The 288358-nt window shown below is 39.5% G+C and overlaps 2 protein-coding genes across 3 annotated transcripts; both read right to left on the minus strand.

The window, feature by feature from the left end:
• Positions 1–13745: 13745 nt before the first annotated feature.
• Positions 13746–139825, minus strand: fat2 (FAT atypical cadherin 2). Its single transcript, XM_041989958.1, has 29 exons — positions 139708–139825; positions 117606–120872; positions 115762–116073; positions 102995–103053; positions 101755–102066; positions 99822–100032; positions 85858–85997; positions 85067–85129; positions 83554–83766; positions 82540–82750; positions 77915–81582; positions 76844–77240; positions 72905–73104; positions 72665–72818; positions 71528–71761; positions 68060–68449; positions 54321–54532; positions 51928–52065; positions 51694–51837; positions 46302–46499; positions 44742–45342; positions 44456–44656; positions 37865–38022; positions 32027–32480; positions 26550–26703; positions 25067–25166; positions 24830–24978; positions 23967–24241; positions 13746–16193 (listed from the first exon to the last, which is right to left on the minus strand). Exons 2-29 carry the CDS (start codon positions 120856–120858, stop codon positions 15697–15699), a joined length of 13098 nt encoding a protein of 4365 aa, XP_041845892.1. The 5' UTR covers positions 120859–120872; positions 139708–139825; the 3' UTR covers positions 13746–15696.
• Positions 139826–233140: 93315 nt separating this feature from the next.
• On the minus strand, positions 233141–243109 carry lman2 (lectin, mannose-binding 2). 2 transcript variants are annotated; one of them, XM_041990197.1, is made up of 8 exons: positions 242880–243109; positions 241161–241279; positions 240841–240958; positions 239227–239306; positions 237196–237357; positions 235483–235597; positions 235167–235286; positions 233141–234313 (listed from the first exon to the last, which is right to left on the minus strand). In XM_041990197.1, exons 1-8 carry the CDS (start codon positions 243013–243015, stop codon positions 234153–234155), a joined length of 1011 nt encoding a protein of 336 aa, XP_041846131.1. In that variant the 5' UTR covers positions 243016–243109; the 3' UTR covers positions 233141–234152. The 2 variants fall into 2 exon arrangements, with proteins under 2 accessions (XP_041846131.1, XP_041846130.1); XM_041990196.1 differs by lacking the exon at positions 239227–239306 and adding an exon at positions 239359–239441 and having other exon boundaries at positions 242880–243107.
• Positions 243110–288358: the final 45249 nt, after the last annotated feature.

Raw genomic sequence — 288358 nt, forward strand, 5'->3', positions numbered from 1 at the left:
TTGTCATTCTTATATATTGTGAAATTTTGTAAGATATTGTGAGAACAAGCCAGTCTTTTGAATGGCTCTTTGAAAGGAACGGCTCCTCAAGATCCGGCTCCCTTCAAAGAGCCATAAATCCCATCTCTAATTGTTAATAAATGTTGCAACCGCTGGGAGAATGGTGACCTGGGGGGCCGAAAAGGGGGGGTAAAGGGGAAGGACTCTCGGGGCCCATGACTGACAGGGGGCCCAGAAGGGCCCTCAATACAATTGTAATACTAACAAAATTATCTAATACTCAATGATAAACCTATAATCACACCAATATTTTAGTTACAATGCATTGGTATCACTAAGTTTCTTTGTTTTGGAAGCATTTCTGAACACCCACCCCCCCTCTATGTTTCACTTAAATGGTTCAGTCCTCCTGCTCCTTCAGCTGCGGAGCAGCGCAACAGACAGACAGCCAGTGGATGCGAAGACAGCCAATGGATGCGAAGACGGCAGGATGCCTCCAAAATAGGGAAGTTTAAAAAGAAAAGAAAAAAGCTGAAACTGGAGAGAGAACAGAGGGGTGGACAGTACGTCACCCAGTTCTTTCGGAGGCGAGGTGGTCAGTTAGCTCGTCTGATGGAAAGTTGTGGAACATCAGCTTGTTGTCTCTCTTAAACTTTGTCCATATAAACTAGCTCACTTTGCTCCCATATTAGCTCATATTTATGAATAAAACTATGGATTTTATTTAATTTCACTGTTGTTTTAATCAAATAATCAAGGCAGGCAGACGATTAGCAAGGTGCTCTGCAAGAGCATGACTCAGCAATAGTATACCTTTAACACTCCTTGATATCTTATTACACAAAGTTCTACCTTTTAAAATGTGATTATTTAATTTTAAAGAAGTTCCCAGCCATTGTTTGGCTGTAAATCTCCACAGTGGTTTGCTTGTGACCTGTTTTACATTCAGTTCATATAAAACAATAAACCATGTGAGGTCCTGCTATTTTTTGTTTCTGAGCTTACCTAATTTATTTTACCATTTGCTTCTAATTTAATGATGGTAATGTCGCCAATATAATAAATCATAAAAAATGAGTGGCCTTTTTGTTTTTGATGGTGTTTTAGCTGAGATTTGATTTGTTTCTCCACAGATTATAAATGCATTTCATTTTCATGGAAAAGGTTATTTTGTATTTAAGTTTTGCATTTGTAATTTGTTTTGTAATTATCATGAGATAATTAGTTAAGTTTTTAAAAAAAAGATAGATGCGTTTTTAAATATGAAATATCCATCTTGCGGCAAATATTTGAATCTAAATTAACTTCGTTGTATTTTTAGTGCTTCCCTTGCCAACTAGCCTGTCACGTTTTTCTTTTAATTTCTTTTAATTTAATTTCTTTTAATGCTATTTTGATGATCAAAATAGCATTAAAATTGCAAATTGGATGTATTACACCATTAAAAATTTCAAGGGGGGGGGGGGGGTACACTCAGTTTCTTTTCATGGGGCCCAAAATCTCTAGCAGTGCCCCTGATGGTGACTTCTGTTGTGTATGTATTCAAAACTGTCTGAGTTCTTTATCGCCCTAAAGGAACACATTACACCAGGATTCAACAAATGCATCAAGCTAGTGACATGCTATCACCCCTTCAGTTTCTGCCCTGATCATGGCTCCTTTTAGGTAGGCTTTTAGGCAACAGGGGATTTCTTTCAGCTGCTCCTACAACAAATCCCACTTATTCCAGCCATAGTCACCTGCAGTGGGATGCTTCAGACCTCCACACTTTAGCACCAATGTCCAGTCCCTCTCCCTCCAGAATGTCTCCTTTGATGCCATGGCTCTTCCTTCTCCTCGGTCGTCAGCCACGCCCACTGCATCCCACTCATGGACTCTTTCTGTACTTGATCCCTGTGTGTCTTTGCTTTCTTATCTCATCTCCCCCTGATTCCTGTCTTCACTGGATACATAAACTCCAGCTGGGCATCACTGCTTTCACCAAAAATGTGATTTCTGGCTGTTCTACCACTTATAGTTTAGCCATAGCAGATTGCTTTTGTCCGTCCTGCTCCTTTTCCCTGTATCAACAGCTTAACACCATTGTTAATGGTGTTGAGCTGCCTGGGGAAGTGCAACCATCTCTCCATCCCTCCATGATGGCATCAGCTGCACTGGTCCAGGCAAAAACTGGACTTGCATATTTGGCAGCATTTCTCACCTTTGTGTAATATTTTTTTCCTTCCTTTCCTCCCTCCCTTGTTTATCCCCCCTCTGTTTGTCACTCCTCGCCCTCCATGTTTATCCCTCCTTCCCTCGTTGTAAATGTCCCCTCTTTCCCATTCTTTGGTTTATTCCTTCTTTCTGCCATCTTCTGTTCTTCTTTCCGTCACTCCCTTTTCCGTTTGAACTACCTGAAAGTACAGAGTCCAGCAACAACAGATGTGATTAAAAAAAGGACATATACCCAGAATATAGAGAGTAGCACAGACAACAGATCTGTTTTACTCTTCTTAAAAGCATATCTTTGGTCCCTTTGATTTTTGTCTTTCCGAAAAGAAGAGCACAACTAAAGGACTGATAACAGCATCAACACATTTAAGAGCAGCTTGCATCTCCAAGTGTTCCATGTTTTTCTGAAACTGTTCCCCAGTGGCAGCAAAATGAACATGCAGATGAGCATTTGCTTAGTTCCCAAACAAAGAGACAGATTCATGTTTAAAGTTTAATCTGCCACCAAAGTTGAAGGAGTTGTTGCATTCTCCTTTCCTAACAATGTCTCTACAGTAAGCAGTGCAAGCCAGTCCTGGACTGTGTTACAGGAGGGAAAGTTAATCAGATACCTGGACTGATATGTGAGCTGAACTGGCACAAACAAAAACTAACAGAGTGAAATTAGCTAGATGATGTTATGTCTCAAATGAAAACATTTTACAGTGTGGGATATAAAAACATTACTATCCACCCAACACCATCAACTCAGAGTCAAGGCGACGTTATGTAAATGAATAAACCTTAACCTCACATTACCTACAAAAATAATACACAAATATGAATCTATGGGTAAATAATCAAAACTTTATTCATGAAATACAGTTAATTAGGAAGCAGTTTGTGATCATTAGTTTACACCAGCAAAAGTATAGCCTGCTCAGCTTTTCAGCTATGTCAGTTTAGTCAAGTTTTTTAAAAAGTTGTTTTCATTTTTTATTATTGTGCATTTGTATTATATGCAATATTTTGGTTAAACTATAATTGCTTTAAATGTGCTTTGTAAATAATGAAATTTGATTTGATTAAAACAGTTTAGATTTAAGACCTCTGGTTGCATGCACCATGACTGCACAAAGTCATGGTGCATGCAACCAAACAGATTTAATCATCATAATTCAAATGCCTGCATGATCATTTTGCAGAGCAAAGATATGCATGAAGAGTGGTGATGGTTTTCTAAGGCTCTGAGTGAAAGGAAACCTAACTAACAAGGGTAATGTGCTGTTTGTGTGGTATTTGCTGCAACTATACTTGACATACAATGTGCAGACAAGAACAGGGGTCATTGCCTTCGGTTCCTCTGGCCTCTGGTTGATGTGGCAGTGAAAACACGGAACACAGCAGGGACAACAGGGGCAGATTAATTCAGCTATGCTAACAGCAGAGACGAACAGTGAAATAAAAAGGAAATGACACATATCAGTAATTACTGTATGTCAGCCCCCAGCTTGTACAGATAAACACATGAATCAAATGCTTTGTATGTACAGACACCTTCCCTTCTTCTCTTATATCTTAGTAACCTTTAAATTATCACATGACTTAATCTGTTGCCATTTAAGTCATAACAACTAAGAAAAGTGCAGTTTGTCCGAGAGACAGTTTCTAGATTTGGGATTAATCTAATTTAAGGTCAAGATAATCATTATTATCCCTGACTGATTTGTTTCTCAGCTGGCATTAAATACAATTATCATGGACTTTAATCACAGACTCACATCACATGAAAGAGGAGAAGGACATCATGTTATTTAAAAAGGTCAACAACAGCAGGGACAAATAACTTTGTAAATCTCTTGTTCTTTCATCTTGGTATGACGTGTCAGTGACCAAATGAAGGCATGTGAATGGAATAAAATGGAGTGACCAAGATCTGTGTGGGTGAGTTTTGACTGTGTACATTTTGAAGAGGCCTCTCAGAGTTGTGGAGAATTTTTCAGCACATTTAAACAACCCCAAACCTGCTCCTGTATTTCAGTACAAGGGATCCAAACTAGTGAATGAAGGACAAGGTTAACTTCTGAGCTTCTCATAAAAGTACAGGTTCTGATGCAGTTTTGTAAAGGCTGCATTAGCATTTACATTTATAATCAGTGATTGTCCTCCGATATGTTTAATAAGAGCAGGAGGAACAGCAGGAGGCCTCCTCATTAAGTCAGTTATCGTTTCCTTTGTTAAAGTCTCCATGTAATTGCAAGCAAACGGCTAATTGCCCACCATTTCTAATGTAATTTAGCTAATGTTTGCTAAAAACAAGTAACTAAATGTCACTAGAGGACATCATACGCTAATTAGCATATTCATAAAATCATCATCACATTCTGTTTGGTTCAAGCCCCTAAAATATGTTTTCTCCTCTGCTGCTCCCTTTGCTCACACATACCATACAAATACTGTTTTTTTTTTTCTTTTAATATGAGATAGATCAGACTAAAATGCTGCAACATCAAATTTTGATTTCATGAGAACTTTACAATCACTTAATTCATCTAGTGCTGGACTACAATAAGTTTTAATCATTACTGAGCTGTGACAAAATAATTACCACTGTGGGAAGGCAGTGGAAAATAAAATACTATGAAACTTATTTCTACTTAACCTTTATGAAACGTATCAGTTTCACAGCAAAGATATCAACAGATTCATTTTGAGTCAGTGTTGCAGGGTCGGCAAAGTCCATGTGATAAAATCTGAGGTTGTATACGGTTATATGCTGACATGACATAAAGAAAAAGCTGTCATATAAAATTTGTTTTACCATCCAGACAGGAGCACCATTGGTCCTCTTATTGGTGCTTGATCATTTCATACACTGTAAATATAGTCCCTCACCATGCATTTGCATTATTTGTTCTTAGCTTACATCATACTGGTGTCACTCTGGCTGTAGTTTTTAACCTTAATGGTGTAAAAAGTCTTTGACTTCTTCCATCAAAGATTCTCAGATTCTCTTCTGCACAAAAAACTAGGCATGCACTGTATGACAAGGCAGCAGGAACTGATTAACTAGAATTATTTGCACATTAACCCTGAAATTTTCATGATTTACAAAAAGATTGTGTGGCTGTGCTGTAAAAGTGAAATGTGTCCTGGAGTCTTGCTATGGTTCCGGGACTGTATGTAATAAATGTCACTGTGCCATCAAAACAAGTCAGAAGCACATACCTTTAAGGTCAGAAAATCACATAATGCTACTTTAAAGGGAGCATAAATGATGCTTTAGACAGTTCTTCAACTCCTGTCGTTGAGGGACACTTCTCTGTAGGTTTTAGATCTTTCTCTGGTTCAACACACCCGGTTCAAATCAAAGCAAGGCAAGGCAGTTTATTTGTATAGCATATTTCATGTGCAATTTAAAGTGCTTAACATAAAACAAAAGCATTACAGATATTAAGAAATAGTAAAAGGCAGCAACACATAGAAGAATCACAATAAAATCATAAATTACAGTAAAGTAATTAAAAGCATGATAAGTTAAAAAGTTAAAATGCAGATTTCATACATAGGCTCATGAGAAAATAAATGTTTTTAACCTGGATTTAAAAGTGTCTACATTTGGTGAAAGTTTAATCTCCACTGGTAGTTTGTTCCACTTGTTTTTAGCATAACAGCTAAATGCGACTTCTCCATATTTAGTCTGGACTCTGGTCTGGACTAGTTGACCAGAGTCTTTGGATCTAAGGGCTCTGCTAGTTTTATTTTCTCTGAACATATCATAGATGTATTCTGGGCCTGAACCATTCTGGGATTTGTAAACAATCAGAAGGGTTAAACTGGAAGGGTTTACACTGGAAGCCAGTATAACGATTTCAAAACTGGTGCGATGTGTTCAGATCTTTTAATCCTGGTTAAAACTCTAGCAGCAGTGTTTTGGATGAGCTGCAGATGTTTAATGCTCTTTTTAGGAAGTCCTGTTAAAAGACCATTACAGTAATCCAGCCTACTGGAGATGAATGCATGGATGAGTTTCTCTTGGTCTTTCTGAGAGACTAAACTTTTAATTCTGTTGATGTTTCTGAGCTGGTAAAAAGCTTCTTTAATGTGGCTGCTGAAAGTCAGGTCTGAGTCTATCAACACTCCAAGGTTACGAACTTGGTCTGTGATTTTTAGAGCTCAAGTCTCCAGGTGTTTACCAATGCTGACCCTCTTCTCTTTGCTACCAAACAGAATAATCTCAGTTTTGTCTTCATTTAATTTTAGAAAATTCTCCTTCATCCAGGTGTTTATTTGTTCCAGACACTGACACAAGAAGTCTATTGGACTGCAGACATCTGGTGACAGAGACACATAAAGTTGTGTATCATCAGCATAACTTTGATAACTAATGCTATAGTTCTGTAATATTTTACCCAAAGGGAGCACATACAAGTTGAAAAGAAAAGGTCCAAGGACTGACCCCTGGGGGACTCCACAAGTCATGGCCACTCGCTCAGATTCATAGCTGCCGATCGTAACAAAATAACTCCGGCCTTCTAAATAGGACCTGAACCAGTTAAGGACCGCTCCAGAAAGTCCAACCCAGTTTTCCAGCCTGTGCAACAGGATTCTGTGATCTACAGTATCAAATGCAGCACTGAGATCCAACAGAACCAGGACTGATACTTGACCATAATCAGTATTCAACCTAATGTCATTTAGCACTTTGACCAGAGCTGTTTCAGTGCTGTGATGAGGTCGGAAGCCGGACTGAAATATATCAAGATTCCCACTTTCATTTAAAAATCTTGGAAATAAAAGAGAGGTAAAAGACAGGTCTATAGTTGTTCACTATAGAGGCGTCTAGAGTCCTTTTCTTTAGGAGTGGCTTAATAGCAGCCATCTTTAGTGACTTGGGGAAAATGCCTGATGCCAGTGAGCTGTTAACTATCAGTAGGAGATCACTTTCTACTGAGGTAAAAACTGTTTTTAAAAAGTCGGATGGTATCATGTCCAGAGTGCATGTTGTTGATTTAAATGCCAAACTGTTTCTTGTAGGATTTTTAAATCAACCATATTAAATTGCGACATAACATCAGAATTATTTCCGGGTTTTACACACAGACTAGTTTTCTTGTGTGACTGTGTGGAATTAATATTTTGCCTAATTGTTTTAATTTTTTGGCTAAAAAAGTTGGCAAATTGGTTGCATTTCTCAGTGGAAAGGAGCTCTGGGCTTATCTGTTTAGGAGGATTTGTAAGTTTTTCAATCATAGCAAACAGAGTGCAAGAATTGTTGGCATTCTTGTTAATTTCAGATAAATGCAGCTCTCTGACCTTGCACAGCTCATTGTTGTAGTTACACAGGCTTTGTTTCTACAGCTCATAGTGAATTAGAAGCTCAGTTTTTCTGCATTCTTTCTCCATGGTGTTTTCTGTTTGCTCAAGTTGCTCTTGATTCTTATCAGTGCAACAGCATCCATTACATTCAAGACTTTCAGATTGAAATTATCCAGGAGTCCATCAACTGACTCTGCACTGGTTGTTGGTAACATAGCTATGGCCTCCACAAACTTAGCACTTGTTCTTTCATTAATGTACCTCTTCCTAACAGAGAAGCAGGTTGGTTGAACATTCTGAGTGATCAATAAATCAAACAAAATACAAAAATGGTCAGACAAGGCCAAGTCAGTGACCGCAAGAAATATCAACACCCTTTGAAATAACCAGGTCCAGAATGTGACCTCGAATGTGGGTCGGTTCCTTTACATGTTGCCACAAACCAAACATGTCCAGTATAGAAAAAATTCCTTGACATTTCCATCCGTCATGTTATCTAAGTGAATGTTAAAATCCCCAGTTAAGATGAAATGGTTAAAATCAGTAGAGATAACAACAATCTTTTAGAAAATTCATCAATAAAATTTGCACAATGTCCTGGACGTCTGTAGATGATTAGAAATAGGATTTTAGGAATGCCCCTTAAAATAAAACTAAGATATTCAAAATACGTAAAATCACCAAATGAAATTTGTTTACACTGGAATGAATCTTTAAAAAAGACAGCTTCTCCTGCCCCTTTCCTCCCGTTTCAACATTTATTCATAAAACTAAAATGAGGGGGTGCTGTTTCATTAAGAACTGTAGCACTTGTGTCTTCCGTTAACCATGTTTCTGTCAGAAAAAGAAAATCTAAACTGTGAGAAATGATGAAGTCATTAACTAAGAGTGACTTGTTGGACAGAGATCTAACATTAAGTACAGCTAGCTTTATGAAGTTTACACTGGTCTCTGTTGTATTCTGAGTTATACAAGGTATAGTTAACAGATTTGATCGATTCACCCTACAAGCTGACAGGAATCCTACTGGGTCCAGACTTGATCTCAGAACAGCTGTCAGTAGTAGCAAAACTACAGCAAGGACCCTGAATGCATCATGGCATGTTATCTTTGTTGTGAATTCTGCTGCTGCTCTGTGAACCTCCTGCACATCCTCCAGTGCCCTGTACCAGGGCAGAGGATCTAAGAATGAAGCTGATCTCCTCAACAGCTTCTTCTCCAGTTCTGTGGAAGCCTGTTAATGAGGCATTCATTTGAGTCAGGTGAGTACAAACAGGGAAACATCTGAAACCTGCAGGGTTCAGAGATGAATAAGCCCCCCCCCTCTTTTCAAAGCTTCATTTATGCTCCCTTTAGAGTGGCTCTATGTACCATGGTTGGGTTGAAGCACCCTGACTTAGTCCATATAGTTTATAATTTGAACAGAGTAAAGATGTTTTGAAGGTTCTCTGTTTTCAGATGTTTTAACTTAGAAGAAAAGTAACACCCTAACATTTAACATATAAGATTATCTACAGTCAGTTTACCAAACTTGAAGCTTACCAACATAGAACATGTTTAAACTATTCCAGGCCATATATTATGTCAAAATACTGTATGAACATCTTACCAATCTCCAGTAGGCAACCAGGTAGTTGTGTGTTGCTATTAATATTAATAGATTAAAGCCGCTCTGTCTGTCGTTGTTCATGAAGAAACATGGTGAACGATGACAAATTTACTAGCTGTTATTTCTTATTATGTTATAATGTTATAATGGCAAAGCATATATATTTTTTTTTATTCAAACAGTTTAGGTTGTTGATGATCATTGTTGTGAATAAAACTTTACAGCATTTCTTTTGTTCTTAAAAAAACCCTCGTCCCCTTGTTTTATTATTCAGCTATAATTGGTTTAGCCTTCAGCACAGAAAATAGTATTTTATTGCAAGTTTACACTGAGGTTGAGTCCGGTGAAAAAATGATAAAGTGTAATCCTTGTTGGTTCAGGTACTTTCATGTCATGGAACAAATGCAACCGTCAAAACATGTATTGTTGTTTCTCCTGCCTGTTCTCTTCTGTGAACTTATCACCTGTGACACTAACAAGCGAGCTGTCTCACACCACTGATTTTATGTGTGTTCTCTGTGTTTGCTGCTTTATGAAAGACAGGGATGGAAAGCGTGATTGACAGTTGGTAGGAGAGGATAGTCAGCTCCGCAGCTGGGGTCTAAACACAAGAACTGGTATTGCACACTTCCGCTGTGTAGGTATGTATATGTGGGCTTAAACTGTAAATACTAGGCTTTGGATATGATCCATAAACTGTACATAAGAAGAGCTGTTTGCCTCAAACATGTGTCAAACAATATCTCAGTTAATAAGCAAAAAAAAGTCTGTAGCTGCTGTGATAATTGTTTCTTCAGGAAGTGCTAATTGCACCGTTTGTCATGTGAGGATGGGGTATGTTTTTGTGTTTTGCATCCGTATAAACAGAATGTCTAAAGGTTTTGTTTAGCCAGATGGTTGGACAAAATAAAACGTTCATGTGTGAAATGATAACACATTCGTGCTCTTCTTTTACATTTTCACCTTGTTACGTTGGGCAGATGCAAAAAGGTCGGCCCAACGCAGACCTTGCACTCATTCCCAGTAGCATTTAGCATTCAATGATTTCAAATGTGAAAACAATGAAAAAGAACTATATGATGACAGAGGTTATGGTGCTAATTCTACAAGTTGAATCAGCACCATAAACTCTGCATCATAAAATTTCTGCTGCACCATGTAAACATGAATGCAACCTGTTGAATTTGAATGATTCTACAAGTTGTCTAAAGTGCATAGAACAGAACAGAAATGTTTCTGTTTTCATTACATATTATTAATAGCAGATGAGTTTCCTTGTTGTATTGATATTAGTAGTGTATATGTGTCAAGCACATCCGTAATAATAAGTGGAAAGCAGCATGCAGGTTAGCAGAAAGGAAAATGATGCAGCAACATTTCTCTGAACTCCAATATGTGAAAATGGCTTCAGTAATATATTTCAGACTTCCAGGTAACAGAAATTAGAGCAGTGGAAGGTGTGTATGCAGTCTTTTATACATAGCTTGTTACAGCTACGTCCAAACACACACACACCTTATCCTTTGATGTCCCGGTTTAGCAGAAAGCTGCTTACTGGGTCAGATAAGAACTGTGTCTGTTATTAGTTTCAAAAACAGGGACACCAACTGGTGCAACTTTGTCTCAGCACCTCCATCTCTCACACAAACACACATTATTTCCTCCTGTCACACTTTAATGTTCACAGAATCTCAGCCTACCAGATGTTTCACGTTGTCATTTTTCCTTTATCTCATTTTCACTCCACAGCATGTCTGACATCCACTGACCTCAACTGTTCTCCTCATTTTTAATTGTCCGTCTTTGAGACATTTGATTATTGTTGCAGCTTCAACTCACTTTCATCTTTTTCTAAGTTTCACATCCTTTGTGTGTTTTGAGATAGTTAGCAAAAGAAAATTAAAAAATGAGATACGTGCAACAAACTCACCAAAGCTGAATTGATCTTCTAAATCACTGTATCTACACAAGGAAACCGTTCTGTGCATTGACTCTGGAAAATGCAGTTTTACTGTGTCTCTGTGATGATTCAATGAGTTTGGATCCAACCATGCATAGGACTGCTATACAGGATTATAATGCATCTCCCTTGAAATACTAAACAAACTAGTTTGTTTGGACTCATTCGTGTAAGTTTCATACATGTAATGTACATACAAGTTTAATGAACAGGGATGTAAATCTGGGCAACCTTAAAATCAGCTCTGCTGAATCATTCAAGGACTCTGTAGCTGTAACAGACTATCCATTATAGAATTATAGTGTGAAAATAACACACCTGTGATAATGACAAAATCATTTAAACATCATGTAACAGCTACATTCAGTTGTGAAGTCACATTGTCACTTTTACAAATCTTATTGTAGACTGATTTTCTTTCAGAAATAACACTGCCAAGAAACAGAAAGAGGCAGAAAAAAATGCAACTTTTTAAATGTCCCCATGAAGTGAATAAAGACTGAATAACTCAGTGAAGTCGCTCTAAATATTCTTAAAGTTTGGATCTCAGATAATGTGTTGACATTAATAAAACCTACAAAGAATACTGGATTGATTTTCAGCCATTACAGGAATGATTACACTGAAGGTTGCCTAGCTGTGTGTTCCCATGATAGATATGCAGTTCTGTCAGTGAAAATGGCACGTTTTTAAAACGTATTGTTTGTTTAAGAGCGCAGGTAGGTACTAGATAAAGGTAAGTTTCCTCAAGCTAAGAAAATCCCTGAATATCCTTGACATTTTGATCCACCTAGTAGAGTTTAGCTTGTAATAGCATATTAGCTAGTAAGAGATTTTTCTTTTTAACTGCTCTACAGTTTGTTAGCTTTCAACTCAAGTGATGATTTTTCTCGTTGTAGAATACTGAGCTTTAATTTTGATTAAGATGATTCACTAAGTCACTAAAAACAATTCTTCAGCCTCAAAACCAACTTCATCCAACGTTAAGCTAACAGTGTTTGCTAGCAAACGTGTTCGTCCAATGTTTTTATGTATAAATTAGTCTAGATTATTTTAACTTTGTTTGCTGTAGAGTGTAATTTATGCCAGCAAATTGAACATAGTCCTGTTACATTAATAGATTCATTACATAGACAAGCTCATGAAACTTCATCAGGAACTCTGTTGGAAGTTTTTTTTTTCGAGGTAGTAAATCAGTCCAGGGTCACATGTTCAACCATAGACAATATGAGGACAGGCGTCTTCTGTTTGCTGCTAATGGTTGGGAAAAGAGTTGAAGGAAAAGTAGCCTGACAAATAGGTCATGTTAAAACAAACTGGTAACAGTGGTTAAAGTGGGGATGTAGACTGTTCCGAGTGCCTGACCAGGACTTCAGTCCTGTGTCAAGTCGTCACTTTTCTTGTTTCTTATTGGCTTCTGATGTACCTATGAGTGTTTTGCTGTTGTGGGTTGTTGTAAAAATTATAACACTTATTATCTAATAACCATTTACAGTGTGAAGTATACTCACCTGTTTTCTACCTCCATTTTGACACAACCTAAGAACACAAAAATCAGCCAAGTCCAATCAGGTCAAATATGTCCAGTGTTTCTAGAAGATATTAGCTTTATTCATAGTCTCTTTACAATATTGGAAAACAACAAAAGGAACCACATCATCTTAATAAAATCTCTCACAGAGAAACTGAGAAAAACATGGGGAGGCCCACATTGATACAAAAATAAACTTTATAAATGATACAGAACATATCTAAAAACATTCAAGTGGTACATATTCTGTACAACAACAACACACAGATACTGACTTTTTGAACAACACAATACTTGTAGATTTTAAGATTTATTTTGTACAGAGGACTTAAATTGTTAAAACTATAACGGCAGTCAGTCGAACCATCAGTGGCAGATATATTCTACTTAACCCACTGTGATCTCTTGAGTTCCTCCCAGTGTTTCCAATTTGAATCCAGTCTATATCAGACAGATGTACCAGAAAAAAAAGATGACTAGAAGAGGACTGTTGATAATGGAGGGCATTTCAGCATGGAGACATTTAACACTATCTTCCAAAATCAAGTTCATGTTGCTTAGAAATCCCCAGAAAACCCTAAAAAGGTAGCAGAAACACAATAGAATCTATGATAGGGAAAGAGGACGGTTGAAGTGTTTATTATCAACAGTCGAATCAGTCAATGTTCTCCTTCTCCTAAAATTTCTAATGCATTTTTTATTGCTAGGAGTTGGATAAGAACATTGTGTGTTCTGTTCTACATGTAAGTGTGAGTGTGGGGTTTGCCACATCTATTTGCCTTACCCAGCCATCCCTCACAACCATCCATTCAACTGTGTTGAACTTTTCACATCAGTGGAAATGACATCTTTCCACTTCTTGCTTTTCTGCATTAACCACGCCCAATCTGGGTGATTGTTGTTGGACACCACATGAGTAAAAGGTTCTGCCCATGATGTAAAGAAGCTGTAAGAACTCCTAAACCAGGGCTGCAAAGGAAAAAATGCCCTTTTCTTGCAGTCCTGGGAGTTCTTGCAGAATATGTTCAGGCCTTTATCGTAGCACAGAAGTGAAAGCAGCTATTAAAGATTTGCATAAAAAATGTACTTGTGGAAAGAAAGAAGCTGGGTTTGCATTTATGAACAAATAAAATCTGGTGTTTTTTTTTTTTTTTAAAGAACAAAAAAATGTTCATTTGTTTTAAAGTGGCCAATAGAAACTGAACAACTAGTGGTACCAAGTATGGGCTATGATGCAAGTAGTTGTCATAAATATATTTTCAGAGGGAGGAAATTAAACTATTGTAGTGGGCACCTTCAAGAGTATAATGATGGAAGCTTCTTACTTTTTTTAATCTGTTGGAATATCACAAAAATTACACCATATCCAGAAAGACAGATGTTTTTAAGTGATTTATATTTCTTTTAGCACCAATTGATGCACATTTAAAACAGGAAAAAAAGAAAAGCAAGCATATATGTATATTTGCAGCCGTTTCCTCCACCTTTTTGTATTAACGTCTGCAAATATGAATCAAACCTGACCAGTGAGACAGTGTAATTAAAGTGTCCAACAACTCCAATGAAACCAATAGGGCCTCTGTAAAACTTGCAAAAACTACTTGTGGTTGTTTTCTGTACTAAATCTAATCTACCTGTGTTTCTGGTTAATTTAATAAATTATTTTTTTTAACATGACATTTTTAAGTGTTATTTATAATTTGTTTATGATTATTAAACCAACCATAGTTGTGGCTTTGATGTAGTGACTCTCAATGTTTGCTTAAAATTTTAATAAGCAGAAATACTGGACACTTAGACTTTTCAGTGTGTTAGTTTTTTGTATCTTACATTAAAATTAATTCCGGGAAGAAAATAAATTTTTACAGCAACAGTCCAAATATAACTGCAAGCTTGATTCTTAGCAGAAGAGATGTTTAATATTTTAGTTTCAATAAGTGAGACAGCTGATGTGAAATATTGCTGTTTAGGCTAAACGTGGACTCTACACATTCACTTTCCAATGTGCTGTACACAGCATAACTATCTTTTGACTTAAACAAGCATTTCTTTTATGTGAGGCTTGTATATTTACACCATTTAAAATGGCTGCATAGACTATTTACTGCTTCTACATTCAGTGTTTCCTCAAACATCAAGGGCAGGAACACTGCAGAGCAGAGGTTGATCACAAACACTAACATCCCGCCGAAGCTAAATCTGTAAACTATTCCACACTCATTAAAATCCAGGAGGCGCTCATAGACTCAATATCTGCTGAACTTTACTGTATTGACAATTGTAGAACACTTAGTTAAAAATACATCCACTTCACAAATAACATCACCTAATCACTACGTCTTTTTTTTAAATGAGGATCCAGCCCTCTTCATTGTGACAGGCATCAATATACATTAGTAACAGCAGAGCTGAAATGTTTATACTACATGAAATGTTTGTATTGTTTGAATGTTTTTTAACTTTTCTTTCAAACCTGGGTTCTGTTGCCACTCTTGCAGTGAGTTTGTAAGACATTTCGCAAGTGGGAACAGAGATGAAATATGTCCTTGGTGATTTACTTTTTGTTCAGTGCATTACAGAGCAGTTGCCTCATCAGACTTATGTGGTGAAATGACAGAGAAAGTGTGCTGCACATTGATTTTTAACATGTTTTGAATGATGTTTCCTCTTCTGCGAGGCAGATTCTTCCATCCTTGAGCTTTAAAAAGTCTCATTTAGTCTCATTTGGATTTTGAAACAGTGCACAGTCAAGGCTGTAATACTGTTCAAGATTTCACAACCTTATTAAGTATGCAAGTGCTCCCAGCAGTGTCCCTAAAAAAAACGATGAACTTCTGCTGAACTTTTTCTGCAGAGGTAACCTCTGTTTAGTCTGGCACAGTAAGACAACATTACTTTAAAAAAATCAAACAAAATCAAAGATATCTGAACTGTTGTTTGCCACGGCGCTTTCATTTCTAGAGGGGAGGAAAAAAAAAAGATTACATCTCACACTGGGAGCCTCCTGAGCAGATGCTCGGTTGCAGTAGAGATCTGTTTTAGGAGTGTTTGTACACAAAGCTGCCTTAAATCGTGGTAGATTTAATCCTAAAACATGACCTCCTCGCAGCTCCCGTAATCACTCTCCACCATGCTCGACCCATCGTAGCAACGTGGATTCTGCCCTACAGGTCGTCTATGAGGCTGTGCAGGCTTTGGTGCTGGTGCTGGGTTCACCTGCTCTGCATATGATGGCATAGCCACGCTCAGTCGCATGCTGAGTCTTTTATAGCCTCCTGACACGTTGTCCAGGCTGCGGGTGTGCTGCGTGGGGTAGTAGCTGATGGCAGTATATTCATTAGGGCACTGAGAGCTAGGAAGAGGAAGCCCGTCAGGACCTAAAAAGTCATCCAGGTTCTGGTTGCTGTAGCATGGTGGCAGGGGTGCGCGCCGATCACATCGATCCAGCGGGAACGGGAAGCCTCCAAACCGAGAGTTCCTGCGAGAGTCTATAGTAGAGGTGGAGTAGGTGTCCTCTACAATGTCAAACTGGGGGAACTCCTGGACTGTCGGGCGGCCATAGTAGTCGGGGTCAGCCGGGTAGACTGAGGACAAAAACAGAAGTGGAAAATGTCACGATCAGTTGTCCTGGTATTTTTCTAACATCACAGGCATTATGTGTTGTCGTGCTGCGGTAAAACCACTTTAGACAATATCACCTTGAAAAGCTGACCAAGTTGCTTTAACTTGTGAGTAAATGTCAGTTTTCACAACATAATCATAAGTGATTACAAATACAGAAGAAGAATTTGTAATTTGGATTAAGTGGGGACAGAAAATGGATGTATTATTTTAAAAAAACAAGGTAGTAAAGAAATTCATGATTTCTGGATTTGAACTGACCAGATGATAAACCTGACAATCCTCAGTTAGGATACATTATTAAATAAAGCACTTATTAGACTTTGCAAGACAAGTAAAAAACAAATAAAACAACTCACTCATATTTACCAATACATTTTCAATTATCTAAACTGTATCTGTCAATATATATTAATTCAGTGGTTAAAAGTAGAGCCCAACTGATATTGATTTTTTGAGGTTGATACCGATTCTGATATTTGGCAGAAAAATATTCCGATAACTGATTAATTGCCTGATTTATTTAAAAAATATACATGAATAAAAACAAAAAACTTTTATTATTAGTTTAATTATTTTACATTTGCATTGTGATTTTTTTTCCATGCCGCATGCATTAATATAATTACCAATTGTACTGGTCATAGGTGTATGCTATACAGTGGTCCCTCGCTATAAGGCAGTCCACCTTTCGCGGCCTTGCAGTTTGGAGGTTTTTTTTAATGCAATCTTGCATGTTTTTTTTTTTTGTTTTTTTTTTAACAACTCATTGTGTTCTGTGTCCTGAACTTTGAGGGAGTTTAAACAAGAGAAAAAAAGTGAGAAAATGTTAATATCTGTCTGACAAAAAATGTGTAGTGAGCGGTTTTGCAGCCTTAAAACATCTATAATAACTGTAAAAAAATAAAGCTGACTGATTCGTGGATTTCACCTATTGCAGGTTATTTTTAGAATGTAACTCCCGCGATTAATGAGGGACCACTATGAGTGAAGTTAATGGCAAAACAATTTTAATGCAGCTCCATGACACCCTTTAATGTTAAATCTAATTTCTCTACTTCATTATTCTCTTGGCCATGAAGGCATGACTCATATGAACCAAAATAAAAACCAGGGACGCTTTTCCCAGATGTCAAAACGTGTCATCTTTGGCAAAGTTGCATTTAAAAAACAAAAAAATGGTTAAAAACAGTCTGGCACTTGTTACTCCACAACCACACAGTGAGTTGCTGTTACAGCCTGAGTCACATACTAATATTTTCTGACAAAGTAAAACTAAGAGTGACAGAACATCAGTTGCAGTTGAGGTTTGTTCATCATTTTAATGTTCCCCACTCCCCTCTGCGATCATATCGCTTCTCCTTAAATGCGTCTCAACACACAGCTGACGGAGTGATGAACGCTCGTAAGTTATGCTCAAATACTGTGTATGTTTACGTTATTTCTGCAGTTATTTAGCACAAATTTCAGTAACTGAAAGAGTACTCAACCAAAATGATGCTCACATAACTGAACTGAGATCCGTTCAGTGAGACCAAAAAAAGAAAACATTGAATGTAAAAAGAAAAACAAGGAGCTTGAACAATCGCTTCAAAGCTGCCATAAAAACTTGTCAAAACACAAACCTCATTGAAGGCGGTGAAACAGATTCATAATGAATCGAAACACTCACTCCAGAAATCTCTGCATTTAGTGCAGGATCTGAAACTTTAAGTCTTGATATGATAAACATCTGGTTGCCAAGCAGAAACAAGCTTTGCAAGGACAGTTAGCTGAAGTTAAAGATAAGCTAAACATAGCTTATCAGCAGAAGGAATACTTATCAGAGGAACTGATTGGGGTCAGAAGAGAGCTGCATCAGTCCTTTGAGACTGGAGATAGGCAAGACATTCTTTATGAAAACAAAAATAGATCCTTTCAACAAATCAGACCTTTGATTTCAGTTCAGTAGAAGGCCCAGTTGTGGAGATTCAACACTGGAGGACCAGGCTGGATACAGTTATTTTCTGTTTTTATTTAAAATGAATTTATTCATCGTTGCAATGCACTATTTTTAATGTTTTATTTTGCACCCCACTGTAATGTTTATAATGTTTTATGTAAAGGCTATGTGAGCATGTGGTTAAATACAGCTCCGACCCAACATTCATGTGCATCCGAACCTGCTGCTAAAATATCAGTTTGACTTTTTTCTTGTTACATTTATACATTAATTACAAATATAAAAACATCTTTTGTTTGGAACAAAAACGTCAGGACAACCCACTATATGCTAAATTCATGGTACTGCTTCCACACTTGGGTTGTAAAAACAACCAATGATGAACAAAAAAGCTAAGCTAGATTGTGGGACTGCTCTGCTCACATTGTGTAACAGGCAGGGAACATGGCGATGAAGATGGGAGGTCAAGTTAAAAATAAAGATTCTTGTGGCTTAGCACTTCACATTCCTGTACTTAATCCCAAAGTCTCCTATTAACAATTATACACTGTGTTCAAACATGGCTACACTAAAAACCTCCTGCTGTCACTTTACCTGGAGACAATACCAAGCAGACCTCCATCTGCTCTTATTGTGCTGCAGAGATTAAATATGAGGCAAAGAGGTTGGGGAATTGCAATGGAGGTGGTTGAAACAAAACTAATGGGAGACACCGAGCAACTTAGAAGCAGGCAGAGAAAGTAAGGCTGGGAGACAGATGGTGAAAGAAGAGAGACAAAGGAGTAAAACATGATGGGAGACTAAATGAAGGGGCGCAGAACAAGCAGGGAAAAAATACAGCAGACGTAGAGAAGAAGGAGGGAAAGAAACCAAATGTGAAAGATGGATGATGAGAGAAAAGCAAAAATGACAGAAAGAAGCAGAGAAGTGAAAGATGTTGAAATTGAGTGTTTATACAGCAAAGATGTTTTTAGAGGAGGTGATAGAAACCTGACAGCTTAGTTGTCATTTATTCTTCAGACTAAGTCCTTGTTTACTGCAATAAACACGTATCTTGTAATTTTAACTGCTAAGAAGAGATGGCTGGAGTGGAGCAAAACTGGCTAATGTCAACAGATGTTTACATACATGGTTTTAAATTAACCATTTCTGTTAAATATCTTTACCAAAGCATGTCAAAAATCATTCTTTTATGCCTAAGGGAACTTGTAAGATTATAAGAAAAGGCTCAGAATATTGCTCCTTCAAAGCACAGGATGAGATGCTCTCATATGACTTACAGACTAGTTGTGAACTGGCTTATTTATATTATTAAGGTTGCTGGTATGCTGATGATTTCATGAAGAAAAAGGTGTTGAGCAAACTTAGTTGAAAAATGTGTCACAACATTTACGTGTTTATTGTAATATTGATGATTTGCAATTTGCAGTACTTAGGTACTTCTTGTTTTGGATAGTAATTTCACATTTTAAAATTTGTCTATAGGATAAGATGTACTGTGCTCTGCTGTTTCATGTGTTTTCATTTGAGCTGATCTGAGATCTGTCAATCAGCGTGTTATGAGGACGCATCTACAGTGTTGTAGAAAACACAGCGGCTCTCCAGAACTAGTTTTATTTATCTGATTCTTGTGTTAATCATTCATGCATAGTTTTTTACATTTAACTAAGTTCAGTCTCCAACTTCTTTTGCTGACATTTTCTTACAATTATCAATAAATGGTGTAAAAGAATGCAACAATCAGACCTGAAGGTTTGTAACGTTATAAATTAATTGGTCATTTTAAAAACTCGTTTCCAAACTCAGATCCAGGAGGGAATCTCGTTTAAGGCCTCAATAAATAAAATAGCTAATAGTTTTTATGTAATTAATTTTTTGTATTTTGCCAAGGAGTTATAATTAAATATATTAAATCACATTAGTATTAAACAGCCTTGAAAAGACATAGAAAACATTCTTTGTAAATGTTGAAATGAACCATATTTAGTACCATTGATAAATTTCTTTTAGATTAAAATGAAACAGCTACATGAACAAAATTAAATTATGATTTAAATTAATTTACAATCTTGTTTCCAATAGAGTATTACTTGACTCTTGGATGTTTTTAAAAGAGCTATTAATATGTTACTGTTGATAGTCTATATGGCTTACAGCTCAACAAGTCCTTGCAATGAAATGATTTTCTACCTATTAAAAAATGGAAATGTTCAGGGGACAAAGGCACCGTTAAACCTGCCTCTTCAGCCTCTAATTATTCTGTACTGCACTGATGTACTCCAACATAATTTAGACTGTTTACATATCCATAAGTTGGATTTCTCAGACAGTGGATTCCCTCAATCTCCTTGTAAGACGTGAGATCTGATCAATAATAAGAGATAATTTAGTAGCAAATCTAAAGCAAAGTGTTGCGGATTCTGATGCTGTCCCCTTTAACAATGAGGCAGATAACAAGTGAAGTAGTATAGGATGTGTCCTTTATTCTCCCTGATAAGGTCAGGCAGATAAATGACCTGCCATCCCGCTATTGCCTGGGGAGCAACGGCATGACGAACGCCTGATCTGCTTCTCTTTATCTGTCTAAAGAACATAGCAGTGGATGTATGAGTCACATTTAAGTTGTATTGATCTGCATATAAAAGGAGAAATAACCAGGGTGGGATGTTTGTATAAAAATGAAGACTGCAAGCTATGTATGCTTTAGCAATAGCATTAAAACCACAAATGGGTAATTTTCTACCAACGCAATGTTTTGCTGATGAAAGCTGCATCGTGGCATACACGTGGATATCACTTTGACACTTGCCACCTTGTCACACACCTCTCATACCTCTCTAAGACGAACAGTAGTGGACAGGGGCAGACTGGAACAAAAAAAAAAGATTGGCCCCAGCATTTTGGCCCAGATCGGCCCGCATATGATCATGCAAACCATAAAGTTTATGTCAACCCTGCAGCTTCCTAAAACCACTAAACCTATGCAAGTTTCTTGCAGGAATCCGTGAAACCAGACATGTTAAATACTCCCAAAAAGTTCCATGTGTTAATAAAATAAACATCTATACTCCAGCACAGATATGGATATTAGATATTCATCCTACTTTGTCTATGAGGGAGAAAAGAAATGGAAGGAAGAGACACGAGAAATGGTGGATCAGATGAAAACTGTTCCTGGACAAAGTGCAGAAACAGTGTCTCTGTTGCTGTTCTTCTCTTCTAGAGATGTTACCTCAACCAGGTTTAACGGAAGACTGAATGGAGATATTTTTTTTTAACATAATGATGCAGTCACGTCCAGAATTATTGGATTATCTGATAATGGGGAAAACAGATGCAGCTGAATGTAGATAAGATAATGTAGATTCATTGTCCATAAAGTCCTACACAGAAGCTCCCTCTAACCCAAAAGTAGCCGATCAGCCCACAATCAATAACATAAAGACTATTAAAGATAAAGCAGAAATCTGCTGATTCACAGTTAAGGTTGATGAATGATGCTTACAAATAATTTTCTCACTTTCAATAATGCAATTTAGTTCAAGAAGTTTATAAAATAAATCAATTAAAGATCAGCTATTTTAACCAGTAAACACAACTAGGTTACTGCCCGTTTCCCTTTTAAGATGTATTTCATTATCTAATTATTACCTCTGCTTGGTGGCGGTTTTGTTTTTGGCATCTGTCTGTCTGTCTGTTAGCAACATAACTCAAAAAGTAAAGCTCAGATTTTGATGAAATTTTCAGGAAACCTCTGAAATGGAATTAGGAAACAGTAATAAGATTTTGGGGGTGATCCAGATCACAATGAGATTACAGTTTACAAACCACATTTGCATCCTAAGCGTCCCGTCCTGACCCGACCTGCACCCGCTAGGAGGAACGAGGCTTTTGAGCCACACTTTGTCTGGTTCCTCACCAGGGGAGCTGTTTATCTTGGGTGACTTTACCAGGGGCGCAATGCCCCCAACAGCATAGCTCTTTAGGTGCACTGGGACATGCTCACCCCTCCACCTCGGTAAGGTGGTTTGGGGAGGGAAGCATAAATGCTGTGAATACCAAGAAATGCCTGAAGGAGAAAGTGTAAATATGTAAATAGTTTCTGTTGTAATTGTTTCAAAGCCAATTGTTTCAAAGCCAACGTATGTGTTTCTACAAAATATTTTTGGTAATAAATTCCAGTTAGTTTTTTGGTTGGTCTTTATGATGCTTTATCCATCGATATGTCCATTTTTCACCATTTTAGCCCTATAATCTGACAGCTGAGGCTAATGTATGTTGACCGTACTTCCAAAAATTGAGGTTCTACATGTAATTTTACATTAAAAAAACCACCAGCTAAAATATAATCATATGTATTTTCTATAATAAATTGACACACACACGCAAGAAACTGGTGGGAAACAGTAAACGGTACTTTTTACTGCTTTATTCAATGCTCGACTGAAAACAGATGCTGCTCGTTGAGCTGGAATGAGGCCTACATTTACATGCTGAGTAGCTGCAAATTGAGGTTATTTGGCCTTTGAAGACCGATCTCTCAGTTTTGTCCACAATGGGACAAATTGGGAGTACAAGCATTATGGACACTTTCACAATGTTTGTATCGTGTAACCAGAGGAACAGACCTTAGAATCACTGGAAACAAGCTGTGAAATTAAATTTAAGTTAAAGCAGTATAAACTTGAATTTGTGAATGTTGAACCACAAAATATTTTAATTTAGTTATCATCAACCAATCTCAAGTGTAATGTCTTGACAGGAGAAACTAGAAAAAATGGACCAGAGCTAGATGGAGACTAACATGTAGAAGGGTAAAAAGAAAAGAGAGAAAGACACAAAATGACAGAGGGTGAATAGTAATGGCAAGGTTGCAGTGGGCCTCAAGCAAGAACATTTTTGATATTTTAATCTAAAATCCCTTTTATCAGAAATTAAAGCAAATAAGAAAACTGAAATTCACCCAATTTTTTCAAAATGCTTTTGTCTCAACACACGTACCACCTAGTCATTGGTGAGCATTCAAGAATTTTTTTTTCATAAGCAAAATTAGTTAAAATAGTTGAAGAATATCCGTCTGCATGACCAAAGGAAGTGGGAGGGCTGGAGAAAAGGAAGGACAGATTAAGAGTGACCCGAGAAAAAACAAAGAAAAGGTGGGTGGAAGGATATTTTGAAAAAAAATTGTGGAGGGAAACAAGGGAGAAGCATGACAGATGATTGATGTAGTCACAGAAAGAAAGTGGAAAATAAAGACAGGCAACAATAAAAGACAGATATATTTTTTCTGATGTAATCGTGTCCAGTAGGCCTCGTCCATGAATGTTTCATTGTCCTGAGATAAGTGTCTCATGTAGACAAACTACGTGGTGATGCTTCACTCCGCATCACAATTAAATCTTGTTTACCCTGAATGACTGAATTATTCATCCTGTTGTAACCTTTTGTATCTGGAGAGGATGTTTAGGTGACTTTCAGTCAAGTTATTCAAATTAAATGTTTAACAATTTGGCTGCTGGAAAATTCAGTAATCACCACTTTTCAATTCATAGGAGTTTTTCTTTCTTTCTAAGAATCAAACATTCAAGTAAGATAAGTTGTATAGTTCAGCTGTGTCCATGTTTCAGTTTAAGGAAATTCTAGATTTTTTTTGCTTATAAAACAGCAGCTTTAAATAAAAACTATTTTAAAACTTTAATATTAGATATTCAATAATAATCATACAGCTGTGATAAATCCTACGACTGTATTGGCAGTTTCCACTTATCGTTTAAATAAACTGATAAATACGCACCTTCGTAGTCCATGTCCCAGTGGCTCTTTCTGATGGAGTCATTATCGGAGCTTGATGGTGGTCTGGCTGGAAGATTCGGTGCTACACTGCACACAACTGGCCCCTGCGTCTTTGGAGATCTGCCTCCCAATGAACCAATTTGGCTCTGAGACCTTGGAGACCTGAATGGTACGTGGTCCAGGTTATTGGTGGGGCTGACCAGTGAGCTCATCTCCATGGGGGTGACTTCTTGAGGGCCCGCTTTGAGGGTCTTGGCCAGACTGTGTTGGAAATAGCTGTGGGTATCAACAGATGTTTCAGTTTCATTTAATTATATGTGTCATGACAGGCACTTTCATACCTGTACGGTTTGGTCTGATCAAAATATAAAAAAATAAACAGGTTCAGATCAAACTGAACATTGCTTTGGTTTGTTTCATCACTTTTGGACCATTCACTGAAGTCATTGTGTTTTTTTTTTGGTCACATTTGGGGAGCAGAGAGAACATTAATTAATGTCATGTTCTTCGAAAAGAAAAAAAAAAAGGTAGACTTCTGCTCACTTTCTCAATCTCGCCTAGAAGGAGGAGGTGCCATCGTCTCTATGTGTCATTTGGCAAATTGAAACTAGCCTTGAATAATTTTTCTTCATCTTTCCAGCCCACCAGGCCAGGTTGAGCTTGTTTCTAAACCTTTAAGTTTAAAGTAACACCTATGACGCTAAATCAGAGATCACCTAATCATGATGGAAGATCTTACATGAGGTTTATCATGTTGCTGTAGAAATAAACTGGCTTCAGATGAGCACATCATTATTATTATTATTTTTTTTTTGCTGGTCTTGTCTTTACACTTAAATTCACACAAACATTGATTCAGCCCACCCATTTGAATCCTGGACACAGACAGGCTTTTTCTTCTTCTGATGAACATATCGTTTCCTGATGCAAACGAAGATGCCGACCAAGAAGAGTAATCCAAGCACGCTGGCACAGATCTCCATGATTTCCAAATAATGAACTGATGAAGATACCTGAAATGATGATGATGACAGATTGAGGAATTTTCATTTCCTGCACAAATGTGTCAAATCTTCATGAACTTGTGCTGCTCTGACTGACCTGAGGCAGCGGATCACAGTGGATGGAGCCATCTGTAACTTTACAGTCAAACCCTACAGGACACGGATTGGGCTCGCAGACTTCAATCTCATTGTGGCATCTAAGACAGATTTAAGGAGAGAAAATATTTAAATTTCTAGGATGATAAATTGAGCCTAAAACAGTAAATTTATTGTCCGTCTAAACTCTAATAACAAGATCTGAGATTTTCAGTCAGATTTGAAAGCTCTGAAGAAGACGTGGAACAAGAGTAAACGCTGCTTTGTTAACTGGTTTAATTTATAAGGGCTTGTTTTGTGTAGTAGGAATGTAATGAAGTTACTGTTTATTTACAATGAAAATGAAATTAAAAATGACAAAAGATTTCCATTAGAGTGGCAAAAGTTTTTCCTTCCCTCGTTTGGGTTTTCTATCCATGTAACTTGTCAAAAGTGCAGCCAGAAATCACGTCTCTCTTTTAAATATTTGAATAACTTAATCTAACAAACTGCTGTGGGCCAGTGTGTCTGTGAATACAGAGCGTGAACAGGAGCGCTACAGCGACGAGCAGCACAAAGGCTGCCACCTTGGCCCAGAGGTGATGGTTACATTTGCCTGATACCAAAAGCTTCACTGCAGCCCCTCATCTTCCCAGCCCAGGCACGAACCGAACTACTGGCACAGCTCTGATTGCTAAGTGCCAGTGCTGCGACACTGACAAAACCTTTTTTTTAAACATAAAACTGCTCGCTGTTCAGCTTTAATCACTCATGTCTCATGCGCCTTGATGTATTTCAATAAAATCGTATTCAACACCTAAGAGAAAAATACAGATAATTTATTTTTCCTTCAACAGGGATTTAGTTTCAAAAGCAAAAATGTTGAAGCTGATGAGTTTCTTTGTATTAAATGCTTTTTTGATGGATGACTGCACTTCACATAGGTGGTATTTAATCATCTACGGCATGTGTAACCTTAATTCAGTTTCCTGGTATGTGCTGCTGTCCACATCACTGCTTGATTAGGACACATACCAACATGATAAAACATGTCTGCATGTTTTATAAGTCATACATAAATCTCCCACGTCCAACATTTATGATCCACAATCAGCCATTTTTCATTCATTCAGTTAATCAAAGCCCCACCTGGAACATGGGCTGCTGTCAGCCGCCGTGAGGAGCAGCGTAATTCCACAGACAGATTAAATGAAAGGAAAAAAATGCAGATGCTGCTGTAATGCTGCAGCTCTGTTTGATGGCTGTCGGTGGTGCGAGGAGAATACAACGAGCTGTTTAAAGGGTGATGAGTAAATATGTGTTTGTGTGTTGTAGTATGGAAGTCCAATCACATACACATGCAAATTCAAGGCTGTACACATTTTGTTTGCAAATGTTCTTCTGTGATGTTTCATACATGGGAATCACTGCAACAAATATGTAAATGATATATTACTGAGAAAAATACAAAAAAATCTGTAAATGAACCGTGTTCATGTATTTACCGTGCTTCAATGTTGTCCAGTGAGCAGTTGCACATGTAACCTTGAGTCTTCGGTATACACACCCTGCCGTGGGCACATGGCTGGGAGGCGCACGGGTTGTCGACTAGCTCGCATCGGGCGCCGTGGAAGAGTCCTGCACACGTGCAGTGCGGCTCTGCAGAGTAAATAAAACACCCAGACATCTGAGACAGAGGCGACTGATCAAAGCCACGGTGAGTTTCCCCATCAGACAGGAATTAATCACAGCAAAGGTCAAGTTGATGCAGCCCGAGAACACAGGAGTGTGTTTGATATTTAAAAGGGAAAAATCTGCCCAAAAACACTTAACATGTGACAAATTCAGAAACTTAAAAGTTGGCTGATAACAGAAATGGCTCGATCTACCGTGTAAACATGAAGAATAAAAAAGCTTCTACCCTGATGTGCAATTTTATATTAACGTTCAACAATCAACCAAAGAGAAAAAGAAAATATTTCTACAACTACAGAGGCAAGAAAAAAGCAGAACGTAATACAAGAAGGACAAACTGTTTCCTCTGGAGAGGGCATGGCTGTCATACTTGCACCAATTCTGTCTATTCTCTTCTATGAAGAAAGAATATTTTCTTTGATGTTTAAAGATTTTGAACTAAAAGTTCAAGTAAAGAAGCTTCTGGTTGAATACACACTGAAAAGTCATCAAGATGCATTTAAAAGGTGCAAAATTCTGGGAAGCCAGACTGTTGACTGCAGTCTTGTCCTCCTTTCTGTGGAAAGTTTTCCTTTAGTGCATGAACTGTTTTCTTCAGTCTACTTTTATAACAGCTCCTTGTACACTTTCTGTGTCCTCGTGGTTTATTATATTAGGTTTTGGTTGCTGTGCAATATAGTGAAGGTACACAGATGTTAGCTTCATTAATGAATTAAGAATTAGTCAGCTCCCCCAGAGCAACATGAGGGATGTGTGGTCAAGAATAAAAAAACATCACTGGCTTCAAGTTAAAGGGGGATCAGACTTATGGAAGTCTGGATGAAACTAATAAGCTCAACACGTTCTCCAGCCCAACAGCAGACAGCTTTCCTGTCACACATCCATTCTGTCATCCTGCAGCTCAGTCATGGACTTTGACACGGCCTCATCTCCCTCAACTTCAGAACATACTCAGACCTCCTCTGCTTCCACCTCTAGCCTGTCTGTCTCCCGCAGTCAGGTGAAGAAACAACGGGAGACACTAAACCAAAACAAGGCTGCAGGTCCAGATGGTGTCAGCACTATGTCAGATTCTTCAGCAACTTTTCAACACCAGCCTGAAGCAGAAAACATCAGTTTTGGGAAACATCCTATCTTGTTCCAGTATACAAAAAATCCCAACTATCTGAACTAAATGACTACAGAATGTTGCCGTAACATCTCATTTCATGAAAGTCCTTGAGAGGCTGTTACTGGCTCACCACAATAAGTACATGAACACCTTTTAGGACCCATTACAATTTGCTTATCATAATTGGCTTAGGGTTAAAGACGCCATAATCTACCTGCTTCAGAGACTCCACTCTCATCTGGCAGCACTTTGAGGATCATGTTCAAGTGCTTTTAATACAATTCAGCTGCTCTGTTCTGTGGGAAACTTCATATATTCCAGGTGGATACCTCCACAGCCACCTGGAGTTATGACTACCTAACAATCAGACCAGTTTGTGAAACTGAAAGGTTATTTGTCTGAGATGGTGGTCGGCAACACTGGATTACCTAAAGATACTCTTCCCTTTACCATTTCTCTTCACACTGTACACCTCAGACATTTATTTCAACTCTGAGTCCTGTCATCTGCAGAAATACTTGATTACTGTGCAGTTGTTGGGTGTATCAGTGATGGACAAGAAGCTGAGAAGAGAACTGGTCAGTCAGTTTGTGAGATGGTGGGGACGCAATCACTTCATCTTAAATACAAACAAAACAAAAGAGATGATTTTTGACTTCTGGAGGAAGAAGGCTGCACAAGCTACTGGAAATAATGTACGATTCTTCAGATCTACTACACAACACAGTGAAGAAACAACAAAGTGTGTTCCATGAGAGACTTCTTCACCTCCAATGCAAGACAGAAAGGTACAGGATACCTGAAACAAGGCACCACTATTACTTTGTAAAAAAAAAAAAACAAAAAAAAAAAATTACTACAACATTTTCTACTACTACAATTTTCCTGTCAGATTAAAAAAGTATTTTTCTATTTTTTTCCCAATTAAAACTCGTTTTCACTTTAGCATAGATTTACTGATGTCTATTTCCTTGTATTTCAATTTTATTAGAAAGTACTTTGATGTGCTCTTTCAAATAAAATGACCATAGGAAATTATTATTATAAGCGTAAACAATACAAACCACAGGTTAGCAGGTATAGCTAAGTTTTTATTCTCTCTCTCTCTCTTCTTTATTTTTATTTCTTTTTTTTTTTACCCAAAACCCATTTAAGAGAGTTTTTAATGAACTTCACTTTGTCTCTAAAAATGACTGTGCCAACCACTCTGTCCAGAAATGAGTATTATATTTAGTTATTTCCTCTTAACTCTCTCAGGACGGGAATTCTCCAGTGAAAAATTAACCTTGACACTCTGCATTGTTTTCACCACCATTGTTTACATTGCTCTTTTGGGAAATAAAATGTATTTGTTATTTAAAGCAAAGCACCTGTGGAATAACTGAAACACGATGCTGCATAATGAATCAAATCTGAGAAATGCTGTATAACACTTATCTGTGCAGAGTGTCCAAAAGAGGACTAACTGCTAGCTGCAGCACTCTGTTAGCAGTACGCTTTGTTTCATATACATCAAACGTGTTGCCTGTATTTGTTGCCACAGTTTCAGTCTCTATATGTAGCATCCGGGTTACTGACATATCCTAAAGCCACTGTCTCAGATTGCAGATCAATACTTCTAGTCTATGGCAAAATATGCCAAGATGCACCTTTGAATTATTAACATTAAAATGTGTATTTACAAGTTCACAGTTAAATTAGTTTTGGATTTAAAAATATTGAATCTGGAACAAGCCTTTTATATGAACTTTCCTTGACATAGAGTCAGTGTGATTTAGTCTTTATGTGAAAAAACGAAACGATCTGTGTTAATCTGACTCAAGAGGGTGAGTTCAAACAACTAGGAGGTATAAGGAAAATTAATTAAACTAATAGTTTTTAGTAAAGACTAATGATCGCCTATGTGGATTCAACTTAACCTCTTTAGTTTAAGCATTTGTAAAAACTAAGTTAAGTGGTTTTGTAGAACAAGTTTCCAGACAAATTTCTAGTAAATGTAACTAAATTTAAAGTTAATCATCATTAGAGCTATGCATGTCACATTTGCAGGTCTTGTTGTATCCCTGTGACTAAAATATTGTCATGAGAGGATATATTATATCCTCTATTATATATTATACAGCAGGAGCACCACTATGTATGTGTTGAAAAACCAAAACTGAATTTACATAAATGTTGTGAACCACCATGTACACAATTCATCTTTACAGGGACATAAAGAATTTTGAAAAAGAAAAATTTGGCTTTTGGAGACACTTTTTTATGCATGTGTGGAACCTCCTCCACGTATAGAGTAGTCCCAACAACACGCGTGTAGAACATCAGTGTTATTTACATTTACAGCGTGGAGCTGAGGGCTGAGCTGGTGGTGTAATGATTTACATGAATGTAGCCAGATTAATTTGTTCACCCCTGATTTGCAGCATGTTGGACGATACATCACACTCTTTTCTAATATTTGTTCGAGCTGTGGTATTTCATCCTCTAACGCCTTTTAAATTATGTATGTCGTGAGCTTATTTTAGTGATGAAATTATGAAGTTGTGCATCATAATGAGAAAGCTGACATCATTGTGTTTGTTGGTCATTTCACTTTGTGTAAGTAATTCATTTGCTTTACGTGATCTTTGCAGTTCCTGGGATGTAACTTGTGATGTGTTTGAGCACAAGGGGACAGTTTATTTACTATAAATTATATTTTCTACCTCAACATTTTATTTAATGGAAGTGAAGAAAAAAAGGTTTAATTAAATGATATATATATATATATATATATATATATTTTTTTTTTTTTTTTTTAACAAATTAGTTACTGATAACTTTTTTAAAAGTTTTATTTAAATAGCATTTAAACTGACTGAGCAAACGACTTCTCTCTTGAATTTGAACCATGATTAAATAGTCTGAACCAGAGCCGGCCCAAGGTATAAGTAAATTAAGCAGCTGCTTAAGGGCCCCCTGTGCCACCAAGAAGCCCCCAAGTACAATTGAAAAGCCACGATATTTTGATTTTAAAGAAATAAAAATAATAATTGACATACAACATTGAGTAATTTAAATAAAACGGGTAGTACAAAAACTCAGTTTTCTTCCTGGTTGCATGAAAAAATACTTATTTATTCAATTACTCTTGCAGGCCACTGTCTGTTGTACGATGCATGTGGTATAATTTTAATATTTATTTTATTTCTATTGCACCATGGAGTCCTTTAGAAGTCAAGGAAAAATCAGCGATGGGTTTAGTCTATTTTGTGAGGAAGATTACATCTTTTTAACTTAAGTCTAAATATCTGCTGATGATTTCTGTTACTTTCAGAGACTATTTCTGACTGGTTGTCCTCACGTAATCTAAAAACCTTAAACACACTGGTTCCAAATGTTGCGTATCAACCAGTAGACCCATTAAGATCCCACACTGGTGGTGCTGGTTTTATATGCTTTTGTTGTGTGATGCATTTTTTAATTTTATATAGAACGTATTTGAAAAATGGATGCAGTGATCAGACATGACTGCTTGAACTTTAGTCCTTGGTTAATTTGGTTTAAAGAAAAAAAAAATGTCATTGTCCTTCTGTGACATTCAGTCCAATTTCACTTGGTTTCTGCTGTAAATGTAAAAGACTCACAGACTAAGGACATTGTTCTTAGTAGGTGAAATGACAAACCTGAAACATTTGATGCTTTGCGTACTTGAATCAGTGAGACAGCGGAGCACTGCTGAGGGTTCGTGGTAATGAAGACACATTACCGGCTGCAACATAGCTCACTGGCTCACTGATGTGATTTTGGACTGGTTCTTGGAAACTCTGAAGCTCTGAACACATCAGGCTTTAGATCTGGTTTCAGCAGCAGTGGAGATTACTGACAAACCAAAGTCATATTTTAACTGGAGAAATCCTTGTGTGCAGTGGGTGTTTATTATTTTTCTTTTAATTTATTTTGGTGCTTTTGTGGATAAAATATGAAACTTAGTGATGAAGTAGAATTCAGAATAAGGTCATTGAATAGTTCACATTTCAGACATCTGTGCTTCATGAATTGTGTTTGATTTTAAAATTGTTCTTATTACTGTCGTCAAAGAAAAGGGTTTATACATCTTTGTACCTGTTTTGCAAGTTAATTTAGTATGTAGAAAATATAAATTTAAAAAGCTTTTTTTTTTTTTAATTAACTTACCCCTAACAGCGTCCTCTTTGCAGACTCCTCCATTCTGGCAGGGGTTGTTGTCACAAGCTCCATCCCCACTGCAGCACTGATACACCCCGAACACCCTCCTGCTCCCTGACCCTGTCCACTCTGCCGTGTCTCCCGCTACGATTGGCTCCCCATTTAGCTTCAAGCCTTCTAGGCAGCCAATGAAACTACGTGGGTGATGGCTGACGTCTTGGGTGGAGTCCCGAGAGAGAGAAGCGAATAGCAAAGCACCATGGGAATGCATCAACCGGCACGGTTCAGTCAGGATCATGGAAGCTGGATGCTGCTGGTCTAGGCTCAGTCTCATGGAGGTGTAGTTCACCTCCAGCAGCACATTGTGCCACTGACCGTCAGATACTGGATCAGATCTAATCAGCAGTGTGCCCGGGGGGGCGTTTCCACATCTGTATCTGAACTGCAGCTCTCCGTTGGTCACCTGGGGAGGGAAAATAAGGGTTATTGAGTGGTCCAACAACAATCAACAAATACTATACAATAAAATTGACTAGATGGAATAAAAAGTGGCATATTGGGTTAATTATTTAATTATATAATGCTGTTCACATTTAGACATAATCAGACCAAGACAACATGAAACACATGACCAGTTATTGACACACTTACATTTATTTTGTGCTTTAGCCACCACTGTTATTGAATTAAGATAAAGGAATTACCATTGCATGGTTCTACTGAAATGCTCTACATTCATGTTGTGATGTCAATGTAACAAACTCTTTACATTTTCTGTAAATTTCATTCGTTCGTTGAACATCCTAAACATTTTGTGAGTAGGTGTATTAATAATGACATTCAAAGTGCAATTTATCTGCTTCAAGCAATAACTGTTGAGTTTATGTTTCTACCCTCAAGGTCGTTTTAATAGTACATTTCATTTTCTTTGGTTTGAACTTCTTTGATTTATAAGGGTTTGAGAGAGAAAAACATTTTCAAAGAATGAACAAAAAATATCAACAGAAATTTAATGTTTGGCTTTTTGACATTTCCAACTTATGAAAATGGACATTTAAACTTAATTTCAGTCTTTATTTTTTGTATGTGAATCAGGTATCAGTGGTTCTAGTCATTATTGTTGGTGTTGTTACTTTCCTGGAAACACTGATTATACAGTTAGAAGATGTTTAGTCAGCCTGTTTAAAACTAGGAAATATCTAAAGTGTTTCAAAGGTTTAAATAGATGCTAAATGTTTACACACTAATAAAGGAAATCACACTCATTGTTTAATTGAAAGGGCTTGTGTGTTACAGAAATGATGGGCTGCTAACAGGTTCTCATGTTGCTGTTGTTCCACCTGTTCAGCACGGTGCAGGTCAGACCCTCACACATTTCTATAATCAGCTGAAGGTTTGCACTATTTCTGCTCGCTCAGCGCTGCCAAACAGTAACAAACCAGCAGCTTTTATCTGCTTGCATTTGCTTTCATAGAATACTCCACAACTTCTGTAATAAACATACACAAATATTTACTTTTGCAAACCACTAAGCATCACCCCATCATGCACCGCAGCCTGTGATGCATTATTGATACCCGTGTGCCTGATTCCTGGTTTTTTCATCATTACAGTTGATGAGGTTCTATTTTAAAAAAGGTGGTTAAGTTTTGCATTTTTCTGTCCAAGTTTTATCGTGGACGTGTTTCTTTAGTCTTTTTGCTTTGTGTCTCTGCTTGAGGTTTCTGTTTGATTTCCTCAGTCTGGAACCATTTTTTAAAAAAATTATTTTACATGACGTGGTGTAACCTCTTATGTGTTTTATGGTGGATGTTTAAAGAGAGATAGTAGAGTTTGATGCACTGAAGATTTTACAGTATCAGCACAGCTGATGTAGCACAGGAACCATGTCAAGTCAAACCCCCTCAGGGATTCAAGCGCTTCGGCATCAGTGTTTCATGACTTTATTAATCACCATCACAAATGCTGCAGGTCTCCTGCAGGGAGCTTTAATGCTGCCGGGCAAAGCTTAGGATGAAGCCACAGCAGCAACTCTCATGTTTTCTGCTAACATGTTATTTACATGCAGATACACACCAGCGCAGGTATTGTATTAAGTGAAGGCAAGACGCAGAGCTGCACCCCTGCTGTGATCAAACGCAGACTTGGTTTGTTGTACGTGAGACTGTGCAAGATAGGGGTGGCTTCATGGCTATGTATACAAATTATGCATACAAATTACATCAAACTAAACCTGAGGCACAGAGCATATATAAAGTCTTTATGACTGCAAAGTTTTCAACCTGTTTATGGATGGAAACGTTACCAACTTTAGCTGTTCCATCAACAGCTAAATGACAAGCTCTTCCTGAAGATGTAATCCAAGCTGACAAAAGATGAACCCAAACAAACACCGGACACTGATCCACTGATTTTCCTTTTTTTAATGACTTGGCCTGTATGAACAGATTTAAATTAGACTAATGTGGGTTTGTTTTAATTGGATCACAATTAAATTGGCTTAAACTGATTACGTCTGTAAAGTGCCTTAAGATGACTTCATTGTGAACTGGGGCTGTACAAATCAAGATGAATTGATTTGAGAGAGAAAAACGTCAATAACATCTAAAGTTATTATTCTTTTCCCTGTTTTAATCAAACAATGCATCTCATTTCACAAGATTATCATAATCTCTGTGCATTTCAGAAGTACAATAAAAGCAATCTGCTTCAGTGTTTCAGACAGATTAAATTTGTTGCTAGATTTTTTTTCTGTTTACTGAATCCAGTGTAGTGAGTGTAAAGTACATATTGATGTCAACTTCAGAGGTGTGTTGGATTTTAAGCCCAGAAGTAAGAATGTGTTTGAGAGGCTGATGCTTAAAACCGTGGAATAAAAAAATAAAACAGTAACTGACTGAGCGAAGCAGCACAGGGCCACAGATCAAGCTGGCTGAGCTGGAGGACTTTCTTTTAAATAAGAGAGCTGCTCTCAGCAAAATATCCCTTAGTCTGTGGGAGGCTGGAGTCAAGTAGAGTCGAGCATCTTTAGTTAAGCATGTCAACATTCATATGTACACTGCCCATCCAAAAAGTCAAACACTAATATTTCATTGGACCGCCTTTAGCTTTGTCTAAAGTACAAGTTCGCCGTGGCATAGTTTTTACTGTGTTACTGTTCAAATAAAGTAAAATCATCATCATGAGAAATGAACCATCACCAAGATCACTAATCATTCGGTGGTTGTACATTATTCTGCGCAACATTATGTGGTGGACTGAACTAAAGTAGCAGACCACCTAACAGAAGGAGTGAAAGGTCGACACTGTGATTCAGAGTCATCTTGTTGGGAATACTAACAACCAAACCCAGACCGATGTTGTTGGGATCTGGTAACAGCTACCCTGCTAGCACAGCCTCCCTGCTAAGTGAAATGTCACAAGTCTTTAAGCAAGAATTCCCTCCTGCTCAGCAGCTGCAATAAAAGCCTGAACTGACATCCAAGTCAGGTTGTGTTACTGCAGCAGGGATGAGGACTGAGTGCTGGTCCAGTGATTCCACATCAGTGTGTGTCCGCAGCCTTGTTCCCTGTCCAATGTGCAAACTGGTCTGCTGTCAGGTCTCAGCTGTCACTCCACATCAAGGACAGGGGTTTTCCTTCCATTGACAAGTCACCTTTACTCGCTCTTCACAGCTGAGCGTGGCAGCTTCTTATCCAAGCAGCCACAATCTCCATCTTAAAGGTCATGATTCAATTTAGACGATGATGTGTGCACACATGCAACAAACTAGCAGCAGAAAACAGGTGTCAACTTGATTTTTTGGTGCAAAGGTGATTCTTTCGCATACTGATGAGATTTGGTGGTTTGTAATCATCCATGAGATGATGGGGGCTTGTGCTCCAATGGGAATCAAATGCACAAACAGTATTTTCCATCATCCTCACAAACCCCCAGGTGGGAGCCCACTCAGATGTCTAGAAATTCATTTTGAAGTCGTTTCTGCATTGACCAACACAAGCCGTGATCCAGAACCCAGAAAGTGAACGCTACTTCTGAAGCTTTCAAGAATCAGAATAATTGAATATTCAGCTCCAGATCATGTAGATGTCTCAAATGAAAAGCACTCACAAGGGGAGGCATCTCACAGAATATCAAATCAATATTAAGCCCTTTTTCTTTTTTAAAAAAAATAATCTGCTCAAAGAATAGTCTGTGGTTCTCATGAGAAAACATTCTCAATTATTCTCTTTCTCTCTTGTACAGTGCACCTTGTACTGTAGCAGCAACATGAATCTTCCATTCCCTGGACGGTTCTACAGAAATCAATCAATAAAGCTCGACAACAGCCAGTGTTTTTCTTTTTCTTTTCAGAACTCCTGCAGAATGTTGTCATTTTCTTCAGAGTGCATTTTGAGGGAGAAGAGCAACGTCTGGCTGTGAGGGAGTTGTTATCACAGCGTGAGATGAAATTACATTAAAGCTAAAGCATCATTAAGTGTGAAACTTCAACAACAGAGGTAACTGTTGCTTCTAATATTTAATAAGCTAGTTGGCGAATCTGTCCCATAACAACGTGATCATCTTCTGAAAGTACAATACAGACAATCCTGTTTTAAAAGACTCACTAAAGAGACTAAACCAGACAACAAAAGGCTATCCTCACGTTTGCTCCTGTTGTCAGCACAGGAATGTGAAAAGGCCTCGGACGCAGCTGGAATTTCACAGTGAATAAGGGCACCTTGTCTGAAATGTCAACGTTGCAACAAAAGAGCAAATTTAAATCAAGTTGATTTTATTTGTCGGGTTTCACAGTGTCAACAGGTACTGTGTGATGCTGACAGCGTTGACCCAGATACACAGCAGAACCTACCGCTATTCTGGGATTTGTTGCCGTAAACTCACCAAAAGGACAAACAGATTACAAGAAAAACGTGAGACCGGCTCCCAAGATATCCAGTAGTTCAAGAACATGACAGCTGCATGACGAATGCTCACACAAAGAAGCAAATAAAAAATCTGGCATGTGAGATCCTTTTGGTTCGTAAAGTTATATTTGAGGAAATATTTTGTAATGAAAAGCTTTATCCGCCATCTCCTTTCCCCCCCAGTGAGAACTGCCTTTGATTAAATAAGCAGCTCCTCGATTTTATCTTTTTTGCTGTAAATTAGTGCCAAACAACAACATTACAATAACAGCATCTGACAATTAGGCAGAGATTTTATCTCTCTATGGCAGCAAAACTCGAAGAGCAAATGAATGACTTCCTAGCTCCGGGGAGAACACAGTCCTTACACAACCTATAAATAAATAGAAATAATGATTCTCTCATTCCTCTAGTTGTAATTAACTTACTGTCTCTGTGTTGCTGTTTCTTCTCATTTTACCTCCCTGTGCTATTGTGGCTTTTCAAAGTAAGAAACAATGAGCTGCTGTTGTCTTGTGGGTAAAATAAACACTGAAATGTCTGTCTTCTCTCCCGGTTTGGCCTTGGACACATTGCACATGAACACAGGAGTGGGTGAGAGTGTGAGTGCAAAAAAAAAAAAGAAAAACAAAACAAAACAAAACAAAAAAAAAACACAGATGACTGAATTCAAGTAAGATTCAGGGCCTGAGGACTTCCCATGATGTATGCATGTTGCAGATGTGTGTGTGCCACCAGAATATAATCAAAATTAATGTAGCTGTGGTTCTGATTTAGTACAGGTAAAAAAAAATAAATATGTTGTAAATGAAATTAATTCAAATGCCAGTGTTCATAAATATACAAAAAAGATTAAAAAGTAAAAAAAGACAACAGTCACATGATTTAAGCGAGGACCTGTTTTCTGATCCTGTTATTAAACAGTAAGGAGCATAAATACCTGTAAAGCTCCCCAGTTGTTGGTGCTGTTTGTGGACATGATGAGGCCTTGCTCCTGGAAAGTCTTGAACCTCAGTGAGAGTCTGAAATCCTGGTTGTCCTCATCCATCCCATGAAGATATTTAAGGTAGGACTTGCTGTCAAACCTCAGAGCAGACTCTAAAACACAAAAACATGAAATAATATCTTTAGTTCGAGAGAAAAAAGCAAATATTTGCAGGTTTCATGCAGAAGGACTTTTCATTTTGCTCAATATCATCAAAAAATTAAGTGTCTTTGTGTTTTGGACGGAAGCATCATGTTTGCTTTTTACACTTTATTTAGTTTATCACCGTTCAGCAGGTTCAGTCATTTTGGAAAGTGTAAATTTTTTTATCCCATAATTACAGAGCATTTTTCTTCCATAACTTTTTCTGTATTTGAACCTAATTTATATACTTAAGTTTGGTATTATTTTTCTGTAAATAAATAGGCATTTTTTTTCTTCTTATTATTATTATTTCTGTTTTATTTTAATTTGTATGTGTCTATTGTCATTTTATTTTTTTCTTAATTGATTATTATTTGTGCTGCCATCTTGGGTTAGGGCACCATTGTTGAAGAGGTTCTTGCCTCATTTAGTCGGTATCTCTGAGAAAATAAAGGTTACATAAAAAAATGGTCATTGGTCATTTAAAAAGAGGCGGGGTCACCTCACCAGTATTCCCAGAGTAAACAATGCATATGTCAACCGGAGCCAGTAGACATTTTCAGATAAAGTATTCTCTTTAAATCAAATAAAAATATCTTCTATAATATCTAACTTAATCCCCCCCGCCAAAAAAAAAAAAAAAAATCCTTTTAAAAACGTTCCTGGGAGCCCCCGTGGCTGCAGTGTTTTTAGTCTGAGGATGAAACGTGGTGAAAACTTAATGTTTGATTTCTACTCTGACAGAAATGTTTGCAAGGAAAGAAAAATAATTTTAAAAGAGATGACTAAACATCGCACAAAGTTCCTTTGATCTTGGAAAAGTAAATTTCTCAAAAGCAGAAGAAGTAAAAGAAATAAATAAATAAAAGAGAAACCTGCAGCAAATAAACAACCGAGTCATTAGGAAGGTGTCAACGGCAGGAGAAAGTGGAGACCGGTAAGGTTGAATGATTTCATGGATGGACAATCATTCATGAATGCAGCAGTAAAAAGGTTGAATTGGTGTAGAAACAAATCTTTATTGGTTCTAAGATGAAACTTTAATGATGCCTGTGGGGAGGTGTAGTACCAGCATGTTCCCAAAATCTGCTGGATAAACAACTTTCCCTGAAGGGTTTCTGAACCCAGTAACTTTAACTGCCTGCTCCACAGTTCTGTCTGAAGGAAAGTAAACACCAACAGAAAGGATGTAGATGAAACGATAAAGACAGAATCCAACCGTCCTCCAAACGAAATGTAAAGAAATGGGACCTTGTCATGTTATAATGTGTTCATTTTATTGTTAAAACGTGAAACACAAAGTGGCCTTTTGTCTTTCGCATCCCCCGGCACCGGAGTTTAATTTCCAGTTTGATGGGTGTAATGTCAGGTCTGTAATGTAACTATAGATGTGTGGTAGACGAAGAAAGCTCAGAATCCCAGCTAAACAATTCAAAGAGCAAATAAACAAAGTCCGTAAAGATATACGAATTCTGTGTCCACCCGACGGTATGCACAGGGACAAATGCCTCCTCTACGGAAAGCACAAGTCTCGCTACAAAACGGTAAGTTTTATCTCACTATGATCAAGATTTACCAAACCAGAGGCACGTCTTGCCTCCAACATTTGTATTCACTGGGATAAAATTGCATTTAATTAAAACTGTTTCCTCTTGCGCTTTGGAAGCAGTTTCGCGTCCAATATCACAATTTTCTGCCCGGTTACATGAGTCTGATTGGACAGCAGCAGGAGTCAGTCATCTGCGTCACAGATCTCCTCCTTGTTGATGATTGTTGGATGTAAACATGGTGCTATCAGTGTAATTCTACTGGATGGCATGATGAAACGGAGGGGTGAATCATGAAAATCGTCTAAATCTATAAACATATGACTGCAGACCCGCAGATCCAGACCTGCAGTACTGGACCCCTTGTCTAAGATGGGAGGGTAAGCGACGAACGTGAATCTCATCCCAATCGCTGTTGCTTAATTGTGATTTGGAAAGTGGTGGATTGTATGTGGCCTCTTAGTTTTGCCGTTGAGCCTTTGAGGCATTTTGCTTGCTTCGGTAAACCTTGTGAATTCTGTGTAGCGTAATTGTTGTTCGGGCCAAGTTTACACCTTTCATAGCAGTTTGTCTGATTACTAATTTTAGTGCAGCAGCTTCCGGTTGTAGTTTAGTCCGTAATCAGTCCAGTCAGCCAGGTTTTGTTTCTTTGTGTTGAACATTGATTAGTTAAATAGAATACATATTTACTTGTTAGACCCTTTTGTTTAGTTTGTTTCTTTGATTTGAATAGCACCACCCACCCATCCCTCCTGTTTGCTTCTGTTTGTTTGTATTCTGAAGCCACTTGGAACAATAAACTCCCTGTTACTATGCTTTACATCTGGGCATCATTATTTTATGTTACGTCCCCGTTCCCCGGCCAAGCTCATATAAAAATGATGTATATGATACGTATGATAAGTAAATGATAAGTATATGCAAAGCTGGCACAATAAAGCTGTCGACACAAAGTTTTGTCTGGTTGCAGTTTTGTTTGGTTTAAGGGTGTAACGTCAACATGACAGTGTCCTCCAAGTATAACAGCAGAACCTCTCCATGTCTTGGCCCAGTATGAAGTGCAGCTTCATCACATTTTGTAACTGAGACATTTCTATGATCTACAGCAGGCAAAATTTCTTCATTTAAAGATGAGAACAAGTCAGTTTACCTTCTACATTTTTACAATATATCTACATGTTACATCGTGATGAGGTCCAAATTTTCCAACATTAATGGTTGACTTGTTGACCCAAACAAAAGAGAGAAGTTTCAGTTGTCCCATCACGAAATTCAAAATGCAGAAGCTTTATTTCTTTTTCCTTATTTTAAAATGTTTTTTGTTGTTCCTTGAAGTTTTGTATTACTTCGCTCACTACGTCTTGTGCTGATTTTAAACACAGAATAATTAAATTAAATTGAATTAAAGGAAATTTGCGGGGTTTGGGTTTACATTTTATTCAGTAACCTAAGCTTAAATTTTCTGGATAAAAGACAATAAAACAAAATGAGAAGAAAAAAAGGAAGAACACATGACAATTTAGGAAATTCCTCCAGAGGTTGGAAAAGGTTTGCTGCATGCCCTGGAATCTGGAAAATGACACATTTTATGTAACTTCATAAATCAAACAAACTAGAATAAAATCTATGTGGAGCTCATTATTTACAGGATGGTTTTTGAATTTAAACTGTGGTCATTTTAAATTAAAATATAAACTACGAGCATTCAGAGCGCAGACCTTCGTCAAGCCATTGTAATTTTTTTTTCCATTGATTGTGGCCTTAATTTTTCAGTTAGAAGCTCTAATGGCAAAATTATTCCAACAGCCCACCCAGTACTCCCTACATATTGCACCTTCTGGATCACCAGAATATCGACATGATCCGGGTCAAACCTTGTCGGATTATAACATCTACCCTGATTCAACTTGTTTTTTTTTTTATATGTTTTTTTTTCTTTTGCCAAGGATTGGGGGAATTATCTAATAAGTTAGAAACTGTAATAGCAAAATTATCCCCATCTACCCGGCCAGGTTTTTCAAACGTAATCCGATGGGATTTTGGTTACTGGATGGGATAAAATGGTTGTTCAAAAGCGAAATCTGGATTCCAAAATCGGTTTGGATCATGTAATCCAATCCTGGCTGTTATCCAGATAAAACCCTCAGTTTGGGTTGTTCAAAACGTCTGAGTAGGATCTGGATAACTTTGATCCAAGAAAACAGGATTATCCTGATCCCAACAGAGGGTAGGATTACAAGGCGGATTTCAGGAAACTGTGGTCAAACCTCAGATTTGAACAAATCTTTTTCGTCAGTGCGTATATGAATATTTATATGTTGCACCTCACTTGTTTAACCGTTACAGGGATAAAGTGGTTAAAATAGGCATAGGCTACCTATTAAGCCTTTCAGGATAGTAAAGCAAAAATAAAACATAACATCATCTTGCCCCCACGAAATACACCCCCAAACAAGTTCAATAACAAACACATATAATAATCGATTTTTCTGTCAGTCAGCACTGCATAATCAGAAAAGAACTGGCTCTTCTACCTGTTCTTCTTCACATGGAAGCTGAATGTTGTTTTAAAACCCAGATTTGGTGATTCTGGATCAGGGGGATCCAATCCAATGTTGCTTTGAACAACCAGGATAAAAGTAAGCTGGATTACGTGATCCGCCGTCCTGAAAAATTGAATTTCCAAATCCGGATAACTTCTATTAATTAATTACATTTTTTTAACACCCGTAAATGGTAAAGAATCCTTTTAAAAATTCTTGGATCCAAGCGGTGATCTGGATCACCCCAAAAAATCTAATCAATTGTTCCAAATTTAATCAAAATTCACCCATAACTTTTTGAGGTATGTTGCTAACAGACAGACCAATGCCACTAAGAAGATAATCTCCACCTTGGTGAAAGCAGTAAACAGATGCGGACACAAAACATTGATTTGATGCCCGAAACTATCAGCAATAAATCATTTTTGAAAACAACTTTCAAATGACATGAAAACAAGAGGGGACAAACGCATCCACCCCCAGTCGGTGTTGTAAATCTAGATTGCAGATTCAGTTTAGTGTTGCCGTGTCTGCGTGAAGTTACTACAGGAGTTTCACCTTCACTGAGTTGACCACAATCTTTACGCTGTAAATACGTCTGTTTAACAAGCAGAGTAACATCCTGACTTGCATATCTCATTGATGGTTCCCTCACTTTTGCTCACGTTCAATCTTCTAATATGTTTTTATGCCGTTATTTTCTAACATGTACTGTGGAATATGTTTCCATGTGAACCTCTGAATTTAATTCCCCAGTCTTTAACCAGAGAAGAAGCTAGGTTTGGAGAATTGAGCAAAAACCACTGCCCTGTCAGTTTCTTCAGACCTTTAAGACCAAAGAGGAATGCAGTCCAGTCAAAATATGAAGGTGAAACAATCAGAAAGCAATGATTAAGATTGCTCTTAATCCTTAATCATCGGATCATTTCCTCTTCCAGAGAAATTTTAATCCAAACAAAAGAATGAGCATCTATCCAGCTAAGCCCCTGACTGAGAAAAACACTAATCTCCATAAGAATAGCAACACAAATCATTGAAGATGATTCAACGTGGTGGCACAGTCCTCAGTGTTTTACAGGTCTGCTGGCTGTAATCAATTTTTAACTGAGCAAGTCTTAATTTTTCACAACTAAAAGAGTGATTCATCTTGAATGTGGGGGATCTAACTGTTAGTTTTCTTTGTGTAACAGGAACATTATGAAGAAAGAAGAAGACATCTTTACCCAGCTGCCTGAAAATACAAGTGTCTGTACAAGTCTTCTTCCAGGGAAAGCTGAAATTTGAAAGATGGGCATTTAAGCTTAAAGGTCAAGCAGGACTGATGGCAATTAAGAGGACAGGCTCCTGCCTTTAGATACTGCAACTTCCTTTAATGACTGCTACAAAAACTACTGGCCTCATACTCATCTGATTTATCCTGGAGCTAAAATGTTAAGACTCCAAAAGCATGCTGCTGAAAACAGACATGACAGCTCTAAGCCCCGGCCTTTGGCTGGCAGATACTTTGGCACCTAAATGCCATCCTGCTCGTGTAAAGGCCCTGAAAACCAGACTGAAACTGCTGTATCGTGTTTTGATGTCAGTCTACAATGATTTGTCTATGGAAATCAGGTCAGTCAAGTATTTTCTCAAAACATTTTCTTTTTTTCTATGAGCATTTCTATTAACTTTTACTCTTATTTATTTTTATGCTGTTAGTTTTACTCATGTTAGTTCCTGACTGATCTAATGGCATGCTGCTTATTTTTCTTTATGATGCTGCTTTTCTGACAAATGCTGGTGCTTCTTCAAACTTAGTGCTGTTTATATTTTTATTTAGTCGTCTCTTTTGCTGCTTCTTCTTGTTTGTATTCTTTTTCTTCTATAGACATTGAGTTGCCTTTTGTATGAAATGTGCTAAGTAAATAAATTTGCCTGCCTATGCAGACAATGTCTTTGTCAGTTTTTCCAACAACTTTTCAGGTTATTTCTGTATCATAGTTGGATGGAAGTCAGCTGAGGACAGCATGCCCTCCGTGTTCTGGCTGTAATTACTCTGCTGAAGCCCCCATCGTACTTATTTTTCTTCAGTTTTGAAGCGGATCAGCTGTAAAAGCTTTTGCTGCCTCTGAGGCTGCAGACTCGTCCCGATCTTCAGACACAGTGTTCACAAACTTCAATATTTTCATTTCTGTACAAGGAAAAAAGAAAAAACCACAACACTCTCTGGTTCACACACTCTGACATTAATACCCACATACACACTCAGCCATCAATGTCTCTAAAGTTCAGGCAGTCACACACACACACACACAAACACACACAGTACGTACTGTTACAGGGGCACACACTCTCCCAGGTGTGCTGTGGGGTGATGTAACCAGCTCTGGCGGTAGTGAAATGGTTCAGTCTCTCTCCTGACAGCAGCACAGCGTTCCTGCAGCCTCGTGGTGGACAGCCGGAACCCAAACACCCGTTGTGGCTCATCCTGAGAATACTGAGGCCCAAAGATTCCTCGATCTCCGATATAATCCCTACATCAAAGAGTTGGAGTCCACAAGTTTTCCACATTGCTATGATCACAGATTTGACAAATAGGTCATTATGCTGATTGCTCACCTGCGAGTCTGTTGGTTGGTAAGGAGCGGATAAGTCCATCCTGAGTCCTCCAGATCAGCAGGACCTCCAGAACCAGGGTGCTGGGCAGCTGCTGCAGGCTGGCCAGATGAAGCTCTTGTCTGGGTAGACTTAAGAGTTCACCTAGATTGCGCTGAAGGCCTCTCCAGTGATCCCCCAAGAACTCCTCTGGTGACATCCCGGCCATCTGCAGCGTCAGGCCGGAATCCAGCACTCTCTGATTGGCTGGCCACACATGAATTTTTACGCCTGTCCAGACGCTGAACTTCCCATCGCTCACACTGACGTTTAGGGCATATGAGCCCTCTTCCAGGTTTTCTTCAGCCCAGATTTTACCGTCAGCCAGGTCAATAGAGAACCTTTTCCCGTCTGGGTTTTCTGACACCAGCTTGTAGGACAGGACGTCCTGCAGGTCCTGGTCTGATGCGTGGAGCCTGCCAATGACCCGATTTGCAAACAGTCCTCCAGAGGTTGTTATGAAGACCTCCAGGGGCACGACAGTGGGAGGATACTTGCTCTGCTCTGTGACATTGATGTTGATTACACAGATGGAAGACAGGGGAGGGTAGCCGCTATCTGTCACCTGGGAGAAAAAAATATATATTTCTGTAAAATACTGTACTTCACACCATGAAGTTTATCAAGTTAATGAGCATTTATCTGGGGAGAAGCAATACTTAAGGACTTGAACAGTTGCTGCTGGATTTATCTGAAATGTGAAGCATTTTCACTTCTTTTTTTTATGTTATTTATTTTTTAACTATTCCATCAAGTGTAAATCTTTAAAAACAAAGTTTCAGTATGACTGTGATAAGGCTGAAAACTGTTTTCCACCAGCCAATTAAATCCATGCAAACTAATATTTACATTCAGCTTTTTCCGTCTTCAACACCACCTACAAAACTTCCCCTTTAGATACGTTTCGAGCGGAGAGCAGCGACTTGGACACATCTGTCAGCAAAAAAATCCTAAAGCGCATCCAGTTAAAATGCTGGAACTGGATGTTTGCGTGAACAGGTGGAGAGTCTGTTACTGAAACAGTAAGAGGAGGAAGGAGACTAAACTCAAACATAAAAACAAACATTTCAGCTCTCTGAAGTCAGATTATTGGCTCATGGTTGGACTTAGCTGCTGATCCACAGCACACAGTCAAACTGACTTTGTTACCACTTTTCTCATGTTTGCCAGCGTGATGACAGCTCTGATGACAGCTCTGTCGGGAGCGTGGGCCGACAGGGACCCTTAGCAGTGTTTCTCCATGTTGCAGCTGCAGTGGCAAGACAATGCACTCTTTTCTTAGTTTCTCTCATGGTGTGACAACTGGAGAGATTTCTGTTATTGTCAAGAGAATCCAACAACGGGATGAAGCTTTGAATCTCGGGGGTGAGGTGTGAGATTTGACAGAGATGACAGAATTTTCTTTTTATTCTTTCCCCTGGGTGAACACAGCTCGGGAGGAAAGTGACAGACACAAGTGGAAGGTCAAAGCACATTGAAAAGCAGGTGAGTGGAAACTTGATGGCTGCTGAACAGCAGTCTTACCTGTATCTTGAGCTGATGGTGGGGTTTGATCTTCTTCCTGAGAGGGGCAGAGAGCGACAGCAGACCACCTTGGTCAATATGGAAACGACGGTCCTCGTTGCCGCTGACGATGTGGAAAGAGAAAGGCGGGCCATTTTTAGGTGTGTCTTTGTCGGTGACCACCAGCTGGAGGATGGTGCTGCCGATTGACTCGCCCTCCTAAAGGAGAAGAGTTAATTCAGCTTTAATCAGCTGCAGTTCAGCAGCTTCATCAGGGTTAATGTTCCAACTCTGGGCTAAATCCAGCATCCACCTCAGGCTCCATGTTTAACTGCTGTTTATCTTCTGAATTTCACTTCTGAAACACACATCTCTTAAAAATATGTTAAAAAAATCAGGTTTATGACTTCAGAAACTTAGACCCCCCCCCTTATCCCCCCTACCTGCTACCACAAAAAACACAAACAAAAAACTTGTGATGAATTACCTCACCCATCTAAGAGGAGCTGTAAGTTTTCACTCTGGACTGATATTAATAGGAACCACCGGTCCCTTACATAATGGGTTATCAATCTAAAAACAAAGCATGCTTTAGGACATGGATGGCAGGAAGGAGAAAGGTGTATACGGTCTGAAGTTAATGGGATAAAACAAACACCACCTCATGTGAAGCCTTAGAAATTTCAATTACAGCACACATCACAAGCCAGTGAGGTTGTGAAAGTTTCATCAGACGGTGAAGTACAAGAAGTCAGAGTCAGACAGTTTTATTTGCTTTCACTGCACGGCCGTGACCACATGTGGAGAATAAACGCTGACCAATCAAGACAAAGCGAGAGAGGGCGTGAAGTCGGAGTGAATCAGAGACACCCGAGCCTGTTCCTACTCCTACCCTCTACGTTTGTGTCCTCCACCCCTCTGAGTGCTTCATCATGTGGAAAACTCCTGTGGTGCAGCATCTACATGAACCCCCCTATCCAACCAGTTGTCCCTAGAATAAACTCGAAAAGGTAGACATTTAGAAAAGTTTGAACAGTTTTCATGTACTTTTAATGGTACCTGTGGCTCTGATCACTTTCTGCCTCAAAGATCTGGGAACTGAAATGATGCTGGGATGTGAAATGTTTATAACATTTTATATATATATATATATATATTTTTTTTAAAAATCTTTATGATCCAGTCTTACTCTGCAGCCTCTGTCTCAGACTAAGCCAGCTGTTGGCCATGTTTTGGACAGTATGTTTACAGTAGGTCTAATATCTCTTGAATCAGGACACCTGGACATTGGTACTAATTGAGCCCAGTGAAACTAAAGCTACCATATCACAAATTCTCACTTCAGGAAATCAAAATCAGCCAACCGACTTCATATAATGGGATTATTCAGCTTACATTTTCCACACATCTAAATGAAAATGAACTCTGAACTATACTTTCTTGACTGCCAACGGTTGTATGCACATTTAATATAAGGTCCTGATTTCATGCAGACCTCTTGATAAATTTTAGTGGAGTTCTATTACTTTCTAATTCAGCCTCTTCTACAGAAGCTCTAAACAGAAGCATGGCCAGACCACCTCAGGAGAAGCTAATCATTTTTAATTTGGAGTATGAAACTCCCTCATGGGGAAACGTCATGTTTCACAGTTGAGGATGTCAGAAGGAACGCCTCCAGAACGTGCTGCTCATCGTCACAGTTGCCTCCTGATTTATAGCTGTATTACGTGTTGCTGCATCCTTTGTGGATGTTCTGCAAACATAATGAATAACCCATCCATCTGCTGCTTTTACAGAAACCCTTCAATTCAGCTGCAGCCTGATGTGGCACTCCTGCTTTGCTACGACAGATGTGCCACTCACACAAGCAGGCGTCTGATGGTGACAAATAGTCAAACCAAGTCCTGTAATCGCTACAGGAGAGAGAACGCAAGCTCCTGCCGACCTGCAACACCTGTCGGAAAAAATGACTATTCCTTTGCGCCGCTTCAGCACCACCCATCTGCTCAATGCAGAGTTCCTTCATCAGCCAGAGCTGGCTGTGGAGACATTAGCAGATGGGATCATTTCACAGAGTTTGAATTCATCGCCACAACGTTTGGCAAAGTTTTGTCTTATGAACAAGCTCTTCTGTGACTGGATGAGAGTATCTGAGCTGGCAGATCTGCAGCTGTGAGGGTAAGAGCTGGCAGGAAAAATGCTGACAGTGAGCAACAGGTGGTGTGGATGAAACATTTTGATAACACTGCACAAACACAGGCATGTAGACAACTTCTTCAAAAACCTTGCGGCAATATGAGCTTTCACAGGCAGTAAAGTGAAAGTAAATTGCCCATTAAAAAGTTTTTCTGTGCCAGCAGACTTCGTGGAGTAATAAAAGGTTTTAAGTTAAAGGTGGCATTGATGTCCTGCGAGCAACAAATCATGCCAGATGATCTTCCTGCTGCTTTGATCCTCACAAAGTTGTGAAACCAGGCTCTGTTTTTTTTTTCTCTCTGAGCTCTCAGCACATAGGTTTAATGAGCTGTGGGTGCTTCAGTTATGATGGAGCAGCACTTACAGGTCAGCATATTTCAGGGGGTTGGAGGAACTGGAATGGAGAAAAAAAGATGGCTATAGCACGATGATCTCTGGTGATTTCTCTATAATTATCTCCAGTTTTTAGTTCATCTGTCTTCATTATCACCCTGTTAGGCTGTCAGGGGCCGAGCAGGTGGAGGTTTACTCCATTACTGACAGTCTTTGGCTGCTTTTTAGGAATACTTCCTGCTCTATTCACTCTTTTAAATTAATAAGGCAAATGGAGTACTGTGCAGACTTTTTGCAAAGAGATGCAATTTCTGCTCATACTGTGCATGTTTTCTCATGAAATTATAAAATATCACACATGGGTGCAGCTGGTGCATCCCTCTGCATTAGTAGAAGTTGGATACTCTGTTTTTTTTTTTTAATCATCTGTTTTTTGGCGAGGCAGTGGTTTGTGTCAGGTTGTCAGTTTGTTTTATTTTGTTGCTGCAGACAGGCAGCTTTTTATTTTAAAACCACAACAGCTTGGAAAGAATCACAGATTCCTAAAAAGGTGCTGCAAGATTAAGATGATTTATTACTAAAAAGAATTGTGCATAAACCAGGATTCCAGTGACTGTAATATTTATTATTTCTCTGTTGTACTAGTGTGCATACTGTTGTGCATACATTGCACTGGCCAGACTTGTCCATTTATGTCTGTAGCACACAGAATTCATCATCCAGACAGAATGCAGAGCAGTAAACTGGTGCCAGTTCAGAAAGCCAACAGATGAAAACAAAAAATAAATAAAATTTGGGAGCTGGTGCACTTCTGGATGCCACAGCTTTGTGGGGCTTTACGCCTGATCTCAGCAGTTCCACCAGACTGACGGACACTGACACAAAAACTTGAAAGAGAATATAAGAGAATCTCCCTCCATGAACTGGAACACAGACACAGAAAAACTGTGTTATCATGATTCAGTTTGTTCTCATCAATCTGTCATACATGTAACTTGCATATAGGCTTAATAAAGAGGGGATGCTACTGTCAGCAGCCTTAAAACCAGCTGTGAAATCTGTAGCTGTAACAGGTGACTTACCCATTACAGAATCAAACGACAATGACTAAATCATTTAAACACTATCTGATGGCTACACTCAGCTGTGAAGTTGAGTCACATTTTCATAACTCAGACTAATTTTCACTCACTGACTGAAATGCTGCCATAAAAAAGACCAAGGACATAAAAAAGTTTAGCTTTTGAAATGTCTAGATGAAATAAAATTCAGATCTCAGATATGTTGTCACCATAGACTGTATATAAAAGATGGACAGAGCCTCCGTGACGTCACCCACAGGTAAGAGCAAAAGTGAAGCTTGTTGGGCGGTTCCTACCATCGGCATCTTGGCAGCGTCACGTCTGCTGTTGCTCCCGGAAAATATAAAAATGGGCAAAGTAGCAGAGCTGAGAGGGCGGGCTATGAGCGTGGGGGTGGATGACTGACATCTATTAAACTCCGAGCTGCATGTAGCTAAGAGCTAACTGAGCCAACTCTGATCTAACGTGAGCTAACCAGCTAATGAAGGTAGGCGGGCTAAAACTAAAGTGTGCTGTTAGCTGGTTAAAAACTGCGTTTGTGCTACACTCTTCCTTCTTGCCCTGGATATTGGATACATGTCAATCAAAAGGACACGCCCCTAATTATGCTGAATTTCAAGATTAATAATATCTAAACAGATGAGTTAGAAAAATTCTCCCTCCTCACAGCTGTCATGAAGGTAAACTTGACCTATTAATCCTAAAATGGATTTTGTACCAGGCTTTAAAACATGTTTATTTCTGCTGTGAAGTTGGTCTTTTTAACATGGGAGTCTATGGGGGTTTGCTGCGTTTTGGAGCCAGCCCCTAGCGGATGAGAGGTGAACTGCATTTTTTTGCATTACTGCATAGGCCAGGGGTGCCTAAAGTCGGTCCACGAGGGCCGCTGTCCTGCAGATTTTCCAGTGTTTCCTGCATCAACACACCTGGCTCAAATGAAACAAATCCAACAGACTATTAAGTTTTGCACAATGACTAATCAATTTGAGTCAGGTGGTTTTGGAGCAGGGACACATCAAAAACCTGCAGGATTGTGGCCCTTGAGGACTGGAGCTTGGCACGCCTGGCATAGGCTTCACATTTTACTGCCGGAGGTTGCCACTTTGTGGTCACTAATAAAACCTACAAGGAATACTCGATCCATAATAATACGTCTCAGAAACAACTACAGTGATGAGAAGATTCTGCTTGTTTAGCTCTGCAAGCTCCTGTAATAGACATGCAGTTCTGCGCATGAGAAACATGAGCGTTTCCATCTTCATCACCCTGGGAGAGGGAGAAGTGTTTTTGGACACACTCTGTCCAGTAGTAGGAGTGTGCTCACCAGTGTGTGTGAGTGAGGAAATCACTGTCCAGATAAATAACATCAAACTGTTCAGTGTTTTAAACAAAAGGATAAAAAATACAGACCCATTGTACAGGAAAGGGAACCTTAACGACTTCTATTGGTGATTTTGTGCTTTATATATTTTTGGGGGATGCTGTTGTGTTCTGTGCAGCATTGTCTACTGTGGTGATGTTTACCTTGTAAAGTTGAGGGGTTCAATTGGCAGGAAAGAATTTTCTCTAGTGGAAAATAAAGTCTAAAGTCTAAAAAAAGTTTAAAAATTAGATTAAATAAAAGTATCTTGATTTTCTAGGGGGTAGGCAGCGCAGCTCCCTAACACCATGGTAGGGAGAACACTGGATTTCATGTTCCATGCACCAGTTTTACTTTGCAGCATTTCCAGACACTACAGATGCAGTTAAAGCAACAAAAGTGCTGCCTTGCTTTTTAGCATCAGATGCTGGGGTTGTCATACCTGCAGCAGCAGCCTGTGGTTAACCTGAGAGAAGATGGGGGGGTTGTCATTGACATCAGTGACAGTGATGGTGATGAGGACTGCTGACGACAGAGGAGGGTTGCCTTCATCAGCTGCCTGCACCGTCAGAGAGTAATGAGGGATCTGTAGAAGAGGTAAAACGGAGAGATTTAAGTTTGCTATTCTACCAACTAAAAAACTGCATCTCATCTCTTTTATTTGACTGACACAGACCTCTTCTCTGTCCAGCGCCGTACGAACAGTAATTTCACCGCTGCGAGGGTGAATAGAGAACTGCTGCTGTAGATCTCCGCTCACGATGGAGTAACGCAGCAGATTATTGATGGGACCATCCTGATCAGTGGCTGTTACCTGCACGTAAAGAAAGGCAGAGGGAAAAAGAGGTGATGAACTATTCTTAAGCGTAAGCAAGAAACAGAGTATTCAGTTTAGATCCACAGATTTCTGCTGACTTTTTAAAGATTTGGAACAAACCGTGTTGTTTATGAAAATCACTGATTTGTAAGTGATTTGCTGTCTTCTTGTAAGCGGAGTGTGGAGCAAGTAAAACTCCACAAACTGCATCAAAAGACCTACGTTTGTCCACCAAATTCTTAGAAAAAGATTCAACAGTCTTTAAGCCTGGATGACAAATAGCTTGAGTTCTCCAGCTGAATGCTTTTAATCGACCTCCTGTTTAACCTTTATTTGGCACAAAGAGCATCTACAGCAGTCAGGGCGGAATCTGACTAAAGGAAAATTTATCACATGAATACACAAGCAGCACATTCCTTAAATAAAATACACAATCACTTATAAACAGCTCTAGATCTTTGTGTTTTTATGATGTGGCGGTGACCAGATTCATTTATCAATTCACATACTCAGCTTTTTTTTTTCCTGCATACATATATATATATATATATATATATATATATATATATATGTGTGTGTCTCTGCGATGCATCACTCCTTTAAGATTAATTGTATAAGTAAACTTTTGTTCTATTGGTATTATTATTAAAGCAGTGACCTTGATACCTCACCCTAACTGTGATCCTTTTCTAACCTTAACTCTGATACTTCTTTAAGCTGAATCGCTGTTATATTAGGAAACGGTATTAATGAGCTGCTTTAACTTTTTCTTTTGGTTTGGCCAACAGTAGACTCAGATGTGATTATAATATTAACTTTTGTATTGTCCTGATTTGACTTCCATTCAGCTAAACAGTTCATCGGCTTTGTTTTCCACCAGATGATTTAAGTCCTCCTTTGCTTTAACAACAGTTAAGAGGTTTTCTTGCTCATTTGCTATTTTCTGTCGATCTTAACACAGAGATACACATTTCATCTAATAATATTTCATTATTAATTATGAAAATAAGCTTTTGTCCTTTAAGAAAAGGTAATAAAAGATACTACAACCCATCAAACATCATTCTCTTCCTCATTATCTCCATGGACTGAACAACAATAAAATTCACCATTTTTCTTTCCTTAAATATGAAAGATGGCATTTTTAATGTAAAACAGTGAGGAAGCAGAGATGGGGCCAGACGGCGGGCAGAGAGAAATGTCAGATGTAAAGCTGTGTGATTCCAGGCTCATCAGCCAGCTGTGGCGTGACCGCCAGCGGAGCCACTGAGCTGTGTTATTGCCGTGTTATCTGCTGCTGGCCTGACATGACAACTGACATGTTGTCAAATAAACGTGTGTGTATTTAATCAGATTTTCACGCAAGATCATCTCATGCCATCATGCTGTTATTGTACGTGTGATGTTATCATTCTAACTTGTTGCATGAGTTGAAATCTTCATATTTGTGTGTAATCTCATTTTCTTAGTCCAGCTGTCACACGCTGTCATAATAATGTGTGTGTGTGTGGATTTGTTGAGGGAAGGTCTGAGTGCATGTTCCTGCATAAAAATGAAACATTAGCGGGTCACACCTTTGATATCTGTGCTGGTACAAGTCATTTATGTGTGAACACGTGTGTGTTGGAGCTTGAAAGCAGGACAGAAAATTCTGCTTTGCATCAACATTTAACTGTTTCAACTCCACTGAAGAGCTTCAGTCAGGACTCGTGGGTCTGAAAAGTCACAGGAAAACTTAACCAACGATCTCCTTCCAGCTTCAGATAAAAGCCTGCTGTCTATCCTGGTCCTGCTGGATGTCATTGATGCCACTGATCACAAAACTGAACATTACTGGGAATAAAACAACTGCATTAGGCTGGTTTAAACCGTATTTATCAGATGGACTCCAGCTTGTTTCATGTAAACGATGAGCCTTTCTCACACACCACAGTAAATTTAAATTGGATTCTATAACAAAACCTTGAAATGATTTTGTCTTGAATAGGCACTAAATAAATATAGCCGAGTTGAATCAACTCCTGTGTTCTGCATGTATTTGTGTAACTTCATTATAAAATGATTTCTTCACAGTGACCTTCAATTCTTCAGTGAGATGCTCCATCTTGTGTTCAGTTACACAACCTAAACTTTTAACACTGAAAAACAAATTATTTTCTGCATAAACATAACCTTGTCCCTTAATTTAGTAAATTATTTAGAATCTACACTTGCATTGTAGATGCTGGTGCTCCTCTCTGTACGGCTCTTACCTTCATCACCAGGCTTCCGGGCGTCAGATCCTCTGATATCTCTGCACTGTAGTCGCCCTGTCCAAACACCGGCGGGTTGTCATTCACGTCTGTCACGTTGATGATCACCGTGGTGATGTCGGTGAGGGATGACTTGCCTCGGCTTCCCTCCACAGACAGGTAATACTCCCGAGAAACTTCAAAATCCAGTGGGGCCATAAGGGTCAGAAGACCTAAGAGACAAGGAAAAGAACAAGTCTTAGAGGAGTAGTTTTGGTTGGTCAACATAAGTAGTACAAGAATCTCCCGTCTGACACGGTGTTTGAATGTTAGTGTGCTCATGCGGTGGTTGGTGTTTCTACATTTGATGGGGTGGATCAAGTGCTTGAATTGTTAAGAACTTGTTACAGAAGTCAGCAACACAGAAACACGGACTTAGTTTAACGTGCAACCGTGCTGGTGGCTCTGACGATGGAGAATGAAGATGTTAAGATGTGGGCAGAAACTGAGGGCATTCGGTCTGGAAACGACATGATTGATAAATGTGAACCAAGAGAAATTAAATAAATATTTAGCCTAGAGCAGCTTGGCTCCCTTGAAAAGCAGACGAGCTCTGATAAAAGCATCCAGGTGACACACTATGGGAGAGCCAGTCCACTCTCAGGGTATATCTGAATTTCCATAAGGTTCCTGATGTTTCCTAAAAAGAATAGCGATGATTTATCAGTTATGTAAGTTTACTTACATACATTAGATAAAGAACATTTTCGGAACAACTGATTATTTCAGTTTATTTCATGGCCATGAACAGCTGCATTATTAGTTTCTTGTGCACCCGAGCCACCCGCACAGCAGCCACTTCATATGCTGCTTTGTGGTTGTTAACAGAACTTTTCGTCTCCATATGAGATGCTTATGATTGAATTAGCTTCATACAGCAGTAGCAGAATATTTTTGGCAGTGTGGATGTTTTTGAATGAGCTACCGTGCACTAATATATATGCACAAGCACATGGCGGGCAAAGCCCCAAATATAAGCCCCTGTGTAATTGGAGCCCTGGCTGAAATAACAACCATCAGTCTCTGGTATCGACTGTCAGAACGTTGACCCCAAAATTAACTCGAAGTGTCGTGCATGCACAGCTGATGCACAGCATCTCAAAAGGAACAAGACCAGAAATCTCCAGAACTCTTTTTTTTTTCTTGTCCTCAAACATTGTCTGAGTTCATTGTGGATTCTGTGATGGTGATTTTAAAGGCCCTGCTGCAGCAAACCAGGCCCGGACCATGACAGCTGCATCTTTACCCTGATTTTAAAACCTGATGTTTGCTCACAAATCACAGAGAAGTTTCAGCCCAGAATACATCTGTATTATGTTCAGAGGGTATAAACCTACTACAGTCCAGACTAAACAGAGAGAAGCAGGTTTATTTTACCATTTTAAATGTTTTTACATTTTATGATTTATGCACTACTTTTTAATTAGGGTCTTATTATGATTTTAATAGTTTCTGTTTCTCTTTACATGTTCTAAAGCACATTGAACTGATTTTATGTATGACATGCTCTATATAAATATACATGCCTTGCTCTCTGAAAAGCTTTAGTCTTCGTCCTGTTTTAATTATTTTTTTTTGTTTTGTTTTTACAGCAAATATCTCGTAATTTTAATGTCTTTTGATTGCCAATCACTTCTTTCTGAAGGTCTCAGATCCCTTTGGATCTCACCATGGTGTTACTAAACTGAAGAGAAAAACTAAAGTTTGTGGCTTAAATGAGGCAGACTCCTTAAAATGCCCAGTAGCAAGAATCTAATTATCCAATTACCCAATGCAGTGCATGATAGGTTAATTGATGACTCTAAATTCTCCCTCAGGGTGTGTGCAAGTGTGAATGGTTGTTTGTCCCCTATGTGTTGGCCTTGCGATGGACTGGTGACCTGTCCAGGGTGTACCCTACCTCTCACCTGTTTATATATATATATATATATGTGTGTGTGTGTGTATACAAATAATTTCAAGTAAATCTTTCTAATTGCTTTTATTTCTCAGTATTATTTAAAATGAGAATCAAACATCGACATGATGACGTGCTAGCAGACAGGTTGATGTGATGTGCCGTCCTAATGTAAAGCACCACATTTACCACAACTTTAAAAGGTCTCAGTGACACAGATCTTTATTCACACCTTATCCTACAAGTTTCCTTCCTGCTTCTCAGCTACAAATTTTTTACATTCATGTCATCAACCCCCTCCTCCTCTATGAAAGCTACTATTTTACCGCTCTGCTTGAACGCCCATGATACTGGAATGCAGTCAACATTACATACAGTGACAGACATTAGTGTCTTTAAATGGATGCTCTTGTGGCGAGGGGGGGGTGCTTTGGATGATAATATCCACCATAAATCAAACACATCATGTGTGTGGAATCATGTGACATGTCTTGTAAACTCTTACTTTTATCAGCTCGTGAGTTTAACCTTTCAGGTGCGATAAATCTCTCCACAGCTGGCTGCTGTCTTGATGTGTTAGCTGTCATCCACATGTGAAGCCTACTCTCAATTTATGGCAGCAATAAAAGATGTGTCAGAGTCAGAGGGATGCTCTGTGTCAAGTCCTCCCCCCCCTAAAGTCCTCCCTTCAGCTCAGATGTTTAGATAAACCTGGTAAACCTGTGGAGCTTTAACAGATAGACCTCATCACCTCCTGCTCGGTCCTCTGTTCATGTCTTCAGTGGAGCTTTGTTAGACTGTTTGCTTTCCTCTCATTATTAACGATGTCTCCATGTTGGATGACAAAGAAAATACACAATTTTTTTCTTTAGCAGACAAAGAATGAAGAAAGGAGCACTTTGGAAATCATTATTTAGTTGTCAGCTAGTGTATAAACAGTAATTTTAAGCTAATTTTTTTAAGTTAATGTGTCTTTACTACAGCTGCTCACACATGCTGCCTTCATCATCTGAATCATCTGTAATGCTCATTTTGTAGGATTTTATAGATTATTGGTGAAATAGTTCAATCCACAGATTGATTTTTAATATAGTTGCATTTTGTGGTTTGATTTAACAGGAGAAAGAGCACTAATTGTCAACAACCTAAACTTTTCTCTGAACCTTTTAAGTGAACAGATGGTGCCAGACTGTGCAGAAATGGCCTTTTGTCGAGACTAGGCCCAGTCTGTCTGCATTAAAACCTCTTTAATTTAGTTTTGCTTTACTTTATCAAGAGCTGGGTGTTGCAGTTTAGTGGTTAAGGAGCTACAAATGCATCTCTCCAGAGATTTTCATACTCATCCTAAAATTGTTTGCTTTCAGAGAGCCTTAAACTTTTTCCATCTGTGCTTTGTGTCATCTTCATTTAGTCTTCACCAGCAACACACATACTTATTTACAAATCTTAACAAATCTCACAAGTCTTCCCTTTACTATGACTCGATTTAAACAGACCTTGTGGTTTCATTATTGGTATGCAACTTTTGAACAAAGGCCTAAAAAGAATGGGCACAGGGCTCTAATGTTTAGTCAAAGATTGTTCATCCACCACTAAAACAATCATCAGCGCTTGCTTTGCACGGCTAACACAAGGGCTGCACGATATCAGGAAAACATGCGATATGAGATAAAGGTAACCATGGTTTGATAATCACTGAAATTAAAAAGGCATGGATTAATTTGTTAAACATCACAACTCCAACTGTGGGAAGCATCCTATTTTTAAGTTAATGGAAACTGGAAAGCAAATAACTTTGAGGAGTTGATTTGTTAGATATGCCAGTGTGACTAATGGTTTTTTTTTTTAACTTGTCCTGTCCAGCATCATAGCAAGCAAAATGATAATCTGGTTGCTGTATCGTGCTGAACAAATTTGCTCTACCAAGGGGAGGCCTATGGGTAAGGCTCCTCTTGATAATGTGATTAATTTATTTATTTATTTACTTTGAATCACGGAATCTATGTAATCTTGCTGGACCTGACCGGAGGGGACAGAAAAAGATGGAAAATAGCAAAAAGAGCAAAAGGGAAAGAAGAAAGGAGACAAAAAGATCACAGACAGAAGGCAACTACAACCTTCAATCCACACCATCACCAGACAACAAACTGTTACACCTGTACATGAACACACCAGAAAATTTCCTACAACTTTTACAAAAGCAGAAACACACACACAGAAAAAACAGGGCTGCTAGCTAGTCATTAAGAGTGTTTAAATAATAACCAAATCAAAAAGACATAACAGCGACCAGATACTAACTCACAGAAAAAAAAAAAAAAAAAAAGTATTAAAACCCACTAGACAACTCAGTGACTGTGTCAGCATGCAGAGCATGAGAAACAAGGAGTGATCAGTGATGAAGAGTGGTGAGTGAGATCATGCAAATGTGACCACGCCTCCACAGAGGCCAGAGGCAGACCAGGGCCATAGGCCTGGGCCCTCAGCAGCAGACCTGGAGCACCAACCCAAGCCACCCCACCACGAAGACGACTCCAGCCCCACCCGAAGGGTGGCAGAGGAGAGCCCCAGCAAGAGCCCCCCACGGTTCGTGGGCACAGTCCCAGTGGGCCAAGATCAGCAGCCGCCGGCCCCACCAGGGACCGGCCACCCAGGGCAGCCCAAGCAAAGGGTCCAGGGCCCCAGGAGCCCAGAGGCGGCCGCCCCACCCCCGAGAGGCAGAGGACCCGCAACATGCCTAGGAAGACCAGGCCCCCCCAGACAGCCACCCGGTGTAGGCCAGCACACACCCTGATGTCACAGCCACACACCCCGGGAACCAGGGTGCTATCTGCCCCCTCCCCCCACCTACTCCAATCTGCACCCCATATAACCCCACACTCACACCCTCCCCCCTCCCCTGCGCCGTACCCACAAGCATTCACCACCACACAGTCACTCCACACAACCCACCCACCATGCCCCGTGGGGGACACCCCAGGCGGACCAGAGGACAGCGAGCCCCAAGCAACCCCCCCCCCCCCGGCCGCCACCAGCCACAAACAGGGGGAACTGGGGTGTGAGAGGTCCCCAATACCCTCTCCGAGACACCAAAACACCAACACAAGAGGGAAGCAAACTTCCCTTTGGATGATGAGCCTCTAGCCTCTAGCGGCATTAGGCACCCCCCAGGGCAAGACAGGCCAGGAGAGGCCGCCCCCCACGACCGGGCCATTCAGGGACCACAGCCAGTGAGCTGTCACCAACTCCAGAAAGTACCCACCCTCCCACACCCCTAACGGGGAATGAGAGGATGGGGACAGCGGCAGACCCACTGCCCACCACCCCCAGGCCCGCCCAGCCCCCCCCCCCCCCGGCCAAACGAGTACACTTAACCCCCCCCCAACCACACATAGAAACACATGCACGCACCTATTTGCTTGCACACTCCCGCTCATCCTAACTCATATGCTAGTGTGACTAATGTACAGATCCATCGTCACTTCTTTGTAAGTTGAATATTTATGGACTTTTTTTTAGAGTTATAGGCCTTTTTTTAATTGTTAATTTAATTTAAAATGTATTAATTATTAATTGTTAATGTTTATGTGACAGTTAGCTGTAATTTAATGTTCACTAAAATGCAATAAAAAACAAATAAATTTAATTTAGTTACTAATAACTTCATATCATTTATCAACAATAATCCAGTACTATACTTTGAGGAAGAAGATCAACACATTTTAGTCCTTAATGAAGACCAGAAATACTAACAAAATGAAAAGTCATAATTACTTGCAGCTGACTGTGTCAGCTGCTGAAGTACTGTAAGCTATCACTCCTGGTGGAAACCAGATTTAAACCACAGATGTCGACAAACAAAATCTGAGCATGTAGTTTTTTAATGAGCTCACAGAAACAAGTGTTCATAGGTTCCATTGTTCGGGGATGGGGCGCCAACTGTAAAGGTTGTTACCTTGTCCTGTTTGTTACACTGAACAGGTCTGAAGAGACAAAATATCTCTTAGTGAGCTTATTATCCCACACAGAGCCTGAGCTATCTGCCCGCTGCAGCTCATCATATCCAGCAGAGTTAGAGTGTGTGGGTGAGACGTGCTCCCTGTTTTCCTAGGCTGCCAGCCAGTCTGCTGAACCACATTTCATTACGATAAAACAAAAACAGGATCCAACATAAACAACCATCTACCATTCCCTTCAAACTGAACACCTCCAGGTTTCACCAAGTAAATTATTTGCACCTCGTACACAGCGCAGGTCTCACTTTATCGATTTTCCTGAGATCACAGAGATTTCTGCAGCTGGTTCGAGTCAGAGAAATCCACCCGTTATTTATTCATTTGTTTTTTTCTATCAATTGTTGAGTTTTTTTTTTTACACTTTCCTAGTTTGAGAAAGCTGAGTGGAAACCAATTTTCTCTTGTTATCGATGCTCCACATCTCATTCACTCTCTTCTGTGCATTCTCACCAGGCTGACTCATCCACTTTATCATTTCATCAACATAAAGCTTAATGAGGCTCATTTATACACTTGATATGGTTACACAATAACTGTAGGTCGAGTGCATTGTGTAAGAGCGGTGAGTTTAGCTGATAAAACAGAACAAACTACTTTACATTCACATCCCAGGGGTGTCATATCTGACTCATTTATAAGCCTCAGATCAAAATGATGTGGAAGAGAAGCATGCACACCAAAAATCCCTGCTTCAAAGACAAACTTAAAACAGCTTTGTTATTTCTAATCGGAGTGGACACTGAGTTGTAAAGTGGTATGGTTAGTGTTTTATAGGAAGAATAAATTATTCTGTACAAGAGTTTGTCTCAGTGAGAAAACATAACAATTTAAATTCTTATTGACTCCGCAAGGACACACTGATGCACTAAATACCTTTTATACTGATATAAAACAGATTTGCATAACAGGCCACATAAAGTTTTATCTGAACTGATGAACAGCACTGAACTGTAGTGTTTTCCTGTTCACTGTTCCTGAAAACAAACTATGTAAATCCAAAGTCAGAGACTTTCACTGACATAAAAAAAGAAACATCAAAGACATGTTTGTTCTTGCCAAAGTTAAATTACGTGTGCTGTTTCTGGAGCTGACAATAGTTTCCTTAAAGCAACACGACACTGACTTTAAATCGCTGAGCTTCTCACTTGTTTTGATGACATATTGACATTCATTAAGCACATTCCTGGGGCAGTTGTTGCCCTGCAGCGTCCTGAGGCAGAGAAACCACACTTCACAACTTGTTTTCCAGCATGGAGCATCAATTTAAAGCAGCATCGTGCTTTAAAGCACCAAGCCTGAACTTCTGGTTTGATCTTTGTCCTTTTACCCTAAAAAGAAGTCTTTACTATTATAGATGATAAAGCAAAATAATTGTAATGTGAATGATTAAAGGTGAAGTGGTTGGCAGATATAGTTAAGAATAACTTTTTGACTAATATTAACATTGTATGTGAAACACAAGGCATGAAACATGAAAAATGTCTGTATTAGAAATCCATCAATATTTCATCAAAAGGAAATGAAATTGCAGACACCCTGTCAGAGGTCTGAGATGTCATTTTTATCTCAATCATGAAAACTTTCACAAACTAGAAGCACTCAGAGAGCGCAGACCTCCGCCAAGCCACTGGGTCACTGGCCTGATTCTGGGCATTATCTGATGTGATAGAAGCTCTAATGGCAAAATGATCCCTATCTCCCCCTAGTAAAGAATTCTTAAAAACATTCCTGGATCCAGCTCCTCATACTACAACAGGACCAAGATAGGAGTAGACATACTGGACGAGAAACTATACAGTTAGCTAGCAGGAATAAGTGTGAGTAGACATGTTAAATACTTCATATTGTAATTTGTTAACAAAATAAAAATGTATACTCGAGCACATTGATGGGCGTTAGAGCAGAATTCATCCTACTTTCTGTTTTAGGGAGCAAGAAAACAAAGAACAGACATGAGAAATGATGAATAAGAAGAAAACTATTTCTAGTTAGAAACCATGTATCTGTGTCTGCTGCTGCTCTTCTCTTCTATGTTATCTCAACCAGGTTTAACTAAAGAACACATAACACATTTTAAATCAAAAGTATTCAACTATCAGCCCACAACCAAAAACAAACTGATAAAGAAAATCAGAAATTTGCTGACTCACTGTTAATGGTGATGAATGATGGTTTTTTTAATTTCAATAAGATGATTTAGTTAATTAAAACAGTAATAAGACACTTTTTAAAATTAAAAGGTACTAAAACAGCTGTTTTATTGGCGTGTTTTCATCACTTCATCATAACTTTGTAAACAGCTAGCGTGTTTAAAGCTAACTGTTAGCGTGCTCCCTGCTAATTTAGTATGGATCATGCTTACTGGTTTAACTGGTCTCTTTACTCATAACAGAACATCAGTGATATGAAAGCAGTGCAGCTTTCCACAGCTTCAACCATCATCATCATCATCATCCACAGCAGCTGATGAAGGGCCTGCTGCCGTCGAACTGTCAATCATTTTAGGAACTTCGCTGGAGTTTTTTTTTTTTTTTTAACTGTATAGTTTCTCTGTGCCTTTCTCTCTCTTTCCACTCGTCGGGCCTGACTCATTGCTGCTTCCACAGAGTTTAAAGTAATTTTTATGCTGCGTCGGCAGGGTGTCGAAATGACCCCCTCTGGTGGTTCTAGGGGTAAGGAAATGTTAGGACTTCTAGTGTTAAAAAAATTCCTGAATCCAGGCAGTGATCCGGATCGTCCCCAAAATATAATTAGTTTTTCATTATTCCATTTCACATATTTCCTGAATATTTAATCAAAATCCGTCCATTACTTTTTGAGTTATGTTACTAACAGACAGTCGATGAAAACATAACCTCTGCCCTGGTGGAGGGAAAAATAATTAGAAACGCTTCAAGATTCAGATTTAGGGATTCTGTGGCGTGCAGCATTTTGGACCATCTGACAGGCAGCTTCAGTGTTATCAACCGTCTCTGATGCTTCCATAGAAATTCCTCTGTGCTGCAGCTGTTTGTGCAGGTACAGTAATTATGCTAATGTGTGAGATTCATTGTGGCGGTGACAGCTGAAATCCTGCACAGTGAGTCTTGGATATAAACATACAGCTGCTTGTGTTGCCTGCTGCCAGGTTTCCATCAGCAAAGCTTTTTTTCTGGGTTTTGTGTTTTGCTCTCAGCAGTCTGAGCTCATCCTGCACAGCGTGGAGTGGCTTCCCAGAGAGAAGGAATTGGATGAGCGTTGTTTGTCACTGTCAGCTTGAGGCCCTCTGGTTTCTGCTTGTTTCATTGTGAACAACAACACAAAGTCAAGTGCATGTTTTGAAAACCTTGTGAAATCTTCTAAATGCTACAAAAGGTTTAATTTGATTTCAGCTATAAAAAATAAAACATAAAAATGGTTTTTTGAGCTTTAACTGCACCACTGTGTCCTCAGACAGACATGTGAGACAAAATATGCATTTTGTGTTTTCTAAACAGCAAACAGAATTTAGAAAAGCTGAACGGGCCGTTGCACGCCATGCCGCCTGTGGTGATGTGTTGGTGTCTGCTTAGAGATCTTGGTGTGATTTTGGACTCTGATCTAAATCTTAACAGCTACATTATACAAGTAACCAAACAAGTCTTTTACCACTTAAAGAATATCTGTAGAATGAGGAGAATGATGGCTCAGTGTCAGTTAGAAGAACTTATTCATGCACTTGTTTTCAGTAGTCTTGACTACTGTAATGGGGATTTTTAGGGTCTCTAAAAAATAACAAATACACCTGCAACTAATCCAGATTGCTGCTGCTCGTGTCCTAACAAAGACCTAAAAAAAGGAACATAACACTCTGGTTCTCAGATCTTTATACTGCACCCTGTGTGCCACAAAAAAAACACAATTCTGACTCCTTGTTTGTATGAAAATGTGTCCACAATTGTCCACAGCTGTCTGCTGCCTCCTGCCTTTAAGTCAAATCATGCTGCATTCACTGCACTTCAGAATCTGGAAGTTTAAAGGCTTCTGCTTCTGTTAACTTGTGAAAGAAATGAGCTAACAGTGATCTGCTGGTAGTTTTAATGTTTTATATTTAGACAATTACATCTAACTTTGAAGCATCATTGTCTGATTTGTTTTTTCTGCTTTTGAATGCCTACCATTAATAAAAATAATAAGTTTAAGTGTAAAGAAGCAGCAGTTCTTTAAGCCTAGAACAAATAGTAATAGACTGACAGTGACGTCCAGGTTTATGGAGCACATATTTGACAGGCGAAGTACTGCGAGAGTTTTGATTGACGTATTTAGCTCCCTACCAGCACCTACGTTACTTCAACCCTATTTGTGGCGCAGCACTGGACCAGCTCAGCCCATGGCTCAGAGCGATGGGTAAGATCTGTGTAGGATGTAGGTAGAGGAAATAAATATGTGAGAATAAAAATGGATTTGTAATGAGTGGAAGTTTGAGCTTGGTTTGCTGTTTGGTGCCAGTTTTGTATCTTCAAGCTGTTGAATGAATCTCCAATAAGATCAAATGACCCAGAGCCCAAACTGGGCCTCAGTCTCTCCGCCTCCTACTGGTCGAGGCAGATGGCCACCTTTCCTGGATCTGGTTCTGCTGGAGGTTTTCCTTCCTGTTAAAAGGAAGTTTTTTTTCCCACTCTACTGTTGCCCGCCATCATGTGCATGTGGAGTATAGAGGGCTTTATGAAACCGAGCATTTGATGCAATATTTTGCCCTACTTAGCTGGATAATTATTTTTCATGAATTGGTTTATTTAAACATTATAAATTGGACTAATGTCCATCACATAATGGATTTGTTTTAACTGAATTAGACTCGGATGACAATGAATTGGATTGAATAGGACTGTTTGTAAAAGTGACTTGAGATGACTTAAAGCTGAATTGATGATGCTTGTCTTGGTTGTTCTATAAAATAATTAAACTACAGTAAATGACCGTTTTAAATACAAGATCGAGGACTTTTCTTGTAAATGATGAGTTGCAGATTAACACCTTGTGTCTTTATTTATCCAAAGCGTTCTAGTTTTCTTTGTAAAGCTCTTAATGAATGCTGTTTAACAGTTTTCCAGTGTGTTTTGAATAAGCATCACTCTGTGTCATCTTCATCGCTCAGCTTACACTTCACTCTCAGCCAGAGAGAGATTTGTGGACCATCGAACGCTTCACTGTGAATCACCGACTCGTCATGCTGCTGTGATGGTGAAGCACCGTCCATCTGCTTCCTCCAGTAAGGTATGATAAACTGCTGTGTCAAGAACATAAAAAACACCCCGTTCCTGGGCAAAGTTTGATTTACTCTTTACAACTACATCCTTACCAGCATCCTTGGAGATATTTGTTGATGATGCAGAGAATCAATCATTTATCTTCTGAGTCATTCTGAGGACATTAAAAAGTCAAACTCATTATGTAGTGTATAAATTATGCAGTGTGATCTCAACAAGCTGGTGAGTCGGTCTCTTCATCATGTAGTGGACAAAACCAGAAGGATAGAAATAAACTTTTACAAAAAGAAACAGAGCTGGACTGAAGGCGGATGTCAGTGTGGATCATACAGGTCACAGCAATCCTCACACATCATCTTTACCAGTTACACATCCATTCACCGAGGGGAAAATTACATTATTCTGGTCACAATCCCTTAATCCAAACTCTAAATATGAAATCAAGTGATGTATTTGAGTTCAAACTTAATTCTCTGGTTTGAACTGTGTGATACATACAAAAAATAACTGACCAGTGGGAACTACAGAGACAGCAGATGGATAAAAATCAGGAGGAAATGTTGTGAAGTCAAAAGTCTGATGCACAAAAGTCAAAAATCTGGAAAGGTGTACTTTTATTTCAGGACAATACATTTGTCTTGTTTTTGCCAGATTTCTTCCTCTCAATGCTTGATTAGTTTCCAAACTAAGCAACACTAATTCCTTTTTCCCAACCTGAAGTGATTACAGTTATTATTCATCCCAAACAAACCTTCTTCAAAGTTTCCTCACTTTTAACCAGCTTAGTTTTTATGTTGTAGCTGAATTCAGTTTAAGACTGTGATAAACCTACACTCACTTCTCCACTTACAGAGAAAACTCAACATATAATTCTCAAATCTAAGGACGGGTGTTGGATTAGTTTCAGAAGCAAAATTCTGAAATATAATAAAAAAAATATATTTTTTCTCTACAAACATTTTTAATTGAGCTTGTTTACTTTCTGAACTCAACATGTTAGCGTTTGTCTGAAATCTATCAAAGATAATCAAATTAAGCAGCTATTTCATTAGTGAGTTTGGAACATTCAGCATTTCCCTGTGAAGGTCACCAGGGACCAGAGGTGGTTGTATATTAATGAAGGTATGATACTTATTCATTTGATTACACAGCTAATTATTTTAAACCTGACACGCAGCATCCAGCTGCCCTGCAGGGAAATCTGATTACAACCTTTATTAAATTGTTTTCATGTTTCCTGCTTTGTGCTTTGAAGTTTTGCATCAACTTAGCTGCTTCAGACAGAAACTTGTTTCTTCTTTATGTCTCTAAAGCTCAGAGATCGTTTTCAAATTTGAGCTCTGATTCATAAATCTTTAGATTTTCTATGTTTTTAAAGGGAGACGATGACTTTCTGCCAGATTATCTGGATGTAAATCTTCGGCAAATCAGCTCCTCAGCAAACATCAGCTCATTGCTTTTGGATTTTTAGCATAAAAATCTACAAACGGACTAAATCATTTTAATATCAAGCAACAATGCAACTGAAGAAAATGAAGCAAGTAAAGCTAGTGAGACCAGATCTGAGCTTTAATTCTGTTGATTGTTTCTTTACTTTTGTTTTTAAGGAAATCTTTTTCCTTTTAATTCAAATTATATATTTTAAGTATGTTTTTCTTAAATTTAATTAATCTTATATTAAAATGTTAAGTGTAAATCATTTTGTAGATGGGGCTGATTCTTGCATGACATCTGGCTCACAAACAAATAAGAATGAGCAAAAAAAATAATGAGATGGCAAATTTAGTTATTATCAAAATTCTTCTCAGAATATCCAACAAAAGAAGAAAAAAAAGGAAGAAAATTTTAGAAATAAATCAAATAATTTCATGTGAAAATTTGCAAGAATAATCAACATGTTTTAATGGGTCTTATGTTGGATTTTATTTGTTTTTATTTCATGTTTATCTATATTAATTTGTTTTTTACAGCTTCTTATAGTTTCAGTATTAGGTGCAGCACTTTGTTTCAGCTGTTGTTGTTTGAAAGTTCTTTATAAATAAAGTTGGTACAGTATGAAAAATGGTCATTAATATGCAAAAAAAAGCATGTTTATATGAAATAAATTCTAAAAATGTAATGACCAATGTATGACCAATAATGTATATAAAAATAGCTATTTAAAAAAATAAATGCAGCTTCCAGATCAATAATGTTTCTTCTTAATAAATTAATGAATAAAGTAGAAATAAATGAAAATGATTGTTCTCTTATTTCTTAATAATAATTTCACCACGTTTTTGTGTTTTCATTTGTTCCACTTTACATTCCCAAATTAATTTAGTTAATATTTGACGGATCTGTTATTGTGTTGTGGTGCTCTTGTATTTCTCTGAATGCTTTACAACAGCAGCATCTTTCTGAGGAACGTTATGCAAACATGACAGTCCTCTGAACCACAACACGGCTGAGTTTATGGGTTTCCCATAAACTCAGCTTCGTGTGGAAAATCCCAGCAGCTCCACTTCAGCTGATGAAACAACATTAAAACAGAGAGGGAAATGTAAAAACTGTTCTGACCTGTTTGTGAGTTCAGTAGGAAACGTCTGTCCTTGTTTCCTGCGATGATACGATACTCGATGGGATCGGGGCCGCCTCCATCTCTGGTGAGCGCGGAGACACTCAGCACCTCTGACCCGACCTCTAAGGATTCTGGGAGCTGGGCGGTGTACTCTGAGCTCAGGAAGACGGGCTGGTAGTCGTCCAGGGAAACCACATCTACAGTCACCGTGGCAACTGAGTAGAGGTGACGAGGCAGTCCGCGGTCGGTGGCCTTCACCTTCAGCTCGAAGGCGGGTGGAGTGTCGGAGGTCAAAGGTCGCTCCAGGCGCAAAACCCCAGAAAACTCATCCAGAGAGAAGTAACCGTCATCGCCTGCCAGGATGGAGTACTTCACCTCCGAGTTTATGCCTGGAGAACAGAATCACAGACAGAAGAGGTCTTAACTTTGTCCTCGGAGGACAGAAACAGTTTCTAATCGTATTTCACTGGGGATTGTATTTTTTATTTCTGCACTTTTCTCTCAAAATCATCTCATCCTACAGCCTGGAGAAAATTCTTCAATCCCACAAAATGAGGCTGATTAGCTGAAAAGAAGCAGGATTTCTTTAAGTCACGCTGCCCCACAGAACTGAAAGCCAGACAGATTTACCCCACCCCTGCCGTCACCTGCTCTACTTTCTAAAAAGGCTCCGCAGAGTTCTGAAAAGCCAAACTACTGGAATATGTGACAACTTCTACACATCTGGACTGATGTTACTCCATGCCTTTAACATCATGCAATATGATGCATAATGCTAATGTGTGATCATCGCTTTCTGGTGCATTTTGGACAAATTTAGTTTAGATTTGAGGAGGGTGTAAAAATAAAACCCTAACAGACTGCTTAATGGTGCAGGAGAGAAAAAAACAATCAACTTTTGTCAATTAGGAAATGTTGACAGATTCAAACATCGTCTCTACACCAAACTGTACACTTATTTTTCTGTCTTTGAGAAAAGCATGGTGCTTTTCCTGAGCCTGTTTCACATTGTGTTAAGAATCACACGCCCATCCCGTTAGAAAAGCTCAGAAACTTATGAGGCTGAATCACACACACATTTCTTTTGGCCGTTGTGGATCTGCTGCTTCTGGATGATCGGCTAGATTACTGGGAGTGTCGTGATCAAAGGTTAACATTCTTTTAACACAAACCCTAAACAAACAGATCATTTGTGTCAACAAATTGTGGAACGAATATACATTCTTGTACTTTTCTTCAGTAAACAAACCTAAATATGACCAGCCGATGAGAGATTTTACTGTTTGCTGATGTTTTTGTTAAACTTCTGACAGATGCTGAGATACCAGAAAACATAAATGTATCCCAATTCACATCTGAGGAAGACAAGCTGCTGCACATTTGAAGGAGTGGCCGACCTGTTCAGGCTGCCTGCACCTACCTGTCTGAATGTGTCCCTCTTTGTGTAAAAATGGATCTGTCAGCTTTTGCGTGACTATAAAACCTTACTGGGCTCAAACAATATGAACAGCACACACACCTGCAATGACCGAACTCTGCAGCTGCTTTCAGATGAAGAAACTTTTGTATGATCTAAAATAAATAAATGGACGAAATTCTGTGATAAAAAACACTCAGAAACACAAAAAACTTTCATTCTGTGAATTAGCTTTAAATATTCTTTATGACTCAGAAATAACTACAAGGTAGATTCAGCTTGTCCAGCTGTGTGCCTTCTTGCGATGGATACGCTGTTCCGAAGCAGGAGAAATACTCCGGCTACCCCTCGCTAGAGCGCAAGTGTCTCCATCTTCACCTCCATGGAAGTGTTTAAAAAACTGCTCTAATAATGTCAGATTTTCTGACGGGTGATGTGTTTTTGACGCGCTCTGTCCGCTAACGGAAGTGGGCTCGTCTGTGTGTGAGCGCTTGCAGCTGTTGTGAGAGCAGCTATGACATGCCGTCATGTAAATCAGATAAATAACATCAGATTGTTTAGTTTTTTAATCAAAGGATGAAGTGTAAACCTGATAAATGATTTCTGTTGTGTCTTGGCGATGTATAGAAATTTGACCTTGTCATGGGGGTGGGGGGTCTCGTTGGGGTTCGTTAGGGGAAACACTGAAATATAAAGTATAGACATACCAACTCTTATCTAAAATCTAAACTGCTGATATTAAGATGTTATTTTATTGGAACAAATATTTTTCTGCTGTAAAATTACTACAGACTACTCTGGAGGGAGGTTCAAATATTTTAAAAGAGGCATTTAAACAGACATAATGTTGTGTAGTAGCTTTCTGAACCAACGTGAAATTAGCTGGTACGGCTGCCCTGAACCAGAACTGGAACTACTGTAGTTGAGAAGAGGAACAATAGGCTGTTACATGTTGAATTTATTGGCTGAGGTGGATCACGCATGACACAACTGTCATTATAAAAGTGTGCACGAGGCTTCCTGCAGACAACTATGATCCTGTCAGCGACGCAGAATCTCTTTAGTAAAATGAAGTAATATGTATGTTTGGTGTAAACAGCAGAGCAACAGGTGGAGGTCTGTTGCCTGATTTCATTGTCAGGTTTGTTTTCACTCATATTAAGTGACAATTTACACGTAAAAAAGCAGCTAAAAACACATCCTTTTAAACTTGATTTGCTTATTTTTTTGTTTCCTGTTTTGTACTGTGGTTCATTGTGAAGCACTTTGAGATGTTTATCTGGACAGGTTCTATATTAATAAAAAAATACTTTACTTATGTTACATAACACATTTTTATATAGTCCCAGAGAAAAACAGGAAAAAACAACATTGGAAATATGCATGCAAAACACAAAAGAGACAAAACATGCGTTACTCATCGATGCGTTGGCTGTTTCACTCAAATATAAGAGCTGTCAAAACTCAGCATGATGTGATTTTATATTGGGTGAAACAGCAATAGTGTGGTTCAGTTAGACGTGTTACAGTCAGACATGGTTGTTAGAAATGGCTTAATGTGTTCTAATGGGGGAAGGTGCATTAAACATGACAGTTTAACTCAGAAACAGTAAAATCTGATGGTTTGTGAACATTCAGATGAAATATTCGAATAAATTTGACATTGTAAAAACAAAAAAAAATCTAAAGAGGATATTAGAATCTGGAGCTAGATTAAAATGACTGAGAGCTCACAGGTAATGCGAGGCATTAAAGCTGCCAGGGTTAAGGGGTAAAATGTCTGAGCAGCAAATCATTACCAACACAGCTGGAATGACACAGTGGAAAGGTATCAGTTGGGTGTTTCAGAAGGCAGGGCTCTGTTAGGAATGGATTAGTCCTTCATTATGCTGAGGATCAGCTGAAACACACTCATATTCAGGCAGAGTGTACACACACAAAAACAAGTCTGTGCTCAACAGTCTGAAAAGGATTCCTGATACCAGGACGAAGGTTTTGTCACGACATGTTGTGACCTGAGAGAAACGATACAACACTCTCTGCAGCTCACCTGTGTCCGGGTCTTTGGCATATATGACAGCGATTGGCGTGCGGACCGTTGTGTTGTCAAACACGGTGACCTCGTAGTGGCTTGAGGAAAAGTGGGGCGGGTTGTCGTTCATGTCCTGGATCATCAGCAGGATGTCGGCCTGACAGGATCGACCCCCGCCGTCCGTCGCTTTTGCCGTCAAGGTGAACTCCGTGTCCTTCTCACGGTCCAGCTCGGCCAGAGTGAAAAGCTGACCTGGAGAGGGAGGATTCAGCAAGACTCTTTGAAGCAAGAGCTTTTTAAAGCTAAAATGCAATGAAGAGAACACAGTACTCCCATCTACTGTATGAATTAAACAATTCAACAGTAAATTGATCAACCTTAATACTTTCATTAATTTTCTGTCATTGCAACAAAAACCTTTTTGAAAACAACAAGTTTTCAAGGCCCATCTTAGAACACAGACTCCACAATTTTGTTGTCTGGAGAAGTGTGCATGCTCCTAGTTTTTGACAAGTTATGGATTTATTTGGTTTTAATTGTCTGTCCAGCAAAGTATTTCGACATAATCACTTCACATGTGCAGCTTCCAGTGGTTTAAGGGTCATAATGAGAGGATGGCAACCCATTAAAGATAGTTCTGTATCCAGCTACACCGCCAGACAACATGGCTTTTCATTCTGACACACAAATGCTTCAGGCTACAATATGCTTTTATGAATTAAAGTTTAAATATGAAACCCCTGTTCTCAAAACTCATTTCTTGGATTTCATGTGACAAATCCAGACAGATCCAGGTGGCAGGTTGGTGGTTTAAAAATACTGGAAAATTCCTAAATTACACACAACAAACCAATGTGTCTTTCCAAGTTAAAGTGCTTATGAAAGGGGTTCTTGTCTTTACAGGGACTGAAAAGTCCCTGAATGTTGCCATCTGTGAAGCCAGCAGGCTTGAATCTACATTGTCGTGTTACAGTATATCGAAACTTTCAGAGGTCATTGAGGAGATGGAATGACAGAAATAAAGAGAGATGAATGAAAGTGAGGGGCAGAAAAAGGAAAGACATTGGAGATGTTTTTGTGTCCTGGGTGTTGATCACCAGCCCAAATACTAACTGACCCAGAGAGTGTGTTGTCCCCAAACTAACATCATCTTACCCGTCCTGTGCTCCAGGTGGAACTTGTTGGCGTCTGGACCGTGCAGGGTGTACGAGATCTCGCCGTTCGCTCCCACATCGGGATCTGAAGCTAAAACCTTGAGCACAAACGTGCCGTGGGGCAAGTTCTCCATTAACACCTCTCTGTAGAGTAGCTAGAAAACAAGGGATCAGAACAATAATTAGACCTCTTTTAATCAAGACTTTCCAGAAAGATAAATGTTTGAGGGGCCTCACACACCTGTTCACACACTGGACTGTTGTCATTGATGTCCAACACATGAACATCAACGGTAATCAGGGCCTCAAACTTCCCGTCAGTGGCCGTCACCTTCAGTGTGTATCTGTCTTTGGTCTCTCGGTCCAGACTCTCCTTCACAATCAGACCCCACTGACCCTCGTCCTCCTGGATTATGGCAAACTGGCCTAGTGGGTCCCCGTCTGTAGGAGCAACAATTACAACATAGAGACCGAATCATGTTTTACAGTTTTATGTAGGAGTTTGACTTTCTCTGGGAATCATGGAAACATTCAAGTGTTTTCTTTATCAATAAATCTGAAGATCATTTTTATGAAGCACACATTTGCTCCACAAATCTGACAAAATTTTCATCCCATTAATCTAGACCAGTGGTTCCCAACCTTTTTTCTTTGGGGACCCCCTTCATGCAAATACTAAAAAGCCATGGACCCCTGGCCCCACCCCATGCTGAAACCATGCTTGGTTTAATGCTTTCAAAAGTGAGATTTTTTCCAAAAATAATGTATTCTGGTTGAGTCCTGTCCTTTGATGAAGCCAAAATTATTACATTACAATTACAGTTGTAAATCATTGAATTAGGGCTGCTTCTTTGTGGTGGTTAGCACCGCAGCCTCACAGCAAAATGTTTGCTGGTTTGAGCCTGGGCTGGGGGGAGGTTCAAACCTGGGGTGCGGTGGCCTTTCTGTGTGGAGTTTGCATGTTCTCCCTGTGTATGCGTGGGTTCTCTCTGGGTTCTCTGGCTTCCTCCCACTGTCCAAAGACATGGATGTTAGGTTAATCGGTGACTCTAAATTCTCCCTAGGAGTGTGTGTGAATGGTTGTGAATGGACTGGTCACCTGTCCATGGTGTACACTGCCTCTCACCTGCTAAGAATGCTGGGATAGGCTCCAGCTTACCCGCGACCCGGCAGAGAGAGAATGAATTATTAAATCAACAACATATAGCCATACATTTTTTTCTTGTGCGGACATTAATTACAATGGCTCTGAATGTGGAAAGCCTCGGGGAGCGCTGTGCTCTTTAGAGGACCCCCAGTTTGGGAACCACTGATCTAGAGCATTAAGTGATGCCAGCATGTGTTTGTGGTTTGGAAGAAATTTGGAACCAGAACCAGGCAACCTGGATCCAGCTGCAAAAATCTGGAATGAAATCTAATTTTCTAAATTATTTGACCATAATTATGGAGTGTGTGGAGGAAACCAGGACGTAAACATCTTCTCAGTGGTGCCATCTCTACAGTCTGATGGCACCACTGAGAAGATGTTCATGTCCTGGTTTCCGTCCTGATGGCAGAATCACTCTGTAGGGATGTTTTTCTGCTACCGAGGTGAAGAGTTTAATTAGGATAGAGAGAAAGATTAGTGCAGAACGAATAGAGCAGACTGTGTCATACAGAGGGAGAAATCTGTCATGGGCATTCAGAGTGATGAGTACTTATTTAGACACTTTCAAAAGCTGCTCTCATATCGCGTCGATCAGCGAAGCTCTCCTGCAAGTCATGGGTGGATTACATCAACACAACACATAAAGTTTCCATAAAGAGCGGAACAGGATGAGTCTAGAGGAGATTTAATTCTATGGCTGGTCTTCCAAACAATCAGTTCAACAGCCAACACACGAGCACATGAAAGCACGCTAACCAGATCCACTCCCACCTCAACCTCAAGCCATATCACTTCATAGTGTCCAACTCATTTGAAAATGGCTCATGGCTTCAGTGGTGTGTATCTTTAATAATTAGAACAGTGTTTATTTAGCATTATGATTTATTTAATTCTGAGGAGGACTACTGGTTAATAATGACTTACATTTTCTTTGTGGCCATCTCACCTCTGTCTGTGTCTAATGACCTTTTATGGGCATTTTGGGTGTTTACCTACATGTTTTTGTTGTTTGTTTTTTTCCTACTTGTCCTGACCAGCATCGCTGCAGCAGAATGATGGTCTGGCTGCTGTGTTGTGCTGAACAAATTTGCTTTGCCAAGAGGAGCTTTATGGGTATAAGGCTCCTCCTGATAATCTAATTCTTTTTTTGGATGCAGGGCCCCATGAGCCTGACAACCAACATGTGGGTGTGTGAGAGAGCTGGAGAGGAGAAGGGTCTGGGATGTAAATCAAAGAGAAGCAATGTTCCCTTCACAATTAATTAAATTCATAAAAAAAATTGCCTGAAACAAAATGTTTTGAACTTTAAAAAAACTTTTTCCTGTTTTCATACTTTTCTACAGAATGACTTGTGTTGTCGTCTCTTGTGTCTTCTAACTTTGTATTTCTTTCAGATTAATAGAAAGGTTTTTAAATTCCCAAGTTTCATATTAATGCAGCAGCTTCTTTACTACTTCTATACAATGACGACTTCTTCCTGATGAATTATTCAGTCATCTCTCTTCGCTGTCCTCTCCATTTTATATTGAGGGGGATTTTTCGCCAGCACACTTACTCTCGTGGGGTCTTTGATTCTTCTATTTTCCCCTGTACAAAATTTTATGTTTGTGTTTCAAAGTCGGCACAGCTGACACTGACTGTTGATCATGGCCTCTGATCTGTGTGTTACGACAGATTGCATCACAGTCACACACCTCGTCTGACAGGTGATGCGTGCAGACGAAGCTGTCACAGGAGTCTCATCACTGAACAAATGGATCAGTTTAAAGAAGGAATCTGTCTGGAGCAGTCCTGCAGGTCTCGTGACTGAAGTTGAACATGGCTTTTCTTGGAAGGGATAAAGCGCTAACTGGGTGCTGTTGTACACAAACAGCCTGCAGCAATGTATGAAAGAGCAGCATTTCCATTTGTAAAGTTAAATTACTTACTGGGAGTTACTTGAAAATATTGTTGGGAGTACTGATATTTATGCTGACAGAATTTATAAAATCTCCTGCAAGATCCAATTAAAGAGTGACCTCAAATAATAAACCCACTGAGACCCCCTTTATGGACAAAACAGTATAATAAGTTTTAAAATCTGCATGTCTGACACAGATCATCAGGAAAACTGTTTCACACAGTCCATCCTGTCTGTTTTAAGTTTTATGCAAAAGGGTATTTTGGACAGAAGTTTGAAGAAAAATAGATGGGAAAGATGAAGAAGGAGGATTGTATTAATTTCTTCAGTGAAATCTGAATAGAAATGTTATATCCTATGAAACATGAGAGAGCATTTCTTCTCACGTGGAATTTGAGAATTTGAGACTTTTAGACAATCAGAAAAGAAATTCTTGAGCGCAACACAAATTCCATCGTCTTATTTCTGGTACCAGTGTGAAAACGGTGCATTCAAAAAACAATCTGAATGTCTGTAACTGGACCATTAAATAAATGTAAAAACAAACATTTCTGGTGGATAAGTGGGTTGCATGTCGTTTAGACTGTAGCTCTGAAAGAAACCTATTGAAATCACTAATAACAAATGAGGGAATTAGGTAGAGTGGGCTTCAGAGAACTCACACTGGTGTTGGGCAGCTTTACTGCCTGTTTCTGTTTCTTGGAGACAAGCCAGGATCTGAGTCGAACCCTGCCATCATTAAGTAATTCCAGTGTAAACACTTATCTCTTACAAAAAACAATGTTGTGACAGCAAGCTTCTCTGGAGCAGTTTAACTGTCAGGGATTTGCATTAATTCAAGGCTTTGTTTGTGTTGTTAGCTGCAGGGCATTTAGTTGGTATTCTCATCTTGTCGGCCCGCTCCTCTGAATAATATCTTGAGTCAGTTCAAGGCGATTAGCAAAGATTTCATTACACCTCATTAATGTCTTGATAAATCCAACAGTGCATCAGATCTTCAGCAGTGAAGGAGTTTCACTGATAAACATGGATGCTGCTTGAGCAGAAAAACTCACAGGAAATGATCAGAACTTAACACCCTGCACAAAAGGCCTCAAACAAAACAAAACAAATAAACATGCTCATGTACACACCTGTGATGTAACACGTCACAAGGCGGCTCTCCAGAGACACATCAGCATCTGTGGTCGTCATGGAAACAATAGGTTCAAAGGGGGTGATGTTCTCCACCACTGAGCCGCGGTACGTGTCTTCTGTGAACTTCGGCGCGTTGTCATTCTCATCTGTCACCATCACCTCCACCAGGACGCTGGAGGACAGCTTGACATCACCGCCGTGGTCGGTGGCAACCACGTTGAACCTGTAGATTCTGGTGGCCTCGCAGTCCGTCTCCCGCAGAGTGGTGATCCAGCCACTCTCCTCGTCGATGGCAAACACATCGGTGATGTCCTGCAGGGTGTCGTCAGGCAGAGATTCCAAGCTGTAGGTCACCTGACCGCTGGTGTCTGTGTCTGGGTCGTTGGCGGTCACCTAGGAAACAAGGCACAGTCGTTTTGCTGTAGTCACTTTATTTTAGTCATTTTAAATTTTGGAAGTAAACTGTGGTGCTGCTGTTGAGGTATTTTATGTCTATGATTTTATGTGAGAAACTGGTCCTGGACTTGGCTACGCTGTACTAACCAAACTACATGGGAACTACGGAACAACTTCTAGGTCATTTCATAGAGTTTACCACCTTGTTGCAATGTTCATTGATTCTGTCTTTATCAGATGTCTTCAGTCTAGAGATGGACCAAAAGGTCCTGATGTGTAATGGACCTTTCCATCCTGACTTTCAGCTACGATCTAAAAGCAAAACTGTTTTTTTTTCCCCCCGCTGGCAGTAACAGGACTACACCAGTTATCAACCCACTGTTATGTGAACCCTACCTCAAAAATTCCAGAAACTCTATAATGTGCAGCCCACGCAAAAATTAAGGTAAAATGATCCCCTACAACTTGATTCAGACTTTTGTTTCCCTGAATTACAGAAAAAAAGTATTCCTCTCACATAAAGAAATCAGAAAGCCTGATATTGACTGATTGTAGAAAGACAAGTGCTCTTTTCTTTTCAGCCTTTGCTTAAACCGTAAACCTCAAACTATTTAGCTCATTATCTATTAGAAACGAGTACATCTATACAAATAAAACTTTCTTTGTCTCACCTGAATAACTGTGGTTCCAGCAGGCATGTTTTCTGCTAGAAAAGCTCTGTATGGGCTTGCATCGAAAACCGGCTGGTTGTCATTTACATCCTGGACCTGGATGCTCACAGAAACCAGAGATGCCACATCCGTTCCATTATGGTTCCCCTGAGCGATGACATCTATCTGGTACCACTTAGTCTTTTCATGGTCAATGGTCTTCTGCAGCACCAATGTCCCACTCTCTTTGTCCAAGCTGAACACTTTGTCTTTGTTGCTTTCAACTGTGTTTCCGTTAACCAGACTGTAAATGAGCGGCATGTCGGAGTCAGCCCTCACAGAGCCGATCTCCGTCCCGATAGGAAAGTCTTCTGCAGCTGAGAAGGAGTAGAGGGGCTCTGAGAACTTGGGAAGGGGGACCTCAGGAGGAATCACTTTCACCTGAACGGGAACTGTGGAGTTATAAAAGGGGATAGTACCATCACGGGCTTTGACTTTGAAATTGAATATCCTGTTCTCCATGCCAACAAGGCTCTCCTTGACACTGACGACTCCAGTGAAAGGGTTGATCTCGATGATGTCTTCCACAACCTCCTCTACTTCATCTACAGTGTAGGTGACATCTGCGTTTTTGCCGTCGTCAGCATCATAAGCTATGATCTGAATGACAGGGGAACCTTTGTTTACAGTTGACTGAATGGAAACTTGATACTCAGAAGCTTGAAACTGAGGCACGTTATCGTTCTCGTCCGTGAGGATAATTTTCACAGTGCAGAAAGCCACTTTTCCTCCACCGTCTTTAGCCATCACTTTGATCGCTATGACTCTCTGCGTGGGGTTTTCTCTGTCCAGTGACTGAGTCGTGACAATCTGCCCGTCTTTGTGAATGGCGAATTTCTCATCGGCGAATGTGTTGATGATGGTGTAGTCCACACTGCCATACGGCCCGTCATCAGGGTCAACGGCTGCCAGTCTGATCACACGAGTTCCTGCCTCTGCATTTTCAGCCAGCTCAGCTTCATAGAGACTCTGTTTGAAGAACGGACTGTGCCTGTTGGTGTTTATCATGTCGATGTTGACTGGTGCTGTTTTCTGAAACACTCCGTCAGACACAGCTACAGTCAGATTGTAGAAAGGATCCAAATTCCTCTTGCAGACATTAGAAAAGGAGATGATTCCTGAGGATTCGTTGATGTTGAAGTATCGGTCTTCATTGCCTGAGATGATTTTGTACTTGAGGTTATTCAGGTCATCAGAGTCGGGGTCTAAGGCTTGGATTTTGATGACTATGTGACCACATTTTGCCATTTCATCTAGTGTAGCTTCATACTGAGAGTTTACAAAGTCTGGAGGATTATCATTGACATCGGTAACATTTATAAAAACAAGGACCTCACTGCTGAAAGCAGGAGTGCCGTTGTCGATGGCTTTGACTTTTAAATTAAAGTGTGTTGTGTTTTCATGATCTAGAACCTGTTTTGTGACAATCAACCCACTTTCAGGGTTTATCTCAAAGAAATCAGCTTCGTTTCCCTCCGTTTTAACTATCTGAAAGGTCAAATCTTTATTTCTACCAGAGTCTTTGTCAGTGGCAGTGAGTTGCAACACAGAGGTGTTGACTGGAAGCCCTTCAGCAATATTCACACTATACGATGGCTGGGAGAAAACCGGTGCGTTATCATTGAAATCCTCCACTTCTATTTCAATTGAGGCCTCCGAAAAAGCTCCAGTCACAGAGTCGGTGGCTCGGACTGTCAAGACATGCATGGTTTGGCTTTCGTAGTCAAGGGGGTTGGTGACCGTCAACACACCGGTCTTAAAATCAATGTGAAAATGTTTTGAGGAGTTTTCCTCCTGGAGGTTGTAGATGAGCCGATAACCTTCTGGGTTCCTGGCCTGCACATGAAGGATGGTGGTGAACGGGGGAACATTTTCAGTAACTTTCAGGGGATAAAGAAGAGTCTGGAAAACTGGATTGGTTCGATTCCTCACTTGAATACTGAGCTGAGCCGAGGTGCTGTAACTGGGCTCTCCTTCATCTGTTGCCAAGACTGTCAATACATATTTATTTAGAGCCTCAAAATCAAGTGGTCTTTGAAGGGATACATCACCTACGTCAGGGTCTATCCTAAAGAGGTCAAAGTCCTCTTCCAGAGAGTACATGATGGATGCATTTTCTCCCAGATCCCTGTCTATGGCTGTGGCTTGATACAAAACATCTCCTGGTTCTGAGTCTTCAGAAATCATCATTGAAAAAGGCAGGTTTAGAAACTGTGGAGAGTTGTCATTAACATCATCTACAAAGACCTTGACCTGAATCGTGGCCGTTCTTGGTGGTGATCTTGTGTCTTGTACTTTTACCACTACTTCATAAATATCTTGCTCTTCTCGGTCAAAAGGGATACCTGTAGATTCAAGCACACCTGACGTCTCAGAAATCGCAAACCTCCCCATCGGATTCATGACTGAAAACCAAAGAGGTTCATTCAAATAGCATCCTGAGACTTTCAGTGCTGCCAAAGTTTTAACGGTCTTTAAGTTTTCTGCAATGCTTGCAGAGTACACTGTCTGCTCAAATCCAAGATCGCTCACTGTTAGGTTTGTTACATTTATATTGACAGTAGCTGAGTCTTTAAAAAGGCCGTCGGAGGCTCTGATGACCAGCTGGTAAAAAGACCTGAAGTCAGACACATTGTTCACGGTGATGACTCCGGTACTGGGGTGAATTGAAAAGGCATTGTGAAGATTTCCCTGAGTGATGCTGTATGAGACTGCCGAGTCGGCGTCATGGGCCGTGACACGGACAACCTCTGTGTCTCTGACAGCTGGAAAGATGATGGATGGCTCGTACACTGGTGTGGTGAATTGTGGCGCGCAGTCATTCAGGTCCAGGACACGAACGGTGACCTTGGCAGGCTCTGCTGCGTAAAGCGATGGCTCCCCAGAGTCCTTCACCTGCACTGTGAGGTTATACTCAGCTTTGGCTTCATAGTCAACTGGTGAGATTAAAGAGATAGTGCCCATACTTGAATCTATCTTGAAGACTTTCAGAGCTTCTGGCTCAAGGATGTAATACACCAACAGAGAGTTTGAATCTCGATCTGCATCTGAGGCCTGAATGACCAGAGGGGTGTTTCTCTCTCCCATTACCATGCTGTTAATATGAGCTGACTCACTGATTTGTCCTTGGTACTCCCTCCGCTGAAAAATAGGAGGATTATCATTCTCGTCCATTACATAGATATGGATGAACGTCTTAGACGAGGCTCCTGCTGTGGTGGAGGCTGTAACTTTCAGCTTGTAGGACTCACACTTCTCAAAATCAAGCAGCCTTTGGGTAGAAATCAACCCAGTGTAAGGGTTGATGTAAAATGTCCCATTTATGTTTCCACTTTCTATCCCATAATACACTGCAGCTGGGCTGGCTGCTGAGACTGTGACCACTGGTGTTCCAGGAGCACTTAATTCACTGATCTCTGTTAAATATTCATCTGAGGGGAAGGTGGGTGGGGTTCGGTCGGAGATGCGGATAATGACGTGGACGGAACTGAGGTCGGAGCGTTGAGGGAAGCCCTGATCAGTGGCCTTCACTGTGAGGTGGAACCGGTCCTGAGGCTGAAGGTCCAGTGGTTTGGAAACAGTGATGGAGCCCAGCTCTGGATCTATAGAGAAGACGTTGTCAATATTACCTGCAGGGAGAAAGAAAATCGTGTTATATAAAAGAAACAGCAACAAAAAAAGCAGCTTCAAGACCAGTTACTGTAGTTGTTGATGTGATAATCAAACTGGTAAGAACTGGTATGAAGCACACAGACCATTTCCACCTGCTTCCACCTAACCAACTTCAACTTACAGCATCACATTCAGATGACTGTTTCCAGTATTGTTGAGATCTGGAATTATAAAAGCATCACTTTTTTTTGGCTCTGCTGTAATTCAAATGAAAGAAACAGCTCTGGGAACAGTGACATTTATCTCACCCCCTTATCTTTTTTTTTTTTTTCCCCCGCTCTGAAGACAAAATACGTCTTTTAAAGCTGAATCTGAGATAAATCAGTTGTAAAGATGGATGTTCTTTGCACTATGAAACACTCTGAGTCTGCACAAACTGATTCTTAGCAGCAGCCGGGGTCAGCTCTGTCACACTTTCTTCCATGCACTTTGATTGCACATCATCAGCAGCATCCGCTGGATTAATCCTACTCCGATGTGTGAGAGGGTTGTCGTGTAAGTTGTGTAACTTAGCTGTTTCCCTGATTTCTCAGAGGCTCCAAATGTTTCGCTGTAGTGTTTAAAGTAAAAGAACGAACACAGGACAAAAAGACGACTGAGGCCCTGATGCTGAAATTTAAATACCAAACAGAAAATTGTAGCTGGGAAGATAATTGAGAATCTCTCAGATATATTCTCTGCATATTCTCTGCACCCTTGAAATCTTTTGTTTCCATTCTCTTCTTCTTCTTCTTTAGAGCCAAGTGTGCGACATTCACAGGCTTTGGTTGAAGGAGGGCAGTTCCCAGGCTTCAAAATTAGAAAATGGTGGCAGCTCCCAGGTGTGAATATGTATAACTAAATGAATGTGAAATAGTGTTGAGGTGGAAAGGAGCAAGCCTAGATAAAATATAAAAATAGGTCCTGGTGCTCACCAGAGTGCAGCGAGTAGCTGATGTCTGCATTGCTCCCCATGTCCTTGTCCAGGGCCTTAACTCGGACGACCTCTGAGCCCGTGGGGGCCAGGTTAGATATGCTGGCCTCGTAACGGGGCCTGAAGAAAGCTGGCGAGTGGTCATTACAGTCCTCCACGTAAATCACCACCTTTGCAAAGTTCTTCTTAACTGGTATCTCCTGGTCACGCACCTGAGGAAGAGATGTTTCAATGAGGGAAGCAGTGAAAGACTGCTGAGGTCCTTAAAATTACAACAGCAGGACAAACAGAAAATACTGAAACTCACACAGTTCACTGAGGATGCTACAGGGATTTAACTGATCATATACAGACTGTGAGCTGATGTTTGTATTTTTTCTAACTATTTTGTGTATAAACATGTTTTTTTAAGCATAATAAAATCCAATATAACAATCATTAATTTGATTTTTATCATTGTTAAGGGTAAAAATATGGCAGAATAACGGGCAGTCAAAAGTCCATATCGCTATAAGAATGCATATCAGCATGTCATGAATACTGGGGTTGTGTATAAAACACATCTGAGGTGGAAACCATTCTGGTTGTACCCACTTCTCACCCATGGAAGTTGTGACAGGCTCTAGCGCCCCTCTTAACTCTGAATAAGAAAAGGCAGAGGTGTAAAATAGATAGATAGATGTCTAAGGTGAATAAAAGCAGCAAAACAAATAATATTAATAAAAAAAATCTATGTTTACCTTAGTGAACATTAAGTGTTAAAAAAAACAAACTCTAAATTTGGTTCACTAACATCAAACACGTTTTCATTAACTGGTTCAAAGTGAATACACCAGATGGTAGCGGTACATGTTTGTAATTTAGTAGTAATAGAGGTAGAAATCACTGCGTCTCGGAAGGAAGACAGCTGTAGTGAACATCAAGAGACATGATCATGTCTTGTTATGACATGTTTTTTCTTGTTTTTTCATCCTTTTCGGATTCCTCTGTCCTGCCCTGATGACTGTGTATTTACCATGATAATAAGCGTATGAACAGAGATCTTCTCGTAGTCTAACTCCTCCGTCAGGACCAGAACTCCACTCTTTGGGTCCAGGTGGAAGAACTTGGTGCTGTCCGGGTGAAGGCTGCTGTGGATGGAGAACACCAGTTTGCTGTTGGTGTCTGTATCCTGAGCACTGATCTGCAGGATGTCTTTCCACAGGGAGGTATCCTCGGGAACCCTCACCTTAAACACAACGGGAAAAGAAAGAACTTTTATGTAAAAACTATTTTGATTAAAAAAGTAATCAGAAAATAAACATCTGTAGAAGCAGAGAAGATGCTGATTATTGTGATGAAGAAAATAAAATTTGGAGGAAATCCTTTTTACAGGACAAGCATCCTGCTGGCCTGAGGTCTTTCACAAGACCATCAGCATTGAAAAACAAACAAACCAAGTCTTAGTAACGCTGTCTAAGCACGTGCATCTAATCTGATCTGATTGTGTGTACTGGTTGATGTTTGACATATATTATTCTCTTAAGACTCAAACTCAAGTCACACTTAAGTCGCATCTCAATGACTTCAAACTCCACTTGGACTCGCACTCGAACTGAAAAGAATTTGAGACTTGTGAAAAATCTTTAATCTTTTCATTATGAGCTTTTCTTTGTGTGGTCTCCTGTCTGAGGTCATTTACCAACACATGACACTAACATCCGATGAATACAGATGCATTCACAGTCAGTCAACAAAAACAATGGCAGCCCTGGAGAACACAGCTGTTTCTACAGGGCACTTTTGGGTATAAAAGCTTCATGCAAGCAACAAACAAAAGAGCAGCAAACTGCTGAATGCTGGACAGGATGCTGGATCCACCACATCCACCTTCATCCACCTCAAAAAAAAAACACCTAGAGGTTAGTTAATGTAATAGGAAAACTTAAAGACACACTATAGAACTTTGGGAGATTTTCCCAGTGATGCACTACCTAACAATGGCTAATTCTGCATCCTGTCTGTACTCTGGACTCTCTCCAGCCAGTAAGTCAATCCTATGCTGACTCTTGTCTCAATAGTTTGCTCTGCACCTTTTTCTCTTTCTTTCTTTTCCTCAGATGTCTTCCTGTGTTTCTTTGTTGAATCAGCCACTGTGCACATTCAAAATATCCAGTGTATTCACATGACCTTGAAAATTACAACATGGTTGTTGTGAAAATTATTACAACAACCACATTGTTGCATGTGTTCAGTGAAGTCAACCATGACCTCCTAAGAATTAAGAATCTACAGAGAAACATCTGTCCACAAATGAGTACATTAAAAACAAGAATGATGTGCATTTTGCACACACACAATACAAATATGTCAACATTGGCTGCAGAAATAAGGTCTTGTTATTATGGTGTTGATACTCGTCAGCTGCTTTTCAATCCTGGTTGCATCCTGCTAAAGCCACAATTATTAGCAAAGAATGTCTTTTTGTATATTATTGCTGTCACTTCTCCTCATCTAAACTCTGCACTTAACTGAAGATTTGTTCTCACCTCATAAAGTGGCTTCAAGAAGACAGGGCGATGCTCATTCATGTCCAGCACACGGATGTAGGCCTGCAGTTTGGAGATGGAATACACAGGGATTGAGGAAATGGAAGCTCAGCGTGAACAACACAAAATATGGAAGGAAGGGCTTCAAAGCTGCTTTACACGCAGCACCTGATCAGGACCGCCTGCAGGGGTTCAAATTAGATTCTTGAGCAAAGATTTTCCAAAATGAAATGAAGATATGGATTTAAGTAGTTGGAGGTTGATGCTTGAAGCTGCTGGTGCATCTCAGTGGGGTGGGTTTGCTCAGTGACTCTAAAGTGTCATCACATGCACTTTTTGTTCACTTTGATCTCACATGGGGAGGAAAAGCACTTTTGGAGGCTTTCTTGTAATATGTTATTGTCATAATGCATAACTACGAGCTAACTGTTGTTTCTGATAGAAATAGAAAAAAAATGTGACTCAAATGTTCATGAAGCTGCAGTTAATTGTGTCTTGCGATCACAGTGAAAACAGTTACTGCCATTTCTTGTCAGGACAAAGAAAAAAAAACCCTTTTAGTTGCAAAGTCAGCCAAGTTTCTGTTGGCTGACATCTAAAGAAAGAAAGAACACTGCTGCAGATGTGTTTGTTATAAACAATAAACTAGATACAGGCCAAATATGACTTTAGGACGTCCCGATCAAAGCTTTTCAGTTTCAGTTCTGCCTCTGATAAAAGTTTTTAATGGATGCATACCTCAGTAACTACACATAATCCCAAATACACTCCATGCAGTTTATGTTTCTGACCTGTGTGGTGGCGCTCTGGTGGCTGTCGGTCACCCGCACCGTCAGGTTGTAGTTTGAACATCGAGCTGCATCGAGGCGACGGGCGATTGAGATGGTTCCTGAGTTCTTCTGGATGTCAAAGTCTTTGTCTTCATCACCAGCTGAGAGACAGAAAAGAGAGATGAGACACCCTCCAGGTGTAATATCTGACAAACTGTAGAAGTCTTTTATCTCTCCGTCATTTAGCAGATTTCTCTGGCACGGCTGACTGTGGCTGTAATAAAACATCTGAGTCTTAACTCTGAACGGATAGAACTCCCCCAACCTCAGTCCGAGTGAGGAGAGAAATATTTAGAGATGCTGATAAATAATTTGTAATTCATCTTTTTGAAGAGTTTTAAGATAAGTTCAACATGTTTGTTACAATGTCACAAAAAAAGTGATAAAAAACAGATTTTCTCTGCCTCATATGAATTCATCCATCATATCAAGACATTCTGATGGCTTTTTATTTCCAGACAGAGCTGAGAAACGAACCGAGACGTCCAGACCGGCCACAGCAGCATCAGCACAGCTCTCCTGTTTCACTGCCCATCAGCTTGTAAAAGCTCCTGTTCAACCTTGTTGTTTCTGACCTGCTGACAAAAACTGTAAGGTGGGTGGGGGTGTGGGGGGGGGGGGGGGGGGGGGGGGGGGTTGTCTTAAACAACCAGCGTGTTTTAATTAATAACTACAGACAGTTGTGAGAGTTGTACTGGTGCAGCTGGAACCATTTGAAACATGATGGTCCAATTTAATAACAAATTAGACCTTATCTTATGCCACTCAGCAGGTTACAATATTCCCAAATGAGGTTTTTCACCGTTTTACACTCATTTAACCAGCAAGCCAAACCTGGCTGAGATGGACGATGAGTTGCAACAAAGAACCTTTTCAGAGAATGAGGCTGCTGCATTTTCCCACACAGGCCGTGTTTGTCTTGCCTTTGCACATCTTTGCTACACCTGTGCAGGAGTTAAACTGGGATCAGCTACATGGGAGGGTTTGAGGGTTGCAATGGCGGCACACGTCAACACAGACATGTCTCTACCTTACACCAGAGTCATCCTCAACCAGCTGGATGTGGAAAGTGGAACCATAAAATCCTTCTGTGTCAACTATTACAACAAAGCAGAGAATGATAAAACAAAAATGTTGTTAGACGTTATTGAATTGGAATTTATTTGTCTCACACTTTGCTTGAAGAAAATTGAAGAGGCTGCCAACATCATTTCAGATCTCCAGAACGTTCCATGACCTCTCACGAAATATTACTTTCGCATCTTCACAATCCTGAAAACCCTTTTGAAAATGGAACATTTTCTAAAAGACAAAAGCTGCTTCACCACAATTCTGACACACATTTCTAAGAAGTGTCTTCTTTTCTTCTTTTCTCATAGCTCAACCTTGAAATTCTAAAGAAAACATCTCAGAGATGATCTATTTGAAAACAGCAGCATAAAAAAGCTTAAACTGATCTGAAATGAAGTCTTTATCTGTAATAAAAAACAAATCTGCAGTCTAAACAGCTACAGCGGTCTACAGTCTACAGCTCGGAGGTTGTCAGATAAACAGATAGTGATGAGAAATTTTAACCGTTACAGTTCATTTTGAGCTAAAGTTTAACAGCTAGTTTCATTTAACTGGGAAGGAAACCAGACCCACAAACTCAAAACTTCTGCTTTGACAGAGGTGCTGACGAACAGTTAATCATATACAGTTGATCAGCAGCACCTGGCTGCTACTTACAGGACCTTCTTAACTCCGATAGAGGCGGAGAAGGTGGACTTTTTCACACAGTTTTTATATTTTGGTCATGGTTCCTGGGTTTTGGTGTGTGTTAGATGTTGATCATGGTTTATAGCTCTGGGTTTTTGTCATGTTCAGTTTCTGTTATGTTCATAATTTGGTTTTCAGATTTGTTATGTTTAGTTCGGTTTTCCTTCTTGTGTTCCTGTGGTTCCTGTTTCTGGCTCATTAGTTCACCTGGTCTAATTACTCATTCACTTTACTGCTTCCTTGCTACTCCCTCTGTGCATATATACCCCATGGTTTTCAGTTTGCTCTTGTCAGATCCTTATTATGGTTTACTCCCTGTTGTGTGTGGTTCCCTGTCCTGAGTTTTGGTAAATAAACCCTTTACCTGCACCGATTCTGCCTACTGCCTGATTCTGTCTGCAGTTGGGTCCTCACCTCGGCCGCCATACCTGACAGAAGGATCTGACCAGACATGGACCCAGCAGACAGTTGGGACTGGCCACATGTGGACCCAGATGTCCATCCCTTTATCAGGTCAGCAGAGTTGGTGAGTTGGCTGAATTGGTGTGCCACTCTGATGGATAATGATCCCAAGGGTTTGCCGTTCTGGGGATCCAGACTGGTGAGGCGACCATTGCCATTTGGTTGCTACTGGTCTCAGGGGGCCGCCTGGACAGTGGGGATGGCTAGGAGAAGGAGAGCTCCAAGGTCCATGTCGCCACTGGCTCCACAGTCAAAGTCCATGCTGGCTCACAGCTCTGCTCCAGTGCTTCAGTGCCCAACGCCGGCTCCAAGGTCCTGCCCGGCCCTTCAGCGTCCGACGCCTGCGCCCAGGTCCTGTTCGGCTCTTCAGTGTCTGACGCCTGTGCCCAGGCTCTGTTTGGCTCTTCACCGTCCGACGCCAGCTTCAAGGTCCTGTTCAGCTCTTCAGCCTCTGACGCCTGCACCCAGGTCTTGTTCAGCTCTTCAGGTTCCAGTTCCTTGGGGGTCTCTGGTCGAGATGCCTCTCTTCTGGTTCCTGTTCCAGAGGGGTCTATGGTCGAGATGCCTCTCTTCTAGTTCCTGTCCCTAAGGGGGTCTATGGTCGAGACTCCTCTCTTCTAGTTCCTGTCCCTAAAGGGGTCTTTGGTCAAGACGCTCCTCACGCGCCACTGGTTCCCGGCTCCAAGGGGTCTCCAATCGAGACACTCACCCACCTCTGGTTCCTGGCTCCGAGGGGATCTCAGGTCGAGGCGCTCCTCACCTGCTATTGGTTCCCGGCTCCAAGAAGATTGTCCCTTTCTGCCTCTGGCGCCTGGGCTCGCCATAATATGGATGTTACAGAGCCCCCCAGAAGTCAGTGCTTCCAGTGTTTCGGCATCTGTCGGCTCGGTTTTCTGGCCGAAACCCCAGCTCCTGTCTGTGCGACCTCCCGGTCATCCTCCAGGGACTCAGCTCCTGTCTGTGCGACCTCCCGGTCGCCCACCAGAGCTTCAGTCAGCACTCCTCCCAGAGATCTGGCTCCACGCAGCACTCCGGCCTCACACAGCGCGCCTCCCAAAGATCCAGTTCCAATCTGCGTTTCCATGGGTACAGCTCCAGTCCATACCGCCCTCTGGCCGTCCGCCAGAGACCCAGCCTGCTCAGCCTCCAGAGATCTGGTCTGCCCGTCCTCTGGAGGTCCGGCTCCAGTCCATGCAGCTCTCTGGCCGACCTGCTGAGTCAAGTCTGCTGTCTGCTCGGCCTCCAGGTCGCCACACTGAACTTCGTTGCAGGGCCTGTTTTGTTTTGGTCTCGGGTTTTTCCTCGTGTTCCTGTGGTTCCTGTTTCTGGCTCATTAGTTCACCTGGTCTAATTGCTCATTCACTTCACCTGTTCCTTGTTACTCCCTCTGTGCATATAATCCCCGTGGTTTTCAGTTTGCTCTTGTCAGATCCTTATTATGGTTTACTCCCTGTTGTGTGTGGTTCCCTGTCCTGAGTTTTGGTAAATAAACCCTTTACCTGCACCGATTCTGCCGCCTGCCTGATTATGCCTGCAGTTGGGTCCTCACCTCCGCCGCCATACGTGACATATTTTGGTTTAGTTTTTGTTAAAAATCATCGTTGAACCCTGTTTGTTGCATTTATCTCATTTGAAGACCTTCTAGTTACCAGATGATTTTACTTTATTACATTCTGACACAAAACTTCAGAACAGAACAGGGAGGATGTGCTTTCATTTTCTCATGTATATTTCTTGCCAGAGCAGAGATTCATACCAGACAGAAATTAATTAAAAAACCTCTTTTATCTTTTTTTTTTTTTTTTTTAAGAAGGGGAACTTTCATGGGAGAGTATGTGAGGTAAAACTCAATGTTGAGCTCAATGTCTTCTGATGATATTGAACATGAAACGAGGCGTATTTCTGCTCTTGTCTCCTCTGTAACTGACCGACAGGTGTTTAGAACAACACCTTTCTTTTTATCCTTTTATTTTATCCTTTGCTTCCTGGTTCATCTGCATTTTTATTTTTTTATTCATCACAAATCACCTGATTATGAAACATACAGCATTTTTTAATCTGCATTCCCTCTGACTCATTCTGACCATCTGCTCTCATCCCCGTCCTCTCGCTCTTCCTTTATCCTCTCCTCCTTTTCTTTCCTACTTTATCCCTCCACCATTCCCTCTCCTGGCTTTTTATCCTGCACCCCTTTGATTTGTCTCGCTTCATGTCTTTCCGCCTCAGCAGGTTCTGTGTACGTATGTGAGAAAGGTAAACCTCATGCCTGCTCAGCCAGATGGTGTTTATTAAGATATCCATCTAACAAAGAACCACACACACACATATTAAAAAATACGTCTTTTTCAACTCAGCTCTTGTTTTAATTTCTGTGTTTAAAAGAATACTCCTTCAGATATATTTTTTGTCCCCTATCAAACACAAATACTGTCCTTCAAGTTTAACCTTAGAAAATAGTGTAGGCTTCCTGTCAGCATCCTGTTAATGATCAAGCAGAAACAGTGAAGATTAACCCAGCACACGTTTGGGACAGAGATTTAAATTCCTAATCCCTGGATTGACTTCCTGTAAGACACACATCAGCACCCAGGAAGTCTTTGGAGAATCAACCCAGCTTCATTCACTGCCAGTGATCTACTCAGCACACAGACAGGATGATATTCTATGAAGGCAATTTTTCACTTTACTGATCATCCCCAACAAAAATATGATATCCTGCCACGGTTGGAGGATCCTTTATTTCTGGAATCAGCCATGCAGAAACTATCTTGTACTTGTGTAAGCCAGCGGGCACAAAAAAGGTTCCACGGGAAGGAAAGATGTACAGCGGACATTTTTATCCACCAATCCATCCTTTAAATGTTTATCTGGGTCAGGACCTTGGTGGCAACGAGGCAAGCCGAGTGGCTTCGAGCCCATCACTCATCTAACAGATCATCCTTGACTTTACCTCAGCAGATGCAAAAGTGAAGAGTTTATAGATCACAGGAGGATAGGATCAAAGAAGAGACAACTTTCTCAGACCCACAAGTTAGAGCCACAATCCATATTTTAAATATTAAATGTGAGTTTGGTTTCCAATAAGCTCTGAACATTTCCTGTTTTACACAAGCCTGCATGGTTGAGGCACGTAAATAAGGCCCCAGACAGAGTCCTTCACACATGGATGAAATTAGCAGAAAATGTATCATTGATCAAAATCAAACCTTTGAAAAACCCCAGATTTTACTCCTCTATTTCATACAAAAACGGAGAAAGAACTTCTGTAATTCCCTTTAACCTGCAAATTCATGTCTGCAATTAACAAAATGTTGATGATTGCAGAATTATTATCCTGAAAGATTCTTTCTTTAAGAAAAAAATAAAAGGACACCATGAGGCTCAAGCAGGACGCTTTAACATGAACCAGCAGCTCCAGCTGAGATGGAGCAGAAACATGATTGTTATCAGTTCTTGTCTAACAGTTCATGTGTCTGGGATTCTCTACACGATCACGGTCTAACATGTAAAATGTCGTGCTTTTGCTGATCTGAGAATCTTGATGCTAGCTTTGCTGCAGAAGGAGCTTTACTCAGAGCCGGGAGTCGCAGCTTTGGACCTCTTTGGCCACTATCCTGCAGGTTCCAGATGTTTTCCTGCTACAACACACCTGACTTAAATTAATGGGTCATTTATAGGCTTGTGCAGAACTCATCAACAAGCATTGGCAGAAATATTTTATTTTAATCAAGTGTGCTGCAGCAGGGAAACATCTAAGAGCTGCAGGACTAACAAACAAACTTTTTCTCTGTATGTTTGAAACAAAACAGGAAGCTTTAACATGAACAAAAAGGAAAAAAAACTCATCAAAAAAGAAAAGATAAAAAAAAAACTTTAGTGAGTGTGTTTTGCTAATTTCATCAGTGTTTTCTGAAAGCTACTAAAAAAATCAGCAAGAACCAGGAAAAGAGCTAGCAGATGTTTTCGTAAGAGTTAGCGGAGACCAGAATGGAGCTGAAGATGTTCAGGATCAGTTTCATTAAAGAAAACAATAATGAAAAATAAGGATTGACATGAAGAAAACCAGACTAAATCAAACCAAAACCAAACAACTAAACTCTGACTGCTTTTACATTCAAGAATGAAACAAAACTAAATGAATCTAAAGTACCAAAATAAATTATGAGAAAAAAATAAGCAGGCATGACTGTCTCTGGAAGGTTCACTCAGAAGAAGGTAATGGAAAATTTGCTTTACTTTCAGTCTCAGTGCAACCAGACAGATCCTCTCAGAACCTCCTGAGAGGACAAATTGTGATCATTTAGGTGATACCCTGACCTTTACTGGAGTCGAATATCAAGACAAACTCCCATGTAATGCCAGAATCCATACCAAACAAGTATTTTGAAGCCTGGTACGTGTGAATCCCAGCAGGTTTAAACACAGTAGAGGCCTTAAGGTTCAAAGGAACTTCTGTATTGCTCTTTAAAGGGGTTAAATAAAGTATCCCTGTCTGTAAAAGCCACTGAAGCAAACTTGACTTGTATAAATAATTCTAATGCCTGTTCCACCATGGAGGATCAATACCTGAAATGACTACAATGCCTTCTCAACAAGATACCACTTAGTTCAACATCCCTCAAGCCACAGAGGATCAAACTGAAAATGCTTTGTGAAAACAGCTGAGTTTGCAACAGTCGTTCCCTTCAGGGCAAGTTGAGTGACAGAAAAACAGTCGATCTTTTTATTAGATCTTCCTTCAGTGATTTTCCTTCCAAGCAGAACCCTCTGAGGGTTAGTTCTGCTACAGGGTCTGCTCCAGGTTGTCTGACCCACCTGAATAGTTTAGCTGAGGGGTGGGGGAACATCACTGTGTTACCCTTAGCCCACACAAACTGAATCAGACCAACGCTCCTGCTGAGAAAACATCATTTTTTCTGATCAGATCTGCTGCTGAATCACCTGCCCCAAGGTTAAGGCTGCAGGTGAAGGCCACAAATGAGGACTGATCAGATTTTTTTCCCCTTTAATTATCACCAACCCACATGTGGTTGTTTCCGAACCGGACAGATTGTAAAACTTGACTTGGTCTAAAGCCATTAACTACACATGATGTCATGACCGTGGTAAGTTAATTCAGAAATCTTTTAAAACAAAAAGCAACCCTCGCCATGAGCCAGAATATTCAGTCCACTTTAAAAGAAAAGCATTATGTGACAGTTAAGTGTGGGGCTATAAATCATAGTTCATTTAAAGCCTTATTATTTTCTGGCTTGTGGCTCCTTTGAGCGATACAGTTTATCGCACAGCAGTTCATCACAATCATGAATCTTTGATCTGTGAGTTTTTAAATTTACGTGCTGCTTCATTTTTTTTTGTTTAAATTGTTTTTAAAGCTGTGAGGAGGTGAAACAATCCTGCTGTTTACAATCAAACACAAATAAGGCAGAAGTATGTTTTTGCTCATCATTCTGACTTAAAGCAGCAAACAAGCGCAATTAATCTTGCCGCCCCTGGACGGCTGCAGACTTCTAGGTCAGGAGCAACGGGAGAGCAGAGCAAACTTTGGCAAATTTCTGTTAACAAGGTCTTTGTCCTCCAATAACATGAAGGATAGTTATCTTAAATTTTCTCACTAAAATACATTTGTGACACTACAGCCACATCACACCAGCCCTATAAGTGGTCTGTAAAAACTGCTAAGTGCATTTCTGTCTCAAGCTGAATTCAGATCCTGAACGCACCCTCTCAGACCAGATGCTCAGCCCTCCCCTGCAGGGGAAGGGCCCGGTTCTTCTGCAGAGAGCCATGGCTTTGGACCGGCAGGTGCTGACCCTCATACCAACCACAGCACACCCAGCTGGGACCCACTGCGGCACACAGCACGTGGATCACAGTCTAGAGAAGCTGGAGGTGCGTGCAGTCCATCCACAAACAGCTGTCCTTACCTTCATTTTGACTGGTGTGGCTGATTTTAGTTCCCCTTTAGCTCTAAACACAGCATGTTATGTTTGGGCAGATTCACAGGAGATGTTTGAGTTATTCTGACAAGGAAGGAAGCCTTCATTTGTCTCTGTGAGTTATCGCACTGCCAGTGAATGCTGATAGGCATCCAAGTTCGGCTGCTAGAGAGGAGGAAGGCAAAGCATGGCAATAAATACCTGATCATATCTGCGTGGGAGAGGAATCCTGTGACACAGCAGCCCCCATGTGTCGATGCAGAGATGAGGGTCAGTGATACATGACTTTGGAGGGATTAAAAAGGACTGAAATAAAACAGAAACATGACAGCCTGTCGTGTCCATGTGGAGATGGTGGCAAAAATGTAAATCAGCGAGGAGAGGAGAGGATTGGTTGATTTGATGGTTGATGGACCATTAGCAGTAATTATAGTCATGTTTGCCAAAAAAAAAAAAGCAGCATCATTTTCAGATGCAAAAAAATAAAAGTAAAAAAAAACTTCAGCTAGGACTGCTTAAACACAGAACAATCAAAGCACCTGCAAACTCATCCTGGACAACTTCAAAAAGTGGCCTGTACATATTTCTACACTTAATCTTTTGTATATTTAACTCTTTACTCCTGCTTCATTAACCTTCCAGCATCTTGATGCAACTATCACATGTATACACCAAGAAATAAATCCAGGGAACATTTAGTGATGCCAATAAAAGATCCACTGCTGCAGAAACTTTTTCTCGCGGCTGTACCATAAGGGCTACAGCTGACACAACGTCCAAATCCAATTCTTTAATTCCTTGAAGCTGGTTTAATAATCAGTATAATCTGCTGCAACAACAGCCATTTCTGCTGAATAATGAAAGCACCAAATAATGAAGTAAAACTTTATTGTGAAAGGGGTTTTCCTGCTGCTGTGTATCAAACACCACAGTGGTTTTTCATCAGCACTATGAAAACTAAAACACGAGTCCACCAAGTAAGAATTCAAGCAACATGCTCAATAGCAAAGAAGCCTAAATAATGATGAAAACCGTCATCTTCATGAGATTGAAATAAAACCTTATATTCCTCCAGCTGCTGCATTTGAAACAGAACTTTTCACAAAAAGATCTATGAAAGATTCATGACCTCTAACTGCAAACATACACTGCCAGACCAAAGAAGAAAAAGTCACTACCTGGATTTTACTCAGCAAACAGGCAGGAGCCTCAGATTAGACAAGAACTACAATGATTAATAAATGTTTTAGCTAGCAGTGAGTTATTTAACTCTAACCCCTCTGTTCCACCGAACCCAGCAAAACCCTGTTTTAGAAGGGTCGATTTATTGGGTTGCATCAAGCAAAAGAGCAACTGAGGAAGTTTATAAGACAAACTAGGTTAAGAAAAGTCAAACTCATTCAAACCTAAAGCACCAGTAATGGATCATAATTTCCAGAGAAGAAATCTTGCGTGATTGTGATAGAGAAAGACTTTAAGCTTTAAATTAAAAACTTAACTTAAAGCATTTCTATGTGACAAATGTAAAGAAAACTAGTCAGCTATGTAGCCTTGACAAAACCACCGATTACTAAGACTAATTGTAAAAGAAGAGGAAGAAACAGACTGGAGTCTGTGTTGATATAAAAAGATCATGTGATCTGATGAGTGAAGCTCATTGGTCGTGGCTGTGTTGGTGTAAGAAAAGCAGTGAATGAAGTGATGCTCCCATCACGCTTAGTGCCAACTGCAAGGGCCTGTAGGTTGGTTAGGTCTAGTTTTAGCAGCTGACTATCTAAATAAACTGGTTAATCAGCTTTTTACAACAATAAATTAGCCATAGTCAAGTTGGGAGGGAGTGGTTCAGGGAGTAGGGGTATTATTTTCACACATGGACTGGCAACCAACCAACAGCCTAAGCAAAAAGCAACAACACTGAAAAGAAATAAATGTGACCTTGCAATAAGCTGTAATCACAGCAGAAAGGTGGGCCAATAAAGCATTAGTGTGTGACCTTTACTGTGGCCAGGCCATGGATGTTGTGGCACTGTACTGCCAGGTTACTCAGGGGTTTTAGGACTCCTTCCGTTCGTGACATGTCACCCACAAATGTCAGCAGACTAAATGTCTGGTGTCAGCAGCTCTGAGACAGCTGAGCGTTCCCTCCGGGACGCACCGAGTCTCTGGCACAGATCGAGCTTCGCACAGCGAACTGAACAGGAGGAACTTTCCGTCTTCTCTGCACACGGGGTCCCGCCTGGCAGGAAACTGTCGGCAAACCCTGACACATTTGCCAGCGAGGCTCAAAGCAAACAGCGTGCAGACACACTTCTGGGAGTCAGACAGCTGATTTCCACTTCAACTAGAAATGTTTTCACACCTTTTATTTTCTGTAAAGCTCTCTGTGACAGTCCTCCTCGTAATGTTAACGGCTCAGAGATGTTCGAGGCGGATGAGAGGACAGGAGGAAGAGGAGGCATGGCCAGTCCTCCCTCCTGTGGTGATCTGGCAGCTGATGAGAGGAGAACCACCGCTGATTTATCCTCACGGAGAAAACCGCCCTGCTGATATCGCTAACACTAAGACCTTTATTCCCTTCGCTCCACCCTTTATTTTCTCTCTATTCATCCACCACTCTGCAATGTACATGAAATATGAAGACTGTTAAAACTGTCGGTTTTCACTTATCCTTAGTCTGAATTACTTCAGACAAGTCTTAAACATCTGGACATATCTTCAGGAAACTTAATCAGGGTATGCCTTTGAGTAAAAGTGAACATAAATAGGGGACAGGATGGGAGAAAACTGTTCTGGACAATCTATTTTTTTTTTCTCTCTTTTTCTCTCTTTCTCAACATTTTTACATCTAAAGCCTTGCACTGTTTGTGACGGTAGGAAAAAAGAGTAAAATCTCCCTGACCTGATTCTGTCAGGCAGCACAAGGAGGCAGTGGCAGGTTTAGCAATCAAACACAAAAAGCACAATTAGAAGAAGAAAATAAAAACATAAACATGAACAGAGGTCATATTAACCGGATCTACACGCAGGGCTTTTCAGGTGGACGTGGACAAGCAGGCCAGTAGGAAGGAAGTAGGCAGTGAGGAGGGACGTCACGGCATGTCCAGAAGAATTAGGCTTCTTGTTTATTCTTATTCCTGACTCATCATAATGTGCGTAATAAAGTATAACTAAGGAATACATCTCTACAGGTGAACCTCAGAAAATAGAATATGAAGAACTACATTTATTTCAGTAATTCAGCTTAAAAAAGTAAACTAAGATATTATATAGACTCATTATATGCAAAGTGAAATATTTTAAGCATTAAGTTTGCTATAATTTTAATGATTATGGCTTTCAGCTTAAAACTCAGAAAATTAGATTAGTGTGAAAAGGTATGTTGTAGCCAAACTCTAACCAGCTAATTAATCCAAAACACCTGCAAAGGACTTCTGAGCATTTAAATGGTCTCTCAGTCTATTTCAGTAGAATTCACAATCATGGGGAAGGTTGCTGACCTGACAGTTGTGCAGAAAACCATCATTACGACCTTCCACAAGGAGGGAAAGCATTAAAAGGTCATTCCAAAAAAGTTGGTTGCTCTCAAAGTGCCGCATCAAAGCACATCAATAAAAAGTTGAGTGGAAGCAAAAGGTGGAACAACCAGGAGGGATGACCGCAGCCTGGAGATGATAGTCAGGAAAAGACCTTGTGTGGGGGAGCTTCACAAGGAGTGGACTGAGGCTGAGGTTAGTGCTTCCAGAGCCACTGCACATAGACGGATCCTGGACATGGGCTTCACATGTCAGATTCCTCTTGTCAAGCCGCTCCTGAACAAAACACAACATCAGAAGCGTCTTACCTGGGCTAAATAAAAAATGAACTGGTCATTGTGCAGTGGTCCAAAGTTCTCCTTTCTGATGGGGCAAATTTTGCATCTCATTTGGAAATCAAGGTCCCAGAGTCTGGAGGAAGAATGGAGAGGCAACAATCCAAGACACTTAAAGTGCAGTGTGAAGTTTCCACAGTCGGTGTTGATTTGGGAGCCACTTCATCTGCTGGTGTTGGTCCACTGGGCCTCGAACCAAGTACTGAGGTCATATGCATGACTATACTCAACATTTCTGTATTCAGCATCTTTATTTTTTTATTTCGTCTGATATTCTAATTTTCTGAGATTTTGATTTTTGGGTTTTCATAAGCTTTAAACCAGGGGTGCCCAAGTTCGGTCCTCGAGATCTACCATCCTGCAACTTTTAGATGCAACCCTTCTCCAACACACTTGAATCAGATGTCATCTGCATGTCATTCAGCGCTGCAGAGGCCTGGTAACGAGCCAGTCATTTGATTCAGGTGTGTTGGAGAAGGGTTGCATCTAAAAGTTGCAGGATGGTAGATCTTGAGGACCGGACTTGGGCACCCCTGCTTTAAACCATAATCATCAAAATTATAACAAATAAATGCTTGAAATATCTCACTTTGCATGTAACAAATCTATATATTAGTTTATCTTTTCAAGTTAAATTACTGAAATACGTTAGGTTATGCACAATATTCTAACTTTTTGAGTTTCACCTGTATATATTAAAGCAACACTAAATGAACTTTGGTGCCACCTAAAGACGGCTAATTCAGTATCCGTCTTGATACCTGTTTCTTCTCTGTGCTCTCTCCAGCCAATAAAAGTTACTCTGATGTTGACACTCATCTTATCTCTTCATCTGATAAAGTCCTTTTGGCTTTCTTTGCTGAATCAGCTATGGTGCACATTTAGAACTATTAGTGTGTTGTGCTGTAAAGCGAAATGATGCTGTAAAGTGATGCTCAGGGACAGAAAATATAGTTATGAAGTGCAGTTTCTCAGCCTGCAGGGAAACAAGTGTACGAGACGAATGTCAGGGTGCCATAAAATAAAATAAAAAAAAAACAGCATAGAGTTTTAAGGTCAGAAACATATGCAGAGTGGCTTTAAGTTGCTCTAAAGATAGCTTCGAGAACTAACCATCAAATTCATGACAGGGAGTGTCTTAAGAAGGAAAGTTATGTAGTGCTGCTTTAATTAAACCAAATCTGTACATTTTCATTAAAATATTGCAACACAAAAATATTGTTTTTGTGTTGCATTTCAGTTATAGGTAGCTTGCTGGTTTGACTGAAGAAAGGCTCCACTAAAAAGCTCATTTCAGTGAAATTTCAGAGCAAATTAGCAGACTTAGGAAAAGGTTTGGCATATTAACTCCTGAAATTCTCATGTGGAGTGTATTTTCTCCCTTTAACACATGCTTACATGGTTTGTCATCACCTCTCTCGGGCGCTAATATCATTCAGTGTGACACTTTGCTGACCTTTTGAAAATAACTTTGCTGTTAATATGGAGGCTCATAAGGATGGATGATGATTGTAACCTGTTTGTTTTCTCCTGAACGAGTAGCAGCTCCACAAGTCAGCACTTCGGTGTAAGTGGCAATATGGTGTATGTCAAATATAATTTTCTCAGCTGCAGGAGTTTAAAGTCACACAGAAACAGAGACGGAGAGGCTCGCTTTGATCTAAGAGGAGTCATTATTCTGTGAACAGCAGTTTTTATTTTTTTGGTGTGGTTTTTGTCATTTCTTGTCATATTGAGGACACTGTAGGAATAAATGTTAATGGGATTTTTATCCATCATTTATCTTATTTTTTAGATGCTGCTTTTTCTTCGTTAGTTTGAAGTTTACAATTTTTCTTGCCAAAGCTGCAAACCGCCTCAGACTAATGCTCAGCTTATGTCTGTGCACGTCCACTCACCTACGAGATCAAACCACAGCAGCGGTCGATGCGTCTCCGTCATGATGATGCCCACCATGTGAGTGACAGGCTCTGTTTCCATGACCGCAAAGGTAAAATGAGGCTCCTCAAATGTGATTGGTTCGGTGGAGGGCGGCGGGTGGCGGACCCACTCGATGTCGAGCCGAGCCGTGGACGAGCGTGACGGGCTGCCCTGGTCTGTGGCTTTGATCTGGATGTTGACAAAGAAATAAGGATTATAATGGGAGCTTCATCAAGATAACTGTAAGATAATCACCTTCTAGAAATGTGCAGGCAAATGTCAATAGTTTTAAAGGATGACACATTCTGTTGATTTTCTATGTCACACTCATCACCTCCTCATCTTTACATCCACCCACCTTCATTCATTTTAACTTAACCAGCTGCGTTTGCTCCCTTTTTTTTTCTGACAACAGCAAATCTGCTCAGTAGTTTTATAATTCACTGAACATAGGAAAGAACCCAGATAGCAGACATGTTTGGGCCGAATATGGGGCATTTTTGACAGTTACGGCCATGGTAAGTGTTGTATGGACCAGAAGTGGACCAGATTACCAGCCTGGCTTGGATTATGGTTAGTCTCTTGTGGGCCACATGTGGTCCAGCTTTCAGTTGTTGGCCTTCACATGAAATACAGCAAGTATTTTGTGGGCAAGAAGTGGTCCTAATACACAAAGCCTTCCATATGGCCTTACTTACCTCCTTGTGGGCCACATGCTGAGTTTTGGCAGCCACACTCACATTCATTCAGTGCTGTAAGTCAAGGCCAAATTTGGGCCAAACAAAAATGCACATTTGGGCCAAACAAGTTTTGCTATCTGGGAAGGAGTTAAGACTGATTTACCAGCAACAGTTACTAAAGGTTTTACCTGTGCCTGGTGAAAGATACCTTTCTGGAGATGACTTAAGATACAGATGTTGCGGTTGATAAACCGTCCCTGATTTCTCTCTTTTGACCCATCTACCACCCAACACAAGCCATGACATTACTTCAGCCTTCCTATCTGACTGAGCCCGAAAAAAAAAAAAAATGGGCGCTTACACACGACTGTTTAGAAGGATTCACAACTGAACAGTAGTTCGTTCCACGTGAAGACATGCGTGCTGCAGTTATTAGAACAAATGGTAGATTCTTCTGCAAGTGAAGGTGAGAGGCTGATCAACCTCTCTGTTTCAGCAGCTGTTCAAATAAAGCCTGATGGGAGATATGATGGCTGAAGACATCAGGACATCTCAATTTACTATCTGACTGTTTCTTCTTGTGTTGCTGCAGCTGTCAAGATTTGTGCAGCCCTCCTGAGAGAAAATCCATCTGCTTAACTCATTAAAACAACTAGATGAGTTTTGCTATGTACAGACAAAGAAAAACAAAAAGAATTGCAACTTTAAGGAAACAGTAGTTAGGATTCATGTCAAGCATGGCTCTGGTTGGTTTCTATAGCCTTACTAACAAGTGTTTTTTCTGCATTGAAAGCCAGAAATGATCAAAAGAACAACAAACATTTATCAAAACGCCACTGAAAACAGCTCCACTCAGAAATCAAAAGGTTTGGCTTCTGATTACAATTCGAACGCAGTCTCAGTTATAATTGTTTCATTTAAAAACCCAGAAATAACAGATTTTCTGTAGAAATGGTCAGCATTAGAATAAAATGGTCTGTTCTGTGAGTCATCACAAGTGACGTTTTTTCTGACGTTTCCCCTCTCTGATGAACGTCCTTGTCCCAGACGGTGAGGGATAGATGCTTCATCACAGCTTCTGACTATCAAACATCTTTAAAGTTTCCCACAAATTCTGTCTGTTGTGTCTACAAACTCATCACACTGAACTCCTTAATGTTGGACAACGTGGAGATGAGACGCAGCTGCCTGATGGAAAAACTCTAAAAAAGGTATTAAAGTTGCTGCCCACCGTTAGAATAGTGTAGTTGCCGGGCCAGAAATCACCGTGGGATGTCACCACACCCGTCATGGCGTCGATCTGAAACCGCTCGTCACTGTTGTCCTGGAGCTTGTACGTCACAACAGCATTCGGGCCCTCATCATCATCACAAGCGACCATCCTGCAGACTTCCTGTTTACCAGCATGGAGTCGCTGTTCCAGCAGCTTGACGTGGAAGAGTTTGTCCGTGAACTTGGGTCGGTTGTCGTTAGCGTCCATAACTTGGATCACAACGGTGGCGGTGGATTGCAAAGATGGAGATCCGTTATCTGACACGATTACCTGAGAAGAAGGAGCTTTGGTTCATGTTGTGATATTTATACAAAAGCTAGACAGATAAAACTCATGTCATCTTTAACTGTTAATTTAACTTTATCATGTAGTAAAATTACAGATATTTGTAAGTTATTATAAAAAAAAAACAAAAAAACTTTGAAATAAGACATTTTGTGATGATTCTGCTGCAATAAAATGGAAACCTTCAAACTGGACACGTCTCAAAGTATTTTCCTAAATGTTTTAATCAAGTGAATGTTTATTTAATGCAGTTAATGAAGTATTTATAATTACCTAGCAATTTTAAAAAGAATAATTTGCAGCAATTATATTGTTTATTTATTCATTTTTGTTTTTTTTATCCATTTTCCCACTGGCAGCATGATTAAACCACATTAATTCTGCTCAGGAAATTTATTAACTGTATGAACTGAATATTGCTTAAAATTACCAAAGAAAAAAAACGAGTACATGTTCAAGGTTTTGGGGTTTAACAGCAGTGGTAGAGCTGCCATTTTCTGACTCAGAGTCCAGTGATGGAGAGTAAAAGGTTAAAGTATTTCCAGTTGGGAAAACTTTTCATGTATATCTGCTGCTTCTGCAAAGTAGAAATGTTCTGCCTCTAATGTATTTCTGTGTAATGCTGATACCAGAGCTCCCAGCAGCAGATTAAAACATCCCAACATGATGCCACGATTTCTGCATGTGAGCAGTCACATACAGCCAGAAGTCCAACCTGTAGCTGTGGTGTTGCGGTGTTAAAAATAGGAGGTCATTTGCGCAGCAACTAGCCTTTAACAGCCTGTGCAACACGCACCGTTATGGATTTATTGATACTCTGAAACTCTGATGCATCACAGAGCTGCAGGATTTGTTTTTCCCCATTTCAGCGTCAATCTGAGGGAAGTGAAAATGTTGTTTATGAGAGACTGACCTCGATGCTGTGCTCGGGTTTATCCTCACGATCCAAAGCTGAGAGAATGCTGATAACACCTGTAAACACAAAGAATCCATGCTGTTAGGGTGTCAGTCCCGAGAAGTGAGAGTGCTAATTACATCTAAACAAACAAAAAACTGTGTCTGTTGTTGGAGGATATATGTTGCATGTGTCTCTCTCTCTCTCTCAGTGCCAATCACACCTGAGTAAACACATTTTATTTTAGAGTTGTTGTTCCTGCTGCCTTTTATTGCCAGTTTGCTGTTTATATGTTAACTAGTTTAGAGGTAAAAGCAGCTCACAGCTGCAGAATCTGAATCTAATTAAATGTTTTTGCTCAAATTACCACCAAACAAAGAGATCTCAACTACATAAACAAAACCAAAAAAGATTAAATTGAAAAAAAAATGAATACTGCACAGACCAGCACATTACTGGTCTTGGATATAATTTTCTTTTTATTATGAGCTTGTTGAGCTCAGTTGTGGGTTGTGAAAAGTCTTAAGATAAGATTGAGCTTACATTTTATGAATATGTTAAATATTCGCTGAGCTGAACAGCCAATCAGATAACAGTATCTATGACTTTCAATCAGCAGACGGATCAGATGGCTCTTTGGACCGGTGTTATCAGAAAAACCAGACTGCTGACTGACAGTTTGGTGAAGCAGAAGTTGTATTCTTACATTTAACAGTGTGTACGCTACTGATAAAACATATTGATGGGCTGTTCAGACTTGCCTGATGTTAGCTCATACTTTTAGGCTGCAACCTCAGAAAATTATTTCTAACAGTTTGTATTTTAGATGCTTTCGTTCCAATAACTGCCTGCTTTACTGTTTAACCAAAAGCATCCTCAGCATCGTAGCCAAATCTGAATTCAAGCTCTTGCTCTAAATATTTTTAGATTTTTGTAAGTGATTAACTACAAAAAATGACCACATATGTACAAAACAGCTATTTAATAATCAACTCTGACGATGTCTCTCTTTAATGTAGAGAAGACAGGAAGGACTTAACACAAATAATTTCCATTTTCACAGCTTGTGAGCTTAAGTAATGCTTGGTTGACTAAATCAAAGATACTATAAGACACAATAAACAGAAGATGTAAAACGTTACAAAAGTCACTAAACTGGCTGAAGCGCAGATGATATTGAACTCCTCTGGAAGAGCAAGGAGAACTTTAATCTCATTCAGCATCTTTAACTAAGCTGCTTTGGAAAGGACTCGCTTCGTGTCTCGCTTCGTGTCTGAAGAAAGAGTGTGTGACAGTTGGTGCTACTTACTCCCACCCAGATAATAACTTAATAACAGATGGAAAGAGTCAAAGCTTCAACTTAGCTTTCTTTTACTCAATTTTTTCAACTTCTGTCCATATTCAGGAGAAAAACTGGGGCCTGTTTTCAAAGAAAGATGGTTTGTAAAAATGTGTAGCCATTTTTAGTCATCATCACATTTTCCTCTGTGTGTCACTCTGGCATGTACACATCTTTATATGCATTACTTAAAGGGGCAATAAGCGGAAATTCATCATTTTTAGATTGGAGGAATTAAAAAATGGCTATGTGAAGAACTAGAGGTGTAATTTCATCTGGAGTATAGCCTGGCGTCACACACCGTCTCTCTGTGTTGATCTCCAGCCCGGTGTTTACCAGCTGGTCTGGCCGTGCGTTCATGTACGTTCATATGAATCGCCGCCTCCTCCCTTGTCTCAGAGCCTTCAGCTAACTAACATTGGTCTTGTGTTTTCAATGAGGAGAGCACTGCGAGAGCTAAAGAAGCTACAATTTGACTGGAAGCTAGCTCTTCTCCTGGACAGTAAGTAACAACATAAATTTTATAAGTTACTTCGACATATTTCACAAAATGATGATATTGTATTGCTCAGTCTGTTTGTTCTTTCATTTGCGAACAAGGTTAGTGAGGGGAAGAGGTAGAGGGAGGTGTAGCTCATTACACATTTTGCTTTGGTCTACAGCAGTGTTTTCCAATCAATTTCGCTTATTGCCCCTTCTACTGCAGACTTTACTTTCTTCTCCTCCTGTTCTTATTTGTCTTTTGAAATATTTGACACATTCCTTGACAGAAAATGTTTAAAAGTTAAATAAAAAAAACTACAAACTCATGAGATCATACTTATATAAAAAGTAAAAAGATTGTGTTGAAGCCTTGAAATGCAAAAAAAAAAAAAAAAAAGAAAAAAAAAAGAGGATGTATATTGAGAAGAGAAATTTGGTGGACGGGGCAAAACATTTAATAACTTCGATACATATTGTCTGCAAAAAATGTATGCAAATTACTGTTTTCAAACTTCCATAACGTCCCAGTTTCATCTAATATTAATAATATTTTGCTGTTCAAGGCAGTGAATCAATTACTTGTATAGCCACAGCTGACCTGGGGTAGACTAACAGAAACTTGGCAGCCAGAACACAGCAACATGGTGTCTCCAAACATTCATACACATTCACATTATCTGGGATTCAAACCACAAACCTTCTGGTCACTGGGCCACCTGCTCTCCCAACTGAGCCAGTGCCCCCCCCAAAATCTGGTTTGATCTGATCTGAGGGCTCTATCAACCCATCAGTTAAATCGGCACCAAAGCAACCTTTTCTAGAGCCATTGAATGTTAATTTTCCTTTCAAAACTACACAGACAGCAACGTCTTGCTCTGTGGTCACACTGTAGCGTCTTCCTATCTGCTCATCGGGTTTTTGCATCTGTACACATCAAAGGTATCTCCTTTGGACACCCCTATCCAATCACGTTGAATTAGTGGTGTGTCTAGAAAATTTTTCATGGGGGCAGGGGCACATACCGGGAAAGGGGTGTCACAAGTGAAAGACACATTTTTAAAAGAAGGATTTAGATTCTAAGAAATAATGAGCTGATTATTAAAAGTAAAGTGGTCTTCTAATGTAAAAGCAAAGCAACGTTTTTTAAAAGCAAATAGCCAATAATTATCAATAATGGTTAACTTAGGATAATCATGATTTGTACAGCTTTAATTACTGCTGCTGTGCTAATCAGTGGGCCCCATGTCCCTTTTTTTTAACTTGTCCTGTCCAGCATCGTAGCAAGCACAATGATGGCTGCTGTGCTGTGCTGAACATGTTTCTTCCAAGGGGAGCTTTATTGGTATAGGACTCCTCTTAATAATCTGATTAATTAATGTATTTATTTAATCTTATTTATTTATTTTGAATTACTGAATCTATGTAATCCTGCTGGACCTGACTGGAGGGGCCAGAAAATGAAGAAGGACAGCAAAAAGAAGCAAAAAGGAAAGCAGAACGAAGAAAGACGAGACAAAGACACAACAGATAGAAGACAACCACCCTTCAAGTAAAACTACCATCAGACAACCAACTGCTACATCTGTATAAAAGCACAGCAGAGAATTTCCCATGGCTTTTAAAGCAAAACAAAGCTGATAGCCATCAGGAGTTTTTAAAACATAACCATATCAACAACAAAAGATAAAAGAAAAAAACAAACAAACAAAAGAAAAAAAAACATGTATCACAACTAGAACCAAAGTACCAAATACACACACACCCACACAGAAACCTAAACAAAACAGCTATCAGTGTACAGGCCTTCTGGACAACTCAGTGACACTGTCAGCATGCAGAGTATGAGGAATAAGGAGTAATCAAAAATGATTGTGCAAAAGAGGCCGCACCTCTACGGAGGCCAGAGGCCAACTAGGTGACCCAGAGACCCAGGTGATCAGCAGCAATTCCCCAGCAGGACAAGATCGGTAGGCACCTGCCATCCAAGGCAGCCAGAACACGGGGCCAAGGGCCCCAAGAGTAACCCCTCCCCACACACAAGCCAAAAGGTCCACACCACGCCTAGGACCAGCCCCACCCTGAGGGCCACCCAGCGCGGGACAGCACCCATTAAAGTATTCCAGCCACACATCCTGGGAACCAGGGCACCATCAACCACTCACCCTTCCTTCCCTTATACCCCCCCACCCCCACCTTACCCCATCTATCCACCCCGAAACCCCCCACTCGCAGCTTTCCCCTGCTCCGTACCCACAGACACTTGCTCTCACCAGCCCACATCACACTTAATCCCCCAACCCTCCAAGTCCCCCTTGTCAAAGAGAACAGATCCCATTAAAGCAAAGTGGGTACAGGATTAACTAAACCTGCATATAACAGACAACATACAATAAAAAGCAGTTGCTTTATTAAAGTGTTGCTGAGATCTTTTCAGTTAAATCAGCAGCAGATGATTGACTGTAAAGTAAAATATGTGTATTGCACCTCCTGATCTTCTACTCGGTCTTAAAACGTGTGGCGTGGACACCACCTTTCTGGATGGTACAGCATTCATTAAGGCCTTAAGGTTGGAATATTCTCCTCTTCCGTTTCATTTTACCCCCCTGCAAAATGATGGTGGATCAATGGGTATTAACGTTACAATTTTTGAGGTTACACTTATGTTTTTTATATGTGATGCCAGTGGTATGTATCTTCATAATCCTGAGATTACATAGAATCCATTAAATATTTATGATTTAGCACTGAGCAATGGACAAAATACTGACAAAGTTAAACTGTTTATTTATTTTTTGTTTTATCACGAGTACTGTTGAAACTGTTAATAGCTGGTTTGATGACTGTGATGTTGGTGAATTTCTGATAATTGATTTCTGTTGTCCCTAAATAACCTGCTGACTTCACTGAGTAAACTGCTGCTATCGGCAGGCTAACGCTAATGCTAACGCTAACCTGCGTATTTAGGTGTGCTGCTCACCGCTCTTCTCAAAGAAATGAAGTAACTGCTTCTCCTCACTTAATTTTCTCCCCATCTGTTTTCTTTTTTTTTCTTTGTCTGATATCTTAATTTCCCGTTCTCGGGGACAAAGTTCTTTTCTCCCTCTGGGTTTTGGCTAACTGTCCGGTCACATAACGGAACTCAATCAACCGTGCAGGTGTGGACTAAACCATTTTGAACGTTTTTACAGGGGTGATCAGGGGGTCAGAGAACATCCTTTTTCATTAATAATGTAACATTTAGTCTCTAAACCACTTCATTTGCTCAAGGTATAAGTCAAAATTAAATTGTTTATTGAAAAAAAAAGCAACAAGACAGGCCCTTGTAATTTCAGTCTTCTTGAGAGCCCCTCTATGCTCTGAGCCCTGGCAAAATGATGCTCGTCCTCACATCCTCCATCCGGTGCCCCAGATTATCAAGAAAGTAGTGTTGATGTGGAACATCATACAGAACAATATAAATGCATTGTTATGTTCTGCATTAATGTGCACGTGGGCATCTAAGGTTTACCAGGTTACCAGTTTACCAGGTCAGTTTATATAGAAAATTTGTTAGAATTTGATTGTTTATCACAGCAAAGTAATTATAAATCATAACATAGTCATTTGTTAATCATAAGTTTCAAAAGTCAGTCAGTTTCCAGCATTTTGCGATGCTAAATCACAACTATTAACGCAAATTCAACAAGTTATTGTGAATTCTGCACGTCTTTACTCTGTCATTTCAGAAATAATAATGAAAATGAAATTAAATGATCAGAGGAACTCAGGGAAAAACTTTTTTTTAGTCTTTTAGAAAGAGAATCAGGCAAACTACAAGATTTTGAAAATTTTACAACTATTGACCAGCTGTCCTATCATTGCACTGATCAGCTAAAGGTGTTTCAAATGCAAACAGAAAGTAGTAGTTAATTGCAGTTGCCTCCAGAGAGCCCTTACATGTGTTTGGTCAGACAGTGCCAAATGAGGTGCAGGACCTGCTGGGGGTCGTAAGTGGAGGGAAGGACTCCGCTGAGGGTCAGGCAGTCTTTTTACAAGAGTGCAAACAAGCCCTGCAGAGAGGGCATTATTGGGACAGGTGGGGGACATGAGAAAGTGTGTTTCTGTCATTAGCACAGACATGGGAATGAGTGGTAAAGCCTTGTCTCTACCATGTCGACTATTTCTCTCAGCCGTGCTGAGTGGCTGTCAAAACCACATGAAGATAAACAGTGTTGTCTGACATGTCAAGGCCCGGTTTGTTTGTTTCCTTGTCTCATTTCTCCCTGGGTTTGCAGCTAGTCTTCAACTCCAAGGCTGATACTCTCCATTTTTCTTCTTTAAAGTCTTTATCACATTTACTAAGCACTGTCAAAATCCTTTTTCAGGAGAGATATCTTAAATTTCTGAGTAACATTTCAGACATATCATTGTGCAAAGAGGAAAAACATTTACAAACTAAGTCAATTAAATATATTGAGATAGCAAAGCAGGGGTCCAAATCCACTTAAGTTGGGGAAATGGAGATTTTTTTTTTCTTGAAAGGAAAATACAGCATTTCATCAACAACAAATGTATGCAAATCCAGTCATGAAGGTAAACAAGTGCCTGAAAAGAGATGCAAACAAGCCAATTCAATGCTGACGGCTAGAGGAAACAATCTAAAACTACTTTGGCTGAGTTCCACCATAAGGACGTAAAGAACTATTCACAGTCTGACTCAAATCTGATCAGATCCAATCAGGAAACCCTGTTTGTCTGATTTACAAAAAAGCCTTTTCACATATGCCATTCAAAATGGGATTGATGTGTGAAAGTAAAGATGCAAAATTATGCACACAATGATGTGAGGCTGAGCTGACTCTGGCTTGTGTGAGTTACCTGTGAGTTAATGAGGGCATCTTTTTAGTAAGTAAGGCAGAACACGGTTGGCATTATGTCAAATATGGAGGTAAATGCAGCTGAAAAATTCCAATAGTAAAAGAGTAAAATAAATAAAAAAAAATAATGGTTGTATAGCAGAATCTAAAAAAATAAATAAAAATAAAAACATAAATAAGGCAACAGCATCACATGACATAATACGACATTATTAGTCTAAAAAAGTCTAAAAAAAATGTGTAAACCACAATTCATTAGCTTATGGACCCACCTTTAGCTGCAGCAATATTACGCAATAATTGTTATAAATAATGTTATAGATTAACAAGTGGTTTCAGTTTTGGTTCTAGTAAAACTCAAAAACAGTTAGTACGTATCCATTATCAGATAAAAAGCACTGTTCTGACAATTAGAATTACGTATTGATCTATAAGCCATTCAGATGTAACATACTGCGACGGTGGGAGCGGTATTTGTGTAAAAGGAAATCTAAATTTTCTAGCTAAAACAAGTCATTTTGTCCTATCACTTTAGCATGAAAAGAGGTTAAAAATATTGGAGTTGGAAATATTACTTTTCATAAAGAAGCTTTAATGCATTGATCGTAAGAACCACAGTTTAGCAAACCTTAGAAAAGCTGTTTTCCCTCACCAGAGTTCACTGTCCCAGTGGCTGCATTTCTGCAGTTTGTTTGTACATGTAATTCAGAGCTGAGAGGCTAAAAATGTGTACAGAACATTTAATATAATTCTGAATATGTAAGCACAAAATGCACCTTATGATGGCACAGAAAACTAAAGTTTGAGGACGACTGATGTTTTCTTTATGAAACAATTATTCTCTCTGATTCTCCTGAAAAGCAGGTTATTAACCGACTTGACAGTTTAAAATGTTAGTCACCCAGTTGTGAATTAAACTTTATCTTTTCATCATCAGATAAATTGTTTTGAAAAAAAAAGGTGCCCTATCGGATTCAAACAGTTTTGGAACATCTTCGTGGGATTTGTGGGTGAAAGGAAAGAACAGGATCTGAGACTCATGTTTAAGAGGCTGCAGTACAGAATCACAGATAGAAAAAGCAAAGTTCACTGTATCAGCTTAAGGATATTTAACACTGAGGATTATGGTGTAGCTAAAAGGAAATGAAACAGGCACATTCCTAACTTGCCTGGCCTTGTCAACTCACAACTTTTTCATAGCAAATAATGGAACTCACAGTTAACTCATGTCATTGAGACACACTGGTTTGCAGAGGTGACAGCTGTTACTCTGAATAAAAGATATTGGATCGGGTTAAAAGAGAATTCCTGCTTTTCTTAGCACAAATAACTTCTGGATGACACTTTCCAGTTGAATAACAAAGATAATGCTGCACTATCGAGCATAGAGTCTTGATTTTTACATAAAAGCCTAGGGCTATAAGTAATTTTCATCCTGTCAAGACATGACGGGTTTCTAAAGCAGTAACCCTGAACATTAGTTACACACTGGGTGGTTCATTTGTGAAAATAAGACAAGGCGGGTTATGTTCTAAAGATACGGTAACGGCATGTGTATGCCGTTCAGGGTGACAATCTCCCTCCCTTTACATGGATTATCAAGATCTAAGAATGCTTTCATGTGATATACTCTGTTCTCATTTATCTAAATGATTTTCCAAGCTTTGGGATCTATAGTCTTTTGAAATCACCTTTGATTGAAGCTACACAGCCTTGAGAAAATGTTTAACTGAACCAATGCAGCTGCTGAACACGTCATTCTGAAACCAATGATTCCTGTACTGCTAGAAGAATCTCCATCATGAGTGAAGGAATTTACTCTCACTCAGACACATTAGTGCCTAGCAGGGTTGAGTAGTGAGGAGGGACCTTTGTGGTCACCCTTCTATTGCAACAATGTGGTTCAGACACAAGGTGATGTGCAGATTTATAAACCTAATCACATATTTCAGACTTTCTTTTCCGTAATGGTGCAGGATGGCTTAACTCAGAGGATGAACCAATAACTTTGCAATTTTGCAATTCTCAGTGAGTTTCCCACCAGTAAGACATTTAATTACAGCTTTTCCTTGACTTCTGATTGGCTGGTAGTTTAAAAAAAACAAAACTTTTTTTTATGAGTTTAACCCTGGTAGATTTTAAAATCTAAATGTTAAAACTTGTACCTGAAAAAAAAATCCTCACATGACAGCTTTAAAACTGTAAAGCCAATTTGAAAATCCTTGGGTTTGATGACTTAGGAGTTGGCAGAAAAGTAGATTAACACCAGAACTCTGAACAGTCTTGCAAAAACCAAAATCAACAAGCATGATAAATGCTGCATTTGTTTTAGTCAGACTGGAGCTGGGTGGCCTTTTAGTGAAAACTGCCATGTTTTTTTTAGAAATACAGGTAAACCAATCACAGGAGGAAGCGAGTCATCTGCTCAGGTCACACCCAAAGCTACACAATGACCTGATTTTACAATGTAATCATACCAAATCACCTGTTTTTAAAAGGGAAGATTCTCTTGTTGGTCAAAAAGTGATTGATCAACTGATCCACCCACCAAGGCTATCTCTTTTTTTATTTGTAGTTTAGAAAACAAGGTTGGACTCCTGATGAGAATTCATCCCTGCTCTAACATCCATCTACTGCAGATAAAACCCCAACCACTTATAAATGCTTCATACAATCCAACTGGAGAGAAAAAAGAAAAGAAAAAAAGGTTTAAGGCAGTTAACCTCTTATATTCTAGTGATTCCATTTCCACAGGAGGCAATTGACCTTGAAATGAGGATTTAGTTGTTAAGGCTTAAACATGACACCGTCGCCATGGGCACTCTTTGGTTTGAAGCAAAAAATAAAACAGGAGCCCAATAACCCAGAGAAATCCGCATCCCTCGTCACCTAAAAGAAAAGCGTGTGAGAATTCACCAACACAGTCGTTTGTTCTGGAGGAAGGTTTTTTTTTTTGTATATTGATGCCTGTTGTTGCTAATTTATCATAAACTGCTCTTGGCCTTTTTAAAAATAAATAAACAAAAATAAATCTATTTTTTTATTGACTTAATTAATTTTCTATTTTTTTTATCAATTTACTATTATCTATGTATTTGTTTTTATTTTATATTTTAGGGATTATTTTGATTTATTATGCTTAATTAATTTGATATTTAATTGTAGTATATTTTGCTTTTGTATTTTTTCCATTCTTTTTTGTTGTTTTATTCTATTTTTATGTAATTATAAAGAAATCCAGGCATTAAGGGGTTAATCCCTGTATCCCTGTTATTTGTGCACAGAAACTGTATCATGTTAAAACAAGTGCCAAACACAGTCTGTTGACCATGAGGTAATTTTGTGAAGCAACATATATTTTTATATTTGTTTTACATATATTTTTATAGAGCTAAAGCAGAAGCTCAACCACAAAAACAACCATGATATGGGAAAGTGGCTTCAAAACTTAATCTTAATCATAAACATATATTTATAGAGTTAAAATAACAGTTCAGGCTTATTTTAGCACACAATTCTAATTTGATCAAATGTAACTTCATTCGTAGGCTACGTCTTGTTTTATCAACTCTGAATCATTCCAAACTGATGTTTATTGGTTATTCCTGTTTCATAAAAATGTTTTCAGAGTCAGCCAAGCTTTGACATTTGAAAATCCTGAGAATAGAGAAGTACACATACAGGCACAATAAGCACCTTCATCCAAACACACTACATCATGCACGGTATGCTTGAGTAAATGGATATCAAATACACCTGTATTGACACACACAAAAAGCTTGTTTTAATATGAAACTGTGCACTTCACCACCTCTTGCCCGACCAGTCTTTGTGCGACGTTGCTGACAGCACAACTGGCCCTCTCCCTCTGTAATCCCTCAGTATACTGGCCCCAGGGTGTGGACTAACACCACAGGAGATAATAAGGAAGGAGGACAGGGCTTGTAGTGACTTGTGCCGTCGAAGCTAATGTTGCAGTCGCTTCCCTGAACATCAAAGTCCTCAACGGGTGATTCAGTTGCAACTGCAACAGCAATGAGCACAAAGATCCCTGAAGTGTTCCAGACACCATGTTGAGTTTTTCCTCTTTTTCTTGAGATCATGCACGAACGTGTTGGTAAGTTAACTCAGAGGGTTTTATATATATATATATATATATATATATATATATATATATATATATATATATATATATATACATATATATATATATATATATATATATATGTATAAACTTTCTATAACTTCTCAGCTCTGTTCTCTCTGCAACACACCCAGGTTCTGGATCACCTGTCCTGCTCCAACTTGTACTGGAAGACAACCCTTTTTCAACTAAAACAACTCTCTGTTGGGCCTTCCAGCTGCAGATACCCCTGAATTAATATGTACAACCAGCCATACGAAGCGAGTACAGATACGTTGAAAAAATCTGCAAAAGAGAAAGAAAAGGACCTTCCAGATGTCTTATAACCACAAAGGGAGCTAGGATAAAGATGTAAATCAATCTAAAGAATGCATGTAGCCCATATTTCTGCTCAAACTGTGTGTGAAATGAGAAGATGACACACTGTGCAACCTGATCCAATTACATACAACATCCCAGAGTTGCTGTATATCTGCCTGCCTGCATGTAGAATCAATAAAATCTTCAGTTACATGTCTCAGGGGCTGAAGGTAATTATTTTTATACCAAAGCTGCTTTAATAGCTTATTTCAAATGCAATCTGAAAGTCATTATTAAAAAAAAATATTTGCCAGTAATAATTTTTAAATTTACTATAAGTCCATTAATTTTTTGTTCTGAATAATACTTAGTTCTGACAGATTTAATAGCTGAAAGGTCTTGAAACTCTGTAATTACGGGCCAGAATTCAAACAATGTTAGAAAATGGGATAGCTGTAAATTTGATAAATTCATGTAATTTACACACTAATAGCTTATTAAAGTGGAATAAAAATAACATTATACTTACAACTAAAAGTACCTTTCAGGCCACTTCTGAAATACTACCCATCTTATATAGAAAAAGAGGCGTCCGTTTCTGCTGCATTCACATTAACATCAGAGGTGTGAATGTAACACCTAGAGTCTGGTGTTTAGATTTTTATTAAATATAATAACTATTAAAAATGCATTCAAGCAATAAACTGTGCACTGGCATTTTTTTTACTTCCCCACAGAGGCTAAGCTAGCAGAGGCTCCCAGATTACCCCACATCTTTGTGTGACCAAACAAAAAAGAGTAGACAACTGGCCACTTTTTTTCTAATTAGAAATTAGAAACAGTAACAAAGCACTTTAAGTTGTTGGACTGGCCAACTGGCATCCTGGGAATTTTTCAAGTGGGCTGACATGGGTCTTTGGCTGACACATATTGGTCTGACTGGTCCATAAAACCCAGTAGATCACTGTGGTCCCTGTGCCTGAGTAATTCATTCATCCTGTCAGCACAGAACTTTCTTTCCTCACCATCAACCTTTGTAACATGTTAACTGGACTGGTCTGTGGACTAATGAGACCTTAAAGAAGAGTTAAGTTAATTTGATTTAACCTTCTACAACCTGAGTTCCCCCAGTTGGTAGATGTTGAGAACAGATGGCCAAACTGGTAAGTGGTCATTTCAGGGTGGTTTGGTTTGCTTGAGTAAAATGCAATTTGAACAGACACCAAACCAAAGAAAAGTGCAAATTTTTTTAGAATTCCCCGCCCAATGAAGTGGAGTTTCATGCACTATCCTGGTGATTATGCACCCTAAAAGTATTCAAATATATATCTTATGGTCACAAAGATATACTCATTTTACTATGGGTATGTGATTTTAATGCTGAGGAATAAAAATAGGCCCAGAGTTCCAAGGGTTAATAATGTATATTTCCTTCTGTGAACTGAGTTCAGTCTAGATTTTTATTTTTTATTTTTTATGAGACTTCATATAAATTTGAGATCAGCACTGTTCCTATATGATGGAAAAAAAACCTCCAGAGCAACAGAGGACATGATAATCTAGTTTCACAGCCCCTGTCTCTCACTGATTTGTTGCATTGTCGCTTTTATTGATAAAACAACTTTTCTTTGCTGAAAGCAGTCTGAATAAAATGTGTCTTTACCTGTCTTGGGATCTACATCGAAGAGCGTTCGATACGATTCCATCATCTGGAAAGATAGCTTCCCCTCAGAGGACATGTCCATATCTGTCGCAGACACCTGGATGACAGAGTTCACTTTATCCACGTTCTCCAGGACAGATGCGAAATACACTGGCTGGGAAAGTTCTGGGGCATTATCATTGACATCCAGGACCTCCATGAACACATGGGTCCAGGAGATCAGGGGCTCCGTCCCCAGATCGGTGACGTACACAGAGAGCCAGTAGTGCGGCACCATCTCACGGTCCAGATTCTCCGTTGTACGTATCACACCTATAACACATGAAACAATGACAAAGGACTTTTTTTTTAAAAAAAAAGAAATATAGTTACTTATTCCAAAAGTTTTGGCTATATCTCAGGGATTAAACACTTGTTAATATGAACCTGGAGTAAAAGACAAACCATATTAATCTATTTTATTGTGCTCATTTGTATTGTAAGATAATTAAAAGAAAATTGCTTTGGATTCATTGGGAAATGTTAGCATTCCCTGCTCTAAAGCTTGGGTGACATATTTGTGTTGCTAAATCCTACTTAAGTTACAAAGCGGGCGATCAAAGGCTGGTTGAAATAGGTTTGGAGGGGGGTGAGGTAGTAAACAAGGGAAATGAACCTTTCGCACATACTTGCCTTCAGAAGTAGTTAAATTGGGTTCCCCTTAAGGGACAACTCGGGGGGGGGGGGGGGGGGGGGGGGGGGGGGGGGGGGGGGGGGGGGGAACAGCAACACAGAAAAAAGGTTATATTTCAACATAGTTCCATCTTGACAGAAAACTCCATTTGCCCTGATTTTATCTGAATCTCAAGTTCAGCAGCAGGCTAATGGAATGCACCACGATGTGCTGCCGGGTCGCAGGATATCCTTCACAAGGGATTAGTTGATGGAAAGTACCTTTTTCACCCCAGATGAAATGTGCTGTACAATCCTAACATGTCTCATTTCATCATAAGCTCATCTAAAGATGAGAAAATGTACTGCTGCTAAGGTTATAGTGACAATGGGTTCTACACCTGCTGAAGCTTCAAAAGTTATCTACTCATTTTAAAATAAGGCTGTATTTATGTAGCGATGCTAGTTGGGTTTTAACGTAGATTGTATTTGATTCTGACTTTTGATCTCATTATAAATAACAAGTCAATCCTTCACTGAAATTGCTGTCACCAAAACATCCTGACTACAAACTCTATTGTTCTGGGAATTTCAGTCATGTTGCTTGATCTTAGTCGGGAATAATGGGAATGCCGTGAGACATGTTTCACCAAGACATGGCTGTAAAATCCGGTTCTGAACTCAAACGTCTCTACTATATGGTGAGACAGAGACGTAAGACAAGCTGTTAGGAGTAAAGGTGGAGGACAGCAGTGTTGAATAAAAACAGATAGCGTAATCATGGACATGATACTAAGTACAGTCTCTGTATTGTAGATATAATAACTCTGGCTTAGAGCTTCCAGGAAGGACAGCTGGTTAAAATGTCCAGGTTTACTGTAGTGACTGGACGTGTCATCTTTGCTTGAAGAAAAAAAAAACAAAAAAAAAAAACAAAACAAAAAAAACAAACAAAGAAACAAACAATTCTTCGAATATATTCAAGAGAAGAAATTAGAATCTTGAAATTTCATATCCGGGTCCAATTTCATGAGTTACTAAAACCCTTTATTATGAAACCTTACCTATTATTTGAATATATTTTATATAACTGTTGCTATCTTCTCTTTTAGCTTCAGAATGTAAAAATAGAAAAAAAACTATTTAAATAATACTGTTGCACATCATTTTTTGAAAAAAAGAACATTGTTTACCTGTTTCCTCGTCAATGGAGAACACTCCAAGACCAGATCCATCATGGATGTGGTACCTGACGACTCCATCCCTGCCGACATCCTTGTCTGAAGCGGCGAGTGTGACCACAGATGTCCCCACCGCTGCATCTTCCATCACTACGGCTTTATACACAAACTCAGAAAACACTGGCCTGTGGAGGTTCTCGTTGACATCCAGAACTTCGATCTCCACAAAGCAGGAGGATGACAGGGAGCGAGGGAGGCCATGATCCACAGCTCGGACTGTGAGGTTGTAAGATGGCCGCCTCTCAAAGTCCAGCTCTCTCTCGAGGGTCAAAGCTCCTGTGGAGGAGTCGAGATGAAAGATCCCGCCCTCTGTGTTCTTAAGGTTGTATGTGACAAGGCCTCCACTGCCCAGGTCTAAATCCATGCTCTCCACCCAGACAAGCAGAATCCCCACAGGAACATCTTCTGCAACTTTTATGTGGTACACTTTGGGTACAAATTTAGGAGGATTATCATTTATGTCCTGCAGAATCACCACCAAGTTTAAGGAGGAGAATAACTGAGGGCTGAGTCTGGCTTGGTCTCTTGCTTCAATCCAGAGATCATGCCTGGGCGAACTTTCTCGATCCAGTGAGCCTGTCACAATCACATCTCCAGTCATCTCATCAACTCGGAACAAGTCAGTGGACTTCAGGAGGGAGTACTGGACTTTACTGCTGCTATCTGCGTCCACGTCTACAGCTTGAGCCGTAAAAATAACAGAGTCTACCTCGGCATTTTCAGGGACATGAATCACACATCTGGGCTGATCAAAAAGCGGAGGGTTGTCATTAACGTCCAGGACATTGACAGCTATAAATTTCCACGCAGATGTTTGTGGTGTTCCCAGGTCATAAACTGTGATATTCAGGATGTAAAACTCCTTGCTTTCTGCATCCAGAGGGCAAACTAACCGAAGGTCCCCAGAGAAAGTGTCAATGGAAAAACAGCCATCTTCATTCCCACTTGAAATGGCGTACACCAGCTTACCATTAAACCCAGAGTCACTGTCCTTTGCCTTAAACTGAATAATGGTGGAATTTAAAGGATGATTCTCAGCAACGTCAATCGAACTAGGAATGCCTGTGACAAACTTAGGAGAATGACGGTTGGTGATGTGGATATCTGAGAATAACTCTTCCTCTTGATTGATTAAGGCTGGCCTAATTAACTCTATCAGTTTATCAGTCAGCTGTTTAAAAATGCCCGTTTCCAGGCAGCGTAGCGTTGCATCGTCACCTTTGTTGGTGACAGTTACCCGGACAACTGAAGGCTCGGAGTGATGCTTGCCATCCGTGGCTACAACTCTCAAAGTGAATGAACCCTCATGTGGGGGAATAGTTTGTTTAAGGGTGATGGCTCCAGAAACAGAGTCAATGCCAAAGACTCGGAGCTCATTCCCAGACTCTATGACATACTGCAGTTGCTGTAGTTCATCTAAATCTATGGCTGATAGTTCAACAATTGTGTGTCCCACTGGCAAATCAGGTGGTACAGTGATGTTGCAGCCCACCCTCTCAAACAGAGGGACGTTATCGTTGATGTTGTTCAGGGTTATCGTCACAGGGCATTCACTGACCTGACTGAAGGGGCTGCCGCTGTCTGAGGCCCAAACTCTGAGGTGGTACCGCCTCTTCATCAGCTCATAGTCCAGATGTTCCGATGTCGAGATGACCCCTGTGAACGGATCTATTATGAAAGGTATAGGGCCTGATTTTGCGATTGCATAGGTCACAAAGCCGTTTTTGCCTTTGTCTTTGTCTGAAGCAACAACTTTCAGAATGCTGCTTCCAACGGGCGTGTTTTCATCCAGTGTGGCCTGATAGGACGTCCGTGTGAACTGTGGACTGTTGTCATTTTCATCTGTGATCTCAACCACAATATGTGTCTCAGCTTCACCGTGATTGGCTACAACATCAAATTCAAATCGATTTTTCCTCTCATAGTCAAATTTCTCTACTGTTATTATGATCCCAGTTTTTGGATTTATCTTAAAACCTGAACTGTCAGGGTTATTTTTTATGCTAAAAGTAACATTATAATTAACTGGGGTGACAGATACTTTAACTACATGAGTTTTGGGGGGTGAAAACTCACTCAGGGTGACTATGTAGGTGTCCTCCAAAAACGCCAAAGGGCTATAATGATTTGCTGGAATGTGTATTTGAGTAATAGGAGAGAGTAAACTTGGGAAGCTCCTATCTTTAGCTTGAAGGGACAGATTCAGCCCAAAAGGAGTTTGAGACCACATAATCCTCTTTGTGGAGATCACTTGGAAGTCAGTGCCCTGCACACCCATGGGGATTATCTCAAACAACTTGTGGGGATCCCCTGCAACAATATTAAGGGATTCAACAGGCTTAACTCCTGGTTCCACATGAGCACTGATATCTACTTTTCCATCTGCAGACACCACGGGTTTAAGGGGAGACGTGATAACAGGCGACCCTACGGGCATCTTTTGTATGCTTACCGTGACCCGGGCAACATTACCAAACTTTTGAACACCGGAAATCTTTTTTATTCTGTCTTCCGCTAAAACAGTGAGGTCGTATCTTTGCGTCCGGGTGTGATTGAGTTTCTTAACGAGGCTGACTACGCCTGTGAAGGGGTCGACAGCAAAAGGATGAGCTCTGCTGGTGAATGAGTAATAAAACTCAGCATTGCTTCCAACGTCTGCATCTGTAGCACTGACTCTGACCACACTAGACCTAAGGGGGGTGTCTTCCTTGATGGCAACGTTGTATGAAGCAGGATAAAACAGAGGCTTTAAGTCATTGGTGTCGAGGACCTGGACAAAGACCTTCGTCTTTGTCTGGTAGTCAAAAGCGCTTTCTATTGCCTCCACAGTGAGAGTGTAAGTGTCTCTGACCTCCCTGTTGAGGAGGGCTGAGTTACTGCTGCGGGTTTTGATCCTTAGAAAGCAGAAATCTCCAACTGAAAAGGCCTCTGCTTGGAAAAAGCTGTCATCATCACCTGCAACGATGTTAAATTTGATGTCCCATTGCAAATCTGTCAGTTGAATGCCCATCTTCACAGGCGTCTCAACATACATCCGCGGAGCAGAGTTCTCCTTGATGGTGGCATTATAGAGATGGTGTGTAAATCTGAGAGGAGAGCTGTTCTTTTCTTTTCCAACTGCCCCTTCACACTCTGCTGCATGCAGGAGGAAAATGATTGAAATAAGGCATGTTGCTCCTGAAGTTGCCAACTTTAGTACCTCCATAGTTAGCCTCAGACCTGTGGGGGAGGAAAAAGGACATACTATCAATCAGAAACAAGAGAAGTTTTTTAATGAAGAACAATGGAGCACTTCATTTAATCTGTATCGACACAAAATACACCTGTACTCATTACTGTTGTACCCACACTATTATGTTGACACTACATAATCACACAAGTGAGAGGACTGTAGTGTTTATGACTCGTTTCAACTTGCAACTGAAGGAAGACGCAGAAAAAAAAAAACAAGTAAAACAACAAAGTTTCAGAAAGAGAAACTGCCCCCAAGCTTTTTCAGACAGGTAGAGTCAAAACACTGAACATAAAATTATTCCCTCAGAGGATAAACACAAAAAAACAAACAAGCACTAATCGAAGTTATTACCTCTAAGCTTTTGCCATAGCAGAGCTTTGAGCTTTCTTCTGTTTTAAAGCAAGTTTCAAAATTCTGTCAGTACAAAAGAATCTGTATTTATCACACTTGCACAGGCTAGTCGTACAGACCTTAGTGATGAAGTTGATCTTATTCTCGGTTTATAGAACATCTTTTGAATATATTTATAGAATGTTGTGAACCAAACTTTATACTTAGTACAAATAACATGAACTAAGATGGGACTGTTGTCATTATTGGAAAGTTGCCTGTCTATGACTCAGGATAATAAAGAACCAGACGTGTAGCAGTTAGAAAAAACAATGTGATGCTATGATTACCGATAACTCTTTGTGTGCATGCTGAGACTTTTGATTCTTGTGCTAAAAATGATGTGACAGAGAGAAGATTCTCTGAGCCCATATACCAGACCTGAACTGCTTTCTGTCATATACGCTGCCTGATGGATCAGCTTTATAATAAAACCCAGAAAGGCTGTTTTTTTTTACTTGAGACTTATTCTCTAAGGATTCACAATATTGAATAATTTCCTCCACATTTTTGGTTCCAAACCGACATGTTTCCCTTTGCATTCAGAAATCTCTTCAATTAACCATTAATGGTTGAGAAAACAAAAATGTTGGTGTTCCTCCCTGGACAAATAGAGAGTAAAAGAGATGGGAAATAAAAAAGATATTATTTTAACATGTATTTATATAGTACAAATCAAGAAGCAAAAATACCCTTTAGAGCAAACGGAAATAAAATATTATCTAACGGTCATACAATATCTCATTATAAAACGAATGTAAAAATGTGTATCTAACAAAAGGAGTGGAGTGATGCAACTGGAGGAGGACAGAGCACAACTGAACTTAAACCTAATTGTAACCATCATGACAGATTATAGTTCCTTCCAGTTGGATTTGAGCTTGCTGCTGATTTGCTCAGAGAAATGCCAGCATGCAATATAGATCCTGTTACCCAGCTCAGTGAAGGCTGGGAAATGTCAGTCCACCTCCTACTTTATGCCACTGGCCAAAATCTCGCTTGGCGATGATGCACTGGTATAGCTGTATGGAAATGTTTTTACATTCTCATTATGCACACGTTTGTGCATAAGCAGGGTTTATAAATTAGGGTCCTGCTCTGGTATGATGCTTTAAAAACATATTTCTGAAAGTACATGACGTTTTAATCCAACCATACATTTTTTTTTTAACCTGACCTGTCCAGCATTGTGACAGCAAAATGATGGTCTGCCTGTCATGTTGGGCTGAACAAGAAAAGTCTTTTAGATACGAGGCTCCCCTATAATCTTAAAATTATGTTGTTATGTTATTCTTTATTATTATTTCAGTTTCTTTTTTTTTTGTTTGTTTGTTTATTGACAATTTTAGACATAGCTGCTAATGTCCTTCTATACATTTCTTAAAACAATTCTTGAATGCAAACGTACATTAAGTATGTTTGGTATAGACAAAGTCTGCGTAAACCTGGATAATATGGAGATATTATTATTGTGGAGAGAGGTACGTAGAATGCAAACCCCTTAACCCTCTGGCCCACTGATCTCTAGTTAACCAGGAGACAAGTTAAAACCAGAGGCCAATTTCTCAACTGGAATCAATCAAACATTTATTAATTTTTCACATTAAGGAAAACTTTTTTTTTTTTTTTTTTTTTCGTTTTCCTAGTGAAAATGTGTTTTTACATTAAAATTTAAACTAGTTCAAAAGCAATTTACTTCTTTGTTGGCTTTGGTTTTACTTTCATTTGCTTTCTACATTCAACTGTAAGAAAACTGCCAAATTCTCACACTATTCTTTTGAAACTAATCTACATCTTAATCTGTGTTTTTCATTTTTGGGGACTTTTGCTTCAAGAATTGCATAACTTGTTTTATCAGGATCACTGAAACTATTTTTCTGACTACAGTGAGATATGCTAAAGCTACAGTGCTTTGGTATGTCCAAAGAAATGACAAAAAGTGCAAGATTTTTAAGGTTAGTGATGCCTTTTTAATCATTTAAAACTTTTGACTGACAAACAATGTTTTGGCTTCACCTTCCACTTTCAAGAAACACTTTTAAAATGAACAGATACATAGAGTTGATTTATGAGGAAGTAAAAAAAATAAATAAGTAAAAAAAAAAACATCTAAAGAGAAATTTGGAGTTGTTCCATGGAAGCAACCCTTAAATGTCTAAAAGTGGCCAAATGCCCCCCTGAGCTCCTTGAAATGCAGTTTAGACACAACTACTCAAGAAAAAACCATCCCAGAAAAAAAGAAACTCACAGCAGCTGAGACTGTCAAACTGAGATGAAGATGCAGGCAGATATGAGTCTTCCTCCTTCTCAACTGTTAGCCTTGTAAAGTTGTTCTAGCAAACACCAAGAAAAAAAATAAATAAATAAATAAAAAATAACCTACATTTTTACTGCAGGAGCTCACTAGCAGAACTAAGAAGCCAAAATAGGCTCTAGAAATATATTCAGATATGATTTACAGGCAAGCTCAGCTGATGCACAACCAGAGTTTGCTTACTTTAACATTGCAGCTTCCAGAACTGACAGCAGACAGACGTGTAGGGCAGAGTATTTGCCCTGTGTTGCCTGACAGTTCATCTAGTTTAAAAAACACACCATCTACAGAAATATCTAGAGTGCAGATATGGTGTTCTCTGAGATCAGAGCCAAGAAAAGTTGTTATTATCAACTAAGACCTTGACTTTATAATAAAATAGGCTTGTTAAGAAAATCTGCACCATTTGATCAACTGTTAGACCGCTGTTCCAAAAGGTGAATAAATATAGGCTATGCAATACAAAAGCTGTTTATGAATACCGGTGTCACATATGATCTCAGTTTATATGGGCTTTTGAAAACAGTTCTTTGAGATAGGATGTGCTGAAGTCTCTGTCTCCAGGTAGACTGGCGCTAGGGGTTTCACTGGTGGGTGATAGGTATGCTGGATTTTATCTTCATTCACCTGGTGACAGGTAATCAGATTACAAAAGTTCAGGTACTACTTAGGTTTTAAAGAGTTTTAAAGAACCTTGCAGTTTTGCCAGAGATAGAAAATTCCATATGGAGCACTAGAAGAAGTTTTTTCTTTAGCGGATACATATGCTACTTAGCAGATTGCAGGTCTCTCCACTATGTGCAGCAGGCACTGCATCTTGCTCCTAATCCATAGTATGTGCTTATATATCAACTGTCATATTAATGTCAGTCTCAAAGATATGGCTTAGCGCACTGTGGATATGAAGAAATCCCCAGTGCACTAATTACAGGTTGAAGAGGGATTTTTGTCTTCAGAAACGCCTTAATGTGCACAGTACAAGAGACTCTGAAATCTTGGTTGGTGCACTAATATTTAAAAATGCATTAGCTGACTAAAAATCAGAAATGAAAATTATTTAAAATGAATAATTTAAGAATGTGGCTTATTGAAAAAACAAACAAACAAACGAAAAAAAAAATGACCCAAAGCTTTTGGTAATTTGCTCTACATGATGATACAGAATAAGCTTTGAAAACTCTGTGGCAACATCGTGTGTTTTTGGAGCAGAACAAATGTTTGCTCATCTGATGCTAAAATCAAGGTAAATCCTTTAATGAGCAACTAGAGGAGGCTGGTGCAAGCGTGAGATGAGAATGGATTTATCTCTGACTGAAAACAGCAAAATATTATGAATTCCATTTGAATCTAATGAACTGTGTACCAGACAGGTAATGAATCCCACAAATCAGCACTGTTTGCTTTGTCAACTGTTGTAAAAATCCAATCTCCTCTCATACACAGCATATAGAGTTGGTTATTGTTTAAACCCACCTTTGTTTTGCAGACCTAACTATTACACTTCATATTACAAGTGATGTTCAGAAGCTTCAGTAATCCAAAGCTTTAGAGAACAAAACTGCATTGATTTTCTTTTCTGAAGTGAAAAGCTGAGCTTCTGGCGTGTCAGTCACTATCATGTCTTTTCATGATTCTGCTGCAATCTGACGGGTGTCATGGCATCTCTGCAGTTGGTAAACTCAACTGAGACTGAAAGAAAATCTTTTTGTCTAAACATCCAGTGCTCCAGGACATTACTGTTGCTGCTGAGGTCAGCTCACACACACTGCATCACTTCCCTCCTGCTGTGTGTTCCAGAGAGCGACCTGCAGCCACATGTTCAACTCCAACTCACAGGGTTGCATTTCGACATCACCCCCATGGCTCCCAGTGCAGACAGGGAGCAGTTTCTCCAGTTTTTTTTTTTTTTTTTTGTTCTTTACCCCCTCATCTACCTCTGTCAGTGAAAGCCAGGCATATTTTCATACTATCTGTGATCAGCATCAAACTTGCACTTTTATGCACAATGCAGGCAAGTTTTCTGTTTGAAGTCAGATGTCTCCCAGTTGTTCTTGTTCTGCCTAATATTTTTAACATCACGAGGCAGATTAATCTCATTTTATGTATATAGAGTGTGATGGCCGTACCTACAGCCACACAGTATAAGGCGGTGACCCCGCTACACAAACACATTTCAGTTATGTTAGTTTATGAGTTAACACCATTTTGTTATTTGGTTTAAATCTAGTTAAAATGCTTTAGTTCTCTCTTTGTTAGCGTGCACATTAGAGCACTATTGTATCTTCAACTCTGTTTAAGTTTTGTTTATTTAACATGTGTTCTTTTCTCTTAATGGTGCTTGGGGAGCCATATGAATGCTTGGGGGCAGATGTGAGCACAACCAGTAGACGCCAAGGAAACAGGAAGTGCAATGGTCCTGTACCAAGGCAGCTTCTTCCAGAGGGGAGATCATTTCTTCACTCTTTAAATATTTAGATTTGTTGTTTGGATTTTGAGTTGATTGCTTTCTTGTTTCATTGTTGGTCATTCTTTTGTTTAAGTAATAATTGAAATATCTGTTTAGGTTTTGTCTCTTTGTTTAGATTATTTGTTAGTATTTGTTAACCCCCTCATGTGTTTTAGACTGGTCTGGTCTGGTATTTACTTCCCCTTTTTTTCATGTTTGTTAGGTCAGTTTGGTTCTTGTGTTAGTTTGGTTTCTTTTTGTTACATGTTAAAAGTTAGTTTAAAGTTACTGAGTTAACATTATACCTTTTGTTTAGTTTTGTTCATTTGACCTCTTTTAGGGGGCCTGATTGTGAGTATTTTTGGGGGAAATAACACCCATTCTTTTTGAAACCACCTATGTTCTTGTCCTTCACCAGTTCCGTCCCTCAAATGGAGATTAATCTATATTAGGACCAGCTTATGATGGGAGATTTATTTTCAACTGTGACCCTTATTATTTTAAGGAATTTTAAACTATCCAACAAGCTGTTCCTGAAACTATAATTTTAGTATCGCCAACCACAGTTCTCTCAACTTCGATCCATAACTATAGCTTTGTGAATGTGTACATGAATGTTCTATGTATAAGCATGGTTATGTTGACTTGTTTTTGTAGGTTTGTCCAACTGTCAAGCACAGTGGTAGAGGGGTGATAAACTGGGCTTGTTTTGCTGGCACAGGACCTGGACATCTTGCGGTGATTGAGGGGACCATGAACTCCTCTGGGGCTTCATTTATAAAACTGTGTGTAGCAAAGCAGACTACAGGTGGTGTGCGAAGGGAAAAAAAGGAAATGGGGCGCACAAAAAACTTTCAGATTTATAAAAGCGTGTGCATGCACGCCCCACACCTGTTTATGTTTATAAATCAGTTGCCGCATGTGAGGGGGCACCTTGCCCTTATGGTGGTCAGGTGAATGCTTATAATAAATATTCATCATATCATTTCGATAATGGCTCAGAAAGGGAAAAGAGGGAAGAAACTTATTTTTTCAGAATTTTAGACTGAGACCCTGATGGACTACATTGAAAAATTGAATGGTGCGGCTGGATATTGCAGTCGGTAGGACATCCGTCCTTCATGCTGGAGCCCAAAGTTCGAATCCCACAGAGGTGAATATTAACACATTCCACTTGGGGCCTTAGGCAAGACCCTTGATGGTACATTGCTTTGGAGAGAAGTGTCTGCTTGATGACAGTAATTTAATCTTTTGTCTTAATGTGTAAAATAAATATGTACAGATACATCTGAGATTGGTAGCAGTTTATTTAGTGTTAAATAATATTTCTTTATAGTTCCTGGTGTTCCAGCTGGATGGGCGGTGCTGCAGCTGTGATTGGAAAGGGTGAGGCCAGAGACTCCACACAGCACCGCAGCAGGCGTGTCCTCAGAGGAAGTCCTGCAGGTGCTGAGGGACGCGATCAACACTATTAACAAGGTGGACAAGGAGTTGCAGAAATAAAGTCTGTGTTGATGGAAAGTAGGACAACACTAAAAAAGCATTGTGTAAAAATACATAAATAAAAAGAAAACCACCTCTTGCGTGTTTCATAAGTGTTCCATCCACTCTAAACACTCCAGCCTCCAGTCTGCATCTCACTCTGCTGTGTCTTAGAATGAATGACCAAAGCTTAAAATTTTCTTTTACTGACTGATTCAAGTTGGGATGACTTCTTCAGAAAGTTTGCAAGACGGCATAATGTAGCGCGGGGCCATTACTTTCATTAGCTGCCTGAAGTGTAAATAAAATAAAATCTTTTTACGTTTTTCAATGTGGTCCATCAGGATCTCAGTCTCACATTCCAAAAAAGCTGCTTCTTCCCTCTTTTCCCCTCCTGAGCCAACATGGAAATGATAGGATGAATAATTATTATAGATGTTAACTTGACCTTTCATAGCCACCATAAGGGCATGGCAAGGCGCTCCCTCACATTTGCCAACTTTAGAGTTGATTCTGATTTATAAACAGAAACAGGCGTGGGATGTGCTTGCGCACTCTTTTATAGATCTGAAAGTGTTTATGCGCCACATTTCCTTTTTTCCCTACGTACACCACCGGTAGTCATCTTTGCTATGCACAGTTTTATAAATGAGGCCCTAGGACAGTTTGGTACAGTAAACTCTGATCTCCCTTGTGTTTTCTACAGCTAACAGTACCCTTACCTGATAGGTGAGGTATAATCCAGATAGCAATAGATGCCTCAGTCATGTAGGCTGACATCACAGTGGCACAACGCTTTGAGGATGTACTGTCTTTCACACTATAGTAGTTCATTCATTGTATAGGAAGTCATCCATTTCCTGCGTGATGACCAAAACAGCATGGACAAGTTGAATCATGGATGCATGCAGCTGCCAGTATGGCTTTGAGAACCCAGGAACATGTCATAATTGGGGGCATTGTCTCCACATGTTCACAAAAGTTCTTCACAAGGAATTTGCTGTGCAATACTAAGTGGTCTCATAAGTGGATGAAAGGATTTCATGGTTTTCCTTTTGTCACCGAAAACTATACGGCATTATTCCTCCTACAACTCCTTCTGATAATATTCATCCCATCAAGCTGGTTCCTGGTTTTTGTAAAGTAATTACACCCCCATCCCTCAAAAAGAAAGGAGAGAAGGGTAAAAGATTTTCCTGTAATATAATATCTCAGTAAGCTCAGTAAATGCACTGGAGTGCTTTTAGGATGTGGGTGTTTTCAAAAGATCTTTGAGAAATAAACACACTGAAGGAGTGAGCTGTATTTCCATGAACTTACATTGTGTTTCATTTATCTGTAAAACACCCTCTTTTAAGGATGATTCATTATTGTATGTCACAACTAACACATTTTTTTCTTAGCTTTGTAATGCTCAACTAACCTGCACCACTGCACAGTATATTGCAGTCCATTACCATAATTCCAGAGTATAACTTACCATAAAATATATTATAACAACCTATGTTTTTGTTGCTTCCAATCACTTTGCTAAATATCTGATTGGCCCAGAATGAATAATTTTAACTGCACAGCCAGTCTTTTTATACTGGTGAAAGGTCATATTTTGGATGTTGGATTTCGTAAGAAGTTTGCAAGTAATGGAGGATCATTCTTATTATATAATGTAAAAGCAGGAAATAATGTGTAGACTTAAAAAGGAAAACGGCAAGAGGCAAAGCAAATTCAGAATAGGGGAAGGGGAAAAAAGAACCATTGGTGTGGCTTTTCCCACATAGAAGTCACAGAAATGTACAGAGTGACACTAAGGTTTGTTTTCTCCTCTACTCTTGCTGTAATTTTTTGCTGGATTGTGGGACGATGGCTTTTGATATAGTCATCTCCAACTTGACCACTTGGTGTCAATACTTGTTATGCACCTTCTTTGAAAATAGTGAAAAATCTCAAGGTGTGAATTGTAAAAGTATTGTATTGATTGAATTTGAAGATATTTATGGAGTGTGTTTCAGAGATCCCTTCAGAGATAGCCTGCTAGCGAGCTAGCACTTGTCTGTACCCTCAAGTATTTCCCTCAGTCCAACATACAAAAAGGAATCATGGTGTACAATGTGTGCTTAACTTGCATGCAATATCTCAAGCTGGATGTACTCTGGTGTTAATTCAACTAAATTTAATGAGAATATAGTGGTTTCCTGTTCCTGAATTTTTAAACATTCCTGTGCTGCATAATTTTTACCAGCCAAAGCAGTAATTAATGCAGCTGAGAACCTGGATGAGCATGGCGCATGGTCCTTTAGATATGATGTTTTTTCATAAGCCCATTTCCTTGGCTAATAGACAAAGAAGATTTAATATAAATATCCATTGTTTTATGTTACCCTAGTCAACAATCAGTTATCTTTTGTACACCATTAATTAATAATTGATTTGGACATCAGATGAACACAATGTATTATTGAATAATGTGTTCTTTTATTGCTCACTGGCAGTTTTTGTTGTGCTCTAAACTAAATATTTGATGTTTTTATTCAGCTTGTAAAACAGGATTTAAAGTGTAATGCTATCCTTTAATATCTACTGGCAAGTCACAAAGTTGAGAGCACATTTTCTTCCACGAGAAACTTCACTTACTTTCAGACTCATTTGCATAATTGCCGACTTCAATTTCCCCCCTATCCATTAAAAAAACAACAGCTATAGGCTTTACACTGGTACAATCTAAGACGGTAATGAGTCTGTGCTGTAGTACTAGGCCATGATGGATGGGGAGCCTTCACCCGGTGTCAGTCTATTAAGTGCTCACTTTTGTATTATGGTGAGGAAAAACCAGCACAAATATGTTGACTACAAAGAACAAGTGATGTTTTGCTACTCTTGTAAGATTCACAGAGAGAAATAACCCCAAAGTGTCACATTTGACAATGAAGTGCTACAACGAGGTCTTACAGCAGCTGGTCCTATTCACAACAAAGGATGTAATGAAGAACTCTGACACGTGCTGGTCTTTAGCATTTCAGTCTTGTTCAGATTTCCTACTGACTGCAAAGTGATTTAGGAAGTCATTATCAAGAACACATCTGAGCCAAAACAGTCTGTCCGTCTCTTCTGGACAATTTATTTGCTTTACTGAAAACCTAAAGATGAACATGGACATTTATTCAGATTAGTAAATATGTTCTTAACATAATTTATCCAACAGTTTTTAAAGTGTACAAAAAACCATCTGGATACACAGAGAAATTTCTAAATTAATTCTGCTGTTATACCATTTTTTTTCCTGAATTTAGAGACAAGGGCCCATATGCTGCACCTTAGTGCAGGATCATGACCTGTCCTGCAAGTTTTAGACGTATCCCTGCTACAACTCACCTTTCCCTAATGACAGTTTGCTCTTAAGTTCTGCACAAGCCTCATTATGACCCATAAATAATTTGACTCAGATATATTGCAGCAGGTAAACATGTAAAATCTACACAACAGTGGCTCAAGAGGTCCACTGTTGGTGATTCCTGCACTAGTGCATATATTGAATAAAATTTGCTTACATTCTTAAATCAGCAACAGCTGTACTTGAACAAGCCCAGAAAAAACGCATTGTTTACAGTGGGTCTGATTCCCGTTTGGTCCCAGTTTAACGCCACCATGGAAAAGTCACAGTCTATGGAAACTGTTCAGTAAATGTTTCATTCTTCTTTTGAACACATTCAGTGGAGCTAATCTTAGCATTAAGATTTTAGTACAAATGTAGTAACAAGCTAGCGCTCACACTGCTGTGGCTCTAAGCTCTTGTTTACGTAGATGCTAACATTAGCTTTGTACCATTGATGCTAACATTAGCTTTCACATCACAGTGACTAAACTTTCCAGGTGTGTTTAAGGTGGATGAAGGTGAATGTGGTGTACACAGCGTCCCAGATTTTAATACTTAATAGGTAGCAGTTTGCTGCTCTTATTTTTGGCTCTTATATTTGTGCAAAATGCTGTGGCACATTTTTTTTTAACAAAAACGCCCAGGCGGGAACACATCACTTCAGTTCTGCAGTCGCTCCACTGACTTCCACTTTCTTTTAGAATTGATTTTAAGATATCATTGATTGTTTTTAAAGCTCTTAATGGCCTCGGTCCATCTTACTAACTGACATACTGTCTCTTTGGGGCCCAAACAGAACTCTGAGGTCTTCCAGCCAATTTTTGCTGGAGGTCCTGAAAGCCAAGTACAAACACTGGGGTGACCAGGCTTTCTCAGTGGCTGAGCCCCCTCTGGAACAGACTTCACCCTGATATGAACACTTTAACTGACATGGGTCTTTTTAAGTTTAGGCTCAAAACATATTTATTCCGACTGGCTTTTAATACTTAGAAATACTGTGACATATTATTTAATTTTATTGTGTTTTATTGATGTACTTCTCTTTTCATAATTTTATTGTGTTTGCACTGGTTTTATTGGAAAGCACTTTGGTCACCTTTGAGTGTTGTAAAGCGCAATATAAACAGAGATTGATTGATTGACTGATTGATTGATTGATTGATTGGTTGGTTGGTTGGTTGGTTGGTTGGTTGGTTGGTTGGTTGGTTGATTGATTGATTGATTGATTGATTGATTGATTGATTGATTGATTGATTGATTGATTGATTGATTGATTGTTAAGTTATTAACACCCAAAAGTGACAGCGGTGCTGTAGCAACAGCTGTGTGCTGCTATTGTTTTAACTGATTGCGCATGCAGACATGTCTGTTTTTGTGATGTTAGGTTAGCGTTTCATCTGGGGAAATAACAAAAGACAGGAGATCAGACAGAGAGAAGACCATGAAGAAAACATTATAAGTAAAAGATTGTTCAACAGTCTCAAATTCCAAGTCCAAATTAAATCTCAATTTTTTTGAGTGCGAGTCTTAAGTCACTGGAAATGCGACTTAAGTGTCTCAAACTTGAGTCCCGATCTCTGGATTAAAACTTTTGGCTGTTGGCTTGAACAGAAATTACTTTAAGGCAATGTCTAGTTTGTATTGAGAGGACTCACAATATTTAGGGGATGAGAACCAAGTTCAGAGGTTTAGCCCTATTATCCATGACAACAACTTATTATATTACACACTAATTCTGTTACTGCAAATTGTCAACGTCTAACTGAATAGCCTGCGGTCTTGTATTATCCTCTGCAAAGTATGACATATAATTTCTCTGCCCCACATATCTGTCATGACAATCTTTTTAATATCATATGATCTCTAAATACAGAAGTCATTTATATTTCAGAAATATAAATGGTGCACAGTAGTTTTGGTTTTGCAACAGTGGAACTTTTGTGTGGAATTTGGTAAGTGGCCCAGTTCTCACTTTTCTCACCCATAACACAACAACTTTTTTTATGACAGTCTGAACAAGACAAATCCAGTTCATTCTGACGCAGGCCACTTTCAATTGGTCCTAAATCGGATCTATACCTAATTATTTACATAAGGGAGCATAAGGGCTATAGGTTGTTGTGACATCTGATAGTGGTCGCATTTAAAAGATAATTTTGGTTTATGGTTCAGTCACATATCCTTAAAGGATAAAAAAAAAACTTACACCAAGTGGTTACGGTCCTCTCATCTGATTGGGGAGTCACTTCTTTTACCAGCATGCCTGTATGCCACACAGTGAGTAACATAGTGACACAGCTTCCAGACAGAGTTCTTTGGTGTCCTAAGGAAACCAAACAGCTTTGTTCCTGCTGTCATTATTGGACTAAACTGGCTGAGGTGTTAGGTTGAGCATACATTTGTTGACTCTACACAAGGATTATCAATTTATTTACTTATACATTTGTTCAAGGTTTTAACACATAAGAACCCGATGTGACATATTTGTTACATACAGTTTCTGAGACATTTTGCTTCAATTTATGGTATAAACTTTGCTCAAAATCCTGTTGAACACAATCTGATACTTGTCTTCTGTCCCTTAATAGATACCCAGAAGCAGAAAACCATATTATAATATTTTTAATATATCACATGGTAATAAATGGTAGATATCCCCCCAAAAAGTGTAATTTTTTTGTTGCATTTTGTTAAAGGGCCAAATAAAGGCCTCATATTTAAAAAAACGGGACTTTTCTTACCATTTGTTTATGGGTTAGGCCTTAATGGGTTAAATGAGTTCTAAGTATGTTAAGTGATAGAGCTGTGAGCACTTTTCTTTTTTTTTTTTTTTTGCAGATTTTTCTTTTCTTTTGGGTTCATTGTTCTATGCTGCATTTCTTTTAGAATTTGTACATATATATGAATGTCATGTCACTTTATATAGCCATGGTTTTAAATAAAGGAACCTGAGAAACGTGAGAATGAACAATGTAAAAACATAAATAAATGAATGAATGAATGAATGAATGAATGAATGAATAAATAAATAAATAAATAAATAAATGGCTTTCAGCAAAAAACTAAGAATTGAGCACAAAGACCTGCAGTGTAAACAAAGTCACAGCGTTAAAGCTGAACTTTAAGATTTAGTGGTTTGTACTAGTTTTGGACTGGATTACTTGAACACGCAGACACCTTTATTTATTTTGGGGCTAGGTGACATGGTTAGAAAATAATTTCTCATACCAGACTCAAATAATAATAATAATAATAATAATAATTAATAGTAATAATAATAATAATAAACCTTTAATTTCTTAAAGACATACTACAAAATTTCATGAATTTCTATAAAAGAAAATCTTCCTAAATGGCACAGTGGAATTTATCGATAAAATCTATTTAGAGCTTTATTATTATTTATTTCCATATTAATAAAATTTTTTAAAGGTTAGAAATAAACTGAATGGTTTAAATTACTATTTCACTATTTCCTGCTGTATGAAATGTGCCTTTGGAAACACATCATCCACTTAATGGCAATCTTCAGCACTTGGATTAACAACTAGATTTCTTTTTCCTGGTAGTTAAAGACTTTCCACCTCTCTTCAAAAAACCCTTGTAGTGTTCTTCCTGTGGCTGGTAGATAAGTTGGTAACACTTTTAAAAGTTTATTTTGTTTTTGTCTGCAAGATAAGATTGCAGCATTTGAATGTTAATATCGTGTTGTGTGATATTTTCAGATAAAACAACATGTTCTTTTTTATCTCGTTTTCCAAAGCCAATCGAAGATTGCCGGATCATTAAGATCATGGCTGTTTCTGTACTTAGCATTGATGACCATGATCCTGATTCAGCCGTGGAGAAATTTGCAGGCGTGTGCAGGGCTTGAGTCAAAACTGAAGAGATGACACATGAGTTTAAAAATGCAAGAGTCATCTTTCCTGTGGTGAGAAAGGATCAGGCCTCACATGGAAGCTGTGCACATTAAACACATAATTCTGTAGTAACCTCCAGTTATTCACTGATACAGGTCAGTTTGTTAATTCAGTCTGTTTTTTTCATTCTTCACTCTCCGCTGATACAAATCACCTTGAAGAAAAAAAATCAGAAAAGACTCCAGAGTATTGTTAAAATGGGGAACAAATGTAGTTTTATGTAGTTATGGTCAAGCCAGAAACACCTTCTGCCAGCTTTTTCCTCGATTAGGACTGTTTATTCCTAAATAGCTTGACACATTTATTAATTTTCTTTTGGATCTACTGTTATTTCCTATGTATGGGACTGATTTGTCTTTATGGCTCGGTGTACAGGCAGTTGCCTAAGGGGGATACCAAGGACCCTATTAGCAAACAAACTTATTGTATGAAACTTTTCAACTCATTTGGGATATCAGTATATATCAGCATCAAACATGAGTTACTCAGTATCAACACTTTTAACAGTATTTGTCCAAATTTCACTTCAGCTCATTTTCACAAAACTCTTCCTGTTTTTTCCTGTTCAGTCAGGCCATTTATACTGAATACAGTATAAAGCCCAAGAAAACCATGTGTTAATGTTAACAAGGATGGGATGGTAGCTCAAGACAGCTGCCAACCACAGAGCCTTCAGCTATTACAAAAGTTGAACTTCTCCATGATTAGTCTTCCTGCTTTCAGACAGCAATTAAAACTCAGCTTTGGGGGAATCTGGGGGTTACAGCCAGCAATGAATAAGCCTGGCCAAGTCTCCTACTTGTTATTTATGGGAAGCACCTCCCAGGTCTCTGCTCTGCTCTCATTTTATTGTTCCTTTACTGCATGATTGTTACCAGCACTCAATAACGCTGACCCTTGACATCTGAACAAATGACGCAAGTCAGCAGCCAAAATTATTCTCCTGCTGTCATAAATGCTTTCATGTTGGACAAAATTATCAGAATTGTGAGCTTAAATTTCTTAGCAGCACAGAACCTTTGGAGATGGATGATTTCCTCATTTACAAGCTTTGCAAAATCTAAAAGTTATTTTTTCTCTTCCCTGTCCAACAGAAAAAGTTCAACATAAGAAGCAACTTTTCATCTTTCAAGGCTAATGCTTTTGCAGAAGTATAATTTCACATCAGACCTGGTGGATTATCTTAAGGTTATCTGTCTGGATTTGGGAGAGGTGCGGCCTTCAACCTAACCTTTCTCACACCCACAGTATGTAGCCTTTAACTGGAGCTTTGTGAGGCTGTGCTGCTTCAACCTGAAGACACTTAACCCTGCCAAGAGAACAGAGCACTAGGATAAAACCCTGAGGACAGAGATGGCAGGAACCTATCTTAAATAAAAGCAAATAAAAATCTAAAGTATTCAACAGCTGGAATATTTAAACATCTTCAGGACTGACTGAAACTGATTCTTCAAGCTTTACATGTACAACTGTGACTCTGCCTGAGCATCTGTAAAAATTCAATTAAAAACTGCACCATTGGTCATAAAAATCCTGAAGTTATGGGAATTTTTAGGAGATGACATTTAGTTATCGTGGGGAATCAGACCACTGCCACAATGATACAGTTAATATTCTTCGTGGTATGAGGTCATCTGTATAATACAGCAGACTCTCCTCTCAGAGCTGTTAGCTCTTCACATCCAAGGCAGGACTGTTGAATCTTTTGCATGTTGCACTTTCTGCATAAAAAGTACCCAGAATGAGACAAAAGTATTGTTACTCTGGATTTAAAACATAAGGCTCATTCAGACACCTCAGGAGGAAAACCTTCCTTGGAAATGTGTTTCCATCCAGCTAGGTACAACAGGTGTGTTTTAACATGTTGCTAGCTTGATGCAGTACCAGGAATATGTTCTGTTATATGGAATATTGAGTTACAACCTCCAATGACAAACATGAACAACCCAATACACTGTGAGCACAGTGTATTTAGCATTTCCCCCCAAGGACCCTTCAAGGGGCAGTAGTCAGATAACCTTTCTCAAACAACCTGAACCAGGAGCTAATGCTGACATTAGTGACAGTTCAGAGGTGGTTCCACTTTAAAACCTTTTAAAAACCACTTGGCTTTTCCACCACTGCCCAACATATTTACATCGCTTGAAAATGTTTGTTCTAACGCCATTTATGTGTCATTTCAACTTCACTCGAGTGTATCCTGAATCTCTGCAGGCTGCCAGAGAAAAGAGAAACAGATTGCTTTTGCCTTCTTAGCAGTCTCTGTCTGGTTTTCCCTCAACTCCTCTACCTTGGATTAGTCAGACTAGACTAGCTGCTATACAGGTTTTAAAACCAGTTAGATAAAACCCTCTGAAATAGTACCACTGAAATGATGAACTGATCAGTGACTGATTTTTACAAGCTTAACAGCAATGTGATCATCACTTAGAGCATATATTGAGGAATAAAGGACTGACGTCGCAGCAGGATTTAGAAAAACATGTCCATGCATTTATCTTGAGTAGACTAGCGTTCAGTTTTTATGCTCCTCCCATATGAAACAAACTTTCAGAAAACTGCACGTCTGCTGAAACTCTCAGCAGTTTTAAGGAAAGGTTAAAAACTTTTCTATTTGCAACCTTTTCTTTTTAATACTTCCTCTGCCCTCCGCTGTAATGCGTTTTTTGTAAAGCACTTTGAATTGTCTTGTACATAAAATGTGCTTTTCATATAAACCTGTCTTGCTTTGGGATACAGGATTTAATTTATTTACGCAATTATCTGTTTATTCAGCTAATGCCTATAATGGACAGTGGCAGTAAAGCTCTCAACACCACTGTACTTGATTTTCTTTTTTTTTTTAACTCAAAGCCTTTGACTCCAAACCTCTGTGCATCAGATGGAGAAAAGAAAACAGTTTGGTACCCTGAGGTGCTCAACAACTTTATTAAGGTTTACAGGGGTGGGCCACAAGTGGGATTCACAGGATGGGGGACCTTACACCAGGCCTCTGCACAGACCCTGACAAGTCTGTTGAGCTCTTGGAGCAGGTTGCAGAGCGAGGCTGTCCTGCAGACAGTGAGGCGGAGGAGGATGGGTTGACCGTAGGAAACTCTTCTCACGAGCACAGCCCTCCCACCAGGACTTGCTGTAAGCAAAGGCTTGCTGTGGCAGAAGGGGTTCAATGAGACACCCCACACGCTGGGCAACCAGAGCCAGGAGGACTAGGTTCATCCACCCCTGCAGATCCTCCGAGTCACAGTTAAAAAGCATGCCACTTGATGTCAGATGTCAAGGCCTAATTGAGCCTTTATTTAATATTTAGTGTCTGCACATTGAAGATAAAGAAGATGGAAAAAAGCTGTAACAGAGTGCAAACCCAGTTTGACACACCACACCAGAAACCAGGGTTTCACACCACGATTCCAGAAATCCTCCATCTTATCTGTTGGCACAAACTGGACAGCACTGCACCGGCTCTGTTTGATGGAGGGATTCTTTAAACAGTAAAACATGACCCCGTGTGAAAGGATCTGCTGTACACAGGGTTGGGTCATGTCAAGTGAAGGGTGAAGGGTTGAGTGTAGGTGTCGAGGGCGTCTGGTTAACCTAAATGGACCTTCCACACATACACACATCCACACTCACAGTCTGATAGCAAATACCATAATTACAGGGAGATTCAGAAATACCTCAGCGCTGCTCCTTGTTAGCGGCCCATCACTCATATACACACAGGGTTGTTTTGGACCTGACTCTGTGAGAGGAGCTGGGCCAGATATGTGTGTTAAAATTGGCTGCATTTATTTAGGCTAAAACTCAAACTATTTTTAGAGCATTTCTTTTTGTCATTGAGGATTGATTTTCTCAGTTTCCTTGGTAATTTTCTCAAACTCAGACAGTAAGACGGGCCAGCGGGCCGGTCTAACAGCCAAATGAGCAGCTCCATCTACCCTTCCAGCCAAATCTTTATCTTAATGACACCTAACAACCATGTTATCTGTCATTAATGAGGTTAAGTCTGTGTAAGATCATGTCCGGTCATTTGAAAACTCCCATTCCAGATTCAGTGATTTGAAAGCCTTGGGTTGCAGTAAAAACAGAAGATTTATTTCTACAATAGAAAGAGAGAAGAAATATTTCCTGAATCGATTAAACCAACTATTTGTCTGAAAGCAACAATTTAACAATTCATAACCTGTGAAAGTGCTCAGGTCAAACAGAGTCAACTCTTACAGAAATGGTCAGTCTTTAAAGGTTATCTTCTGGTTCATTCATTACAAACGCCATCATCACTGTCAAAGTATGCACCATGAAGGCAGAACTTGCAGGAAAGTGACAGGGTCCATTTCAGCTGGAGGGGAAAACTGACTCTTAACCTAAAAAAAAACTTTTTTTTGCTGTCACCACATTGCAAAGAATTTCTGCACATGCACCATTAAAGTTACTTTAACTCTTCACACTGTGAATCAGCTCAAGAACAAAAAGACATAGAAAGGGAGGAAACTGCCTAGCCAAAGTTTCTAACGTCAGTGGCTGTGCTGCATGCATCGACATGTACCTCTGCCACTTCTTTAGCCAACTTCCCACGCAGGTGTCAAATTTAAAGTTGAATCTTTTACAAAACCCAGGCCCTGTTTCTTTTTTTTTCAACACGAAGCAAACCAATAAATTTATTACCACAATCTTTAGTTTTCTTTGGTTAATCCTAAACCTGCATCGTAACGCTTCACTTCAGTTTTTCTATGGTCATTATAAATCACCAAAACATACATACAAAACAAAAAGTTTAAGCAGTTCAACAGTGTTGATATATTATATAAACTGTGTGTTTAGCCACGCTGTCATACTAAATAGTGGTGGTGCTGCACACAATAAACAGGATTGTGAATTGGAGTGAAGCGAAAAAACTTACCTGAGGTCCTGTTAGGTGACTCTTCCAGGAATGTATTCTCCTCACTTCAGAAACTTAAAAAATCCTCTGATGGCATGATGACAACAAACACATTCTCACCGTGGTTTGCAGTGAAGCCCGGGAGGAAAAGTGTCTGCAAAAACCACACACCATACAGAACTGTAGGATTGTACCTCTGCTGCCTTTAAGTCAAACTTTAGTCCCTTCAGCGCTGCACCAAAGTGCTGCTGAAACACCTCAACACTCACTCAGGACTCCCATCTCCACCCACTTCTTACACTGGCCCTCCTCTTTTTTGTGTAAAACACACACAAACACACACACCTTCCATGTGCCCAGATTGCAGGCTGTTCCCCTCCCCCTTTCTTGCCTGTGGGCTCAGGCCTTTGGGGCTCGGCCAGGACGGCTTCTGTGGTGTGTACATATGCGAGTGTGTGGTTTCTGTTCATACTCTACATCTTGTCTGATCAAATCTGCTTGAATTCTTATTTGTTTCCTTAATCGATGCTTTGTGACAGCTTCTGCAAAAAGAAAATAGATAAACTGAGTATCCCCTTTGTATAGTGTATATTACATATATTTAACACACTTTGAAACTGTGATAAAGACAGACTGGAATGTGTCTGACTGACAAATGTTTTCCATGCCTGTATAATCAAGAACAAAGTAAAACAAAAAAAAACAGATGCATTTTTTTTCCTGCCTAATGAAAAAACCAAAATATTGATTCCTCTTTTCTTTCATCAATATATCAGTTTCAAAGTGACTGATTGTTTTCATGCATGAATGAGTATTAACCACATTTTTGCGGATTGAGAGAAGAACTACAGCTAATAACAGCATCATTATGACAATTGTACAGCGTACAAAAACACTGGTCTTAGTTTCATATATTCTTCTTACTCCAAAGTATGTAGTTTGTAGCTCGTGGTGGTTTAGTAAATGCTCATGTTGCTGGAATCCAGCAACAACTTTAGCTTTACAGCATTTGCAGTAAATACTTGTTTGGGTCATGACACGTCCCGACCTTTAAAACCAAAATATTTCCAGACAACAGATACGGCACTCCCGTGTCGTCATGTTTAACTTCAACGTCTGCTACAGGTTCGAACATCTCTAACAACACAGCTGCTCTGCTGCATGCATGTTTAGTGGTTGCAACAGTGAAATAAGCCCCCCCCCCTTTAACAGTTTCCATTTGTGCCATGTTCAAATATTATTTAGGCCATTGAAACTGGTGTTTGTTGTAAAAGCATAAATAAATAAAGGAAAACTAATTCATATAATAACAAAATAAAAACTGGGTTTGGGTATGTAACCTGTAACCTCTTAATCTAATTTTATCCTAATCTGGGTGATTCTTTACATTTTGACAAAACATGAGACAATCACAAACTTTAAAAAAAGAACATATTCTTAGTTTTAAAAAAGTGTTTGATGAAATGATTGCAGCCATCTTCTCAAAAATGTGTTTATTAAATATTTTCCTCTTAACTTAGGATTGTCAACTTGTTAAGATTGACAATGACGAGATTAGTCACAAACTCCCTGAATAATCAGTTTGTTGTTTAGTTTATGAAACATCTTAGAAATTTGAATTATCACACATATGTATTTTAAGTCCAAGGTAATGATACTTGATTTGTCTGGCCAGATGATAAGAGATGATGACATCAACAACACACAGCAACACATTTAACAATACGCTGTGAGCTGAACAGATAAAGACTTTGCATCTTTGTTGTAATGACAAGCTTGGTGTAGCCATGTGGCTCAGCAGGGTCTGATGGTTAAATCCATCTCAGCCTAATGCAGGGAGGTAATTAACAGTGTAGCTCAAGCATGGTCTCAACAGGCTTTATGCAGCTGTTGTGTAAACACTACAAACAAGCTGAGTGTGTATGGCTCTGTAACTCTTAGCCCTGGGCCATGAATGGTTAGGAATGATGGTATTGGGGTGGGGGGATAATGATAGTGGTAGTGGGCTATAATCTATATTACATGACTGAATAAAGAAGCATTAAGTAATTTTGTTCCAGTAAAGACCTAAAGAACAGCATGACCACAGACAAACAACAGCTTATATGGTGGCCTGGGAATGACAAAAAAGTGATGGATGATTACTGTAAATAAAACAGCAGATGGAACCACTATTACAGTATAATGGCCAATGTCTTTGAGAAATCACAAAGCAGGGATTGATGTGTGGCTCATTAAAATCCAAATAATATCTGCTGCAGATGATGTGTATCAGTAATTTGTGTCATAGACCAAAAAATAAAATGTTGCTTTTACATTTATGCCAGATGGGAAATTCACAGCACTGCTGGATCTACCACATGTCGACTTTCACCCATGAACATCAACTTAAGATGACTTTTCTCTTTTACCCGTCTTTTTTTCCCCTCAAAAATAAAAGCGCTGTTTATTTTTCTGCACAGCTCTACGTTTGAAAACAAACATTGCATGACACACAAAACAAAAAAAAAGTCGCCACCTGGATTTAACCATGCAAACAGGTAGAAGCCTCGTATTTGATCATTTCTGCATGGGTAATTATATTTCAGCTGGATGCAATTAGTAGTGTCTTATTTCTTAAGTAACCATGTGGAAAGACACATCCTGTGGTCATGGAAAATGTGTTAGTTTGTTAAAGAAGAGTCAAATCATTGGCATCAAGCAAAAAAAACATCTCAGGAGATGCAGAAACAACTAAAATGTTCAATGACATCGCAGTGTCAAAGAATATTTATTGTTCTCAAACACTGCAAAGACAGCATTTGCCACCTGCTGCCACTATTTTGCCTTTCTGACACAAATAATGTCCACGCCATGCCCTGCAAATTTATTTGCATTTGTCAACATGGTCCATCAGGATCTCAGTCTCACACGTTGAAAAATCCCATTTCTCAACTTTCCTTCCTGAGCCATCCGGGAAATGATGTGATGAATATGTATCACAGACATCCACCTGACCATTTATAGCCACCACGTGGGCGTGGGAAGGCGTTCCCTCATGCGCTCACTGTAGAGTTGATTCTGATTTATGAATGGAAAAAGGCATAGGACGTGCACATGCTTTTATAAATCTGAAAGTTGAAGTGCGCCACATTTCCTTTTTGCGCCGCTAACACCACCTGTACTGCTTTACTACACACAGTTTCATGCATGAGGCCCCAGGCGTTTCCTGCCACCTGAGGGGAACCCAGATACTGTTTCCATCAACACTTTCATATTTCTCACCCGTAAACTGTGTTAAAAACGTGTTTAAAAGAAAAGTCTTACCATGCGAAACTCACCAGAGAGGTGAAGAATTGTTATGTTACAAAGCAGAATCACTAATTATTGATAACTTTGATTGTTACAGTCTGGTTAACAATGAAGATCGAGTTTAGATGAGTTTCCTCCTGTGTTCCTGCACCAATCATGAATCTAAAAATGAATGAATCACCTGCGAGTCTGCAACTACACCATCATACTGAAAATCGAAATTGTTATCAAACATTTATTGTTCTGATGTTTTGATTCTGGAATTATTATTATTATTATATTCTGGTCGTTATAAAAGATAAAGATGTCTAAATATAAAGGCTTAATTAATTTAATAAGTCTTGCAAAAGGAGCAGTAAAAATATGAAATCAATGAAAAATATGAGGAAGTATATTTATTTATTACAAGAACAATAAAATTTACAAAAAAACTTTATTGGATTTGACGGCAGATCTACCCTGAAATGTGTGAAAAGGGAGAACAGTCCTGAATGTTTTGACAGAATATCTGACAGAACAACACTGGGACTCAGAGAACAACAATCATCTAGTGGAGGAAAGTGATGTTCTCATCTAAACGTGGGAGTTTCATCCAGGTCGGTACCGCTGCACTTAAAATCACGTAGTTATTGCATCTGCAGCCACTAACCCTTTCTACAGGAATTCTCGGGTGTAGGCTACCACCTCACCTGTTTTCTCATCATCTTATTCATAGCTGATAGGTTGTAAATGCAGCTGTCGTTACTTCTGCTCACATAAAGCCCAAACTGTCCTTTATATCCAGCCCATGATGAACCAAAATCACATCACCTGGAAAAGTTTCTTCAGACGTCTACTGTTCTCTGGGATGGTTTAATCCAAGGTATTCACTGCACTGCACCAAGGTGGAAATGGAGGATGAAAATCTGCTGGTTAATTTTCTTTATGTGTGCTGATCGTGAAGCTGCTGCTGCAGACTCAACGACTCGGGGAAAAAAATACGATGAAATACTTCTCAGAAATTCTGAATAAGACAGAGATTAAGTAGAGGAGAGCTACTGCTGAACAATGCAAACAGGCGGTAGGTACACCCAAAGTGGCCAATACTCCGATAATTCTGTACATTAATGATAAAGATGATGATGCACATTCTTCAAAGTGAAAGTATGAACATTTCCACATGCACAAAGTGAAGGGAGCTCAAGGGATTAGAGCTGTGTAGCCATGAGAAAACCAATAATCAGTAAAGCTAACTGGAGAAAAAAGGCTTCAGTTTGCATGAAGATTGGACCCTGGAGCAATGGAAGAAGGTCATGTGGTCAGATGAGTCCAGATTTATCCTGTTCCAGAGTGATGGGAGCATCAGGGTAAGAAGAGAGGCAGATGAAGTGATGCAGCCATCATGCCTGGTGCCTACTGTAGAAGCCTGTGGGGAGAGTGCCATGATCTGGGGTTGCTGCAGTTGGTCAGGTCTAGGTTCAGCATCATTTTGTGTCCAAAGAATGAGGTCAGCTGACTACTGAATGAACAGGTTATTTCATGAATGGATAACAAAGCCAGAAAATTGTGAAAGAGTGGTTCAGAGAGCAGAACACTTCATTTTCACACATGGATTGGCCACCACAAAGTCCAGACCTGAACCCCATTGAGAATCTTTGGGGTTTGCTTGAGAAGTTTTTGCGCAGTGGTCAAACTCTCCCATCAACACAAGATATTGTTGAAAAATTAATGCAACACTGGATGGAACTAAGTCTTGTGACATTGCAGAAGCTTATCAAAACAGTGCCACAGTGAATGTGTGATGAAAGCAAAGCTAAAGACGGTCCAACTAAATATTTCAGTGTGAAAATGTTTTTTGTTTTGGCTTGTTTTCTTTTTTTTTTTGCAGTGTGGTATCCTTGGTTTCCCTGGTTACCAATTCAAAAACTTAAAAAGGTTAGTCTGACTAAACGTTAATACATTATGCTAATACAATTTTTTCCAACTAGACATAAACTCTGCAAAACTAAAGCTCATTCATGAACAAAAAGACTCAAAACTGCTAAACTTGAAGCACAATTCCACTGTTCATACTCAAGTATTGTTCTAGAATACAGTTTTGCTAAAGTCTAAGCACATACTCCATCATTTTGCAGACGTTGTTCACTGAAGAATGCAGCTTTCAAAATGCAGACTTTAGTTACTAGTCAATCTATTTTTCACATGTGCAAACTCACTTCGAAACACGGTTCACTTATGTGTCAGAGTCTTTACAAATTCAGCCTCAGGTGACTTAAACAGATGTTAGGCAACAAGATGGAACAGCAAAGAGTCAGAGGAAGAGGAGGCCTAGTAAGTGGTGGACTTCGTCTACGAACAAGAAGACAAAGGCAAGCAAAAGTTTCTAATGACCAGGAGCAGAGGCAAGATGCAGTGAGGTTTCATTTTATTTCGCTCGGTTTTTATCAGTTAAATTTCATGTCTTTGCCTTGCAGCAGTTTTGTATCTGTCCTCAGATGTTTGCATTTCTTACATGCCATTCCTACACTTCATTTAAATAAGGCTGGGTTGGAATTATAATGATGACAAAGTGCTTTACACAGAACAGAGTAACTGTGAAACGTAATTTAAAACGGGATGTTATGATATTAACGACTGAACAAGTGGGCTCATCATTTTAAAATTTTACCAGATGATTATTTCTCACATAAATAACTGCAATTAACAATTTAATTTGTCAGTGTTCATTGTTGTTTTACTATAATCGTCTAAGCCACCGTGTTGCACTACACCAGTCCAGAACAGAAAAGCCTAGCAATAGCCGTAGAGAGCATCTTCATCTTTTTATTCCCGTATATATACCCCGGAGAGGAGGGTAAAGTGCAGAGTATTCAACTGGTTGTGATCAGCAGCTCTACAAACAGATTTGATCTAAATAAATTCAAATTTAACAGTAAGTCTTTACAAGGCTGCAAATCCACAGATGAAGAAAGGTAAAGAAAGAAAAAGTCAATAAACATATTCAGCTATTTGAAGAAGAAAGATAGACATGGATGGTCCAATTTAGGGGGCAAACAAATTCATAATCCTCCAAAAAAAAAAAAAATAAATAAATAAAAGGGAAGATTATATACCCCCTGAAAGAAAAAAGAAAGAAAAGAAAACTCTAAAAAACCAAAAACAATGGCAGGAAAAAGCATGGCGGAGGTTTAGAACAGATCCCTATCAGTAAGATACATCAGGCGGTGGGACGGTATGGACATGCATGGCTTCCAATGGTGCTGGATCACCACTGCTTATTGATGGTGTGACACAAAGAGGGAGACAAATTCCTAAGAAGTTCAAAGATGAACTGTCAGCTCAGATTCAGCCAAATGTAGCAAGATGGATTGAAAAGTCCTTCAGATGGACATGAACTCAAAATATAGTATATAAGAAAAGCTGGAGTTTTTAAGATTAAAAAAATAACTTGAAATCCACCAGATTGAGCTGCATTTCTGATTCTAAAGACAAAACTAAAGACGCACAATTACAAATGAGTGTGCGTAAAAACATGAGACTTTTTTTTTGTTTTGTTTTTTTTTGTACATATACATTCTATAGAAACGAGTCCTTGAAAATCTGGGTGGAGATAGAGTGTCATCCCTTTAAAAATGGACCAGAAGGTGAACAGAAGCTTCCCTGAGGCTTCATGGTGAGCATTTCCAGGCCATGGAGGTACAGAGACCTGGAAATGCACAAGGAAGAGAGGCAGAACATGCATGCCTGTAGAGAATAAAGTGATAAGCAGATGAATGGAAGAGGTGACAGTTTAAATGCAGAGAAAGCAAAGAAACAGAAAGTTGATAATTGAGGAGGTGAGGAACAATAGAAGGTGAAAGAGAAGAAAAAACATTGGAGGAGGTTTCACAAGGTAAACAAGACGTGAAACAAATGCTGATGAAGAAAGAGTGATTGAGAGAAATGTAAGGAAAGTGACAGAAAACAGAGGGAAGCGAGAGCTGATAACAGGAGGGATGGAAAGTAAAATAAAGCTGTGACAAAGATTGAAAATGTGAGATGCAAAGAGGTGGACAGCAAGGTGGAGGGGTGGGGGTGGGGCTGATAAAGGAGAAGAAGAAAGAGGGAGGTAGATGAATGAGGAGAGGAGAAAAGCAGGGAGGAGGTCTGGTCTAGAAATAAACACCAACAGAAGGTGGGCATGAAGCCACTGGCAGCAGGTGAACCTGAGCAGAGAGCAGGAGAGCCTGGAGGAAATGAAAGCAAAAATCCACCTTATGTAACCTGCTGCTGACGTCTCATGCTGTTCAATCCATACTGCTCAACATTTGCATTTACACTGGGGGTCACTGGGCTGATGCTTTTGTCCTGACTGGCTTCCAGTAGAACCAAATGTCACCTCTACTTTCAACATTGAGCAAATGCCAGATCAGCGCATTAGATTTAGATGTTTATTTCACGTTTTAACTTTCAGCAATCTTACAAAGACAAATGTCACAGAGTGAGCAGAAGGATCCTCTATATGCATGGCAAAAGGATATGAGCCGTCCTAGGCCAGGGGTCTGCAACGTTTACTAAAGAAAGAACCATTTTTACCACATGCCTTACAATATAAAATTAATTTAGAGCCACAAAACCTGTTTGACTCTTAAAAATAACTTACAATAAATAATATGCATGGAGTGCTGGATCCCCTTGTACGAGCTGTCTGGTCCCTGTACGACCGGTGTCAGAGCTTGGTCCGCATCGCTGGCAGTAAATCAGAGTTGTTTCCGGTGAGGGTTAGACTCTGCCAAGGCTGCCCTTTGTCACCGATTCTGTTCATAACTTTTATGGACAGAATTTCTAGGCGCAGTCGAGGTGTTGAGGGGATCCAATTCGGTGGCCTCAGGATTGGGTCTCTGCTCATTGCGGATGATGTGGTTCTGTTGGCTTCATCGGGCCGTGATCTTCAGCTCTCACTGGGGCGATTCGCAGCCGAGTGTGAAGCCGCTGGGATGAGAATCAGCACCTCCATATCCAAGACCATGGTCCTCAGTCGGAAAAGGGTGGAGGGCCTTCTCCGGGTCGGCAGTGAGGTCCTGAGCAAAGTGAAGGAGTACACGTATCTCTGGGTCTTGTTCACGAATGAGGGAAGGATGGAGAGGGAGATCAACTTGTGGATCGGTGCCGTGTCTGCAGTGATGCGGACTCTGCATTGGTGGTGGTCCGTGAAGACGGAGCTGAGCCAAAAGGCAAGGCTATCGATTTACCGGCCGATCTGCGTTCCTGAGTTTTCTTCGCAGGGTGGCCTTAGAGATAGGGTGAGAAGCTCGGTGATCCGGGAGGGGCTCAGAGTAGAGTCGCTGCTCCCCCACATCGAGAGGAGCCAGATGAGGTGGCTCGGGCATCTGGTTAGGATGCCTCCTGGACGCCTCCCTGGTGAAGGCACGTCCCACCGGAAAGAGGCCCCGGGGAAGACCCAGGACATGCTGGATGGACTACATCTCACGGCTGGCCTGCGAACGCCTCGGGATCCCCCTGGATAAGCTGGTGAATGTGGCCGGGGAGAGGGCAGTCTGGGTTTCCCTACTTAGGCAGCTGCACCTGCAACCCGACTCTGGATATGCAGCAGAAGATGGATGGATGGATAAACAAAACTGTCAAAATTGTATTGTTATTTGTATCATAACAAAAGAAAATGCCAAACCTGTGCATCATCAGTTCATATTTGTACAAAACATTGCCTGATTCATCACAAATTATTGATTCTGCTGGAACTGAATTAGTTTGCTGAGTCTACATTTTGTTGTCATTTTAATGGTCCTATCCTTAATGGTCTTTGTGGACAGGGACATGTCTCTAATTTCAGTAAAGCTCAATAATAGATCCTCCAATATTTTATTAAATGATTCTTTTGTGTGTATGGTCTTACTCTCTGTCCCAAGATGAAACAAAACCAATAGCAGTTGAGTTTGAGAACTTGATCCATTTCTTTAAAGTATCTTTGCACCGTTAAGATTTCCACAGAAGTTCTGAAACTACTTTTTTTTTATCACCTTCTGTTTGGTACTTTTTAGCAAATGCTGTGTGTTTGTTCTGGAAATGCCTTTCAGTGTTACATATTTTTTGTTTTTTGTCAATGATTTTGGGACAAATCAAGCATACAGGTAAGTCAGCATCATTAGCAATGAACATAAATAAATCTGTCTATGCAGAATTATACTTTATTTCCTGTAGAGAGGAAGGTCTAAAGAGCTGCAGGTTGCAGACTCCAGTCCGAGGCTGACTCATTGAGTCCAGCTCACATGTGTAAGATTATGTCAGTGGTGATCACCACATTTACAACTTCCAGCACATTTTGCAAAATGTTTGATTTGACAAAAATAGAACTGAAAAGAATTGCCTTTCAATCCTTACAACTTGCACTTATGTAATGACATTACACAAGCATGAATCAAGTGTAGTCAAGCAGAAACTTAATGGAAATTCAGATGGATTTAATATTTTTTGATACTTGTAGGTGTAAAGCTCAGGGTGTTATAGTTATCTCCCGTATTTGCTAAGTAAACATGAAAGCCACTGATGGTAGCAAGGCTTAACTCATGATTTATGTAAAAATGTGGCAAGACTTGATTCCTATTGTTTTAACTTAAATGTTAAATTTAGGCCCTCATGTCCTTAGAGCTGCAGCAGTTTACAAACGTTAGAGTTTTTCAAAACTTTAACACTTTGAATAATTATTAAACTAACTTAACTTGACCCGCAAGTTCCCTCTGGGATTAACAAAATATTTTTTCATTCATTCATTAACTCCATTATTTCATATCTTTAGAATACATGTAAAGAACCAAATCCATAGAAATGCAATAGTTTTTAAATAAGTGACAACTTGTTTTGATTTCCATGTCCTTTCTCTTTTAAGAATATTGTCCACAGATTTGGTGGATCTCCAACAAAAGAGCTGATGTTCCTATTTTTAAAATTTGGTGAAACGACGTCCCTACAGCTTCTGTAGCCAAGGACTGGACCACCATCGTCTCCGTCTTCAGCCACAGCCTTCAGCTACCACACAGTTCACAAGGCATCCAAACTCAGTGGTGAGTCCATATGGAGGTAGCAACCTGTGGCTTTTTCATTGTGGGCCCGGTCAAGCTTCAGGTGCCAACGCTGGGCTACCAGGCGGTCCTCCTGCCAGACTGAGCTCCAGGAGAGTGACCCAGAATCCCTATTCCAGGTGAGGTATCTAATACGACGATTCTCAAACTGCACTCCCTCTAGTGGTACGCTGAAGAATTTTCCGATGTTAACAAATGAGTAAATCTGAGACTGATGCTAACAACTATTGATCCAAGTATCACAGACCTTTGTTTGCAGATGTTGGAGCATCATTCTCATCAGGATAACTGAGAACAGTTTCTCTGCTTGTTAACTAGCTGGTCAACTTCAACACGATTTTTAAGTAACCTCATATTTATCAAATTAAGCCTGTATATACATTGTTGTTAGCTCAAAAACTGTGCACATGTAAGGGGGCTTGGACAACACGATGAGAACATTTTTATAACGCTGCAGCAAAAGAACTAGGTCACCTGGAGAGCTGCTGTCAGTTTCACCCAAAAGTTAGGATGTGAAACTCTCCCCCAGTTTTTCCTTTACGCTGATGGACCACATACAACTGGAGATATGATTGAATTGAATTTGATAAGACAAAAATATTCATCCGAGCATGAAAGTGTGATGAGTTGGACAAGCGTTGCATAATTTCTTTGTCATTTTGCTAAAACGGAAAGAAGTCTGACTCCATTTTGGCTTGGGACTTTACCAGACAACACAGCCCTCAGGTTCATGCAGGTACTTAAATCTCCACCATGATAAAGTGGCTATTCACAGACGGTCTGAGTGTGAAGTGGTTGGGATGATCTACTCCAGATCGAACCAGCTCCAGATCAACACCAGATCCACAAAAAGAGAGGTTTGTAACATGTAAGCATGAACCTTTGGAAATACCCTAAAATATACTCATGATAAAAGAATCATCTTGAGTGTCAAATTTGAAGCTATAACAAACAAATAAAAAAACAACTCCCCCACAAAAAAGTTTGATAAAACAAAAACATCAGTTGTTCAGAATAAGTTTTAGATGGTTCATGTTTTACACAAAGAACTGTAGAAACTTCACAACCAGATGTTCATTTGAGCAAAGATGACTTAGATGCTTGGAGTTAATCTGCATACACAATTTTATTGTATTTACTGAAAGCAGAAAGTCAGGACCGCAGATCAGCTGGAATGAAACTGGCTTCAAGATATCTACAGTTAAAAAGGTCCTGGATCAGAAACTCATAAGCAAAACGTTGTTCAAATGCAAACAACACCTTTGTGTGCCTGCAGTCAGGCAGAAAACAGGCTGGAAGCTAGTTTTTGTCTTAATGAGTCGTCCTCAGAGCATGACAGATAACACAGGTCTCTGTGCAGCCTGCTGAGAGATAAATGGGCTGGAATCACAGAAAATTTCACACTAAAAGAGCTGTTGCAGTCAATAAAAACATCTTCAGCTGGATTTTATTTGTGCAAGACCCAGTTCATAGCAATAAAAAGATACATAAAAAGCCACTAAATGAGGTTTGTTTTGAGCATCAAGAAACAGAAGAAACCCAGAATGAAAGTTTTAGAACTGATTTACCTAAAATCCATCACAAAGTTAACCATCCCCAGCAGAAAAGGAAATAAGTTGTACATTCCTGGCAGCGACAAATCCCTGACACATCCTCATTTTCTTCTGTCAGACTGTGTTTCCCTGCTTCTCCAAGCAGCTTACTGTCAGCTGATAGAGGGATCATGCTACTTTTCTTTAAATGGCTTTTGTCTCTGTGACCTGAGGAACTATATTACCAGGCAAACAGAAAATACAAGCAATGGTTTTTGTACAAAATATGTGCTAATATAAATGGCAGTTCAACAAAAAAAAAAAAATATATGAATATCAGGTGATATTTGGTATGAGCAGCTTTATCGAAACCCTCTTAGATTTCTTGTCATTACTTTTAGTAGTATTCAGGAAAACTACACCAGACTTCTAGAAGGACTTTCCAAAGCCTCTCTTTGGATGTTGGATGTCAAGATGATCCCACACTGCTTCAAAGATGCTGAGGTCTGCACTCTGGGAAGGATTCATCACTGCATCAGACCTTTTCCCACTGATGTTTGGAATGCCTCAGCATTTTCTCCCTGTTTTCCTTCCTTAAAAATGGCTTCTTGACAGCCACCCTTCCATGAAGGCCATTTCTGAATGAGGCTTCAGCCAACAGTAGATAAACTGAAGGTCCTCCTCAGGGGTGTGTTTCATCACCAGCTGGAAGCTTTGCACAAAGTCTGGAGAACTATTGAACCTCACAAGAAAGTCTGGTCTTAGAAACTACTGTAAATATAAAAAAATGAGGGCTGGCTAAAGACTTATCACTGACACATTTTGATCTGAGGATAAGACCAGATGTTGAGCAATCATCACTGATGTAATAGGTTTTAAAATATTTAACTTTGAATCAAAAGAAAAAAAACTGATGACACTTTACCCATTGGGCCTTAGGTGGATAAGATCTCTTTAATTTGTCTTTTGATTTGTAAATGATGTTTTCAGTTATTCTGTTGTAATTTTTGTAACACAGGGATGCCCAACGCCAGTCCTTACAGCCCAGAGATCCATTTAATTTGAATCAGGAGTGTGCAGCAGGGATACATCTGATACCTGCAGGATAGTGGGCCTTGAGGACCAGGACTGAGGATCACTGTTATTACAGAAGACCTCCAAGTAACAAAACAATTTAAAGCACCTATAATGACACCACTTAAGACAGCCTCAGACTCAACCACTGTCAGCCGCAAAGTGAAGCAACTTATCAACCAAGCTGTTCTCAGCTTTGAATTTCAGTAGTTTCAGTTACGTCCTGCTCATGTTCCACCATGTCACCTCCTGATCGATGGATAGTGAAAGGAAGACTGTCGCCACATGTCGACCAAGCCAGTCTGCAGGTGTAGTTGGACTAAGGCTGCAGGGCTTTGAATAGTCCTCTGCTGACCTTTTCTTAAAGTGTGTCAGAGTGTCTGTCAACAGGTTCTCCTCTTGGCTTTCTCTCCTGACACAGACGACAAGGAATTCAGGGTCAGAAAGAGGATAGGGGGCCAGCAGGTAAAAAGTTATCCATCTTAACTGCTGTAAAAAGCCGTGTTTTCACCTGTGTCGTTTGGATCAACCTGCGAGATGATATAATATTAGTGTTGGCGTGTCAGTTGAAAAAGGAGAAGCACAGGTTACAAAAAAAATCTGTTACATATTGATATTATGAGATTTTAGATCTATTTGTTTTCAATAAGGTAGATTTATTTAGCCACAACTACACAGCAAAATAGCTTGTCAGAGACATTTCTGCCTTGTTTTTCTTCTGTTAATGTTGATAGATTTAATGATGCAATGCTTCATGCACACAATATTTTAAATCCTTTGACAACAACCAGAAACTCCCATTAGATGCGGGTTGATAAAATCAGAAAAATGTTGGCCTGAATTCCTCCAAACAGCAGCGTGACATTTATGAACATTGTCAGTTTTATCTTCCTTTTTTTCACTGGGCAAACAGATTAAAAAGCAATGATAAAAAGCATAAATACAGTTTGTTTATTTAAAATGCAAATGCCTTTTTATGGGATCATACATGTAATATGGAATAAGGAAGCTTTATAAAATCAATGCTTTTGGCCTGTTTCTTTATGTAGTATTTGCCTCTCATGCTTCTGTAACCTCCCACAAGTCCTGGAAGTTGTGAAGTAAGAGACCCCATTAGCGTTGCTTTGAATTACTTTGCTTGCACCCGCCTCACTAAAGCCCTGTGCAAGCTAGCTGATAAGGATCATGCAGGCAGCAGCAGCACAAAATGTTCCTGTAGACCCAACATAAGGCAGAAGCTCTCAGAGGAAAAATACACCATCCATTCATGGTAAATCTGTGTTTTACATTGATTTTAGCCTGATTTTCAAGAATGATTCAATTTCCTCACAAACAGTCTGAATAATGAGAACTGCCACTTCACAGCTAAAACTGCCCCTGGCAAACTTGTTTTGTGTGCTATAGTATGGCTGTGCTTGGCCAACATTTGCTAGCTAGAGATTATTGCACAGGCAAGCCGTTTTGACATGCATGGTTCAGTAGGATTTTACCATTTTCCCTTAGTCTCACAGAGCTTTGTTTCTTTCTTTCAGATGTCATTTGACAGCGGCACTCTTGTGTAGATAAATCTGTGTAATGTATGTTTTGTTTTGTAAAAACTAGGAAACAAAATAATAATGTTTTCCCACCTAAATGGTTGATAATTGTTAATTGTTAATATTTTTTATGATAATCTGTCCTAAGCTCTGTCTCCCTACAAACGCTTAACAAAAGCACAAAACCAATCTTGACATTAAAACACTGGTAAACAGATTAATAATCAAAACAAACTTTTACAACTTAAGACAAAATTTAGACGTTCGAAAACCTGCCACACTCACCTACACAGTAGACATTGTGTGCTGATGTCTTCTAGTCACAAAAACATTGCTCTGTTGAGTGAAAAGATATTCTTTCAAATCTTTTATTCCTTTAGCCATCAGGTTTCTAAATTCTGACAGTAGTTTTTAAATCACAGTGATACTTTAACCTGGACTTTTATTCATTTGTCTTGAATTTATTATTCTTGTAGTCATGTTTTTTTTCCCCCGACTTGTTTCTGGTCTGATCTTTTTGTCTGTTTCGACTGCAGGTGCTGACATAAACCATTATTTCTTGTTTTGATGACTGATAATATGAATTGCCCTTTTGGAGTTAATGAAGTTTTCTTCAATCTTGAATACAGTTTTTCTCTCCCTCCCTTGCTTTAAAAACTCTTCACATCAGAATCAGATCCTATTAATATGATGAGTTTCTGAGTCCTCCATGAAATCAAATTAGCCTCCCAGACTGCAAACATGGAGCTGGTAAAGGCGCCAAGCAGCAACAGCGTGGGTTGGCGGGGTTGTGTTGAGAGTTTAAGCTTGTTTAAACCTGCCTTAGCCTGATTTGACCTTTTGAGTTTGTTTTAACTTCACCAACCTCAATAGTTGAGTCACAGGAGTAGTCATCAGAGTCTTCATTTCTTCTTCCTTTACACTTCATCTTAAATTCTTTGATCCCAGTTGTTTGATGTTTCAGAACATACTGTAAAAAGAAAGTAATCTGGCTGCAATATATGGTTGATTCCTAGTATGGCTAATAATCAGTCATACTGGTATAGGAGCTGGAGTATCAGGTTATAATTTCTGCTTCTTACAGTCTGGGTGAAAATAAGATGAACGCTCTTAAAACAGGTCAGAACTAGACACGGACATCAATTTTAAAATGTTCAAATGTTGATTGATGAGTTTGGTGTCTTTAAATTAGTCATTAAATGACAAAAAAGCTAATAGTTTGTGTGACTATTGCCTCCACAGCAAACTTGTTTTACTGCAGTAGTAATGCATCGAGCTGTTTGCTGTTGTTGGACAAACAATGTTGTTTTCACACCAGAAATAAAATGTTTATTTTTAAAAGCAGGTGAAACTGATCTTCTGTTGATACACCTCTGAGCCACTAAGAGAGGTAGTAAGAGAGGTGAAACAGGCCCACCTAGTGTGTGCTCACACACACCCATTCGGCATCAGAAACATACTGTCTTAAGGATCATTTATGCTCGACGCAGAAAACAGATGCACAGACGGACGGGCAGTTTTGTCCATCTTCTGCGTCAGTTACACGTGTAATTTGGTCCGTTCTCAGGGAGCTTGGTTATCCGCTGCTTGATGACGAAGACGAAGCAATACCACTAGCGAAAGAAACAAACCAGAGAAGAAAAAGAGGATCAGGAAGGGAACAATAAAACTGAAGAAGAACAAAGATGAGGACAACTGTAGAAATTGCGTGAGCTTTTGAAGAAAGGATATGTCAGGTCTTTAGGGCATGTTGGGTGGTTGAAAACAACTTTATACTGGTCCATTACCGCCACCAAATGGTGTCTGAAACTGACGTCAGCTCATGGCCTTGAACTTTGAAGTTAGGAATAGACTTAACAACCTTGGCGATGCAAAAGATGCATGGAAGTATGAGAAGAGCGACATATGACAACGTTTGAAAAGGATGTCGCCACTGAGATACGAAAGGGAGCATAAATGGGCCTAAAGGGTGAGACTCTTTAGACACCTCACCGTTCCATTATGGTTCAGACTGTTAAAACTGTGATATGTTGCCCTGATTTGGAGCCACTAGCTATTAGCATTAGACCATACTACGTACTATGTGAGTTCTCACATGTCATCACTCTCTGTGTTTACATTCATCCAAGTGGAAGCAGAGGCAGTGCGTGAGTCCATCTACAACATCACTACAGTGCTTCAGTCCCAGCATCCAGATGCATTTTTCCTTATTTCTGATGATTTTAACCACATCACATTGGACACAACACTTGCTTCTTTCCACTAATATGTCAGCTGTCTCACAAGGAAAAATAAAACAATAGACCGGCTGTATGCAAACATTAACAATGCATACTCAGTCTCCGCCCTCATTACACTCCACATCAGCTCATCACCTTGTTCACCTGCAATCCAAATTGTGAAGAGGCAAACTGCAACAACTAGGCACGTTAGGAGGTGGTCCCCTGAAGCAGAGATGCACTCAGAGACTGTTTTGCCACCATGGACTGGAGTGTATTGGTGGATTTGCACGGTGAGGACCTTGAGGGTGTGGTGGGATGCTTGAGTGACTATTTCAACTTTTGTCTGGACCAGGTGGTGCCTTTTAAAACAGTGACATGCTTTGCCAACAACAAACTGTGGATTGCTTGTTAGGTGTAGAAAGTCCTCAACAAGAAGAACCTCTTCTTCTTCGTGTTTGGGAGCAAAAACTGTAGGAGGATGAGGGAGGTGCAAAAAGGAAATGCTGCCTGAAGGAGGCTAACGAGGAATATGGCAAGAACCCGGAGATGAAACTAAAAGACAACAACATGCGTGAAGCCTGGAATGGTCTGAAAACCATTACAGGCTGTAGCAGCAAGTGCAATATGGGCAGTGTATGGATCTCCAGAAACCTGAGGATCTGAACACCTTTCTTTTTTTAATTAGTCCTGCAGGGGTTGGGACTCATGGTCCAGCATGAATGTTAAGTTTGCCAGGACCCCTTTCTCACCTATCTGGGGGGTGGTTGGCTGGGTCCAAAGAGATGTGGAGTGTTTTGATGTCAGAGTGAGCCAGAGGTGTGAAGGGCTGTCGAGGGTAGTCCAGATGTTGAGGTGCTCCTCCATTTTCCCCTTGTAACTGGTCTTCCACTCTTCTTCCAGCTCCGTCTGTACAGACCTCAGCTCCTCCTTGTTCCCTGATCTGAAAGCTCTCTTCTTTAGCTTAGCTTTAATATCATGGGTAATCCATGGCTTGTTGTTAGCGAAGGACCACACCGCCCTGGAGGGAACAGTTTTCTCAAAACAGAAGTTTATGTAGTCTGTAATGCAGTCTGTGATGGCAATAACAGAGATCCATCCACAAAGTGGTGCTGAAGCAGTCCCTAAGAGCTTTCTCTGTCTCAACAGTCCACCTCCTCACTGTATGTGGGAACACAGTCTGCCTGTGTAGAACAGGTTTATACACAGGCTGGAGATGTATTAAATGGTTATCAGCTCTACCTAGTGCAGGGAGGGGGATGCAGAATATGCCTTCTTGGTGTTAGCATAAAAGAAGTTGTTTTTTGTCTCTGGTGGGTCAGGTGATGTGCTGTGTGTATGTTGTAAGAAGAGATCATTGATAGGCATGACTGAAGTCCCCAGAGATGAGGAAGCGGGTCTGTGGGTGCATCTTGTTGGGAAGAGATCTTACTTTTCCCATGATGATGGAGGGGAGAACAAACTTTTTTCCTGGCACGACGCCCACGGCAAACCTTCCGTAACACCTCCACGGTGATCGCATGTCTGTCCCTGGGGAACACTACAGCTCAGTGTAGTGCGACCAGCTCTTCCCTACTGTAAACAATGCACGCAGGGGACCCCAAACACACATTGGATGTAATAGTTGAAAGAAACGCTGCAAATCCAAAGAACAGCAGATTTGTGTACAAATAAGTCTATACAGCTTGTATACAAAATATTTACTGAAGCAGTAAGCTATAAATAAGTTAAAACACTAGAAAAGAAATAAAGCAGGTATGAGCTGTTGAAACTAGCAGCTTCCTGACCGGCCTTAGGGGAAGGAAAATAAATAAATAAATATATATACAGGGGTGGTAACATGCATCTGTTTGGTATGCATGTATTAAAATGAGCAGGAACAGTGGCAGCTTAACAAGTATGTGTTTTTTACATAACCAATATGTTTAAAAAGTTCATGACAACAATAAATAATAAATAAATTATATTGCACTGACTGTAGTTTCTGATAAGCACAACTTGATAAGTTGGTGAGTTTGTTTTTTTTAACCTCAGATATTTTGGTAAAATACTTAGATGGAGAACGCCAATGGTCAACTCAATGACTGTAAGCTATCCTGGTATTGCGGCTACATAACAAGCCCAAATCATCAGCTCTCCACCACCATGCTTGACAGTGGCATAAAGTGTTTGTGCTGACATGCTACACATGACAACCAAACGTCTCCACTTTGGTCTCAGCCATCAAAGGACAGTGTAATGTGAATAGCAACACACCAGGACAAAACATGGCTTAAATGTGGCACAATGCATTAATCGTGCAAATACAAAGTCTTCACCACAATCCAACCAGAAACACTGTGGTCCCCAAAACACAGCCACAAAACAGCCACATCTTTCTGATCCCCAGCTTTTGATCACCCCATCTTCTTCACTTTACATAAATAATCTGGTCTATTTTTTTTAAATCCATTTATTCATCTAAAATCCTCGTTCTTCTATTGTTCATGGGAAAATACAGTGAAGCAGCAAAGAGTCAAGTAAAACATGAAGAGGATTAGTTCCTTGTACCAAAGGAACATTGATGGATGTCAGTGTTAAAAACAGAGGAAACAAACTCATTTTCCTGTAAAATTAGTTGCAAAGAATGACACTATTTTTTTCTACTAATATAAGCACAGACATGATCCATATTTCTTCTATCAAGTGTTTATAAAGCCTGTGTTGAAAGAGAGCCTGTGTATGTTTTTATTATGTGGGGAGATGGTATTTCATGCCTCTGAGGTTATTAGACATGTCAGTGCAGCAATCATCCACAGACTGGAAAGATGTTTTCTGAATAACAATGTTAACCAGAACCACAAACATCAATATATGCGCAAATCATCACCTGTAGGATTTGGGTTTGCAAGTGTACATGCAAGGAAATATGACATAGATATTTACTAAAGGTAACCTCATCGTGTTTTGTACTTAACATTCATACAAGCTGCCACAAAGATCACAATCTTCCTGCTGCCGGCCCTGAGTGACATGTGGCAACAGAGGGTGAAATGGAAAAGTAGAAGAAAATGAGAAAATGTCAGAAATCGAAGTGCAGAAAGGTAATTTTATATTCCAAACCAATGCATGAATTAGCAATATAATGAAACCGACATTTAAACAAAAGCTAAAAAGTAAGGGAACACATAGAGCTGCACAGTTTTAATGAAATGTGAAGCCTGTTTCATTTGATTCTGGATTAAAAGTTGCCTGCAAATTCCCTAAAGGGTCAGTTTGATAGGCTCACAGTGGCTTATTGCATGTGTGTCTTTTATTTACACATTACAAACAAGATTGCTGAATTACAGTCAAATTTATCATTTTAATATATGGATGTGAAGTTCCAGAAAATACAAAGATGTCAATTTCAAGACTACCAAACTAAATTACAAACAAATCATAGATGCACCAACAATATTTTCTAATCTTATGGTCCTGTTAATAGAAAAAACACTACTCGACAGTTTCTTCTAAACCTTACAAACTATCAGATGCAGCTGTTTCAGAAAACAGAGATCTTGTGTCTGTTCCTCCCTGTCTGCTGCAGTTTCAGACAAAGAGTCTCTTTCAGGTATTATTGTATCCTCGCCATGGCCTTGTACTCCTCCACAAGACTCTTTGTTTTGATAATCTTTGCTTATCACCACTCTATACTTCAGCCACTTGGACTAAATTGTTCATTCAGAGTGTGCCCTTGGACTGCTGTGAAAATCTGTAGTAAATTCTGCTACTCGCTTTTAAAGACTAGGGCTTGTTGTCCAAAATTATCTTTATATTTTATGGTCATATCCTATAAGCAGTTTTGGATGGACGAAACTGTTCGTCCACCTGTGTATCTGTCTTCTGATCATTGAGCCTTCAAGGTGAGGTGGCTCACTCTGTGAATGGATTTGAGGGCACAACACCCAGGATTTATTTATTTTTTTAACTTGTCCTTTCCAGCATCGTAGCAAGCAGAATGATGGTCTGGCTGTGGTGTTGTGCCGAACAAATTTGCTTTGCCATGGGTAGCTCTATGGGTATAAGGCTCCTCTTGATAATCAAATTTTTATTTAAATTATTTATTTAATTAGAAAATCCCAAGTGAGCATTGGCTTGCTCTTTCTGTTGATATATTACAGTAAAATATTTCAGATATAGTCTCTCTCTCTCTCTCTCTCTCTCTCTCTCTCTCTCGCTCTCTCTCTCTCTCTCTCTCTCTATATATATATATATATATATACATATATACATACACACACACACATACACACACACACACACACACACACACACACATGTGTGTATATATGTATATATGTATATGTATATATGTATATGTATATGTGTGTGTGTGTGTGTGTGTGTGTGTGTGTGTGTGTGTGTGTGTGTGTGCGTATCAGAACTGTGTTAATCTGATTAATCGTGGCTTACAAATTAATTAATCATGATTAATCACCATTTGGGACTTTGCCTGAAATTAGCCCAGTTTTACTGTATTGTATGAACAGAATGAGCCAATACTATAACTGATTAGAGGTTACTGATCTTCCCTTGGGTAAACGTCAGATGTCCAAGAGTCAGTAATGCAGCATGTGATGTACTTCTTTATGTTGTTCTGCATCATCTCTACCATGTTCTAGATCATAATACAGAATTAATATATCATATATATATATATATATATATATATATATGTCCTGTAAAAAGAAAAAGTGAGGTTTTCATTAGTTTCGAAAGTGGGTCTCCAACTATCATTTTGCCTTCCAGAGACATAAAAAAGAGAGAAAGGGACAGATGGATGGATGGATGGAGTGTGTTATCTGTTCATAGAGCATAGCAGTGTCTGAACCAGCAGATCTGCTGGGAATTTGCTTCTCGTTTCCTGAAACCTGCTGTGTTCACACACACTCCAAACAAAAAGTGTACACTCAAACATACACAGATACAGAAGGCCTGGGCGGTCCTGTACCTCCTGCTAAAGCACCATCTGCCTACTTGATCTATGAGCATACCAACACCCCCTCAGTCACACATGCTTCTGCACTCATTTTTATGTGGATGCTCATTAGCTATACTAATTCCCTTATTCTTCACTTAAAGCTGATCCTGTTTCTATTTTTAAACTCCAACTACACCTCAAAAACTGCCTCTTTTGCCCCATTACAACTGATCCTTTTTAAATTATCTTGATCTATAGTTTTCCGTCTTTCTCAAGGTCTTTCAAAATTTTTCTTTGGGCATCAGTTGCGTTTTTACTCATTTTCAGTTCATCTCAGGAAGGGAAAGGCCACAAAAAAAAAAAAAAAAAAAAAAAAAAAAAAAAATCAGTGGCAACAGGTCTGATGGAGTGATAAATCCTCCTGAGAGCCTGGAAATCTACAATATTTAAGTGTGGGATCTTGACCGACAGAGCAAAAGGCAGCCATCATCCAAAAAAAAAGCTTTGTAAAGTCTGATGAACTTTTTCTGAAGACTATTTCAAGAAATTACTAGAGAGCTTGTCAAAGAGAGTTCAGACTTTGTTAAAGAATAAAGATGATCATACTACATATTGACTTTATGGCTCATTGTTTTGTCTCGTATACTGTGTTTCCATTTCAATTTGAATAATTTAATAAACTGCTCTGGTAATTTTTCATTTTACTGGTATATATATATGCTTTGTATTAAAATGTGTTTACCGAGCATTAAAAACCTTCTAAAAGAGTTTGTGCCTTTAACTGAGTCCCTTAGCTGATATTAACCTGCAAGTGCCACACTTAAAAGGGAAACCCTGTATTTTAGAGCCCCATTTCTCGTTTCTATTTCAGACAATCAAATGAGCCTTTTTCAATCTTAATGGCCTTTCTTGGCCTGATCGCTCTGCTGGCAAATGGGCTCCACTCCCATTATCAGCGGCAGCAGGAGGCTCCCCAGCATGGTTCAGAAGATTTTGTTTGACATTTTGCTGAAGCAAACCAAAGCTTTTTAAACCTGAGGTCAAAGTAAGCTGGCAATGTTCAAAAGAGGCTGTGACTCCCTGTCATCATTACACTGGTTAAGATATTCTTTAAACAAATCTTTCTTTTCTCCAACAAGTAAAGTTTTGCCCTTTATCACTGAGAGATGTGAATATCTTCAATGTTCCATGTGTGGCACGAGGTAGTTCAACAAGTAAATATTTAAATACGAGCAGAGGCGGAGCATCCAATATAAGTGTTTTTATTTGGACAGAAGTTATTTTCCTCCTTTTGTAAAACTGGTTAAAATCCAAAAAAACGGCACTACAGCTGGTGCTCTCTCTGGGTACTCTGAAAGAAAGGAACAAAAAGGATAAAAGAGACTGCAAGAGACAGGCATACTGGTGGGGAGTCAACCTTATTGTAAAAAACAAAAAATAAATAAATAAAATAAAATACACAACATGCTGCCCACACTCAAACACACATACACAAACCCCAATATGATAGTTACAAAAAAAAGTAAACACAAATAAACAGAGGACCAGGTCCCCAGCAGTGGCCCACAAATAATCAAAAACTATTAATTAAAGTTCCACTATTAAAGTTGAGGGGAGAAGCTGAAATCTAAAAGTTATGAGAAATACATATCTATGAACTAAAACATTAGCAGGATGACCCACAAGACAAAACAAAACAAAAAAACAACAAAACAAAACCAAACAAAAAAAACAAAACAAAACAAAACAAACAAACAAAAAAAAAATAAAAAATAAAGCAAAAAACAAATCAGCTAGGAGTATAGAAGTGGGAAGAAGTCTTATATTACCAGTTCCGCTTGGATTCCTCTCCCCTCCTTGTCACCTCTCCTGGAAATATGCTAAAATCAAGAATAATTGTTTAAAAAAATAATCAAAGAAGCATATTTAAAATTTGTTATGCACTTAGTGTGGACCCAAAGTGGAGTGTCCTGTGTTTCCTTCTTTAATTTCACTCCTCTGTCCCTCTCCATCCAACTGCCCAGTTCCTGTTTGTGTTGATTACGCTTCGTCACAATGTCAGGAAAACTCAGTCTTCCTTTGTCTGAACATTATGTCCCCATTGCCTCCCTGTCACCTCTCAATCTCTGAAAGGCAAGTGTAGTCAAAATAGATCAGGCACATATTCTGCAACCAGGTATAAAGTATATAACTTTCCTCACACCTTAAAAATCCTCATGTGGTTTATTGTTTGTTGTATGGTGGATTGCCTGCTTTTTCTTGTGTTGCATATCTGCCTTTTTCTAACATGTATACTTTTAGGCCCTGTGTCTTATATAGTGCTATACTGCATTATGACAGAATGAATGAATACTTATGCATCTTCTTTCTGACAGCTGAAAGGAGACTAGACTATGAGAGGGGTGAGAGGGATCCCTTTCAAATACTCTTCTCTTCAAGGGTGCACTGCAGGTTGTAAATGTCCATTAGAGATGGCAACAGGGCACTAGACTGGTTTCACTATTCTGCTAAGATTGTGTTTCTCTTCTTGGCTCCTGCTCTTAAACCAGGAGGTGATGGAGTTTAGAGGGGTGATTTGAGTGGTTCCACAGTATATATATAGATATATATATATATATATCTATATATATAATGTACTACAACTTACTATAGCTATATAACGTATAACTATGCAACTAACTATACTTATCACAGATGTAAGGTTGTCAAAACATTAGTTTACATTTATTGTTGAAACCGGAACAGGAAGAACAAAATCAGCTGGTGGCAATAAACGAAGGCTGGATTTAGCGAAGCTGCTCCAACAAATGAACAAAAACCACTCTTAAATCAAAACCAGCCAGTTGAAAACAAAATCAAAGTTATCTATTATATCTGAAAACAAACTGGCTTACTAAGCTAATAACAGTGAGGAAGCAGCTCCAATAAACTAAAGAAAAACTTGTAATGGAAGTATCTAGCCCTTGCTCCTTGAATGAACTGGGACTTCAGGCTTTATTTCCTGGAGGGCGCCTTCAGGAGCTGTGACTGGTCCAACAGGATCCAATAGGAAGGGAGAAGACGGCGGTGTGTCCATTCCAACCAATCCCATGCAGGCACCAAGAGTGGAGGTTTCTGTCAGGTGGCGGCAATAATCAGCTGATTAAACAGTCTGTTATATTTTCCCAATCCCATACACTGCCCCTGTCATGTTGCCCCTCCCCCCAGTTTGAGAACCACTGGGTTAAAACATGCTCAGTTGGTATTAAAGAACCCGAAGCATGCCAACATAATATCCGGAACACCAATACACCACCAACCTGAACCACTGATACAAAACAGGATGGGTCTCTGTTTTTATGTTGTTTCCACAAATGTGACCCTACCATCTGAATGCTGCAGCTAAAATTGAAACTCGTCAGACTAAGCATAATTTTTCCATATTGTACAGTTTAGGGAGTTTGTGTGAACTGTACATATATATATATATATATATATATATATATATATATATATATATATATATATATATATATATATTACAAAGAAATAAAACATGCACCGTGATGAAGACAAAGTCAACCAGTATGTGCTAAAGGCTTGGTAGTCTCTGGTCATGGCCCTACCCTTCTTATTTATAACAGACTACCAGGCCAGGTGAAGGAAGTAATGTAACTATAAGTGCCAGGCAGGCCAACCTGACAAGCTGGCACTACTACATAAGCAGTACACAAAGAAGAGAGTTGGGTGTTTCTCAGCACTGAAAACATAAAAGAAAGCCTAAGTCAGATTAATAAAGAGTCTATGCCAATATCTATGTAAGTAACTTAAGGTGGAGTGAGTATTTTATGTTTATTTAGCATGTGTTGGCATCAATCTGTAGTAAGGACCATTAAAGTCTGAATATGTGACGGAAATTAAACCTTTTTTTTTGCTCTCATGCACGGTACACCCTTTCACAGATTGCTCCCTAGGCGCTCACCCACATCGCCCATAGCTAAAACCACCCCTGGTCTAGGAGCTAAGAAGACCAGTTGCTAGATGTTTTCAAGACGAATGTTGTCCCTTTCTTAATTGTTTCAGCTTCTCAACAGTCCTGCGTCTTCTATGTCATATTTTGTCTTCATGATGCAACAAATGTTTTCAGTTGATGAAAACCCTGACTGCAGCCAGGCCAGTTCATCACCTGGGCTCTACAAAGCCATGATACTGCAATAGATGTGCTATGTAGCTTAACATTAGCCGTGTCCCAATTCAGGGTCACACACATCGGAGTGCACAGACTGCGAGTCTTTTCCCAAAGCAGGAACAGAGGACTTTGAATCACCTAAAGAACACTTTAGTGAACACCAACACCGACTGAGTTGGTTTTATTTTACCATTTAAATTGAATAATTCATTCATTATCTATACAGTTTAGTCCATTAAAAATCTGGAGCCTATCCCAGCATTTTAACAGGTGAGAGGCAGGGTACACCCTGGACAGGTCACCAGTCCACCGCAGGGCCAACACAGAATGACACAAACAACCATTCACGCTCACATTCACTCCTAGGGAGAATGACCAATTAACTGAATGTAGTGGAGTGGAATTTTCTCACTCCAATTTCCTCACTCCCACATTGCCACTGCAAGGTTTCTCCCTTCAGTATGCACTGTTTGCTGGCAGGTTGTGTGCCAGAGTGTCAACAGTGTCTCCCCTGCAATCGTAAGTGTCATGATCTATTTCCTTCTTTGCTGGGGCTGTGGCAGGCCTTGGGTATTTACACCTGACTGTTTCTCTGCAGCGTTGCGGTCCACTGGCTGTCCAGGCCATGTTCAAAGCCACACACCATGCAGTTCCACCTCAGTAGTGTACTGCTTGGTGGTTGAGTTTGGTGACAGGGCAGCTCATCAAGACCTGTCGCAGTATTCCTGGTTTCTTCTCTCCACCTCCTCATGGGAAGGGATGTTCTGGTAAGACTGCATTTCACTCTGCAGACAGAGCGGGCTATTAATCTGGGTAATATGATTCATGTGTTTTTTCTTTTTAGACAAGGGAATTAGCGAACCCTACGCTACTGCGGAAAGATTTCTGTTTTGTCTCCGCTTGGATTCCCGTCTGTTCCTCCAGTCCATTAGCGGGCTGACAACTCGTTAGGTTACTGACAATACACTCTTACGTCCCAGCGCAAGTCCAGACGGATTGTTATGGTGGATGCAGCCCAGATTCTGTTACTATTTGGTTCTTTTGGTTTTGTTAGGTCTAATTTTATTTTAACTTATTTGTTGCATATGACCCATTTTGCTTTGCATGTATTAACCCTTTTTGTTTACAGGGCTGAGGTCTCTGTATGATCCAAACCCCGGCACATTGGATTACTTGGGGAATTGTCAGGTTTTAAATATATTTTAATTGTGTTTTTAAAAAACAATTGTTTAAATAAAATGTTTTTTTATGGATATCCATCTGCCAATGTGCATTAAATTTTGGACCTACCTTTAGTTTTAGGTTTACTGGGGGGTTTAACTCCCCCAGTTGGCATTGTCACACTCCTGCTATTTGCGTCCGTTTTATTCAGTGGTTTGGTTTCTACACGGAGCGCCGCAGCGTGTATGAGAAGCATCCCAGAAGCGCTTTGTCATAGCCCTCTGTGAAATTTACACACCGAACCTTTTTTTTTTTTTTTTTTTTTTTTCCACCCTGTCCTGTCCAGCATCCTACCACACAGAATGGTGGTCTGTGTGCCATGTTTTGCTTGACAGATTTGCTCTACCAAGAGAGACATGCTATATAAATGGCTGCCCTTGATGTTTGAAATATTTTTATTTTATAATATTTTTTTGACAGAGAGACAGAGGAAGAGAGAAAAAGAGAAAAGGACAGAAATAAAATGTGGAAATAAAAGTTGTCTAGGCTGCCTAAATCACATCAGTATTAAAAAAACTATATAAATTACCACAGTACTACATGATACATAAAGAAAATAGGATAATAATGATATGATAAAATACAGTAGTCATCAAACATACCTGTAGAGAAACGTACCAACACACAAACATCAGCAACATCTAGTTGGAAGCGGCTGGAGAGATGAGCGCATATGTGAGCATGCACATGTGAGCATGCATGTGCATGTGTGACCATGCAACACGGATGAAACGTGTGCTTGCAAGGGGGCCATGACACAGCCGCACCATGAAGCATCAGGGGGAGACATGGGGGAGCCCGAGGCCCCAAAGGCCTGGCAAGTCCACAGAGCACAGAGCCCAGGACAGCCAAAGCAAAATGAGTAGTGGCCCCACTCAGCCCAGAGCAGAGGGGCCCCAGACTGGAGCCCCCGACTCGAAGGGGTAGAGGCACCGAGCAGCCCAGGGCAACGGTGAGCAGGCCCAGTGGGCACCGGGTGCTGCAGCGCGGGCCGCACTGAGGGCAGGTACCCCACAGATCCAAGGGCCACCCATCCCCCCCGGCAGAGCCCTGCCCAGGAACCCAACTGCCCCAGGCAAACCCCCCGTGGGCCACGCCAATCCAACACTAAGGCTAGGTACCCCAGGGACAAGAACATGTCTGCATGCCCCCCACCCACCCTTTACTCCCCCGAAAACCCCTCTCTGTCCCAACCCTTAACCACTCACTCACCCAAAACCCATCCATTGCAGTGTGTTATGTGTGTAGTGCTGTAGTGTTAAATATGGTGGTGTCTAAAGTGTAAATAAAATCAGGGGGAGAGGGGTCACGAGGGGAGGGGATGGGGGAAGGGCCACCTCGGTGGGTCCTACCCACCCAGCCACACTCCGTGTGCCCATCCCCACAAGGCCCTAAATGTATATTGGTGTCTAAGCTGTAATTACAATTTTGTGGGGTAGGCAGTCACAGGGGTCCACCTAGGGATCCCGCAACTGGGGACCCCTCAGCCAAACCCACCATTTCCACCCGCCCCACAATGCCCTATGTGTGGTGTGTATGGTGTGGGGTGCCGTGGGAAGAGAGGGGTGCGGGGAGGGGCAAAACCAGGAGAAAGATCTTTCTCCGGGGCGACCAACTCCTCAGATGGCCGCTGTAGGCTCCCTTGCCTCTCCAGGACTGCCTGAGGGCAGAAGGGCAAAGGCCCAGCCCAGCCAGGAGTCCAAGGTAGCAGCGCCACAGACGCCCATTCACCCCGGGCAGTCCGCACTACCACCCAAGGGAACCAGAGAGCCCAGGTTGCACACACATATCTCCAGTTGGATCCAAGGCCCAGTTCCCCCAGGCATGGGAGAAAGCAAGAGAGAGAAAAGAGAAGATTCCTCCAATTTCACCTCCCATAAGCCCTAATCCCCCCCACTCCCCACGCCGAGCCTATTTTTGAATAACTCAAATTCAGCAGTTCAGATGTGCGTGCACAGGAAATCAGACACAGGAGCAGTGTAAAAGATTCTGGTATTTTTCAAAATAAAAGCCCCTGTGCAGATGTGTGCAGCTGAACCTTGAAAACATTTTGTGTTAAACTGGTCAGGGGGTCTCAGTGTTTCTTTTTGTTTTGTTTTTTTTTTTTTTTTTTTTCATCATGGATGATGAGACGTTTATCCTGGAAGTGGAGAATCACAAAATTTTCCCCTACAGGTGTAGATTGCCGTGCCAAGGAGGTCGGCACAAAACCGTGGTGCAGCCATAACGTGGCACACATGCACCCGGTGGAAATGAGGTGTAAGAAAAATTTACAGTGACCAATTAACTTAACATGCATGTCTTTGGACTTTGGGAGGAAGATGGAGTACCCTGAGAGAACCCACGCTAGGGATGTGCTATACTGCAAGATTTGGTATCAATCCGATACGAAGTTGATAAAGGGCTAGTATAATCGATACCAGTTTTTTTAAATAAAAATCTAAATTTGGCATTATCTTGGCGAGAGGAGCCAATTTTCGTCATGAAGGAGCCTAATCACAGCAGTGAACCAAATCCATTATTTATCAAAATTCTGATAGTTTCAAGTCATATTGCTGTTATCACACTGGTATTAATTGATGTCTCTACCAATGTTGGTATCAGTATTGCCGGTATTTGGATCTGCACACCACTAAGCCACACATGCACAAGGAGAACATGCAAACTCTACACAGAAAGGCCTCTGTTCACATGTTCAGTTTTCCATGTGTTCAGGTTGTCTTTTCCAATAGCACTAACAGTCCCATACCATTAGGAGAAGCAGGTTTCTGAAACCAGCACTGGTGACAAGCTGGATGGGCACTTTACTCTTTAGGCCTGGGGATGCAATGCCCACGTTTCATATTTCAGTTCAGAACAGTTTTCCACTTTGCCTTTTGAATGAGCTTTGGCCCAGAGAAGATGGCAGAAATTCTGGATCATGTTCATAGATGACTGCCTCTGAATGACAGAGCATTAAACTGCATTGGTGGATGGCACAGTGAACTGTGTTCACAGAAAATTGTTTCTGAAAGCATTTCTGGGTCCTTGTAGTGATTTTTATGCCAGCGTCATGCTTCATTATAATGAAGTGCTCGAGAGGGTCTGAAGATCACAGACACCTCACCTACTGAACAGTTCTCTGTGCAGCAATTTATTTGACAGCACCAATAGGTGATCTCATTACAGTGGTCCACCTGAAAATGTAAGGATGAAACACCTCACTCAATGAAATCTGAGGAAATTACCTTTCCATTTTGCATCAACAACCACTTTATTCTCAAGTAACAGGGTTGTTGTAAATGAGAGATCTAACTGCATTAGATCCAAACTATCCATGTTGGTGTATATAGCTGTGAACTTCATAGCTAATTTTAACCTCTGTTCTTCAGTATAGTCTGACAGTAACAGTGCATTTCCAAAGGCCAAGAAGTGATTGTGTGAACAAAACAAAAAAGCTAAATGTTTCAAAGTATCCTAAGTGCGTGTTTTTGAAGTGCCACATTTGTTTGCTTCTTTGGCATATTAAAAGCAAGTTTTTCTGATATAAAGCCTCAGTGTGTTGCAGTCACTCTGTCAGTACTGATGGCGTTTTCTTTTTTTTTCCTGTTGTAAATGGGGTTTTGTTGTGTTCTGATGTGTTTCCTGCCATTCTTGAAATGTCAAGGTTCCATTTCTCTTTAATTCTCTTTGGTTGTTAAATGCCATCTTTAAACTCTCAGCTTTGTGGTTTGTATTCAAGTGTATTTCCTTTGACTTGATTGTGCACTGCATGGTGATCAACATGAATATAATGGTTATAAGTTCCTTAATACCACTCTTGATGATGAGGATTTTTCTTTTTATCCATGAAACGGGATCTATTTCATGGTGGATATTTGAGGAAGAACTTTCAGCTATTGCTACAACTACTCCAGTTTTCTTTAATAAAGACAAAAACAGACATATAAATCTCAAGGAAAACCCTAAATGTTGTTGAATCACAATTTTAGTAGTTCTCCATTTCTCTCAGGGGTTAAAGTGTGTTTGGGTAAAATGAACTGAACTCCAACTTTCTCCTAATTGCACTGCTACTGGTGTATAAATGGGAAATATAACAGAACCCAGTTTAAGTTAAAAAGGTAAGTACTTTAAGTGCTGTTCATTTACCATTTGTTACACACAAATTCTATGACAATCATTTTTAAATTGATATGAAGTGATCAGCCAAAACGATCTCAGCTTGAATGATGTATAAAGATATGGATTTTTTCCTTTAAACCACAGTTAGACTTGATCTGGTGCCTCCTTTACTCCCAGTAGTAGCTTTGTAGCTCAAGGTGGACTTGAATGCAGGACTATAGTTACGTACAATCGATTTACTGATGTGACAATACCTGATCTGTTGTTTTATATATGCTGCAAAAACAACATCAAATGTAATAAGCACATGGCACAACACAGCAGTGCAGATTCCCTCTACGGAAGCTATTCTGTAACAGACATTGTATTATCAGATACTGATACTCATCACTCAACACACTTCCTTGCATTAAGAAAGCAGTTGCACAGTGATATGTTTCAGAAAAAACATAAGTAGCCAGCATTGTGTTTTGTCATTACAGCACAAAATGTTGCATTTAATATCATTACAGAGCAATTAGTTTAATATTGTATGCATATTTTGAGGTTTTAGTTCAGATTTTTTTCTGTTTCCTCTGTCCCACCATTAGCTCTGCAATGTCACACAATGTGCAAAAGTATTATGGTAACAACTATATGTATTAAACCACCTAGGTGTAATAGTGATAATTACACTGACATATCAAAGTGTTTGTGTAAATATTTTTCTCTTCCTTCTCTCATTCCCTCTTTTATTGCTTCCACTGTCACACATCCCTCAGCGACTTTGCTCCATATTAACATGATGCATCACACAGTTGCTGCAGACTTGTCGGATGCACATCCATGATGAGATTCTCCTGTTCCACCACATCTCAAAGCTGCTCTTTTGGATTGAAATTTGGTGATAGTGGAGGCCATTGGAGTACAGTGAAGCCATTGTTAATAAAGGGATGGACATGGTCAGCAACAATACTCTGGAAGTCTGAGGTGTTTAATCCCTTGGCATTCCTGCAATCTAGAAGGAGCACTGAAAGCATCATACCTGTGACCCACTGGAATGCCAAAGGGTTAAACCAGTTGTTCTCAAACTTTTTCTACAGTGCCCCCCTTTGTAGTTGTAGCACAATACATATATATATATATATATATATATATATATATATATATATATGAACAATATATATAATGTACTACAACTTACTATAACTATATAACTTAGAACTATGCAACTTACTATACTCATCACAGATGTGAGGAAGATGTAAAAAGAAAACATTTACTGTTAAACAATGATCAAGATATCTGCCCTCTTTCATCCCAGTTACCTGTTTCTCCATATCTCTCTTTCTTTTCTCCCTTCTATACGTTCAGTAAACCCTGATCTCTGTGCTTCTTCTTTTTCTTTATATTTTTTTGGTGGTTGGCAAGAATGAATTGGTGCATTACTGCCACCACATGGTCTGGAGTGTGGACCAGAACGTTTCTAAGAGCCCAAGTTGTCAAAACATTAGTTTGCTATATTTTCCCAATCCCATACACTGCCCCTGTCATGTTGCCCCTCCCCCCAGTTTGAGAACCACTGGGTTAAAACATGCTCAGTTGGTATTAAAGACTCCAAAGCATGCCAACATAATATCTGGAACACCAGTAAACCGCCAGCCCGAACCACTGATACAAAGCAGGATGGGTCTATGTTTTTATGTTGTTTCCACAAAAAATCTGACCCTACCATTTGAATGCTGCAGCTAAAATAGAAACTCGTCAGACTAAGCATAATTTTTCCATCTTCTGTTGTACAGTTTAGGGAGTTTGTGGGAACTGTAGCCTCAGTTTCCTGTTCTTAGCTGACAGAAGAGGCAGTCAGTGTGGTCTTCTGCTGCTGTAGCTCATCTGCTTCAACGTTGGACCTGTTGTGCATTCATAGATGGTATTCTGCATACCTTGGTTGGAACCAGTGATTATTTGAGTTACTATTGGCTCATCTCCAACCAGTCTGCCCATTTTACTCCTCTGACCTCCAACATCAACTGCTGCTCACTAAATATTTTCTATTTTTCAGACTATTCTCTGTAAACCCCTATAGATGGCTGTGTGTGAAAATACCAGTAGATCAGCAGTTTCTGAAATACTCAGATGAGCCTGTCTGGCGCTAACACCCATGTCATATTCAAAGTCACTTAAATCCTGTTTATTCCTCTTTCTGATGCTCATTATAAACTTCATCCAGTTACCTTGTCACCACAATACATCTTTCCATAACATTTCACTGACTTTACTTTAATTTCTAGAAGCATATTTTAGGCTTATACATTTTAGTTACTTTTACTTAGTCTAAGTTAAAATAAAATAAAATAAAATAAAAAAATAAAAAAAATCCTATAAAAATCTATATGGTTGACAAGAAGGGATTTGCTTTTTGGCTCCAAAACGAGAACAGCTTCTGTTGTGTGAATGTGTGAATAGAAATACATCTCTACAGGATGAATAGCACAAACTTACACACACACACACACACACACACACACACACACACACACACACACACACACACACACACACACACACACACACACAGCATGCCACCAAACACTGACCAGGCACATCAGCTGGTTGGAGAATGATCAGGGGATTTAACAATGATGTAATGTTAGTGAAGCGTGACTACATGTTCAGATGACACACACACACACACACACACACACACACACACACACACACACACACACACACACACACTGCCAACCACGAGCCTATAAACACACAGACAGAGCTGAACTACACATACATAAACACTTCTCGACAGTTTTATTGGCTGCTCTGTCTTTTCAATGACTATAATGATTCATATGTTTAACTCCCTGTTGCATCTGATATCTGAGTCTCAAGAAGCAGAATCTGATTCCTCCATGCAAATCAATCTTTTAACAGACTCCTGAACTCCCTGCTCTCCATACGACTCTATTAGGTTCACTGCAGCTGACTGCAATTAGCCACATTTTCCCTCATTTATGGAAAACAGCTGTGAAATAACCGATGTTGGAGGTTAAGATATTTGATCCCTTTCTGTATTTGCCCCTTTTTCAAGGAGCATGATCAGCTTGATCATACAAAACAATGAAACACAACTCACAGAAAATAAAAATACTCTACAACAAAGGATGTCCAGTCACAGCTTCAGCACTTTTAGCAGAATTCTGTGTATAAAATGAAAAAAAAAAAACTATTTGAAATTGTTTATTAAAACCTAACAAAAGAGTAGAGACAAAGTCACATAAAGACGACAGTAAACGTTATATATTGTATACAATATCAGCCTTGTGTGAGAAGTTGTTGTCTCCCCAGTAAATACAGAAGAGATGTTAAATGTAAAATTCTGTTTATATGTCAAGAAAAAAAATCAATGATATGAAGGATATCTGTGCAGTGTGTTTTACTGTAGGTAGTACAATAGGATTCTCTAAAACTTACAGTTTAAATGGTGCAGGGTCTTTGTGGAATCAATTTTCTGAAATCCTTCAAACCCACTCTATTCGATCAAAAGCTGTCTTTCTTATTGTTTTGAGTCTGATAAGCTCTTATATTAAAGCAAAACATCTTCCACTTTGCACCTTTTCTGAACAACATGCATCTCACCCACACTCCTGTTTTTTCTTCAGTCTAATCCTGTCATGAAGTACAAACAAGAAAAAAGAACATTACTCCAATTGTTATTCTCTTGTCTTTAATCAAACCCACCAGCTGGATGACTGGGCTCAAGTTTTAGTCATTAATGTGCTAATATTTCAGAACACTAACGGAAAACAACTTGTAGCAATTCACTAGATAGAAATAGAGTCAGAAATAAGTCAGAATGGCTTTTTTTTACCAAGATCAATTGTTTGTCTAAGACGTGAGTTATTCTTGGTTCATTCCAGTTTCTCAACAAGGTAATCCATCCTGAACACAAAAAAACGTGATGAATTGATGACCTGTCCAGGGTGTTAACCAACCCACAATCAAATAAATAAATTGCTGTTTAGATTACTGACCTACTGTTGGAAGAAGCTTATCCCAGAAATGGGTTCACACTTTTAAACACTTTCCTTATTTACACATACCTGGACACGACGTAGAGGGTCACATGACCAGTTCATTTCTAGTACAGTATGAGTAGACGAAGGAGGAGACGGAAATCTTTTTATAAATATTAAAGAAAAAAATCTAACCGTCATCCTTGATAGCAAACAACAGCGAAATGCAAAGTTTTACAAAGAATTAGAAATCTCCTCAAAGTGGAGTCTCACAGGATGAGATTTTAGGAGAATAATGGCTAATACGCTAAACATCATTCAATGGAAACACCTGCAAATCGCAGTTGCACTTTTTCAAGATTTAAGAAATATCGCTTTTAGTTTGTGAAAAACTGTAATGAGAACGAAGCTATAGTTACACACCTTTGGATATTAGGATTTTATGGAGCGGCCCCAGGGAACATGGGAATGTGTTGTTTTTTTTTTGTTGTTGTTTTTTTTGTGTGTGTGTGTGTGTTTGTGTGTGTTACCACGCAAGACTTTCTTTGCAATAAGTTTTGTGTTACCTCACAAAAAGAGGGATGATGCGAGAGAGTGCACAACCTCAAGTCAACATAACACGCACACCTGACTGTAGGTGCATTTCCATTACTCTTAGAATTGCGCAAAACTTAAATATCGCAGTAAAAGAACAGTAATAAAAACACTTACATTTTAGACAAACCGCCCAAATATTGTTAAAAAGTTTTTACACTCTCATGAGGTGGTTTCACAGATGTGTCAATATAAAAGTAAAATTGCAAAAGTGTAACTGAAACACTTTTTTCGCATTTACATGTCCGCGGATGTGATGTAAGGGGTCACGTGACCAGTTAATTTTTTTTTCTATTCTAAGATGGCACAGTATGAGTAGTGAAGGGGGAGATGGAAATCTGTTTAAAAATAGTTAAAGAAAAAAACATAACTGCCACCTTTAAAAACAAACAACAGCAAAAATTTATAAAGAATTAGAAATTTCCTTTCTCCTCAAAGTGGAGTCTCACGGGACAAGAATTTATGAGGATAACAGCTAATGCGCTAAACATCATTCAATGGAAACATCTGCTAATGGCTATTGCACTTTGTCAAAATTTTTAAATATTGCTTTTATTTTGCGAAAACTGTAACGGAAACACAGCTGATGACTTTATGTCAACATTAAAAGAGAAAGTATGTTGTTGTATCGTAGTGCTTTAACAAATTAATTACAAGTGCAGACAATGACGTTTGATATAATCAGCAAAGGTATCGAGCATGTTGCTGCTTTACTGTTTTGGTTGATTGTGTTTAGACTGTAAAATGAAATTGATATGATTTATTGGTGATTTATTAAATAATTTACAGTAATTTTTAATGACTGTAAATTATTTAACTATGCGGTACTGTTTACTATTAAGAAGACATTAATTGTGTTAAAAATAGATAATACATAGTGCTGGCTTCTCTTGTGGCTGTTCCTGCTCAATGGGATCATTTAATTTTCTTTCTTAAATACAGACTATTTTGTCTGCACTCTACCTCTGCAGAGCCATCTGACCATTATAACATGTCGTTTGTCAGCTGTTATTCATGTCAGATCTGCCAGAGATAAACCACATTACTAATGTCATCGGAGAAGAGCCAAACACAAAAGATGAATTAAGGAGTCAAAAGAAATCAGAAAGCGGAACCAAACAATGTCAGCCATGACAAGGAAGCGTTTATGCTCTCACACAAAAACCATCAGCAGTGAGGGCAACCTGGCGGATGTCAGGTCCGTCAGATTGGCCGTGTCTATGAATAACAGGTGATGAATGACACGTTAGCTCTGAGACAGAGTGCAGACGAAATAGTCTCTTTTTAAGAAAGAAGATTAAATTATCCTTCTTGACCCAGAAGATCCTCAAGAAAAGCTAGGTTCAGGTATTATTACGTAAAGTTTAGTTTTCTTTTTACAAAATTAGCCTGTCTTCTTAATGAGCTGTAGCAATTAATAATTCACAGTCATGAAAATGAACTGAAACTTGCAGTTTGTCTTATAAATTACCAATAAATCATATCGATCTCAATTTACAAACTAAACACAAGAAGCTAAAACAGTAAAGCAGCAAGATGCTTGATACTGTTCCTGATTACAACAAACCTCTTTGTCTACACTTGTAATAAATCCATTAAAGCACCATGTTCTCTGTTAATGTAGACATAATGTCATTGTCAGGTGTTATGTTGACTTGATGCTGAGACAGATGCAGACCAGAAACACCTAAAGAAACTGAGTTAAATGGTTTTAACAGGCTGTACGCATCTTGTGCCCTTAAAAAGGGTGATAATGAGAAGAGTGAATGAATGAAAAATGAACATGCAGTTCTCCCGTTCACTCATCTGTAATGTGTTTTCCATTAAACAAAAAGTCTTTTCCTTTAAACAATACAAAACAATAATAAATGCATACAATGCAACAATGCTTAGTGCTTTGAATAATCTTTTTAGATCTCCAAATAATTGTCTTTTTACGCATCAAAACCGTTTTAAGGGTGAATACATGAAAGCCAGAAATAAAAGAAACTCAACAAACTGATCAAGAAGACTGTTTCAACTAGAGCTTGATGGACACCGATGCAAATGTTTCAAGATAAAGGTAATAATATAATAACTAAGCTTACTATCCATATTATATTAACAGTAATATAACAGTCAATACTGTAGAGGGGAATCCCTTATTTGGTCTGTTTTGGACTCATCTGTCTAATTTAATCCAAATTACTCACATTTACGTTTAATAAAAAAGAGATATCTCAGCAGCTGAAAAATTAGCACTGCTGAATCATGTATTCCTGAACTCTGTAGGTGTGACATGTCATCCACACATCATTACAGTGTGAATATGAGATGTGATGATGACTAAATCATTTTAAAATCATGTAATAGCTTCACTCAAATGTGAAGTCACCACATTTTCAAACCTCATCATGAACTTATTTTCTACAAATGACTGAAATACTGTTTATATATATAAACAGAAACAAAAAAAGTTCCAACTTCTGAAATGTCCTGATGAAGTGAATAAAGACCATTTTACAGACTGGAATTGCTCTAAAAATGTTTTCAAGTTCAAATCTCAGATAATGTATATTGACATTATTATGAATCTACAAAGAATATTGGATCAATTTTAAGCTGTACACGCCTCAGAAATGACTATAACCATGGGTAGATTCACCTTGTTTAGCTGAGCGTGTTTAACACGAATCATCTTCACAACCGTGGGAAGAGTTTAAACAGATGCAGATATCTTTGTTTGCTTTTCAGGTGGTTGATGCTTTTTTCTGATTTGTGGTCTGTGTCCACCGGTAGCAGGATGCGTGTGCACACATGTCATATACACAGATACATACACATAGTCAAAACTTTAAAGACACTTTCCAATTAAATCCAAAGAGAATTTGTCTCCAAAATTTTGACTAAGGGTGTACTTGCACAAGACGCATTATCTGTTGTAACACTTATTTATCTACTGCTTAACATGAGCCTTTGGAAATTCATGTGATAATTAACTTCAAATATTCCAATTATTTCAGGGAAATAATTTCTTTAGCTCTTTCTCATGCAGTGCAATTTGTTAATGTAGGCGAACAGACCTCTGCAGCGTAGACATGAACATTCATGCACGAATCATGGGGTACTGCTTATGGTCAGAGTTCTGTCAACACTGGGTCTGTAGAGATTGGTTTACATATTACTCACCTTTTAAAACCCATAAAACTACAGTATATGTTGTACTATATGCTTCCCATCTTTTATACACAAGAAAGCTACACTCCCTTCCTCTCTACAGACACACAAATGCATACTGAAAGAACTGATTACCACCCAAACAAGATGATACCTCCTGCTTCACAAGAATATGACTCACTGTTGTAGTTGTAGATGTGGTCTAAAAATATGTACAGTATAGGCTACTATAAATATAGTGGTTTAGAAAACTGCTTTCAATATGTACATTCAGTACCAGTAAACACCCCCCATCCCCCTTATGCATAACATACTGACAGTATGAGGTCTGCTGTTTTGGCGCAGACATATTCATGAATTGTGTAATGTGATTTTATCAGCTGGACCAAATTCCGACAGTTACACTCGCACAAATCGTATGTCTCCACATGCCTGCAGCAGCTCACCATCAACTCTGCTCAAACACTTGACTCATACACTTAACTATTCAGGCAAATGGCTAAAAAATCAGATTAGACTTTTAGCTAAAATGTGTTCCAGTTATATAAATTGGCCAAAACCATAAATCTCAAGTCTGTTTTTATTCATTTAAACTTGGACACAAAAGTCTATAGGTTTGTACATGTAATGGTGAAATCCCAGATTGTTCCACTTGTGTAATCAAAATCTAGTATTTACATTAAGGAAGTAGAACAGAACAAAGAAAAGAGACGGCATCAGCCCTGTCCTTATGTCTCTGCACTGGCTTCCAGTAAAATATTGCTTTGAGTTTAAGATTCTTTTATGTTTTTAAAGCTCTAGAAGGTGCAGCTCCCCCTTAAACTGCTGGACTCCTCTGCCCTTATAACACCACTAGATGTCTTAGACCTACAAATCAACTGCTCTTATCTGTTGCTGCATCTAGAAAAGTGCGAAAGGGGCATCATGCTTTTTACATAAAAGCTTTGGAACAACCTTCATATTTCATGCAAAGTGTCAGCCTCCATAAATAACTTAAAGGCAAAATTGAAAACTCATTTATTTTTCAAAGCCTTTGGGTGCTCTTAATCTTTTTAAAACATTTATTTTTTAATTGATTTTATCATTAGTTTTCATTAATCCTTCTTAATTTGCTTTTATAAATGGTTTATTGCTGTTTACCTTTGCTTCTGATCATTGCATTTGTTTTGTTTTTTTAATGTGCAATACAAATAAATTTGATTTGATTTGAGAAGATTAAAAGATGAGACTGTTAAATTCTCCAGTGGTAGTTTATGTACCTTTTCCTGACTTTTGACACTCAGAATAACATCTTTAACTTTGACACCGCAGCTTGTCAGAATGATTTACCATTTCACTTTAGGGTGGAATTTCACATTAGAGGGGCATCCCCACCACCACCTTCCTCGCAAGAACCAATCATTAATAACATATCCAAATATGAATAATTAGAATTTCTCCATTAAATTACCTGCATTGTTCTTTGTTGGTGCTCTGCAAAGAAGAGCTTAGACCTAGACAAGTTGGTTCTGATCTGCAGAGCTTAGAGACAATATCTACAGTAAGTATTTTGGCAACACAGTTTTCTCAGGCATGACAGATCTGTTCAAGCCTGTAAAGTTATGGAAGATGTCTGTTTGACATGATGAAAGAAAGCGATTTAGCATGTGTTCCCTTGATCTTTCCCGAGTCTGATTCCTCGTGCTTATCTTGGTCCATATCCGTCCTAAGCTCTGCTTTTTCTGTTTATTTTTGGATGGCTCTTTCTAATCTTTCTGCATTTCCAAGGTTTTACTCCTTCTTATTCTTTAGTCTGCTCACTTATTCTCTTTATGCCAACATTAGAGAGATGAGCTTCTTTAACAGAGAACTCTTATTGTGCAGTCTGATGTTAGTCAGTATCATAGTCGATGGGTTTTTGGTTCAGTAGTTTGTTGTTTTACTGTTCTGAATGTTTTCTTTGTCACAGTACTGTCTGGTTTCCTGTTTTATATTTATAGTTCTTTGCCTTGTGCATTCTGTTTTGCTTTCCGGTTCCTGATCATTAGTACACCTGGTTTGATTTGCTCATTCACTTCACCTGTTCCTCATTAGTCATTCAGTGTATTGAAGTCCATTGATTTCAGTTCCTTCTTTCCAGTTAACTGTGGTCTTCACATAATTTTTTTTGTCTGTGTAGTGTTGTTGTCATGTCACAGTCTTATCTCCATGGAGATTACCCAGTTTTTGATTTTATAATATTAGTTATTGTAAATTAAACCTTCACTCCCGAACCGGTCTGCATCCTGCCTTGTAAACCTGCACTTGGGTCCTCATCCACACCATAACCTTAACACAAAGTTTTTATTAATTAATTAATTTTTCCTGAGATTTCCAAGGAACTACAACAAATAATCTAAACCCAGACCTATGTGGTATGGTCTTTTCAGGGGTCCTGGAGAGGTGGGGCTTTAGGATAGTTAAATGATGGATTGAGAAGGAGCAGTGGGGTTTTCACCCTAGATGTGAATCAGTGGACAAGCTCTACACCCTCTGCGGGGTTTTGGTGTGGAATGGAAGTATGCCCAAACAGTTATATGTGAAAGCGACATAGTCCTCCATGAAGTACTATGTAGGAAGTACAGAACCCCTTGCACAAGCCACCTGGTCCCTGTACAACCGGTGTCTGAGCTTAGTCAGCGCTTTTAGTTGTAAGTTAGATTAGTTTTTTGGACTCTGCCGAGTGGTTCTTTGTCACAATTCTGTTTGTAACTTTATTTCTAGACACAGATCAGTTTTGCTGGTCTCTGAAATGGGTCTCAGCTTTTTGCAGGTCATTTTTCACTGGGGCAATTGCTAGGCAAGTTTGAAGTGGCTGGGATGAGAATCATCACCTCTAGCTTAGAGACCAAGGTCCTCAGCCAGAAAAGGGTAGCGTGTCCTCTCTGGGTCGGGAATGAGATCCTGCCTCAAGAGAAGTTGTAGTATCTCAGGGTCTTGCTTACAAGTGAGGGAAGAATTGAAAAGTAGATCCACAGGGGGATCGGCACAGCATAGGCAGTGATGCAGACCCAGTGGTTTGTCGTGGCAAAGGAGCTGAGCCAAAAGGTGAAGCTCTCAACATACCGGTCAATAGCCTTGCCTATGGTCACCAGCTCTGGATAGTGACTGAAACACTGAGATTGCAAATCTGAAGCCATCTTTTTATAAGCTGCAAAAGATAAATGTGAACAACATGCTTTTCTGTTAACTGCTTTATATAAATATATTCAGCCATTTTTTGTTTGTTTTTGTTTGTTTTTAACAGATCTTTCACTTAAGAATTACCTTACTCTGTTGAAATATCTGAGAAGACACTGTTCAGTCATCTGAGTTTATTGATGCAGGCTCAGACCAGACACAGCTGGTGTATTGCATCCCTTCACTTTTGTCTAGGCAAATGAGATATGCAAAGTTTCATTCCATAATGCAAATCCAGTCTTAATCAGAACAAATAAAACCCATCTTGAGCAGGTGTACAAACTTTCTAAGTCTATTAGTAGAACTTGTTATCTTCCAGTTTTTACTATTTTAATTCCGCCTTAATTACTCACATCTACTTTATGTGAATAAAAAAAAGTTATACAAACCCACCTAGTGACCACCCAAAGCTACACTGACCAAAAGAACCATACTATCATCATTCATTTGTGAAAGGGCTGTTTGAGGTTCATGAGTCATTTAGTCAAAAGTATAAATGGCAAAAAAGAAAAAATTAATAAATACTTTGCATTTTCTTAGAAGTATAAACAAATAAATCCTAAAAGGGAAAATATGAAAAAGTGTTGCAACATTTTCTTAAATCCTTCCTGCATTAAAGGTTTCTATACAGTCATACTGTCACTCTAGAAATGGGTTCATCAACAAACGTTGTGCAGAAATGTAGAAATTCACAGTTTTAAAATCTGATGCAATAATGCTTTGTGGCCGATAAACATCAAGTACTTCATAAAGTATACAGGAACTCACTTTTGCAAATTAATTGCTGATGAAGATAAGATCACATGCCATTTCTGTTAATAAAAAGTTAATTATGTGTTTGAACAGACACAGAGCATTAACTATTATGGCCAAGTTAATGATGTTGAGAAGATTCTCTTTTAATGACAGAAGCCCCAAGTACTTAAGTTTAAATGGGACCACATTAAAACAGGTCCAAGTACACAGTACACAGTCCAGACTGACCATGAACGCTGTGTTTATTTTCATAAATAATCTGTCAGTGATTTTCATAAATGATCATTTTATCGTCATGTTTCCTCTCTGATACTTGTAACCAGCTTCTAAGCCAAACTAATCGCTTTTATATCAACTGATACTTCAGTTGTCACAATCTGTGGGTTCTGTTGCCTTTGCCTTAGTTGCGTTCCTGGTTTCCTGTTTTATTTTTCATCCCATTCCCTTGTGTTGTACATGCTGTTTTACTTCCTGTTCTCTATACACCTGGTTTCATTTGCAAATTTGCCTCGTCTGCTCCTCGTTTTGTTTCTTCTCCTCAGTGAATACCCAAAGTTTCTTTTGTTCACTGCCAGAATTGTTGTGGTTTCCCCAGTGTCGTCTTTGTATAAGTCATTGTCTCTGTTTCAGTTTTCCAGTGCTGTTGCCTTCAGTTATTATCATTACACCTTGTCTGCCTCCTGCCTCCTCTCCCTGCATTTGGGTCCTCATCATCCATGTACCTTGACACTATTTATATTACTAAATTATTAAAAACTTTACCATAATGTCACATGACACTAAAATATGATGGAATTGTTCACGTTCTGTTGCTAAGACTAGTTGTTTTATGTGTTATAGAAGATAGCATGCCCACACTGATGGGACATTTCAGAAGAGGGAGCTCTGTGGGTCAGTGCATCTTTATATTGTTTAAACTGGCAAGCTGTCAGCCCTGTACATACATTCATTTTGTTTCCTTCTATTGTTTGTGCTCATATGTACCATCTCATTGTTCCAAAATCTCAACAAAGCCCTCTCATTTGCAAACCTCTCCATTTCTGTTTTGAGACAATGGAACAAGAATAAACAAGCATTAATTAAGCCTTTTTAAGCATGCTGCCAGGCACAAATTACCATACATATCAGTGCACAGCTCTTTCTGCCACTCACTGAACTCTTTCAGAGAAGGGCGTATCCGGCAGCAACTCAATTACTGTTTGCAATGGAGCTGAAACGTCAAAGCTGCAATCTAGGGAATTATTCAGATTAACTCTGTAGAAATAACTGTAATGTGTGACATTGCCTTCAGGGGCTGATTCCGAAAGATTCCTGGTTAAGAAGATATTCAGTAGAAGAGAAGAAAATGTGGAAGATATTAATCCATGTCTTGGGGCATGACTGACTTGACTGACATGCCTGGAAGCCAACAGGAGACAGTTGTTGTAACTTATCAGTGAAGTAAGCAACATTTCTGGAACTGCTGTGGCTCAGGACCAACGAGTGGTCATCAAACACCGTCAGTTGAGATTGTTTAATCAGCCAGTCCTACTTGTTTTTCAACCAAATTTTCAGACAAAAGAGAGCATATTACTCCGGTCTTGGCTTCACTTCATTGGCTCCCCTTTTGTTTTAGAGTTGATTTTAAAGTTCTTTTGTTTATATGTGCCTTGCTCCACAGTATCTTTCCGACCTCCTGTAACCCTATGTTCCTTTGTGTTCCTCCCGTTCAGCAGGCCTTTTAACCATCCCCTAAACCAAGAGGAAACTTAAAGGTGGCCGAGCTTTCTTTGTAGCTGCTCCTAGACCGTGGAACCCAATGTGTTACACTGCACATTAAACACTTGCTGTTCACTTCACTTGCTGTTTTTAAATCATATCTTAAAACATATTTTGTCTCTTTTTTCACTTTTAATTCAGTTTTAGATGTTGGCTTTTACTATTTGGTTGTTGTTATTCATTTTAATTGTTTTTAAAATATGCAGTTTCACATCCAGTGTTGTGTCCCGTCGTGTTTGTTAAGTTTGCTGTTGTCTAGTTGGTTTCCGGTCTTGGTTTATGTGTTATTATTTTAAAGTTTCAACTCTCTTCTCGTTTCAGGTGTCTTGTCTTTACTGCCTTTGTGTCGGTCCCACACTGATTGATTTCACCTGGGATCCATTTCCTCCTGTCTGTATATATTCTGTGTGTTTCCCTTAGCCCGTTGCCAGATCGTTAACTCATGTTCCATGTGTCGTCCATGCTTGAAAACCTGATCCGAATCCAAGCCTGAATTGGAATTGGAAAATTGTTAAACTTTCACTTGTCTTGGAAGTCCTGCTTTTGGGTCCCCTGCCTGAGCTCAGCCTAACATCCAGTCCTGCAGTTATTGCTGTCCGTGTGAAACACTGCTAGATACGCAATCATAACTCAAAAGAAATCAGTTTTGGATAAAAATTATATTCTGCTATTGTATAATAGACATACTACGGCTGTCTTGTGCACAAAGAGGCAGCATCCTCTAGTGTAGGTGTGAATTGTACATCCAGGCAATTGAACGTTATCTTTGCCGTGTGTACAATCAATTTGTTTTTTGTTTGTTTTGTTTTTTTTTTTCTTTTCAAAAACCAGCAGTGGTCCCCACAGTGGTCTCCTATTGGGCTTTTCACCTCAGTTTGGAGTAGAAGAGTCCTTAATCCCGCTGTGTGAAGATGATATGTGCAGAAAAGTCAGAAATAATAAAATAACCATCTCAGAAAATCAGGATTATTATTGGAAAATTATGTTTCAACACTGCTTTAGAAAACCATCTATTCCCATCCATTTATGTTGTTATGGTTTATAGGCTTGTCCCCAACAGGAAAGTATAGCAGAGAAATAGATATTCCCTCTGAATAAACGGGTTACATCATCCATGTAGATTTTTATCTATTTATTTATTTTTGTAGAAGAAAAAAGGACCCCCCCCCCCCCACCCCATCATGAGAAGAAATAAGAGCAGAAACAATAAAAATAAACATAAAGGACTAATAAATTAATGTGCTAAAAAAGTAATAAAATTGAACAAAATTAAACTAAAATAACATAAAATAAAAGTATATAAAATAAATTTAGATCAAATAATATTCAGTTACAAGCTAAGTTAAAAAGGTGGAACAGTCTCTGTTTTTCAGGCAGGTTTTTCCACAGATGAGGACTGTAATAATGGAAAGAGGCCTCGTCGTTTGTTTTGGTTCTTACTTTAGGAACAACTAAAAGGCCGGTACCAGATGACCTCAAGGTCCGCAAAGACTCATAATTTAAAAGCAAGTTAGATAAATAAGAAAGCCCAAGCCATGCATACTCTCAGAGTAAAATTGATCAAAACTAGAAATCAATTATCAATCATCTTGGCACAGCTTTGATGATAATCTGGGAATGTGCAACATAGTTGGCAAGCACTAAGCTACTTGATGGCATGTGCTGCTTTTACATTCATGTTCAAACAAGTAGGAAAAAAGTTAATAAAAAGCTGACTAAGCCTGTTGTGAAATGTGATGATCCAGTGGTAGAAAAAGTTATTTATCTGACAAACAGTCAGCTATGCATGAACAGCGAGTGCAGCCTGTCTGTACAAGCCACTCCAGACAAGTGATGCTTTCAGTATCGACAGTCAGAACCTCACGTGCAACAAGAAAACGTGATCCCCGTTCTTCTGCATTGTGTCTGAAAATATATTTTTTCTTCAGGGAAAACCAATTTTATTCCTCCTCCCGTGTTTTCACTGGGGTTAATGTTGTCAAAATGGAAAATGTCTCTCTCCAATTTCTTTACAAAATGGGAACAACTATCATACTTATCCTTTGGAGGAGCAAGATGTCACACTTCAGTGTTTCTCACCAGTTTAAATATAGTGTATTTCACTCTTTAATGCATTCAGCTATTTTTGTACTGGTGATTCACAAATCCTCGTTTCTCTTTAGGATCAAAAAAAAAAAAAAAGAAAAAAATCTCAACGAATGAATGACTCATTCAATGAATGACTGAGATCATTAACTGTACTTATCCAGCTACCCGCATGTACCGTAAGCCTTAACCAGAAGTTTTCTCAGTATTTCAATATTTGCCCAGGGAGGACTTCTATCTAATCACATGATTCATCCAGTTCTAGTTCTTAGAAATACAAACACATTCAGACTGTACAATTGAACAAGTCTGCCTTGAGACAGATGGCAGCTGTAAATGATTAAAGAATGTTTCATAAAATTTGTTCAGATTAAAGTAAGCTTTGAGCAATAATCACATTGCTGTGCGCTCCCAGATACTCAATCACAGTGTGGTCTATGGATTTTAAACACTTTCACTAAACATTCATCATACAGATGACAAATGAAAACATTAATGCTGTTCTTTGTGTCAAGTCATCTAGAAGTAAAATTAAGATAATTTTAAAGGATCCTCCTGACAAGCACTGACACAGCTCAACATGTAAGATTATCAAAGCTACCAGTGGAAATGTTATTTCTCACCTGACAGCCTGAATGCTAATCACTCCAAGTAAAAACAATAAAAAAAAGATGAAAAAATTCAGGCTGAATTGAAGTCAGTTAACACATGGGTATCTGAGAATGTCATGAGTGTCTGGTACCAGGACATTAGCAAAAGATCTTTTGGAGCCTGATGCCATCAGATCTCATTGGATTATTATAAGAATTTGGAGGTGGGTTAATACCTTAAACTCCCTTGGCCCTACCACTTCACTTCCCAATAGCAGGAATTATGTTTATTTTAGGGTTTAAAGAGTACTGGTCTACCAGCCATCCAAACAGCCCCCTCAAACTTCAATAGTTAATGGGCCTACTGCCATCCTGCCGGGTAACGCTCATGTGATCAGGAAGATCTGTTTTTACAAGCAGGGGTCTGACTAATCTGCAGAAAGGTTTAGACACACATAAAGTAAAGTACCTAATTGTACATTTATGGAAAGAAAGGATTGTCACTGGTACCCTCAAGGGTTCTGTTGTTGTACCCTGAACAGTGGATCATTTTTATACCCTTGGATCTTGTACCTTATATAATCCAGGATTGCTAAATTAGGATGCAAGACAATCCCTAGAGGTACAATGCTGGTACAACAGCAGTACCTTGGAGGGTACCACCCCAGTGCCAATCTTTACTACACAAAATGGTTGGCACTTTATTTTCTGAGTGTACAAGTTAGCTGATGTTGAGGAAAGTAAAATTCGTTTGAATGCCAGGATGCAGATCTTTCCAACAGAACATTGCACTGCAACAACATGAGCTATGTTACTTTGTCACTGGTTTCAATGTGGCCATTTTTCTATAGTCACACACATCAGAAGAGCAATGTGGGGTTAGTGTTTTATCCAAGAACATTTTGAAACAAGGAGAATATGCTGTGCTTAACGTTTTGGGTTGTAGTCACATGTTGACCGCATTCAGAGTCCAATCACTCTTCACTCTTAAGAGCACTACTTTTAGTACAGCAATGAGAGCTTCTTCTCTATTATCTTTTGTTTTAGTCTCTAAGAAACAACTGAAATTTAGAAATGAAACATAGAAAAGCTTTAAAACTAAACTACACAGAAATTAAATAATCTTATTGTCAGGTTAAATTTCTGTTTTCTAAAAAGTCTCTTGTGATCCTACTGGGAGGCACTCAATTTGGCAACCAACATAGGTAGCAGTAAGTTAAATCCAAAAATCAAGACACAGTCCAAAAGTCAAACACACACTTTAGGAAATCAGCACACATCCTGAAGATAACCCATAATACTTTAATAATAAATACACAAACAATGATCAGAACTTAAACTTGACAGAGAGTTGGCTCTGACTAATCGACAGTTTTGCTTCCACAAAAATATGGTCCATCCATGGGTATCGTCCATTAGTACACTGCTTGTGAATAAAAGCAAATATGAGGGGGAAAAGATATTATTCTGACCCTCTGACTACTGCTATGGTCATAAATTGACTTTTACCAACAGCATGGGAACCAGAGAAACCTGGTCAGACATATGGTTTGGCTGAATCCAGATGGAAATGTTGGACCATCTTTGCCAGCGCTGGGTGCAGATTGTAAATGTCACACAGAGCAAGCCAGCTCAAAAACATGCTGTTACTTTGTTCTAAAATTTTTCTGTAAACCTCCATTTAAATCCCAGCTTGAGGTCCACAAACAGCGTTTTTCACACCACATGCTCCATGATTCCTGAACAAAGTAATGTCTCTGCTGCCCTCCTGTGTGTTTCAAATTATTTATTACTAGTGGCACAAAGGAACAAAAGCCAACCCAACAGGGCCAAATGAGGTCCAGGTTTTCAAAACAGTAAAAAGAAATTAAAGGAAAACTGCTTATTTTTCAATTTCTGTTTGAAAAAGATTAATTACAGATCACAGCATTACTTGTTCAACACATTTAACAGTAAATCACTATAGTAGCGCTGGGCGATATGACCATAAAAATAAAATCTCTGATTTTTCACATCAAATTCAATTTCTGATATTTTTTTTTCTTTTTTTTTCATTATTAAAAACACATTAAACTTTTGTGCCTCATATACTGTAAGTTTTATATACGTATACATACTAGGGCTGTCAAAGTTAACGTGTTATGTGTTAACGCAAATTCCTTTTAACAGTGTTATCTTCTTAGCGCACGATTAATGCAGGTATAGTTTCAGGAAAGGATACATAAATAATGTTGTGGTTCTTAAGCAGAAATGGACACAGAATGGGTCTTTTACACAGACTGTTAAACTGTGCAGCACACAGCTGATTCAGAGAGCCCTCCTCCTCCTCTAAAGAAGTTCTGTGATGGAAAGCTTCCAGCGGAGACATCCTGATAACTCTACAAGCAGCAACCTTTCAACAGCTGATCTGGCTGTGTGTATTAAAGGGGTAAATAAAAAAAAAAAGATTTAGTTAAAAACAAATCATCATGGATGGAAATTTTGAATTAATTGATAAAACTGGTTTATCTCCCAGCCCTAATCAATAGATTTAGTGCACCCAAAAATGTGTTTTTTGAGCTGTAAATAGCACAGTATTACTTTAAAATGAAAACTACTTATACTGTTGATATAATTTGTATTTTTTAAATTTATTTTACAAACAGGATTTTGCAGGTAAAAAATGGCTCATCACGCCCCCTACATGGTAAAACCAGGTTGTGTTTTTCATGACAAAGAGAGGTTATCTATGCCATGAGAAAATTAAAAAAAAAAACCCACAGCCCCTCCCTACAGATGGTCCTCGCCTAGCAGGCCATGCCCTCCAACGCATATGAAGGGATGTGAACTTACATGGTGTAGATTTGCTAGTTTCAGGCTTGTATTTTTTTTTTTTTTTGATGAAATATTCCTGCAATGGAACAAATTTGTGCTTCTGAGGGGTGTAAAAGTTACATCGGACTTTTTTTTTGCTGCTGATCCTCATCTGGCAACAGACAGCAGCTCGAATCGTAGCAACAGCAACGTGCAGCGGCACTTCCTACAGCTGCCACAACCTGCTGCAATTCTCCACAGCTTTCCAGAGCTGCTGGAGCTGCTGACAGGCTAGCATGGCAGCGGTAACGGCTCAGACTGATACCCTTCAGGACCAGCTTGTTCATTTGTAGATGAGGAGATTCAAGAGGGGAAAAGTTTTTCACCTCAAAGACTGCTCTGTGGTGTAGGTGCTTTGTGAATCTTGCTTTCCACCTTGCCAGTGAGCTGAGCTGCTGTCTGTCAATCATTTCTGCCTGTGTATCCTGACCATAGACTGTATATAAAAGATGGACGGAGCCTCCGTGACATCACCCATAGGTTTGTGAAGAGCTGAATTGAAGCTCGTTGGGCATTCCGGTCATCTTGGAAGCGTCACGCGTGTCATCATTCCCGGAAAATCCAAAAATTGGCAAAGAGGTGGAATTGAGAGGGGGACTGTGAAGGTGGGGGTGGATGATTGACACCCATCAAACTCTGAGCTGCTTGTAGCTGGGAGCTAACCCGGAGTAGCTAACCCGGAGTAGCTAACCAGCTAACGGAGGTGGGAGGGCTAAAGCTAAGGCGCTCTGTTAGCCAGCTTAAAACTGCGGTTGTACTGCACTTTCCCTTCTTCCCGTGGATATTGGATACCTTTCAAACAAATGGACAAGCCCCGAATTATGCTGAATTTCAAGATTAAATTAAAGCTGCAAGCAGCGATGAAGGCCCTCGCACCTCTGGCGCCGCTCCGGCCTATTGCACCGCCCCGTCAGCCGGCAACCTCCCTCCCCAAGCAAGCTCGCTCTGGCTGGCAGCCTTATGCTCAGTCATCCCCATGTTTCTGCCTCGAGTTGTCATTGTTTCTCTCTGACCATCATCTCATACACCAAGGGGCCCAATAATGACATCAGCAGTGTTCATGAGCATGTTCTGACCAATAGTGTGAAACAAATCCAAACAAAAGCGTGGTTTTAAGATCTGCAGATATCAACATGGCCAGTAGGTGGCGCTGTAGTGTTTCATCATGTACTAACATGCTGAGGTTGGGACTTTAATGACAACTGCCAAGTGTCACGTCATTGGGTCAACCGAGTCCAGAGTTATAGCCACTTCCTGTTTGATGGCGAGGGACTGAACCCTCCCAGGCAGCCATTTTAGTCATGATGGTGTAAGTAGTTTGTTTTATTGTGAATCATGAGTTCATCAAGGATGATATTGATGAGTTTGAGTAGGTTTATAAAGTTTTCAATGGTAAAAAATGTGGTACTTCCTGTTTCCAGGGGGCGGGGCCATGGCGTTGACAACATCTGGACATGTAGATGTGGTCAGCATGGAAGTGACATCATACGTGGCCATTTTGGTTAAGATAGGTTGTTTTATATGTAAGTTATATCAGTTTTGTCTGCCATGGCGAGATATGAAAGTTTGAGGCCACGCCTCCACCATGCACTTTCTCCTTTGAGAAAGTTTTTGATAACTTTTGACCACATATGCCTCTGGAAGCTTCAGAGTGATTTTGAGGTAAATACAATAAAATCTGTAGGAGGAGTTCGTTCAAATGCGGTGGCAAGAAACAGGCAAAAATGACCCTAAAAATGACACTTTTTTCAAAATGGCCATCTTCCTGTTGAATTTAGCCTAGAGGTCTAATGGACAATTTTGTACATCCTGGAATGGTAAATCAATGTGGTGAATTTCATGCATGTCAGTCCACATAGTGGGCGGGGCTGGTTGATTGAAATATTCTAGGGGGCGCTAGAGAGCCATATTGCAAGTATTCCAGCATATGTTAATTTAGCTCAGTTCCACATGTGACTACGATCCTTCCTGCCAAGGTTGGTGGAGATCGATGTTAAAACGGGTGAGTTACAAGTACATCCTGTTTGATGGCGTTGGAACAATATTCGCCGTGGTTACGTTTGGCGAAGGAACTTGAGATTTTTATTGTGATATCATCAAAGGGTTTGACCTGTTGTGAAGCACTTTCAAGTGTCTGAGGTTAATGCCTGAGGAGAAGGACCCTGCCATCTGAAAAGAAACACTTCCTGTTGAAAGTGGGCGGGGCTTGAGGCAAGACCGGAACTGGTCATATGGGTGTGTTCGGGATCGGACCATGACTAAACCCTGTGAGTTTGATGGTGATTGGGTGAAAAATGAGGGAATTATACTTATTTATGATGTCCTGGCGTCTTATCGAAGTTCGCCATGGCGCCACGGTCTGGCCTTGCAGTGAAGAGCAACAGTTTTCACCGGATATCATCACCAACTAGTTTTCAGGTGTCTGACCCAGTTTGACCCTGGTTATGTTCAAAATGTCTGAGTAGTGTGTCGTTGAGTAAAAACCATGACTTCCTGTCGCCAGGGGGCGTGGCCTATTCATAATCCAATAATGAGCACGTGGTTGTCTTGAGCATGGGACTAGTATCATACGTGGCCATTTTGGTTCAGAAATGTTGTTTTATGTGGGAGTTATTTCAATTTCGTCTTTGATGGCAGGACATCAAACTTTGAGGCCACGCCCCCTCTACGCCCTTACTCCTTTGAGAAAGTTTTTGATAACTTTTGATCACACATGCCTTCTGAACATCCTGAGCCATTTTGGTGTCAATACGATAATATCTCTAGGAGGAGTTCGTTCAAATGCGAGGTCAGTAAAACGCCAAAATGGCGACTTTGACCCAAAATGGCCGACTTCCTGTTTTATTTAGACCTATACTATAATTTCATTTTTTGTTCCCCCCACCATGTGGAACATGTGTACAAAGTTTCATGAAAATTGATAACTTGCAGTGGAGGGGCATCACAAATAGGTGGCGCTCTGGTTCAGTTTTGCCTGAACAGTCCCGAGCACCCCAAATTATTAAATTTTTCGCATTCCAATGGGGGGGTAGGCAAAATTTGGTGAGTTTTTGAGCATGTTCAGGCCCCCAAAAATGCGATTCATTGTGCGAAATAAAAATAATAATAAACGCTTGCATTACAATAGGCCTTCGCACCGCCTTCGGTGCTCGGGCCTAATAACATCAAAATGAATGACTGATGAGTGAGAAAAAAAATGATGAATGAGAAAACTGAATTATATTGTCATGTTGTTTTTTGTTTTGAATCAGAATTAATTAATCAATATGATTATTAATAGTCATAAATAATATTTGTCATTTAGGTTTTTGTTCTGCAGGACTACAGTTATTAGGAGGAATGATCTGTACAGTTTATTAGTAAACCTAAATGTGGAGAGCCATTTTATTCATAGATTAATAAAACAATTAAATAAATATTGAAATTAATATATTTTCCATGAAAGAAATGAGCCAATAAAGTAAATACACAATGATTAAAGGGGTCGTGCACCCAAAACTGTGTTTTTTGAGCTTTAAATAACACAGTATTACTTAATTGTGATGAAAACTACATATACAGTTGATAAAACGGAATTTTGTGGGTAAAAAATGGCTCATAACACCCTCTACAGGGAAAACCAGGTTGTGTTTTTTGTGACATAGAGAGGTGTTGTAGAAGAAATTACCAAGAGTCTGGGATGAGTGAAAGCATATAAGGTCTATTACAGGAGAAGTATAAAATACAGGCAATACTTGCAAGTTTGAGAGCTATCTTGCTGACCCCAGAAGCCGACAAGAACAAGAGGACTCTGCCTTGCTGGATTTTCGGAATCAGTTTTATTCAACCTGATCCTAGCTGAAGGCCAGTCTCTAAACTGATAAAAGGAGAATGGAGACTAGAAGGCACCCGCTCTCTTACTGTCTCGCCCAAACAGGCTGCTATTTTGTAAACAACTGTTTGTATCTAGCAGCTGCCCATCAGTCTCAACTTTTCCCCATATCACGAGTCTGGAAGAAAAGTGGTCAGCCTGACCTCACACAAGAACCCAACAGGAGAATAATAACTTCAATGTTCTATATATGGAAAATACACATTATGAAATGTAATTGAGGGTAATAAATGAATAAATGTATTATATGAATAAAAGAATGATTACACTTGTGATTATTATATGAGTAAATATGATTGATTACCGTATGCATTAAAATTACTTCCACAGAGGTTAACTACGTCACGAGAAAATTTAAAAAATCTCACGGCCCATCACCCAGATACAAACAGATGGGTCCTCGGTCCTCGCCTAGCAGGCATAGAAAACCACGCCCACCAACGCATATGAAGGGAGGTTATGATATCAAAGGGTTTAGAAGACATCTTGGAGGAAGTAGATAAACTCAGGCACAGCTACAAGGTGTTGAGGCTGCAGTGCTCAGCCACTGTTGCTGGAACGTTTAACAGTGAAAGGTTTCTAAAGAGAAAAGTTTCTGATCTCTGATAGAATAATACTTTATGGATGTGCTTAATTCTGTCATAATACAACTTTTTCTCAATTATAACGACAAATATACTGTGAAATAAAGATTTTCAAATACAGTACCTACTTTAAGTGACTATTAATTGTCAACCACGAGCGGTCACAACGGGCAACTGTTTTTTCCTGGCAGCATTATCTGGCTCCGCTATGGAGATTTTGACTTTTTTTTTTTTTCTGTTAACCTTTTCAAAAGCTCTATAGCACTGAACTTTCACATTTTTTGGGGAGCTTTGGTGTTTCTGCAGGATTCTTAACCTCTGCTGAACTTCTGAGAAAGTCTTTAATCCCTTCAGTGCAGGCGGTGCCACACAAATGAGGAGCTGCAGGGGCATTCAACTCTTATCTAGCTATTCTTGTTCACTCTCTTTATATTTGTGGAGATAACAGATCTCACCAACATGTGAGCAATTCCACGACATCCCATATTTTACAACGGATTCCAGTTTCACTGTCAAGTTCTGCGATTCAGTCTGTGTTCTGCCTGTTTTCTGAAAACACAGACAAACATTTAGGAAGATAAATGGGCACCGAAGTGCAGCTCAACATGTGCGACTAAAATGGTTGCACTCTAGAGCGCTGTATTAAATAGACAGTTTACAGAAACAGAAGTACTGATTTAATTCTAAAAAGAAGATATCTCGGTATTATTTACAATTAATGTTCACACAGTGTCAAAAATGCCTCACTGCATAAATACAGAGAATGAACCGTCAGTGTTGCAAACAGCAACAGCCATATAATATAATATAATATAATACAAGTCAGTGTGCTGAGCCATGCTGAACTCTTCATAGAAATTAAAGAAATTTACACATAAAGTTGATATTTTTGGTCATTTTTGCAGAAGAATAGCAGCCCTGAAGACTAAAACCACCTCAGTGATTGTCTTTGGAGCCAAAGAGAAACTTTTAAAGGTCACCACAGAGCTTCAGTCTATACATCTAAAAACCACCAACCAGGCCAGAAATCTGGGTGTATTGATGGACTTAGACGTAAACTTTGAAAAACACATTAAGGGAATCACAGAATCAGCCTATTATCACCTTAAGAATAGATCAAGGGTAAAAGATCTGATGCCTCAGCAGGACCGGGAAAAACTAGTCCATGCTTTCATCTTTCGTCGGCTTGATTGTAACAGTGTTTTTACAGGTTCTACCTTAAAAAATCTATTAGACACCTGCAGCTTATTCAGAACTCTGCTGCATGAGTCCTCACTAAGACCAAGAAAGTGGATCACAGCAGTCCAGCTCTGAGGTCTTTAAACTGGCTGCCTGTTCGTAAGAGAATAGACTTTAAAGTTCTGCTGCTGGTCTATAAAGCTCTGAATGGTTTAGAACCAAATGCATCAGTGATCTTGGGGACAAGTGTGTTAGGGTTAGGGGTTAGGGTTAGGGTTACCAGGGACCAGTTTGAACTTGCCAGAACCCTCGGGTCATCTGAATCCAGTTTCTTATCAGTTCCCAGAGCCAGAACCAGACATGGAGAAGCTGCATTCAGCTTCTATGCTCCACATGTCTGGAACAAACTTCCAGAAAGCCTCAGATCAGCTGAAACACTTAGTTTATTTAAATCCAGCTTAGAGACCCACCTGTTCTCTGCTGCATTTTACTAGTTTTTATTTAGAAGTCCAGATCTGCATCTGTTTCTTTTAAGCTAGAATCTTGAATCTTGATCACCTTTAAATACTTTCTTTCCCTACACTTTTTTTTTTGCATTTTATCTTTTGTCATTTTAGCTCATTCTTTCTGTTTTTATTTAATCAATTGTATTTCTTTTACTTTTTTATGCACTTATTATTGCTTTCTGCCCCATGCTGTAATGTTAAATGTTTTATGTAAAGCACTTTGAATTGTCATGTACATGGAATGTGCTATACAAATAAATTTGCCTTTGCCTTTAAAACATTTGGCTTTAGAAGAGGAGATAAAAATTAAAATAATACACGTTTAGGTCTGCTTAACCACTACCACAAAACCTACACATATATTATGAGAATGATTTTTTTAAAGCTGTATAATTACAGCAGTGTGCATTGTGCAGCTGTCTCCGAGCCATCTAGACTTAGTTTTTAATACAAGATTTGTAGAATCTGTTGGCTATTTCATATCTTCACAACATAGCATCTAATTGACTGGCAGGCTCTCCCTTTTTGATTGACAACTCTTTTGATCAACTGGGTGGATCTATGATCTTTCCTGAGCCAATAATATCCACCCATAGTCAGTTCACATGAAAGGACACATATATACTCTTATGTGAGCATATCTGGCCTATCAGCTCTGAGGCTGATTCTGATTAGCCTATCAAATACACGTCATGGTGATATGCTGATTTACTATGTGGGTTTTGAAATGGCTACAGAAAGTTTGTCCGCAAACACCACAAACAACTGTTTATGTATGTGCGTTCGTGGAATAGTTTGTTTTATATGCTTTATTTGGACCTAAACAATGGCAAAATGTGCTGGAAAGAAGAAACATACCTTCGAAGAGGTGGTGGAGCTTTTATATTTTTATTTTTTGTCTTGGTCGGTGGTCATAGACATTTGTTGTCCAAATAGTAAATCATCAAAAGAAAGAAAATAAATATCAGTCATGCTGACAGTGAATCAGAATATAGAACGGGAATCCTCTTGGTATTTGAAGCTGGTGTTATCAAGTGTCGATTTGGAGTCTCCAAATGGACATTTTGGATAACGCCTGGACATACTCACTGATAAACACATAGGATATTGATTTTAGTTGCTATTGTCCCATAATTTCAACTAGCAATAGAGACGCCTTCATCCTATAGCCTCATTTGATTTTCCAGTCCATATCGTTCTCTTTCCATGTGCAGTTAAATGGAAAAATAGAACAAAAATCCAGGTGAGGGCAAAAAATTATTACTGTGTTCCAACTGCAATAACTACATGCAAGTTCCAGTTATAATAAATTTGAAAGAAGGTAAAAATTCACAGTGTTATCTTTACAGAGAGATCATGATTTTGAATGTAACCCAAAGGGTTAAAGAGCAGCATGTAATCTAATTTGGGTACGTCTTTTCTAGGAGTTCGTCTTTTAGGGGTGGCAGTTAAAGGGGTTTTAATTCAAAGTTAAATAAATGATTTGTAGAAGGTCGTTTCACTTCTTTAATAAAAGACTGTGACTCTGAGGGACTTCCAATGAGGCACGCAGTGAAATGGTCTTGTCAGACTGAGCTGCCAAATTTTATCTCCCAGTTTTTAACATGTATGCTTTAATTCTAGATTTGGCTTTTAGCACAAAACATTATGTTTTCTAGAACAATGCCGAACAAAATTTCAATGAAAACGCCAAAAAGCAGGGAGATGTTGCAGATGTTTCTAGGTTTTGAAAGGATTTTGCAGAATTACATTTTCATTAATGTCAAAGTACAATACAGAGATAGTATAAAATGGTTCTCATGGTCCAATCTACACTTGGCTTGGTCTTTGTGTTTTTGTTGTAGAAGGAGGATCAGACACAAGTTCATTGTGAATAAACTTTGTGAACTGTAGGGGGGATCTGAGGATAGGTGGGTGTGGTGGTTGTCACACAAATAACCAACATATTAATGTTCACCTTGCTATGTTGTTTCTATTCATAGCTTGTTTACAGGCTACGAATACACCTACGTTCACACCCTTTATAATGAGCATTTTTCTATTTGTTGTATTTGTTATAATTTAGTAATTGAAAGAATTAACTCAGATTTATCAGGTAGATTAGCATTTTTCTGCGCCACCGTACAGGGGTTTATGAAGCAACGTTCTTTCGAGTTTTAATAAAAAGTGATTTTTTCGAACAATTATGCGTTAGTTATTGGCTCAGATGTGCACACCTTTTTATAACAACACTTGGAAAGATCACATTCTGCAATATCTCAGCTTCAAGCAACTTCCTCAAAGGGTTTAGGTTACTTTTCTCAAAGCCTAATATCTGTGGTAAAATGATGCTCTGAGTCCAGTTACAATAGATTCCTTATCAGAGATGTTGAATATCCTAAATATTTTTTGGTGACCTCTCTGGTTTTAGATTTAACCTTAGAAAGTCAGCCCTCATTGTCTTTAATATAGACAAGAATACTTTAAATGCTCTCTGATTTAACCATTACTGAACAAACGACCAGTCTTGGTATCCAGATACTCCTCCACCAGATTACCGGAGTAAATTGGAGTCTTCCTAAATCATTTATGTAGACCAGCAGATGCCCTCATATAAAATGATAAAAATTACATGGTCTATGACTTTGTAGGACAGACACTTCCCAATCAGAACCCCCTAATTGGAAGTTGAAAGGCTCCTTGTAGCCTCTCTGAGACGACAAGATTTCCTGTTGTCTCTCTCTGGTATCTCTCTTAAATACTGGTCTCTTAGACATGGCCCTATAATCTCCATTTCTATCACCAACAAACACAGTTATGACAACAATATTTAAAAAATCAGGTACACAAAGTCCAAAAAATATGTAAACACAGATGATGTCTCCTCATAAACACGAACAAACGACTCCTCTGCTGAAAGCTCGCATCTCACAGATTCCACAGCTGGAAGTTTCATCTTACTATGACCAAGATTCACCGAACCAGAGGCAGAACAAAGCCCGATTTATGCTTTACGTTTCTAAAAGTCAGAAAACATGTCTTATCTTTGCTGTCTTGCCTAAAACCACATTTATTAAAATAAATAAATAAAAAGTTTCTCGTCTTTCGGGAGCAGTTTCCCATCCAAAAATCATGATGTTCTGTCCATCTGCATGAGTTTTGACAAAGCGAAACATCAGTTCTTCTTCTTTCTTAAGTTCCCAGCCCTAATGTATATATATATATATATATATATATATATATGTATATGTAAGACTGGATGATGAGTGAGCCCCAATTTTTGTCAGTCGTTTGGTTGTAAAGGGACAACCTAGTAGAAAAAGTGTTATTGTTGGTCACTGAGGTCATGTTGCTGTTCAGAACTCAACTCAACTCAACTTTATTTATATAGCCCTTTAAAACAACCACAGCTGAAACAAAGTGCTGTACATAAATGGACAAAGCAACACAAAGTACAAAAATCAACCAGGAAATAAATAATATCATAAAATATAATAAAATAATTGTTCATTGTTTTAAAAACGGTTTTAAAACAATAAGCAATTTTAAAAGAACAAATATAAACAAATAAAACCAATAAGTAAAACAAACCACTGCACACTAAAACAGGAACAGTCTCACACTGAGCTGAAAGCCAAAGAATAAAAATGGGTTTTAAGATGAGTTTTAAAAATAGACAATGAAGAAGCTTGTCTAATGTGGAGAGGGAGCTCATTCCACAGTTTTGGACCAGTGACTGAAAAAGCTCGATCCCCCCTGAGCTTCCGTTTGGACCTCGGTACGTCCAGGAGCAGCAGGTCAGCTGACCTGAGGCACCGAGCAGGAGCATCGGGGTGGAGTAGCTCAGAGAGGTAAGGAGGCGCCAGACCATTTAAAGATTTAAAAACAAATAAAAGAATCTTAAAATGAACTCTGTAGTGCACTGGCAGCCAGTGAAGTGAGGCCAGGATGGGGGTTATGTGCTCCCTCTTACGTACTCCAGCTAGGAGGCGTGCAGCTGCATTTTGCACCAACTGGAGACGTGCGAGGGAGGACTGGCTAACCCCGAAATAAAGAGCATTACAATAATCCTGCCGAGATGTAATGAAGGCATGGATTACTGTTTCAAAGTGTTGTTTATTAAGAAAAGATTTGACCTTAGCAAGCTGCCTGATGTGGAAAAAGCTGGACTTCACTACAGAGCTGATTTGACTATCCAGTTTAAAATCACTGTCCATCTTAAAACCCAAGTTTGAGACTGTTGGCTTTAAAAAACCTGCCAAAGGACCCAAATCAATGGTGCAGGGTTCACAAAAGCTACTGGGACCGAACACCATCACTTCAGTTTTTTCCTCATTAAGGAATAAAAAGTTTAGGGCCAACCAGGCTTTTATGTCTTTGAGACATGCCAGAAGAGGGGCAAGGGAGAAAGACTGTTTCTTTTTAAGGGGCATATATATCTGACTGTCGTCAGCATAAAAGTGATTAGAAGTCAGTCTAATCCATTAAAGAACATAGGGTGCTTGTTTTCATTTTAGCAGGAAACAATATTCCTTAGTGATGTGCATATATATAACACATATATAACTGTGTAAAATTAATACTGTAATCAGTATTAATTTCACACAGTTATATATGTGTTATATAGTTATAAGTGTAGATACCTCATATTTTTTTTTCTTTGTCTTCTGCCTTGTCTAAGTATAAAATAACATGTCTTGAAGAAATATCAAGGAAGTTTTGTATATTTCATCAGAAAGTAGATTGTGTTGTAACCAAAAGAAATTGTGAATTGGTAAGCTGGTGAAATATCTTGTTCTTAAAAAATTTCTCCAACATCTCCATTTCTCAACTCACAGAAAAATCCTGCTTTTGACAAAGCCTTTTATTACAATAGCCCAGTCTGGCCCAATGGTATTTGCCAAGGAAAAAGCCCTGGATTCCAGCCCCAAGGAAGCCCTAAGGAAGCCTTGAAGGAGCCCTGAGGAAACCCCACCTAAGCCCTGGACGTAACAGTGGAGATGCTGCTGGCGCTGGCACACCCTCGTTTCCCTGCGTTTGGCTTAGTTGAATAAACATCGCTAATAAATGCTCAACATATCAAGGAACTCTTGATAGGGAGCACATTTGCATGCACACCAAAAATCTGATCATTACTTTATTTCTGGAGTATATATATATATATATATATATATATTCGTGTGTGTGTGTGTTGCTTTTGATAATAGTAATATGTTTTAAGAAAAAAATAGTAAAAATTCATACATTTTAAGTGTCATATTGCTCACTGGGATGTGACCCCATCTCTGTTACTAGCTAGACTTCACTATGGAGATTTAAAGATTCAAAAGCAATAGTAGACAAGTCTATCAGAGACAATATGAAAGGAATAAAAGCTACATATTTGTTTCCATGAGTTAAAGTTATGCATTATAAGTTCAAAGTTTACTAGTTTACTCATGTTGACTTGCTTGAACCCAGTGGTTTCCAAACTGGGGAAACCACTGGTTACCAGAGTTTTGATGGGGGGCAAACAACAGGTTTCCGCTACCAGAAAAAAAAGACAACAAAATATGATGAGGCATATCTTGCCCTAGGCTTGACCAGGTAAAGGTCAAGTAATGGTAATGGTCAATGGTGGGTAATGAAGCGAGATCACAGTGTGTCGTATGTCTCAAATTATGAGCATCTGACAGTATGAAGCCAAACAAGTTATGACGCTACTTGGGAACCTCTCATCCTTTAGAAACAAACTACTTAACTGTCACATAAAGCAGTTGTTTTACTAAAGCAGCATCTGTCTCATTGAAACCTCAAGTCACGTGAAGTATATTGCAGTTTCCTGTTTTATATTATTACTGACGATGAAAAGAGGGCCCTGCAGTAAACGTTTAGGGACTACTGGTTTAATCAAAGAACGTTTTGTTGAATATTGTTTTACCATTGATTTATTTGTACTTACTTTTACCACTTGTTCATTGATTGCTGTTATTATTGTACAATTAAGTAAATTAACACTAATTTTGCTTTCTGGCTGTATGCTAGCACTGTGCTATGGTGGTAGAAAACGTCACTATGCTGTCCATTTTCTACATTTGTGCATTTTATTTTTACAAATATAAGTGTGTTTGTCAGATTATTTAAACACTACGCTGCTGTGGTCGTTAGATCTCGCTGGACTTTTTTTTCTCTTGAGTGTTTATTGCCATATCTGTAGCCCAGATAGATGGTCTTAAAATTTAATGCTGATTGGTATGTTTACTATTGTATATATTTTAATATTATGTATGAGATTATAATCCTATAGATAATGGTCAAAATACAGCAGCAGAGTAGGGAGAAAGAAAGGAAAATCAACTGCTGATAAAGCTGCTTCACCAAGTGACTTTTTTATACACAAAGACTATCATTCACAGCTTTAAGCCTTGTAGCACGTTAAAAAAAAGTTACTCTGTCACTATTAACTGCAAGATTTGTAATTTGAACTTTAAACCTCAAAATGATTAAAGTTCAATATTTTTTTCAATTATTTTTAAAAGGGTTTTATTTTAATTTATATATTGATTTGACCATAAATATTTAACATTTTAGGTGCCAGTTTTCATCAAGCTCTAGGAGCCTTTTTGAAAATTTGAAAATAAACCAATATTCTAAAAACAAATTAGTATCACCAGCCTGTCGATCTGATTAGCTGAGAAAATTGATTTAGTAGGATTCTAACTTTTTAAAGTTTTTAATTAGATTAATCACAGCTTACAAATTTATAAATCATATTTTATCATTAATTATTCACAACTATACCTGAAACAGCTAGTTTTTACCATATTGTATCTAGGGCTGTAACTAATGACTATTCTGATGGTCGATTAGTCACCGACTATTAAAACGACTAGTCGACCAATCGGATTATTTATCTCATGATTATTACAAATGGCTCTTATTTCACTTTCAGCTTTGAAATCTTGAGGTTGGTATGTAAGTCCGGTGCTCCTCCTCTTTAAATGTTCGAGCATTGCAGATGTACTTCCGTGGTACAATTTCCACTTTACAAATCTCACGTTATGTGTCATTAGGTAATTGGGCTTAAAATCTGGGAAAATTCCCATGATCTTTTTCCTGTCACACAATCACACCAACGCTCAATGCATTCAAACACTTTCACACCCACACATAGATTTTATCCTTCCAAGGCCGTGGAATGATATATATTGGTTTAATGGCTTTCTACAAGTTTACAGAATGGCATCATTTTACATAAGGATTTCAATGTCTGTGATTTAATAGAAAGAATCCTTTTTTCATTTCAGCCTTTCAGACTAAAAGCCCTTGCTCACGAAACATAACAAAAACATCTCACACTGTCAAAATACAGTGGATATAGATGAAACTAAAAAATCTCAACATACACTGAAACACATACTTCCTTCGCTTCCCTTCCTTCAAAATGATCTCAGTGAATGCACCATACATATTTCCTTAAAAAGCCCTCAGAGTTAAATTCCACACAAAGTGATGGTGACAAGTACATCAAAGCATTAAATTGTAGAAAAAGAAGTATAGATTGGTTCCAAGGACTCAAGGTCTTACCTCAGCTGAAAAAAGAGCTTATGTGGAGGTAAATATTAACAATAAAAACTCGTGCGTTTCTATGGATGTGTTTATCACGGTTCTGATGTATATCTGGGTGACGGGAACACAGAGGTTTGATGAATATGTGTATGTGTTACTGCACTTTGTTTAGGAGCAGCACAGGCTTTTACCAAATGATAAAAAAAAAAATTGTTTTATCTAGGTTTTCCATTTACTTTCATAATCACTAGGTTTGACAGACTAATCAACAGAGAAAAGGTAAAGGAAAAATGGAAGGTGGCACTCAGTAAATGGCCCTGGGTCAGAATGGAATACTTCCGGCCTCCAAACACTTCCCACACAGCCAGTGTAAAATTTCATCAGAAATCAGAAATCAGAAATACTTTATTAATCCCTTGCAGGGAAATTCATGTTTTCAGTACAACCCATCCAAGACTAGACAAAACAACATATAACACAACAGGAACAGGCAGACTGACGGAGCAGCCGTTTCTACAGCGCTCCTTATCTTAGTAGTAGTGGGCATATGAACTTTGTCCCAGTTCTCCCTCACAGTCTCTGCCACCTGATGATAGTGGGCACTTGAAATCTCAGCATCCAATAATCTGCAACTTTCACAAAGGAAGTAACGCATGTGTGTGAGTGTGTGTGTGGTCGCATGCGTGTGCATGTGTGTCTGAGATACACATTATATAAACAGGGATATTAAACTCCATTGTGTCATTTAATGCATATACCGTGTTTCTACAGTTACAATGCTGTTATCGTTACTGAGGATAAAACATTACTAAAAGCACAATACTATTGTAAGATGAGACTCATTTTTGTTTTGGATGTGATATGTTTTACAAATGTTGTGACTATATTGTGCTACTGCTACAGTGGAGAAGAGGCGGAGTGATGCGGTTAGAACTGGAAAATCAGTCAATGTTTGAGTAGATGAATTGCTGTGTTGTATTGTGACCAGGTGCAAGCTCTGTCACATGTTCAAGCCAGAAGTTGCTCCCAAATAATTTTAATGACCCATATTCAGTTGATGCTGAAGGTGCATATAATGTTACACTGTATTCTTGCACTGTCAAAAGCTTTGCTATCAAATGAAATCTGTTAATCATCTAAATACAGTTGATCGGATCACTTTATCCAGAATTCATGTAAACATGTCTGCTGGAATCTCTGATCAGATTGATTTAAATTGGATAGATGAAATATGTGTCCATGTAAACGTAGCTTGTGAGTCGTACTTGCTCTGAATCGAGTGATGCTACTGACTATGAGCATGTGGGAGATTCTCTTGCTGGGCTACTGTGAGCTTTGTAAATAGTGATGGTCCACCAGGAAATGAAGGGTTTACTTTAAAAAAATGCTGTTGCTTTCCCCACAATAACAATAATTAGCTTCATATATTTCTACAAGTGCAGTTAGAATTGCAGTTGCACAATAGTGATATATTGTTTGGTCTCTTCAGTTAGCTCAGCAGTTACCTAGTGTAAATAAATTTATTGGGATACTCATCAAGGAATTACTTAAATGTGCTACTTATTTTCATTTATATTCTTACTCTGTTAATCATATTAAATATCTCTTATCTTTAAGCTCATATACTTACTAACAGTGTGCTAATGTGCTTAAGCAACAATGAGACTCTTCATTTGGGGTGAGTGAGAAGAACATGTAGGGGCTGACTATTTGTGTCTGTTGATAAAACAACATTTGGAATGTTACACTTAAAGGAAATGTCTAAGTTAACCGGAGTCCAGAGGAAATCTGCTTGTCTGTGTATTGTCTTCTTCTTCCTGTTTTTTAGGACACAAGTGGATGGGGGTCACAAGGAAGGCTGTAGATATCTGCATGCGGTCGACCTGTGACTGCAGCCAACCCAACTTCTGCAACTGCAGCATTAGTCAGCAAAACTGTATATAATCAGACCTATATATAAAGGATTCCAGGATCTGTCAGCAAACTGGACCACAATAAGAGTCGGAACTGAGGATTGTCGTAAAACAGTTTTTATTGTAATGGTGAGAATATCTCCAGGGGAGTCGAGTCTGGTCTGACAGTCAGCTAGCCAGCAGAGGGGATGGAAGCCGGCCGGGTTGTTTTCAGGAACCGTGATGGCAGCAATGGGGCTCCGCCCCGGCTGTGGAAACTGCTGGAGCAAAAACAGTTAGTTGGTTCTGATAGTTACAAGAGCTGAATATCCAGACTGAAAATAATTCCTCCAGAAAGATCCAGGTAATCCTTCAGATCTTCCAGACGGGAGAGAGGTTCCGTAATCCATATTCAAATCCAATAGACAGTCCAAGGGTCAGAGTACCAGCAGAATTAACACAGACAGAGTTATTAGACAGGGGGCAGGCAGAGTCAGGACATCCAGGTCCAAAAACGGGTCGAAGATCAGAGAACAGGCTTGGCAGGCAGGAGATCAGGGCTGGAAACGTGTAGGGATAAACCGAGGCGATCTGGCAGGGAAGAGTTGTTACAGGCTGGTATTTAAGGTACATAGCGCAGGTGGAGCGCATCAGCAATCAAGGCTGTGCTGGAGGGAGAATGCCTTCAGGGATGGCTGGGAAATCTCGAAGCCAGCTATACACCGTGACAAACCGACCTGGAAGGAAGGGGCCTCCGACGGTTAGCTGACATCTGGTACTGCATCGAAGTCCACAGTAATGCTGACCGGGCACTCCGCCAGACGCGATGACACTGGCGCACAGCCGCGTGGGCCGACTGGACCCGTACCTCCTCCTCCTGGGGCTCAAACAGGGGGGGCTGAAAGCCATTGACAACCTGGAACGGCATGAGCCCAGTGGCCGAGGATGGATGAGAGTTATGGGCGTATTCCACCCAGGACAGGTTCCTGGCCCAAGAGGAAGGGTTCTCCGAGCAGAGGCAGTGCAGACTGGTCTCCAAAACCTGGTTGACCCTCTCGGATAGTCCATCAGACTGGGGATGAAACCCGGAGGAGAGGCTGATGTTGACACCCATTAAACGGCAGAATTCAGCCCAGAACCAGGAGGTGAACTGGGGCCCGCGGTCGGAAACCACATCCTGCAGAAGGCCGTGCAGCCTGAACACATGGACCACTAGAAGGTCTGCCATCTCCTTAGCCGTGGGCAATTTAGGGAGGGCCACGAAGTGAGCCATCTTAGAGAACCGGTATACCACGGTCATAACAACAGTTTTGCCGTCTGAGGGAGGAAGTCCAATCACGAAGTCCATAGATATGTGGGACCAGGGCCGATGAGGAATGGAGAACGGATGCAGGAGTCCGGGAGGAGTGACAGAGAACGAGGACCTTGGACCAGAGATTGGGTGGTACATATAGGCACCCATCTGGACAACCAGCGGGAACTTCGGTGGAACACTGTGCTCGTCTGACGTCCGTCTCCAGCTGGACATGACTCACCCCCAACCGGACGTGAGCGAGGAGGATGAAATCTTTGGGCCCGTCCAAATCTGCCTCTGGGGGAATAGCCTGTCGGGACAGAGCATCGGGTTTAACATTTTTAACCCCCGGTCGGTAAGCCAGAGAAAAGTCAAACCTGTTGAAGAACAGTGCCCAACGGGCTTGACAGGGGTTCAGCCTCTTGGCGGACTTCAGATACTCCAGGTTTTTATGATCTGTCCAGACTATGAAGGGCTGGGTAGCCCCCTCCAACCAGTGACGCCATTCTTCTAGCACCAGCTTCACCGCCAGGAGCTCCCGATTTCCGATGTCATAATTGCGTTCTGATGGTGACAAACCTTTAGAAAAGAAAGCACAAGGGTGAATCCTAGAGTCGTCTGGAGACCGCTGAGACAACACCGCACCCACCCCGTAGTCGGAAGGCAAGGCAAGGCAGTTTATTTGTATAGCACATTTCATGTACAGGACAATTCAAAGTGCTTTACATAAAACAAAGACATTACAGATATTTAGAATAGTAAAAGGCATCAACACATAATCAACACATAATCACAATAAAATAATAAATTACATTAAAATGATTAAAAACAAGATAAGTTAAAAAAGTTACCATGCAGATTTCATGCATAGGCGCATGAGAAAAGAAATGTTTTTAACCTGGATTTAAAAATGTCTACATTTGGGGAAAGTTTAATCTTCACTGGCAGTTTGTTTGCCAATGCTCACCCTCTTCTCTTTGCTACCAAACAGAATAATCTCAGTTTTGTCTTCATTTAATTGTAGGAAATTCTCCCTCATCCAGGTGTTTATTTGCTCCAGACACTGACACATTAAGTCTATTGGACTGCAGTCATCTGGTGACAGAGACACATAAAGTTGTGTATCATCTGCATAACTGTGATAATTAATGCTATAGTTTTGTAATATTTTACCCAAAGGGAGCATATACAAGTTGAACAGAAGAGGTCCAAGGACTGACCCCTGGGGGACTCCACAAGTCATGGCCACTCACTAGGATTCATAGCTGCCGATCGTAACAAAATAACTCCGGCCTTCTAAATAGGACCTGAACCAGTTAAGAACCGCTCCAGAAAGTCCAACCAGGTCCAGAATGTGACCTCGAATGTGGGTCGGTTCTTTTACATGTTGCCACAAACCAAACATGTCCAATATGGAACAAAATTCCTTGACATTACCATCCGTCATGTTATCTATGTGAATGTTAAAATCCCCAGTAAAGATGAAATGGTTAAAATCAGTAGAGATAACCGACAATAATTCAGAAAATTCATCAATAAAATTTGCACACTGTCCTGGACGTCTGTAGATGATTAGAAATAGGATTTTAGGAATGCCCCTTAAAATAAAACTAAGATATTCAAAAGAAGTAAAATAACCAAATGAAATTTCTTTACACTGGAATGAATCTTTAAATAAGGCAGCTTCTCCTCCCCCTTTCCTCCCGTTTCGACATTTATTCATGAAACTAAAATGAGGAGGTGCTGTTTCATTAAGAATTGTAGCACTTGTGCCTTCTGTTAACCATGTTTCTGTCAGAAAAAGAAAATCTAAACTGTGACAAATGATGAAGTCATTAACTAAGAGTGACTTGTTGGACAGAGATCTAACATTTAGTACAGCTAGCTTTATGAAGTTTACACTGGTCTCTGTTGTATTCTGAGTTATACAAGGTATAGTTAACAGATTAGATCGATTCACCCCACAAGCTGATCGTGTTCGATTCTTTATTTTACTAACTAACACAGGAATCCTACTGGGTCCAGGCTTGATCTCAGAACAGCTGTCAGTAGTTGCAAAACTACAGCAAGGACCCTGAACGCATCATGGCATGTTATCTTTGTTGTGAATTCTGCTGCTCTGGGACCCTTCAGCACCTCCTCCCATGCCCTGCTCAGTCAGTACAGATGATCTAATAGGAGGATGAGGAGGGGGAGGAGGGGGAGCCCTGTATTTCTTGGTAGATGGTGGTCGCTGGGGTTCAGACCTGGATAGAGACAGCCCGTCGAGACAGCAGTCAGAAGCATCGACTTCCACAATGAATTGTCTGGTGGGGTCCGGCATGCGTAGAACAGGAGCTGAAGTGAACCGTTGTTTTAACGAGGAGAATGCTGCTTCAGCCAAGACTCCGTATTGTATTAGTCCAGGGGTCAGGTAATAAGAATCCAGAATTCTGTATTTGCACATTTCTCATATCAATTGTAATTAATAAATTAGTTAACTGAGAGAAGTAGTCTGTCATATTGTGATCCATCAAAGAACACGCAGGAGAAGACCCGAAAGATCTCCAAATTTCCCTGAGGGCTCTCCGAAGGGATTAATAAAGTATTTCTATTCTATTCTATTCTATTCTAAAGAGAGAGGTCTAAAGAAAATGTGTGGAACAGTACCTGAATAATTAGGAAAGTGGGAAATTAGTACCTGCCTATTTTAATAATGTGGGAAGAAGTACCTGTTCTTTATTACTTGTGCATTTTTAAGGTTTTCTCCAACACTAGCTAGTGGTAGCAGGGACGAGTCAGTGAATAAGACAGTGGGGAAGAGGAATCATGATTTACGAGTCAGTAAAGTGATTCTCGAATACTAAAAAATTGTTAAGAGTTAAGACACAGAATGCATGAGAGAATTGACTGTTTATATTTCTGCTTTTATCTGATTGTATCTTATTTTGTTTATACTTGTTAATCTAATATGATTTTCATTATTGTGTTTACTGTATTTATGTTTTTATTTCATTGCAGTTACTGATGAGAAAAGAAATTTGGTTCTCTTGTTTACTATCAGGGACGAAGCAGTAAGGCAGCAGGACACAGGAGGTTTTTCCTCAAAAACCTGGGTCTTTTTTATTTACCCCAAAAATTTAAACCTTACAGAATCCAAACATTCAATTAAACCAACTGATAAAAGAGGCCACTAAATATAACTAGACTCAAAATCAGAACGAGGTAGAACTTAAGCAAGCTTGCTTGGTTGCATCACAGATGTTTGTCTTTTGTTGGAGCTTTGTGTGCTGTAGAGCTACAGATCTGTTTTTTTTTTTTTTTTTTTTTCTCTCTCTCATTTGCTATCTGTGGGCTATTAATTCCTGTTACAGGACTCTTTATGTTTATTATTATTTTTGTTTTTGGAGTTTGTGTTCAGTTAATTAAAAGCAGATACTTCTCTTTTGTATTGATGAATAATCTGTTGGTTATATTTCACACTTTGTAAATAAATTGAGTTTTTATTATACGTATCTGACTCCAATTGTTTGTGTTGCCACCCCTTTTCCCCTGGACTTTATAATAATAAGTATAATACTCTATACGCAATACTCACTTATTGCTGGGGTCCATGGCCAAGGCACCTGAGCCTACAGTTCAATAGTTCATAAAAGCTGCCTTCACAACATTGAATCTTCTTGTTGCAAAGATCAAGATGAATCTCTTCTCTAGCAAGCTCCAAAAGGCCATTTCTTCCTTCCGTCCCTCGATATTTGATTCAGCTGAGTATTTTCAAACAATGGATGATGATTTGTTTTAAGGGACAGGCTCTTCACCTTCTGCTGTGCAAGGAAATCAGTTTTTGTTTTGACAGCATGTTGTCTGTTCTCATATATTTGCCCGATAGTGTTCAAACATGCAGGAAACCGCTGTGATTGGCACATGTGGGCACATGGTCAACATGGAGCAGTTGATTTATTTTTGTTTTGCATTCTATTGGCAGAACATGTATTTTCATTATTAAACAACTGTGTCTGTTTAATTGTAGGAAGCCAACACTGCAAGATTAATCTAGATTAAAATTCAATTAATTGTGCAGCTATGCAGCCAAACATTAGTGATTAAAACATCAAGTAATTAAAATTAGGTTTCAAAGTCATTGGAAAGCGAGCCATGTTTTCTGCTTTGAAACACTGGTGTGTCTGCTGAAGACCCCTTAAAACAGGGATCCTTAACCCTGGTCCTCAAGGCCAACTGCCCTGCAGACGTTCTATGTTTCCCTGCTGCAACACAACAGCCTCAAATGAATTGTCAGAGATCCATTTAATTGGAATCAGATGTGTTGCAGGAGGAAACCATTTAATACCTGCAGGGTAGGCCTTGAGGACCAGCGTTGGGGATCATTATTTTAAAAGATCTCAGATGGACTCTAATTAACCGCACTGCCAGACAAATAGGAACCTAACACAACAGCTTAAATATGCATTGACAAAAAAGGCCCTAATAATAAGAAATATTTTTGTCACCTCACTGCAGTGGACTAGGTTAGCAATGTTGCTAAATTGTGCAATATGTTTATATTCTCAAAGGATTTAGCAGATCTACTGTATATAAGACAACAAAGAGAGGGAGCAGAGCTCAGTTGGTTTTTGCCACAGCTTATTGACTATCCATTAATTCCAATTGGCTCTGTGAGAGTTTGATAAAATAACAGGTGAGTAATTAGGTGTGTCCTGCGCTGCTGCTCTGGCATAAAATAAATCCACAGAATGCTCCACTGACCAAAGTTAGTCCTGAAGCCTTGGTTCTTCCAGCAAGTAGACAGCCCCACAATCTGCTACACTCTAACTTATTCAGAATGCTGCTGTTGTTGATTCAGCTGCACTTGCTCCCCATCCACTACAGAGTTCATTTCAATATTTTGGTTTTAATATGTGGAGCTTTACATGGTCAAGCACCAATTTATGTCAGAAGTTTTGCTTACTCACTCACTCAAGTACATGCACATACTGTCCTTAAAAACAGCAGTGCAAACTAACTTTATCCTTCCCTCTACCATCGAGCATAAACTTAATATAATATTGCAATAATTCATAGCTTATACATAAAGGGACAATGCAGGTATGACAGCAAGAGACATCTTTGTACCATTTAGTGGGATAGAGCATGAACTTCACTAAAACAACACAATTATTTTAGGTTTCTAAAACTTCTGTATCATACTTGTTTAACCAAAAAAAAAAAAAAAAAGAAAAAAAAGAAAAACTTTTTTAGCCACAGTGAGACATTGGTGTAAACTTCCATGACTTTCCAGAAGAAAGATATTTCTGATAGGATCTAATGAGGCTTGCACATTGTATATTTTTAAAGCCAATAATCAAACTCTCTTAAACAAATTTGTGTTTGATTGATATGTCGAATCGGCTATAAAAGTGTGGCAAAATAAAGTAATCAAAAAAGTCCCACACCACAGACAATGAGCTGCTGTGGGGTGGGAGCCAGGACATACTTGTATGGAGTGGGTATACAGAGTTAAAAACGATTTATTCTTCAGGAGCCAAGAAGCTTGAAAATAGGACAGTGGTAAGTACTGATGTGAGTCAGAACATATTAGAGCGGCACTGAACAATCAGCCATCACCAGTGTAAGGGATTATGAAAGAAAATATCATAATAAAAGTGTTTTTTGAACAGTGGAAGCAGAGGCCAGTGAAAGAAACTTTTTCTTCCCCATACATGTATTTATTTTCTGACTTTTGATGCAGCTTTGGATTCTATGAAAGAAAGAGGCTGCTAAGCTCCTTTAGTGGCAACATAAGACAAATAGTTTCTGCATGCAATATACAGCAAAGTTATTCTCACTTTTTAAGCTGCTTACTGAGTGTACATTGGTTCATGATAATGTGTGATATTATGAGGACTGAGACTGTTATCTCGCTCACAAGAGTAGCATGCTAAAACACACACACTTTCTTCCTGGTGTTTTTCACATATAAAAGCATTCATTTTAAAAAAGAACATTTATGTGCTTACTGATATTGGTATTTTTGCTAATTATCACCCCAGGCATATTTCAGATCTCTGAGAAACACTGCCTTTTATATAGAACCCCCTGCATCATGAAGTTGGATTTCAGACCAGCCCTAAAAGTACTGTGCAAAGGGATTAAAACAGCTTTAACAGTTTAACTGTGCAATAGAAGAAATTCAGGAGAGACGTAACCTTTTAACATCTTTTAAGCAACTATTGTTAAAGCATATTTCCTTGCAAATTTATGCATTTGTAATCAGACTTGAAAGTAGTGAAACCATAAAACATGGATGTAAGGGGAAATAAATTGGGATCAAGTGCAAGCAAAAGTTAAATATGAAATGCACAAAAACAGAACTGCGTCAGCCTGGACAAACTGGACTGAAATGGACAAACACACTGCAGGACATCAGCTAGAGAAATGCTGTAAAAAACACACACAACCAGGAGGAATAACAACAATTACTGCAGAGATGTTCTCAAGTCCTTTTTTGCAGCTCCAAGTCAAGTCTTAAGTCTTTAAATGGAAAGTCCGAGTCAAGTCTCAAGTCATGTTACAGGTCAGTTTAAGTTGTAATGAGTAATCTGACATGCAACACACTGCTCAGAGGACTGCATAATGATATCCAAGGAATTTAAAATCCATGCTCACCCTTCATCTGCCAGCATTTAGTAACAGCTCTGATCTTTAGCTTGAACTAACAAATGCTCCGTCCCTCTCTGGAAAATTTCTTTGCTTTATTGAATTTGAAAAACTGTAGATGAACATGAAATGGGTTCAGATTAGTAAATATGCTCTTAACATAACTTACTCAAGAGTTTTTATTGTGAACCAAAATCCATCTGGACACACACAGAAACTTTTGAAACTAATACTGCAGTTTGTAGCATTTTATTTTTTTATTTTTTGGTGCAATATGCTACACTTTAGTGCAGGATCACTAACTGTCTGCCATGCCATGTTCCTGCCTCTTACATCGTGAGTCTCAAGTCACTGTAAATCCCAGACTCAAGTCCCCATCATTTACTAAAATGCACTTAACTTCAAAATAAAGAACAATTAGAAGCAGCACAGGTACCGTTGAAGCTTTTGACCTAATCTGTTAATTTATATGAATGCACTGGTGTTTATTACAAATGCAACAATATAAAATTGTTTTATAATGTGTAACTTCTTTGTCGCTGAAATAGTCTGGTTTGTCTTATTTTACTAAAAACACGTTGGCGCAACTTGTGGCATGCTTTAGGGACAGTTTCTGGAAATACCAAATAAACTTCCTTCCCATCTGTCTACACGACAGGTCTTGTCTATGTCAGGAAACCCTAATTTAAAGGATGTAATACAAAAAGGTGCTTCCTTCGGGACACTAAAAGGGCCAAGGCCACGTCCACACATTCCCTTATACTGAGACAATCTGCCTCTCAGGCACACATTTACCTCTTGTACAGTCAAACATTTCCAAGTTCAACACCTGAAGTTCTTTTAAATGTAGGAAGTGCTGCTTCAAACTCAAGCCTTGGATACTTAAGTCTTCTGTAAATTATATTAGAACAACATTTCAGCAAGCCGTCAGTAAATCTCTGCTGCCCTGTAATTACTATCAATGTCCAGTTTTCAAACAATAGCACTGAGTGAAGTTTATATCTCATTTTCTTTTTATAATGACCTGCTGTCAGTGGTGTTTTGATTTGTATAGTTAATATTTTGGATTTATGACTAACTGACAACCACCAGGAGGCAAATACCCATTGAACATGACATGTTTCTGAGTTCCTGAGTTACACATTCAGTAGGTCTAACTGAAGGTACCGTCAAACTCCAGAGAACTCTGTGACTCAGTGCAGTCTTAGAAATTTCTTTAACACCATTTTCCTTTGTAAAGATGAACAATCCATTTTTATAAATGTGGCATTGGTGGCTCTTAATTACCACACAGGATAAAATGCATTTAACAGCTCTCGTTTAAAGTTTGTAAAAGGTAATAAGCTGCTAAATTGTTAACAAGTGAATGCAATCCAATGTCATTACCTCTGCAAGAGAAGTAGATTTTGGCCTCATAACAGCTGTGAACATATTCCACCAAAAAACATTTATCCTCCTAATTTATGACTTTTCTGATAGTTTTCCAGCCTTACATTTAAAATTTTTATTACCGGGTGTCCAGAAACAAAGTTATTATGGGTTCTGTTTTAAAAATCCAAATTTGGCATTATCTCGGTGAAGCTAATTTTGGACAGAACCGATACAGGCAACCTTTTAATTGTGCATATAAGCTAAGATCACGCCAAGCATCAGTAAGTCAGAGTTTTAATAATCAATATTGGGTTTATTTCATTGGGTTTATCAAATAAACCCAATTAATTGAGTTTTGAAACCCAGCTGTATTTGTAATGACCCTAAAACCTTGCCTAGTTGTGGCTAACTTGTAAGTCTTCAATATCTGTATCTTTTTCTTGACCGTGTGATGTCTGTGCTTTGAGCTGGTGCACTGTTCATATGACGTAGAGACTGCACATTCAACTTGCCGCTTCTGTAGTAATGCTGTAGACCCTGATGCAGCAATCCAAAAGTGTAGGTACATTTACAGATGAAAAAAGTAAAGGATGAAAAGCTTAACTAAAGCTTACTCTTCACACTCCACCCTCTTGACTGTTCCCCCACCCATCCCAGCAGTTTCATCATAAAGTTTTTGGACGAAACAATGGTAGTAGGGCTTACAGGAGATCCTGAAGCTGTCTTTGTGGTGCAAGGAGAACAACCTGGTCCTGAACATCTCCAAGACCAGGGAGTTGATCCTTGGAAGAAAAGGTCTGATCACAAGACTATTCAAATAAATGGGAAGAGTGTCGACAGGGTGTCCAGCTTTACATTTCTGGGCATCCTCATGGAGAATCAACACTACTGTGCTGTTAAGGCACAGCAGTGACTCCACTTTCTGAGAATCTTCAAGAGGAACGACCTCAAGAAGAAGCTGCTAGTGTGCTTCTGTCACTGCGCCATAGAGAGTTAGCTGTTAAACTGCATCTCTACATGGCAGGAGTGCGCTACAGTGGACAATTTCCTCTGCCCAGAGAGGCATCGGATGCCCTCTCTTCACCGTAATCATCTACAGCTTCCGCTGCCTTGGTAGGGCCCCCCTTATCTCAGAGAACCCCTCTCACCCTGAAAACAGTGTGTTTGTTCTGCTGCCCTCAGTTAGATGTTACAGGGCTGCAAAATCAAGACAGACTAAAAAAATGTTTTTACCCAATCGCTTAATGCTGAACTCACTTTAGCTGTGACATTACTGACCCTCAGAAAGAATGTATTAACAGCTCTTACTTCATGTGTAATACCACCTATATGTGCAATATTGTGCTGTGAAATAATTGTGGAAAGCCTATTAGGTTTCAGTTCAGTAAACAGTAGCATTTATTTATTTTGCAGATTGTGCTGCCAACAGACTCAGACTGTACAGTTGCATTTTGTAGCATACTTGTAAATACTTTTTAGCTTTTTTTTTATCTGTCATAGCTTATAAGTACCATATAGCTTTGCTTCCTTTGTATTATACTGATGTTGATGCATGTATATCTGTATGTATGTATGCATGTTTACATATATTATTTATTTAGTTTTTTCTTTAGTTGCACAGGAAAAAAAGCCATCAAATTTTGTTGTACATGTACACTTCATAAAGCTAACATTAACTTTCACTGTTGCACACTTTTTGCATGGTAACTTTGGGGGGAAAAAAGCAGTGTGACATCTGTTGCAGCTTTTGTATTGTGCTGCATGGCTAATTGTGGCATATTGTGTTGTCACTAATTGTAAAGTATTGTGGCTAACTGTGTAGCAGTGTGACTAATTGTGTTGTGGCTAATTGTTGAGTGTTGTTGCTAATTGTATAGTGTTGTACCTAATTGTATTGTGTTGAGGCTAATTGTGTAGTGGTGTGCCTAATTGTGGAGTGTTGTAGCTAATTGTGAAGTGTTGTAGCTAATTGTATTGTGTTGAGGCTAATTGTGTAGAGCTGTGGCTAATTGTGTTGTGGCTAATTGTGGAGTGTTGTGGCTAATTGTGTAGTGTTGTACCTAACTACATTGTGTTAAGGCTAATTGTGTAGTGTTGTACCTAACTACATTGTGTTAAGGCTAATTGTGTAGTGTTGTACCTAACTACATTGTGTTAAGGCTAATTGTGTAGTGGTGTGGCTAATTCTGTTGTGGCTAATTGTGTTGTGTTGTAGCTAATTGTGTAGCGCTGTGGCTAATTGCGTTGTGGCTAATTGTGTTGGGTTGTGGCTAATTATGGGGTGTTGTTGCTAACTGTGGAGTGTTGTGGCTTATTGTGTTGAGGCTAATTGTTTAGTGTTGTTTTTGTATTGCTGTCACACTTCTAAGCCCCTTTAGTTTTGTGTCAGTCAACTCTAGAGCCATCCTCCTGGTCCCCATTACACAATATGTCACATGACTAGGCACACCACCATGCCACTCCCTAAACTCTGGACTTTTTTCTTAATTAGCAGCCTAGAAAATGTGCAGACTGCTCTTAGCATTTTGAGTTGTCACATTTTTCTATATATTCTTATTTAATAAAACAGCAGAAATATAGACATATAACTATACACTATACTATTACTGTAGTACTTTGCTCAACTAACCATTAAATAGTTTTCACCTAATACACAGTCTAAATTCTTTAAGAATTTTCACAAACTCAGACATTAAGTTACAAAATCAAGTTTATTTCAATCACACATCATTAAAACAATTTTTTGTTTTGCATTTTAAACAACTATTTTTTTCTAACAGGACACATTATTGAGGTTTATATAAATAGGTCAATAAAATTATTACTGGCATAAATTAGATAGATTCAAATATAATGAAAGAAAACCCTGGATTAGAGCCTTGTATCTAATGCAAGTTGCCTCTTTGCTGTGACAAAAATGTCATTCAAGCCCAGGTGGAAAGATTTAAGCCATTGGCCTCAAGGCTGAAGCTCACTGTCAGTCAGGCTTCCAGTCAAACACAGCTTCCAGGTGTGGAAGTGGAAGAACAAAAACCCGTGGGTCATTCAAACTGCTGCTTCCACCTTTCTCTCTTCCACAGACATACAGACACCAGAATATAGATTCAGTCAATGAATTAGGAGCTGGATTAATAGTCTATGAGTACAGGGATGTGAGCTGCCACACTATGCCATTCTGCTGGGTTATGAAAACTCAATTAGGTGCTTCAGTTCTCCTTAGAGTCATGAATAAAGTGATAGAAGATAGTGATCGAAGGAGGAGCTGCTCGCAGTCGGTGAAGCAGAGGTCAGGAGAGTACATGTGTATGAGGCAACATGAGCTAAAGAAATCCACATTTGAAATATTCTCACGTAGATGAATCTTATTACTGATTTTGACTGATAGATTGCAAAAATGCTGAATAATTCTAAACTATGGGCAGTCCTAATGAACATGCAAATCTTGTTTCAAAAAGCATAATAAAGATAATAAAAAATTATTTTGCAGTTAATATTGTAAATAAATGTGGATCAAAAGTAAAATTGCATTTGGAGTTTTGAAAAGGAAAATCAGTAAAAACAGAAAAGATCCCAAAACACAGCATCTTGCACATGTTTCAAGTCTGGCAGAAAAAAATCAAAACAACATCACCATCTTGTGGTAAAAAGGAGGCACAAAACCACTGACAGTCTGAACTCAGCTTAAAAAATAACTAAAAATAATTTATAAATTATTGGAATTGAACTAGAATACATTCCCCTCAAAAACATACTTTAATACAGGTAATTAATCCAACTCTGACCAGATTCTCATCAGACTGTAATGTCCGATGCTAAACAGCACACCTAAGACAGCAGTAGTGACAGCTGGCAGGTTGGTTCCAGCTGAGCAACAAATTTTTTTTTTAGCTTTTCAGTGAGTCAACAGACTGAGAGCTCATTTTAATGCTAGCAGGTAAATGTCATTAAGCAAGAGATGTATGGAGAGTGAAAGCGAGATTTATGAGTAAAATCCCAGCTAAACACAACAGTGGGCTTGGCCAAAACAGCAAAGTAAAAAGTAAAAATTGATAAAAAAAAAAAAAAAAAAAAAAAAAAAAACTTTTTAAAAAGCATGTGAAATCCTGAAGAAGAAAAACTCAAAGGGATTAGCTATTGCAGTTTTGTCAAATAAGCAAAACAACCAGTAAAGATGGCTTTAAAGTAAGTTGAAAACATAAAATTAAAAGAAAATCAATACTTGATCCAATACAGTGTGTGCAGGATTATTAGGCAAATGAGTATTTTGATCACATCATCCTCTTTATGCATGTTTATCTACTCCAACTGGTACAGGCTTGAAAGCCTACTACCAATTAAGCATATCAGGTGATGTGCATCTCTGTAATGAGAAGGGGTGTGGTCTAATGACATCAACACCCTATATCAGGTGTGCATAATTATTAGGCAACTTCCATTCCTTTGGCAAAATGGGTCAGAAGAGAGATTTGACGGACTCTGAAAAGTCAAAAGTAGTGAGATGTCTTGCAGAGGGATGCAGCACTCTTAAAATTGCCAAGCTTTTGAGACGTGATCATCGAACAATCAAGCGTTTCATTCAAAATAGTCAACAGGGTCACAAGAAGCGTGTTGAAAAAACAAGGTGCAAAATAACTGCCCATGAAAAGAGGAAAATCAAGCATGAAGCTGCCAAGATGCCATTGGCCACCAGTTTTGCCATATTTCAGAGCTGCAACATCACTGGAGTGCCAAGAAGCACAAGGTGTGCAACACTCAGGGACATGGCCAAGGTAAAGAAGGCTGAAAAACGACCACCGCTGAACAAGAAACATAAGATAAAACGTCAAGACTGGGCCAAGAAATATCATAAGACTGATTTTTCTAAGGTTTTATGGACTGATGAAATGAGAGTGAGTCTTGATGGGCCAGACGGATGGGCCTGTGGCTGGATCAGTACAGGGCAGAGAGCTCCACTCCGACTCAGACGCCAGCAAGGTGGAGGTGGGATACTGGTATGGGCTGGTATCATCAAAGATGAGCTTGTGGGACCTTTTCGGGTTGAGGATGGAGTCAAGCTCAACTCCCAGTCCTACTGCCAGTTTCTGGAAGACACCTTCTGTTGTGTTCTGTCAATGAGGAGGCATTGTTGAGATCAAATGAGCTTACGCTCTGAACTTTATTGTGCTCAATGATCAAGTGTCCATACGTACTGTTGGGTGACCCCACTTCTTCATGCCTACTAGTTTATATAGTCACATTAGCAGGTAAGTTCAGTAGCGCCCTCTGCTGTTACAACACATTCACATAATACATCATCACATATCACAACATCCCCTTTTATAACCAAATGAACCCATCCCTAAAATTTACATCAATACACTTAGCATATTTCTTTGTTCTACAATACAACACCACAAACACACAGTTTACACATCCTTTTTTTTTTTTTAATGTTTTACTAATGACAATAAAATAACATTCAGTATTCTCATACATGAGCACTAAACATTTTAACGTCTACACATATCAACCCATGATTTACAGTCCATCATAAACCCATGTTAAAACACACACAAAGGAATCCACAGGTTCACAATTGCAGCCTATCAGGTTTTTTTATATGCCGACTCGACCTCCTTAACACAGACGATGCTGATATAACCTCATTTGTTTGCTCATTTCCTTCTGAATTTAGTTCATCTGGTTGACATTCCACCACTGTAGAAGAAGATATCCCAGCATTGGCACTTTGTTCATTAACACAACTAGTTTCTTGGAAGACTTCTGAAGTCCTTAGAAGATGTCTACGATTTCTCCTGAGAACGTTACCATCCTCAGTCTTCACTTCATAAGACCTCGGTCCAACTTCCCTTAAAACCATTGCCTTTTTGTTCCATGCAACCTGATCTTGTACTCGGACAACATCATTCTTCTCCAGTTGTGAAAGTACCTTAGTTGACTTATCATAGTGATATTTTTGTTTCCTTTTTAAATTATCCAGTTTAGTTTTCAAACCAACCTGCTGTCTGTCATCAGTATAGCAAGGTAAAGTTGTACGCAACTTACGATTCATCAGCAACTCTGCAGGGGATAAACCACACTCTAGAGGAGCTGCCCTATAACTCAAAAGAGCTAAATATGGATCTGATCTGCAATCAGCGGCCTTCCTTAAAAGTTGTTTGATGATATGTACACCTTTTTCTGCCTTTCCATTAGATTGTGCATATTGAGGACTAGACTTCACATGTTGAAAACCATACTGCATAGCGAACTGCCGCCACTCTCTGCAGCTGTAACATGGCCCATTATCACTCACTACAGTCTCTGGTATGCCATGTCTAACAAAAATAGACTTAACATGAGTGATAACATTAATCGCATTTGTGCTTGAGAGCAAGGCTATTTCAGGATAGTTGGAGTAGTAATCAATTACCAGCAAGTAATCCTTTCCTTTGTAATGAAACAGATCTGTCCCAACCCTCTTCCAAGGTACATTAGAAAGACCCTGAATCACCATCGGTTCCCTTGCCTGACTGCTCTGATACTTTCGACATGTCTCACATCTTGCGATCAGCTGTTCTATATCCTTATTTATACCCGGCCAGTATACAGCATCTCTTGCCCTTCTCTTGCATTTCTCTATGCCCAAGTGTCCCTCATGTATTTTCTGTAGCATGTCCGTCCTCATGCTACGAGGAATCACGATTCTCCTGCCTCTCAGCAACAATTCATTCACCACACTGAGCTCTGATCTAATGTGATAATACGACGGACATGACCCTCTCGGCCAACCTTTCTGAAGCTGCGACATCACCAACTGAAGCTCTACATCTTTTACAGTTTCTTCACTGATTTGCTTTGACTTAGCATCAGACACCGGTAGAGACTTAGCAACCATGTGCACGTGCCTTTCCACCTCTTCTTCAACTGTGCTCTTACAGCTTAATTCAGGTGCACGTGACAAAGCATCTGCCAACACCAAATGCTTGCCAGGCGTGTATATCAAGTCAAAGTCATACCTCTGCAACTTCATCATGAGGCGCTGAATTCTTGGTGACATCTCATCCAGACCCTTTCTCACAATGGACACCAGTGGGCGGTGATCCGTCTCCACCGTGAAAGTAGGTAGACCATAAACATAGCAGTGGAAAATGTCTAAACCATATGCCAAACCAAGACACTCTTTTTCAATCTGAACATACTTCATCTCCGTTTTAGTCATTGATCTAGAAGCATATGCTACTGGCTTCCACGTGTCATCCTCAGCCTGCAATTACACAGCACCCCATCTTTAGAGGCATCGGTTGATATCTTCAGACATTTAACTGGATCATAATAAGCTAGCACTGGCGTAGATGTAAGAATAGATTTTAACATATTCCACTCCCGCTCATGTCTGCATGTCCACTTGAATTCAGTAGAGTCACACAACAACTCCCTCAAAGCCGACGTTCTCACTGATAAGTTCGGTATAAATTTTCCCACAAAATTGATAATACCCATCATTCTGAGTACACCTTTCTTATCAGTTGGACTAGGCATGCTGAGAATGGCTTTAACCTTACGCTCATCCACCTCAACACCCTTAGCAGACAGCTTATCGCCAAGAAAAGTGATTTCAGGTACACCAAACTGGCATTTGGCCAGATTCAGCCTCAAACCATTTTCACGGACCCTCTGAAGTACTTTGATCAGTCTTTCATTATGCTCTTGTAAAGTGGAACCCCATATTATTACATCATCCACGTAACACCGCACACCCTCAAGTCCTTCCAGCAGATTGTCCATGGCACGATGAAAGATTTCAGAAGCCGAAATTATCCCGAAGGGCATCCTCAAAAACCTGTACCTGCCAAAAGGTGTATTAAAGGTACAGTAACTGGAACTTTTTTTGTCCAGTCTGATCTGCCAGAAACCTTGGGCAGCATCTAGCTTCGAAAAATACTTGTCTCCAGCCATCTCAGTAGCAATTTCTTCTCGTTTTGGAATCTAATAATGCTCACTTCTGATGTTCTTATTTAAATCACCAGGATCTATGCATATTCTCAGTTCTTTTTTGGAGTTCTTTTTGTCCACGCAAACCATAGAGTTAACCCACTCAGTTGGTTCCTCTACTTTGGTGATGACTTTCAACCGGCTCATTCGGTCCAGTTCCTTCTTAAGACGATCCCGAAGTGATACTGGAACTCGCCTTGATGCATGAATTACTGGTACAGCATCATCCTTCAGCTGAATCTTGTAAGTATATGGTAAGCATCCCAAACCTCTAAACACATCGTCATACTGCTTCACAATGGAATTCACTGTTTCCATGTTTGGTGACAAGCTAACATTATAAACTCTTTTGACTAGATTTAATCTTTTTGAAGTAGCCCCACTAAGCAATGATTCATGATCTTCAGATACAATAGTGAACAGTACATTGTGAACTTTGTTCTTTACCATCACTTTGAGTCTGCATTGACCTTTGCTTTCAATATCTTTTCCATTGTAGTCTTTTAAACACATTCGAGTTCGACAGGCTGGGTGATAAATGTATGAAAAGGTGATGGAAAAGTTTGATGCACATTGTTCACCGCAGAAGAACACCGTCTATGAGAGGTATGTGTTCCGGTGGCATGTGCAACACCCGGAGGAAACTTTTGATGTCTTTGTCACAGACTTGAGGCTGAAGGCACAGTTTTGTGAATTTGGACAGTTAAAAGACTCTATGATCCGTGATCAGATAGTGTATGGAGTTAATGACAAACGGATGAGAGAGAGGCTGCTGAGGGAGGCAAAGCTAACTTTGGAGGACTCCAAGAGAATGTGCCAGGCTAACGAGTTATCTCAGCAGCATGCCAAGAAGCTCAATGAGTCAAGTGTGGCTAACGAAAATGCTACAGTTGCTGTGGTCAAGAATAAGACACAGAGACATGTGGCTCAGAATAAGAACTCTGATAATGTCTTGTATTCCTGCAGAAGATGTGGTGGTAAACATGAACCTGGACAATGTCCAGCTTATGGGAAAAAGTGTGCGAAGTGTAATGGAAAAAATCATATTGCAAAACAGTGTAGATCAAAGTGCAAAACCAAATCTGTAAGGTTAGTTGATGAGCCTGACCTTTGTGAAACTGTCTTTGTGGGTATGTTGTCATGTGAAGATGCAGATACTCATAAAAAAGAAAATGATATGCATTTAGACAATGAGGATTCATGGATTGTTTCTCTCCCTGTAAATGGAGCGTTGGTTGCACTGAGAATTGATACGAGAGCACAAGCTAATTTAATTAGCATGACAGATGTATATTCTATGAAGGAAATGCCCAAAATATTTGATAAAAGAGTTTGTTTAAAAGACTACAATGGAAAAGATATTGAAAGCAAAGGTCAATGCAGACTCAAAGTGATGGTAAAGAACAAAGTTCACAATGTACTGTTCACTATTGTATCTGAAGATTGTGAATCATTGCTTAGTGGGGCTACTTCAAAAAGATTAAATCTAGTCAAAAGAGTTCATAATGTTAGCTTATCACCATCTCAATGACGGTGTTCTTCTGCAGTGAACAATGTGCATCAAACTTTTCCATCACCTTTTCATACATTTGTTTATCACCCGGCCTGTCAAACTTGAATGTGTTAAAGACTTCAATGGCCTGAGGACCCGCCACGGTAAGTAGCAAAGCAATCTTCCTGGCGTCGGGCTTCGATTCCAATGCTACAGCAGCAAGATACAGCTCGAACTGTTGCTTAAAAGATCGCCAGTTGCCGTCCACATTACCCACGAGCTTCAAGCCGTCCGGGGGTCTCAGCGTCTCCATCTTCAACCAAAGGAATGCACGTATCAGCCCTGGAAAGTTGTCAGCCTTTCACTCCCGGTACTGCCGACAGTCCTTCATTCTTGGCGCAGACTACCTGGCGCACCACTCCTGGTACCATGTTGTGTTCTGTCAATGAGGAGGCATTGTTGAGATCAAATGAGCTTACGCTCTGAACTTTATTGTGCTCAATGATCAAGTGTCCATACATACTGTTGGGTGACCCCACTTCTTAATGCCTACTAGCTTATATAGTCACATTAGCAGGTAAGTTCAGTAGCGCCCTCTGCTGTTACAACACATTCACATAATACATCATCACAACACCTTCTTCAAGCAGTGGTACAGGAAGAAGTCAGCATCGTTCAAGAAAAACATGATTTTCATGCAGGACAATGCTCCATCACACGCATCCAAGTACTCCACTGCGTGGCTGGCCAGAAAAGGTCTAAAAGAAGAAAAAATAATGACATGGCCTCCTTGTTCACCTGATCTTAACCCCATATAGAACCTGTGGTCCCTCATCAAATGTGAGATCTACAGGGAGGGAAAACAGTACACCTCTCTGAACAGTGTCTGGGAGGCTGTGGTTGCTGCTGCACGCAATGTTGATCGTGAACAGATCAAGACACTGACAGAATCTATGGATGGCAGGCTTTTGAGTGTCCTCGCAAAGAAAGGTGGTTATATTGGTCACTGATTTATTTTTGTTTTGTTTTTGAATGCCAGAAATGTATATTTGTAAATTTTGAGTTGTTATATTGGTTTCCCTGGTGAAAATAAGTGAAATGGGTATATATTTTTGTTAAGTTGCCTAATAATTGTGCACAGTAATTGTTAGAGTAAGAAGTTGACAGTTTAAAGTTAACAGTTTAAAGTTTCTCCCTTAAGGATGGGTAATGATTTGCGGTCTCACCCATCCTGCAGAGGACAGGATGTGGTGGTCACAGCTCTGTGTGAAAAGGGTCATAAAGTGTTGTATGCTGATGTGTTTCCCTGTTTGAAGTTTGCGAGAACTTTGCTTGCTCTACTGAAGTGTGATAGCTGCTCAATAAAGAGGCTGTGCTGGGGTTGAGACTTCGGAGTTGACACCAGACACTCTCTGAGTGCTGAACCACAGTCTCTCCCCATCGCGATGAAGCTGACTTCACTCTGAGTTCTTTGTGTCTTATTTTATGATAGAAAAATACCCATCATTTTTGGTGCCGTGACCCGGATCCCAACATACCCATTCGTTGACAGGAGGAGGCCTGAACACCGAAACCCGCGCGGGCAGCCATCATCAGGACGGCTGAGAGGAAAGACCTGACGACTGAATTGTCCAACAGGCCGGTGATTTACTTCATGCTCATCCTGCCAGCGGTGGATTGACGGGATCCGTGACTGAGGAGGACACCGAACCCGGAGTGAGTATAAGCAAGAGAGTGACGCTAGGGAAAGAAATAATAGACGCCAGGTTAAACCTGGGAGCAGTCTTTGTTATAACACGCCAGATTAAATCTGGGGCAGTGTTGGTAAAACACGCCAAGTGGTTCCTGGGAGCAGTGCTATAGACGCCAAGTTTTTTCTTGGGAGCAGTCACTTAGTGCGCCAGACTAAGTCTGGGAGCAGCACTATAGAACACGCCAGAAATTTCTGGGAGCAGTGTAAAAACGCACGCCAGAGAACCCTTGGGAGCAGTGTTAAAGGTAAAGCGTCTGAAAGAAGGCGCAGGGACAGAGCCTAGGCAGAAGTGTGTGTGAGTGAGTGACTGTGAGAGTGAGTGCTCGAAGTAGATTTGACTGAAGCATCGCACTGGTGGAAACCTGACGGTGATAACACAAGCCAGTGGACTGGTGAAGTAGGTCAATTTACCTCTCGAGATTAAGGTCATAATTTCATAACACAACGCAGACCCAATATGGGAAACAGTGAATCTTCAGTCGCCTTAGAGGGCGATGTGAAGTACATGAATCAGAGGAATCCGGATAACGTCAAGTTTCTGGAAAAATGGGTCCCCGAATATGGGGTGACAGGGAAGTTGAAGGTAGATGAGTGGCAGTGAGTAGTAGATAAGCTGGAAGCAAGTGTAAGTGGTAAGACTGGTAAGAAGGCAGATAAGAAAAAGAAGGAGCTGGAGTGTGCGCACAGGTGGTTAGAGGAGTCTAAGATTCGCAGGGATAATATTAGAAAGTCTAAAGAAAGAAAGAAGGGCGAAGAGGCTGCTATGGCAGCTTTTGTAAGACCTGGTGATAACGAGACCGATCCCGTCTACCCAAGGAGACGGGACCAACCTGTTCAGCCCGCACCAGGCCCCTCGGGTGGAGCTGCTTCGGCCACCCAGGGTACTCCCAGAAGAGGCAGCCTACCACCTACTCTGACCCCGACCTCGTCCCCACTTGCATCTCTTACTGCTCCACCAGTAACAGATTCACTTAAACCAGGCCCGGCAGCCCCGTTATATCCGGTGCTGCCACCTGCATATGACTTAAGACCGTCAGATGTGCGCCCACCAGCCAGATACACAGAGACTTTCCCCATGATTCAGGTTGCTAATCCTAATCCTGAGACAGCTGACAGACACATGTATGTGTTCAGACTATGGACTCTTGAAGAAGCTGCCAAAGCAGTAGCAGGTGTGACTCCTCCTCGTGAGAATCCTGATGACTGGGTCCAGGACATAACTGACATTATACATTCCTACAGACTGAATGCTCACGAGACAGGAGAAGCTATGATGTCCTCTTTGGGGAAAGACTGGGGCAGAGTGAGAGGAGATTATACAGGCAGAGATGCAGTAGGAGCAGTTAGCCCCTACCCAGCAGATGGTGACATAACTGGAGCCTATAAAACTCAGCTAGATGCACTTGTTGACCGTGTGCGTGTTGCCTTCAAGAAAATGGCTAATTACAGCCACCTTGCAGCTGTAAAACAGAAGCCAAATGAAGAAGTGGATGATTTCTGCATACGGTTTGAGAAAGAATTTAAAATACACAGAGGCATTCTCTATCAAATCAAATCAAACTTTATTTATATAGCACCTTTCATACATAAAAATAGCAACTCAAGGTGCTTTACAGATAGTAAAATCCCCCAGAACCCCAACCCAATAGCAGCAAGCCCCATTCCCCCCTTCCCATCAAACACACACACACATCACAGAGGATAAAAGCAAGTTAAAAGGACCAAGGAAACGCTGTCGTAAATTCTGGGGTCTAGTGGTGTGGGGAAACACTGAGATAAAACACTGTAAAACCAAATCTAAAACAATCTGAAAAACCAACCTGGGTATAAAAGTAATAGTAATATTGCTAAGACCCATAAAATAAGAGAACCCGTGAAATAAGAGAATTAATAATATAAATAGAAGCTGAATACAGCCTGTGTGTTAAGAATAAAGAAATGAATAAATACAATAGTAATAATAAAAGTAATGATTAAAATGCTAAACTAAAAAGGTGGGTCTTGAGTCTGTTTTTAAAAATATCCACACTAGGTGCTCCCCTCACGTCCTCAGGCAGGCTGTTCCACATACTAGGTATGTAGAAATAAAAGGAGGACTCGCCGTGGGTTTTTGTTTTTTGATATGATACTGACGAAAAAGGCCCGTATCAGCAACAGCTTAAAACAGCCCTGTTGGACAAGATGACGTCTCAACAGGAAACAGGTTTGCAGATGCAACTGCGAAGCAAGCAGCAGCAGGGCAATTTGGGGTCAATGATCTCTACTCTGCTAAGCAGCAGCAGGGGGTCTTTATTGACCACACGGTGCTGGGTGACATGCAGGAAGCAGCGTCTAAGACAGAGAAACAACTCTGGCTTACTAAAGGAGCAGCTACAAGTCAGAGAACAGGACTTTATGAACTTAATGGTAAACCTGTTCTCCCAAAATCTTTATTTAAAGCAGCAGCATTGGTGACACATGGTGTATGTCATGTGTCAACAGGGGGGATGAGTGACATTATAGAGAAGCAGTTCACAGCCTTTGGATTAAAATCTTACTTAAAAAGCTTTTGTAAATCCTGCGTGATCTGTATTAAACATAACCCACAAGGCAACATGAGACCACAGAGGGGCAGGTTCCCTGAACCAAAATATCCTTTTCAGACACTCCACATGGACTTTATTGAACTAAACCAGAGCGGACCACATAAATACTGTCTGGTAATGATTGATGCTTATTCTAAATGGGTTGAAATAGTCCCGGCTAAACATGCTGATGCACTGACTGTGGCAAAAGCTATTTGTAAACACGTTATACCTAACCATGGTATTCCAGAAATAATCTATAGTGACAATGGACCACACTTTGTGAACAAACTAATCTCATTCATGGCAGACCTTACAGACTACCAGTGTTTTCTAAAGACTTACAGCATGCTAATGATGAAAACACTTTAGCAGACTACATGAGGAAAGTTCTGCAGCAAAAAGATGTAATCAATGCAAGTTTATTGCCCTCCGATTATATTTCCCTACAGGACCTTCCTGAGCTGGTGAAACCAGGAGACTGGGTCTTCATTAAAGTCATCAAGCGCAAAACCTGGTCCAGCCCACGGTGGGAGGGGCCTTACCAAGTGCTGCTCACAACCCCTATGGCAGTCAAGATAGCGGAAAGACCCAGCTGGATACATCTCAGTCACTGCAAACTTCTGAGTGCAAAGTAAGGCTGCTGTGAGTGGGGGAAGGAGGGCTGTGATTAAAACCCACAGCCTCTGGCTACAAATAGGGATTATCTTTTAGTGATAATTCGTATCAACGCCAGTGAAGAAACCAACGGATCCCATTTCACCTTAAGCAGCACCTTTAACTCAGAAACCAGCACAAATGGAGGATCTGGAGCAGAGACGTAGACCAAGGTGTCACTGCTGCTGGACCTACGCGTGCGCTGTGACTGTAGCATGTCTCACCACCTTGTCCTTTGCATTATTCTTGCTGTGGCCAACAATCTACAGATGGTTCTACCCTGCACCGCTACCGGAAACAATGATCAAAAGGTATGTGCACCATCATGCACACCTGTGGAAAGACCATAACCCCTTGGAGCTACAGGTTGTCAACCTCTGGTATGCGTATGCCAAAATGTTGGCCGACTTGAAGAACCAGACCGACTGCTATGTTTGCTCAGTCATACCAAAGTCATCCAGCCAACCTGACCTGAATGCATGAGCCATGACCTACTGTGATGCCATATGTTTTGCTTATCTCACAAGCAGAGGGTACAACCCGTACCGTTTGGGGGATGTGACTGCCGCAAGACACAGTTTAACATCTCTCACCTCAATATCTTTGTGGCCGGCAGAGGCCGCCTTCCTCAGGGTGAAATACCACCTGCTGTACCTATATTCCTGATGAAGTTAATGGAGATGTGGCGCAGGCAATGGCTGGCCTGCGGAATCTCAGGGACAGTATGGCTGCAGATCGTGTGCCACCCCCTGAGTGGGGTTTCTGGTCATGGCTTACTAGTGGACCATGGTGGACTGTGATATTAAGGGTGTGTGCTCCATTCCTATCAGTATTGATTCTGTTTTGCATTCTGATTTCTTGTGTGATTCCATGTCTTAAATCCATGATTTCTCGAGCAATTTCACATGCTTATGCGCAACAACTTATGTTGTCACGGGAGTATGCTCCACTCCCAGTTGATGCTACAGACACAGGTCTGTAATGTTCACTGTTATGATGCCTGTATTGAAAATGTGAAGACAAGTGATACAGTCTGATGCTTTGAAAAGTGGACTTCATTTTATATTTGCATTTCTTCACATATTTTTGATTTATGTTTTTAATTTATGTTTGGTTCATGCTTGGAATTGATAACTTTAAATGTCAAACAGGAGGGAAATGTTAGAGTAAGAAGTTGACAGTTTAAAGTTAACAGTTTAAAGTTTCTCCCTTAAGGATGGGTAATGATTTGCGGTCTCACCCATCCTGCAGAGGACAGGATGTGGTGGTCACAGCTCTGTGTGAAAAGGGTCATAAAGTGTTGTATGCTGATGTGTTTCCCTGTTTGAAGTTTGCGAGAACTTTGCTTGCTCTACTGAAGTGTGATAGCTGCTCAATAAAGAGGCTGTGCTGGGGTTGAGACTTCGGAGTTGACACCAGACACTCTCTGAGTGCTGAACCACAGTCTCTCCCCATCGCGATGAAGCTGACTTCACTCTGAGTTCTTTGTGTCTTATTTTATGATAGAAAAATACCCATCAGTAATAGTCACCTGCACACACAGATATCCTCCTAAGATACTAAAACTAAAAAAGCCCCACTCCAACTTCCAAAAATATTCAGCTTTGATATTTATGAGTCTTTTGTGTTCATTGCGAACATAGTTGTTGTTCTATAATAAAATTAATCTTTAAAAATACAACTTGCCTAATAATTCTGCACACCCTGTATTCACCAAAACATTTTATGCATAGTGTGTGTGTGTGTTGTCTTTTTGGGACTTCTTTTTCTACTGATTTATGGTAACAATTAGCTAGCTTCACTTGCAATGCAATTCATTAAATATTTATGTACTAATCAAACAACAGAAAAAGTTTCGGTTGTCCCAATGCTGCACCTGCTCCAGACCTGGCTATTTGTCATGACATTTTTTAGAAAAAAATATACTTTTGGTTGTCTGTGAGAAGACAGCCTTAATTTCTTATCTATAGTATTCCAAGGATCATGGACAATATAATAAGCATGCAGTTGCACTTAGATGTTTGAAGATCTAAAAAGAAAAATAAAGGCTATTACTATCATGCCTTTGCAGTGGACTTTTCTAAACTGTGGAATAACTTATGAACTACTCTGACTTTAGAAACATATGACAGTGTATATATATATATATATATATATATATATAACTTATTCATTTAACAGTAAAACTTTAGTCCTCATTGTAATCCATTGGTTTAGTTGAAATAAAAATTTACTACATTTGGTCTGCTTCATTATCTAATTTAGTGAATCTATTATAGAATTTTATGCCAGTGTTCTTGAACTTTTATCAGCACTTTGGTTTGTCTAGTTTTAAATGTGCCTCATACATAACCTTGACATAAGTAAAAGTGACTAACAGATTTAACTTGAATATCGTGTCTGACTTATGAGCAGAAATTAATGTGAATGTAAACAAACTTATGCTGACCATACAGATAATCACAAGTATATTCTCAGTCTCAGTGAGTCACATGACTAGGTTAGTGTTAAGGGGTCCATTATTGTTCCAAGGTTTGGTCTAAATTTTTGCTTTTTAACTTTGAATAGACCTGATTTGAATAATGCCTTCAGTTAGGTAATTGCAGCCCATTATAAATCAGGCCTAGTAAAAGTAAACTGCTCATTTAAAATGGTGAAACCTAAACTTTGGCAAACATGTACATTCTTATGCATCCTAAATGAGCTTCCACCAGCCAATAAAATTTTAGGAGGCCGTTATAACAGTAACTACAGAAAATTGTGCTTATACCATACAGCCCTGCACTAGGTCTGCATGTGTAAAACAGTTGCAGAGGCAACAGTACAGAACATGTGACGCTACGGCATCGATGCTACATCTTAGGTATTTCCCAGCACTTCTTGATAGAAGTATTTCTTGAGAATTCAGTGGTAAAATTCACAAATAAAGCAGACAGATCTTTTTAAAATAGCTTTTAATACTTCATTTCTGATGAGAGAAGCTGTTTCAAGTCTCATCACAAAACTAGCTGATGCAGCAGGAAAACAGAGTTCAGGGGCATTGCAACAGGGATAAAAAAAAATGACATCAGAACTCAAAGGTAATGACAGCATACATGAACGTGTCATAACATCCTTAATTTCACCTCTGTCACTTTCTGTGAAAAGTTGTTCAGTGTAAGGATAGGAAAAAATAAACAAAGCAAAACAAACAAAAGCAGGAAACAATAGATCAAAAACTCAACAAACAGGAAACATAACAAAAGACTGCCAATGGGGGGCAGCATAATTAACAGTTTGCTCTTTATCAAATTTGTCTCACGTAGCCTTCCGTGCTAATCATTAGTATAAAGCTTTCACTCAAGACTTTGTTTTAATTAAGCAATGGTGACTGAAAGCAAACACTTAGTAAAGGCATATTCCTGTTAAACTGCCAAAAATGTTTTTAAATGTACTATCATAAAAAAAAGCATAAAACATATTAATTTTAGAGGTGAGGTTGTTCAGTTTTCAACATTCATCCACTGAACATCTCTCCTCAGCACAAGAAAAATGGTGTAAAAATGCAGCTATGCACCACCACATCATTGCTTTTTGCTCAATTTGACATCACATTTTTTAATTTGGGCCAATTTTCAACCATCTTTAGCATCCGATGTGACACAACCATCACTGTAAGGGACCCTGTATGTCCTCGGACGAGGAGTATTAAGGATTTAATAAAGTCAAAACAGCATTAGAAGCATGGAAGCATTAGAATTAATAATCACTTTAGTCAATGATGCTGTTCACACACACTCAGATCTGTTCATTTCATTCAAAGGTTCACAAGGGTTTTAATGAGGAAGGCTGGAGAAATCAAAGAAGTTGTTTAAACCATTTATTAATGAAAATCAATAGGCCAGACGCCCCATAAAGAATTAGTCAATAAACCTTTGAAATAAAAAACAAAATCAACAATTTTCAGACTCATACTTTTTAAATGACAGTACTTACCTCTTACATGGAATCTCTAGTTTATAAATTTCATATTAGATCAAATTTTACTCCCCATTTTCTACACCAAATAATTGATTAAGGAACCTATTGATCGATTAGTTGTTAGTTGCAAAACTATCTTTGTGCATTTCAAGCAAAACAGTCCATCTGCAGTACAAAACAAAGAAGCGGGTAAAAAAAGCACATCCAACAGAAACTTCAAATTATCAACAGAAAATCCAAAGGATGGAGATACAATCGCTCTGGCATGAAAGAAAAGCATTTGGATCTCAGTGCTGCTGTGCACACACAGGAAAATAACTTTTACATGATTTGTTTGTCCAGACAGCCACTGCAGGTCGTTCTTTCTCTGATAACATGCATATATAGACTCACACACACAGTGTAATACAACGCAAACTCAAAACTGTCTTCAACTGGAAGATCAGGACTATTTTTTTTTAATTTTATTTCAGAAAAAGAGTGGCTGTAAAACAACTGTGTTCTCCTCTCACGGGTTAAAAGGGAGGCCGACACTTAACGACAGTATAATTTGGACAAAGGCTGTAGCTGAAATGTAGTTTGTATTTTAGCAGAGCAACACCACCAAACGAATCAGCTGCTCTCTGTGTAGATCTACCTTCTTCTTCCGTGAAATAATCAGTAAAACAGGTGCAAGAAAAAATTTAAAATCTAAATTATCATTTGGTGCCAAAGTTCAACTTTCACAACTGCAGCAGAGAAAAGCTCAAAAGGGCTGAAAAAACCTGACGGAGCACCAAGCCGGTGTGAACACAATCATTTCAGGACTGAGTTTCAGCTTTAGAAATGACAGTAAATCTGCTTTAACCCAATAATGAATGAACACAAACACGAAATCTGCACTGAGCGGCACTCATGATGGTCGCCACTCGTCCTGCATCTTCTCATCACAAGCTACCGTAATTCACTCACGACGCAGTGCTTTAAAAGTCATTAACATCTGTACAATCTTCAGGAAAAACAAAAATTCACATTGAATGTGCTCACTTTGTCATCTGGAATTAGTTCATTTCACAACAAACACCTCATTGCTCAGGTTCAGCCGCTCGCTTAGTAGAACCTCTTGTTCCTCTCCTGTCTCTTCTGGAAAACTACGGCTCCCACCACAGCACACACCACGATGCCCAGGAGAGCACACAGCAGGAGGAGGAAGACCTTCCATCCAGTTAGGGGTGTACCACGGAAGTTTCCAGTCGGGTCATCAATGTTGTCTGTAAGAGCAGCGACAAGATGTCACAGCTATGAGTATCGATAAGGAATCATTTTATAGATTACAGCAGATATGTGGGGTATCTGTTCAAAGTGCTCTGGAATCTTTGGTGTTACGTAATGTGTAAAAGTTTAATCTGCCCCCTCATTTTTTCATGCAATGCCTGGAAAACAGAAAAAAAGTTTTTTTTTTGTCATTTATTTTATTTCAAATTGCTGCCGTTTGATCCGTCAAAATGAACCCACTCTGCTGGGAGGTCCGGCTCTGGGACCTGCTGCCAGACTTGCAGTCCAGTTCTTTATTCATTTAGCAAACCTCAGCCTTTTTCTCTCCTTCCTTCTTTTAGCCTCCATTTTTTCAGTTTACTCAAATTATTTAAAGCACAGACTGCACACCAGCTAATAGCTATTTTGAAATCACCTTAATGGTGCAAAAAGAAAAAAAAATCAATCTGTTATCTTTGGGATTTTTCATAGATGTAACAAAAGAAATGGGAACAAATGTGATAGACTGACACTAACAAAGTTAAGTTAGGCTCTTAAGTTAGGGGCCGTTATTGTGCTTAGATGGTTTGTACTGCTGTGTCAAGTGGCTTAAATAAATCAATCAATCCTGTGAAAATTGTAGGTAGAAGGAATAGGCTGAAAAAATGAGAAAAAGCTGCCAAGGTCCAAAGAAAAACTTTGCATGACCCTCAGAAAGCTAGAGATCTTTTGTTCAAGGCAAGAAAGACAAAAACAAAGTCTGACTAGCTCATGTTTTCTTCATTAACCTGAATTTAACCTTGAATTTTCTGCTGAAACATATACAGTGCATTTCTATTTTTGATTAAAGTCCCTATGATTTTAAGCTACCTTTAGGGGACTTGAGAAGGCTGACACTGGGCTCAATCTTAGTCCAATCTAAGTTGTCCTCTTCTGGGGTGTGCTCTACCATCAGCTGGTAGAGCTTCATGGAGATGATGTCATGGTTATCTGGAATAAAACAACAATTTACATGGTTAAAAAGGATAATAGCTTTCCTTAAAATGTAGAAAAATGAACTAAATAAAAAGTGACTTGAGAGGGTTGTCATTGCAATGCCAAATCTTTTCTTTAAAATGTGTTTACCCTAGAGAAGTTCATTGGTCAATATGGCAGCTTTTTAACTTTATCATCACTTCTGAACTACCTGAGAGATCTCCTGTTGCTGCCGATGCACCAAAGAAGTATCCAGTGGGAAGACGAACTCCTCCGATGTCAATGCACTCCTTCCACTCATTCTTGTCATCCACATCGACCATCACCTGCAAGCCCAGGATGGTACATCAATGCACAGAGGAGGAGCATGGAGGAGATACCAGGAGACATGGAGGGGGGCTTAGGGATAGAAACCCTGCAGCAGGACCACTATCTGCTCCTTTGTGCAGGAGGAGCACTGCCAGTGCTCTACAAAATGACCTCCAGCAGGCCACTGATGTACATATTTCTGCTCAAACTGTCAAACAGACTGCATGAGGGGGGTATGAAAGCCTAACGTCCACAAGAGGTTTTATTCCACTGCCTAAATGGCACAAAATTTCCTGAAGTTAAATGAAGATAAAACTGAAGTCTTGTTATTTAGGACTTCTAGCCACCCTGTAACCATACAAAAGAATCTTGATCATATGTTTTTAATTAATAAACAGATTAATTCAGTCATCAGAGCCAGATTCTTTCAGCTAAAGATCATTTCTAAGGTCAAACCATTCCTCTCCTTTTCCTATAATTCCTGTAATACATATGTTTTAGAGTGGATTTTAAGATTTTATTGTTTATCTTTAAGTCTTTAAATGAGCGAGCCCCCTCTTATCTTTCCTACCTTTTAACACTACCTACTCCTTACAGAAGCTTGAGATCTGCCGTCAGATGCTTCTAGCTGTGCCGAGGTCCAGGTTAAAACACAGGGCTGATAGAGCTCTTTCTCTGTGGAATCGCCTTCCCCTCCACATTAGGACCTCATGAACAGTGGATGTTTGTTAAACTAATTTAAAAACTCATTTTTCTACCTTGGCTTTTAACTCAGTTTTTTGTTTTGGCCTTTGTGTTGCTTTCTGGGATTTGTCCATATCTGTTTTGTGTTGTTTACTTGTTGATTTTCAAACTATACAGCACTTTGGTCAACATCTGTTTTAAACATGCTTTTAAATAAACTTGTGCTTGACTTGACAAGTGGAGCCTGGGCTCACCGCCCAACACATTTGCCAGAGACAACCAGGACTGGCAAATTCTCCACTGGCAATGTGCTCTTCACAAATAAGAGCAGGTGCACACTGAGCACATGTGACAGACATGAGAGAGTCTGGAGATGGCGTGGAGCTCAGCCTCATGTAGCAGGAGTGAGTGAGCAGCTCCTGCATGGTGATGGTATTGATGCCATTAACTGGTCTGTCCTTTCACCAGACCTGAATCCAATCCAGCACCTCTGGGACATCATGTCTCGTTCCAGCACTACAGAACGTCCAGGGGTTGACTGATGCCTTAATCCGGGTCTGAGAGAAGATCCCTCAGGAGGATACTGTGTCAGTATCATGTACCCACCCATGATTAGTAAAAAGAAAAAGCACAATTACCATAAAGTGGCCTAATACAACACTGCTGAACACTGGCAGACTTTCACTCTGGCTTGCATCTGGATTTAGTCCCCCTGCTTTGGTACTACTACAATCAGGCGTAATTACTCCATCTAAGACTTAATAATAATAGATTAGATTTCTTTTCAAGGCCAAAGTGCTTTACACTGAATCCATTATTCATTCACTCCTCAGTGTCCTTGGGTCAGACTACAGGAAACATAGCAGCTGGTCTACACCAACGGCTTCTCTGACACCACTACCCCCCCCCAAAAAGGCTCTTTGCTCCTTACAGTCAGCCTTCCTCTGGAGTAGCGAATGGCGAGGTACGTGTCATGGTCTCTGTTCCTGATCTCAGCTGAGCAGCCTCCCAGCTCGGAAGAGCGTCCATCTTTGCCATGGTCGTAGCTCACTGAGCCGTTGTTCACCATGGCCGAGATGTAAGGGAAGGAGCGCTGGTGACAAATGTGAAATAATCAGCAAATAATCATGCAAAGAAGCACTAAACACAGATCCTGAAATAAAGGTGGGAGACAAATGAATGCAAAAAATAAGATAAAAGCACACAAACCGTGTGAGCTCATACCCTCACACAGCGGCAACACCTTGAAATCAGTGCTCTCTGACCTCCACCAATCAGCTGGCAGCACTAATAACACTGATTTGAGCATTTCAGAGCTGATGTGGTATCATATAAACCTGTAGCTCAGAATATAACTGCAGTGAAAAGTAAATCAAGGATATGAAAGACAAGCATATGGGCCACTTTTTAGCTTACATTTGAATGAAACTCACAAGAAAAGCTGGATTTAAATAAAAATACATTTACATTATCTGATTTTTGTCATGCTGAATATTGAGTGAAAGTACTCTTCTGAATAAAATCTGAAGACCAGGGGGGAAATTAAAAGTATTTACATTGTGAGCTGGTGGATTATAACTAGGCTAAAATGAACTTCAATATGCAAAAATAAGAACGATCAAGACAGACAAAATAGAGAGTAAGCAATATATTGAAAACTGCATTTAAACCCAATCAGGCTGTGTATCAGGTGATCAAAAGCTGAAGACCATCGCCTTGAAAAGACTAAATTTGTGCAACAATCTGGTTGTGGTTTTCTTTCAGGCATTTACAGTGATGGAGAAGCAAACAGGCTTTCTGTCCTCAAAGGTAACAGGATTGTTGAGCTGCACGAGCAAGGCCCTTTGCACCGCACCGTTACTGCCAAGGCTGGATGCAGTAGAACAGTCAACTGAAAGTTCTTAAAAGATCCTGAGGGAAATGGAACAAAAAAAGACAGAAAGTTCACCTGCACTGAACCGGAGGACCTATCCAGGACAATGTTTAACCCAAATAAACGCCCTTACTGATGCTGGCTGCAGTCCAATAATCATAAGATGTTTAAAGAACAAAAACACCTTCAAAAGGCCAAACTTGCCAGTTTGGACTTTGCAAATGAACGGCAGACACGGGACATCGAGATGTGGAGGAAAGTTTAATTCTCTGACAAAAATGTAACCTGGACAGTCCTGATGGCTTCCAACGTTACTGGCAGGATGAGGGAATGTAGTGGAGGAGGGTCTATCATGATGTGGGTGCTTTTTCCTTCAATTGAAGAATGGATATTCAGGTTGTGCAACGATGACAATCACAACGCTGTCGGTGTGGAGGTGCTGCAGCTGCTATCCATCTTAACCGAGGTGCTGTAACGACCAGTTCTGTCAACAGGACAACCCTGCAGTTCACAACGCCTGCCAGACGAAGCACTTCTTCCAGGAAAGTAACGTCTCTTGTGGCCCATGCTCCTCTGATCTAAATCCTATCAAGAACATTTCGATAGATGGCAGACCATAAATGCCCTTTCTGAAGCCATCTCCACCGCTCATTCTCCAACACGCCTCCTGGAAACACTTGCTTCAAACATGCCTAAACTTATTTTTGGTGTGATTAAAATGATGTGGCCACTCACTTTTAACACTGTTCTTGTTTTATTAGTTTATGGTCTTTAACTGTTTGAGTTTAATTGCAGTTTTCAGTAAATTTTCTACTCCATATTTTCATCTCTTACTTCAGTTTCTTCCTTTTGCATTCTCAAGCCCTTCTTACACTCTGGTTATGATCCACTCGCGCAAAATGTAAATACTTGTAATTCTCCCCTTGGTCTTAAGATTTTATTCAGTTGTGCATTTTAATAAATACATTTTTGAGGGGCTTTAAACATCAACATGCTCTAAATTCTGACAACATGCTGTTTTACGGTTATGAAATTAAAACCGGACACTTGGACAGCATGCTGACAAGAAAAACCTGAGCCGCCACTCACATCCGTCGCCTCATCGTTAGAGTAAGTATCTATAAAAACGGCCAGCCCGTGGAAGTGAGCATTGTTGGAAAACACGGGCCCTGCAAAGAAACAAGCTGGTCAATGCCCTTGAGCATCACACTGCACACTTACATCCATTCCATGGAGGTCATTGCGGAAGGTATCCAAAAACATAGCCAGGCCAAGAAACTGATCTTGGTTTCCAAAAACAGGGCCTAGGATGAGGCAGAGATGAGGGGACACATGAGCAGACAACTAGCGACATGTTCTGGGGTCAGCAGTAATGACAGTAAGCTGAGATGATAGTCATGACGGACTCATGGAGGGAGAATGAGTTGTGTTTGAAAAGCAGAATGAAAGAAACAAATGAGCATGTTTGGATTTACTTTTTCACAACTTTTATGAAGCTTGAGAGAGAGGTGAACATAAGAGGCCCTTAAATTTGGATTTTACACATGCATAAACTGTTAAATGCAGCTGGATTTTAAGCTGACAATGTGTGTGATCGATCAGTAAACAACAACACATTTTAGCTGCCTTTTTACCATCACATGTGACCCTGCTGTAGGTGGGAAATGCAGAGCAGAGCTAAAAAGATGCATCCTGGTAGTTTCACCTGGAAAAGTCTAACAGCGCACCAGTTATTGTCTATCTGCTATAACATCCTAGCCTTGCCCTGAAAGCAGCCACACACTAAAAGATTAAATACTTCTAACCCACATTGTGTTTTAACCCTGAATGTCTGGAACATAGGTTCCTCACAGGAACCAGGTGTTATCATGTTTGCAAAAGAAATGGGATTCTTAAAATCTGCCTGGACTAAAATATGCTTCTACAGGCCACAAATCAATTAAATGATCAGTTTCAGAGGGACCATCCTTATACTGATCAGATGTAAACCTAGTTAATGACCCTATCATGACTTATTGTAATGACATATTGACAGATTATATCAGATGGTGCAGCCCCTCAATCATCAGCCCAGGTTTAAATCCCAACCTGGGGTGCCTTGCTGCATATCCCCACCTTTCCCTTCTTTCCAGCTGTATACATGTTAAAATACATATGTACAGAAGACATCTCGTGTATACAGGTATAAAAGCTCACACTTGATTGGAAACCAGAAGGTCAAAGCAAGAGTCAAGTTTACCATGCCAAGTTATACTACTTAATGAAAAAGGCTAAATAAAATCAGCACTAATGACAGCCTTTTTTATTTGTTGGCTGGACCTTGTCTCTCACACACTCTAAACACAGAATCAGTGTGTGCTTACACACAACACTGTGGAATCAGTTGACAGACAACAGCATCACTGGTTAAAGTGGAAACTTCGATAATGCTCGTTTGTCCGAACACGCAAAGCCAGTTTCGCCTCTGTTATCTCTTAGAGATGGATCAGCTTTGAGTTGTTCCACAAAAAATGAGATTAGATCACATGTGACCCTGCTGTAGGTGGGAAATGCAGAGTAGAACTAAATAAGTAAATGTTAAACAAAGTTTAGAGTTCAACATGGAAAGGTCAAACTAGCAATTTTTTTAAAAAAGGAGTTAAAAGAGGAGCAGCAAAACAAAAGTTGTAAAACTGTAAGCTGAGCTGAAGTAACCAACATTACCTGGATGCAGTCTGTCCTTTGTGTACCAGATAGCAATCCCATCGCCATGGAGATTTTTCTTTCCAGATCCATGAATCTTAAACTGCACATGCATCTCCCAGTCTTTCAGGTAACAAGGCTGTGGGATTATAATATTAATGTAAAGGAAGTGTTAGCAGCAACCAAAGCTATTAATGGGAGCCAAACAAAGGTGCTTTTGTTACATCTTTCATGTTTATCCAATTTATGGTTTAAGTGCACAGACAACAACCGTCTCCTCCACAAACAGAATTGTCGCAGAGATCTGAGACATGAGCTGTTTGTCTGTGGTTTCTGCTCACCACAGTATTCCAGATGGACCCCTGCTTGCTCCTTTCATCTGGAGTGAGTCGGACGTAGGAGCTCGTCACCAACGTGCTTCCCCAGAAGTCCCACTGACTGGAGGGGCTGCTGCCAACACCTGCAACACAAAACCTAGTCAGACACATGTGGCTACAAGGATCGGTTAGTTTACCTGTTAACATACTACCTCCGGTTCAGTTCTCTGTTTTATAGCTTATCTCCTCCTATGTAAACATTTTCACACCTTTGCTGCTGGTTTTATATTCCAGAGTTCTTAATAAGGACAAATATACACATCATAACCTGGCTGTCTGAAAGGTGTTTATTCAGTTTGTCATACTGAATAAAAATTGATAGCAGATTTGGGGGGAAGCACAATACATTTAAAACCAATCATCAGGCAATTTTTTAATTAAAAACATCACACTGTAGCTTTACGTTAGGCAACTGCACCCTCGCGTCACATAAATGGAACTGATATAATTTCATCTTAAGTTAAAAAAAAAAATACTTTTCCTTTTTAACACCTCTTAAGTCAATCATTAAGCATCTCTATTTCTCGAACTTCTTTATCAGTGTAGATATAATTGCCTGTTTGGTCAAACTTGTCTCAGCCAAAGAGTTACTGCCACGTCTAATAGTACTTTCTCATCATTATAGGTACACCTTTTTTTAGGATTTGAAGTACACATCTGATGTTTTCCCAAGGCTGGGACTTATTGTAAACGTCAAACAAACACCTCAGTGTCTTTGGGGCATTTTGAAGACTGTTTTTTTATGTTATGACACATATGCAAATGAGACTCTTAGTTTCAGACAAACTCCCTGGTCTACATAACTGCAACAGCTCCAGGCATGTAGATAGCACATATGAGACTCCAACACACCCTACTTTAAAAATAAACAAAATTGCCTTTATTTCCCTTTCTAGGCTCCAGGAACCTGTAGACAAGCACTTGAGTCTGTTGCAAACTTGTGTTATAAGCTTGAGCATTAAACAAGATATTCATACAGTCACCATAAAGTAATATTGCTTTGGATAAAACCATCTGCTCAATTATTGCATTATTATAATATTTAATTACTCAATTACTTCCTCCACTCAATTCAATTTTGTGTGTTGTTTCCCTTTCACTTTATTTTAAATATTTAATGTTCATATATATATATATATATATATATATATATATATATATATATGTATATATATTAATCACTGCTTTGTAAAGCAATTCCAGATCCATTTTTAATCTTTAAAATAAAAACGAGTTAGAGCTTGTTACAATGATGGATCATCAAAGTTAAGACCAACTGACGCCTGAAAGAGTAAAATCACATTTATAAATCAAAACAGCAGTCATATATGTCACTGTATAAAAAACTGTAAAGTACGTGTGCTGCTGTTTGCCGACAAAGATCAAGTTCGTCTTACAAGTCTTCTAATGAGAGTTTCCGGCTTTTAAAAACTTCAACAATTCGTGCAGTAGTTTCCGTGTATTTAGCCTGACAGCCACCAACCTTTTTTGTGGCACCATCCTGGCTTCTATAACATATGTTTTAAACGTGTGTAACCACACCAGCAATAAAACACGATCTCCTAAGTGAGTCACGAAGTTGGAAATTAGTTACATTATGTAGCCAAGGAGCCCCAGATATAGCTGAATAAAAAGCGGTGAAAAACTATAGGGTTAGCTAACGGGCTAACTGAGCTTTCGTACCTTGATAAGGTTTCATCAGCGAATGCTCTCTCTTCAGATGCTCGGCGTTTCCGTCGGTTATATCGCAACAAACCAGACAAAGCTTCACTATCACAAAGACCCATGTTGTGCACGAAAATGCTCTAAAGCCGCCCATTTCGCTCAAACAGATAGGAGTGAAACTCTCATAACAAACGGATTTTTCGAAACTCCATATGTCGAATCGTTCCTTCCGCTTTTGTCTTCCGAAAAGAAACAAAACCAAGTCAGTGTAGTTAAACAGACCCCTTGCTCGAGGGATGCATGTGTTTAGTTGCATAAAAAATCAAAACACTTAATTCCAAAGCCTTATCAATTAAAATAAAAAGTAAAGTAACTCTTTCATTTTTGTGATACAGAGGAAACGTTAACATTTGCTTGTTTCTGTACGGACGATTTTTGGAGATGATATAAACTGTACAAGCCAATCAGAGAAAAGCACATCACAAATAAAGCCAATCAGAGAAGACTTGCTTTTTACAAATTATCCACTGGATGGCGACATACTCCAAAAATATGAAACTCACAGCTATCACTTTTTGCTGATTCCACCAAGCTGTAAACAACGTAGGATTAAAGTTATTATACTGTACATTCTAGATGGGAAGATCAAATAGAAGTATGTTAACACTGTTGTGTTTAGATAATTGTTTTCCCCCACCTATAATATTCATTCTTTGCAACTCCAGTTTATTACATGCAACATTCATAAGGATATAGAAAGATTATCTTTTATCCTAAAGAACTGATTTTAAATGCAAACATTTACAATAAAAATAAAAGTTTGTTGTTTTGAGGACAAGCTGCAAATGCCACAGCGTAAATAGTAGTCCTCTTCAGTAAATATATGACAGCAAATAACTTTTAGTTGCTTTTTTTATTGACCGATACTGTAGCTGTGAACATATGAACCATTTGTCTCTGCATGTCAGACTGATTATAGACTGGTGACCTGTCCAAATGCCAGCTAAGATAAGCCCCATCCAACCATAAAAATAATAATAATAGTGGAAAATAATATAAATTGGTCTAACTGTGCTTCCCATTTATTCAGACCTTTTTCATTTGTATTTATATCTACATGTAAGGTTCTGTATTTACTGTACAGAACATTGAGTGAGAGTTTTCTAACTTGATTAAACTACAAGCTGCACATCACTCTGTTAACATTCTGGCTGTTCTATAACTAGTTTTCATTTTCTGTAGCTCCTATATTTGAGAACTGATGTAACTGATAAAATTCAAGCTCTCTGTGTGTGCTGAGAGTACTGTGGACATGAAGAAAAAAGTTTCTGGGATACATGCAGTTTGAAGAGTCTGCACTGATCATTACTGAATGTGTGGTACAGTCTCACCCTGAGTTAAGGTTAGGCATTTCAGAAGCTCAGAGCTCAGAATTTCCGCTCATTACCGGCAACAAAAACAGGATTTGTTGTGAGCAAGAAACTTTGTCAGCAAGTTGATGGCGTATTGATGTTTCTGTGCAGCTGGCTTAACTTACAAACTGATTATAATCCTTTGTTTAAATCAGGCTTTGAAATGTCGGGTTTTTTCTTATACCTTATAACATTTAAATAAACATTAAAGTGTTAACACTTTATGCAACAAAACAGCCCTATAGTTCTAAATGGAGTTTGCATGTCTCTAAAACATAATGATAGAGGGTAGCAAAAATGGAAAATTTCAGACCACACAGAATTAGCTTTAACATTGCAGACATACAGTGGCTTATGGGTAGAAAAACATTGATTATTTCATTATAGCTAGTTGTGTACCTCAGCACCACGGGGTGTTTCGGCCATTTATTACAATGCACCCTCTGCTAAGGCAGGTCGACCACAGGTTGATCAAGCCTGGGTGCAGTTAGTTACACAACTGATGATGTGTCCCATCGGTGAAGCCTTATAGATGCCTTTCAGGGGCGCAATGTCATTACACATTCTACTTTACTTCCGCCATTTTGAGTACCAAACACTGGAAGGGAGAGAGGCTCAGCGTTCAGTACAGATGGATACTTCTCATTCTAATCGACGAGAATTAAAAAGATACAATGAAAAACTAGCTGTTGGATGCGATCCTTACGGAGTCACTGCAGAAGTTTTCCAGCTGTTACCATCAACTGACAAGCTACCGGATTATTCCTTTCACGACATTTATATCTACCTCATACACAACCCGTCTTCGTACACAGGACAAAGTCTGAAAGCTTTCAAAAGCACAGATGCTCGTCGATATTTCATGGCAGGCTGGGCCATTGACCTAAAAATATGGCATCTCAAAAACAAGAAGATCTGCTGAAAGGAAAGTGTACTGGTGATCAACTTTATTTAAACAATGGCTAATGCTATGTAGCTGTTTGCACTGCACAGGAGGAGGCTACCATAATATAAATAATCCACCGAAATATAGAGCAAGACTGATGAGTAATGTAAGAGTGATGTTAAGGTCCTAAATAAACTATTTTAGAATTACAAGCGGTGGGAGAACGAGCATTGAAACTCACCTGATACAAAATGTACACTGCACAGACGGCTACTTGCAGTGGGCGTCCAATCAGCCGTTCTGATCGCTGAAAGCCATCTCTGACGCCGTTCTTCTTCCTTCAGTAATCGATCAAAAGATATATCTCGGTCTCCTTTCTTTTTGTCACACCCAACTGCATAACATTTTGACGGCATCTCCGACGACCTGTATGGTTCAGGTACACAGTGCAGGTACTCAGTATGGCAGCGGCTAGCGTTCGAACACAGTGGAACGTGTCTGTGACGTCAGCTGACACGTATGAATAGCAGCCCTCCGGCAAGAATGGTGGGAACACTAGGAATTGTAACATCTAGTCTGTTTAACGGACCTTGAAGTCTGGTGTGATCCAATGACTGCTGTGGAAGAGCAGCTGATAATCAGGGACAGGCCAGATGACAGCCTGGAAAGACTGCTGACAGGAGGGAACAGACCCCAAGGGGGCTAGTTTAGGTTAGTGACCCAACAGATAAAACTACGAAGACCAGAGCACCTCAGACGACAAGAGGAAGGAACGGACAAGAAATCTCTTCTACAGCAATCCCTATCACTTTGTTAAAGGCCTTATTGACCAAGAAAAAATTGGGAGCTGATAAAAGTACAAGAAGAGCACCAAGACCTTCTCTGATGATCGGAGGCATGAACCAATCACCATCCCGAAGGACATACCACCAATTCATGCACCTGAACACCAAATGGACGTGACTCCCCCTTCTCTTTTTTCCCCAAAGAGAAGGACTCGTCATCCATCAGCTAGTTTTGCAAAATCAGCCTGCTGAATGTAGAGGGAAAGGTCTTCTTCAGTGTGCTGGCCCAAAGGCTCTCGTCATACTTGCTAAGGAATAACTTTAACAATGTCAGTGCAGAAGGCCGGAATCCAGTGTTTCTCAGGGTGTCTGGAGAATGCCAACATCATCTGGCACCAGATACAAACTGCCAAAAAGGAGAAACTTTCATATGGTTTTCTTAGACCTTGCCAACGGATTTGGCTCAGTGCCCCACAAGATCTTGTGGGAGGCCTTCAACTACTTCGGCATAGTTATTAAGACAAGACTGTTGTGAGCCAAACACGGCGGCCCACTTACCATATCATGATACCATATAACAGATTTGGTAAAGAGTTATTTTCAGGATATCCAATTCTGTGTAACATCTGAAAATGGCACCACTGCAGAATGTGGAGATTGGCATCATGGCAGACTGCACAATTTCCCCTCTGGTTTATGTCATGGCAATGGAGCTAATCATACAGGCACCTCAGTGGGTAGTGGGAAGCGGCCTGTGGCTTCCACCAATTAGAGCCTACATGGATGATATGACCATCATCACAGCAACAAAGCCATGCACAAGATGATTACTTTACAAATTCCAAGAAAACATCTAATGGACAATAATGGGCAATTATGGAGTTCAAGGCAGGCAAGTCACGCAGCATCTCAATCGTCAAAGGCCAACTGACAGGCGAGTGGTTCTACATCAGCGATGAGCCAATTCCAACAGTCCTAGAGAAGCCCATTATAAGCGTCAGATGATGGTATAACTAAGACCTCAGAGATGCTTAGCAACTTGAGCAACTCCAGCAGAATATGGCTAATGGCCTTACAAATTAACAACACTTCACTACCAGGGAAACTGAAGTTCTGGTGTTACCAGTTTAAACCATTACTCAGACTGTTGTGGCCATTGACCATGTACGTGGTCTCAGTTAACCATGCTAATAAACTGGAAAGACTAGTGAACTCTCACATGTGGAAGTGGCTCGGGCTTCTCAAATGCCTCAGCATTGTTGGACCCTACAGTGACAGAACACTGTCATTGCCAATTTCCAGTCTGGTTGAAGAGGTCAAGCGTGCCAAGGTGAGGCTGGTGTTAAAAGAAATAAAGATAATAGTTTAAATAAAAATCATAGTTTCACAGAATTGTTTTCTTCTTGTCATATATTTGTTAATCATATTCTGTGAATCTTACAATGTCTGTGTGTGAGTGTATTGTCAGTAGATACATAGCTCAGTTTTCTAATGGGAAAGCTGATGCAGTTTTAATATTTGTGCAGACCAACTGTATCCTCAGTTTGCATTTTGCCCACATTCGGTTTGCAGCTGGCTATACACTTTACAGCTTGTTATCTCTGTCTTTGTGCACAAGATTTCAGTGGTCTGTCATTCCTGATTAAAGTCTGAGATTATTTTTATCCCACACTAAACATGTCCCTTACTGACTCCTAGGACCGCTCAACAACCATGTGCACCAACATCCACCATTGTTTGTTTGGGAGGGGGAGAAGCCAAGGGTTAGCCCCCCAAACCCTGATCTGACCCCACTGAATGCAGCCAGGGACTGGAAAATGTGAGTTGTCCTAGAGTAGAGGTTCATTTTCCCACTTGAAATCATAGAACTGAAAGTTCCCTGGCAGGACACCATCAAAGAAGTGTATGAGAGGAAGAAGCTGTGCTATTTCAACCTAGCAGCTGAGGCAGAGGACAGAGGCTGGAAGAGGGTGTGCCTGGTGGATGTAGGATGTAGAGACTTCGTAGCTAGCACAACAGCGAAGCTCTTAGGGGAGGTCGGAGTCAGGGGACAGGCTCACAGACAAGCCACTACTGTAAAGAGCTGGCCAATACTGCTGAGAGGACGAGCCATTGGCTGTGGCTGAAGCGGAGCGACACCCCCTGGGCCATTAAGGCAAACAACTAACTGCAGGAGACACACCCAGGTCTAATAAACCTGTGGTGGGCTTGCCTCAGCAGAGGGTACATTGTGATAAATGGCTGAAACACCCCATGATGCTGAGGTACACAACTGATGATGTGTCATGTGGTGAAGCCTTATAGCAGTCCTCCAGCAAGAATGGTGCGAACACAAGGGATTGTAACATCTAGTCATTTCAACAAACCAAGTGGCACCTGGCAATGGGTGCTTTACAGAAATTAAAAAGCATAATTTAACATTAAAAACAAAAGAGAAAGGATAAAGAAAGAACATTGGGTAAAAACAGTATTAAATCATGATCAAGTTTAAAAATTCAAGCTTAAAAGAAACAGTGCAGATTTGGATGTATTAAAAATATTTCAAATGTAGCAGCCCCAAAAGAGGACCTACTATAAATCAAAGTGCTGACATGAAGTTAATCCTGTTTCAGATAGAAAACTCTTGCCTGTCCCTGCAGTACATTTTGCTGTGTATGAGGCATAGCCACAGATTAGTCAGGGTGCCCATGCTGAGCTGAATAGACATCTGAAAGACTTATCAGCACAACTAAACCACAGAGCATTAGATTGCTGGATCTGTGTATTGGATAGCTGGCATGACACCGGAGTGCAGTATGGAAAGAAGAATGCTTTTCCCACTAAATCCACTGGTGAAGTGATCTCAAACTTTTGAGCAGGAGTGTAAATAAAATTACTTCACTTACCAATTCATACTACTGTGACACATTGCCCTTGCTGCCAAGTAGGAGGTGTGTTTCCTGCATGGAAATGATTATATCTGGATAATACATCCTGCCACACTGCAAAAATTATTTAAGAGGAAGGTAATGAACTCCAGGTGTAAGGTGGCGCCTAAATTCTCCAGATATCAAGAATCTGTTGGATTGGATGGACAAACCAGTCTGATCCATCAAGAACCACCTCTATGCTTACAATGCTTAAAGAATCTGCTACTGACAGCTTTATGCGAGACACCACATTGTACCATCTAAGCTCTATTAGAAGGCATTTCTCAGTGGGGGAAAATTTACTCAATATTGTGCAGGTGGTCCTGATGTTATGGCTGATCAGTATGTTATTGACCTGAGTTATTTTTAGGTCCATTCAATTCATGTTGCTTTGTGATAATTCAACAGTTTTTCGTGATTCTTCTTGACATTCAAATTATAATTCAATCTTTCTACTTTGAGCCTGTTTTTCAATGTTACATGTTTAGCACTTGTGTAAAAAAGACAATGGTTTTTATAAGCACCACTGATGATATTGTGCGTTTGTGTCTTTTGACATTTAGCAGTTTCAACATCTGTGGCATTTAAGTCTGAAATATGATCTATTGTCTGTGTGCTGGGAACTGGATGAATACAAATATGATGGATAACACTAAAGCAGACATAAAACTGCTTTAGTGTTATTTAACACAGACATAAACCAGACATGCCTTTTCTTAGACCAGTCTGTCACAGAAACCAGCAAGTCAGTCATCTCTGTTGCTGTGACACTTCCAGCATCACCGTCTTGCCCCTCCAGGATGACAGCTACTGACTGACATTCTCTGAGACAGATGACAGCACACATCACATGCATCTGGATTTACAGGGCACACATGACGTGTCTCTGTAGAGCAAACTGGCAATGATGTGCATTAAACAGAAGCACAGCAAGGGGCTCCTATTAACAGAAATAAAAAAGGTAAATAAGATGCATACAAGGACACGTGAGGAGAATAAAAATGATCAGGAAGGACAAATATGGCTGAAAAAAGCAATAAGACGCACAACTTCAGCAGACAGCATAAAGTTGGATGAGAACAAATGTAATTGAGCGAGTGGTTCAACTTTAGATTTGTCTGTACAGCCCTCCCTTCACCTGAACCATAAATGTCACTGCCGCTCCATCGCCAGCTGTGTGACTCACCACTCTGCAGAAGAAAAACACACCGAACTGAGCGTTTAACAGCATAGTCTGCTGATTTACTGGGCTGAAACACAGTGGAAAGCAGACATGTTACAAGGACATCACTGACAGATTACATTTAAATGTTCCAGATTGACTGTAAAGTGCAAAAACACAGCTTACCCATCAATGTTCAATCTTACGCATAGGTTGAACCGTGCCCACAAAACGTGACCTGCAGTGTGACAGTGGACATAAACAGCAATCAAGTTATATAAGAAAAAAGAAATTGTACTGTTTTTGTTTATTTTAGTGTAAAATAGTGGTGGAGATGGTTCATTATTTGAGGCTGGGGGGTCTAGTCTCTGTCTTCTGGAGGCCAGAGCTGAAGATGAATCTGAGGCACTTAATAAACTAAAAACTATGACTCATATTTTACTGTCTAAGCTCATTTGACGTAATTAGTTACGAATGCAGAAAATCAAGCTGTTATTTTAGGTGCTAGAAGATAAAACCTAGCAACTGATACTCTGGTAACTCAGAAGAAGAAGACCAAAGCTGTGACCTGCTATAAATAATCTGTTGTTTGAGAGGTTTTTCATCACGTCAGAAAAATACTGTTTGGTGGCGCATTTTTATATATGAATGATGCGTAGGTGAATGATGCGTTACATTTGTATGCAATCAGCACACGACTCAGAGAGTTTTCCATCACATATAGCTGGATACTCGCACGATGTCTGTAAAGTCAGTTACGGCGTCACCGCCGTATACTCCATGAAGGTTTGAGGTGCACCTCTTCCAGACCCAACGTGCACCCCTGCTTGCTGCGCTGTTACCCTAAAGTACTCTTTTGTGACTGGTCGGTTTGTGATTATGTAATTTCCTATCTCTGGAGATTTTCACTGAATTTGTGTGGTAACCACAGCAAAGAAAGTATCTATTTTTTAGGCCCCTACTTGAAAATTGCATTTCCATAATATTTATATCTCTGCATCCATCGTGTTTATTTGAATACTGTTGGTATCATTGTAAAGGAAAGAAATTTCTTAAGACGTATAATATTAGTACAGTGAGGTGACAGTGGCTCAGGTGTGAGAGCGGGTCGTCCAATAACTGGAAGGTTGGTGGTTTGATTCCCACTCCGCCCAGTCATCTGTCGTTGTGTCCTCGGGCAAGACACTTCACCCTCCTTGCTTCCAGTGTTGGCATTGTGTATGAATGTGGATGAATGTTCGTTGTTGGTCGGAGAGGCTGTGGGCGCAGATTGGCTGCCACGTTTCCATCAGTCTGCCCCAGGGCAGCTGTGGCTACACATGTAGCTTACCATCACCAGGTATGAGTGAGGAGTGAATGAATCCAATGTAAGCGCTTTGAGTTCCCTCAAAATTTTTTATTTAAATCTAATCCATTATTATCACATGTGTTACATGTGAAAAATCAATGAAATGGCACATAGCACAAATGAAAAAGGTTTCAGGATCACAAAGAAAAAGAAAAAGAAAAAAAAAACTTTTAGGATAAATATAAATATCTCGTTGGAATGATGCAGCTGGATCTCTAAACCTTAATCAAATCCTCAGTATGTGAACATTATCTCTGCAAAGCTCAATTCAGAAAAAGTGAAGCAGGACAACATTAAAGAGGTTTTAGTACAGACAGTTCAGATGAGGTCTCCAAAACGGCCATTTTGGCACCATCTGTTCCAAAAGTCACCCAATTAGGGGAACTCAGGTTTTAAAAGGGACAAGTAGACTCACTGAGTGAAGAGAGGAGTGGTTGGAGCTTGGCTTTGCTCCCAAATATTAGTCGTCAAGCCAAGGATAATTGAGTTTAATTCCAGTCAAATCTGTGTTTTTTGTTCCATTATTTCCTATTGAACATTTTGGTTCGGGCCTATTGAGAGTTTTGTATAAGACTGATGATTTTTTTTTTTTTTTTCAATCAGTGTTTGATTTAGGCAATAAAAATTCTTGATTGGGGTTAGAAAATGATTGTGGTGTGTTTTTAAAACACACTTCCAACAGACTTTCAGACTCTTGTGCCAGATGAACACTAAGATAATACACATCTGTATGTTCATAAACTGGTATGATTGTCTCTGTAGACTGGACTGAGTTAGAGAGGGCTCTCATTAATATATATGTTGAGCCTATATGAGTCATCTTGGCACCCTCCACCTTTGTTACAAAGTCAGCGAGTCACATGAAACAGTGATGAACATCTTTCTTAAAACATTTATCTGCAGTTTAAAGAAAATTACATGTTTAGAATAATTTGGTTTTTTAACGTTAACAAAGCAAAGAATTATGAAAAGTTAAAAAAAAAAAACCTGCAAATGCCAAGGCAACAGACAAAACTTGTTGGATGGAGACCTCATGTGATGGTTGGGGTCTTTAATTCCTGAGGCAGCCCTGCATAAAAAATCTCGATAACCATGGAAGAGGAGTATCTTGAAAATGTAACCTGAAACTGGATTGCACAAGAAAGATGCCATATATGATTCTCTGACACTGCTGAGTCCCGTAGACACCAGCTCACCTAAAAGACAGATGGTAAATATGTCTTCTAGACTCAGGTGAGTCCATAATTTGGCTGCTTTTGGGAAAAACTTGCATCTACTTCTATGTGCCAAAAATAAAAAAGAGCATTCGAGCTGTTATCAAAGGTAGATGCAAAAGCTAGCGTCTGTGATGGTAATGGGGTGCATTAGTGTCCATGTCATGGAGGGCTTCATATGTGTGAAGGTAACATTTATGCAAAGGCAGATGTTGGAATTTTAGAGAGATATACTGCTATCATAGTGAAATCTTTTCCCAGGAGGTCTGTCATTATTTCAGCAGAATGATGCCTGAATTAATCCTACATGACTTCCAACAGCAAAGCTGGGATTATGACCAGTCAGGCACATTACTAGTCATAATCACAGATTTAAATTATAAGACAGATATGTTGTATGACTCAGCAGACAAAGTAGGATCTGTGAGTTTTTCTTTGGGTTTTTCATAATATCCAAAGGCGAGGCTTCTAAAGCGGCTGATTGATCAGCCCTGTGACTGACTGATTGCCTTCAAACCCTTTAATGTGAAAACCACATGCTCCTGGTAAAAAATGCTCCTGAAAAACATCTCCTACCCTACCTTTAAGAAACTTTCGGTCCCCCTTTTTGAAGAGAGGGACCCCCACCCCAGTCGGCCAGTCCATAGCCACTGTCCCCGATGACAACACAATGCTGTGGAGGCGTGTCAATCAAACAGCCCCACATCATCCAGAGCTACCCACTGGACAACTCAATGACTGTGTCAGCATGCAGAGTATGAGGAATCGGGAGTGATCAGAGATGAGTTTGATCGTGCAAATGCAACCACGCCTCTATGGAGGCTAGAGGCCCAAAGACCTGGGTGATCAGCAGCAATCCTGGAGCACGAACCCAAGCCACCCCACCACCAAGACTACCCGGGACCCACACCAAGGGTGGCAGAAGAGAGCCCCAGCCAGAGCCCTCTGCGGTCACAGGGCACAGGCCCGAGCAGGCCAAGATCAGCAGTTGCCAAACTCGCCAGGCACTGGCCATCCAGGGCGGCTAGAGCGAAGGGCCCCGAACTCCAAGAGCCCAGAGGGCAGGACAGGCCAAGAGCAGCTGTCCCCCATGACCAGGACACACACAATTGAAGCCATTGGCTGCAATGAGCTGCCACCAACCCCAGAAGGCACCCAGCCGCCACATGTCTAGGGGGGAAGGAGAGGAGGGCGAGGAGTCGCACATTGTTACTGTTTGCTCATCACCAAGGGAGAACCAGATGTGACAGGAATATACACAAAAAAGTATGCCATACATATTTAGTTCTTTATCATAACATTGGTTTTATTTGGTCTGCCAGCACAATTTAAAAACTGTTATAAATTCTGAAGCCTGCACTGTCAGTAGAAGTTTAAATGGAGCTGCTGCTACATTAACGTAAATCAGTCTGAACACACCGGCGAGTCCGTCGATCCCAGAGAGTTAAAGTAGCACTATGTAACTTTTTCACCTTAATGTGTGTTTCTGACTCGTTTTGATGGCAAGTAATATTTATTATGTACTTCAAAACCTTTTTTTTCTGGGTTGCTTTATTATTTTACTCTTCTTTATCTTGTTCTCATCCCTTTGTACGATGTGATTACTTGGAAATTATCTGGCATGATGCCCAGCACTGGAATTTTTGCTCTTCTATTTCCATGTGCGCTTGTACCTTTCCAAAGCCTCCCACATTGTATGCACTTTCCTTTGCAGTTTATTCTTAAAAAATAATTTCCTGTCCCTAATCCCCCGCTGCAGCATCCTCATCACTTTGGCATATAATAGCTCATGGCCTGAAGTTATGTCCAAAAGCAGCCCCATTTTCTTGTATTATTTTTGCTGAAATATGAGCTCCCCTCATCCACTTTTCACGCTTCATATTTTCTTTATTTTTCTCCAGTGATTCTGGGGATTTAAGTCATGACCTTGCAGTCACAAGCTGGCATCTGGAGTTCTGAGATCACTGCAGCTGGCTGTTAAATGACCCTGACATGTTGTTTGGGTTTTGCATTGGATTCGACTCTTGTACGTCTGTATAAATGACATCTGATTAGGCCATAGGTGGAGCCAGTTAGTTATCTGTCTAGCATTTGAATGCACAATATGCCTTTGTATGTTTATTCAGCCTACTACAGGCAGAAGAAAAAAGGTGGGACATTGATCCCAAACAACTATATTGATGGAAAACATCCTGACATTTAAACTTATTGAGCTGTAAACTTTGTATGTTAACATTAAAACTTTAATAACCAAGAAAAGAGTGACATAAAAAAGATGGAAAATAAAAACCATAATATATGGTTAACATGCCATTCTATTAGGAGTTTAAAACAAAGATTAAAATCATTAAACTCATTAAAAAGGAGAAATAGAGTTTTTCTGTTTCTGAAAGCGAGGCAAGTCTGTAACCATAGTAACAGTAACCTGAAGTAAACCTCCTCGCTGGCAGGTTTACTATCAGAAACACTGAGTTTCTACCTGTCTTATCCCACCTGAAGCAGCTGTCAGGCATGGGTTGTCTGTACAATGCAATTCCAGAGATTTACAAGCTGAATTTACCCTTTAGGCACCAAAGTTTTAAAAGTTTTTAAGGCATACTGTAAATATGAAACATGCTGAATATGAAAGAACAGTTCATGATGGCGGTAAAATAACTCTGATTACGCTTAGATTACATAACTTTCACTGTGAACTATGACTCGTACATACTTCCAACATATACATGTATCTTTCTCTCTCTCTCTCTCTCCATATAAGTGTTGCCTGTGTGTGTTTCATAAACTGCTATAACTTGAGTATGTGATGGTTTGTGTTTTTAACTTTCAAACCTTGTTTTTATCAGCTTGTAGCATGAAAAGTGTTTTAAAAATAAAATTGGATTTGATTTCATATAACTAGATTTGCATAGCTATAACCTGAGGTTAATAGCCTTACATAACATGAGTAGTTGTACCTGCACAGGGACAAAATCTCTTCCTGAAAGCAGCCAGATGTCAATATTTTAAAAAGAAGACTAATTAAGGATTTAATTTAAAATTTACTTCAAACTGATGTAGTGATACTGGTCATCCATGTGTGTCTGGACAGACTTTTCTTTCCTCCTGTCAATCACTTGAGGTGGTACCTGAGGTGTCCAACCAAATTTCAGAGGTGTCCAGTGGCACCCTGGCCAACCCTTTAGGTCTGCCCCTGTTTGACTTGCTCTGTACCTCAGCCTTAGCTTTTTTGTAAAGAACTTTCTTGTAATCTGATCAGAGTCTGCATTAGGAATTTAACTCCGTACCTTGACAACAATCATTGATGATCTTCAAATTTAATACTCTCCACCCTGAAGGTGTTGTGAAAGTGAAACTGCTACAAAAGCACATGCAACAGGGTCAGACAAAGTGTCAACACGCCTTTGAGGCACTAACCTTCCACTGCGCCTCTTTAGCAAATACTGTCACTTAATATTTTTAGCATTTCAGACAGCGACAGTAAATCTTGCCCTTAAAGATTTATACTGCATTCAATCTGCAGTATTCCCAATAAATAAGACAAAATATTGGCCAAATAAATAACCATAAGTCATTGAGAAGATTTTGCTTCAGTGGTTCCATTAACACGCCTGTCCTTTGCATTTTTTTTTTATTTCTTTTATTTTATATTAACCAGCCTCCTGAAATAATTGCTGCTGTGAAACAGTTGTGTCTGATGAGGAACATCCTAAAAGAGTAAACAATCAGCCAATTAATCATTTGACTGATTAATTAACCTATCACTAATGTTCACTGCTTACATTAAAAGAATCAACATTTTAAAAAGGTCATTGGCAGTGGCTTTAATCAAATACTAAAATCTGACTAATCCTTTCTCTGCTTGTTTTTCTTTGTCCAATTCAGTGCATGTGCAAAAGCTGCCTATTTAAATAAATAGATCAATGCCATCATGTAAGTATTCGCTCAGCCCTGAAGGTCTTCATAGACCTATGGAAAGTCACTTTAGGCCAAATCGATACTCTGACCTATTAGGGATAAATATTGATCAGGGCCCAAAAGATTGGAGAATGTTGTGAATTTGATGGGACTACTGGGATGGTGATTATGTGATTGTTGACACTTCTCTTCATCCACCTATCAGCTGAGCTGACAGTCATACATTATTTCAAGCAATCATACATACATAATTCTATGCATGATGAAATCTATTCAATAAACAGATGAATGAGCACAAAAAAGCTTTAACAATAACTGGTAAATGTGAAATTGACCTAAGCTGGATTTCCATATAACCCTCAATAATGCAGTTTCTATTTTCAGCTCGCGCTGCAGCATTTTCAGGCTTGTAGTTTAATTTTAAGGCTGTCAGTCATTGTATAATAGCGAGTGACCTCTTTTTTTGCCAGACTTGGCATCCTTTTTTAGAGCAAAACTCTCCATGAGTGATGAGAATCCAGTGTTTGATTGCAGCATATTTGAATCTCATTTGAACCCCCATTGTTACCTGCAGTCATTGTGCAGGTCAGCTGTTGAAACAGATAATAATTGCACAGCTCACAGGTATATTTTAAAAAGATTAGCCACAAATATCACAAACATAACCCATATGATCCCTCTGTGGGAAGTGTGCTCAGCACGACTGCCTGGAGGGGAGCATGAAGCTACTTGAAGCAAACTGTTGTTTGCAAATGAGTATTAGGAAAAGTTTTAACTTTGTGCAACTCTGTGGCTGTGCAACAATCCAAAGCCTCTTTCGCTTTTTAATGACAGAATAAACTACACACAAGATTAAAGATGTCTTTGTTTACGACAAATTTCAGAATTTAGCTGTGATTGCTGCTGCTGGCACAACGTCACAAATCGGGTCAAACAGATTAAATGTTTTTGTAAAGTTTTAATGGGACGTTTTGATCATCTCCTGCCGCCTCTAACTCACAATGTTCCCTCTCACATGGATCATTCAGCAGTTGAACTGATCAGGGATCAGATTAATGCTGCAGCAGCTCGGGGGTGTTTGATCGTATCTGTGGAAAAGGCTGGATCTATTTTTCCTTGCTGCTTTAATTATGTGACCGAGAACATCAGCTCATTTCAGTCAGAGTGGGCGGACCATCAGTGGTTACTCCATAGGACACTTTGGTGTTGTGCATGCTGTGTCGACCCCGGCTCTGCCTGTTGATGTGGGAGTATGAATTTTTTTTGTGTTTAAAGGCTGATGTGCTAAGTGAGTGGCTCTTTTTAGTCAAAGCACCTGGCCTTGCTGCATCCAGGTTATAAAAGCCCAAGCCCTCAGTTCTCTATCTCGCTCTCTGCTCCAGCATGCAGCTTGGAACCTGAAATCAGGAGGATGCCAGGTGTCACTAACAGGAATGAAACTAAAGGCGCTGCCAAAATGACAACTTGGAGACCTCATGTGAACTGTCTACTACTATTACTACTAGTGAGAAATTTCTCAAATCAATCCCTTTTTCAAATCTTGGTGTTTTACATAAAAAACACTATATAAACAAAACCAAAAAAAAAAAAAAAAAAAGGAAAAAAGGGAAGAATGCATAAATATTTTAACTTCTAGAGATTTGTTTATGTAAAAAACATGTTTGATCATTTGATATATCATTTAGACTTTTTCTGTTTAGGATCGGAAAAATGCTTTTCTTGTTTTTTAGGAGACACATACAAAAAAAAAAAAAAAAAAAAAAAAGATTTGGTCTGTGTCACATGGATTTTGTGAAAGCACATACCCTCTTAATGCTCTACAAAATGTATCCATCACCTGTGTATTTATTCCCCCACTAATTTTTTTATCAAAGCAAGCATGACATGCCAAACTGAAGCACATCTTTATTAAATAAAGACATTTTGACCTTTGGTACCACCTGAATATACAATGAAAATCTGCAATAAAAGCGAAAGAATGACAAGCTTGCTTGTCAAACGTGTGGGTGGGCTGAAAGATGAGATGTATATATGACATGGAGTCACAGAAGGTCACCATTTATGAGGAGTAGTGCATATCATGCTCTCTTATAATGAATTTGCTTTTCAATTGTGGGACATGTAACACCATGGTATGTGAAAAATTCATAAAACAATGTATGAATGCAGACCCATGTAGAAAGCTGTCACTTTAATATATTAAAGTTACACAATTTTAAAAGGATATTTTATAATCCAGTGTCTTATGGGTGATCTTTCACTGGGAAATAAGTGGCACTTTGTCAAGCACACTTTGTGGAGAAAAAATGTTTGTTTGCTTTTTACCCTCTAAGGCCCCATGTGTGAGAAAATAAGATGCCATTAAATATGCTCCTCCACAACTAAAAACACAAGGTGAAGACTGAACTTTAAGTGCACTTCCAGTGTAGAAGAGATGCTTTGCTCTGAGCCATCACTTCAATTGGGAATAGACCTTGAAGTGTGCTAAAATCAAAGGACAAATGTGATCAGTGTACTTTGCACTGACAGAAAAGGACAATTTACAATGAGTTATGGTCCACCTCACAAAAGTAGCTGCAGCTGCCATTTAAAACGTAAAATCCAATTATTTAATTGCAAGAGAAGCGATATTAAAAAACAAATGGAAGGCCATATGAGAGCATCTCTGAGGACGTGTAAAAAGCTTTAAAGTTTGTCACAAAAGTGTCAGAAAAACTGAAAGACATGGAAAATGAATCATTTTGCAAAGACAATTTTGTTTTATTTCTGAGTCATCGTTTAAAATGTTTATTTTAACTTTGCCTGTAGCGTTTTTAACACCCAGTCTTTGATGTCCCTCAGATAATCTGAATCCACACTCAAATACCCTCTTTTTGTAGAAAATCTTTTCAGTGAATTAATGTATAACAAGTTCATTCATTTAACATACAATCCAAGTTTTCAATGTCTTGGTAGTCAGCTAAAACACTCTTTTGAATATGTGAGACAGCAAATTTAAAGACTACTTTTTTTTATTGGCATGAAGGACGTAGGGACAAACACCACGGTGTAAGAATAACAGAACAAACATGAAACTTGTACTTAAAAGTGTAGTGAGTTACGTGATGTGAAGAGTGAAATATGAGTCCAGTTTACCATTCATCCAGGGAGTTGTGTAACATCTATCTGACTGAATAATGCCATTTTGAGTAGAATTAAGTCAAAAGTGTCAGAATAGAAAAATACGGTGCCTGGTCAAATGGTCACACACTCTGTTTTGATGGAGCGTCTTTACAACACACAGTAACTATGGCATTGTTTCAATAAGCTTCTGTAATGTCACAAGATTTATTTCCATCCAGTGTTGATGTTGGGAGAGTTTGACCAGTGCTCACAGTCTTCTCCTGCACATCCCAAAGATTCTCAAATATGATCAACACAAGACTACTAGAAAGCTATGTAGCTCCATATTTTGCTCTGAAGGAAGGAAAAAAGAGGTTCTCCTGCATTAACCAATAGATGAACCAGTTTTTTGCTTTGTTGTTTGTCACGACAAATATGAGAAACCACGTTACACGTTTGTACTCAAAAAGAAGTAGTAACCACGTCATAAGGTCGATACAGTGTGAAGCAGATGGGCTAGATAACGTCAGTAGCTCTGGCCAGGACCGGAGTGGAACAGTTTTCAGCCCACCTGTTTTTGATGTAGACTAAACTGGATAAATTAAACATCTGTTCACTACTTAAAATCCTGTAGTTTTTATTGTGAAAATAAAAACATTAAAAGCCTAATTTCCTGTATTAATGCACCATATTGCAGAAACACTGACTAAAGAAATTAGTTTCCATGATATCATACCTTCGTTATGAAAGGGCCATGATTTGCAGCAGGTGCAAAAGCTAAACACACAGAGCAACAGAGAGAGACTGTTATCACTCACACACTTACCTGATCTTACCTGACTGAATCTAGGCCTATGGAACTGAAGTGATCTCAGGGATTACCCCAAGCTGAATGCATGCAGCTATTTATTGTTTACTACTTATTCCTTGACTTATTTCATAACCATTTTTATTACTGCACAAATACCAAACAGGAAGCCTTAGTTTTAAGATTGCAGGGAACTGCTTTTGTTTAAACATCAGCACAAAAGCTTAAACCAGCCGAAGACAGACATAAATCACTTCTCCACAAAGACAGTAAGTGCTACACATACTGTATCTATCAGCTCCACGTTTTCTCCCTCTGACAGTCCCTGCCAGGGCCCAAAGGACTCAGAGTAACCGCGCCCTGCTGCAACATGACAATGCACCTTGCTTCTAACATGCCTATGGCAGGCGGAAGAAGAAGTAGTTCCTACCTATCAGTATTGATCCATACATAATTATGACCAGCACACTAGCCCACTTGTTATGTGGCCCACTGGGAATCCTCACAGACTATATACAATATATATATATATATATACTATATACAATTTGCCACTCGCATTGGTTTTGGCAACATCCTCTTGCTTTGCTTTTAGCGTTTGTGACTATGCTTGGTATTTTGCCTTCAGCCTTAGCCCTTTTGGATAACATTGCGTGTCTATTTTCTTTTCTTTTCTTTTTTTTTTTTTTTTTAACCATCTGGCTCCTATATTGAACTGTATTAAAGGGCATTGAGTCCTTGACTCAGTTTTGTGACAACAAAAGGTAACAGAGGAATTTTAATTCTTACTCTGAAAATTTTAAAATCTTAAAGCACTCAGAGCGCTGACCTTCACCAAGCGCTAAGGTCACTCACCTGAGAAAAACCCCAAAAGGCCCAACAGTCCACCCAGTTACCAACCCTATGCCAACACTATGTATACTTTAAGCTAATATCATTATCTATTTCCATCATCAGTATAGATGCCACATCCTATTTAGAATCCTTTACCCTAGAAACATACCCATACACATTAAGATAAAGCAAATGGCCTTAGTAACCCTGAAGTTATCAAATAAATTCAAATTGCCCCCAAATTGCTCCTGATGGGTCATGGTTAGCATCTTGCATGTCAGCTTCCGCCATCAGTGTGTGAATGTGTGTGTGTGTGAATGGGTGAATGTAACTTTTGGTAAAAGCGCTATATAAATACAGACCATTTAAATAAATTCATATTTTTTCTACTTGCAACAACCTGTGTTAGCTGTTAGTGTATTTAACATCTACCATGATGTTATCTTGTAATTTTCTGTTGAGTTAGAAGCTGTAAAGGCAAAATTACCCTAACCTCCCAATAGTAAAGAATTAAAAAAAAAAATTCCTGGACACAGACGGTGATCCAGATCACCCCCAAAGTCTAATCACTTGTTCCTTTATTCTATTTCTGACATTTCCTGAAAATTTAATCAAAATCCATTTATCACTTTTTGAGTTATGAGTTTTTATTTATTTTTGAGGCTAACAGACAGACAGACAGACAGACAGACAGACAGACAGACTATCCAACACCCCCCAAAACATAACCTCCATCTCACAGGCAAACTAGTTCAGGCAGACAGCTTGAGTTGCTGTGCTGCATCTCATGTGATTTGCCTCAAACATTCATGCTACATATCAAACACACCCATCCAGTCTGGGTGGTCTATTTAAGCTGCACATTTCCTCCTTTACTGTTTGCTCCATGCTTGCTGCCACTAGAGCTGCTGTGTTACTACTGCTGTGATCACTGCTTCTTTTGTTTTGAGCAACACTGCCACCCCAGCATGCACTTGTAGTTACAAGAGAAAAATATTGTTCAGCATTCACACTGATTCATCAAAAAACATGCATGCACAAGGAGTGATGGAACTGTAGCCTAATCTCCAAATTACAATTCTCAATGAAGCATTTATCCATCAACTCGTGAGTTTTCTAACTGAACTTGAATTTTACTTCAAATGCTTCAAAACCCACAGTTTGCTTTTTAAAAAATGCACCACAGGTGGTACTACAGAGGTTTTGCAGACTGCTATGGGAACTCAGTTACACATTAAGATAAAGAAAATGGCTTGCTCCATGCTTGCTGGATTTAATATTTCATTTATATTAACTACTGCTTCCAGCACACACAACCCCATTCCAATAATTTACTGAACCCTCTAAGTAACAAACACCATAACTATACAGAACATAGGAACATTTTCAAACTAACACTACTGTCGCTAAGTTGAATACAAATAAATAAATAAAAAAACCACTGATGCATAAAAAGTTTGAGCTGGAAAAGCCTGTCACATGCGCTGATTACCAAGTAAATTTCTCATCATGATGAAAGCGATCGCTGTTAAATTAGGCTGATGGTCTGATTTCACCCGTGGCGAGCCCGCTGGGGATACAGCCTTCTCAGTCTGAGCTGGGTAAAGATATTAAAGTCAGATTTAATTAAAGGAACAACACTTGGATTGATGTGTCTGGAAAATGTACATATGGAGCTGTCGTCTCCGCCAACAGGATGATTGATTACTTATAAATCAAGAACGGGGGAGTATGGGGGACATTTCATTGAAGTATGAAAATCATGCTTTTGGAAATGATTTTGCAATTTACAGTGTTTTATTGAGCCCTGGTGTAAAAAAAAAAAAGAAAAAAAAGAAAAAAACTCCCTGCTTTAAGATCTCTCTTCCTCTTCTTTTCCTGTTCTTTCCATGTTATTTTCTCTCTTTAGCCTGGCTTTGTGCACTGAGAACTCTGTTCATCTGTAGAGCTTTGATAATGATTGTTTCTTGGACTGAATGAAGTGATACAAACCCTGTCCCCTCTAGACAGACAAACACACTCTGAACCCAAAGCCAGCCATGTCCTCTGATGCCAGGCTTCTGCTGCTGCGAGATAATGCACAGTGTTAACTGTCAGTGCCTGATAGATGGCAGAACATGTGTAATTGGAACATGAGAGAACAAAAGGTTAAATGCCAAGTGGAGTCACAATGGTTAAAAAAGCTAAGTGTCAATTATTCCAATTGAAACTGCTGAGATGGATAATGCAGTTATGTGTGTGCTGTGTTTTTACCACTGCTTCATTTTTAAGTGAGCAAGCACAGTTAGAGAAAAAATTGAGAAAGGCTACATGTGCTTAACAAATATCTAAATGCTATTATTGGTGCCTCGTTTTAGTTTAGAATATGATGCTATGCTTGGCAGCAGCCACACTAGGTTTATGAATCCTTTGTATTTCTGCATAAATGTGATCTAATACTTTGTTATAGTTCGGAGTCCTGAAAGTACACAAATAGAAGCAGATTATCTAAAGCTATTATTATTATTCATTTGATGAGTAAAAGTTCAATATGACATTAATATGCCAAACAGTTAAATTGTTAAATTCTGCAGAATAGCAGGAATGTTCAAGCAGGAAACTTGAAGTCCATCCATCCATCCATCCATCCATCCATCCATCCATCCATCCGGGGTGAGGACAATAGGAAAATCTGTGCCATTCCAAGGCCAGCAGAGAGATGTACGCCCTCCAGCATGTTCTGGGTTTTTCCCGATAGGACATGCCTGGAACAATCCTTCAGGATGCCTTCCAGGAAGCATCCTAACCAGATGCCCAAGCTACGTCATCTGGCTCCTCTTGATATGGAGGAGCTGCAGCTCTACTCCGAGGCTCTCCCGGGTGACCGAGCTTCACACCATATCTCTAAGTGAAAGCCCGGCCACCCTTCAGAGGAAACTAATTTTGTATTTGCAATCTTGTTCTTTCAGTCACTATCCTCAGATTGTGACCAAAGGTGAGGGTAGCAATGACGGTTGGCTGGTAAAGCGAGAGCTTTGTATTTTGGCTCAGCTTCTTCACCATAACAGACTGAAGCAGAGTCTGCATCACTGCAGAAACAACACTGATCTGCCTGTTGATCTCTTGCTCCATTTTTCCTGACAAAGTGAACAAGAGAGAGCAAGAGCACAGGTTCAACAATGCATGCATACGTGCACGGCGGAGTGCTGCTTCGGGTTGCTGAAGGGCAGGTGGATGTGTCTCGGACCAGCTTGGGAACACTACTGTAATCTCTGGAGAAAATCTGCGACATAATTTTGTTCTGTGCAGTCCTGCACACCAGTCCAGCGCAGAGGAACATTGCCCTGCATAGCCGCCACACTGAGGGTTATATGGACGAGACAGCAGCCGATCCGTCTTTTCTAACAAGTACAGTAGTGAAAATGCTATAGGCTACCTGTTTTCTTTTTAAGGGTTTTAAAAAGTGGCTTCATATAACAGAACCTTGAATGCAATAATGCTTAGCAAATACAAGTAAACACAGAAAACGTTTAGCAGTTTGATAAAGTTTTATTCACTGTTTTTTAATGTTTTCATTGAGCTCTTAGCATGTCATTTATATTTGCAAGAGCGCAAAGTAAAGAAGTGTTTGGCAAAAATCACTAAACCTGTGTCTTTTTCCAGGACTCTGCTACTGCAGAGGACCAGTAGATCATTAACAGTTAGCCTCTGAGTTGTGGGCGGAGTCCGCACTGCTCGGTGCCTTCCCCGTTGGCGCTGTTTCTGCCCGCCATTGGTTCACAAAGATTTAAATGCAGAAATACTCAGAAAAGCCATTTTGATCACATTTTTTGACAAGATATGTCCTCTAGCATCAGATAAATGCCGCATGGACATGTAAACAACATGAATAACATGATTTTCACCGGAGTGGGTCTTTAAGGTGCAAAAGTGGCAACTGAGCAGGAAAAGATCAAAGCTAATCTAGACAAAAACATACAAAGCACAAAAAATATATATCCACTGACTATAATTCTAACAAACAGACTAAACATTGTAGACCAATTATTTTTTGACAGATTCAGACAAAGTTACAGTACTGTAAACATTGATGAGTTTCTGAATTTTCAGTCATGTCATCAGTCATCAACAATCCAGTGAAATTTAAGGTCATATGCTTTAATTTGGGAAGAATTCACATTATTAGAACTAAAAATTACCTGACTTTTTTTAAATAGTGCATTTCTATATCCTATTGACTAGTGGATTCCTTCAAGAATTTTATTCAAAGCAATGATAAATACCAAGAGTGGTCTAACCTCTTTAATGAGGGGCTAAAATGATCTGATTAAAGCAAGTCACAAGCATCAATTTTTATTTTTCATCTTCTCAAATACATAAACTCCTACTATTTTATTAGGCAGCAGCCTCTGAGGACTAAAATACGTGATATCTTTTCCTCTTGGTGAAAATCCACCTTGTGTTTTGCTCTCGTTCTTATTAACCTGCAGCTTTTGTTTGCTGACAACGAATGACTCATCTGGACTCCCAGAGGACATGATAAACCCTCTGATCTTTCATTTGTCTTTCTTCTCTTGGATTGACAAAGATTTAAACACTCCATGCAGATCCAATTTAAAGTTTAGTCTATGTTGTCATAGTGACAGGATCATATGTACACACTGAGCAGAGGCATCAGAGCCATCTTCTTTTTGTGTAAGCCAGAGGCACCCTCGGACAGTTTTTCAGTCACCCTAAAATCACACAGTGAAGACGCCTTCTCAGTTATTATTCTGTGAGTTGTTCCAGTCTGCACCACATGTGCACCAAAAAGAAAAAGGGGGCAAGGTTAGTGCCTAAATGTACAGTTTAAATTATTATGATTAAAACTGTTTAAATATGTTTAGCTGTTAATTTTGTGGTTATTGTGTGTTCTACAGTTGCTAAGCAGTTTATTGCACAGTCTGTTCTTTTTGATTTAGTTTTGCAGTTGTTCACTTTAGGCCACCTGGCTTTGCACAACCTGATGAAAAGATCCTGTAGTTTTTTGTTTGTTTGGGTCACTCCCCAGTTTCATGGTTTTAAAATATATGATTGGTCTTAGTTTGATTATGTCAGTAAAGTCTCAACTTACAATGCGAGAGGTTACGTTTCAAATTCACTGTGAAAGTATTTGCAAACTCAGGAAGCAAAATAAATTATTCACAAACAGTGAATGTAGGATTATTTATTTCTATTTCTGTTAAGAAATTGTTCTTAAAAATATGACAAGGAAAACGACTACATAACTGGGGATTTATAGATGGTACAAAGTCATACATAGTGGGATTTTATGCACATGAACATAGGACCAATGAAAACTCAGAAGTTTGATCTGAAACTCACCTTGTCCACAAACTTTTAACTTTTGGTGAGCTGCTGCTGCTGCCCCTGCCGACCTTTACATGACTGAGGTAATTTAAACCAGTCACCTGCCTAAACCTTTCAGCAGTGACACCTATACTTCATTTGGGCTTCTAGCCTGTAAATCAAACCACATTAAAGAGATCATGGACTCAGAGTGGAGAAAGGAAATTTTACAACTTCTCCCCCTTCTCTTGGGCATTAATAATAGGTCTTATCTCTCTAGAGACAATGGATACATTATTAACCTCTACTGCAACACAACAGCCAAGAAAAAGAGGAGATAAAATAGAAAAATGGCAAAGAGGAGATAGAGTGGAAGGAGCTTGGTATCAAAGTGATGGATTGGACTCTGGTTGCAAGCGATTACCAGGGTTGCCCCACATGGCATGATTAATACCCATAAATCTTCCCGTCAGTCTCTAGAGGACTGGGCAAAATGGGGTAGCACTAAAAAAAAATCATATTTCATACATGAAGTTTCTGAGAACTTTTGCATCACTTTATGGCAAAAACTTTATCCAAAACCCTGTTGTATACAATTTGATACTTGTGTGAATACCACAAGCCAGAAGACTATACAATAATTTTGACACTGAAAAAAAGGAGGTAAATATACAATAAATATACAACAAATATTTTTGTTAATTTGAATTTCACTTTAAATTGAAAAATGTAATTTTTCTCCTCATAAAAAAAAGACCATAGAAATGCCAGTTGGTTGTTTTTGGGGTGCAATATGTGGTGTTTGATGTGGTAGCAGGTGGATCAGTGGCTTTTCTCCCTTCCAGTTCTAGTTTTATCATCATCAATTTATTTATAAAGCGCTTTAACATCACGGCCAAACAAAGTGCTGAACAACAAAGATAAGTTTACCATTGTATGATGGTGGCAGACTGGATTTGTGTGTGAACTGTTTCCTCACAGTTAAAGGAAATATCCTTCTTTCTCTTCATTCTTCAATCTACTTATACAGATTAAGATTGGTCAGATTAAGACTGGTTACAGGTCATATTTCTTCATATTATCATGCTGTAGCTTACTCTAAAATCAACTACCGGGCTTGCTAGCCTCCAGTTTGAATTAAACTAAATCAAGTAGCTCTAGCTTAGTTCGTAACCTGAATACTGAGGCACTCCATCGACATATTTATATACAAGCAACGTTTATTTTCAACTCCAATGTGAAAATCTTGATTTTTCTAAGGGGATGTCCTAATCCTAAAATACACTGACTGAAAATAAATTCAACACGGTTTCTCCACATTATCCTAAAACTAATCTAGTGTTACTATATAACTACATTAGCACTCCTACGTAGCTTGATGCTAACATCAGGTTAGTAGCCTTACATAACATTAGCAGTTATACTTGCACAGGGATTAAATGTCTAATAGAAATGTGCAGTCAGATGTCGATATTTTTAAAAGATTATTAATTAGGTAACAACTTTAAAATTTACTACAAACTGGTGTACTGACACTGATGATTTGTGTTTTGTCCTTCTTCAGTGACCTGTCATCTGTGGTGGCATCTTGGCTGTCCAATCAGATTTCAGAGGTGGCCAGTGCCTCCTAAGCCACACCTTTACCTTCACCCCTGATTCAGAGTTGAAGGGAAGTTGAGTAATATTAAATTAGTACTCACTAGTGGACTAAGAATAAATGTGTAAACTATAAAAATAAGGAAATCTGACAAATGGGCAAAGGAAAACAAAGTAATAATAAATATGCTAAGACAGGAGGAAAAAAGCCATCCTATAAGTCCACCATTCCATAATTATGAAGACTAAACATGGAGAAGCAGTGTTTAGTTGTTATGCCGCAAACAAGTAGACCAAACTACCAGCAGAGATTAGACTTTTACCAAAATGTAGACACTTTTAAATCCAGGTTAAAACATTTCTTTTCTTATGCACCTATGCATCAAATCTGCATGGTATCTTTTGACTTATCTAGACTGTTGCTGGCAATTAATCATTGTAACAGAATTATTTTACATGGTTTTTATTATGATTCTTGCAATATTTTAATGTATTGTATATTTATATACATTTTGTCTACTTTTTAATGCTTCTTCTGCACCCTGCTGTAATGCTTTTAAAGTTTTATGTAAAGCCCTTTAAATGTTCTCCTTCATGAATGTCCTGTAGAAATAAACTTACCTTTCCTGACTGCAGTTTCCACCTCAGACCACATCACCCCACCGACCATACTTGTCTCTCTGTTGATTCAGTTTGATGGCAAAGTCTGACTTGCTACGGCTTTTCCTTCCTTTGTTTTCAGTGCCAGTAAGTGCAGCAGTCATTGTAATTTACAACTGAGGAATACAGAGTGATTATTGTTCTGAATGACTGTGCAACAAGCTTTTAGTTCAGAAGACTTTAAACATTTGAGACCATAACACCTGAGCACTGCAGAGCTGAACTCCATTAGCAAGAACCAAAAATTGATCTGGAAATCTAAACTTCTGGCCAATAAAAATACTTATGTTTTCATTAGACTTGCTCATAGATCTGTATGCAAAAATATACAGGATTTATGGTGTAAATTTTCTCCTAGACTTTCAAGCAACCTCAAGGAACAAGGTGTATATCAGTGTATGAGCAAATGCAATTAAATGCCACCATATCATATTGGCTCAGAGCGCCTGGAACCATGGAGGAGGTAGTACCAAAAACAAAACGGGATAGATGGTTTCATGGTACTAACAATGGAAATGTAGTTTCAACTTTCCCCAACAGAGCATTTTTGTTTCCTACAGTTTCTAAAAGTAAAAATCGAGGCTTCAGTTATTGGGTCTCCCAGATTAGATGGATGTGTAGCATGAATGTTTGAAGCGATGCAAAACAGCAGCTCAAGTTGTCTGCCTGAATGAGCTCGTAGGTGTTGCTTGATTTATGCTGTCATAGGCTGAGGGGGTTGGTGGACGAAGTGGTGGGTACCTCCCTGTACTCTTCTTTCTTAACTCGTTATTCTCCATATAACATTATTGATGTCATTAATTTGTGTTTCTAATATTCAGCTAACAGGGATCCCTTTATGGTGCTTGTTCTCCTGAGTTTCCTGTCTTATACACTACCAACCATTTGAGGCAGATGGGCACCCTTCCTCGGTTCTAGAGTTTTTCCTTCCTTTAAAAAGGCATTTTTTTTAACCTTTACTGTGGACTGCCCCACTTAGTTCATGGTTAACATGTAGGATTAAATCAAAAAGGATATCCAGTGCAATCGTTTCTTGGTTTTCTTAGCAAGTGAATTTTGTGTTGTTTTTATTTATATATTTATTTTTTCTGATAAATAGGCTTATACTAATGCAGTGATTAGAAATTGGACAAATGTTGATGATATAATTGATTTCTTTTAATTAAATTAAAATTGGGTTTGCACAGTGGTGTATTGGTTGGACCTGTTGCTTTAGAGCAAGAAGACGCTTTGTTCAAGCCTCTGGTAAATGTGTACAGGGTGTACCCTGCTTCATTCATGGTAGTAGGTGGAATATGATTCAACCCCCTGGGACTCTGCATTGGTTGGATATAGAAAATGAATTACTGGATTACAGTGAATTCAACTGAATTGAATAATAATGCAGTTGCACTCTGTCTATTAAAATCACCTGAGATTTGATTTTGTCTTGAGACAATGCTTTATAAATAAACATGGATTGAATAGAAACCAAAAAAGTGAGGTGTAAAGTACTGTAAGATACCTTGTAATGGAAAAGTACAAAGACTGACTGCATGGCCAGTGATGCTGATACATGAGACATGCTGTTACTGTGCTAAATACTTAAGTTTTTATTCTTCTGTAAAAACATTTATTGGGTCAGTTTCACGGAATACCATGAGCCAGTCTTATTATTTCTGAAATTGAAATTTAACAAGTCATCTCCACTGTGTCTGCATATCTAAATGCATCAAGATGCATTGAGTCACTGCCTTGTGATTGGCTGAGTAGCTGTCAGCGTTAGCAAGCTATTGAACCTAATAAAGTGGCCAGCCTGTGTGTGTGTGTGTGTGTGAATATTTATGTAGACTTGCTTGGACAAAAAAATCAGTCAAAAAAAAAAAAGTCACCACCTGGATTTAACCACGCAAATAGGCATGAGCCTCCTATTGGATAATTACTGCATAAGTGATTGTCTTCCAGCTGGCAATACGTTATTTAACCCCAACTGATGCAATGAGTGGCTTCTCATTTCGTAAATGTTGTAACATAAAGGTCGTCCAACAAAATATTAAAGTTTGTGACCTTTTTGGTGATAGCACCTTTTTATTTATTTATTTGTTGGCCTGGCAGTGTGCAAAAGCAGTCCAAACTTTCTTCAAAGTACTCCCTCTGACAATAATTATTTTCTGTCAAAACATTTTCCCCAGATGACCCAGAATGCTATTTCAGTCAAGTAGACATGATTCCAGCTAGGGGTCTATCACATATTTAAATTTCAAATTGCTCTCCATGCCCTCCTCTGCTCTCCTTCTCTTTTGAGTAGAACAAACCTCAGCAGGGAGGGGAAGGGCTAATGAGCTGTAACAGAGTTCATTTTGTGAAATGAGAAAGCAGCATGAAACCTCAAACTCTTCATTATGTTTTTCAAAGCCAAAAAGGCAGCAGGCAAAGAGAAACAAAGAATGACACCAATAAGCCCCAGAGGACTCACATTGCCTCTTATTATTGGTCTTCATCTGAAGCAGTACCCTGTTTAAAAGATATTCAGGGGTCAGTGTGCAGATTTAAAGCAAAAATATCACATTGTTCTCCTGTAAAGTAGATGTGTTTCCTATATTTGGAAAAGTTTAAGAAGCATTTATTGGGGTATATGATTTATCTAACAATGGCAAAATCAAGTACATTTGTTTAGGTCCAAACATGACCTGTGAAATTGCATCATCTCTTAACAGTAATTTACTGCAGAGAGTTTGTGGTCTGAAGTCGTCTTTGAGTCTGTCTTCTGGGTCCTGGAAACCTCTTCTAATCTCCTGTCCTGATTGTTTAGAGCTGAGCCTTGTAGATTTTTTCCATCCATTAAAGATTTTTTTAAATGTGACACACCAAAACTTAACACACTTCACAGTTTACAGTGAGATATCAACACACTGGCTGTTTTGAACATCAATAAAGACATGCAAGAGTCAGAATCAGAGATGACCAGAGAGTCATCACTTCTTACTTTTCAGAGTAAGTGAGGAAAAGAAAGAGACAGGGACAGAATCAACATCAGACGGAATTTTACTGGCTGGAGAGAGCTCAGAGAAGAGATGGGATGTAAAACGGATGGCGAATTAGCCTTTGTTAGTGGGAGCCAAAGTATGAAAAACTGCCTAAGTTTAGTAGTGGGGCTTAAGCATACAACCTGGGGCCAGCAGAATCTGGGGTGTATCTGAGACATGTTCTTTTATTGAATGGGGGTGGCGGTTAACCACCCCCAAATGAGCAGTTGTTGTAAATGTGCGACGCTGTCCAAGTAGTTTGGTTCATTTGATGTAAGTGTGATGTGAAGGAAACTAAACCAAAGGAAAACATGACATTTCCCGATCTTCTCTGTCCAGTCTAATCAAGTCCCCCGTACTATCTTGATCTGAATACACTCTTAGTTTATTTGATCCGCAGCACCTAGCTGCTACTTACACTTTGAATTCCTATACGGACAGTAATGACGGACTTTGTTTTTCACACACTGCTTCTGCAATTTGACTTTGTTTTGTTAAATAATTTTTCTGTAATCAGTTGTTATTATCTGAAGTTCTATTTACCAAATTGTATGATCTGATCTTGATCAGATGCTTTAATAATAGGTAAGATTTATATAGCATTTTTTTAAGCAACCAAAGTTTATAGTTAATCCATTTTTTATTCACACTACATTCGCATCTTGTGTTAACCTACATGTATAGCTGCCAGGGGACAGATTGACATGTCAGCCAATCTGCACCAACGACCTCTCCAACCACCACCAAACATTCATACATATGTGCCAGTGATGCCAAAACTGGAGGCAAGAAGTGTCATCCCCATAATGACATAATAATTTGTCAGAGGGGTTACCTGGGAGGAGGCTACCCCATCTGCCTTACATAACATCTAAACAAAAAGCAGACTGAATCTGCGGTGTGTACAAACAGTATGATCTTGTCACTATAACAACATAGACTAAATTTTAAATTGGATCTGCATGGGGTGTTTAAATCTTTGTCAATCCCAGAGAAAAAAACAGAAGGATGAAAGATCAGAGTATTTACCAAGTCCTCTGGGAGTCCAGATGAGTCATTTGTTGCCAGCAAACAAAAGCTGCAGGTTAATAAGAACAAGAGCAAAACACAAGGTAGATTTCACCTAGAGGAAAAAAATACCATGTATCCAGTCCTCAGAGGCTGCTGATGCAGCACGACATAGAAAGTGCTGTAAAGTCCTCTTATTGGGCTATTTTTCTCTGCAGTCGCAGTTTGCGGGTTTTTTTTTAAGTGTAATTGCTTACTTGGGCTTCCTCTGTTCCCTGCTGTTTCTCTCACAGCTGCTCTATAAAGCAATAACCCCTGGGTGCAGAATGAGAAACGTGAATGCAACAGTCCTTTTTTCAGGAACTAGTATCTACCGTTTCCATGGTTACTGTGGGGGTCCGAACTGGCACACCTACCCACACACACAACTTCACTTGACAGAGAGACAGTGACAATGCCCACGAATAACTAAGGCACTGATGTGCGGTCAGGAGATGTGCAGTAAAAAACAAAAAACAAAGAAAAAACTACTAATAATTATCAGATAATTTAATTTTAAACACTGTTCTCTGATCTGTGTTAAAAATGTATTTTCTGTGTGACTCTAATCATTTTTAACATTATCTTAAGTAAAACTGCTGAATTTACGGAGTTCCTGTTCAAATTCAGAGCAGAAACCTGAGCTGAGCCACTGTCACGTTTGAGCAGCGGAGGTGAGGACCCAAAATGCAGGCAGATGAGGCAGGAGGCAGATCGGTGCAGGTAAAAGGGTTTATTTTCCAAAACTCCTCTGAATGCACGATCCCATACACACATGGCACATGCCCGTTTCTATTTCTCAGCATGTCGCCAATATAAAGTTTACAGAAAGATTAATTATACACCATGTCTTTGTGTAATGTCTTTAATAAAAGTGTGTGAACTAATTATTCATGCTGACTGGTTTCTCCAAATGGAAACTGTAAAACATATGAGATGTTTTTTTGTGTGTGTGTTCCATAAACAAATGATTTTTTTTACATTGTTATATTTTTCCACATTGTGCGGGCTCTGGTGTCTTTTATTGTTCAGCAGGTAGATGAGAAATCGTGCCAGAAAAATGTTGGGATCAAACCTGGGTTGGCTGCTTCATATAGGCTATTGGATGCTATGATACGTGAGGTAAACACCACACCCACAGGAGCATTCAGGAACAGCAAAACCAGTTATTTTCCTTGTCTTTCGGCCTGGTCTCTTTGCATCTGAAGCAACATTTCTGAGGGCTTAGTAACAGAGCTGCTCTGTTCTGATCGGTGAGAACTCCAACAGAAACAGCTGAAAAACTTTCTGCCTCCACACTGAGGTTGGGAGGTGGAGGAGGGGCGATTACTCCAGAGTGAAATTGCAACTAGCTTCAGGGTTAGCTCGCTTCACTTTACCCAGCAATGGTGAAGCAGACACGAGACTGTATCTAGAAGACCTGTGTGGTGTTTATTGCTAAAGTTGGTAGCAAAATATTCGCCGTTCCTCACTGTTGTTCTGGTTCCTGCGCTATGCGTCCCCTCACCTCTCCAGCTCTTAAAGGGGCCATAGCAAACATCACCAACTGAGACAACAAAAACAAAACGTCAACTTTAAAAAAAGGCAGTCGACTTTGTGCTCTGTTTCGACTAATTGGTTAGTCGACTAGTCATGCACATCCCTAGTTTAGAGATTAAATTTTTCATTAACAATAATCATGGATGTTCTCTGACACCCTCATCACTCCTTCAAAAAGATGCAAAATGGTTTAGACACACCTGCACCATCGAATAAATTTGGTTAAGTGACCATAAAGTGAGAAGCAGGAGGATGGGAAAAGTATCTGTCCCCAAGAAACGGAAATAAATCAGAAAAGAAAAGAGATAAAACTTAGGAAAAGAAAATAAGGTGAGGAGTAGCAGCTGATTCTTGATTTCTTTGAGAAGAGATCCCACCTGAGTCAACACACAGGGTTAGCATTAGCGTTAGCTTGCTGATATCAGCAGTAGTTATCAGATTGAAGGCAGCAAGTTAGGATTCATATAGGGACATCGCAGATTAATTATCAATAATTCATCAATATCACAGCGTCACATGTTCACATTTACAGCCCTACTTTTTACATTAGATTATCACTTTACTTGTAATAATCAGTTCATTATTTCCTAGAATTTAAATCCTATTTTTAAAAAGGGGGTCATTCACATGTGCCACCCCTTTCCCAGTTTGTGCCCCTGCTTGCCCCCCATGAAAAAAATTCTAGACACGACCAACCAATGCAAATATAATTAGGTACCAGAATTAATTTATGAGTGTCATGCATGGCTTGGAAAGTCTTTTTTTTTTAATGTCAAGTGTTAAAAAGTTGTTTTTTTGCTTCATAAGTGGAATAAGTGGAAACAAGAAACTTAATCCAAACTGTTAAGTGAAGAAGCAATGTTATCCCACTGAGCTGCACATGAAATTCAAGAAACCTAAAAGGAGAAATGTTAAGACACATGCGGTTTCTAAAACTACTAAATGGCATTTCTAAAAGTGTTGCCTGTGACAAGATTTCTTACCCGTGACAAGATTTAGTTCTATTTAATTTTTTAATTGATGACTACAAACAGGAAGTACACTCACAGACCTGCTGCAGATTGGTAGATGCTTCACCACAAGGACATGTTAGATAATACACCAATAGCTAATTTTAATGTAATATACTGTGGCAGACTATGTGTGTAAAGACAAACAGCAGCATGAATTCACATTTTGTCACAGCGTGGCCTGAGGCCGCATGGCTCGTCTCCAGATAACTATATTGATGCATGTCATTTTTGAGCTGCAGCTTTTGGAGGTGACTTGCTGTAGCCAAAAGTAGCGTTGATATGAAATGATTATCTGTCAAGACTTTATACTGTGGCCTGTCTGTTTTTTTTTCTTTCTTTCTTTTTTTTTGTTTTGCTGGGAGAAGATTGACAGTAATGCTACATGAAGCATTCTCACAGCCTGTAAAGTGATCTAAAAGGTGACTGCCACAACACTGTCCTGAAGAGAGAAAAATGTTAGTCTTCTTTTACCTAAAAGATTTAAGAAAGACGACATTGGATGTCTTATTTACTGACATTTTACTTACTTGTTTCAACTGCCAGGTAATACCAGAATTAAAGCCTAAAATGCCAGTTTTATCTCTCCACAAGGAGGATGATACAAAGAAAGGCAAGTATGATTTAAGTTATTCAAATTCACAATTAAGTTAAATCCAAATATATCCCAGTATTAATATTAATTGTGACTCCGTCACAGGATATCTAAAAACATTTTTATACCTAAGCACATAACTTACAAGTACAGACTAGTTAATTGTTCCCACACTAACAGCAGGAAGTTTCACATTAAGGACAGTTAGCAGCTCCAAGCTGTCAAAACATTGGATGAAGTCACAGACCACAAGCATGAGAAGGCAGTTATAAAGATTGGGATGTCTGCCAGCTGTCTTCACAAGGTTTGCTTTAATCTTAGCCCTTACGGTTAGTCTATACATTACTGAAGTCAATTAACTAAAACCACACATTTGTAATTAATATATCTGAAGCAAATAAATTGAAATTGGAAAGAAAGAGAACAAAATAAAAGAAAAACTAACTGGCAGGCAAAATTGTCCCTGCAGGATGAATTTTGCACTGGATCTTAATTCAATAAAGTAAATTAGTTGCAATAAATAACTTAAAAAAATCCTTATATCATATTTTATTCTGCATTGTGCTATGGTTACTATACCGTCACTGTGTTTTTGTTGCATCTAAGCCCAGTGAGCTATTAAAATGTCATGCTGATGTAGAAGCCTCACACAGCCACATACAAATTTCTCAAAAAAGAAGTTAATCAGGTCTTCCTGCTGCTTAGGATGGACTTAGGTTGGTTAGAAATCCTCATGCATTATCCAGCTGCTCAGGTGAGCAGATTTGGATGATCAGCTCTTTGGGGGCTTAACATGATTTGAGGTATTCTTTAAGGCAGTGGGTCCCAACCTATTTCCCTTAAGGACCCCTGTCATCCAAATAGTAAAAAGCCACGAACCACCTGCCCCACCCTGTGCTGAAACCATGCTTGGTTTTATGTGTTCATTGGCGAGATTCTCACCATAAAGCCTGTATTCTGGTTGATTCCTGTCCTTCGATGTAGCCAAAATTGAATGAACAAAAAATAGTCTTACTTTTTTTTTTTTTTTTAATAAAATCACGTTTTATTGATTATTGATTGTTCAGCTCACTGATCCTCATTGCATAAAAATTTATTGGATGCAAAAGTTATAGCCTTATCAGTGGTTTTTTTCCATTTATTCATTTGTTTTTATTATATTATTTTATAGGCTCACAAAACATCAGTTCCATGTGAATGAAATGTAAAGACGAAAGAACTCGTCTCTGTAGGGACATTAATCACAATAGCTCTGAATGGTCAAAACTTTGGCCACCCTTCAACACTTCGGGGATACCATCTTGTGGGGTCCAAGACGTTAGGTTCGGAAAGACTGCTCTAAGGAGTGGCTCTCTTTCAAGGGTGACACTTTTTAGTGGAATTGGCAATTAATGTTTGGAAATTGGCTGGCTCACATCTGTCTTTGCTCACCCCTGTGGATGGCTGATCTTCGTGGATCTGTGTACTTGACTCTTTTGTTGGTTGGTGTGAGGCCAATTTCTTACAGCTAAATGTAAACAAAACACGGGTTAATTATTGATTTCAGGACTAAGAGAGGAACAGTCTCTCCAGTGGTCATCAAAGGCCAGGCTATTGAAATAGTTGAAAGTTATACGTATCTGGGAGTTCATCTGGACCATAAATTGAACTGGAGGAAGAACAGTGAAGCTGTCTTCAAAAAGGCCCAGTCCAGACTGTTCTTTCTGAGAAAGCTTCATTCTTTTGATGTGAGCAGGAGGCTCCTGTCTGTCTTTTATCAGGGGATCGTGGCCAGTGTGTTGTTTTATGCTATACTTTGTTGGGGTGGGAGCATCACCTCGGAAGACAAAAATTGGATGAACAAACTGATTAAAAAGGCCAGCTCAGTGGTGGGACTTAGCTTGGACTCTGTGGACATTATTGTGGCCAAGAGGATGAGGACCAAACTAAGAACTGTTCTGTCTTTCACAGACCATCCTTTCCACAGTGTTCGAAGTGAACTTAAGAACTCTTTTAGTGGGCGAATGGTGATGCCTCGGTGCTCAACTGAACATTTAAGGAAGTCTTTTGTTCCTGCTGCTGTGCGCTTTTATAATGAGCACTTTTTATTATTTTCATTGTATTTGTATGTTTTAATGGTTGTGTTCTGTGTTGCAATGATGTTGTAATGGTGTGTAGCAGAGTCTATTAATGTAGTGTTGATGTTGTATGTTTTTGTGTTAAGTGTCCTTGGCAATGTAGTTTCCCCCCTCGGGATTAATAAAGTTATCTTATCTTATCTTATCTTATCTTATCTACCAAACATCAATCCTGCATAGCTGAGTCCTGTTTAAACCATGCGTCTTGCCGCAGAGAAAAAACACCTGGCTACACCACTGCAGACAACCCATATAGAAAGGACAGTTTAAATCATCAAGAGGAGCTAAGGGAAAACTATTTAGCCAGCATTTTACCCCAGTTGTGTCAAACTGCTGAACTCTACCACTAACTTTCAAATGCACAGTGTATCACTAGTTTGGGCTGCTATTTTCTGTAATTTGTGGCCAGGAACTTAAACAAAATTAGCTCTCATGATACGTTAGGTGCCAATAAAGGTTAATATTGAGGTTGTTTCTCACTAGCTTCCCATAGCTAGCAAGTCCATACCAAAGATATGGGCTTGAACATATCCTTTAATGTGATGATTCTAAACAGTCCCTGCAGATGTGCATCTGCCTGCATTTTATTAACATTTGATTAACACATTGCATCAGGTCTGTGGGCTCTGTCTTTTTAGTTTTTTGAAGGACTCCAAGTTAGCCTTCACTTTGTAGCTGTGTAGAGTACCTTTGCAGGAATACGATCCCGCTATATTACAGCTAGGAGGAACTCCATTGATTCACCAAAGTGTTTTCTTTAGTTCGTGCAGTGCATTTCATTATTTATCTTTCATAGGAAGTCTGAAAGTTCTGTAGTTTTTTGGAAAGCTTTTAGAACCTTTTAAGTTTTCTACATGTTTCAGGCATGCTTAGATATGATCATTAAACCATCCATCCATCCATCCATTTTCTTCCACTTATTCTGAGTCGGGTCGCAGGGGCAGCTGCCTAAGCAGGGAAACCCAGACTTCCCTCTCCCCGGCCACATTCACCAGCTCATCTGGAGGGATCCCGAGGCGTTCCCAGGCCAGCCGAGAGATATAGTCCGTCCAGCGTGTCCTGGGTCTTTCCCGGGGCCTCTTTCTGGTGGGACGTGCCTTCATCAGGGAGGCATCCAGGAGGCATCCTAACCAGATGTCCGAGCCACCTCATCTGGCTCCTCTCGATGTGGAGGAGCAGCGGCTCTACTCTGAGTCACTCCCGGATCACCGAGCTCACCCTATTTCTAAGGGAGAGCCCGGCCAACCTGCGGAGAAAACTCATTTTGGCTGCTTGTATTCGCGATCTTGTTCTTTCGGTCACTACCCACAGCTCGTGGCCATAGGTGAGGATAGGAATGTAGATTGACCAGTAAATCGAGAGTTTTGCCTTTTGGCTCAGCTAGGGCTGGGCGATATGAACCAAATCTTATATCTCGATATTTTTTACCTGAATCACTATATACGATATATATCTCAGTATATATATATTTTTTTTGGTCAAGTAACAAAAAAGACAGCTCTAATTTACAGCCTTCAGTGCCAAATATACTTTTATTAAGGATCAGTAGCACATGTGCATTAAAACAGCTGACTGAAATTACAGTACCTTTAAATTCAATTAAATGATCCTAAAACAAAAAAATTCAAAAGTACTTTTCAATGACATCACAAAAATACAGCTGTGCAAAATGCAAAAGAAAAGATGCTTTTAACTCAAAACAAGCTATCTTGATATAAACGATATTTCCTCCTTCTATATTGTGTCTGATAAAGTCTCGATATATTTGAAAATCTTGATATATTGCCAAGCCCTAGGCTCAGCTCCTTCTTCACCACGACAGACCGATGCAGAGTCCGCATCACTGCAGACGCCGCACCGATCCGCCTGTCGATCTCCCACTCCATCCTTCCCTCACTTGTGAACAAGACCCTGAGCTACGTGAACTCCTCCACTTGTGGCAGGACTCTATTGCAGACCCGGAGAGAGCACTCCACCCTTTTTCGGCTGAGGACCAAGGTCTCGGACTTGGAGGTGCTGATTCTCATCCCAGCCGCTTCACACTTGGCTGCGAATCACTCCAGTGAGAGCTGAAGATCACGGCCCGACGAAGCCAACAGAACAACATCATCTGCAAAGAGCAGAGACCCAATCCTGAGGCCACCGAACCGGATCCCCTCAACACCTTGGCTGCGCCTAGAAATTCTGTCCATAAAAGTTATGAACAGAATTGGTGACAAAGGGCTGCCTTGACGGAGTCCAACCCGCACTGGAAACGATTTTGATTTACTGCCGGCAATGCTGACCAAGCTCTGACACCGGTCGTACAGGGACCGGACAGTTCGTACAAGCGGGTCCGGCACTCCATACTCCCGGAGTACCTCCTACAAGAGTCCCTGGGGGACACGGTCGAAAGCCTTCTCCAAGTCCACAAAGCACATGTAGATTGGTTGGGCCAACTCCCATGCCCCCTGAAAGACCCTGAAGAGGGTGTAGAGCTGGTCCACTGTTCCACAACCGGGACGAAAACCACACTGCTCCTCCTCAATCCGAGGTTCGACTATCTGATGGACCTTCCTCTCCAGCACCCCTGAATAGACCTTACCGGGGAGGCTGAGGAGTGTGATCCCCCTGTATTTGGAGCACACCCTCCGGTCCCCCTTTTTGAAGAGGGGGACCACCACCCCAGTCTGCCAGTCATGGGGAACTGTCCCCGATGTCCATGCAATGCTGCAGAGGCGTGTCAGCCAAGACAGCCCTACAGCATCCAGAGCCTTAAGGAACTTTGGGCGGACCTCATCCACCCCTGGGGCCTTGCCACCGAGGAGCTTTTTAGCCACCTCAGCGACCTCCGCCCCAGAGATAGGAGAGCCAGCACCAATTACCCCAGACTCTGCTTCCCCATCGAAAGACGTGTTGGTGGGATTGAGAAGGTCTTCAAAGTATTCCCTCCACCACCTCACAACGTCCCGAGTCGAGGTCAGCAGCCCCCCATCCCCACTGTACACAGTGTTGATGGACGCACTGCTTTCCCCTCCTGAGCCGCCGGATGGTAGACCAGAATCTCCTCGAAGCCGACTGGAAGTCATTCTCCATGGCCTCTCCAAACTCCTCCCATGCCCGAGTTTTTGCCTTAGCTACCATCACAACAGTGAACAGAAGCCAGCAAAAACTTCTTTATTCTTCTTATTTATGAGGATTCTGATAGTTTTCAAGCCTTAAATTTAGAAGGTGGCTACAGGATGATCCAACAATTAACCGCTCCGTCATTGCATCTGACATTAAGGTCTTTACCAGTGAACTGCAATGGGATTTACTCATATCAGAGTAAATTTAAGTACTTTTAAAGAAAATTCAGGAACTTGATGAAAAAATAAAATGTGACCTGAAAGTGGACTATTTTTTTGGCTTCCCCTTCGGACCTTTTTCATACGAATCCTAGTCCTTCTGCTTAGTCTGCTTTCTTTGGAGAATTGTGAATGCGCAAATTAACTCTGATTCGGATGAAAGTAGACTCGGTCCCAAGACAAGACCCAAGACAAGAGAGGTAGAAACAGAAGTTGTTTTCTTTTTTCTTGTGTGTCTTGTTTTCTCCTTCAATAATTTTTGATGCAGCAGTGAGTAGAACATGTTATTTAAAAGGCCTGATTCATTTGAGTCATGCAGCATGAACGCAGACTCGGTCTGGAAGACTGTTGTGCCCTCCAACTGAACTGAGTCACCAGTCGTAGTCTAGTGGACTATCCTGACATGAATGCACCTTAAAGGTAGGCTCTTTATGGATGTGTAGTCGACAAATGTGCAGCAACTGTGTGATGCTTTCATGTCAGTATGGAGCAAATCTAGCAATGTAGGATTAATGTATTTCTGAAAGCAAAACGGGTACTAGCTAGGTGGGCCGAATAAATTTGCTGGTTAATGTAGCAGGTGTATTACGTACTCCATATGTCATGCAGACACACAGATGCTTCTATCCCTATGATTAACATACCTACTGTATTTCCGTTGGGATCCACCATAAAACATTTGATTCAAACTTCTGCATTCTCTCCACAGTCTCACAGAGCATTATTAAGTATGAATTTACCCACAAAACCTCCCTGCTCATTCTGCTGAAATAACATTACCTGCATGCCAAACCGCAGCACCTCACCAACTGTCCAGACCTTAACCTCTCTGTGCAGGTGGAAAATGATCTGCACTGAAAATCAATCCTCTGTGGTCCCTCTTTGGCTCTTGGTTTTGGCAAAGAAGCATGTGGGTAGAGGAAATGTGCTGTAAAATGAGATATCTGGAGATGAGCAATTGAATAAAATGGTATGGCCGGATGAAGAAAGTTTTCCTGTATTTAAAACTACTTAAGATCGCATAATAATGTCAGAACACAAGTTCATTTTGAGGATGCACTGTATAGCAGCACAAGTGAAAAATCTGTAACTTTTTAAATTTTTAGGTTTTATAGGCAAAATGAGTCCTAGCAAAGTGAACAGATGCTATTTTCATTAGAGCAGAGTGCAGACATCATCATTGGATGTCTGTGTTTAACATCCTGTTTTTATCAAGCTGAAGTGGATGTCTGTAAGAGATAATAAAAATGCCACTTTTGATTGTCACTCAGCCTGATGTCAAATGAAAAACAAACAAGAGAGACAGATTAATCTGTGAATGTAATTGCTGCTGCTATTTTGAGTTTGAAAGAAAATTATAGACATTTTTGCATGTTAATGGACAGAACCAACAAGCTCTCATACATTAATAGCTGTAATGTATATCTAAATATATATATGCAGACAAATAAATAGTTTACTGGAACGGAACTGGAGTTGGGATGACTTGTTGAGAGTCTCATTTATTGAACTTCTTGTGAGGTTAGCAGTACTTTGAGAGTAGAACGTGAAGATACAGATTTAGTAGCGAAGCTTGAGAACATGCTGTTGCTCGAAGTACAATTTAATTTTAAGAAATCTGCAAATGAATTTGCATCGTTGGAGCCGCACTGCCGAACGGTGGAAGATTTTTGCCCTTTGGTGCCTCCAAACGAAGGCCAATTTAGCGTTTGTCTTGCATCCAGTGTTTGCAGATTGGGCAGGCTTCTACCCAATTAGGCTTCTTTTGACAATGTTGGGCTGGAAAAAATAGCATTGGAATTTGAGCTGCTTTCAACAACATTTGGTGGGTTTTTAGGCACTATTATAGAGAAAATATTAACAAAATAGTTGCCATTATGTGGCAAATATTAAAACACATTTCAATAAACTGTTGTGTCCTTTCACTTATATCATTAGTTAATTTATTTTGAAATGGAGAGAATTTGTTGAATTTGACAGCATCAATCAGTGATAGTCATAGTCATAGTCACAGTGTCACTGTGAAATTGTATTCACTTTAAGAGAAGTCAGATATTGGATAAATGAAAACAACTGCAAGAAGAAAACGCTGCAAATGCAGTCAGTTAATACACCAATTAAATTAATTGAATTGGATAATTTCAAACACCTGACAATATTTCGAGGCACACTAGTGTGCCGCTGCACACTGGTTGAAAAACACTAGAACTCCAGGTGTTGACGTCACACAGTCCTGGTATGCAACAGTTGAAATGAAAGCACTGCCACTTTTGCAGGAAGGTGCATGCAATAAGACGAAAAGGAGCGGTGGGAACCCGTAGGCAACAGATTCTGCTTATATAGTGATCACTTCATATCAGGTACAGAATACAACCTAAGCTTTATATCTTGTTTATTTTACATGCTTTTATTACGATTACTATCAAGGTTCGGGGAATCTTCATTATCCCATAAGGGTAATTTGTTGTACAGCCAGCAGTAAAAACAATCACACAAATAACAATAAATATTTAAAAGGACTATGATATAAATAAATAAATAAATAAATAAGAGCTACTTGTTCAACAGGGCAATGGCTGCAGGGACAAAAGATTATGTGTGTCTGTTAGTGCTGCATTTTGGTAGAATGTACCTGCACCCCGATGAAAACAGCAAAAATTCACGAGCCAGTGGGTGGCTTTGATCCGCAAGGATTAAATGAGCCTTGTTTAGCACTCTGGTTTGATGCAGGGCTGAAAGGTCATTCAGGGAGATCCCTGCAATTTTATCACACAGTCTAACAATCCCCTGCAATCTATTCTTGTTCTTGAGGGAAAGAGAGCTGTACCAAATGATAAAAGAAGGTTAAAAGGGATTCAATAAAACAAGAATAAAACATTTGCATAAAAGTCCTGTCAACATTAAAACTACGAAGCTTCCGATAAAAATACATGCACTGGTGAGCCTTCCTGCACACAGCCTCCACTTGAAAATCAAAGCTCAGCCTGTCATCCAAGTGGGTGCCCAGATATTTGTAAGTGTTAACCAGCTCTACTGCCTGATTCTCAGTCCTGACAGGAGAGATGTTCGGAGGATTCTTTAGAAAGTCGATGCACATTTCTTTTGTTTTGCTGATGTTGATATTTAAGAAGTGTGGGTTAGGACCTGTGCAGCTGAACTGGGGGAACCACTCCAGCATGTCTTCAACCACAGTCTACAGCTGGGGAAAGTGCCTACCCTGTGGAAAACATCCTGTATTGTTCCAGTTCCAAAGAAAAACCGCCCTGGTGAGCTGAACGATTACAGACCGGTGGCACTTACATCCCAGCTGATGAAGACGATGGAGCGGCTCATCCTCAATCTCCTCAAGCCCCAAGTGCAACAGGCCCAGGACCCCCTACAGTTTGCCTATTGCACAGGTGTGGGTGTGGAGGATGCTATTCTCTACCTCCTACACCGTATCCAAGCACATCTAGATAAGGGGAGGGGCACAGTGAGGATCCTCTTCTTGGATTTTTCAAGTGCCTTCAACACAATCCAGCCCCTGATGCTTCTGGACAAACTGAGATAGATGCAGGTGGACCCTTGCTTGGTGTCCTGGATTGGTAACTACCTCACAGAGAGACCACAGTCCATCAGGCTAAAGGACACAACATCTGACACTGTTATTAGCAGCACAGGAGCAGCACAGGAGCACCCCAGGGGACGGTGCTGGCCCCCCTCCTCTTCACACTCTACACCTCAGACTTCTGTTACAACTCAGAGCTTTGTCACATCCAGAAGTTTGCAGATGACACAGCCATCGTGGGGTGTATCAGGGATGATGGTGAGGACGAGTACAGGAATCTGGTCAGTGACTTTGTCACCTGGAGTCAGGTGAACCATCTCCAGCTTAACACCTCGAAGACTAAGGAGCTGGTTATTGACTTCAGGAAGTCCAGCCCACAACCACGTCCAGTGACAATCAGGTACGACAAGGTGGAGATTGTAGACAACTACAGGTACCTCGGGTTGTGGCTGGATAACAAGCCGGACTGGACATGCTGTACAGATCACCTGTACAAGAAGGGCCAAAGCTGTCTGTACTTCCTGCGAAGACTGGGATCTTTTAACATCTACAGGAAACGCCTGTGGATGTTCTATCAGTCTGTGGTAGCTAGTATGCTTTTTTATGCTGTTGTCTGCTGGGGGGTTAACATGACAAAAAGGTGTGCTAACAGGCTGGAAAAACAGGCTCTGTGGTTGGCATGAAGCTGGACTCCCTGATGACAGTGGCAGAGAGGAGAACACTAAAAAAAACTACTGGCTATTATGAATGATGCCAGTCACCCTCTGCACACTGTCATCAGCGCACAGAGAAGCCTGACCAGTAACAGGCTGCTCCTCCCGAAGAGTAGGACCAACCGACTCAGAGACTCCTTTGTCCCCCGAGCCATCAAACTGTACAACTCTGCATTAGGCAGGAGGGGGAGAAGGAGGGGGGAGAGGGAGGTGTGCAGTCCGCCTGATACAACACATGCACAATAACCCATACAAACAGTTTCAATAACCTATATGTGCAATAGTGAATAGTTTATATTGTTTTATTTAACTTATCTTATTGTTATTTATTGCATTCTATTTGTGCTTTTCTTGCAACTTATTGCCTCTATTTTACTTTATACCTGTATATATTATATAGTATTCTGCAGGCCAGCGGATGAGTGCGCATCACAGGCATTCTCTCTTCCTGGGTGGTCTTGATGGACCTCCAAACCGTCATGGAGGGGGTAACTTAGTGCTCTGGCTGAGTGTGGGCCAGTGAATGAGTGCGCATCACGCGGCGGCCTCGACAAACATGCTGTCGTTTTGTCCCAGGTTTTCTATGGTTGTATTCATATAACTGGACCTCGTCACCAGGTATCTTGCCTCAGCAAAGATAGATCCATTGCCTCACTAACATATTGACTGCCCTATTGATAACATCGGAGCTGTGGGTGCGCGAAAACTGGCTGGCACGGACGGAGCGCATGCTTATTTTATGGTTTATAGAGGGTATTGTGTTTTTACCATTAGTTTTATTGTTTGTGTTTGTATTGAATGTATTAACCCTCCGTTTTTTCAGGATTGCGAGTACTGTGTTTGAATTTGGCCTCTTGGCACCTTGGTCTTTATGTCTGATTAAGTGGATCAGTTTTGTTTTTATTTGTTTTGACCTGTTTTCTGTTATTCTAATAAAATTGTATATTTTTAATTGCTGAATTACATTGGTCCATGTGCTTAATTCAAACCTGTGTGCCTTATAGGCAGGATTTCCTGGGGTTATGAAAGTCCCCAGGTGGCATTGTCGTTATATTTTGCCTGTATTAGAACCTAGCAGTCGGGGAATTCCTTCACTACATGTCCGAGATCAGGGTCATCACTACTCAGCAAGGACACGATAACTGAGTCATCCACGAATTTAATAATGTTATGACCTATGTGTTGGCTGCAACACTCATGTGTGTATAAAACAAATAATAAAGGTGAGAGGACACAGCCCTGGGGGGATCCAGTGGAAGAGGTGAGGGTGTCTGACATAACACTAACTCTCACCCGTTGTGGTCGACCAGCCAGGCTACCAGGCTCCAGCTTTTGGGGACACCCTGGGCTTATCCCGGGGAGCTTGTGTGTGTGTGTGTGTCCAGGAGTATTACAAAAGGGCTTTAATAGCACCAGTACTGTGTTTTTTCCTAAAATCTGATTTAAAAGAAGCTCATTTGAATATAATACAATATAAAAATACTTTAAGTTAATCACACACAAGAGATTCAATTATTTTTGACAAAATGCACAAATTTGACATTGACCGGTAGCTGGTTAAAACTGCTGGATCACCTCCTTTTAAAAGAGGAACAACAAAAGCTGACTTCCAAACTGATGGAATTTCTTCACTTTCAATCAAAAGATTAAAAAGTATCACAAGAGGCTGTGCAACAAAATTAGCAGCCATTTTCAAAAAATAAGGCTTTATCAAGTCTGGTCCAGGAGGTTTTCTGTGATTTAAACATTTGAGGGCCTAATGCACAGTAAAAGGTACAAAATGAACATTTGAACTGAACATTTGAGGGTTTATACAGGGAGTCATTGAGGCAGCTCCTATAGAGTCAAACAAAGAACCAAATGCCACAAAATGCTTGTAAAGTTTCTTTGGCTGAGCTAAATAACTATTACCAATTTCCATGTCTGATTCGGATACGTCTCCTACTGGCTCCTCCTTTGTCTGTAACTAATCTTTGCTACCCTCTCCAAATAATGAAATCGAAAAACAGAAAACAAATCAAGCTTATAATAATACAATGTTGTAATATAATACCAATTTTTTTAAATCAACATCTTCCAGCACAATGAAAGCATAAACCTTTCCTGGCTATCTAGAGCCGTCATTCATAAATGGGAAGACTACTATTAAGTACGCAGGAGGTACATTAGATAAATACAACACCGGGTAATGAAAACTTTAAGTAATTAAAAATTAATAAAAAAATAAATAAAAATAAAATCGACATGAGAAAGCATTACTATTGAAGTATTTTTGCAATTATAATTTTTTCTTAACAAGGGGTTTGCCCTGATCCGGTCCAGGGTACTAGACTGGAAAACAAAATATTCCAAAAGTGGTAAAGTACTGAAAAACAACCCCTGCTATAGAACATGAGCAATCATGATTCAAGATATGATAACTTAACATGTTTTTGTTAAAGTTTGGACTTAAATGTGCAGCCTTCATTTGTGTTGAGATGTTGCAGTTCAATTGCATTAATGCTAACTAAGGGTAACTAAGGATAGCAACTTAGGTAGCACTAGGATACCTAAACAAAAATGCTGTATAAGTCAGAATGATTGTTGGCTATTGTAGACACTTACATTTCCAAACCCTGATTATAAGACAACCCCCAATTTCCATAACTAATCTTCGGTGT

This window comes from Melanotaenia boesemani, chromosome 7 (assembly GCF_017639745.1).
Source record: "Melanotaenia boesemani isolate fMelBoe1 chromosome 7, fMelBoe1.pri, whole genome shotgun sequence".
NCBI lineage: Eukaryota > Metazoa > Chordata > Actinopteri > Atheriniformes > Melanotaeniidae > Melanotaenia > Melanotaenia boesemani.

Excerpts from the sequence above, each read along its gene's own strand:
- lman2 (XM_041990196.1), bottom strand. The coding sequence starts at position 243,015 with ATGGGCGGCTTTAGAGCATTTTCGTGCACAACATGGGTCTTTGTGATA. Across the intron at positions 237,358-239,358 it reads ATGACCTCCATGGAATGGAT|CGCTCCTTCCCTTACATCTC; the intron begins GTAAGTGTGCAG and ends ATTTGTCACCAG. Across the intron at positions 234,314-235,166 it reads CCTTCTCAAGTCCCCTAAAG|ACAACATTGATGACCCGACT; the intron begins GTAGCTTAAAAT and ends CTGCTCTTACAG.
- fat2 (XM_041989958.1), bottom strand. The coding sequence starts at position 120,858 with ATGGAGGTACTAAAGTTGGCAACTTCAGGAGCAACATGCCTTATTTCA. Across the intron at positions 77,241-77,914 it reads CTGGAACCACAGTTATTCAG|GTGACCGCCAACGACCCAGA; the intron begins GTGAGACAAAGA and ends CTTGTTTCCTAG. Across the intron at positions 72,819-72,904 it reads ACAGTCCAGTGTGTGAACAG|CTACTCTACAGAGAGGTGTT; the intron begins GTGTGTGAGGCC and ends CTTGTTTTCTAG.